Source organism: Schistocerca cancellata, chromosome 3 (assembly GCF_023864275.1).
Source record: "Schistocerca cancellata isolate TAMUIC-IGC-003103 chromosome 3, iqSchCanc2.1, whole genome shotgun sequence".
Lineage (NCBI taxonomy): Eukaryota > Metazoa > Arthropoda > Insecta > Orthoptera > Acrididae > Schistocerca > Schistocerca cancellata.
In genome coordinates this window covers 616,011,361-616,299,718 of record NC_064628.1, presented here as the reverse complement: position 1 = coordinate 616,299,718, position 288,358 = coordinate 616,011,361, and the positions used below count along the sequence as shown (strand labels likewise).

At 42.1% G+C, this 288,358-nt stretch overlaps 1 pseudogene; it reads left to right on the top strand.

Annotated features, from left to right (window-relative positions):
* Nucleotides 1-57,584: 57,584 nt before the first annotated feature.
* LOC126176460 (calcineurin B homologous protein 1-like) lies at nucleotides 57,585-239,060 on the top strand (annotated as a pseudogene).
* Nucleotides 239,061-288,358: the final 49,298 nt, after the last annotated feature.

The window sequence follows — 288,358 nt, the reverse complement described above, 5'->3', positions numbered from 1 at the left end:
TCAACAAATATTCTATTCCTCATGGCATTCATTTCATTTGACACGTAAGAAGAGGTAAAGCGGGAATTTACTTTCGTTAACACGAAAGATATGCCGCACATATTGATAACGAGGAAGTCTGCGTCTTCATACGTTTCCTCCTTGAAATCTGTATGCTCTATTATATACTAAGTAGCCCGATCATTGTTTCAGTAATGTTACCCTCTTGTTTGACCCCGTAACGATGAACAGATTCCAAATGCATGTCTCTGCGTGAAAGTAGCTGTTCGAACCCTTCCTGGGTTGTTTTTTGTGTTTTATTGCTTGGAATTCCTGAAGCAGACCACTGTGCCTTCCCCCCTCGTGGGTTAGGTCTCAAAACTAAACCGCTTTGTATCCAATGGCATAATTTATTCATACAGCATCAGCATAAGACTCTTGCGAGTGAGAGACTGACAATAACAATCGTAACAAGAACAAGCAAATAATGAATGATGTTTATTCCAACGCAGAACGAGAATGGCTTTAAATATAAAAATCTATATCTATATCCATATCTATTGATCTTTGAGTTGGCACAATGAAAATATATTCTTAGCATTTAGTTACTGAATTTAGTTCTGGATGTTTGCAGAGAAAAGGAAAAGTCGGTACTTCTCGCTAGTGTAATATAATGTGAACCAGCAACTACCCTTTCCTTAGAACACGACTCAAGCAGGTCCTCAAGTAGGCACTGCTGCACTCTGTTCCCTGACATTGCTCTGATGACGGTTAATGCAGATAGTTCCGATTATGAAATACAAAACGTATTGCAGGTTAGTTCCTAGGATAGTAACATTAAATTTGCGTTGTAGGCGGCACATGAACGTGACGACTATCCATATTACTCATCAATATAAAAAGACAGTATTTTGGGAATTTAGCAGGATTACTCAAAATGAATTCTGAAATTGGGTGACTGACCGCACAGGTGCTAAACGTCGTCAAGAGTATACGATGTCCTAATCGCATTAGGAATATGAAGATCGTCTTCGACAGCTCGCAACTTTCACATTGCTATCCCCACCCTACTCCAGACAGCTCTCGGTGGAGTTGCACTACGTTGCCGATGTTATGGAAGGCCTTCAAACCGACAACAGACCACATATTGAAAAATACAAGCGAATTCTCTTGCAGCGTAAGCTTATTGTAACTAATCTAAAAATTATTGGAGAGGAACATTGTCCTATTCAAAAAAGTAAAATGTTACACACTGTTGACGTCAAACGGACATTATCTATGTCCTGTCTTGTGTCCTACTCATCTATAATATCAAGTGTACTATGAAAATGATTATATATAATGGATTATAAGGTAATGCATTGATACCAGATGGTGGGGGCCGGCCGATGTGGCCGTGCGGTTCTAGGCGCTTCAGTCTGGAACCGCGTGTCCGCTACGGTCGCAGGTTCGAATCCTGTCTCGGGCATGGATGTGTGTGATGTCCTTAGGTTAGTTAGGTTTAAGTAGTTCTAAGTTCTAGGGGACTGATGACCTTAGAAGTTAATTCCCATGGTGCTCAGAGCCATTTGAACTATTTAACACAAAATGACATTAAAAATTTAAGTTATTCACGAGCAGCTAGTTGAGAATATGTATGAACATTAAATGACACGACGAACCGTCATGTTCTGCATATGGATTCAAACCCAGCTCATGCAGACTAAGCAAAGATTTCGTGACTGACGGAAACTAACAGTCATTCCTGATTAGGCATACAGAGAGTGATATACCTCGATTTTAGACAGTATCAGTTAGCAAATATCAACTTTAAATTGCATAACGCAAACATTTTTAACAGACGCGAATTCCTACCCAGCATCTATTGTCCCTGTTAACGAACTACGAGAGATGTTAAATATTGCTTCTTCACAAGTAACTTACTTGAAATGCCGTGAGGTAAAGCTGTGTGTTGGACACGGATTCGAACCCGGAACCTAATCGGATTGCTATCGAAGCACAGTCAAATGTGACATATCGGAATTTCGCGGCAGTAACTAGATGTTATAACTGAAATGACGAGACGAAAAATTAATTTTTTCCTTCCCAGGACTCCAACCCGGCACCTATCGCTGTTATATTCTAGAGAAAACTAACGTTAAATATGGGTTTGTTGCACCAGCAGTGACATGTGAGCATGTTTGAACTGAAATAATATGACGAAGAGTTCAGCGCTCACTGGGAATAGAGCCCCACACACATCGTTGTTGACTACACACAAAGAGACGTCAGCTACCGAATTTTTCTCCACCAGCTGCTCAGAATAGCATCTTGAACTTACAGTCATCTCGCAAATAGTTCTGTGTCTCACTGGGAGTTAAAAACGTCAGATATCGTTAGTGTGACAGCGAATGAAAATACATTAAAAATCAAAATTATTATCCACCAGCAGACAGGTGTTCTCATGCTAGAGCTTGATAATACATAATTAAATCTTTAGTGCCGGGCCAGGATTCGATCCCATTCACGCATAATATGTGAAGGTGTTGAGGAATCTGCAGTTTTGAACAAACAACAAATTGTAGCCGAGCTGTATTGCCACGAAGGGATCAAATTCCGCGTTAAGGGCGGTCTGAGTTGCATTCCCAGTTCAGAACCAATTTTATCGACATACAGAAGCTCAAATAAAAGATGGAATAAGTGTCCTGTGACCATACATAGCGTTTGTGTCGTCACTTGAAATAAATAACTAGTATAAGAAAGGTTACTGGTGGTAGAGTTTCTACATGTCGCCACTCCAGACTTTATTGTGGTTCAACCTACCGTCTACTTGGTAAAGAAGGAATATCATCTTTAATGTGAATTTTCAGACCACGCAGCCATTATATCTCCTTCACTTGGTGTAGCCAGGAGAGAATGGAATCTGTCTCTCCCTATCTAAAATCATTGACAGAAGTGGGAATCGAACCCAGACCATAGGTATAACAACCTACCATCCGTCCAACAGACCACGAAATCCTCTTCTCTGCGAGTCATTTTTCTATCGTAACGCAGTTGCGCCACACTGGATGAGAATTCTGACACACAGGCTCCCTGTAGTAATTTGCAGCATGTTCAGTAAATTCATTTACTTGGTTGACCGAATCACCATGAACTAGCTGCCTCGGCTACCCAGTGCATACATTCGACTATTTTGTAATCACAGAAATAAAATCACGTTACTGCCACCTACACACAACTGCCAACATTGTAGGATGCAGAAGTTTAAATAAGAAGTGTTCCTTTTCACTTGAGCTATTCTATTGCGCTATCTGTTACTAGAAAACGTCGTTCAGTCCAAAAGAAAAGCTGTAACTGTTTGTCTCTCAGAAGTCAAGACATGGCCATATGCATAATCTCACAGTGCTGTGGAATCCAAAAGTTCTGGAGGAATAGTTGCCGAGCTCTGGAGCTGTTGTAGTTCCGTGTCAGCTTGCAGCATAGATAAGATGTCGCGAGTTCGAATACATTCAGTGCTACATTTTTTAAAACGCAATTCTGCTCTCTGCTGAAGTTATCAATCTAATGGAACTTTGAACAAATTCCCTTCACTTCTCAACCCAAAGTAGTCGCATGTGGAAAAAGGACTAACTACTGTGACTTTTGTCCTATTCAGGTTTAATAGACAGCAGGCAGCAGATGCATCTCGAAGATGTGCAGGGAGAGCGCATCGTGCCATAATATGTCAGAAAAGTATTTTCTACATTAGCCGTCGTGTGGTAGTGATATTTTATTCTTCTTCAAACTTTGATTGACAGCTTTAACTCAGAACAAATTTTCTACATGCATGTAATCAATAAACTGCATGTGCATTGTCAGACTGTCATAGGTAACATCAGAGAATTCGCATATATCGTTGATGATTAATTTCTCTCTCATGTTTACTATTGTTTTAACAACACTAAAGGAAACCTTACGAAAATTGTGCACTGTATTATAAGAAATGAAATAAAACTAACGATGATAACCTTACGACGAAAGTATCTGTACACAAGCATGCCTCTATCGACACGAATTAGTAAAATACTACTCACTTAGATTTTGATAGGGTCTGTGTTTAATTGGTATGCTGTGTCATACTCAAGAGGTATGCAAATGTGGCATTTCATAAATATAGTTACGTATTCCTAGAAACCCAAAATTCGCTTGTCAGCAGCGGAAAGAGGCGTTACCTGTTGTGCAGCATTGTAAGTTTTTCAACATTGCACTATGAGCTGAATGCATTTTCTTGCGATTTCCGTATTGATGTTTGATCTGACTGCTTGTAGCTCTTTCACAGAAGGGATAAAAACGTTTCAGTCACTGAGACTGGAACTGCGAACCGTAACAGACGCTGTTTCACATGTCAGCACGTTACCACAGAGCTGGCAAGCGGGTATGGGTCTCAGCTTCCTATTACGACGGCAATAGTAACTAGAACTCGTAAACCGCTATTTAAAGGTCGAGATTAGTTGCAATTTCCACCTGCAACGACTTTCCTGGGCTGAAAACCGTAAATTTTCAATCTTTTGTTACCCTTCAAGCTATAATAACTCAGATTATTCAATGGAAATGACAGGTAAAATCAAGTGAACTTTGAGGCTTAATTCCGTGCACACCAGGAAGTAACTCGTCGATCACAGAGTTGCCAAACATACGTTGCCTTGTTGCCAAATCTCAGTTACAGTACCAGCAGGAAGAAGACGAACCGATGTGATCCTACAGCGGTCTGGGAAGTGACCATAGCTGGTGTCTCCAAGTCGCGGCTGCTACGGCCTGGAATACGTAATGCGTCTGATTCGCTTTCTGTAACTAGGTTTAGGGACTGGAGTGTAGTTACTAATAATACTCGGAACTGACTGCAAACTGAGCATCATAAATCAGTAACTCTCATTGTTGTTTTTATATTTCTTTCGTAAGTGCACTCAAAACTAAGAAAGTCATTCACAGGCGTTTTCCTGCCTCGCCGATAGTCGAGCAGAACATACAAATTAAAATAAAAATGAATGTGTGTGTGTGTGTGTGTGTGTGTGTGTGTGTGTGTGTGTGTGTGTGTGTGAGAGAGAGAGAGAGAGAGAGAGAGAGAGAGAGAGAGAGAGAGAAATAAAAAGCAATGAGAGAGTGTGTAAAAAATTGTTGTAAAGAAATTGAATCATGGTATTTAAAGAAATCTTTCATTAAAATGACACGTTCCACATCATTACGAAATGTCGTATTCATGATCTATGGAACAAGAGTTAATCTAATGTAATGTAATCTAATCTAATCACATCATATTGATTATTAGCCATGAAGAGTCATGAACTACCGAAAGTTTTGCCAATACCAGTAACCAAATCTAAACTTGAAAATAAAAGACGACAATTTTTGTAATAAACCGTGACTCCTATCAAGACCCTTTCATCCCTGTTATCTAACCACGAAAGATGTCTGATATACCTCCATTCTAAAGTAACAAAGTGTGCATGCATTTAAAGATGAAGTGCATGATGTGAAGTTCTGTGACGGAGATACGAACCCAACACGTAATCCGATTGTTAACTAAGAAAAATCAAATGTTACGTATCGGTTTTTCTTACGAGCCGCTAGGTGTCTGAATCTAAAATAAGGATACAAACTTTTGTGCCTAAGCGACAATCGAACTGCACACCTACCGCGCATCCACGAATATAGCTTAAGTATCAGTTGCTTACTCATGAACAGTAAGATGTGTGCGTGTTTGACCAGAAATAACGACACCTGTTGCGATTGTTGGCAACACATGAACAGACATTGAAATTGCGCGTTAATTTTCACTAGCAGGTGGGTGTGCACTTGATAAAGCTAGAAATGAAATTATGAATATTTTTGTACTGGATCAGGTTTCAGACCCACATACTTACCTTTGGAAGAGAGCTAGAGAAGATTGCAGTCTTGGGAAAAGGAACGAAATGACTGAACTATACTGTTCCGAGAGATTCAGATCCTCGAAAGAGGAGATACGAATTCGAATCACAGTCCAGCACCAAATTTTTAAACGTCTCTAGTTCAATCAAGTACAAGTAAAATAAGAGCCCTGTCCCTTTAAATGGCTATCGGTTCATCAAATAAAATAAAATTTTCTAATGTAAGTAAGTTTACTGGCGACTGTATTTCTGTTTACCATGACTTCCGCTTTGTCATTTCCCAACGAAAACTGGCTCTGCTCAGTTGGTTATGAAGGAACGTGATGTTTAATGCGGATTCTGGATTATAACGTCTTTCTCTTGAGGTTACCAGAGGTAAAATAAATCTGTTTGTGCCTCTTAAAAGTAAATGCCTGAACCCACGCATTGCACCTGTGATAGCTCGTTCCACCAGACCATTGTGGCCACATTACCCAGCCCCAGGAGTGTGCTGTAACGGATGATGTGCTTAGCTTACAAAATTAGTCACGGTGGAAAAAATGCGAGTCTATTAAATGGTCAAGTAGAAGCAAGCTTCTGACGCAGAGATTATGCTATTCTCATGTCAGCAGGATGTAAAGACTCTTCTAGGCATCATTGGCTGGATGTGAAGCCATTTTGATTTTTCACAAATTCAGCAAATTTCTTAGTTCGAGAAAATCCACTGTGAAGTGTGAAGTTGCCGGATAATTCGATTATTACTGTTATTATTAATATCATTTTATTCATACTGCTGCTGTAACACAAGTGCTTGAACATCATTAGTATCTTTTGGTCACTATAGAAGTAGTTTCCCAAGAACAGGTTCTTTCCCTGTCTACGGAATCCTTTTCATGTTAATATCAAACACCAGCAATTACTCGTAGATTACATTAAAACTAAAGTAATTGACGAAGACGTTACTTGGTAACAAAAACGCACTGCCTTTCTTCATTTACTTTCGCCTAGAAGTGGCTATCGAGTACTGACAAACCAAAAGGCAAGAGATCTTACTGCCTTCCGATATACGTTGCTGTTAGTTCTTCCACATGATTTGGTCGACATGACCTGTTTCAAGTAGTGTATGACAGACAGTGTTTTAGAAAATCTATTGTTTCCCTTTGCAATAAACAGAAGTATTTTCATTTTAAGCTGTCCAAGTACAAAATTTTCGCAATATTAGTGCACATTTAATATTCGCTTCTATAATGTATAAAAGTATTTCACAGTCGCAAAACTCGCATCCGAAACGTTGACCTTACACTTAGTCGCTGACCATAAATTCTAGCTCAGAGTGACACCAGTTTAAATAACCTAATGTAGCGAAGACTGTTTGCCAGTGCTCTTTCTCACCGGAAAATACGCAATTGACTCATTTGGCTCCATAAGTACACTGTAACAGTAATTTCTGTGTGAAATTTGTCAATAAGCTTTCGCCTTCCAACCGGCAAAATACGGAAGAGTACAGCCGGTAAACAAATCACAAATCACGATTTAGTGCCGATAAGACGATTTCTTTAAACATTGTCGAAGCTGAGGGAATTTATTTTCTGCTTAAATCGTCTTAAGCAGCAACGTTCACAGATATCTCAAATAGGAAAAAGCTGAATATCCAGGTACGAAGGTTGTAAAACAAACTACCCACAGTTTGTGTCAGGTTGATCTTTTCGTCTGATAACACTGCTTAAGTATTTTGTCTAAGAGGTATCACAAGTAGTATCCCTGTAGCTGTGGGAATCATTGGTTGAAAACGAGTTTAACACCAATGGGTACAGTGCTGCTATATTTTCAAAATTATTATCAACTTAAGTCTGAGTTCATCCACAAACTGAGGCGTATTTATAATATTGAAGCTAGACTGTGTATCCTTGTCTTTCTTGAGTGGTCACTGGAAGGCGTTTACACACACGTATACAATACTATGAATACTTCGAACGCTATGGTTAACGTTGCTCTCATAAACTACTTTTTTTTAAAATTCTTCTGGGTCTTAAGCGAGCAATATGTGTTGTAGATACAGTCTCAGACCAAAAAATTGACCGCCGAGTCGTTCACGTAAGGTGGACAATACAGTCATGCTCCTCTCAGAATTCTATGTCTGGCAATATGCTCGATCTAGCAACATGTAGACTGCGGCACTTCCCAGAGGAAGTCTTGACTCCAGTCTTAGTACATTACTCTAGACTACGACCGTAGTCTTGAGGTTAAACGCGAGACCAGCTAATATGATATTGTAGATTCGCTTGAATTACACTCATAGGTTCAGCACCGAGAGGAAAGGGGCGATAAAAATTCTGTCGATATGTGCTTTCGGTCGCCAGACGTCATATTAGCTGGTCTCGCGTTTTATCTCAAGACTACGGTCGTGTTCCATCAGCGGTACGAATAAAATGATAGTAATAATAACATTAATAATCGAATTATCCGGCAACTTCACACTTCACAGTGGATTTTCTCGAACTAAGAAATTTGCTGAATTTGTGAAAAATCAAAATGGCTTCACATCCAGCCTATGATGCCTAGAAGAGTCTTTACATCCTGCTGACATGAGAATAGCATAATCTCTGCGTCAGAAGCTTGCTTCTACTTGACCATTTAATAGACTCGCATTTTTTCCACCGTGACTAATTTTGTAAGCTAAGCACATCATCCGTTACAGCACACTCCTGGGGCTGGGTAATGTGGCCACAATGGTCTGGTGGAACGAGCTATCACAGGTGCAATGCGTGGGTTCAGGCATTTACTTTTAAGAGGCACAAACAGATTTATTTTACCTCTGGTAACCTCAAGAGAAAGACGTTATAATCCAGAATCCGCATTAAACATCACGTTCCTTCATAACCAACTGAGCAGAGCCAGTTTTCGTTGGGAAATGACAAAGCGGAAGTCATGGTAAACAGAAATACAGTCGCCAGTAAACTTACTTACATTAGAAAATTTTATTTTATTTGATGAACCGATAGCCATTTAAAGGGACAGGGCTCTTATTTTACTTGTACTTGATTGAACTAGAGACGTTTAAAAATTTGGTGCTGGACTGTGATTCGAATTCGTATCTCCTCTTTCGAGGATCTGAATCTCTCGGAACAGTATAGTTCAGTCATTTCGTTCCTTTTCCCAAGACTGCAATCTTCTCTAGCTCTCTTCCAAAGGTAAGTATGTGGGTCTGAAACCTGATCCAGTACAAAAATATTCATAATTTCATTTCTAGCTTTATCAAGTGCACACCCACCTGCTAGTGAAAATTAACGCGCAATTTCAATGTCTGTTCATGTGTTGCCAACAATCGCAACAGGTGTCGTTATTTCTGGTCAAACACGCACACATCTTACTGTTCATGAGTAAGCAACTGATACTTAAGCTATATTCGTGGATGCGCGGTAGGTGTGCAGTTCGATTGTCGCTTAGGCACAAAAGTTTGTATCCTTATTTTAGATTCAGACACCTAGCGGCTCGTAAGAAAAACCGATACGTAACATTTGATTTTTCTTAGTTAACAATCGGATTACGTGTTGGGTTCGTATCTCCGTCACAGAACTTCACATCATGCACTTCATCTTTAAATGCATGCACACTTTGTTACTTTAGAATGGAGGTATATCAGACATCTTTCGTGGTTAGATAACAGGGATGAAAGGGTCTTGATAGGAGTCACGGTTTATTACAAAAATTGTCGTCTTTTATTTTCAAGTTTAGATTTGGTTACTGGTATTGGCAAAACTTTCGGTAGTTCATGACTCTTCATGGCTAATAATCAATATGATGTGATTAGATTAGATTACATTACATTAGATTAACTCTTGTTCCATAGATCATGAATACGACATTTCGTAATGATGTGGAACGTGTCATTTTAATGAAAGATTTCTTTAAATACCATGATTCAATTTCTTTACAACAATTTTTTACACACTCTCTCATTGCTTTTTATTTCTCTCTCTCTCTCTCTCTCTCTCTCTCTCTCTCTCTCTCACACACACACACACACACACACACACATTCTTTTTTATTTTTATTTGTATGTTCTGCTCGACTATCGGCGAGGCAGGAAAACGCCTGTGAATGACTTTCTTAGTTTTGAGTGCATTTACGAAAGAAATATAAAAACAACAATGAGAGTTACTGATTTATGATGGTCAGTTTGCAGTCAGTTCCGAGTATTATTAGTAACTACACTCCAGTCCCTAAACCTAGTTACAGAAAGCGAATCAGACGCATTACGTATTCCAGGCCGTAGCAGCCGCGACTTGGAGACACCAGCTATGGTCACTTCCCAGACCGCTGTAGGATCACATCGGTTCGTCTTCTTCCTGCTGGTACTGTAACTGAGATTTGGCAACTAGGCAACGTATGTTTGGCAACTCTGTGATCGACGAGTTACTTCCTGGTGTGCACGGAATTAAGCCTCAAAGTTCACTTGATTTTACCTGTCATTTCCATTGAATAATCTGAGTTATTATAGCTTGAAGGGTAACAAAAGATTGAAAATTTACGGTTTTCAGCCCAAGAAAGTCGTTGCAGGTGGAAATTGCAACTAATCTCGACCTTTAAATAGCGGTTTACGAGTTCTAGTTACTATTGCCGTCGTAATAGGAAGCTGAGACCCATACCCGCTTGCCAGCTCTGTGGTAACGTGCTGACATGTAAAACAGCGTCTGTTACGGTTCGCAGTTCCAGTCTCAGTGACTGAAACGTTTTTATCCCTTCTGTGAAAGAGCTACAAGCAGTCAGATCAAACATCAATACGGAAATCGCAAGAAAATGCATTCAGCTCATAGTGCAATGTTGAAAAACTTACAATGCTGCACAACAGGTAACGCCTCTTTCCGCTGCTGACAAGCGAATTTTGGGTTTCTAGGAATACGTAACTATATTTATGAAATGCCACATTTGCATACCTCTTGAGTATGACACAGCATACCAATTAAACACAGACCCTATCAAAATCTAAGTGAGTAGTATTTTACTAATTCGTGTCGATAGAGGCATGCTTGTGTACAGATACTTTCGTCGTAAGGTTATCATCGTTAGTTTTATTTCATTTCTTATAATACAGTGCACAATTTTCGTAAGGTTTCCTTTAGTGTTGTTAAAACAATAGTAAACATGAGAGAGAAATTAATCATCAACGATATATGCGAATTCTCTGATGTTACCTATGACAGTCTGACAATGCACATGCAGTTTATTGATTACATGCATGTAGAAAATTTGTTCTGAGTTAAAGCTGTCAATCAAAGTTTGAAGAAGAATAAAATATCACTACCACACGACGGCTAATGTAGAAAATACTTTTCTGACATATTATGGCACGATGCGCTCTCCCTGCACATCTTCGAGATGCATCTGCTGCCTGCTGTCTATTAAACCTGAATAGGACAAAAGTCACAGTAGTTAGTCCTTTTTCCACATGCGACTACTTTGGGTTGAGAAGTGAAGGGAATTTGTTCAAAGTTCCATTAGATTGATAACTTCAGCAGAGAGCAGAATTGCGTTTTAAAAAATGTAGCACTGAATGTATTCGAACTCGCGACATCTTATCTATGCTGCAAGCTGACACGGAACTACAACAGCTCCAGAGCTCGGCAACTATTCCTCCAGAACTTTTGGATTCCACAGCACTGTGAGATTATGCATATGGCCATGTCTTGACTTCTGAGAGACAAACAGTTACAGCTTTTCTTTTGGACTGAACGACGTTTTCTAGTAACAGATAGCGCAATAGAATAGCTCAAGTGAAAAGGAACACTTCTTATTTAAACTTCTGCATCCTACAATGTTGGCAGTTGTGTGTAGGTGGCAGTAACGTGATTTTATTTCTGTGATTACAAAATAGTCGAATGTATGCACTGGGTAGCCGAGGCAGCTAGTTCATGGTGATTCGGTCAACCAAGTAAATGAATTTACTGAACATGCTGCAAATTACTACAGGGAGCCTGTGTGTCAGAATTCTCATCCAGTGTGGCGCAACTGCGTTACGATAGAAAAATGACTCGCAGAGAAGAGGATTTCGTGGTCTGTTGGACGGATGGTAGGTTGTTATACCTATGGTCTGGGTTCGATTCCCACTTCTGTCAATGATTTTAGATAGGGAGAGACAGATTCCATTCTCTCCTGGCTACACCAAGTGAAGGAGATATAATGGCTGCGTGGTCTGAAAATTCACATTAAAGATGATATTCCTTCTTTACCAAGTAGACGGTAGGTTGAACCACAATAAAGTCTGGAGTGGCGACATGTAGAAACTCTACCACCAGTAACCTTTCTTATACTAGTTATTTATTTCAAGTGACGACACAAACGCTATGTATGGTCACAGGACACTTATTCCATCTTTTATTTGAGCTTCTGTATGTCGATAAAATTGGTTCTGAACTGGGAATGCAACTCAGACCGCCCTTAACGCGGAATTTGATCCCTTCGTGGCAATACAGCTCGGCTACAATTTGTTGTTTGTTCAAAACTGCAGATTCCTCAACACCTTCACATATTATGCGTGAATGGGATCGAATCCTGGCCCGGCACTAAAGATTTAATTATGTATTATCAAGCTCTAGCATGAGAACACCTGTCTGCTGGTGGATAATAATTTTGATTTTTAATGTATTTTCATTCGCTGTCACACTAACGATATCTGACGTTTTTAACTCCCAGTGAGACACAGAACTATTTGCGAGATGACTGTAAGTTCAAGATGCTATTCTGAGCAGCTGGTGGAGAAAATTTCGGTAGCTGACGTCTCTTTGTGTGTAGTCAACAACGATATGTGTGGGGCTCTATTCCCAGTGAGCGCTGAACTCTTCGTCATATTATTTCAGTTCAAACATGCTCACATGTCACTGCTGGTGCAACAAACCCATATTTAACGTTAGTTTTCTCTAGAATATAACAGCGATAGGTGCCGGGTTGGAGTCCTGGGAAGGAAAAAATTAATTTTTCGTCTCGTCATTTCAGTTATAACATCTAGTTACTGCCGCGAAATTCCGATATGTCACATTTGACTGTGCTTCGATAGCAATCCGATTAGGTTCCGGGTTCGAATCCGTGTCCAACACACAGCTTTACCTCACGTCATTTCAAGTAAGTTACTTGTGAAGAAGCAATATTTAACATCTCTCGTAGTTCGTTAACAGGGACAATAGATGCTGGGTAGGAATTCGCGTCTGTTAAAAATGTTTGCGTTATGCAATTTAAAGTTGATATTTGCTAACTGATACTGTCTAAAATCGAGGTATATCACTCTCTGTATGCCTAATCAGGAATGACTGTTAGTTTCCGTCAGTCACGAAATCTTTGCTTAGTCTGCATGAGCTGGGTTTGAATCCATATGCAGAACATGACGGTTCGTCGTGTCATTTAATGTTCATACATATTCTCAACTAGCTGCTCGTGAATAACTTAAATTTTTAATGTCATTTTGTGTTAAATAGTTCAAATGGCTCTGAGCACCATGGGACTTAACTTCTAAGGTCATCAGTCCCCTAGAACTTAGAACTACTTAAACCTAACTAACCTAAGGACATCACACACATCCATGCCCGAGACAGGATTCGAACCTGCGACAGTAGCGGTCACGCGGTTCCAGACTGAAGCGCCTAGAACCGCACGGCCACATCGGCCGGCCCCCACCATCTGGTATCAATGCATTACCTTATAATCCATTATATATAATCATTTTCATAGTACACTTGATATTATAGATGAGTAGGACACAAGACAGGACATAGATAATGTCCGTTTGACGTCAACAGTGTGTAACATTTTACTTTTTTGAATAGGACAATGTTCCTCTCCAATAATTTTTAGATTAGTTACAATAAGCTTACGCTGCAAGAGAATTCGCTTGTATTTTTCAATATGTGGCCTGTTGTCGGTTTGAAGGCCTTCCATATCATCGGCAACGTGGTGCAACTCCACCGAGAGCTGTCTGGAGTAGGGTGGGGTTAGCTGTGTGAAAGTTGCGAGCTGTCGAAGACGATCTTCATATTCCTAATGCGATTAGGACATCGTATACTCTTGACGACGTTTAGCACCTGTGCGGTCAGTCACCCAATTTCAGAATTCATTTTGAGTAATCCTGCTAAATTCCCAAAATACTGTCTTTTTATATTGATGAGTAATATGGATAGTCGTCACGTTCATGTGCCGCCTACAACGCAAATTTAATGTTACTATCCTAGGAACTAACCTGCAATACGTTTTGTATTTCATAACCGGAACTATCTGCATTAACCGTCATCAGAGCAATGTCAGGGAACAGAGTGCAGCAGTGCCTACTTGAGGACCTGCTTGAGTCGTGTTCTAAGGAAAGGGTAGTTGCTGGTTCACATTATATTACACTAGCGAGAAGTACCGACTTTTCCTTTTCTCTGCAAACATCCAGAACTAAATTCAGTAACTAAATGCTAAGAATATATTTTCATTGTGCCAACTCAAAGATCAATAGATATGGATATAGATATAGATTTTTATATTTAAAGCCATTCTCGTTCTGCGTTGGAATAAACATCATTCATTATTTGCTTGTTCTTGTTGCGATTGTTATTGTCATTCTCTCACTCGCAAGAGTCTTATGCTGATGCTGTATGAATAAATTATGCCATTGGATACAAAGCGGTTTAGTTTTGAGACCTAACCCACGAGGGGGGAAGGCACAGTGGTCTGCTTCAGGAATTCCAAGCAATAAAACACAAAAAACAACCCAGGAAGGGTTCGAACAGCTACTTTCACGCAGAGACATGCATTTGGAATCTGTTCATCGTTACGGGGTCAAACAAGAGGGTAACATTACTGAAACAATGATCGGGCTACTTAGTATATAATAGAGCATACAGATTTCAAGGAGGAAACGTATGAAGACGCAGACTTCCTCGTTATCAATATGTGCGGCATATCTTTCGTGTTAACGAAAGTAAATTCCCGCTTTACCTCTTCTTACGTGTCAAATGAAATGAATGCCATGAGGAATAGAATATTTGTTGACTGCGTCTCTTCTTGCTTCCATCCTTACCAACATATTTCTTCATTCTCGTGGTAATCATGACAATCTATGTGCATGCTGCAAACGATTGCAAGTGGACAAATTCGACATCGAAGTGCAAAGCGTTTGGTATCTTACATTATATTCAATTCGAATAAGATTCCGGTGTATTTTTACTTCGTTTGTATTTTTAGATGATTATGAACGTTACGGAAATTTATCTCACATGCTTTATGTTGAATGAGAAACATTGAATGATCCGTTTTGCTTTCCCTACGTTGAAATGATATAATGTCGGCGTCAACAGCCTTCTTCCACGCCGGAAGCTGAAACTTGTATCATTCTGGATTAATGATAATTGAATGTCTCATATGTATACATAGCCCACAAGGCGACGTCAGAAACCACCAGGGGAGAACGCCGCATAAAAACCAAACGTGCGCGCGCGTCTCCACTCTGAAGAACCGTATCGGAGAATCACGGCAAGCATTTCGCTGAAGAGCTGCCTCGTCAGAGAGCCGAGAAATGGCAGCGTCGTAGCAAGTATTTGTCAACACTCTGATAGTGCATTTACTTCCGGGTGTAGGTCGGCGTTACCTCGCTAAATTCACTTAACATTCGTTTTCCACATCGAAGACTCGTACGATATAATCCACTGCAAGATGACACAATTAGAAAGTATATTTAATTTCTGGACTCCAAGAACGGCGTTCTTCACATAAGTAACACCTGTTTGTGTGTGCATTCGGGAGGACGATGGTGCAATCCCGCGCCCGGCCATCCTGATTTAGGTTTTCAATGATTTCCCTAAATCGCTTCAGGCAAATGCCGGGATGGTTCCTTAGGAAGGGCACGGCCGATTTCCTTCCCCATCCTTCCCTAATCCGAGCTTGTGCTCCGTCTCTAATGACATCGTTGTCGACGGGACGTTAAAACAGTAATCTCCACCTCCTCTGTTTCTGTGTTTAAGGTTGCGTTTTGAGGCTCAGGCAACATCGCAGTGACTATAGTCCGCCCCTGGCCGCCAGTGTGTCGTTAGCTCAGAGGTTCCCTTGTGCGTTGCAGTGCTTGTACTATAAGTTCGAATCACGGTAGAAGCCGCTGACTAAAACCTTTTATTTTCCATTTTAATTAATGGAGTTGCAAACTGCTAGTAAACATTTCTTATGTGAAATCTGAAGAATGCCTTTAAACATCAATCTTCGTCCGATTTCGACTTAGTAAATTAAGTTAATATCATGGATTTCTGCTTTGCAAATTCCGAGGTGCTTCACTGTAAAATAGGTCCTGAAAAGATTCAAACCGACTGTCAACGATATAAATTTGAGCTTTGTTCGTCATATAGGTCTAACATGTCAGAAGGTTGTTTATGAAGTGCACATGTTCATTAATATAGTTCACATCTTCTAAATTTTTGCAATAGCGTTTAACTGTAGACGTTTTCTAACACCGGCGTTAGCAATTCCTTTCCGTTCTCTGAAACCTTCAAAACGACAAATTTTTCTGGTTTAAATCTGATGACCTTAACTATCACTTCCGATCAACAATAAATACTTCATGAACCCATACATGGAACTCCAAATGTGCAGTGTGCCTGCACTGCTACAGAGCATGCATTGCAAGGTATTCACACAGTTTATCGCATAGACTTACCATAAGGAATGAAACAAGAACTGTAATACACTTTACACCACAGACGCTCACTCTGGCTTGACGAAAACATCCAAACATTGACCAAAAGTTGCACAAATAATTAAGTTTGAAAGGAAAAGAAACGAGGTATGAAGCATTTATAAATTCATCGAATGTAGTGAGGTGGTTTAATTTCGTCCCAGTCTATAAAATTAATTTCGGGCCATACTCAGCTCTTGCCGATTACCCGCCTACTAATCAGGGCGTCTGTCTCCGTTGCTTTTGAGCGTGAATGGAAATTGTAGAAATTTTCTGTGGAGCAACATTTAATAATAAAGCGTTTTAAATCATCAAAAGCGATGAGCGGTAGCAGGCGCTTTCGATAAAGAACGGGGGGGTGGCGCGCCGCTGCTGTCGCCACGGCCGCTGCCAGTAGCCAGCAAATGGATCCCGGAGCTTTGCCGCATACGGCTTCCAGAGGAGGACAGTCTGCAGGAAATCTGCCGCAAAATCGTTACTAGATAAAATTTTGATATCGGTGTGTCACAAAGAGAAATAGATTGAATCTGCGCTACCATTACATTCACGTCTTCAGCATTCAGACAGAAGAGGCTATAAAAATATTTTATGCCAGCTGCTCTCGATCCACTGACATTATGAACAGAAACAACGCACGCTACCGCTAGACCACAGGCGTAATCAGCCTAGAGTCTCTCTATCTTGGGACAAGTTTTCCTCCAGGAAGTGCCGCAGTCTACAGTGTTGCCAGATTGTGCAGATAACCGGACTTAGAGAATTAGCGAGTTGGCCAGTTTCTTTGTCCCATGTCGCGATCGGCGCGGACTTAGCCTCTGAAGCGGCCGGCCGCCGGTCAAGTTTTATGTCAAAGAGTGTACAATGATACAAAGGTTTTCCGTGATACATTTCATTCCATTGCTGTAATCTGTAACACCTGAGGGTATAATTACATTAATCCTCAGGGGGTACACGCCTACTTTGTGTACCACGTGTTTGGCAAGCACAAGGAGCCCTAGCTAATATGGTATTTGCTTATACAACTTTACACATCGGTACCGTATTTCTCTAACACATAAATTACACATCTATCTGATTATTTAACAGCGAAACAAACATGTTTTTACTACATGAGTGACACATGTTTACGCAATTACACAGATGGATAACTTCACACTTATGAAATTGTATTTTGTCTGTACTTTGTGAACTGTTCACATTTTTTCGGAACCATTGTGATACTATGAGGGCTTTGAATGATATATTTGGTATGGGATCACGATTTTTGAAGTACATTTGAGGTATATGACACTATTTAAATGAGCAGAGAATTTTTTTAGGTTTTGAAATTATTGCAGAAAGCTATGACGTTTTCGAGATTTGACTGAGGTGTTATGATGTTATTATTACAATGACAATGTGTATTATGCTGTTGAGGTATGTTTATTATCAATAAACTGAGAATCGTACTTTAAGAGTTATGAAATGTGTGTAAATGCGTGAATGTATCACAATGCAGGTGAAAAGTTTTTGGACACTATTACATTTATAGGATTTTGTTTCTACACATTTGTAACGCAAATTTTCGACCTGTGAAATTTTTATATGAGGCCGTCACTGTAGCGGAAACTGCTGTCGTAAATATTTCGGTAAGAAAGGTAAGTGACCGTGACGTAATGCGTTGTGAACGGCCAGGTGTGCCAGCCGCCTTGAGAAAAAGCCATTAGGTGGAGAAGAAAGAGGCCATTATCCTCGCTATTGACATTTCTTCGTAGAAAGCATCGCAAATATGACACGCTCAAACTTGGAAACATGATTACACTGTAGAGTTCTTAATTTATGATATTTACTGAATGAAATGATGAGAAACATTTCACATCTATTGTCTTGCTAGTTGAAAGATTGTTTACTGCATTATGAAATGCCATATGGCTAGTGAATGACGTTTCACGCCTTGCTTTGCCTATTTTGTTAAATAACTAATTTCTAGCTGCACTGCAGCATTGGTTAAAATAAAATTTCATAGATGTACTAATATAAATATTTTCTGTCTACAGATCCAGTAAATAATAATTTTGTGATATACTTAAAAAAAATGATGGAGCACAAAAAGACATTTCCCTTCACAGGAACTGCATACATAATTTTCTTTTCAAGTGCTTGGTAATTTATTTCATAGAATAAGTTTTTATGGTGCACCACTTTAATTACATAGACATTAAGATGTGAATAGACATCTCCCTTATCTGCATTGTTGTCTTTAGTGTAATATTTTTTCTGTTTGTGGGTTTGTCTTGTTTAGATATAAGTTATTACATTTACTGCTGCTTGCTTTGCCAATTTCCATTTTTTTGTCATTGCTTTTTGTGTTAATTGTTTTGGGCTGCTGCATTGCCTCGTCCCTTGGTATATATATCTGAGTTCAGTAGATTTAAGTTAGCTTAAGAGGGGGTAGGCTATATAAGAAAGTAACTATGATGAATTGGAAGAAATGCATTGAGAAGCTATAAGAAAATGGTTTGGCCAAAAAAGTAGTGTAGAGTGGAGAAAAACTATTTTTGAAAGAGGATGTGAACAGAATACAGAAAGCATGCTTGGATAGGAATTTTTTTGGTGGAAACAAATGTTGAAATAAGAGGAAAGATGGACTGCAGTGCCAAATGTCACACTGAAAACAAATCCTGTCCTGTTTTTTTGTGTTATTACACTATGTGAATTTGTGTTTTTCCTGTCTTTATGTATTTAGCTAATAAGATTTATGTTGTAGAATTTTTCTGATAATATGTTATTTACTTTGTAAAGATGTTTAGACATTATTTATTCTGTTTTGTTTTAATGCTCATGTGTGAAGTTGATGTTTCAAAAGTTATTCTGATCTTTTATGTAGATACTTATGTCATAATTCTTGTAACACTGGTGTACATGTTTATTTCTATTCTTTTGCAAAGCCTGCATTAACACAAATGTTATCTGTATTGTTATGTTCTTTAATGATGTATATTGTACCTTTGTTATTGTATTCTCATGTTATAAAATTGTAATTGGCAGCAGTTCATCAAATTAAGTAACTTGTAAGCATTCATTTCACTGCACATATTTCTGTTGGTCATAGAATATGCACAATATGTGAAAAAAAGAGGACTGTTAGTGTTTGGACGTGTGTTAATAATTCAGCAAGGGACTGGATAACAGCATTGCTGGTTCTAAGGCTATTTCAAAAAAAATGTTTGTGAGTACACAAGTGGTGGTTTATGGACTTGCTATGTTGTCTGCAAGACTCTTCGATGGTGATTGTGCACCTGCATAGTCACAGCAGATGGCTGCTGGCCATCTCTACAAGCACTACACTGGGTCTGAATCTTTGATGACCCACCAATACCATAATCTCTACAAGGATTGAAGTGGGTCTGCACCTTCGATTGCCCACCAATACCATTATTTCTACAAGGACTGCAGTGGGTCTGCACCTCCGGTGGCCCACCAATACCGTAATCTCTACCAGGACTACAGTGGGTCTGCTCTGTGATGACCTACCTACCAATATTCTTCAAAACTTCGACTCACTCTGCTGTGGGTTTCCTCTGTTGTGGCCCATTACCTGTCTGCATGTCAAGAGTCAGCACTGTCTTTCTGTTGGAAGGACAACACTACTTCTTCAAGACTGCATTGAAATCCACTACTTCCGTGTGCATTGTCTTTTACTGCTCAGACTTTGAGAGAAAAAGAAACTGCAATTTTACTGTGATGAATGATCAGGACTGTCATTGTGGACTGTGAGAAAATTTTAGCTTTTGACCAACATTGTATCAGTAAGTGTGTGCATGTGATATCTTTGTTATTGTAATTGTGAAAAAATTTTAACAAATATGTATTGGCCAGTGCCCAAAACAACTTGTAAATTTTTTTGTGGGGAGCATGGGGGCTATGTAAGTAGGCTGTTTAGGTTTTTATATTGGTAACGCCACATAGCGCTCTGTATGAAAATCACTGGCTGTGCTGTGTGCAGTCTGTGGCTGGTTTGCATTGTTGTTGGGCAGTTGGCTGTTAACAGCGCGTAGCGTTGCGCAGTTGGAGGTGAGCCGCCAGCAGTGGTGGATGTGGGGAGAGAAATGGCGGAGTTTTGAAATTTGTAAGACTGGATGTCATGGAATGCTATATATATTATGACTTTTGAACACTATTAATGTAAATACATTGTTTGTTCTCTATCAAAATCTTTCATTTGCTAACTATGCCTATCAGTAGTTAGTGCCTTCAGTAGTTTGAATCTTTTATTTAGCTGGCAGTAGTGGCGCTCGCTGTATTGCAATAGTTCGAGTAACGAAGATTTTTGGTGAGGTAAGTGATTTGTGAAAGGTATTGGTTAATGTTAGTCAGGGCCATTCTTTTGTAGGGATTTTTGAAAGTCAGATTGCGTTGCGCTAAAAATACTGTGTGTCAGTTTAAGCACAGTCATGTATAATTTTTCTAAGGGGACGTTTCAGCCAGCCTGTTGACTGAAACTGAGATGTGGCACAAATTAATAGAAAGAACTCTTAATTCGAACTTATAAATCATGCTGTGATTCTGTGAGAAGCTCTGTGAATGTTAACTCTTCTGCTAACATGTAATTTTGGGTGTTGAACTTTCGGTCAGGAAAATCTGTGTGATGAACAGTGTGTTTGCCTAAAACAGTGCAGTGTTTTAACTTTTTTGTGCTTTATTTGTGCGTTTACAGGGACTAATTTTATTCCTTTATGTGCATGTGTAGGTACTTCTTTCTAAATGTGTTTTGAGTGACTGTCTTGTAGACATATTCAGAGTCGTTAAGTAATAGAATCATTCTGAAGTACATCATCAGCATGATTACAACATGTTTATGTATGTAGCTTTACAAAATCTCATCACGAGTTATCTTGTATGACAGTAATTTTGACTTTTGTTGAGCATGTCAGTGTTATAACTTGTTCGGTGTAATGTCAAAACTATAGTGCTAATTCACAAATTTGTGTGCAAATCTATTCACACAGTGACTCAGGTGACATTATATAAGTATGTTCCAATGCTTTCAGTGTCAATGTTGTTATCTGTGTACATGCATATTCAAATGATGTCATGGCTACAAGTATAAACCTGTTTCATAATCTACAAAATTTAAGTTCCATTGGATCATACAGTTGTAAGTGATGTACAGACTTATTTTCCAATTGTTTCAATTGTCAGTGCTGTATGGATATATATGTCAGTGTATTTGTATGTGTCTACATATTGTGAGGTAACGGGCGAGTTGTGGCGCCCTGGAAATATTATATGTTCGGAGTTGGGGAGGCCGCAAAGGACATTCGGCGGGTGCGGGCCGCTCGGCAGGCCGAACACTTGGTGACGGACGTTGGCCGAAGCAAGAGGGGTCCAGCGGCCGCGTGGCTGGGATTTCCGTGTTGACACTGTGACGAGGACGGTGCTTTGTGTCGATGAAGGAGATTTCTGTGCCAGGTGTGCCAAAGATGGCGGACTTTATCAAACCTTAATGGCGGACATTTCATAGTTCGTATAGAAATTAATTGTAGCCAGATGAATCATGGCACCTCAAAAAGAAACATGTACATTACTATTATTTGCACGACAATTCTGACGGTGTAATCAGATTTTCAATATCTTTATTAGTTTAAAGTTTATTATCTGCTGATAAAATATACAGGTAACACCCAGTAACGAATGTTCAAAATTTACACGTTTCATCCGATTTCGTCGATCGACATGTCTTTAGAAAGCTATTAGTGTAAACCTAAATTGGTATAAATTACAGGCATGTAACTTGAATAGTACATGAGTTATAGGAGGTCAAAGCGGCCGATTATATCGATCGCGTCAGGCTGTAAGTACTCCACAGTTACACGAAAAAACGGTAGCAGCATGCTTATAAATATACTTCTTAGTTTATATCCGATATATACTACTAATGAAGAAATTGGTTAAATATTTACTCTGTTTTAGAAAGCACAGAGACATTAGGCTACCGGCCTACGTTTTGTTCTACTCCTTTGATATATGTTTATTTAATTTGTTTATGTATCTAATAATGTGTGTTAGAGCACCTTTATGGTCCAGCCATAGGAATATTTATTAAATTTCAAGTTATTTAAATGTAACTCCAGTAATTCTTATGTTTCGTTATGTTTGTGAGTGGTCGTTGGCTTGAAGACAGGGCGGGAGCGCTCTAGCCAATCACAGCGATCGTCTCTGGGGAGGACAAAAGGTAGTTCAGAACGGTGCGGCGCGACGGGGAGTCGCACAGGACACGGGAGGTGTTGGAGGGCGCCACAGTAAAGACTTGGAGTGGAGCTGTATGCACATGGTCGCGAGAGATAGAAATATTTCGTAGTGCCGACTTGAGTACTTGTGAGATTTCCGTGGCTTCTGCAGTGAAGATGTAGTACGCGTTTGGAAATCAATATCTCGCGAGCTATGTTGTTGTTCATAACTAATTACGTGAAGTAGGAATCTATTGTTTCCCTGTTATTCAACCTGTATTTTATTTAATTGCTGGACCATCGACACCAGTAAATGTTTTGCGGAAATATACCGCAAAAGTATTTCTACTGTCGTACTCATCATTTAAAGTTGTTAAGACAGTACCTGCAGATTTTATTTAACTGCAATCGTTCATTTATAAATTTATATGTCACTTTCATAATTCGCAATTGCCGAGTGATAGAAACCTTCGACAATTTGGTTCTTGTGTATATTCTTATCATATACTGTAGACTCAGCAGTATTTGGCCTGTAATGCGGGAAGCATGTATCCCAGCCCCTAGACAACGATATCACCAAACTTTTTAATATTGAGCCTCTGAGTCGGAGGGTACGTAGATGAGGGTCACATCATTTCATATTACGTTTTGAAAGCCCGCAATATACAGTGTATTTATCATGAATCATGATATCAGGATAATTTTCTAAAAGGATGAATGATTTGCAATTGTAGTATGGTAAGTGTAAATGTGTAATGAGTAACTGACCAATTGACTTAAAATTGAGTGAATTTGAGCGACAGCCATCCAAATGTGTGTGGGATTATGAATGCATTGCCTTCTCTCATAACTACTGTAAGAACAAATGGTAAGTGTGCATGGAGTCTTCTGAGCTGATGCTCCACTTGCTTACATTTGACACTGATGAATTTACCCACACAGCAGTGAACATGAATCTTTGGGTGGAGTTTTGTGGTTAAGTGTGTCTATGAAGTCCAATGTTTGTTGTCTTGGCACCACTGCTACTAGTATGTGTCACTAAACGCATCAATAGACGACCATATAAGATAAAATGAAAACTGGTACCCACATCCCAACAAAAAAGTGTTTGACGTACAGTTTAGTCTCAGTACAACTACATCAGCATCCATTTTTAAAACGAGGAAGTGGTAATGTTATGTGGCAGTTTCTCCAAAACTCTTCCACAACCTGTTTAATAACTGGTATACAGATCCACCTAATAAATCAAATCAAACCACTAACGCTGCATGAAATCTAAAAGACAAAAATAGCAGATGCCAATGACTGCAGTTCTAATTAGCTCTGTTTCTTTTCCTTTTCGTACAGTGACAGATTCTTGTAATGCAGTGCAGTCTGCGGCTTTTAGTTGGCTGGAGTCATGCAAGGAACCATATTGGTCATGTTTCTGCTGAAAGCCATGTCGGCCAATTACAAGTTGAGAAGAACACTCTATCAACCTAATGTACCCAGGATGACAGGTGAAGGTGGCCTATATTGTCATGCGCTTTCGTTGTGTGCAGAGTGCAATGAATGTATTTTATCAAAGATAAACTCTGAATGATAGTAGCAAACACGACGCTGCTAGTGTGGCATCTGGTCGCTAAGCCCAAAGGAGGCCAGCTGGAATTTGTGTTCAAAATTTAGCATGGAGGCCCATGATTGGTTCCTAGCTGTTTCTTTGGTGGTGGGGGAGAGGACACGAACATATGTATGTGCATGCCGTATCATTGACCATTTCTACAAATCTGTTATATAGTGAGGGAGACTTCTTGCCTTCTGTCCCACTTCAAGGGAGAAGTGTACTTCATTTGCTAATCACAGCAGAATCCGTAAGATTAGGGAATGTTTATTAAATTATCATTCGTCGGAACTCACAAGGTCTGTTGAAATTAGCTGGCGAAATTCTGGTGCTGGTGGTGGCAGAACCAGCTTAATTTTGTAGAGGAGAATAAGAGAACACTTGCTCCAAGGGTATCATTGTGGACACTACTCAGGGCATCGTAGAGAAGACTTCTCCACATGGCTTAATACGGTAGGCTTCATCTTAGCGCTGCAGAGAAAGATTTCGACTTCTATTGAGCTCGTTAACTTATCCAGCAATCACTGGTTAATAATCAAAAACACATGTTTTATATTGTATCTCTCATGTATCCATACACCTGTAATAATGCCATCATATATGTTTTCAAATCCTTGCTCCCTTGGCAGTTAATCATATTCTTGATTTAGTGTATGAAACATTTTTGATGTCTTTAGTAATAAAGCAATTGTTATAGTAATCCTCAGTTTCTGTCTGTAGCTTGGCGGACCCTATTATCAATTCGTCTACATGAGATATGGTACCCATATTCCATTCTTGCTTGGTTCACCCCTGGTAATTTAATCAGGCAAGCTGTTTTCCACTGAGCGACTACACTCCTGGAAATTGAAATAAGAACACCATGAATTCATTGTCCCAGGAAGGGGAAACTTTATTGACACATTCCTGGGGTCAGATACATCACATGATCACACTGACAGAACCACAGGCACATAGACACAGGCAACAGAGCATGCACAACGTCGACACTAGTACAGTGAATATCCACCTTTCGCAGCAATGCAGGCTGCTATTCTCCCATGGAGACGATCGTAGAGATGCTGGATGTAGTCCTGTGGAACGGCTTGCCATGCCATTTCCACCTGGCGCCTCAGTTGGACCAGCGTTCGTGCTGGACGTGCAGACCGCGTGAGACGACGCTTCATCCAGTCCCAAACATGCTCAATGGGGGACAGATCCGGAGATCTTGCTGGCCAGGGTAGTTGACTTACACCTTCTAGAGCACGTTGGGTGGCACGGGATACATGCGGACGTGCATTGTCCTGTTGGAACAGCAAGTTCCCTTGCCGGTCTAGGAATGGTAGAACGATGGGTTCGATGACGGTTTGGATGTACCGTGCACTATTCAGTGTCCCCTCGACGATCACCAGTGGTGTACGGCCAGTGTAGGAGATCGCTCCCCACACCATGATGCCGGGTGTTGGCCCTGTGTGCCTCGGTCGTATGCAGTCCTGATTGTGGCGCTCACCTGCACGGCGCCAAACACGCATACGACCATCATTGGCACCAAGGCAGAAGCGACTCTCATCGCTGAAGACGACACGTCTCCATTCGTCCCTCCATTGACGCCTGTCGCGACACCACTGGAGGCGGGCTGCACGATGTTGGGGCGTGAGCGGAAGATGGCCTAACGGTGTGCGGGACCGTAGCCCAGCTTCATGGAGACGGTTGCGAATGGTCCTCGCCGATACCCCAGGAGCAACAGTGTCCCTAATTTGCTGGGAAGTGGCGGTGTGGTCCCCTACGGCACTGCGTAGGATCCTACGGTCTTGGCGTGCATCCGTGCGTCGCTGCGGTCCGGTCCCAGGTCGACGGGCACGTGCACCTTCCGCCGACCACTGGCGACAACATCGATGTACTGTGGAGACCTCACGCTCCACGTGTTGAGCAATTCGGCGGTACGTCCACCCGGCCTCCCGCATGCCCACTATACGCCCTCGCTCAAAGTCCGTCAGCTGCACATACGGTTCACGTCCACGCTGTCGCGGCATGCTACCAGTGTTAAAGACTGCGATGGAGCTCCGTATGCCACGGCAAACTGGCTGACACTGACGGCGGCGGTGCACAAATGCTGCGCAGCTAGCGCCATTCGACGGCCAACACCGCGGTTCCTGGTGTGTCCGCTGTGCCGTGCGTGTGATCATTGCTTGTACAGCCCTCTCGCAGTGTCCGGAGCAAGTATGGTGGGTCTGACACACCGGTGTCAATTTGTTCTTTTTTCCATTTCCAGGAGTGTATGTTTTCTTCTAATCTTCATGATCTTATGGGGAGCTATCAGTCAACGTAGGTCATCGGGGATAATTTCTGTAACATCTCAGGTGTGTGCTAAGAGCTCAACTGACACCTCAAAATACGACTTGGAGTACTCTAGAGGCCATATTCCATAATGGAGGCAAGCTCGAAAGAAAATCTGGCAGGGCGCGATACCTAGAGGCGGTAGCCCAATCAAGCGACTTAGTCTGTGAGCGGTTGTAACACGGTCAGGCAATTCTGAAATTTCTGGCAGACTCATATACGGCCTATAATTTAGTTTGTGATTTCGGATAAGCGCACTTGTCTAACCCTTGAGAGGAAGTTGATTGTGACGAGTCTGAAGTACCGACACAAAAACATCGTGTGTTCCAAGGTACACTATCCTCTATGTACAACATTCTTCCCAACCTGTCGGGTTTTTGGCAGTCTCCATGGGTCTATCTGTGGCTTAAGTGGAGCAGAAGTATTGCATTGCTTCACTCTCGACTTCGAAAGTTACAATTGTCGATCAGGTTTTCTACAAGTCTTCCACCCGAAAACCAAGCATTCCTGCTCTGAAGCGAGAGCGTTCGATAGAGAAACTCGTGTCCTTGTACTGCTGCATTTTCTTTCTTCGCATCTCTAGAGCACACAATAGAATTTGTTAGTTTATGAAATCTACGGCAGCATTCCAAATTAAACATTTTAGGCATTTTAGGGAATCAGCCCTATGCCAGTAGAATGACAGTCTGGTTTCAAGCTTATAGGAGAACATTCTCATTTCTGTAGCCTGCTCTACAGCAAACAACTCACAGCTCCATGCTGTTGACTGGTAATTACCTGAAAATTATCCATAATGTCACGAGAAACACATACAGAACAGAGTAAGAGCTATCTCTGATTTTCAAAGCCATGATATTCGGACTAAATATTCCGCACGTACTTCTAGCTTTCTCGAGTGCTGTACTACCATCTGATTTGGAGAAAATCTCCCCAATCACCCAAGGTTGCAGGCATTGGGGATATCCCTGAGCGTATGTGGTTTGAAGTGTCTCCATAACATACAGCTGACGTGTGTCTCCGTCTCGACGACTACATTAGTCTAAGACACTGAAATTAAAGCATATAAAATAACTTTACACTGAAATTAATTCTTCTACTAGACATCCAAATTGTCTCAAAACTGATCAAAACACGCTCCTACCAGAATTGGTTGCCTAACAAGTGGTGAGGTGATTTCTCTTTTACTTTATACTAACCCACGAAAACTGCAACGTGTAGTTGCCTTCCAAACCGATTCCCTAGGGATTATTTGTCAACGAGCTTTCATCTGGGTCGATAGGAGCTCCATTCACCTCTTTTACATTTCAGATTAACAGTCTTCAGATTGGTTTGACTTGAGCTGCCCACACTTTTCGATATAACCGATATTTCCTGTACCAAGTATTCTGGAACGAGAGAGCTCATGCAGTGGTTTAGACGCTGGCATTGCATTAGGGAAGAGTGGGGTTCATGTCATTGACAGAACATCCTGCCATAGGTCTTCCACGGTTTTCTAAATCACTTAGGGCGAATGACAGAGTAGAGTCTTTTAGACAGAGGCTGGCGATTACGTCTCTTTTCTAGTCAAATATGAGCTTTTGCTCTGTCGAGGAACGTTGGTTGATATTCATTTTCACCTTAAGTAGATCATACTATGACATCCCCAGCACTGGAGGACGAAACGTTATGCAAAGAAACTGATTTGGACCATGGCCTTGTGCCCAAAATACAAAAAAACTCAAAATCGTTAACTAGACATATATTTTATTGGAGATCCGCCAGCATTTTGTTCCTCCCCTACTTCTTCTAGCATCTCATTTCGCGATTTATGTGTCCATATAATTTTTGACATGTATCTTAAATATTCAATTTGTGTTACGTCCGGTTTATTCTTCTCCGTTTTCCTAAGTAATAGTTTTACTTCCAAGAAATCTCTCTCGTATGCCGATGCTATCAGTTTTTCTCTCTTTTTATCAGTAAAGCTTTCATCGCATAAATAAATTTGCATTCGACGCCATCCTTTTTTTAAACATCCTGGGAAATCATGCGTGCCAGAAAGGAGAATACTTGCATTCTCTCTGCTATTTATCTATACCCATTTTGATGTTCATCGAGTCACAGTTTGGGCTGATATTATTCGTCTTTTTCATGTACGCTTTGTTCATCCTTAATCCAAACTCTGCCATAAGTAAGCTGCCATTGCATTCCATGGTTTTTGTTTCTAGCTTATTTCTGGTCAGGAGGCCTACGTAGTGTGCAAAGTTCATGATTGTTATACTGTTTCCCTCATACTGAAATTATCTCTTATTTCCTTTGTTGCTTGTTCGACAAGTAAATAAAAGTGGCTATAAACTGTAATTGTGATTTACAACGTTCTTGAAATGAATTTATCTGTCTTGATTATTTACTTTTGTTACTTCCGCTTGACTGTCATGATGTTGTATATTTTTCATCTGTCTATTTTACCCTCCCTATTCTCAACATTTAGAATGCCGCGTGCAACCTGTGGAGGGCAAAAACTGTAGACGTAAAAACAAATCGCAATAAATCCAACAAAAAACTGAGGACCTTAGAAGTAAACGTTACTCTGAGGTGAAGCGGTTGGCACAGGGAAAGAAGTCGTGGCAGCCCGCACGAAGTCAGTAGATTAACTAGTAAGAAAGAAAAAAAATGTTGGCGAGAACATATGTTTTCATCTCAAATTTAAGGATTTTCTGAGCCACACAAAAAGCTGCATATCTATAAATTATATCTATGCCATGTTAAACCTTACATCAAGTTCTACTTTCTTTCAAGCAGTCTACATTGAAGTTACTGCAGTGTAGTGGTGATAACAGAAGATCATACTTGCCCAGGGTAAAGTTCTTGTCCAAATTTTATCTAATATCTATTCGAATGATAAGGTTAATGGAAGGGCGAGGCAGATTATTTGCCCAGGCTTTAATGTCACCGATAGACGCGCTGGAAACTTTGACCGACATATACTGTAGTTTAATTACTGTCTCGAATTACTGAAAATTTCTTAAGTCTAACGGAAGTCTGAAGTTTCCATCTCCAATTTATTGAGGCAAACAGGTCACTAAATTCTGATCTGGCCTATAACACAACTTATGTGAGAAATATCTTGAAATAAGCTTGAATAGAGCTGTGACATTCATGTGACACTGGAGGTAAGAAGCAAGGTAAATATAAAAATACCTCCACCGAGTCGTGCCTCCCAGTATCCCGGGACAGACGCCTCGTTGCTTGCGACGGCAGCCTTGGACACTAAAGCTTACCTGTCTATCATGGGGAGTGTCATCACATACAAAGTATATGAACTTAGTGCTCAATAAAAGGCTATGTCACAAGTTAACCTTATTTTCCCATTTATGTTTCTTACCGGTTTCGTTGAATCGAATGCGGGGAGAGAAGTTACAGCACAACATGACAGACGTAAGGCATCATGTTATATCTTAAGCTAGCTGGTCCCTGTTTAATTCACCCCATAGTTTCTTAGCGAGGACAAAGCATCTGAAAGAACACAGATAGCTTCAAAGTCTTCAGATACCGGAAAGCAGATAGTTAACATATTGTCACCCCCTCTAAAAGAACAACTACTTCTTGTTTAACAGAAAACTCTGACACGACATCCACTGGAGTCAGGAAGTGCAAGACGCTTTTAGAATGATAACAACTGCTTTCGATAAGGGAAAATCCATAAGCACAATTCAAGTACCACAAAGTAGCCAACTATGTGTCCGAAAATGGGACAACCCTGCACAGAGCTGGATCTACTGACAGTACGTGACTGGGCTGTAGAGCTACCAAAAGTGGGCTGGACATCCTACAATGTAGGTACTGGCAATAAATATGAGAATACGTTTCTGTGGGAAATAAATCACATATGACAGTCAAAATAATAATTATCGAACAAAATGCGTTAGAAAAACTGTTTTCCAATTTTGTCGATACCACTGACTTTGTATTTATTCCACTCTACAGACAACCACGTTACCTCATACTCTCTACCACAGCACTGTCAACGGACCAAAGGATCTTCAGTAGTACAGACATACACTCCTGGAAATTGAAATAAGAACACCGTGAATTCACTGTCCCAGGAAGGGAAAACTTTATTGACACATTTCTGGGGTCAGATACATCACATGATCACACTGACAGAACCACAGGCACATAGACACAGGCAACAGAGCATGCACAATGTCGGCACTAGTACAGTGTATATCCACCTTTCGCAGCAATGCAGGCTGCTATTCTCCCATGGAGACGATCGTAGAGATGCTGGATGTAGTCCTGTGGAACGGCTTGCCATGCCATTTCCACCTGGCGCCTCAGTTGGACCAGCGTTCGTGCTGGACGTGCAGACCGCGTGAGACGACGCTTCATCCAGTCCCAAACATGCTCAATGGGGGACAGATCCGGAGATCTTGCTGGCCAGGGTAGTTGACTTACACCTTCTAGAGCACGTTGGGTGGCACGGGATACATGCGGACGTGCATTGTCCTGTTGGAACAGCAAGTTCCCTTGCCGGTCTAGGAATGGTAGAACGATGGGTTCGATGACGGTTTGGATGTACCGTGCACTATTCAGTGTCCCCTCGACGATCACCAGTGGTGTAAGGACAGTGTAGGAGATCGCTCCCCACACCATGATGCCGGGTGTTGGCCCTGTGTGCCTCGGTCGTATGCAGTCCTGATTGTGGCGCTCACCTGCACGGCGCCAAACACGCATACGACCATCATTGGCACCAAGGCAGAAGCGACTCTCATCGCTGAAGACGACACGTCTCCATTCGTCCCTCCATTCACGCCTGTCGCGACACCACTGGAGGCGGGCTGCACGATGTTGGGGCGTGAGCGGAAGACGGCCTAACGGTGTGCGGGACCGTAGCCCAGCTTCGTGGAGACGGTTGCGAATGGTCCTCGCCGATACCCCAGGAGCAACAGTGTCCCTAATTTGCTGGGAAGTGGCGGTGCGGTCCCCTACGGCACTGCGTAGGATCCTACGGTCTTGGGGTGCATCCGTGCGTCGCTGCGGTCCGGTCCCAGGTCGACGGGCACGTGCACATTCCGCCGACCACTGGCGACAACATCGATGTACTGTGGAGACCTCACGCCCCACGTGTTGAGCAATTCGGCGGTACGTCCACCCGGCCTCCCGCATGCCCACTATACGCCCTCGCTCAAAGTCCGTCAACTACACATACGGTTGACGTCCACGCTGTCGCGGCATGCTACCAGTGTTAAAGACTGCGATGGAGCTCCGTATGCCACGGCAAACTGGCTGACACTGACGGCGGCGGTGCACAAATGCTGCGCAGCTAGCGCCATTCGACGGCCAACACCGCGGTTCCTGGTGTGTCCGCTGTGCCGTGCGTGTGATCATTGCTTGTACAGCCCTCTCGCAGTGTCCGGAGCAAGTATGGTGGGTCTGACACACCGGTGTCAATGTGTTCTTTTTTCCATTTCCAGGAGTGTATGTGTAGAGAATATATATCCACTTGTGTTTCAAGGTTCGATGGAATCTGTGTCGTTCAAAGTCCATAATCATATATCATTGGCAAAGTTCTTAGATCACGCGCAAGTCACTAATGCTTAGTTACATGTCCACTTTTCGGGTTTTCATTTGTTAATTATGACAAGTCTATGCTTACAGACGTTATTAGTTCATGGAGTTACAGTTTAAGATGATTGGTCGGGTTATTATTATAGCTGCTGACGGATATCCGAACATAGCATTACAGTACCAATGCATCAAAATTTTAATAAAATTAACACACGAGAACAAATTAAATATCTTCATGTAGAACTATCCAGTTACAAAACTTGCCTTTTTGTTTGGGAGTTTATTTTATCAATTCATCATTCTGCAAGCATGCGTGAAATCGTGTCATATTTAATAATATGTAGATGAAACGTTCTGAGAGGATGACTCACTCACTATTCTCCATATTCAAGGGTAGAATTTAACGATTATTTTTCATCCAAGTCATCGTATTTGTGGGACGACATGAAGTTATCAGAATGAGCAGGCACTGATGGAAGCGTGTACACTGTTAATGCGTGCAGAGTGTTTACGGTGGCTCTCCTTCGAATAGCATTTTTCTGGAATTGAGAAGAAGCAGGCAGTTTGGTCATTTAACAGTAAATCTTGCAGTGAACGTTTGGGGCGTGAAACCCACGTTCAGCAATTAGAGCAAGGAACATCGGGAAGCACTTATTGGGGACGAATGCTGGGCCCATGAATTTCTTCCACTGTGTGCAGACAATGCGTTCGGTCGATGAGGTAGAAAAACTGCCCACCTGGACTTACCTGCTAGGCGCCTCTTGCCACAACAAAGGCAGGAAGCCACAAGAGAAATCTAGGTCGCCCGGCCAACAGCGACATAAACCTCTCGTTGTGAACAGTGATGGCAGACATAAAAAATGGCGAGTTTCCCTGTTCACCATTGACCAGCAGACACTATCGAGAGAGCCGTCAGATGGTGTCATCCCTCGGGGTGCAGAGTTTATTGGGAAGCCTCACACCATCAAAACAATTTTAGAAGGAACGCAACATTTATGGGAGCTCTGAAATGATCTATGTTGGAACACAAAAGCACTTTTCTTAGTTTGGCTGGGGCCCCTGGTCAGATATGTGGTAGCTTTCAGGCCATCCAAATAATGATCTCCATGATGTGTTGTTCACTTTAGTGGTGGTGGTGGTAGTTACTGTTTAACGTCCCGTCGACAACGAGGTCATTAGAGACGGAGCGCAAGCTCGGGTTAGGGAAGGATTGGGAAGGAAATCGGCCGTGCCCTTTCAAAGAACCATCCCGGCATTTGCCTGAAACGATTTAGGGAAATCACGGAAAACCTAAATCAGGATGGCCGGAGACGGGATTGAACCGTCATCCTCCCGAATGCGAGTCCAGTGTGCTAACCACTGCGCCACCTCGCTCGGTTGTTCACTTTAGAGGTATACTGAAACTGAACATAACATGCTGCCTAAAGTGGCCACGGAGAAAGAAGAACTTGGAAGCACAACGACTCCTCATGTGTGCGCGGGAATTTGCGGGCTGGGGATTGCCCGATTCTGCTGAAAGGAGAAGAATATTGTTAACTTTGATTAGAATTGGCCGATGAGTAGAGCAGATCAGTTACAAGGGAGACATGGAGCTCCTGGAGTCTTGTGACTGCCACGAAACCCTTGTCCGGGTGGTTACAGAACTGCTTTTATGGAGTTTACCGAGGTTTGATGGGAGGTAAAATGTGGTCTGACTCAAATTCCTGTCTGAAATGGGTTTTCTGATACTGACTATGGTCTGGAGAGGTCGCTGGTCTTGTTATGAATGGGGTGTACTTGGGACACTTGTCCAGAGCATGACTCTGCCCTAGCACTGGTCTTCACTGGGGATTCTGTGGTGAGAGCTTAACTGTCATCTTGGACAACTCGCTGTACCGAGGACAACCTTGTTCGTGACAAGTCTGCCACTCTGTCGTTTAATCACCTCGTGCACACTGACATATAATGAATCAATTTGGTCCATGGTATGACCAGCAAAGAGAAGTGTCACACGCTGGAATCTGCAGAGATTTAGGTTCCCTTTAGAGAGTAACTGCGATCCATCTAACAGATCGCGAGCTACAACTCTGCGTATTTTATGCTTGCGATAGGGAACTACAGGCGCTGCACATTTTTGCTCTAGAGACTCTTGAACCACGACCGTCACCTGAGACACACATCAAGAAAAGATATCTTGTTAAGGCAAACAAGATCACAGTCTCGCCACTTGTTCTCAGCTGCACCAACGTGGTATAACCTCTGTGCAGAATAAATCCGTTGAAGTCTATTCAGTGCTAGATAATTTCAGATCTGTGTTTTGAGCGAAAGTAAATTGTTCAGTCAGAGAAACATTAATCTTTGCCAACCACCGACAACACAGGATTGCTAACTGTTTGTTGCACATTTTTGCTGCCATCAGATAATGTTTAATTATTTGTCATCGGGTTTAACATGCATTTTTGTTCAATTTTTAACCAGTATACTTGTGCAATTACTTTTATAAGAGATGAATCTCATGTTAATATGTTAATCACCCATCAACAACTGACAAAAACAGTGACAGGGCCACCATTTCATTAATACTATCCCAGCATTCAAGTTCATTTAGATTCTGATAACTGTGATAACCTCTATTCCAGGCTATCAACAACAAACACATTTAAGGGGAAAAATCAAATTAGCATATGGGCCAGGCAATCAAGTGGAGGGTTTACTAGCTGAAGTGAGTGCTGTCAGGGCGGTAACTCAGGGTCGCCTGTCGCCTTCCTAAAGAAAACAAAAATCAAATCGCTCCAAGCACCATGGAACTTAACATCTGATGTCATCAATCTCCTAGACTTAGAACTACTTAAACCTAACCAACCTAACGACATCACCCACATCCATGCCCGAGGCAGGATTCGAAACTGCGAATGTAGCAGCAGCGCGATTCCGGACTGAAGCGCCTACAACCGCTCGTCCACAGCGGCCGGCCCTTTCAAAACATACCGCAAGTCCAGTGTAGTCTTCCAATTTGGCGACCGCTGCCAGGATACTGAATTGATGGCGCCTTCCGTGATCGTCAGATGCCATTTCTGTTGCGAGGATGGTTTTCACACTTTGAAATTCAGTTGGTGCACTGAGGAAAATCAGTTTCGCTTATCCATAAGTTTTGCTGCCGCTAAATATCTTGACGGTTTGAAAATTGTCTGTGTGTTTTGCTTTGTATGTTTCATGCATTTGTAGTTGTGATTTGTGTGTTACTTGTTAATTGTTCCTGACGGAGAACTGTGTTGTGTTAACGTGTGGGATGGTAGATTATCTGTGGCTATTTCAATTGTCGTAGATTAGTTTCAGCTAGTAATAGCGAATACCCTGTTCAAGAATCACAAGAGGAGGAGGTATACTTGGAAAAGGCCGGGAGATACGGGAAGACTTCAATTAGATTACATCATGGTCAGACAGAGATTCCGAAATCAGATACTGGATTGTAAGGCGTACCCAGGAGCAGATATACACTCAGATCACAATATAGTAGTGATGAAGAGTAGGCTGAAGTTCAAGACATTAGTCAGGAAGAATCAATACGCAAAGAAGTGGGATACGGAAGTACTAAGGAATGACGAGATACGTTTGAAGTTCTCTAACGCTATAGATACAGCAATAAGGAATAGCGCAGTAGGCAGTACAGTTGAAGAGGAATGGACATCTCTAAAAAGGGCCATCACAGAAGTTGGGAAGGAAAACATAGGTACAAAGAAGGTAGCTGCGAAGAAACCGTGGGTAACAGAAGAAATACTTCAGTTGATTGATGAAAGGAGGAAGTACAAACACGTTCCGGGAAAATCAGGAATACAGAAATACAAGTCGCTGAGGAATGAAATAAGTAGGAAGTGCAGGGAAGCTAAGACGAAATGGCTGCAGGAAAAATGTGAAGACGTCGAAAAAGATATGATTGTCGGAAGGACAGACTCAGCATACAGGAAAGTCAAAACAACCTTTGGTGAAATTAAAAAAAAGAACGGTGGTAACATTAAGAGTGCAACGGGAATTCCACTGTTGAATGCAGAGGAGAGAGCAGATAGGTGGAAAGAATACATTGAAAGCCTCTATGAGGGTGAAGATTTGTCTGATGTGATAGCAGAAGAAACAGGAGTCGATTTAGAAGAGATAGGGGATCCAGTATTAGAATCGGAATTTAAAAGAGCTTTGGAGGACTTACGGTCAAATAAGGCAGAAGGGATGGGTAACATTCCACCAGAATTTCTAAAATCATTGGGGGAAGTGGCAACAAAACGACTATTCACGTTGGTGTGTAGAATATATGAGTCTGGCGATATACCATCTGACTTTCGGAAAAGCATCGTCCACACAATTCCGAAGACGGCAAGAGCTGACAAGTGCGACAATTATCGCACAATCAGCTTAACAGCTCATGCATCGAAGCTGCTTACAAGAATAATATACAGAAGAATGGAAAAGAAAATTGAGAATGCGCTAGGTGACGATCAGTTTGGCTTTAGGAAAAGTAAAGGGACGAGAGAGGCAATTCTGACGTTACGCCTAATAATGGAAGCAAGGCTAAAGAAAAATCAAGACACTTTCATAGCATGTGGCGACCTGGAAAAAGCGTTCGACAATGTAAAATGGTGCAAGCTGTTCGAGATTCTGAAAAAAAGTAGGGGTAAGCTATAGGGAGAGACGGGTCATATACAATATGTACAACAACCGAGAGGGAATAATAAGAGTGGACGATCAAGAACGAAGTACTCGTATTGAGAAGGGTGTAAGACAAGGTTGTAGCCTTTCGCCCCTACTCTTCAATCTGTACATCGAGGAAGCAATGATGGAAATAAAAGAAAGGTTCAGGAGTGGAATTAAAATACAAGGTGGAAGGATATCAATGATACGATTCGCTGATGACATTGCTATCCTGAGTGAAAGTGAAGAAGAATTAAATGATCTGCTGAACGGAATGAACAGTCTAATGAGTACACAGTATGGCTTGCGAGTAAATCGGAGAAAGACGAAAGTAATGAGAAGTAGTAGAAATGAGAACAGCGAGAAACTTAACATCAGGATTGATGGTCACGAAGTCAATGAAGTTAAGGAATTCTGCTACCTAGGCAGCAAAATAACCAATGACGGACGGAGCAAAGAGGACATCAAAAGCAGACTCGCTATGGCAAAAAAGGCATTTCTGGACAAGAGAAGTCTACTAATGTCAAATACCGGCCTTAATTTGAGGAAGAAATTTCTGAGGATGTACGTCTGGAGTACAGCATTGTATGGTAGTGAAACATGAACTGTGGGAAAACCGGAACAGAAGAGAATCGAAACATTTGAGATGTGGTGCTATAGACGAATGTTGAAAATTAGGTGGACTGATAAGGTAAGGAATGAGGAGGTTCTACGCAGAATCGGAGAGGAAAGGAATATGTGGAAAACACTGATAAGGTAAAGGGGCAGTATGATAGGACATCTGCTAAGACATGAGGGAATGACTTCCATGGTACTAGAGGGAGCTGTAGAGGGCAAAAACTGTAGAGGAAGACAGAGATTGGAATACGTCAAGCAAATAATTGAGGACGTAGGTTGCAAGTGCTACTCTGAGATGAAAAGGTTAGCACAGGAAAGGAATTCGTGGCGGGCCGCATCAAACTAGTCAGTAGACTGATGACCAAAAAAAAAAAAGGGTTGTTTTATTTGATATGCGTTGTTAGGCTTTTAGAGTCAGTTGCTCGGCGGAGGAAATTTCAGGATAGAATGTGCGGCACTACGACGAGGAGCAATTTAAATCTCGCGGGAATAGAGACCTGAATGCATGCTCACTTGCTCCAAAGCAGTGAGAATATTCGAGTTTTGTCTCAAATGGATACATGTCAGCTCAGTAGTATTCAGCAGGAGAAAGTTGTGGAGAACTCTCAGTTGCATGTAGTAGCTGACCTTGCGGATATGTCGAACCCAGAATTTCTAATTATGACGAGATTCGTCAGGGAGTCAACGACTGCGAAAGTGAAACGGCAGAAGATCGCCAGGTAGAATCTGCAGGCATGATAAGACGTCCGGTAGTGAAAGTGGCAGATCAGACTCACGAACAATACGTCACAGATCGATAGAATCGTGTACATCTAGTCCCGGAGGTATTAGCAGAGGATCTCAGTTTGAGGCCCTCATGCGATTTGTGCAGGAAGCAGAGAAGAAGAGGCAGAAAGCGGAGAAGAAGAGGCAGGAGGGAGAAGAGAGAGCCACGAACGAGATGAAAGAATTAGTGGTGGTGGTGGTTGTTAGTGTTTAACGTCCCGTCGACAACGAGGTCATTAGAGACGGAGCGCAAGCTCGGGTGAGGGAAGGATGGGGAAGGAAATCGGCCGTGCCCTTTCAAAGGAACCATCCCGGCATTTGCTTGAAGCGATTTAGGGAAATCACGGAAAACCTAAATCAGGATGGCCGGAGACGGGATTGAACCGTAGTCCTCCCGAATGCGAGCCCAGTGTGCTAACCACAAGAAATTAGTCACTAAGGAGACGTAGGAGATACGGATGGCAGGTGAACAGCTTGTTTAAATGTAGACCGAGTTAAGAAGGAAGCCTCAGGTTATAAAGAAGAGATAGAATTAGTCAAGAAAACATCGGCAGAGGTGCAAGAGGTAGCAAACGAGGCAAAAAGCGATTCCAGGTGGGCTAGGTTAGTAACCCATGATGTACGCAAGAATGCTTTGTTTGCTAAAGGACAAGTAAAACAGGAAAAAACCGAGGTGTGCGAAACAAAAATGGTTCTCGCCGGACTTCAAAAATGCGGAAAAAGTATCGTCCAGGAAACACAAGAAATAATTAGTGACAACGCGAAGCGCATCGAGCAGATGAAGAGCAAAGAGACAGAAATGTCAGAGGTTAAAGAAGAGCAGGCTCGGATCGCCGCACAGCAAAAAGAGCTAGCAAAAGGAGTCCAACAAGCACGTCAGCGGTTTGCGCAATTAGAGTCACGGTCTTCTACGGCAGCACTCTTCCATACTTAGGGAAGGAAAGGAGAGCATGTATTACGACATTTCGATGCGCAATATTTGACTACATCACCGGCAATAAGGCGAACGTCGCAGGAGAAAACGACAGAGCGCTCGCCTTCGGAGACGCCAAGTATGGTGGAAACCGAGGCAAAACACAACTGTGTACGTCTTCGGCGAAAGGAAACATTACTCCGTGAATCTGACGACACGAGAGGTGTCATTAACAGTGCACAAGGATCGTTTGGACACCGATTTATGGAGATGCGTGCTGCAGAAACGAGAGAAAATTCGTTCGCAGGAAATTACGAATCATTCAACGACAAACATTTGTAATCTATTCAAAATTTTCAAGAATATAAAGAGAATAACAATACATTACACCCAAAAAGTTGGATAACCCAGTAAGATAAAGTGCTATCGGAATCGTGGCCACTGAAGTACAAGCTGAAATTTATCTGCAGATATTTGGAGGGAACGGTTTTGGAACATACGCGCAGTGTTGTAGAGATCTGTCGCTCATTTAAAGAGTTCAGGGACGCGTTCCTCAACACGTATTGGTCGCAAGACATGCAGGAATGAATGAAACAGAAGATTATGCTGGACAAAGATCTAGAAGCGTCAGGATTCTGTAATCCGGTGAATTGGTTTGAGTCGCTAATTAAGAAGAATACGCTTTTGGACCACCCGTACAGTCCCACGGAACTTATGAGATACTGTTATCTCAAACTACCACTGTACTATCAACAACTCCTCGTCAGACGGAGAAACGGTTCAACTGGATCCTTCAAGTGCGCGCTACTCAAATTAAACTATGTCAACGAGATACAAAACACAAGAGACAGCAACAGAAACAATGACCGCAGTTGGCAAGGCTCGTCAGAAAGGAACGGCAACAGACGAAATGGGGGAGGGGTGGGGGAATTATCGACCACAGGGAACCAACAACTCTAACTACAGAGGGAGTAACTAGCCATCGTGGGAGAACAGAGCTATACGAGGCAATCACAATCACGAATTGCAGAAAGGTAACAGGAGGGATCAACCAAGTACAAACCAGTTACAGCGGGATACTGGAGAACCACAGCAACAAAGAAACAACTGGGAGAACTATAGTCGATGGCAGCAAGAAAACCAACAACATCGTCATATCTAGATTACGCCACTCAACTCGTCACAGAGGAAACGAAGCAGAAGTTTAAATGAGAATTGTCGCTCGGCTGCTGCTGCTGCAGACGCAGCTCAAATCAAGGTCGCAGGAAAAATAGAAACGAGCAACATCAACATGCTATAATATGAGCATTTGCATGAGGAACGAGAAGTCATGACATGACTGGAAATACATCCTATTATTCGCGTCACCGTAGGCAACATAAATCTGATTGGAATTGTGGACAGTGGAAGCCACGTTATGGCGGTCTCGGATTCTGCGTACAAGAGAGGCATTGCAAATCACCCATAGCTAGCACTCGCGCTGCAGCAAACGAAAATCACTAGCACACTGAGAGGAAAGAACACGGAAGTGTGGATACAAACCAGGTTGATGTTGAGCTGCCACGGGTACAATTGGAAGCGAATTTTCTGGTCATCGCTTCGCTGACAGTCGAAATTCGGTATGGACTTTCTTAACCAACATCAGTCTGTATTGGACGTGGCCTGAGGAGAGCCCACATAGCAAAAAGATGTTACCAGTAAAATTACATTTGCTGATCGGACAATAAGGGCACAAATTGCTGCTGAATTCCTCAACCTGAACTGCACCATAAAACGGGAGGAAGATACTAATCAGTTGTGGCGTGATGAGCATTGTCGCACCGGCCAAGAAGATGAAAAAACTGGTACGGGAGTGCGCAATACGACTGATAACATGTTAGGGAACCTAGGAAACATTCCAATGAATGACAAGGAAGGCCCGGAAGAAATTGAAAACGCAGATGTATTTCTGCCGATAACGCGAACTATTAGTAATTTTGAATATGCGTTCCAAAAGCGCTAGCAGACAAAATTCTTCATACCACCTTAACCATCACAAAGTTTTCTTAAGGATCAAGAGGCTGCTAGACGACGACACCATTGAACATGCCACTTCCACGTGCAACAAACTCAGTCTAGGACGTCTTATCACGGTCCGGGCGGCTCCCCCCGACGGAGGTTCGAGTTCTCCCTCGGGTATGGGTGTGTGTGTTGTCCTTAGCGTAAGTTAGTTTAAGTTGATTAAGTAGTGCGTAAGCGTAGGGTAAGGTGACCTCAGCAGTTTTATTCCATGAGACCTTACCACAAATTTCCAGTTTTTACAATAACCTCCTAACGGTAGTAGAAATGTCTGGCTCAATCCGTTTGGTGCTGGATTCACGCCAAATTAACATCCTCATAGAACCAGAAACATATTGTCCAGAGAAGCTGGAGGATCTCCTAAAAACCTTCTATGGCGTAACAGTATTCTCGTCCCTAGACTTACGGTCCAGTTTCTGCAGGAAATACACCACATTCTTCGCCTTCGGTAGATGTTACAAATTCAAACGGCTACCATTCGGGTTAAACGTGTCGGCAGCTGCCTTCATTGGGGGATTTGATGGCATCTTAAAGTATTCTGTGAAACAGACTCACTACTTACGTAGACGATCTCTTAATTGCAGAACCAACCTGGAAGGGTCACAGTGTGATCTTAACGGAGATACTAAAGACCTTAAAGGAATGTAGTACAACTGCCAGCGACACGAACTCGTGTACTGGGACCTCACGAGTAAAATTCCTCACCATATCGTCATCGCAGAAGGAATCTCGCCAGATCCAGAGAAGATCGAGGTGACATGGAAGTCTGCAATGCCAGCAACTAAGAAACCATTCGAGGGCTTTCACAGTGTCGCAAATTTCTACAACAGTTTCAGTCATGTGAAGAAACTAGCAACACCGCGATTATGCCAGCTCACCGGGAAGAACGTGCCGTGGGAGTGGGATGATGTGTCGGAAGATGAACCCCAGATCCTCAAAACAGCTCTGGTTAATATACTGATTTTGTTGCACATTAACCAGGCGGAGGAATTTTGCTTCGCAACGAACAGTTCGCACACTGGTCTGGACGTAGTAATCTTTCAGAGATATCAGCAAAGATGGAACACGGTGCATTAGACCATTGCTTTTGGAAGCCGAATTCTCACTAAATGTGAGCGTAACTGCAAGGTAACCGAATTGAAAGCATTGGTGCTCATCGATTCTTTCTGTATGGGAAAAAACAAGAATCTTCACCTATCACAATGTCTGGGAGTTTTTACTCATAGCGAACACTATAGCCGATATTATGTTAAAAATGTGGTGTCTGAGAATTACATCACCATGAGCCTTAAGGACATCAGCAGAGAACAAGAAAAGGACCCATCTCTTCTTGATCTGAAGAAAAGGTTAAAGGACAGGACGGAAACTATGCTGAGGCAGTTACACCTTCTGCAGAAGGGAATGTTGTTCTTTCACAGTGAAGCAGAAGGAGCGCCCTGGAGTGTTTGCACTCCAGATGAATTCATGAACAAGGTTATCTAGCACACTCATCCTAGCTATGCATATTACCGAGCCGAGAAGTGCTACCTGAAACTACGCACACGGTGCCACTTTAAAAATAAGGATAGGCGAATTCGAAAGTTTTGGCGGTGTGTAAAGCCTGTCAGAAATCAAACATGATAAGGTGACAATGCAGGCACCTCTGCATCACAAATTCCGGCCAGACTAAAACATCTCGCTGCAACCCACTTAAGGGACCGTCTTGTGTGCACAGGTAGAGGATATACGTAGTTACATCCTGGTAGTAGTGGAGCTGTCACCTAAACATGTCACCTTAACCCTCACGAAAAATGTAACAACACAGACAATGTGCAGAGCCTTCTGCAGAGATCTCCTCACCCAGGTAGACCACGTAGATAGGATTACCTCCGACAATGGGACCAAGTTCCGGTCAGAGGAATGGAAAGCTATATTAAGGAAACATGGGATTAAACCAATACACGCATCCATACGGCATCCCCAATCATTCCCGGCAGAGAGGATAATGAAAAGCCAGGGAATCCTTTGCCGTATATACCACATAGACCGACACGCCACCTGAGACATTTCCCTACGCAACTACCCGGACATGATGAACGAGTTGGCACATGGAGTCACAAAGGTAGCACCAGTAACCGTTCTCAAGAACAGGTAACTCACAGACCTAATCCATGGGGTCGACTTCCACCTGAGAAACCAAGTGCTGTACAAGAAAATGGTTGACTTGGGATTCAGAAGGCTGCTAGAGGTGAGGAAAAAGATCTGGGATACAAAGGCACACGTAAGAGAATTCCGCATTGGTCAAAAGGCGTTTGTTAAAAGTTTTTGTCTCTATAACATACAGGAAGAGTTGTGTCACAAATTCTATCCTGTGTATAGTGGAACTGTCCGGATGGGCAGGATCGGTCACATGAACACAATGGGACTCGAAACACAGAAATCAAGGAAATCTCTGGGTAATCACTGTATTTGTAATGTGAAACCATTTATAGAATAGGTGTTTATAGAAGTTCGTAGGTTAGAATCAGTTTCTACATGGATCTTCAGAGGATTAACACATCCTAGGTGATATTGTATAGCGTGGTTTGCTTTATTTGTGTATAGAATTTCTAAAGTTGAAATATTTGTAATTTTATTAGCTTTTGGAATTTTATTAGCTTTTGGTATGACACCTTGACAAACGTTGAACAAATGAGTAGCGTGGCTGTTACATCATCGTGTTAAAGCTTTCACTGCCTGCTTGAAAATCAAAGTCGGGGTTGTGTAGAAATTCATCATAAGTGCAGATATTCGTATTAGCTGACACCTCTCTATGGCGGGATAACTTCTGCAAATTGACTGGATTGAGACCATGGTCCAACCTGCATTTAACTTTATGACATATGGCCATTATGTCTTTGGACTGTGCAGTGTTGCCCATAATCAAGCTCCACGGAGTATAGGAATGTTAGTCAAGGAACGACTGCATTGTGGACATCAAAGTGAGCAGTATAGTCCTCGTCGTAGTGTCTTCCATAATATCACTATGGCCTGTGAGAGTCTTTCTGTCCCTTTTCCACGGTATCTAATGTACTGCTGTTCAACGATGACGAGATTCCGGCCACGCCATTGGGCATGTTTGTCTATTTTTCAGGTGTTTTATGAGTGGTGTTTGCTGCCCACACATTAGGTGCCTGGAGATTCTAAGTCTGCTGAGATTCTGGGCCATCGCCAGTCATGCGATGAAGCCTTTCTCGAGGTCTTTGTGTTTATCTGGCGCCTAGAGAGCGCCGTGGCAAAGCACACTATGAGGAATGAGCATGTACAGTGTGAGTCATGATGTTGTGACGTACCTCAGGTTCAGGAAAAGAAGAGCAGCAGCTATTAGGAGACTATCGGTGAGGATGAGGGCCGACCTACATCGGAGAACTAAATTTACCTTTTTGTATTTAATTGCAGCGGCGATTCAACAAGATGAAACTGGAGGCGTTCTTGTAACATGTGGACCAACAAGTAGGCGGGAACCAATGACATTTGTAAGTTTCAGATGTGCGAATGCAGGAGAGCAGGTGTCAAGAGACAGAGCATCTGTGCAGACAAATGGATGCATGGTTTCAGACCACTTTGACATTGGGTGACAGCGCTGTAGGAAGTACCAAGAACAGAAGGAGTCTACGTAGCGTAGCCATAATCTAAGAGTATAGAGGGCTTAAAGTTGATAGGTGTTGCGTAAAGAGAATTAGTTAATATATAGTATTGTGTGGAAAGAGCATATCGGGTGAAGAGTGGATGAAGTGCCAGCCTAACATAGTGGTAATGCATGACAGGAAATGGTACTACCACAACTCTCACACAAAGACCTGAGACACTTCACACCATACATTTAGGACGGGTATAAATGTTAACCCCCCCCCCCCATGAACCATGGACCTTGCCGTTGGTGGGGAGGCTTGCGTGCCTCAGCGATACAGATAGCCGTACCGTAGGTACAACCACAACGGAGGGGTATCTGTTGAGAGGCCAGACAAACGTGTGGTTCCTGAAGAGGGGCAGCAGCTTTTTCAGTAGTTGCAGGGGCAACAGTCTGGATGATTGACTGATCTGGCCTTGTAACATTAACCAAAACGGCCTTGCTGTGCTGGTACTGCGAACGGCTGAAAGCAAGGGGAAACTACGGCCGTAATTTTTCCCGAGGGCATGCAGCTTTACTGTATGATTAAATGATGATGGCGTCTTCTTGGGTAAAATATTCCGGAGGTAAAATAGTCCCCCATTCGGATCTCCGGGCGGGGACTACTCAAGAGGATGTCGTTATCAGGAGAAAGAAAACTGGCGTTCTACGGATCGGAGCGTGGAATGTCAGATCCCTTAATCGGGCAGGTAGGTTAGAAAATTTAAAAAGGGAAATGGATAGGTTAAAGTTAGATATAGTGGGAATTAGTGAAGTTCGGTGGCAGGAGCAACAAGACTTCTGGTCAGGTGACTACAGGGTTATAAACACAAAGTCAAATAGGGGTAATGCAGGAGTAGGTTTAATAATGAATAGGAAAATAGGAATGCGGGTAAGCTACTACAAACAGCATAGTGAACGCATTATTGTGGCCAAGATAGATACGAAGCCCACACCTACTACAGTAGTACAAGTTTATATGCCAAAAATTTAATAGTCATGGGTGACTGGAATTCGAGTGTAGGAAAAGGGAGAGAAGGAAACGTAGTAGGTGAATATGGATTGGGGCTAAGAAATGAAAGAGGAAGCCGCCTGGTAGAATTTTGCACAGAGCACAATTTGATCATAGCTAACACTTGGTTTAAGAATCATGATAGAAGGTTGTATACATGGAAGAACCCTGGAGATACTAAAAGGTATCAGATAGATTATATAATGGTAAGACAGAGATTTAGGAACCAGGTTTTAAACTGTAAGACATTTCCAGGGGCAGATGTGGACTCTGACCACAATCTATTGGTTATGACCTGTAGATTAAAACTGAAGAAACTGCAAAAAGGTGGGAATTTAAGGAGATGGGACCTGGATAAACTGAAAGAACCAGAGGTTGTACAGAGTTTCAAGGAGAGCATAAGGGAACAATTGACAGGAATGGGGGAAAGAAATACAGTAGAAGAAGAATGGGTAGCTTTGAGGGATGAAGTAGTGAAGGCAGCAGAGGATCAAGTAGGTAAAAAGACGAGGGCTAGTAGAAATCCTTGGATAACAGAAGAAATATTGAATTTAATTGATCAAAGGAGAAAATATAAAAATGCAGTAAATGAATCAGGCAAAAAGGAATACAAACGTCTCAAAAATGAGATCGACAGGAAGTGCAGAATGGCTAAGCAGGGATGGCTAGAGGACAAATGTAAGGATGTAGAGGCTTATCTCACTAGGGGTAAGATAGATACTGCCTACAGGAAAATTAAAGAGACCTTTGGAGATAAGCGAACCACTTGTATGAACATCAAGAGCTCAGATGGAAACCCAGTTCTAAGCAAAGAAGGGAAAGCAGAAAGGTGGAAGGAGTATATAGAGGGTCTATACAAGGGCGATGCACTAGAGGACAATATTATGGAAATGGAAGAGGTTGTAGATGAAGATGAAATGGGAGATACGATACTGCGTGAAGAGTTTGACAGAGCACTGAAAGACCTGAGTCGAAACAAGGCCCCCGGAGTAGACAACATTCCAGTAGAACTACTGACGGCCTTGGGAGAGCCAGTCCTGACAAAACTCTACCATCTGGTGAGCAAGATGTATGAAACAGGCGAAATACCCTCAGACTTCAAGAAGAATGTAATAATTCCAATCCCAAAGAAAGCAGGTGTTGACAGATGTGAAAATTACCGAACTATCAGTTTAATAAGCCACAGCTGCAAAATACTAACACGAATTCTTTACAGACGAATGGAAAAACTAGTAGAAGCCGATCTAGGGGAAGATCAGTTTGGATTCCGTAGAAATACTGGAACACGTGAGGCAATACTGACCTTACGACTTATCTTAGAAGAAAGATTAAGGAAAGGCAAACCTACGTTTCTAGCATTTGTAGACTTAGAGAAAGCTTTTGACAATGTTGACTGGAATACTCTCTTTCAAATTCTAAAGGTGGCAGGGGTAAAATACAGGGAGCGAAAGGCTATTTACAATTTGTACAGAAACCAGATGGCAGTTATAAGAGTCGAGGGGCATGAGAGGGAAGCAGCGGTTGGGAAGGGAGTGAGACAGGGTTGTAGCCTCTCCCCAATGTTATTCAATCTGTATATTGAGCAAGCAGTAAAGGAAACAAAAGAAAAATTTGGAGTAGGTATTAAAATCCATGGAGAAGAAATAAAAACTTTGAGGTTCGCCGATGACATTGTAATTCTGTCAGAGACAGCAAAGGACTTGGAAGAGCAGTTGAACGGAATGGACAGTGTCTTGAAAGGAGGATATAAGATGAACATCAACAAAAGCAAAACGAGGATAATGGAATGTAGTCAAATTAAGTCGGGTGATGTTGAGGGTATTAGATTAGGAAATGAGACACTTAAAGTAGTAAAGGAGTTTTGCTATTTGGGGAGCAAAATAACTGATGATGGTCGAAGTAGAGAGGACATAAAATGTAGACTGGCAATGGCAAGGAAAGCGTTTCTGAAGAAGAGAAATTTGTTAACATCGAGTGTAGATTTAAGTATCAGGAAGTCATTTCTGAAAGTATTTGTATGGAGTGTAGCCATGTATGGAAGTGAAACATGGACGATAAATAGTTTGGACAAGAAGAGAATAGAAGCGTTTGAAATGTGGTGCTACAGAAGAATGCTGAAGATTAGATGGGTAGATCACATAACTAATGAGGAAGTATTAAATAGGATTGGGGAGAAGAGAAGTTTGTGGCACAACTTGACCAGAAGAAGGGATCGGTTGGTAGGACATGTTCTGAGGCATCAAGGGATCACCAGTTTAGTATTGGAAGGCAGCGTGGAGGGTAAAAACCGTAGGGGGAGACCAAGAGATGAATACACTAAGCAGATTCAGAAGGATGTAGGTTGCAGTAGGTACTGGGAGATGAAGAAGCTTGCACAGGATAGAGTAGCATGGAGAGCTGCATCAAACCAGTCTCAGGACTGAAGACCACAACAACAACAACATAAATGTTAAGGATGTCATATCTAGTCTGTACGATAACACATACTTCTTCTTTTCAAGGCAAATATCTAAAGCTAAGAAGCAGAGACAGATAATGTCAAAGATCTCCTGGCTAAAATGAATTTGTCACAAGACATGGACTCACACGGTTCTTCTCAGGACTCTCCAGCTATAAACTTTGGATCTGTCATCAAGATATTCTGAATCAACTATGAAGGCATAAGTATCAAAATGCGAAGCGCAACAGAAGATTTGATCAAAATATAACATCGATGTTGTTGTTGTTCAGGAAACTCATACTGAAAATTAAGAGCAAATAAATCAGAGAGGAAAAATTACTGTCTTTGAATTACTAGGAACAAGGTAGCGCAGTGCTTATGGCGTGACGACATACCTACGATCGGCAGTCTATGCTGTGCATCTGATCTCAATGACATCCACGAAGTTACAGTAAAAATAAGGGAACCAACAGTAATTATTTTATACAAACTCCCAGCTATCTCTTGGCCTCCGCATGTCATCCAAGTCTCACAACACGCCGCCATATACCTCGGAGAGTGACCATACTCAATGCAAGTATAAGGAAAGTTTAAGTTGGGCAGAAGACAGTAGCTTACATCTGCTGTTTGATGCAAAGGATACAAAAAAGTTCATATCAGCAGCTTGTAGACAGGAGTACAAATCCGATCTGTGCTGTTAATGAAAATATATTACCTCTCCAAAGTTCGCCGTTCATATTACAAGACTTCCCACTCCGCCAATATCGTACAATCTTAACTGAAGTAGGGACAAATATCCCACTCGTTTCATCCTTTCCACGACATACAAAAACGTACGGCCAAACTTTCAGGAAACATTCTTCACACACAAATAAAGAAAAGATGTTATGTGAACATGTGTCCGGAAACACTTAATTTCCATGTTAGAGCTCATTTTAGTTTCGTCAGTATGTACTGCACTTCCTCGATTCACCGCCAGTTGGCCCAATTGAAGGAAGGTAATGTTGACTTCGGTGCTTGTGTTGACATGCGACTCATTGCTCTACAGTACTAGCATCAAGCACATCTGTACGTAGCATCAACAGGTCAGTGTTCAAGACGAACGTGGTTTTGCAGTCAGTGCAATGTTTACAAATGCGGAGTTGGCAGATGCCCATTTGATGTATGGATTAGCACGGGGCAATAGCCGTGGCGCGGTACGTTTGTATCGAGACAGATTTCCAGAACGAAGGTGTCCCGACAGGAAGACGTTCGAAGCAATTGATTGGCGTCTTAGGGAGCACGGAACATTCCAGCCTATGACTCGCGACTGGGGAAGACCTAGAACGACGAGGACACCTGCAATGGACGAGGCAATTCTTCGTGCAGTTGACGATAACCCTAATATCAGCGTCAGAGAAGTTGCTGCTGTACAAGGTAACGTTGACCACGTCACTGTATGGAGAGTGCTACGGGAGAATCAGTTGTTTCCATACGATGTACAGCGTGTGCAGGCACTATCAGCAGCTGATTGGCCTCCACGGGTACACTTCTGCGAATGGTTCATCCAACAATGTGTCAATCCTCATTTCAGTACAAATGTTGTCTTTACGGATGAGGCTTCATTCCAACGTGATCAAATTGTAAATTTTCACAATCAACATGTGTGGGCTGAGGAAAGTCAACACGCAATTGTGCAGTCACGTCATCAACACAGATTTTCTGTGAACGTTTGGGCAGGCATTGTTGGTGATGTCTTGATTGGGCCCCATGTTCTTCCACCTACGCTCAATGGAGCACGTTATCATGATTTCATATGGAATACTCTACTTGTGCTGCTACAACATGTGTCTTTACAAGTACGACACAACATGTGGTTCATGCACGACGGAGCTCCTGTACATTTCAGTCGAAGTGTTCAACAGATTCGGTGACCGATGGATTGGTAGAGGCGGACCAATTACGTGGCCTCCACGCTCTCCTGACCTCAACCCTCTTGACTTTCATTTATTGGGGCATTTGAAAGCTCTTGTCTACGCAACCCCGGTACCAAATGTAGAGACTCTTCGTGCTCGTATTGTGGACGGCTGTGATACAATACGCCATTCATTCTCCAGGGTTGCATCAGCGCACAGGGATTCCATGCGACGGAGGGTGGATGCATGTATCCTCGCTAACGGACATTTTGAACATTTCCTGTAACAAAGTGTTTAAAGTCACGCTGGTACGTTCTGTTGCTGTGTGTTTCCATTCCATGATTAATGTGATTTGAAGAGAAGTAATAAAATGAGCTCTAATATGGAAAGTAAGCGTTTCCGGACACATGTCCACATAACATCTTTTCTTTCTTTGTGTGTGAGGAATGTTTCCTGAAAGTTTGGTCGTACCTTTTTGTAACACCCTGTAGATGGAACTTCAGGAAAGCAAAGTGGGACGTAATTACTACAACTCTGGACAAACGTTTTGGTATGATTTCCCCCAAAATAAAAAAAACTCTATGAGAGGCTTATTGGAGCTACCATAAACGTAGCGAAGAAGGCTAGGGGCTACCGGTAGCAGTATATTCCAGATTGGAATGAAATTACTGAGAAACAATATGCTGCATTTCTAAAAAGTGGGGACGTGGAAATTTCGGATAACCTACTCCATAACCTCAAACAGCCAGATAAATTAAGTGACAGAGACTATAGAGTCACTCAGTTTTCGAACATCAAGTAGAACAGCGTGGTCATTACTAAGGAAGTTGGATGGAAACAAAGTAAGGACAACACTCATTTATCAGCTAATAGGATTGCATCACCTTTACTCTCCATACCAAGAGCACCAGTGGATAAAACATCAGACACAAACTTACATTGCTCAAAAAGAACACAAATGAACTATCTGACTCAAGAGCTTTCTCTGTACCTAAAATTTCTGCTGCTGTTAAAACTTTAAAACCCAGAAAGGTACTGGGAAGTGACAGAATACGATCAGAATTTCTTCTGCGTAGTGGGAACTATGCAAAAAGATGACTGGCAGGTATCTTCTCTGACGTTATGGTATCTCGTTCGGTCCGACAAAAAATGAAACAATCAACAGTCATAGCAATACTCAAGTCCGGCATGACACCAGTCCAGCCTAAGAACTATCCCACAATCGCACTATTGAGTACTATTTAAAAGTTCCTTGAAAGAATTCTGTACAATCGGATTAGTCTAGTAATCTATCAAAATGTACCTATTGAGCAAGCTGCATTCCTAGGAGGATGGAGCTGGGCTGATCAAGTCTTATCTTTAACAAAATTTGTTGAAGAAGGAGACCAAATGAAACAGAAAACATCAGTTGCTTTCGTTGATCTAAGTGCAGCATATGACACAATTTGGAGGCATGAACTGCTTTAAAACGTATTGCAACTTATACCATTCAAACGGACATCAAAACTAATTGACATGTTAACTGGAAGACATTTACTATAACTATAGAAAAAGACACTAGCTGTCCAAAAGTATTGAATAATGGGTAACCAAAGGGATCTGTTCTTGTTCCTGCCTTGTTTAATTTATATGTATCTGATACCCCTTCAACACAGCCCATGAAGTTTGTGTATGCAGATGATTGGGTAATAGCTACCCAACACAAAACTTTTGAAAAAAGTAAAGAAATCGTAACTTCTGATCTAGACGTCTTAAGCCACTATTTCCGTACATGGAGGTTACAACCACACTCAAATAAAACAGAAGTTTCATGTTTTCCATGTGTCCAGTAGATTGGCACAGAGAGCCCTCGATGTCTATTATGAAGGACACAAACTTCGTCATAATATGCATCCAAAACAAGTTGGGATCACGTTAGACAGGATGCTTTCTTTTGAGGAGCACTTGACATGAAAATCTGCTAAGCTCAAAACCAGAAACGACATCACTGGCGGTCGTCAGCAGAGACTCTCACAGGCCATAGTGATCTTACGGAAGACACTACGACGAGGACTATGCAGCTCACTTTGATGTCCATAATGCAGTCTTTCCTTGACTAACATTCTTATATTCCGTGGAGTGTGATTATGGACAACAGCTGCCCAGTCCAAAGACATAATGGTCATATGTCACAAAGTTAAATGCAGGTCGGACCCTGGTCTCAATCCAGTCAATTTGCAGAAGTTATCCTGCCATAGAGAGGTGTCAGCTAATACGAATATCTGCACTTATGATGAATTTCTACACAACCCCGACTTTGATTTTCAAGCAGGAAGTGAAAGCTTTAACACGATGATGTAACAGCCACGCTACTCATTTGTTCAACGTTTGTCAAGGAGTCATACCAAAAGCTAATAAAATTCCAAAAGCTAATAAAATTACAAATATTTCAACTTTAGAAATTCTATACACAAATAAAGCAAACCACGCTACACAATATCACCTAGGATGTGTTAATCCTCTGAAGATCCACGTAGAAACTGATTCTAACCTACTAACTACTATAAACACCTATTCTATAAATGGTTTCACATGACAAATACAGTTATTATCCAGATATTTCCTTGATTTCTGTGTTTCGAGTTCCATTGTGTTCATGTGACTGATCCTGCCAATCCGGACAGTTCCACAGCAGAGTACTGGGCGCCTGTGTAGCTAAATAGTCCACTTGTGAAAAAAGATAGACATACAATTTTACTAGGCCATGCGCATTGTTGGTGGATCAATATGATCTACTCCCACATACTGGCTACCTATCTTGAGCCACATTCCAAGTTCTAATATCAGATGGAAGGCGCGTTACTGCCTGATCACCAGGAGATCCTTCCAATAAAGGATGATGAGATCAACATATCCCACTCTTACCACAGCCAGGACTCTCATGGAAACTGAATTCACTACCATCCTTGAAAGGAAACGCTGCTAGCGACAAAACTGTTCGTCACAATGCCTGAAGCTGCCCTACATTCAGAAGAATCTGACTGGTTTGGACCAGTCTCACGCGATTCAGACTACCTTGAACCACATCTGACAAAGCCATGGATGATATGCAGACATTCCGTACAAGTGGGACTAATCTTCATCAACATCATGTGACAGTGGTGTGGAAACACAGACAGTTCCTCATTTCGTAATGACATGTCTGGCATCTTCCCTACAAGGCTCCTTTCAAGGATTTCCTCACAACAATGAGAGATGTTATAAAGTAGATACAAGACCTTGATATCCATACATATCTTTTGTTATTTGTGTTATTTTAAGCTGGAGAGATGTGCTTAGATGTTGACATGTAGTAGTTTTGTAATCTTTGCATACGTATGGCCATTTGATAAATTAAAAAAATCTTTTCAGTTTTGTTTTTGTTATTCAGGTCACACAAGTAATTTTGTAGCGGCTCACAATGTATTCATTCATAGAACTTATTTTTGCGTTGTTTTAAAAATTTGTTACTGAAGTTTACTACGAGAACTATGCAGATTTTGGGAGGTGTCAAATCCACCATTAAGGCATCCTGTGGAATGCTGTGAGTCAATACCCTGCGGCCAGTCACAACGACCTCATGGCTGCCTGAAGGAGGACACTGGAGTTGCTGTGGCCCAGATATCTATCGAGTGGAGGGCTGGTTGTCAGCGTCGAATTAATGCTGGGACAGCTGGGGGTTGGCATGCCGCCTTAGCAACCAAGCGCATGTGAGAGCAGAGAGGGAGTTACGCCATGTACTGTTGCTGCCATAAACAAACCAGCCCTGGGTTACTGTGAATGGATACAGTCCTCTGGACAAGGGCGGCCCGACATTGATGCCATGTTCCTTCCTCAGCAGTCTGGCTACATGCTGAGTAAGTGACAGCTGACAGCAGCCATACACTGAGCGTTTGTGAATGGGGCTGCCAAACTGGGGACTCATCACCGACATCATTACACGCCTTTGAAGACCTGCAAATGCGTCAGGGCTACAAGAAGACCCAGAGAGATTCCCCAGGTGCAAACACACCCTCTACAGATGGTGTACAGAACCAGGCGGCCATGATCCAGGCGAGTTACTCAGACTACCTTGAACCACATGTGAAAAGGCCATGGATGATATGCAGACACTCTCTACAAGTGGGACTAATCTTCATCACCATCATCTGACAGTGGTGTGGAAACATAGGCAGTTTCTCATTGTATAATGCAATGTCAGGCATGTTCCTTACAAGGGTCTTTTCAAAGATTTCCTCACAGCAATGAGTGATGTTATAAAATAGATACAAGACCTTGATATCCATATACCATGTCATTTACATATCACGGATGACTGAAACCTTGTGCGTGATTGACTAGGGGTAAGTCACTGAGGTACAAAATGGCGCAAAGTACATGGAGCTGTAATATAATTAAGGACATTAGTCACGTGTGCCTTCAAAACTTGTGTGTATGAGTAAAAAAAAAAAATCTGCTGCAAAGCCTTTTAACCGGTTAGTAATTGTCTGTCTGAAGTCTGGGGTGTAGCAATGACCCTTGGGTCCACAGGAATCAAACTACACTCAGCAATGTTCACCTATACGACTTGAACACGTGCCACTTTGTGTGAGTGAGTGATCCCTGAGGTGAATGAGGTCAAGTTAGGACGTTTTAGATGTTTGGATTTGGTTGTCAAATTCGCCCCAACACTAATGTCATCATTGTGGGTTCTTAATACTGTTTGATGATTTCCTTTGTTTCATGTCACACTATGACATTTTGAAGTGAGACACAAATCAACCTTGGTGGGGGCACTGAAGGAGGAAGAGTCACACTCTCTATATTCTTCATATTCAAGAGTACAATTTAATGTTGATTTTTCACCCAAGACACTGTGTTTCTACATCTACTACATCTACATCTATACTCCCCAAGCGACCTGACGGTGTGTGGCGGAGGGTACCTTGAGTACCTCTATCGGTTCTCCCTTCTATTCCAGTCTCGTATTGTTCGTGGAAAGAAAGATTGTCTTTATGCCTCTCTGTGGGCTCTAACCTCTCTGATTTGATCCTCATGGTCTCTTCGCGAGATATACGTAGGAGGGAGCAATATACTGCTTGACTCCTCGGTGAAGGTATGTTCTCGAAACTTTAACAAAAGCCCGTACTGAGCTACTGAGCGTCTCTCTTGCAGAGTCTTCACTGGAGTTTATCTATCATCTCCGTAACGCTTTCGCGATTACTAAATGATCCTGTAACGAAGCGCGCTGCTCTCCGTTGGATCATCTCTATCTCTTCTATCAACCGTACCTGTTACGGATCCCACAACGGTGAGCAGTATTCAAGCAGTGGGCGAACAAGTATACTGTAACCTACTTCCTTTGTTTTCGGACTTCATTTCCTTAGGATTCTTCCAATGAATCTCAGTCTGACATCTGCTTTACCGATGATTAATTTTGTATGGTCATTCCATTTTAAATCACTCCTAATGCGTACTCCCAGATAATTTATGGAATTAACTGTTTCCAGTTGCTGACCTGCTATATTGTAGCTAAATGATAAAGGATCTTTCTTCCTATGTATTCGCAGCACATTACACTTGTCTACATTGAGATTCAATTGCCATTCCCTGCACCATGTGTCAATTCGTTGCAGATCCTCCTGCATTTCAGTACAATTTTTCATTGTTACAACCTCTAGATATACTACAGCATCATCCGCAAAAAACCTTAGTGAACTTCCGATGCTATCCACAAGGTCATTTATATATACATTGTGAATAGCAACGGTCCTACTACGCTCCCCTGCGGCACAACTGAAATAACTCTTACTTCTGAAGACTTCTCTCCATTGAGAATGACATGCTGCGTTCTGTTATCTAGAAACTCTTCAATCCAATCACATAATTGGTCTGGTAGTCCATATGCTCTTACTTTGTTCATTACACGACTGTGAGGAACTGTATCAAACGCCTTGCGGAAGTCAAGAAACACGGCATCTACCTGGGAACCCGTGTCTATGACTCCCTGTGTCTCGTGGACGACCTGCGCGAGCTGGGTTTCATACGATCGTCTTTTTCGAATCCCATGCTGATTCCTACAGAGTAGATTTCTAGTCTCCAGAAAACTCATTATACTCGAATATAACACGTGCTCTAAAATTCTACAACTGATCGACGTTAGAGATATAGCTCTATAGTTCTGCACATCTGTTCGACGTCCCTTCTTGAAAACGGGAATGACCTGTGCCGTTTACCAATCTTTTGGAACGGTACGCTCATCTAGAGACCTACGGTATACCGCTGCAAAAGAGGGGCAAGTTCCTTAGCGTAATCTGTGTAAAATCGAACTGGTATCCCATCAGGTCCAGCGGCCTTTCTTCTTTTGAGCGGTTTTAATTGTTATTCTATCCCTCAGTCATCTATTTCGATATCTACCATTTTGTCATCATTGCGACAATTTAGAGAAGGTACTACAGTGCAGTCTTCCGCTGTGAAACAGATTTTGAAAAAGACATTTAGTATTTCGGCCTTTAGTCTGTCACCCTCTGTTTCAGTACTATTTTCGTCGCAGAGTGTCTGGACATTTGGTTTGATCTACCTAACGATTTGACATAAGACCAAAGTTTCCTAGGATTTTCTGCCAAGTCAGTACATACAACTTCACTTTCGAATTCGTTGAACGCCTCTCGCATAGCCCTCCTCACACTACATTTCGCTTCGTGTAGTATTTGTTTCTCTGCAAGGCTTTGACTATGTTTATGTTTGCTGTGAAGTCCCCTTTGCTTCCGCAGAAGTTTTCTAACTCAGTTGTTTTACCACAGTGGCTCTTTTCCATCTCTTACGATCTTGCTTGGCACATACTCGTCCAATGCATACTGCACGATGGTTTTGAACTTCGTCCACTGATCTTCAACACTATCTGTACTTGAGATAAAACTTTTGTGTTGAGCCGTCAAGTACTCTGAAATCTGATTTTTGTTACTTTTGCTAAACAGAAAAATCTTCCTACCTTTTTTAATATTTCTATTTACGGCTGAAATCACCGATGCTGTATCGGCTTTATGATTGCTGATTCCCTGTTCTGCGTTAACTGTTTCAAATAGTTCGGGAATGTCTGTCACCAGAAGGTCTAATATGTTATCGTCACGAGTCAGTTCTCTGTTTAACTGCTCAAGGTAGTTTTCAGATAATGCACTTAAAAAATTTCACTGGATTATTTGTCCCTGCCACCCGTTATAAACGCTTGAGTCTCCCAGTCTATATCTGGTATATTGAAATCTCCAACCAAAACTATAGCATGGTCAGGAAATCTACTCAAAATATTTTCCAAATTTTTCTTCAGGTGTTCTGCCACAACAACTGCAGAGCCAGAGGGCCTATAGAGACATCCAATTACCGTGTTTGAGCCTGCTTTAACCATGACCTTATGCAATCTTATTCATGTCATGTCACCTCGTGTGCACTGCCGTATAGGTGAGTCAAAGTGGCTCATTGTATGACCGGCGAACAGGAGTGTCACATACTGGAATCTGCTGAGGTTTCAGAGCTCCGTTAAAGAGTAGTTACGATCCATCTAACACATCACCAGCAGCGACTTTGCATATTTCGTAGACTCGATAGGCTACTACACATCAAGAAGTGGGGTACTGTATTGCTGCTCCGACTTGTTAGGGCAAACAAGATCACAATCTTCATACTGGTTCTCTGCTTCACCCACATAGTATAATTTCTGTGTAGAATAAATCCATCAAAGTCTATTTAGTAACAATATTAGAGAAGGAAAGCTGCTACTCACCATATATCAGAGATGCTGAGTCGCAATGGGCACAGCAAAAACATTCACACAGTTATAGCCTTCGGCCATTAAGGCCTTTGTCAGCAATAGACTCACATACACACACACACACACACACACACACACGCCGGTCGGAGTGGCCGAGCGGTTAAAGGCGCTACGGTCTGGAACCGCACAACCGCTACGGTCGCAGGTTCGAATCCTGCCTCGGGCGTGGATGTGTGTGATGTCCTTAGGTTAGTTAGGTTTAAGTAGTTCTAAGTTCTAGGGGACTTATGACCACAGCAGTTGAGTCCCATAGTGCTCAGAGCCATTTGAACCACACACACACACACACACACACACACGCGCAAACACAACTTGCACATACATCTGCAGTCTCAGACAACTGAAACCACACTGTGAGCAGCAGCACCAGTGCATGATGGGAGTGGCGACTGGGTGGGGGTTAGGAGGAGGGGGAGAGATAGTATGGTGGGGGTGGTAGACAGTGAAGCGTTGCAGTTTAGACGGAGCCAATGACTGCTTCACAGCCATATGGCCAGATGGATCCTTCCCACCAACACCAGCTTTTCTGAATTGCGCAGGTGGGAACTTTCCCTGCAATACGTCCTCCGTTCCTGTAACCTCCTGCTCTCAAACTTCGTTAGTCACTGTCCTCATCCATCCAGCTGCATCCCTGTTCCCATTCCAGCACTACACAGTTGTCATTTCACTACCACACGCAGTCTTTTAATTTCTTTTTATTTCTCTCCTCTCCACAACTTACCTCCCACCTCCCCACCTGTCCCCCATCTAAACTGCAGCACTTCATTGTCCACCACCCCCACCATACTATCCATCCCCCTCCCTGCCCCAAACTCCTCCTTATCCCCGACCAGTTGCCACTACCATCATGCACTAGTGCTGCTGCTCGCAGTGTGGTTCCAGTTTCTGAGACTGCAGACATGTGTGCAAGTTGGGTTTACGTGTGTGTGTGTGTGTTTATTGCTAAAAGAAGCCTTAATGGACGAAATCTATAATTGTGTGAATTTTTTTGTTGTGCCTGTTACGACTGAGCATCTCCACTATATGCTGAGTAGCAACTTTCTTTCTCTAATATTGTTACACTCCATCCTGGATTTTCCATTATTTGAAAGTCTCATTAGTGTTAGATAATTTCAGATTGCATTATCCATGTTTTGAGCCAATGTAAATTGTCAGTCATAGAAACATTAGTCTTTGCCAACCATCCACAACATAGGATTGTTAACTGTTTGTTGCATATTTGTGCTGGCATTAGGTCATGTTTAATTTTTTGTCATCACGCTTAACATTTTTTTTTTTCAATTTTTAACCAATAAACTTGTGCCATTACTTTTACAAAAGATAAATCCCCTGTAGATATATTAATCACCCATCAACAACTGACAAAAATAAGGACAAGGCCACCATTTCATTAATACTATTTCAGAATTGAAGTTCATCTAGATTCTGATATCTGTGATAACCTCTAATGCAGGCTATCAACAACAAACATAATTGAAGGGCAAAATCAATTTAGCAGACGGGTGCGCCAAGTAGTCAAGTGGAAGTTTACTAGTTAAAGTGAGTGCTGTTGGGGCAGTAACACAGAGTCACTTGTCAGCTTCCAAAGCATACGACAAGTTCACTGTAGTCACTATAGGCACAGATGAATGGCACACTGTTACGAAACGATCGATCATCCTGTAACAGTAATCATGGCAATGTTTTGTGTCATTTGGTTTCTGCTGAAGTATATTGAATACCGGTTTCGAAGCCTTAAGGGAAACACAGAAATTCTGGGACTAATGATGAAATTAGGCAAGGGCCAGTACATTAGTAGTGTGTGGATAAGTTAAGAATTTGGGTCTGATGGGAAGCGTGTTAGATAAGTACACGAATTTGTGATCACCAATGTTTCGGGATGGTTTACTGGTACCAGCGGGTTCATCCAGTTGATACCACCTGCCTCCCTTTCCTTTCCTGCTGGGAAAGTTCTTGCCATCGAATTATTCTTGGGATCGCGAGCTGGCTGAAAGTCGGAAAGGAAAGCTCTGAGATATTTAGTTAGCCGTGGAAGGTATATCGGAAAGACAGATTAGAGGTACTGGGAGGGGCTGTATTCATTGCTCTTGACAAAAATATTATCTGTATTGAGGTCGAAGTTGATTGTGTTAGCGAAGTTATTTGGTCGCGTATAACAGGTGTTGTTGAAACCTAGTTTGCTTTTACCGGCCACACGATTTCGCTGTGGCAGTTCTAGAGCCAATCAAAGATAGTCTACGGTCGGTAGTGCTTTAACAACTACATCATGGGAAACTAGTTGGATGCGATTTTTACTTAGCGAATATAGACTGTGATGACTAGGGATTCATTGTGGGGGGGGGGGGGGGATAAGGACCGGCAGTCACGCGAAAAGCTTTTGAACACATTTTCTGAAAACTGTCTTGACCAGCTAGATCGGCAGCCCACACGCAATGGAAATATCTTAGACCTTATCGCTACAAATAGCCAGGAATTTATCGACAATGTCAGAGCAGAAACGTTGATTAGCTATCATGATGTCATCATAGCAACTATAGTTACGAAAGTTACGAAATCAGTCAAGAAGGCTAGGAGAGTCTTTCTGCTAGACAGAGCAGCTAAGCATTTCTTAGCATCTCACTTAGACAGTGAACTGACACCACTTAGCAAGACTAATGTTAAGGAATTATGGGCAAAGTTTAAGCAGCTTGTAAATCGTGGTCTGGAGAGTTATGTACCTAGTCAGTGGACAAAGGATGGAAAAGACCCACCATGGTTTAATAACTAGTCGGAAGATTCTAAGGAAGCAGAGTGTTTTGCACTCTCGGTTCAGAAGAGTGTGCTCAAATAACGACAAGCAAAGGTTAGTAGAGATTTGTGCATCTGTGAAAAGATCTGTGTGCGAAGCATACAACAACTAACTCCGTCATACCTCAATAAAGATCTGGCTGAGAACCCGAGAAAATTCTGCTCCTATGCAAAATCGCTAAGCGGGTCTAAGGCTTTCTTCCATTCAATTTCTTGATGATCAGTCTGACGTGGCAGCTGAAGACAGAAAAATGAAAGCCTGAGTTTAAAATTTCACGTTCAAGAAATCGTTCACTCAGGAGAATCGTACAAACAAACCAGCATTCAACCATTGGACAGTCTCCCGTATGGACGACATAGTAATAAGCATCCCTGGCGTAGAGAAACAAATGAAACATTTGAAAAAAAATAAAAATAAGTCTCCAGGTCTGGATGGAATCCCACTTTGGTTTTACAAAGAATACTTTACGGTATTGCCCCCTTACCTAGCCTGCATTTATCGTGAATCTCTCACCCAGTACAAAGTTTCAAGCGACTGGATAAGAGCGCTGAAGACTCCTGTATGTAAGAAGAGTAAAAAGACCGGACCCATAGAATTATAGACCAATATCCATAGCTTCGGTTTGCTGCAGAATGAATGAACGTATTCTCAGTTCAAATATAATAACAAGCTTATGAACACGAGGGGCATGGTCTTAGAAATCATCGCTAGTGCGAAGCTCAACTTGCCATTATCTCACATGAGATATTGCGAACTATGGATAAAAGGCAGCAGGCAGATTCAGTATTTTTAGCCCGGAAAGCATTTGAAGCAGTGGCACATTGCACGCTGTTAACTAAAATAAGAGCACATGCAATAAGTTCCCACGTATGTGAGTGGCTCGAAAACTTCTCAAGTACTAGAACCCAGTATGTTGTCCTCGATGGCGAGTGTTCATCAGAGACAAGTATGTAGTCAAGAGTGCCACAGGGAAGTGTGACAGGACCTCTGTTGTTCTCTGTATACGTAGATGATTTGGCCGACGGGGTGGGCAGCAATGTGCGGTTGTTTGTTGATGATGCTGTGGTGTACGGTAACATGTCGAAGCTGGGTGACTGTAGGAAAACACAAAATGACTTAGACAAAGCTTATATTTGGTGTGATGAATGGCAGCTAGTTCTGAATGTGGAAAAATGTAAATTAATGCAGAGGAGTGTGAAAAACAAACCTGTAATGTTCAGATACAGAATTAGTAGTGTTCTGTTTGACACAGTCAAGTCGTTTAAATATTTGGACGTAACGTTGCAAAGCGATATGACATGGAACGAGCTTGTGAGAACTGTGGTAAGGAAGGCGAATGGTCGATTTCGTTTTATTCGTAGAATTTGAGGAAATTGTGATTCACCTGTAAAAGTGACCACAAATGCACTGCTGGCCACTAAAATTGCTACACCACGAAGATGACGTGCTACAGACGCGAAATTTAACCGACAGGAAGAAGATGCTGTGATACGCAAATCATTAGCTTTTCAGAGCGTTCACACAAGGTTGGCGCCGGTGGCGACACCTACAACGTGCTGACATGAGGAAAGTTTCCAACCGATTTCTAATACACAAACAGCAGTTGACCGGCGTTGCCTGGTGAAACGTTGTTGTGATACCTCGTGTAAGGAGGAGGAATGCGTACCATCACAATTCCGACATTGATAAACGTCGGATTGTAGCCTAACGCGATTGCAGTTTATCGTATCGCGACATTGCTGCTCGCGTTGGTCTAGATCCAATGACTGTTAGCAGAATATGGAATCGGTGGGTTCAGGAGGGTAATACGGAACGCAGTGCTGGATCCCAACGCCCTCGTATCACTAGCAGTCGAGATGACAGTCATCTTATCCGCATGGCTGTAACGGATCGTGCAGCCACGTCTCGATCCCTGAGTCAACTGATGGGGACGTTTGCAAGACAACAACCATCTGCACGAACAGTTCGACGACGTTTGCAGCAGCATGGACTATCAGCTCGGAGACCATGGCTGCGGTTACCCTCGACGCTGCATCACAGACAGGAGCGCCTGCGATGGTGTACTCAACGACGAAACTGGGTGCACGAATGGTAAAACGTCATTTTTTCGGACGAATCCAGGTTCTGTTTATACCATCATGATGGTCGCATCCGTGATTGGTGACATCGCGGTGAACGCACATTGGAAGCCTGTATTCGTCATCGCCATACTGGCGTATCACCCGGCGTGATGGTATGGGGTGCCATTGGTTACACGTCTCGGTCACCTCTTGTTCGCATTGACGGCACTTTGAACAGTGGACGTTATATTTCAGATGTGTTACGACCCGTGGTTCTACCCTTCATTCGATCCCTGTGAAACCCTACATTTCAGCAGGATAATGCACGACCGCATGTTGCAGGTCATGTACGGGCCTTTCTGGATACAGAAAATGTTCGACTGCTGGCCTGGCCAGCACATTCTCCAGATCTCTCACCAATTGAAAACATCTGGTCAATGGTGGCCGAGCAACTGCCTTGTCACAATACGCCAGTCACTACTCTTGATGAACTGTGGTATCATGTTGAAGCTGCATGGGCAGCTGTACCTGTACACGCCATCCAAGCTCTACTTGACTGCCAGGCGTATCAGGGCCGTTATTATGGCCAGTGGTGATTGTTCTGGGTACTAATTTTTTAGGATCTATGTACCCAATTTGCGTGAAAATGTGATCACATGTGAGTTCTAGAAAAATATATATGTCCAATGAATACCCGTTTATCATCTGCATTTCTTCTTGGTGTAGGAATTTTAATGGCCAGTAGTGTAGGACGCTGGTGTGACCTATTCTTGAGTACTGCTCGAGTATTTGATGGAAGACACCCAAGAAATTCAGAGGGCTGCTGCTAGATTTGTTACCGAAAGGTTCTAACAACATGTAAGTGTTACGGAGACGCTTCGGGAACTCAACTGGAAATCTCTGAAGGAAAGGCGACGTTCTTTTCGATAAGCATTATTGAGAAAATTTAGTGAACTGGCATTTGAAGTTGACTGCCAAAGGATTCGACTGCCTCCAATATGCATTGCCTCTAAGGACTACGAAGATAAGATACGAGAAATCTGAGCTCATACAAAGCCATACAGACAGTCGTTTTTCCCTCTTTCTGTTTGCGAGAGGAACAGGAAAGGAAATGACTAGTAGTGGTACAGGGTACGCTCCGCCACGTACAGTTCGGTGACTTGTGGAGTATCTATGTAGCTGTAGATGTAGATGTAGACAGGAGTAGTTAGGGGCCCATGCCTGAAGTGGCAGAGATATTATTTATTTTTAGAGCCAAAGTGGTGATGGCAAATAGACTTTTTTGTGTAGGTTCCTTTACAATCAGGAAAAAAGGCAGAAAAAAAGGTGATCAGAGTACCTGCCTAGTAAGCACGAGAGCCGCGGTCGAATCCGGTTCCGGCACAATTTTTCAACTTTCTCCTATCATCATTTAAATCAATGTCACCTCGCAGCCAGTGTCTGTAGTTCCTTTGCGTCTTAATTCATAGTGGCTGCTGACTCAAAATGGTGTTTGCTCTTTCGTACATGGTACATGTCCAAAAGAACGGACACGACGTGAATATGTGTAGACTTGTCGTGTTTGACAGTCATTTCAGCAGCTTAAAAAAAGTCTTTCCTCTTTTACTTTTAAACTATGAATTAATGAAAATATTTGATCAAACTTTAGCTACGTGAATTTCTGTAATGTAACTGTCCTTTGAAAATTGGACATCCCTGTGTCGAACATGCATAGTATCGTCTAGGACTCCTTTTGTTAGGTCTGATCAAAAAAGTTAACACTGGTATCTCATCCATGATGGTATTTATTCGTCTCTTTCTGCTTTTCTTCTTCGATATACCACTTAAGTACCAGTGATATGTTGGAAAATCCTCATTAATTGTCCATTATGATCTCCGTGACGACTGGTGCACTGTTAGAAGGGGCAAAATGTTGCCGTAATGAAATCCTACATGAAAAAATCTCACGTACCAATATTCAGATATTTGTATTCTGAATAGTTGGATCCCAATACAGAAAAGCTCTCCATATACCTCTCTAAGTATCAGAATCATTAGCATTAAGTTATTGTCAGCACATTTCACTGCCTGTCGGTTGCCTCCGATGAGCAGTGCGATTATTTGTCCTTCTTCATAAGGCTTGAATTAGCTGGCACTGCCATTTCAAAATTTAGCCTATGAATGATAAAGTCCCACATTTTTAAAAATTCATTTCAATCGGTGCGTTGGGGACTGTTGTGATCATCAGTAAACCGATTGTGGCTGCCTGCTTTGATGTAAAAATGTAATAAATTCTGGAATTATTGCTGGTCGTTAGAACTTCTACATGGATGTCCGCTGAGACTGGAAAATGTGTGTAAAATGTCCATATTCCGCAAAATATGCATTTCACTGCACAAAAGATCAGAAGTTTGAGACAGTGCATATATTTGAAGTATGTGACTGCTTTCGCCTGTCTTATGTCATTAACGGCGAGCAAAGAAAAAAAAAAAAAAAAAAAAGACAGGAGAATCAGGGCAGTGTTTTCTTGTTTGGGAAAGCAAATTAATGTATCATTAATAAATATCTTCATAGTCAGCTTCTAGCAATCCCCGTGGGACACAAAGATATTGAGCATCTTTGGTCGGAATTTAAAGGTATTGTCCACCATGTGCTAGAGAAGTATGTGCCTAGCAAAAATACAGGGGAGGGAAAGGATCCACCTTGGTACAACAAGCATATTAGGAAGTTGCTGAGAAAGCAGAGAATTTTGCACTGTCGTTTTAAACGTAGTCACTGCCCCGCTGACAAACAGAATTATGCGAAATGAAAGCAGTTGTCGAAAGGTCAATGAGAGATTCTTTTAACGAATTTGCAGATTCTAACAATAACACCAAAAAATTTTGCTCGTACGTAAAATCTGTGAACGCTACAAATAATTCATACATTCTATTGCTGATATTACGGATAATGTAACTGATGATGATAAACAGAAGGCCGAAATTCTAAACTTAGCTTTCAAAAACTCGTTCACGGTAGAGGACTGCAGCACCATTCCCCGTGTCAACTATCGAACAAACGTAAGGAAAGCTGACATAGTGTATCAGGGATTGTACAAACGTTAAGATCCTTAGACGCCAGGAAGGCATCTGGCCCAGACGGTATCCCCATAAGATTATATGTTGACTACGCTACAAATATAGCACCATTCTTATCCATCATGTATCAGAGATTATTGAACAGCGGGAAGTTCCACGGGACTGGAAGAAGGCCCAGGTCATAGCAATCTATAAAAAGGACAGAAAATCGGATGCACATAATTACCGGCCAATTTCACTGACATCGATTTGTTGTAGAATCATGGAACATATTTTGTGTTCAGACATAATGACCTTTCTAGACTCTGAGAAGCTCATCTGCAGAAACCAGCACGGTTTTAGGAAACAGTGGTCATGCGAGACACAGCTGGCCCTCTTTGTGCATGATATACAACAGGCTCTACATACCGGCTCCTATGTTGATGACATATTTCTCGACTTTCGAAAGGCGTTCGACTCGGTTCCGCACTGTCGCTTGTTACAAAAAGCGCGCGCTTTTGGTCTATCCAGTGACATATGCGGCTGGATAGAAATTTTTCTAACAGACAGGGAGCAGTACGTCGTCCTGAACGGGGTAACTTCAACACAAACAAGAGTAACTTCAGGTGTGTCCCAGGGCAGCGTAATAGGTCCTCTGCTTTTTACGATTTACATAAACGATCTGGTTGATGGTATTGACAGCGGCCTTGGACTGTTTGCCGATGATGCTATAATCTACAGGAAAGTAGTATCACACGAAAGTTGTGTACAAATCAATGCGGATTTGCAGAAAATAAATGCGTGGTGTAATGACTGGCAGTTATCTCTCAATATCAGTAAGTGTAACCAACGGCGTATAACAAGGCGAAAATCCCCATTAATGCACGAGCACAAAATAAGACCCCAGTCTTTGGAAGCCGTAATATCCGTCAAGTACCTGGGGGTGACTATTCGAAATGATCTCAAATGTAATGATCAGATTACACAAGTAACGGGTAAGGGAAACTCTAGATTGCGGTTTGTTGGTAGAATCCTGAAACGATGCAGTCCTTCAACAAAGAAAATAGCTTACAATAAGTTAGTTCATCCAGTCTTGGAGTATTGTTCCTCTCTATGGGACCCTTACCAGTTGGGTCTGATTCAAGAGGTTGAGAAATTCCAAAGAAGAGCGGCAAGATTCGTGACTGGTACATTTAACCATCGCGAGAGCGTTATAGATCTCATAGATAGTTTGAAGTGGAGCGCACTTGCAGATAGACGACTCGCTGAACAGAAGGAGCTGCTTACCAAATTCCGAAATCTGATCTTCGCCGAGGATGTAGAGCATATATTATTACCACCAACTTTTAAATCGCGCAATGATCACCATTCAAAGATAAGGGAAATTAGAGCTCTTACTGAGGCGTTAAGACAGTCGTTTTTCCCTCGCGCGATCCGCGAGTGGAACAGAAGAAGGGAGGGGGAATATGACTTTGGAGCGAATTGTGCCCTTCGCCCCACACCGCTTGGTGGCTAGCGGAGTATATATGTAGATGTAGACTTGGACTGAATTTTTATTTAATACGATGAGTGAGAGCTTGCTCTAAATGTAAAAAAAAACATAAATTAATTGAGATGAATGAATAATGTTCGAATGCAGTATTAGTAGCGTGCTGGTTGACACAGTCATGTAGATTAAATACCTCGGTGTAGCGAGGCAAGCGGCTTGATGTGAAACGGGGCTCGTGAGTTCGGTTGTAGGGAAGACGTGTGGTCGGTCTACTTCGGCTTACTAGGAGAATTCTAGGAAAAGTCTGAATCATCTATATTGGACACCTGTACGACTGCTCTATCGTTTGGGAGCCCCCTCCCCCCAATCGGGTTAAAGTAAGACCTGGAAGCAATACAGACGTGTTGCTAGATTCGTTACCAGAAGGTTCGATCAAGAAACTGGTCCGTGAACTCAAACGGCAATTCCTGGAGGGGAGTAGACATACTTTTTGCGAAACATTGTTGAGGAAGTTAAGAGAGCCGGCTTTTGCAACCCACTACAGAATAACTCTTCTGCCACCAACGTAACAGAATTCGGGGCTCGTGCGGAACCACTAGGTAGTAGGTTTTTCCTCGTTTCATTTACGAATGGGAACTAATAGCTGTACTAATATCTGAAAAAAAAACCACACACAGGTTTCAAGGTCTCTGACTCCAATGCACGGTCCTCAAAGTTCTCCATAAACAAGTTGGCCAAAATAGGTGACAACGGGCTGTTCGTAGAACTGACCATTTAAAAAAAAAGTAAGTAGAAGTCAGCATATGTCGAAACAAATCTGTTAACTCGACACCAAACTTAACCTCAATTAGCTGCAACTAATCAGAGTGAGGAACGCGAGTGGAAAGAGAAACCACATCAAAACTGACTAAAATATCAGAGTTCAACAAACTAGCAAGATGTTTAGCTACACGATATGTCGGGGCACCAATATTAGAAACAATAGGCCTCAACGGGAGAGCCTCTTTATGGACCTTAGGGAGGCCATATAATGTAGGCGGTAGAGCAGAGTAAGAATTAAGACTCTTGATAGTCTCCTGTGCAAAGAACTTTTCTTCAAGAGGTTATTAGTCTTTCTCTCAACACTCTTAGTATAGTCAACACCGATTCTGCGATACGCCGAATCAGAAAGTAGACACTGCATCTTTTGATTGTAATCGTGCTTGTTCAACAAAACCGTGGCATCTGGCCAAAAAGTATTGTGTAATGAAGAACAATTATTTTGAAAGAGTAAATGAACAGATATAAGTAAGGGAATAGTGACAAAAGCTTTAGGTAGGATTTTCTTGGAAACAAACGATGAGGTAAGAAAAATATGGAAGTATAAGCACTGGTTGAAAGTGTAAATACAGATAGATAGGATTTTTTGTGGAAACAAATTTTGTAGTAAGAGAGGTCTGTGAGAATTAGATGAAGTTGGTTAGAAATGAAGTTGTTTTGGTTGCAGCAGATGTATAAAATGCACGCCATAAGTACTGCAGTATCAGATGTTACACCTACACTTTGACACATTTCCACTTGAAAACAGATGCTGTCCTTTCGTTTTGTGTTATTCCGCTATGTTTATGTGTACGATCGTGTCTCTGTGTTCTTCCTATCTCTTTGAGTTTACCTGATAAGATAAATTTGGTAGAATTTTTTTCCTTCAGATACTAGGCTGCTTTCACTATGATGAGGAATACTGTTATCCTCAGATCTAATCTCTGTTTTTGTACCATGTTCATAAGATCTTTAGACATTATTTATTCTGTTATGCTTCTACTGATATTTTCATTTATTTACTTATGTCATAATTTCTGTAATACTCATATACATGCTTATTTTTATTCTTTTTGTAAAGCCTGTATTACTACAAATGTTACTCATATTATCATGTTCTTCACTAAGGGAAGCTTGTCGTGTGTTGACTGGGGCCCGTCCACCCAAGTGTTCTTAATGTGGTGTCACACCCAGTCAGCACACGACAAGCTTCCCTCCTAACCTATTGAACAGGCTGTTTATAAGCCACCTTCCGAGGCTGCGGAAGAGGTTAAGAGGGAAGCTTGTCGTGTGTTGACTGGGGCCTGTCTACCCAAGTGTAACATTACAGCAGCTGAGGCGGCTCACTCAGAATGGATCCTGATATTGTTATTTTACCTGCGGACAAGTGGTAAAATTGGCTTAGCACAGTAATACAAAGTAAAATTTAGTAGGACATTGCCTGACAAATAACAGCAGCAAATGCGATAACATATACCTAAACATGACAAAGCACAAGCAGAAAAAATATTACGGTAAGATAGCAATGCAGATAAGGCAAATAGGTGTAAGCTTACAATAGCATGTGCACATCTGTGATCATCTAAACTAGGCAAAGCGCCAGCACAAGGAACAACATCTATACTATCTCCCATGTGAAATGCAATGATTCTATGTCACATCTTAACACTAAAGTGGTGCACAACAGCAACTTATTCTACCAAGAAAAAACTTACCAAGCCCTTGAAAATTTTGCATGCAATTTCTGTTAATAGTCTCTTCTCCTTCTTGTCGTTCTTTCCTTTCCAAGTGCTCTTTTTAAGAATGTGGATAATAAAATTTTTATTTAGTGGATCTGCTGACAGAAAGTGTTCACGTTAACATATGTATTGAATTTTATTTTATAAAACCAATGCTGCAACGCAGCTAGAAACCAGGTATAAAATAACATAAGTAAATATGTACAAAACAAAGCAAAACATGAAAACATCATTCAACAGCCATGTGGCTTTTCATAAGTCAGTAGAAATTCTCTCAACTCTCGTAGAGAGACACTTGTCATAATCAGGTGTGTAAACGGGGCTCCAAAGTGTAATCATATGATTACAAGTAATAGTGTATGTCGAGTTTGTGGTGTCTTCCTCAAAGAAATACTAATAGTGAGGTCAACGGCCTCTCTTTTCTACACCTACGCGAGCACTTGCGGAACTGCACTGAGCTTAAAAGCGGCTGAGCCTACAACAGTTTAGTTGACAGGTAACACAATAATAGGTTTATGCCAAGGAAGCTTTCACACAGCCCAACACAGCACAGCAGAGCATTACATCAAGGTTACATACAATATACATCTCTCAAGGTTCTCACAGTATCACAATGGTTCCTATAGTATAAGTGAACAGTTCACAAAATGCAGACAAAGGACAATTTCATAAATGCGAAGTAATACAACTGTGTAATTACGTAGACATATGTCAGAGACATAGTAAAAATTTTAGTTTCTCTCTGTTAAATGACCAGATAGCTGTGTAATTCGGTGTTAGAGAAATATGGTACAGATGTATAAAACTGTATAAGCAAATATCGTATTAGCCAGGGCCCCTTGAACTTACTGCACGCATGGTACACGAAGTAGGCGTACCCCCATGAGGGAGAATATAATTATACCTCAGATCTTACAGATTAAAACTGGAGAATGAAATGCATCACTGAAAACCTTCTCTGTATCCTTGTAGTTCAAAAATATTTCTAATAATGTTTCAAGTACAAGAAGTAATCACTCAAATGCGTGTCATGTAGCGGTAAACTGTACTTCTTGCTGTAAGATTGTTTCTGTCATTACTTAACGGTAAAAACGTGCCAAGTAGTTATCGTAATTCATAAGCAAAGTTCTCCAATAATCAATGTACTCACCTTGTCATACACACAAGTAAAGTGCAATGTGTCTAAATGTCGTAGTTATTAAGTTCATTGCTGTGACCTTGGAAGTACTGTACTGTAACGTATTGATGTGAGATTGTGCCGACATAAAACAGATACAGCGCAAAAGCAATAGTGAAAATTGTGTCACTCATTAGTAGCGTCGTAATACTCTTATAATAGTGTATCTGTCTAACAAACCAAATACTATGTCATCTGTGACCTCTCAGAAAGTACTTTAAATAAAAAATGTTTTGTCAAGTAAACCAGATTGTTGCAGTAAAACCTCATTAGCAGTATATCTTCCAGGTATGTGAACGTTATAGTCGTGACGTAATCGTGCAACTAACAAGGGAAAATATGCACACAATAAGACTCTGTCAACTGTTCCCAATAAAAGTGAACTCATGAAATTACTGTCTTGATATATTCCATAGACTCTTGACTAGAGAGTTAACTTCAAAATATCGCTGGATGCGACAAAGCGTAATAGTAACTTGAAGTAAAAACTTTTATATCAAAGGCTGTCAGAAAGCAAATTATTTCTCAATAAACGGTTTTACATGAGAAATGTGGTGTATTCCTTTACTTTTCTTAGCACGCAGAGTTTCAACTTCAGCGCAATTATCATGTTGTGTACGTCGGATCCTATAAGGTCCAAGGTAAATTAGAAAGAATTTGTCACTCAAATGTTTCTTCTTATGTGACAAGGAATGGGCTTTAATGAGAACTCTTTGAGCAATATGTAGTTTCTTTGCATTTGTCTTACCGTGTAGTTTTCTCCTTTCGCCTGCAGCAGATTTTATATTTTTAATAACCGAATCAATTATGTCTTTTTGTCGAACTGGGAAAAGGTACAAGCTCTCTGATTCTGTTCGGTGGTTCCTCATTCTTCAGTACAAGAATGGGTGGTAAAGCAGTGGAGTCATGAGGCAGTTCATTCAGTACATTTTGAAATAAGTGTAAGTATCTACATCTACATCTACATCTACATCCATACTCCGCAAGCCACCTGACGGTGTGTGGCGGAGGGTACCTTGAGTACCTCTATCGGTTCTCCCTTCTATTCCAGTCTCGTATTGTTCGTGGAAAGAAGGATTGTCGGTATGCCTCTGTGTGGGCTCTAACCTCTCTTTATCCTCATGGTCTCTTCGCGAGATATACGTAGGAGGGAGCAATATACTGCTTGACTCTTCGGTGAAGGTATGTTCTCGAAACTTTGACAAAAGCCCGTACCGAGCTACTGAGCGTCTCTCCTGCAGAGTCTTCCACTGGAGTTTGTCTATCATCTCCGTAACGCTTTCGCGATTATTAAATGATCCTGTAACGAAGCGCGCTGCTCTCCGTTGGATCTTCTCTATATCTTCTATCAACCCTATCCCAATACTGATGCTTCCTGTGACAATAAAGTCTGTATAGCTTATTAAATTCTTTCATAATGCATTCAGATGCGATACAATGTGGAGAGTACAATGAAATAAAAACAGGTTTAATTTTACGATTCCGCAGCATGCGTGACCAAATAGCAGATCTGAATTGTGGTCCGTTATCTGAAATGACCTTAGCAACGTGTCCAACTTTACGTAAGAAATTTTTAACAAAGACGTTGGATACAGAACGTCCAGTGGCTTTGCGTAACAATGTGAAAGAAACAAATTTTGAAGTAAGTTCAACAGTGACGAGAACGTACGAACATCCATTCGATGTTCTGACAAGGGGTCCCAGAAGGTCAACAGCAGCTAATTCTTTTAATCTAGTAGGAATAATAGGAAACAATGGAGCACGATGTGAGATGGTAGTTGGTTTAGTTTTTTCACAAAGTTTACAAACACAAAAGACTCTGCTAATTCTCTTTTCCATGTTGTTAAAATAACAAGTCGTCCAAAGAATGTGATAACATATTCGTGGACCAAAACGTGCATAGCTGAAATGAATGTATCACCTGAGCTTATTAACAAAATCATCAAGAATACAAAGTACCCATAGCCCGTCACAACAGTGCAACGTTTGAAGAGTATGTTATTTCTAACCATATAATAATGACGAATCTGCGTGTTTGTCTTTTCATACCATTTACTTTTAATATCTTTCTAAATCGGATCCTTGTCTTGCTCATGAGCAATGTTCTTTAAAGTTTCAGTGACGAGCTTCTCAGGGGCTACTTTTTGAATGTAAGGAATACTGAAATTTTTCTCATCGTTACCTTCTGTGTAGCTTCTTTCAAGGCCAGCCAGGACACGTGACAGTGAGCCCGCAACAATGTTTTCCGTGCCAGGTGTGTAGATTATTGTGAAGCGAAATTCTTGCAGAAACAGTGCCCACAGTTTCAACCTGTCACGACTTAATTTTGAAGATGTAAGAAGTTACAATGCTCGATGATCACTGTAAACTCTTACATGGTTGCCAGAAAGAAAGAAACGAAATTTGTCAAATGCCCAAACGACAGCCAAAGCTTCCAATTCAGTGAATGATTAATTTTTCTGAGATTTCGTTAGCACACAGTTGCAAAAGCGATGGTTTTGTGAACAGTAATGTCATTTTCTATAGCTTCTTGAAACAAATGGGCACCAAGACCAACTTTAGAAGAATCCGTGATAAGACAGAAATCCTGTGACAGATCTGGGTGAGCTAAGATTGGCGCCTTAAGTAGCGCTTCTTTCAAAGAATCAAATTCCAACTATTCCTGTTCGTTCCAGTTCCAAGTAGTGTTTTTGCCAGTGAGAGAACAAAGTTTTGGAGTTATTAGAATATGCATATTCAGGAAACGACGGGAGAAATTCACTAGACCTAGAAAACTGCGAGCTTGTCTTTTTGTGGATGGAACTGGAATGGCTCTGATTGCTTCCAATTTTTCAGGATCCGGCTGAATGCCCTCAGAAGCAATAATGTGACCCAAAAAGTTCACCTTTGTCCTACCGAATTCAGATTTTTCCAAGTTAACTGTAATTCCAGATTCAGGAAAAATACGTAACAAACTGTTGAGGATACGATTTTGTTATTCCCAAGAGGCTTCTGCTTTAAAATATCGCTCATGTGATGTGTCGTTTTAGGAACTCAGGTAATATGCAATTTAGCCCATGAATGAATGCTACCAAAGAAACGTTCGAACCAAAAGAAGTTTCCGAAATTGATAATAAAAGCTGAAACAAAAAATAGCCGTATATTTTCTACATTCTGGATGAAGTTCAATTTGATAAAACCTGGATCAATAATGCGCTCTTCAAGCATAGGTTGTATTTTCGTTCTAACACGGTCCCTATGATGTGCCGGAATTACGTATGGTCTTACGCAAAATTTAGTATGCTCTCGAACATGAAATTTGTATTGAAATCCTTTACTTGTTCTGATTTTGTGAGTAAAAACTGTGGAATGTGCTTGTAAGATGTCAAAAAAGTCCTGCCTATAAGTGTCATTACAGTTCTCAATTGTATGAATGTTTTTCTGAATCAAAATGTTAGTATCTAATACGTCATCAATATAACCCCTGTCAATACCTGCAAAGTGAGTATTAGTGTCAAGTTCTGTTGAAAGTTCCAAACTGCGGTCTGACAAAAGGTAAAGCCGATTGATTTCCTCATCATGGTTTTAAAGCCATTCTTACAAGTTCAAAGCTATTGACTTACCTTCTTTCTTTAAACTTATTCCATCGTTGTGAAAGTTTAAAATTGCTTTATACACATTTAAAAAGTGTTCACCTAATATAAACTCCATCGACAATAATGGAACAATAAGAAAATTCGTAATAAATCTGTGGCTTTGACAAAAGACTTCTAAGTTTGTTTGTTGGCGAACATCTACACTTTTTCCAAAAAGTGCAACTTGTAATTTAATCTTATGCAAAGGAAGTGTAGGGAAATCGTTCGATTTATTGCATTTACTGAAAACTGTTTCACTAATTACCGAAATAAGACTGCAAGAGTCAAGTACTGCTGTAAACTTTATGTCATCTGTTGTGATGTAATTACAGGATATGTAGTATTGTTCTGTTTCACGTCATGTTCCTGGAGTAAAATGTCCCTAATGTCTTCCATTTTCACGTAATTGATAGTCATGGCAGCTACGTCGTCAGCTTCACAATTAAGTTTTATGGCTACCTGCGATGCGAGTCATTGTCTATTATCTCTTTGTTGTCGCACGTCATTACTGGGATTTGGAGGTCTACTTTCTACAATTTCAGCTTCTCGATAGGGCCCTGCCCTATTTGAATCACACCAGTTCTGATTAAATACAGGCATGTTGTCATGACTATAGCGCCTGTCGCCTTGTCGCTAATTTCTGTAATTTATTTCTTATCCATTGAGAGGCGGAGATTTTCTCTCGGAATCGTAATTACGAGGTAGACTGTTGCCCATGTAGTCACGTTGTCTCCCTTGATAATTATTATTCTGTTCCCATATTGTCTATTTCTGTGGTTGTGTCTGTCATAGTCATTACCACGGAAATGTGATCTTTCCGTGTAATGGCTGTCATACGGGTGGTATCTGTTTTGGTCACGATTTGCGTTATAACAGGAGACTTGTCATGCATGGTTATTATTTCTGTCGCATCTAAATTGTGATATATGTGATCCGTAATTATGATTTCATGTTTTCACATCATGTGATTGTCCGTATCGATTTCCATTTCTTGCAAAGTTCCTGAAAAGCTTCGATATCATGCCAGCAAAAATATTTAAGTGTTCAGGAAATTTAATTAAGCAAATGTGAATAAGATCCAGGGGCTGTACAGATTTGACAAATAACGATTCTTCTGTAATATATCTTCAAAATATTTTTCTGAGCTGCAAAATTCAGACTCTTCGAAATGCTTTTACTCGATCTTGAGTCGGCTGAGACCAACGTGTAGAAAGGAAGGCATGATAAAAATCTCCTTCACTGTGAGCGTCGCGAATAACCGATCGCATTCTTACAGCTCATTCATTTTTTAAATAGCCACACATAAATTCTAATCCATGCTCTAACGACCAATTAGAAAGAAAATAATATCGATGAAGCCAAGCTTGTGGAAGTATGTTATTACTAGAATTCTTGAAAGTTTTAAGTTTACACATTTTGATAAAGAGTTTATAGTCAGTCATCGTGTCGCCGAGTTGCAAATCGGTTATTCATACGTACTGTTGGCGGTTCATCTCAAGGCTCTAACTTTTGAAGTTGTTACTGTGTTTGGTTCTGATTTTGTTCCATTGTGTCTACCTTTTGAAGCTTTTGGTCTGTTTGATCAATTTTTTAATTAATTGCAATTAACAATGCACCCTGATGACTTCTTTCACAATCTCCGAAATACCGTGTATTATTACCTTGTGACTTTTCCGTATTTCTAAGTCCCTCTTCCCACGTCGGAGTACGAGGATCCTCTGAAATGTCTATTTCTTGTATCACCAGTGCCAACTGATCTTGTACTTCCTGCGTTTCTCTTTTGTGCTGCGTTTTGATTTATTTCTGACTGTCTTTAAATTTCCTAATTTCCTCGTACTTCTCTGTGTCAGTAATGGCTACTGGTCTTATATCATTCAAATCATCATCTACCTTCATAGATAAGTGTTTTAACTGATCCGAAAGTTAGGCTACTTTTTCCTTTAATCTGCTGATTTCCTCATTGTGTTTTTCTTAGCCAAGTTTTAGTGTACATTTGAGTCGTAATCGTATCTACTGTGTTCTTTAAGTCTTCCTGATTTCTTACAGGTTGCGCGACCATATTGGTACATGCAACAGAGTCAACTTTAGCCTGCAAGGTGTCATGATTTTTGTGTACAATGATCTGCAGTTCTTTTATTGCTGCTTCATGGTTCTGTAATGTGTCTTTATGTCGCGAAAAAATAGGCTGAAAAAGCTCACGAATTTGTGTTTTTACATTTCCAGAAATGTTTTGATTCTTTGATTCGATTTTGTGTATCTCAGCGGTTAATCTTCAGGCTTGTTTACTTTCGTTAGTTATGTCTAACTTTTGAAGTTGTTACTGTGTTAGGTTCTGATTTTGTTACATTGTGTCTAACTTTTGAAGCTTTTAGTGTGTTTGATCGATTTTTTAATTAATTGCAATAACAATGCATTAGTGACCGAAACTTGACTATCACATTATTTTGCGCAATAACACATAAAAAACAATATGAAAAGCAGCAATAGGAAGAAACACTAAAATAGCACTGAAAATAATCAATAACTAATTAGTCGCAAAAGTGACTCTGAGATACTTACAAGGGGAGGCCACGACGTTTGGAACGCGGATTTACTACAAACTTCGTACACTCGTAGTACTCCATGAGGACAACAAAATGTGTAAGCAGTAGGGCGTACTTCTCAAGCGCTATTGAGGAAACCGTAAGATAACTTCGGTCGTCAGATATATATCTGCGCGTGGCCATTTTTGCCATGAAGCCGCGGCAGCCAAGTGGTTAGCGTTCAAGCACGGTAAACGCTGTATCGCTGGATTGAGTCCCGTTCGTCAGTTTTTTTTAATTTATTTTCAACACAGTCATTTTCTTTACCACTTATATTACAATTGATACAATGGGAAAAATACGTGTAATCGGATGAACTTTTATTAAATTTACAATGTTATTTGGCAGTCTACAAATTTTTACTATCACAAATAATATAATATTCATAACTTTATGTTTTCCATGTTTTGATAAAAGATACCATTCTGCAACTTGTACTAGTAATGTCGAAAGCGACGATGAATTGTACATCTTTCGAAAGCCGTGTATGCTGGTCAAAACTTGCAGGTAACAGGTAGTTTCGGGCTCCTTCCAGGTATAAGGGATTTCTCAAATCACGGACAAGCATAAATTTTCAGTATCACTTTATGCGTTTGGCCGTTTACTAGACGATAGTTATAAATATTATATCATTTGTGATAATAAAAAATTGTGGACAGCCAAATAACATTGTAAATTTAATAAAAGTTCATCCGATTACAAATATTTTCCCATTATGTCAATTGTAATATAAATAGTAAAGAAAATGACTGTGTTGAAACTAAAAAAAGAAACTGGCGAACGGGACTCGAGCCATCGATTACGGTTTTTGAACGCTAACCACTCGGCTGCCGCCGCTTCAGGGCAAAAGAGGCCTTGCGCACGTATATATTTGACGACCGAAATTATCTTGCGATTTTCTCAATAACGCTTGAGAAGTACGCGCTACTGCTTACACATTTTTTTGTCCTCATGGAGTACTATGAGTATACGAAGTTTGCAGTAAATCCGCGTTCCAAACGTCGTGGCCTCACCTTCTTAGTGCAAATCCACATGTTTGCCACTACTACTTCGCTCATGACAATACAGTACAACAATAAGAAACAACTACAGAGGAAATTCCATACATATAATTATGTGTTAGCAGTAAACAATAACTAATTTCTAATCATGTGCTAATTATTCAAACAACAAGAAAATTAGAAGATTCCAGTGAAGTATCCTTGGCTAAGGGTCGACAGGTGAAACTAAAGAGTGAAACTGAAACTACTATCTCTTTACTTGTATATATCATTTCAACACTGACCTACGGAATTTTCTGTGAGAAAGATAACTCAAACTTCACCTATTCATTTATTACCCACAATATACAAGCTCAACGCAATGTGACTGCTATAGAATGCCAACATGGCTTCAAATAAGTAACACAAATGAATGGCCCTGAATTGCAAGAAATCCTAACAATAATCCATACTTTTTCATAAGTCTCTTACCTCACAGAAAATCTTAATATCACGAGCTACATCAATTACAGCAAGCAGCAACTACAGCCAGCCAAATAAATATATTCTAACTGCAATAGAGTTTAACTACTAGGAGACATATGGTTAGCAAAAGAAAGATTTTGTTCAAGAGCAAACAATGTATTTAGAAGATTTCACTTTATTCATCTGACATACAGTTCCAAAAATTATATAGCTGTCACTAATTCCACTATGCAAACATTTGCAATCTTTATTTTACAATGCATGTCCTATCAACACTGAGTCTCCACTAAGACATCACGTCCAAACCCTTCTCCATTCACTCGCTAAGTGCTAGTCTGTCCAACCACAGAATATCTTGGCGAGAGTGCAGAGTACTGTCAGCGATATTAATACAGTCTATAGCATTGCCAACATACAAATATACAAACAGGCTACTTACACCTATTCTTCTCATGTATTGTCAAATGGTTTCTGCCTCTTAAAAGCATTCAACAGCTTTTTCCGTTTATTATTAATGCCCCATTTGTACTTCGCAGGTGGTACCTTTTTTCTAATTAAAATCAACACATATGAAATTGTACATCTATCAAATGAATTAAATTGCATTTTCACATAAATTAAAAAATGTGTAGCAACAACTTGATGGATTCAGTGGCAACTATCAGCAGAGACTAAATTAAACTAAAGAGTAATCAAGCGTATTTGAAACAGTCTGGGCCCTTATTGACAAAGGAAATAATTTGGGGAACTGAACATGGAATGAATATGATTTTGTCTGCTAATTAATCTAGTAGATGACTTTTTCCTCTAATTGTACACCAGGACCACTTTCACCCTGGAGATTTTTTGTCTGTCACTGTACCTATGCCACTGACAATACACAGCCATCTGCCACCAATGTAAATTCAGCATTGTGAGTGACCTAGTAGAGAATGGACATTCGAAGTTGTCAGACATTGTGATTTAATGATTCGACACAAATATTTTTGAAGGGCAACTGTGAGCCTGAACTACACATTATGTAACTGTTCTGCTAATGAGTGTGAAGTTCGTTTATGTGAAAGTGGTACACAGGAACGACATTTCATAAATACTACAGGAGAAGCATTGTTAGAAGAAGTCAGTCTTGAAAGTGAGCATTCTGAAACTGATGCTCGTGCAACAGTTTTGGACAATGGTGATACTGATCTGTCTGCTGAAGTATTTGAACTCAGCTTTTTCTGATACAACAGATCTGCCAGCCACCAATAACGCTGTAGTACATACGCCGAGAGTGCGGATCAAATGAATGAACGCATTTATGAATAATTGAGAACACCTCAAGATACTCGTGTAATATGTGCATTTCATTAAATGAACAGCATCCTCATCTAATTAAACGGCAAATAAAGTCTTTTGATACGGATCACTTTCAAATAAATTCATTGAAAAGTTTCCATGATAGTTTTTTCTTAGTCTCGAATTTTGGATGCGTTAATACTGATATTGACTGAAAAAAATGAATTTATTAAATCAGAGTCCAATTTCAATTTTTAGCAGGTTCTCCAGCGAGTAACTGAGGGTCACTGGACGCTTGTGTACACTTAGTGTGACAACTTCAAAGGCGTACATGACTAGCGGTAATATAATTTAATTTACAAAGAGTTGTCGCCCAGCTTAAACATACAATTTATTGCAAATGACACTGACTTTTGTTTTAATAATTGTGAGTTGTGATCTGATAATTGCAGCATCCGAAGTATCGTTATAAATGAAAATGGCATCAACCAATCTACATGGCTATATTAGCAAAAATATTATGTTTCTGTCGGTGCTAATTACACATGTGCCCAATTTTGTGTTTTACGATTTTTTTCCCCAAATTCCAGAAATGAAAGCAGTATTTAGATTTCATTCACTAAGGAGCTTGACTTGTTTAAACAGAACAAAGAAGTAAATTGAAGACGTCCCTTGTGGAAGTTGCCTCGCAGAAACAAGTGCGCTGAAATGCAATTACAAATGTCATCATTTAGTGCAGTTATTAAAATCTTCGCTGAAATGAGCGAAATTATGACGGAGAGTCCGGAAAATTACGCCGAAGCGAAATTAATTTGACGCTGGGACGCGTCGGCGGTGTTTAATTTGCGGCTGCGGCCATCGGCGGCAGAAGCGCGCCGTGTGAAATATGCGGGGCACCGCAGGCGGCCAGAGCGCATGCGCGAGCCGGCATTACTGCCAGTGCCAGCCGGCCGTGCAAATAACCACCGCGACGCGGCCGACGTCCGCGCAACGAGCCGCTGTCTTATTTACTGCGGGCTCCTAACGTGTTCAGGGCACGCCTTAAACGCCTGCTGGTTATGTCAGAATATCACGAACAGAAATGAACCATGTTACATCCTGGAAGATAAAAATTATGTTCTGCATCAGACTAACCCGTGTCCTTGATTTTCGCAAACAATGGTATTGCCATTCAGACTTGGCATACTTAAGCCTTCGGCTTCAACAACCAGAGCACAGATATATTTACACTGTAGTCACTTCTCCAGACCACTTCACTTGCCGAATTACTCTATAACGTATTCACGTATGTATGATTGGGTATGGAAGATAGACTGATTCGTAATTTAGTTCAGGTGCAATTTACATTTACGATCTTGATTTTCTTTCTTTTTAAAGATGGTTTCTTGATACTAAGTCGAAACTAATAATAATACGATTTGTATGATCAGCAATTGAAATATACTTAATGATTCAGCTGCCCCTATTGCTATCGTTTTATGCAACCCGCAGTGTTATAGCTGGCCACATGCGATATTTTCATATTCTCTCGTCCACTTCAGGATGACTATTAGTCCCACAGAAAAAAGAACTAGCAGTATTTTTTGTTGGTGGAAATTTAATGTTGTTGAATTTTGTCCTGGGATACGTTTTCACTGGTGGACGTAGTTTTCGAGTTATTCAAGAAAAAAGGTACATAAGAGACTTTCAAACACACATCCACCTCACAATAACCCCTCACTAGATAGGATATCTGGTGTGTTGCACGTGGCAATCCCTCCTCCACTGTGCAAAAATTTCCAACTAGTCGAACTATTCCTGATATTCGCCCTTGTTTGCTCGGTATTGGCTGGTTATTGGGCCAGCAGCATAATCAGCTTCTTTATTAACATTATTAATTTAACTGTGCCTGAGAGGGTAACGAAAGCAAAACAACGTTTGTAACCTTAACGCTAAAACTACTTACGTTGACAATTCGACCCAAGCCTAACACTTAAAAGTAAAGTAATTTTGCATTCAGAAGGCCTGACGAACACAACGATGTAAAATTGTTGGATAATATTTATGCAAGCATCAATTTTACAATTTACGAGTGCCCGAATAAGCTGGTGGCGTAATAAGGCCTATCAATGATGACCAACGGAGGTCGAATGTCAGAAATAGTTCGTGAAGTCGAAAATGTTTGTACAGTAGTAGGAGGGAGTGCCATGAACATCACACTACAAATCCTGATCTGTGTGAGCTGAATGTGGGACTGGGGGTGCGTTTGAAGGCTAGTTTTGTGCGTTTTTCTTGAATAACTCGAAAACTGCTGCCTCTTGTGATAACGTATCCCAGTAGAAAATTGTAACTGCATTAAATTTTCCACAAAAGTATCCTGTTCATTTTTTATGCAGGACTAATAGTTTGCTTGCAGCGAGTACAGAATATGAAAATCTTGCGTGTGTTTTACGAAGGCCAGCTATGAAATTATGTGTTGTTTTAATAGTGGGGCAGTTGAATCACCCTGTATAAAGGAAAGTCAAATGAAAACGAGAAATATGAAAAAATCTAAGTATACTGTTTATTATCTGAAAAGTAATCGTCATCAGTCTTAAAACATTTATTCCTCTGTGACACAATACAGTCGGTGCCTTCATGAAAAGAGTCTGTGGTTGCCTTGGAACCATGATTGTATACAGATCTTGCACTTCTTCGTCCCTACCAAATTGACTGCCAAGAACAATTTTCTTCGGGGCTTCAAAAATATTGGAATCGCATGGAGAAAGATTGGGATGATATAGAGGATGTGTAGGGGCTTCTAAGCGACACTTTTGCAGTGTAGTCGAAACAACCTTGGGAACATGTGGAGGAGCTCGAATAATAGGACATTCGGTGAATGGACTGGCCTGCCAGTCCCGCGAACTAAATCCCATTGACAACATAGGGGATGTGCTGATGGGATGTGTTGCAAGAAGTTCAGATACACCAACGACCATCAAGCATGGCCTCTCTGCAGGAGGAATGGAACGTCCTAGCACAAGAATAGCTTACCAACCCTGTGAGTAGCATATGAGCATATTGCAGAGCATGCATTCCCAACCGTGGTGATCACACACCCTTCTGAGAAGTATGATGGGGTTTGTAATATCCAGAAGACCATCATATGTGGTGACTTCAATGTAATTACTGTCTTTGAATAAAAGTGGAATTTCTTCTAGCCTCATTGTGCATTCCTTTCAGTTGCCTTCTGTGATATACTGTAACAGTTGTTTCTGAGTATGGTCCAAGTTGCATTTGGTCATATTATCCATCAGTGACATATAATGAGAGTTACTTCCTATCTTAAGTTTTAAACGCCAGTGTACATTTGTCTGTCTGTCTGAAAATGGTTTACAGCGAAAACGGCACAATGTGGATGAGTAAATGCATACTAGTGAATAAATACACTTAAAGTGAATATGTGCTTTAAATAAGAGCATTTATTGTGGAATGCAGATTGTAAAAACTTTATTAATAAATACTTCATGGATAATGAAATAATCATATGGTATTATTGGCCAATAAGATCCATCTAGGTTATTTGGCTATTTAATTAGTAGACATGTATGCCAATTCTAGCTCAAGAAACATATTTTTTAAAAATTCCCTTGATATCAAGCAACCATATTAATTTTACTATATCCCCCTGTTAAAATTTATCTATACCTACAAACGAAATTCTCATTTATTTAAAAACAAAACAAATTTTCTTCATAATTTTGTTTTACCACATTGTGTTTTTCTATAACCACAAACATTACTCTCATTTACTTACAGATATAAAAAGATTAATAATTTTTTCTTTATAAATAAGTCCGCAAGACTGTATTTATCTATACCCACAAACGAAATTCTCATTTATTTAACAATATTAAAAAAATCTAATTTTTTCTTTACAAATAAGTTCTGCCAGATCCTGTTTATGCATACAATTGACTGAAAATTTCATTGAGAAGCTCAAAGGGATATTTCAACCATAAACGATTTAATTTTTAAAAAATTAAATTTTTTATATAAATAAAACCGAATAAAATGTATTCCAAACCTGGGCTATTTCAAAACTTAGAAAATTAAAGTAGGGAAAAATGTGGATCATGTCATTCCAATTTAGAAAATTATTGGAAAAGAAAGATTCTTCGAATGTAACTAGGTCAGATCTCCTGGAACTTAATGATTACTTTAATATGAAAGAAATGAATAAGAGAGAATTAAGTTATAAAAATGCAAAAGAACTTCAAGCAGTTTATAACATGAGAAATTTAAAAAATTTTCTAAACTTACTGATAATAGTTAGTTGGCCTTATTGCAAATCCTGAGGCTAATATTAACAATAATGCTAAGGAGCTCAAACATAAAACTAAAAAAGAATTGTGTCAAATATGAAAACAAAACAATTTAAAAAGATATTCTAAATTTAATAAACAACAATTAATCGTTCTTTTAAAGAATCAGAGGATCAGATTAATAATAAGGATAATGCTTTGGAAAATGAAAAAATAAAAATATTATTCTGAACATAATAAACAACAATTACTGACCTTGTCAACAGATCATAGAACGATGTTAATAATATCGATAATGACAATATTTTTCGAAAGCTTCTAGTAGAATATATCAGGAAATTTAACAAAAAGCGATCAGAAGTATTTGCCTGGTTACCAGTTTATAGATAATGACGATTTCTTAAAACAGCTGAACGAATATAGAGAACAGCTTCTTCTTTCCATCAAGAATAATAACTTATGAAACTAATAATTTTGGTAATATCACTGTACTAAAAGAATTTATAATCATATTAAAGAAGAAGTAAGCATTAAAGTTAAGAATATTTTAATACAAACTAGAGTGAGTAAAGGTAATCTGAAACTTTACTGTAGTTTTAAATGGAAAGACAAAATACAAGAATTTAATTTTTACTTAATAATGAAGTTTTTTTTAAGAACAACTGATTCAAAAAATTATTGTCAAAAATCTATGAATAAAGTATTAACTGCCTCATGTATTGTTGCATTCAGATCCAATAATGGCACCTTTAGTGTGTTGAAACCAGTTATCCAGTAAACAGTATGTAAACGATCTTGACTTTTGAATTATTTCTAAGAGATCATTGTCATTTAACAGGAAAGTACCAAGGAAGTGCTCATGAAGATTGTAACATTAATTATAAAATCCCTCCTTCTATTCAAGTTTATATTTAAAATTTAACAAATTATGATGTCCGTATTTTTATCAAAGAATCGGAAATGGATAATCAAGATATTACACTATTATAAATAATGAAGAAAAATATATATTTGAATAAAGATTTTGAAAATGGATTAACATGAAGATTTAGGATACTTTTATATTTATGATTTCAGGTATTGATAAATTGTCTTAAAATCTTGCAAAAGAACAATTTACAGAAAGGACAAAATACTTCTGAGATGAATAATTTGATTTAGTGATTAAAAAAGTTCCTCATTTTCAGTACAGAATTCTGAAATTAAAAGTACAAAAATTTCTGAATTAAAGATGCTTTTTTCAAGACAGAATAAATCAAACATTGAGAATTAGGAGTATAATCATGCACAATTAGTATGAAGAAAATGTTAATATTAAAATTTAGATAAGTATACAAGATTATATAATAAATCTGACATTTTACTGTTGGCAGATATTTTTGAAAATTTGAGACACTTGTGTTAAATCTTATGGACTCGGTCCAGCTTGGTATTTTACTGCACCAGAATTACTGTGGGATTCTGTGTTAAAAATGACCAAAATTGAACTAGATTTATTAAACAAATATGACATAGTTTTATTTATTCAAAAAAGCATTAAAAGATATGCCAGATCAACTAATAAATACACGAAAATTTCTGAACCAGAAAAACGATCAAATTACATCACATATTTGGATCCAAATAAATGATATTGTTCGACATTGTACCATTTTTTCCGTTTCAAAATTTCTAATAGTTGGATCAGAAAAGATGGAATATTTATAAACGAAATTATTAAAATGTCAGATTATAATAAAATGGTTTCCTTTTAGGAGTCAATATAAAATATCACAGAGTTACATGATTTACACAAGGACATACCATTAGCAATGAAGGGGTAAATAAATTAATAACTGCATGAAATATTTAAAAAATTTTTTTTGCTTTATAGCAGTCTTAAAACAACATTTAAGCCTTGGGTTAAAAGTAACAGAAGTTCATTAAATTTTGTCATTTAAACAATCATGCTGTTGGAATAAATACATTGATTTTAATACAAAATAAGAAAAAATGGCCAATGAATTTAAAAAAAATTATAATTTAATAAAAAGTTCAGTTTTTGGTAAACCTATAGAAAATATTTGATACAGGCAGAATATTGAAATAAAAACAAATCCAAAACAATGTATGTATAATATGTCAAAACCAAATTATGAACATCCTACTGTGCTTCAGAAAGTCTTGTAGCTGTTCATATAAAATTACAATAGTAAAATTCAATAAACAAATTTACATTGGAATGAGTGTTTAGATATTTCGAAAATAAAAGTATACCATTTTCATTATAATGTAATAAAATGGAAATATAACGAAAATATTGAATTTTGTTATTGGATACAGATTCTTTTATTTATAATACAAAAACTGAGGAGTCTTATGAAGACATAAAATTTATGATACACTAAATCGGCACAACTGATTATTCAATATTTCTATATTATTTATGAAACTCCACATGTATGCTAGAAGGTTTTAGGAAAAATGATGGAAGAAAATTGTGGAGAACTTATCACAGAACACTTAGTTTACAATCGTAAGTATACTCTTAAAACAAAGAACATCAAGAATATTAAAAAACTATTGGAGTTAAATAATTTGTAAAAAATGAATTTACTTTTGATGATTATAGAAATTATTTTGATAACAATATAAGACAATATAGAAACATTAGTTTTAGTAGATGATTTAAACACAAATTATGTACTATGGAGTGTAAAAAAGTTGTTTCACATTCTGATCGTGATAAACATATTACATTACAGGATGGAACAAATACTTAGTGTTACGATCAATTTAAAATAAAGAAAACAGTCATGTATACTGATGATGAAGATGACTGAAATTATTACACAAATATATTAAATGTTTGTGTTGATGATAATGCAGAAACCCTCTGTAAATTAAAGAGTTGTTTTAACATTTGTCTGAAAAGCGAAATTAATAAAATAATCATGAACAATGATGTTGAAGATGATTACATTTATATATCAAACAATTATATAGAATATTAAACAAAATAAATCATCTAATTTTCAAAAAAATTCAATTTATTTATGAGATGCAATTTTTTTGTGTTTTCATATCTCTTACAAACAAATTTTCCATAAAAACATTAAATCTTTTGATAATATAGATCTTTATTATTTTGGTAATAACAGGATTTTCTCTTTTCCTTAATTGAGTATGGTTGCATCTATGGATATATGTATAAGAATTTTTAACTACTTTGTATAGTTTTCACTAATAAACTTTTTTATTTCAGTTATTTGTAAGTTATTTTAAATCTTCTTATTTATTTTGCCTATATTATTTTTCTACCTTTTTTATACTAGCAATAAAACCGATTCTTCCAGGTTAATTGTTTTATGAAACTTTTATTTCCTCACGAATTTCTTTTTCTTCCCTTAGATACTAGACAAATTACTGTATTTACAGTCTCCAGTTATAAAGAAAAAATTTAATAAAATGCCAAATATATTTAGTAATGGATACATTTTTAGATATTAAAAATAACAAACTTATAATTAACAACAAACAAGTTACATGATTATTGATTTAAAAAATAATTTTTGTTTTTATGATAATTACATTGCTGATATTTTGTGATATAACTGACCATGAGATTCTGTAAAACTTCATGTTGAAGGTAAATATTGCAAAACAGATAGAAATTTAATCTTCATACAAATTTACTAATGAATCAGGTTTATATTCCTTAATTATGAGTTCCAATATCCCTTTTGTGGAAAATTTCCAAGATTGTATGCATGAAGAAATTTTAACAGCAGTTCGAAAATACAGTGAATATAAAGTAAAGGATAACATAAAAACTGTATTAAGGCCAACTAAATCATGATGGAAAAATAAATAAAATTTAGGGTCATTTTACAAAAAATCAGATGGGAAATTAGATAGAGATATAGAAAATTTACATGAAGATTGGAAGAAATATTAGTTTATTACTATATGCTGTTCCTCAATTAAGTGATGAAAATTGAAGAACACAAATTTCCTTTACTTCATGTCTATAGGGACAATTTTTTTGAATCACATTAATGGTTTGAGTCTATTATGATTATCTTCAGATTTATTTTGAACTGCAGTGCTGCTAACAAGATGACTGTTGCATATGCTGTTATTTATATATATGCGGCAATGCTGGTGCTGATTCTGTATTTAACATTTGACGATGCCACTATGGCTCCAGTATATGAGGACATTTATTTATGAAACAGATCTGAAGATGCTCATTATAGACTCAACCCAGTAGGCAGATGCCAAAAAATTTGTGGCCATAGATGTGAAGTAAAGGAAATATATTCTATATTCAGGTCACTATTCAGTTCACAACCATGCCACAGATAGTGAATTTAAGCTCAACTTCTGTTGTCACACGATAATATTTTTAATAATGATTACTATCTTCTTTGAATAGACTTCCAAAATTCTAAATACAAATAAATATGTTCTGAAATGACATCAAATTGTGAATAATTTTCTAAAATTAATTATGTACCTAATTTACTTAATTTGGTCCAAAGAATGAAAAAGTTAGATAACGAACATTATCGTAATTATTTCAACATTTGGGATACTTATTCATGGAAGAATTGTATGATGATGTATTTAACCTTGTGAACATTTCTTGGAAATTAAATCTCAGTTTCCAAGTGCTTTTTTCAATGACTGAATTTTAAATAACTTTCATAACGATTTTTATACAATCTAATAATTCAAATTTATTAAAACCATCCTTTGATTCATTTCACCTGTTTCACCTGAGAACAGGCAGCTGTGAATATTATTTAACAACGCTACACTGGTGCAGCAAAACATTACACTTTCATCTTGTTTCAGCCAGTGGTAGAAAACGGCGCACTGTGGGCGGGGTCGATGCACTATGGCAGCTGTAATGTTCTGACACATTCACGAAAATTTCCAAATTACTCGGTCTGGTGTTCTGGTTATCAGAACATAGGGAACTTCTCTATCAGAGCCGTGAAATATCACCAGATTTGATTGAGAGCTGCACTCGTTTGCTGGTTTGGGCAAACCAATTTGATTCACAGGCACGATGGTGCATGCAGGAATTGTCAAACATCAGACAGCTGATTCAGGACAAGTAAGTTCTCCCTTGCGGCACACAGTATGTCCTAGTTGATATACAGTTTCACTGCCGGTACAGTTGGAAATTGCCACTGCCTCTTAGTTCACCACACAGTACAGACCCCACTAAGGGAAAATATGACGTTCTCCACTAGGAGAGGACCAGAAAGCGAAGAAGGCAAAGAATCCCAGCCACTTTCCACCAAGCCTCGGTTTGAGAGCCGAATTAGCAAAAACAAAATCGCCCCCACATTGCACAAACCAATCAAGCTATCCTGTACTTATTGAATCTCAGCTCTTGTCTGTTCTGTTCGGCCTAGTAGCCAGTGCAGACACAACACTGGGGTTCCCATGCTGGGGGAGCAGGCCTCCACTTAACATTCCTGAGAGGAGCCAATGAACGACTCTTGTCCGAAAAATGAAGATTTTAGACTAGGGAGGCGTTGCCATGTTTTGGCACAAAACCTCTTCCTAGACAGGCCCATAGTCCTTCATTTATGGAGAGATCTTATATTTCCAGGCTGACCATTTTCAATTTCTGAATGAAGGCTGCTAATTTTCCCAGACAATTGTATCGGCTAGCTAAGACAACCTGGTGACTCCCTGGCGTCAGGAGATTTTCAGTCTTGCCTTCACTAAAGATGTGCATCAGCCACTCTGACCATATCATACCAGCTTCTAACATGATGTGTGGAGTTTTATTACCTTCCCACTGTTTGGACAAAGGCTCAGTTTACAGCAATCTCTCTTACATTGCTTCCGCCACCTACTTTCCGCCAACTGGCTGCCTTTGCAATGGACTGCCGTCTCGTCCAAGGTAAATGTTTTCCAAACCAACACCCTCCTATCTGACCCTAAGCAAAATGAAGAGAGTGGTATAGTTAAAAGGTCATGCAGACTTTTAAGTCCCTCTGCACGTATTATCCACTGAGTGCTGCTTTCCATAATCACTCACACAGCCTGGTGGCTGCACTGAGAATTTATGGCCCCCAATCCATCTCTCTCACCTTTTTTCCATCGCCTCCACTGTGGCCCCCAGGTGAAAATTCTCTACAGGTTACACACGCAGTTATAAGAACATTCTGCCCGCAATTTCCTCATGTAAAATAGTCATAAACCACACATATCAAATGTAGTACTGTGCAACGTCGAGATCATGGCATAAAATATGAATATTAATTTGACTAGTAATTATGTTAAAGTGAGAGTGTGGCATCCCACCTGTCATTACCTCCCGGTTATCCAATAATTTCTGCATGAGGAGCGTCACACTTCAATAAAGAGTTTACTGTGACAAGGAGTAGAAGAAATTATGACAGTTTAACTGGATCTTTCTGCATATCATGGCAGACCATGACAGCTTTGTCTACCAAAACCCAAAAACCAGAAATTGTCTTGACCTCAGGTCTTTTACATACACCTTCAACCGTAATGACTGAACACTTATAAGGTCATTCGGACATTTAACTATCTCATTTACACCGAAGCTGAGGTGAGAGCCGATTGGTTTCCACAACCACACTACAATATCGTTGTGCAATGAGCATTCTCTAAACTAAACATTTCCAAACAGGCCATGAAGGCCCAACGGTGCCGACTGGCCGCCGTGTCTTCCTCAGCCCACAGGTATCACTGGATGTGGGTATGGAGGGGCACGTAGTCAGCACGCAACTGTCCCAGCCATATGTCAGTTTATGACACCGGAGCTGCTACTTCTTAATCAAGTAGCTCCTCATGTTTGTCTCGCAAGGGCTGAGTGCACTCCACTTGCCAACAGCGGTCGGGAGACTGCATGGTCACCCATCCAAGCTAGCCCAGCCTGGCAGTGCTTACCTACGGAGATCTGAAAGGAAATGGTGTTACCACTGCAGTAAAGCCGTTGGCCTATTCAGCATTCTCTGCCTCAGAAATTTTGTTTCCCATGCCCAAGCATTTCCACAATACTGCTGACCTCCATCTCCTCACTCCTTTGTGTTCTCTCTGAAACTGACCTACAACTCTCAAAAATCGACGTACATATGTCATACAATAATAGCTGATGTAAAGATGTAAATGCCAGTTTTCATAATTTGTAGTACATAAAGATATGTGATTATCTTCCTTTGTTATCTGGTTCCATTCATCATATCGTTCGTATTCACCTAAAAACGTACTATTGTGACACATACGTGCTCACGCCACGTAATACAAAACTTTGCCGCTGATGCGGCTCTGGCGCTGACGATCCACAATCGAAATATCACAAGGCAAACAACATCGCACTACTTGCAATAATCCATAAGCGATAACCACAGACGGAAAGAACCACCAGCGAAAAATATTGCTCCATAGGCGATTATCCATAAGTGTAACACCACTGGAAAACGACCAACGACAACACATCACTCGACTGACGATAACCCAGAACCAAAGCGAAAAAAAACCCTTACTGGAAATTCAACACGCCTCTGGTGTGGACAGCCAGTTTTCATCTCGCATGATACCACAATCAGCATCGGTGGCATGATCCAAATCACGCCAACATCCACTTCGGTCCATGAAGTGCAAGTTCTCTGCAGGTTACACTGCAGTTATAAGAACATTCTGCCCACAATTTCCTCATGTAAGAAAGTCATAAACCACACATACTGAATAGAGTACTGGGAAGACCAAGATCATGACCTGAATTATGAATATTAATCTTGCTGACTATGTTGTTAAAGTGAGAGAATGGCGTGCCACCTCTCAACCCCTTCAAGTTCATTGATAAACACTTCACTTATTTTTTTTTATTACAGAGGGCTGCCAGCCCTCTGACCAAACACGCTGAGCTACTGTTCTGGTGTTCATTAGACCAAGAGCTGCGAACTCTATCAGCAGTGTACTGGATTCTCTAACTTAGAAGCACTGGCATCTGCTCAGAACGACAGCTACCAAGGTTTTTATGTCACTGAAGAGAGAATGGCCTAGCAGTAAACAAAGAGCTAAACAGAATCGCAAAGTAGACCAAGGCTTGAAGGCTATCTCATGACGTACACATACGCTATGAATTAGCAATTCAGCCGGCCGAGGTGGCCGAGCGGTTCTAGGCGCTACAGTCTGGAACCGCGGGACCGCTACGATCGCAGGTTCGAATCCTGCCTCGGGCATAGATGTTTGTGATGTACTTAGGTTAGTTAGGTGTAAGTATTTCTAAGTTCTAGGGGACTGTTGACCTCAGAAGTTAAGTCCCATAGTGCTCAGAGCCATTTCAACAATTTGAAGTCTTGGGTGGGGTTTAGTTTCTACAGAAACAATAAGCTCACACTAAGTATCCAACGGTTTCCAATACTGGTACCTCAGATAGGCTTCTTCAAGAGGGCATGATAGAGCACTGCAGTCTGTTTTTCCAACCTGTCACTAAAAAAAGACTGAAGAATATGTATCATTAGTTATTGAATGCCCCTCGTAAGGAAGGACAACTGCAAGGCCCAATGTTACATGTAATAAGGTCAGTGGGAGCACTGTATGAAGTAAATCTGAAGGCTGACTTATTATCAATAGTGCTTGACTGATTTACCTGGTGTCTTGTAACTTCATGGCCTCGCTTCAGTTTTTTGTCTGAGTTTTTTCGTCTTTTGGCTAGCACTGTGTAGCATGATCGTGAGGCCTTTAAGTACCTGTTTCATATTATCTCTTGTATGTTAACTCAATTTCTGTTAGCTTTTGGGGCTTGATGTATCGGCTCTAGTTGGTTAGATTACGGATATTGTGTGCTGTTTTGCTAGAATATTTCTATTTATTTTCTTGTCATTCGATTCGTTACAGCTTGTATGGTAATTCGTAACTTGTTTGTCTATTTTTTCTGCTGCCCTTGTTATTGTAAAGCTAAAATTATTTTGAAGGACTTTAATTTTACCATTTTGTTTGTTATGTTAAATACTAAATTAATGGGTATCTTTGGAGTGAGCGCTTGTCATTTTTTTTGTGTTATAATTTTATTAATGCTCTCTGATTTGTTGAAATCTGTAGCTAAGTGTCGCCGTGTCCGTTTCCCTCTTATTTAGCATCAGAATGAGCTGTAATATTTATGGTACTTCACCACTTCTCGCTGACTTTACATCATTCTAACTCAATGACTGTTTGTTCCAGTTCTGATTCTTTCTTGTTAAACTGTTCTTGATCAAGGCAGTCCATCTTGCTCTGGGACTCCCTTTTGCTCTCCGTAATTCATTTTGGTATTCTTCCATCGTCCATTCTCTTTACATGTTCACGCAATATAACCTACTCCTCTCAATTCTATCACTTACCTTCTCTACTTCAGTTTTCTTCCTATTATCTTCATTTCTCATTTTGTCTCTGCTTGTCTTCTATAATACACTTCTTAAGAATTTCATTCAACTAGCTTGGATTCGATTCTCCACTTTTCTTGTCACCGTCTGGATATACGATGCATATTCTCACGTCGTGTAATTCCACTGCTTGCATTTCATTGGCACCTTTCTTTCTCAGACTAAGACCCTCAAACGCTGGTAAATACACTGCTTTGTTGTGCTCTTTCGTTGAATTTTGCCTCCATCCTTACATTTTTCACCATCACATTTTCTAGGTATTTAAAGTTATTCCCTGTTGTTAGTAAATGTTCTCAAAGCTGTTAAGTGTTTATACCCACACAACCCCCAGCCGCTTTCCGCTCTCGTAATGTTTACAGCAGTATTAGAAACAAATACAGTAACGCAAATTGCTCCATGTCTACAACAGGTAGCACTTAGGTAGAGTTAACCTTTCACAACTCTATGAACACGACTGTGTTCTATTGGTCGGTAAAGTGTCACATCAAAGCGCAAATATATACAGATTAACTTCTCCACAAACAAAAAATGAAAGATAAACTAATTCATAACATAACACTTAAAAATGAACCACACATTAAAGCTCTCATTTAAAAGATGAACTGCTCTGTGAGACCTAAAAGTACTGTATATTGATCGAACTGGAAGGAGTCTCACCGTCAGATACAGAGATCACATGGTGTTTCTCACGTGGCCCAACATAGCGATACAGAGAATAGCATTCAGGGCAACTTACAAATACTGCATATTGCTGAGAAAGGAAAACAGATGAATTTGTTCACACCAAATTGTATTGTACAAGGGGTGATAAAAAAGTTTCCTTTCGAAGATCGTGTAGTCTGGAATCTGCATGGCAATCACGTAAACTCGCCATGAGCGATGAAGCAGTCATCCGAACGACGCACCCCGTTGAGTACACCCATTTGGTGAACACCGCTTCGTGCTGCCTGAAGAAGTCAATAACTGCATGCTGCACCTTCTCGTCGGACAGGAACTGTCGACCCTTGAAGGCCTTTTGCAAGGGACCGAAGGTGTGATAATCGCATGGGAAGGGATCAGTACTATAAGGCATCGTCAATCGCCTGCTTGTTGTTGTCTGTAATGGGTGAGTTGGCCATAACCAGCACGGAACTTGATTCACCATGCCACAATGGTAGTCTTCGATAGACATGCTGCTCTATTCGCATTCTCAATTCTCCAATGGATGTCTACCGGTATTTGTCCTTCGGCGACCAGGAAAAAAATAACAGGACATTGCTCTTGTTTAGACGCTTTTGGTAATATCGTCATCATAATTCACATTTACGCACTTACTGCACACACGTCGGAAAGTCACGAGTGCTATATTAATCCCTTGTCTACACATCGGTGCTTGTCTTGCATAGGAGTCGCGCTACGCTGCTTATACGCTGCAACAACGCCATCAAATGGAAACTTCTTGATCGCCCCATATACAGGGTGGTCCATTGATCGTGACCGGGCCAAATATCTCACGAAATGAGCGACAAACGAAAAAACTACAAAGAACGAAACTTGTCTAGCTTGAAGGGAGAAACAAGACGGCGCTATGGTTGGCCCGAGAGATGGCGCTGCCATGGGTCAAACGGATATGAACTGAACATAGATGGCGCTGCCATGGGTCAAACGGATATGAACTGAACTGTGTTTTTTTAAAAATAGGAACCCCCATTTTTTTATTACATATTCGTGTAGTACATAAAGAAATATGAATATTTTCGTTGGAACACATTTTTCGCTTTGTGATAGATGGCGCTGTAATACTCACAAACATATCGCTCACAATTTTAGACGAATAGTTGGAACACGCAGGGTTTTAAATTAAAATACAGAACGTAGGTACGTTTCAACATTATATTTCTGTTGTTCCAATGTAATATATGTACCTTTGTGAACTTATCATTTCTGACAACGTATGCTGTTACAGCGTGATTACCTGTAAATACCACATTAATGCAATAAATGCTCAAAATGGTGGCAATACGTGTAACGACATTCCTCGCAACAGCAAGTAGTTCGCCTTCCGTGATGTTCGCACATGCATTGACAATGCGCTGACGCATGTTCTCAGGTGTTGTCGGTGAATCACGGTAGCAAATATCCTTCAACTTTCCCCACAGAAAGAAATCCGGGGACGTCAGATCCGGTGAACGTGCGGGCCATGGTATGGTGCTTCGACGACCAATCCACCTGTCATGAAATATGATATTCAATACCGCTTCAACCGCACACGAGCTATGTGCCGGACATCCATCATGTTGGAAGTACATCGCCATTCTGTCATGGAGTGAAACATCTTGTAGTAAGCCGGCCGGTGTGGCCGTGCGGTTCTAGGCGCTTCAGTCCGGAACCGCGTTGCTGCTACGGTCGCAGGTTCGAATCCTGCCTCGGGCATGGATCTGTGTGATGTCCTTAGGTTAGTTAGGTTTAAGTAGTTCTAAGTTATAGGGGACTGATGACCTCAGATGTTAAGTCCCATAGTGCTCAGAGCCATTTGAACCATTTTTCTTGTAGTAACATCGGTAGAACATTACATAGGAAATCAGCATACATTGCACCATTTAGATTGCCATCGATAAAATGGGGCCGATTATCCTTCCTCCCATAATGCCGCACCATACATTAACCCGCCAAGGACGCTGATGTTCCACTTGTCGCAGCCATCGTGGATTTTCCGTTGCCCAATATTGCATATTATGCCGGTTTATGTTACCGCTGTTGGTGAATGACGCTTCGTCGCTAAATAGAACGCCTGCAAAAAATCTGTCATTTTCCCGTAATTTCTCTTTTCCCAGTAGCAGAACTGTACACGACGTTCAAAGTCGTCGCCATGCAATTCCTGGTGCATGGAAATATGGTACGGATGCAATCGATGTTGATGTAGCATTCTCAGCACCGACGTTTTTGAGATTCCCGATTCTCGCTCAATTTGTCTGGTACTGATGTCCGGATTAGCAGCTTAAACACCTACTTGGGCATCATAATTTGTTGCAGGTCGTGGTTGACGTTTCACATGCGGCTGAACACTTCCTGTTTCCTTAACGTAACTATCCGGCGAACGACCCGGACACTTGGATGTTGACGTCCAGGATACCGAGCAGCATATAGCACACGCCCGTTGGGCATTTTGATCACAATAGCCATACATCAACACGATATCGACCTTTTCTGCAATTGGTAAACGGTCCATTTTAAAACGAGTATTTTATCTCGAAGCAAATACCGTCCGCACTGGCGGAATGTTACGTGATACCACGTATTTATACGTTTGTGACTACTACACCGCCACCTATCACAAAGCGAAAAAAGTGGCCCAACTAAAACATTCACATTTCTTTACGTACTACACGAATATGTAATAAAAATGGGAGCTCCTATTTAAAAAAAAGACGCTGTTGATATCCGTTTGACCTATGGCAGGAGCCATCTATCGGGCCCACCATAGCGCCATCTGGTTTCCCCCTTCAAGCTAGACGAGTTTCATTCCTTGTAGTTTTTTCGTTTGATGCTGATTTCATGATATTTGGCCCGGTCACTATCAATGGACCGCCCTGTATATCTTCAATGACCGGGCAGAGCCAAGGAACGAAATGTACCTTCAAAATGTCATCCAATTTCTGTAACGCTGTACGTACACAGGGAATATGTGTACTGCCATAGGCAACTTAGTAATAAAAAACGAATGAAATATCCTCATAAAAGAAATTGTTGTAGAGAAGTTCTGGCAGAATGTAAGTACTGTAGAGTTAAAGGAGATCACTCTCCGAAAAGTAGATGTGTTGAGTCGTCGGTAGACAAACACAAAAGAAAGAAAACGTACTAGCTTTTGGAGTAACCGTCTTTTGAGCAACAATAAAATACACCACAGAAAACACACGCACATACGAGGGTTTGAACTTTAACAGTGGAAAATATTCATTTACAGCTCGTACAAAATAGATACGTGTTTCAAAGTTTTACTATCCTTCAAAGTAGTCACCAGCATTGTGTATAAACCGTTGCCAGCTATGTGAAAGTCGTAGGATACTCTTAGCAGTGCCAGTTCTGCTGACAGTTCGAGCGGCGCGGTCTATTGCACGACGAATTTTTAGCAGTTCTAAAGCGGAGCAGTGAAGTGTTTCCTTCAGTTTAGAAATCTGGTTGAACTTACGAGGGCTTAAGTCAGGGGACTGCAGTAGGTGGTATAGCACTTAGCGGCCCCATCAGTCAAACAAATCAGTAACAGCTTGCACTATACTGCTTAGGCATTGTCCTGCAAAATGATGGACAGGTCCTGCAGAAAGTGTCATCACTTCCGTCTATAAGCTGGTCTTAGGCTGTGTTCCAAAAATGAACAACATAGAGAGAGAAGCGATAACACTTTCTGGAGGACCTGACCATCATTTTGCAGGACAATACCGAAGCACGTACAGTGCAAGCTGTTACTGATTGGTTTGACTGATGGGGCTGCTAAGTGCTACACCACCTACTGCAGTCCCCTGACTTAAGCCCTCTTAAGTTCAACTCGATTTCTGAAGTGAAGGGAACACTTCACGGCTTCGCTTCAGAACTGCAACAAATTCGTCGGAAAATAGACCGCGCCGCTCGAACTGTCAACACAACTGGCACTACTGACTTCCATATCACTGGCAACGGGTTATACACAATGCTGGTGACTACTTTGAAGGTCAGTAAAACGTTGAAACGCGTATCTATTTTTTACGAGCTGTAAATAAATAGTTGCCACTACTAAAGTTGAAACCCTCGTACATACGCATGCATACAGAAGCTTGTATACCTACAGCTTGGCGGCCGGCCGGCAAAATGTGTTTGATACTACCAGAGCGCCTTGGCTCAGCCATGTTCTCTTCCCAAGTGTTAGTCTACTGTTTATGTCTTCCTTGCATCTCCGTCACGTGTTATTTTGCTTCCAAGGTAGACGGGTTCTTTCGTTTCGTCCGCATTGTTGTTACACATTTTGATATTAAGAGTATCACAACTCCCTTTTCTACTCTTCTTTCGTCTTTATTCAAATTACTCTCAGTCCCTGACTGCATCGGATTTTCATTCCATTCAGCGCGTCCTGTAATTCTTTTTCACTTTCATTGAGGATACAGATGTCATCAGCGAATACTATCACTTACATCTATTCAGCCCGAATTTTAAACACGCTCTCGGGCTTATCGAATTAATTACATAATCCCTTCTGCGACGTATAAATTGAGCAGCAGAAGTGAAAGATTGCATCCCCGTCTTATTAATCCGAGAATTTTGTTCTTTCTCTTCGATTTTTATTACTGTTTTTCGGTTCTCGTACATAATGACCATTATCCGTCTTTCCCCATAGTTTTCTACAATTTCTCTCAGACTTTCGAACATGTTGCGCCATTTTACAACGCTGAAAGTTTTCCATAGGTCACAAAACTTATGGAAGTGACTTGCGTCCATTATGTAGAACCTTACGCTACCTCTCTGATGTAGTTACCTCTCCGAAACCAAAACTGTCATTTACTAGCTCTTTTGTATTCTTTTCGATTTCTCTGTTTTGTATTCTTCTTAGCAACTTGGATACATGAGCCATGAAGTTGATTGTTCGCTAGTTCTCGCACTTAATTGCTCTTGCTATCTTCAGTATGGTGTGGATGATATTTTTCCGAAAATCTGATGGTATGACATAACTCGTATATTTCCTACATATCAGCTTTAGTAGTAGCTTGATTGCCACTTCCCCAAATTATATCACATATTCCGATACGATGTTATGTGTTACTTCTGATGGCAAGTCTTCAGAAGCTCTGTTCGGCTATGTCTTATATATCGACTTCATTTTGTTTTTCTGTCATGTCATCAGACAAGTCCTGCCCTCGTACAGGCCTTCCATGTAGCTACTTTTTCACCCATTGGCTTCCTTGCGTTTCGTATTGATTTTATATTGCTGTATTCCTGTCTTTCTCTGAACTTCTTTCTTCCGTCGATCAACTGAAGCGTTACTTCCACAACCCCAAAGTTTCTTCGCAGTTACCTTCCTTGAACTTATTTTTATGTGCTTCGGGTCATCGCTCACACCTCTTTACCGGAATTGTCGATGTTGTAGTATTCCTTATTGCAGTATGTATAGCCTTAGAGTACTAAAAACGTATATCATTATTTATATTTATTTCAGTATCCCACTTACTTCCTCATTGATTTTTCTGGACGATTCTCTTGAACCTCCCCCTCATCACTGCTAAATTGTGATGATAGCTTACATCCGCTGCTGGGTTCACCTTATAGTCCAGTATCTCATCCAGGAATATAGCTGGAATCTTGCTGTGTCTTAGGGACAATGTATACACTTTGACTAACTGAAATTTACTGGAAAACTCAGTTAGTTTTTCTCACCTCTCATTTATCGAACCAAGCCAATACTTTCCAATAACTCTGTTTTCCATTCCCTTCCCTATTACCGCGTAATGTGTATTGTGCATTAAACTGTGGATCTAGAAACTACGGAGAGGCTTCGTCTTATCGTAACCTTCAGTGGTTCAGAACCCCACAACAGACCACAGCAGTCCAGGGTTATGGTACGGTTCGGCCCCCCAGTGGAGCCCCCCCCCCCCGCCCTCCCCCGTCCCACCCTCCTGGGAACGCCTCATACCAGACGAGTGTAACCCCAAATGTTTGCGTGGTAGAGTAATTATGGTGTACGCGGACGTGGAGACAATTTTTACTACCGCATACTCATTTCCCATAATTACCAGATGACCATCACCCTTTACATGCTGAATACCCTTTCAGCATTCACAAATACTGTCTCCATCTCTTCATCTTCTGCTTGTGATGTTGGCATCTAAGGTTGAACTATTATTACTGGCGCTGATTTCCCAATCTTTCTGATGAGAACAACCCTACCATTTTAAGGGTTCACAGTAAGTCACACTCTGACCTGCTTTCCAATTCAGTACGAATCCTTCTCTGTTGTTGTTGATATTATCCTACATTCGTCTGATCAGGAATCTCTATATACTTTCCATTTCACCATGTTGACGCCTACAGTATCTAGATCGAGCCTTTCGATTTTCCTCTGCCGATTTTGTAGCTTCTCCACCACATTCAGACTCCGATCCTTTCGTTGTTTATTCAATATATTTCTCTCGGACACATTTCCCTTTGCTGTCCCCTCCCACAGGTCCGAGCGGGAGACTAATTCTGAATCTTTAGCCAATGGAGATATTAACACGACACTTTTATTTTTAATGACAGGACAGACGCCCTGTGGATACACATTATGGATCTTTAATACAGTCGTTACCATTGCCTTCCGCATTGTCATGCCATTGCTGCAAAATCTTCTTCTTTTGTACTAGGCACCTTATCAAGTGTCTGCTGTTTTGTTCATCTCAGTATAATTGGTACGGGCCATTACGCTGTAATGCATAAAGGAAAATCTTTCCTCATATAAGTAAAATGCAAAGACCTTGCATATAATGTGAAAGCTTTAGTAAACAAGAAAATCACGAATATTCTGTTATATTTTAGGACCAAAAGGATGTGAGGTTTGTAGAAGAAGTCCTCGCTGCCGTCTATGATGGGTTCAGGCCAAATGAAGCATTCATCTATAACTATGATCGGTTGCAGTTTCTTTCCTTAGCGATATTTACGAGAACAGCCTTGGTATTCTGAAACACTTATGCACAAAATAGTGTCTCTGAACTGCCGCTGGAACTCTTGTGCGGAGTTTAGTTTCTACAAAAACAGTAAGCTGGTACTATGTATCCAACGTTTTCAGTACTGCTACCTCAGATAGGCTTCTTCAAGAGGGCACGATTGAGCGTTGCAGTCTGTTTTTCCAACCTGTTGCTAAAAAAAAGAGTCAACTGTAAGTTACACACTTCTTCATCCATTACACGAAAAGTGGGCAACATGCGCAGTGTAGCGTCAGGTTTGGTAAGTGCCCCATTTCGCGAAGCCCAGCTCGAATGGAGTAATCTGAAAGAAGTGGGTTTATTGTGACCTGAAGTAATTGCCAAAATGTTGGATGTCATCTGAAATTGTGAGCAGATCGTGTGTCCTTAATTTTAGATAGTTTGAGCACATTGATTAACAGTCAAAATGTAAGTATTTGAAGATGACAAGAAGGAAAGAAGAAATAGTAAATAACTGAAAACGCACAGTGAAAACATAGTTTTATAGCACGTTTACAAAATAACCAACGGAAGAGGAAGGAGAGAAGAAAGGCTTTTCCACCAGTGAAGATACCCGTTGGTTATAGTTAAAGTGCAGCTACTGACGGAGTTCCAGTTTCGTCTGTAATTATCGTACTGCAGCGAAAATCAGTACGTATTCGAAAGTGTTAATGCAGAACAGGTTTACGTTGAGAAAAATTTGTTTCACTTTTGGCCACCACGTGATAATCTAGGACTGTGAATGCAAGGAAGATGTATAGGAATGTATCCACATGTAATGAATTAGAAATGGAACACGATTTTAGTATTAACCACCGCTTGCACAGTTTGTTCGATATGAGCACCGGAGACGTCAACCAGATGCTATAAAGCGCCAGATTTGCACCTGGTGACCAAAAATTGGAGCTAATTTTTTGCAGTGTAAATCGCTTCCAAATGAACACATTACCATATCTACTAAGTTTTGATCCCGTACGATGATTACAGCCCACACTGGACCTCCGTGAATAGGTATACTTTAATTATAATCACCCTGTTTGTGTAAGCTCCTACTGTGAGCGATAACTAACCAGAGAAATATCAGCAGAGGAACATTCAAACAAAATAAAGTAAATAAGATCTGAATAAAAGTGATGCAAAAGGTACCAGCAGATACTTGGCAATAAACACTGAAAACGGCGTTGCGTGTCGAACTGAGGAAAAATATACACGATGAAAATTACGGGTAGAAAAAAATACACGCCGAAGAAGTCATTTCGATATCGCTTCACACAATTAACATTAACGATGACGCACTGGTGTAATCGCAAATTCAAGAAGATGGCCTTTAAGCTCTATTTGTTACCTTAAAATCCAACTTCCGTTCCGGCCACGGTCGTGAGAATAACTGATTATCTGATTTCTTGGGACTTTAGTCTTCCGTAACGCTGTGAAGTTTAATCCACTAATCCACGTTCCGTCTGCTAGGGAGCTGCTCAGCTCATAGCTTCTCGCGACGGAGAAATTGGCTGCTCTTCTTTAGAGATTAGGTCGAAGTGTTCACGAACTCGCAAAATGACGTGAAAGCTATTTTAATTATTCAGCTCTCTCTAAAATATGTCCTTTTTTTTACTTTTTCTTCTTATATTAAGTTACCAAGATTACTTCCGCCGGAAATCTCGTCATCTCGCTTCGCGCCGCGCGGCGTGCAGATGTAGAAAATAATGCAGCAGGATCTGGCTGCTGTGCCGAAAGAAAACTAGGTACAAAAGATAAATTACGTCAGAAGTTGAATTTAACTGCCTCTGGACGCGACGCTAATGAAGATAAAATAAAGCGCGGAATCGCTTCTGCATTTACCGGCAGATTTTGTGACGCAGCTCGACTGGAGAGGCTGGCCTTTAATGAACGCCATCTTCAGACGGAGTGACGCAGCCCCTCTGCAGAATGAGATTTATTTCTGCTATAATGAACGGTGCGACTTAATCGGGAGGTCCGGGGAGCAGTCGCAACTGAGTAAAGCGAAGCACCTTAAAGAGAGCAGGTGACAGAGGACAAATTATTTTTTTATTAAGCCAGTACACACTTCGGCTATTTGTCACTTTTCTGTCTGCGGTACGAAGGACCTGTATGCGTTCTGGCTGCTTGATGGGATCCTCACGACTCTATAGGATTGTATTAAATAAATTCAATTTTTTTAAACCGTTAGTTCCCATTTTAGAATCTCATGATTACTTGCTAAAAACATTCAGCAGCCAAGATCGCATGAAATATTTCTTTCTTTAAACCAACCGGTTTCGACAGGCTTTGCCGTCATCCTCAGATGTTAAAAAATCCTTTCGTTATGAAACGTGTTCATTCTAGGTTGTATGTGTGTGAAATTTTATGGGACTGAACTGCTAAGGTCATCAGTCCCTAAGCTTACACACTACTTAACTTAATTATTCTAAGTACATACACACACCCATGCCCGAGCGAGGGCTCGAACCTCCGCCAGGACAAACCGCACAGGCCAAGACTGCAGCGCCCTAGACCGCCCGGCTAATCCCGCGCAGCATTCTAGGTTGTACCTCACGCCAAGTTGTCATGTGAGGTCCAACGTAGGATAAACACGTTTCATAATAAAAGTATTTTTCGAAACGTGAGGATGGCAGCAAGGTCTGTAGAAACCGGTCGTTCTAAATAAGGAAATATTTGTGTGAACTTCGCTGTTGAATGTTTTTTACAAGTAAAACAGATCGTTCCTTTTATCTTCTCAAAATAAGAAAATTCAACCAATTTGTGTTTACTATTTACGACACAGACGTTACAAAAAATGGTTCAAATGGCTCTGAGCACTATGGCACTTAACGTCTGAGGTTATCAGTCCCCTAGAACTTAGAACTACTTAAACCTAACTAACCTAAGGACATCACACACATCCATGCCAGAGGCAGGATTCGAACCTGTGACCGTAGCAGCAGCCCGGTTCCGCACTGAAGCGCCTAGAACCGCTCGGCCACAATGGCCGGCCGCAGCGGTAATCGATAAATATCAAGGGTGCCTGCTTCTGCAATGATTAACCGACGCATTTGATTCTGTATTTCACTTACAATTTAAATGTAGACGTTTGTGGTCTAACGGTTGATACTGGTGGTCAAACGTCACTTGAATGTTGCGAATGTGATTGCGTACTACAAATGGTATAGGTAGACATTGTAATTCCTGACAATTAAGCTAGTTGTATGGTAACGTAATTTTCTGAGTACTTGATTTGGTGGATAGCCTTGAACCCCGCCATCAGGCTGACTGGTTTTGGTGTGTGTTTTCAACCAACTGCCATAACTCCCGCGCTGGCCATCGCGTGGTTGCCGGCGGAATACAAACCACAACCATTGTAACAAGGTAAAATGTCCATGAACTGATAGTGACAGACGCACCTGCCACTGATCCTCACCGAAATCAAGAATCGCAGTGATGAGAGGCAAGGGACTCATCGAAATCAATCACTTCTATGGCGAGAGGCAAACGGACTCGCCGATATCAAACTTCCTGATGGGAGTAGAAAACTATTACATCCACGTCGTTGTTCCTGAATCACGCTGAACGTAGTTTCTAAGCACATTGAAACGGCTAACCATATTGTCCTGTTCAATGTAATTCGCACCACTAAACTAAATTCTAATTTTCTAACGTAAATATCAATCGTTTGAACACAATAGTTTATATTTACGTCGTAAAAGAAATGTTGAACCAAATATGCCAGTTATTAATTGTAAAAATAAGCACGCTTGATATTTGTCGATTACAGCGCCATCTACCACGACTGAAAAGAATGGTTTGTGTTAACCGTACGTAATTTTTGTCATAGAATCCGAAATTGAATTAATAATGGGAGGTTCCCATGTGAAAATACTAAGTTGAGCACGCCCAAGCATGAGGAGTGGTTAGGAGGTGTCCAGTTATACCACAGACACATATTCCTGTATTAATAATAAGGCTAAAAACAGCCGACCAGTTGCAATGGATAAAGAAATCTTTACCTAGGTTTCGGCAGATTTAAATCTGCCTTCTTCAGAAGGTGGAAATTTTACATAAAAATGGAATGATGTATCATCGTCGTTTTTACAAATATCTGCACAGATCCATTAGTCCAAATTAAAATATAGCCCTGAAAATAGGGTTTGTCATGTAAATAAAAATTAGTACATGGATGTAGCAGAGCTCACAAGCGACTCACAGTCGCTTGTAATCTCTGCACTCTGAATGCTTCCTCCTTTTCTGAAGAAATCACCAAGAAAAAGACCACACGGTAGTATATCAAAACTGTATGGCCTTCCAGAAATTCGTACAGACTGTCTACCTGAACATCCAATAGTGAACAACATTTGAGCTCCTACATATGATTTAGTCAGACCACTTGCTTCTTTGATGAGATCTTTGGTGGGACAACGCCCACATCATTTTCGTAACGCAGCTGACTTTATCTGTAGACTGTGGGCTTTCCGCTTAAGCAGTTTGGATCACTTAGTTAGTTGTGATATGATTTCACTTTTCACAAAGGTCCCTTTCATCAGATTCTTTGGCACTGATTTGTTTCAGTACACCCTTTCCCGTCCGCAGCCCGTGGTCTAGTTGCTAGTGGTGCTGCCTCTGGATCACGGAGTCCCAGGTTCAATTCCCAGCCGGGTTGGGGATTTTCCCTGGCCTGGGACAGGGTGTTTGTGTTGTCCTCATCATTTCATCATCATCATCATCATTCGTGACAGTGGCTAGATTGGGTTCTGTAAAAGAATTGTACAGTGTAAAAATTGGGACTTTGTATGGATGCTGATGACCGCTCAGTTGAGCACCCCACAATCCAAACATCATCATCATCAAACACGCTTTCCCCAACCTACTTTAAGTTCAACTAAGAATATTTTGAAAAGACTGCCTTTGGTAGCCCTCTGTCTCCCTTGACGTCCAAATTTTTGAGGAGGATTTTGAAGAGAGGGCGCTTGAATCAGCTGTATTTTGGAGGTATATGGACGATACTTTCATAGTGTGCCCTCGTGAAGAAGATTATTAATAGAGTTGCTACATCACCTCCATTCCTAACAACATTCGGTTCACTATGGAATTACAGAAAGATTGTATCTACAATTCTTGAATGTCTTAGTTAGACGGAAGAATGATGACTCCCTGGGGCATTCACCTTATCGTAATCCCACTCATACTGACTTGTATTTAAAAGCGGCGAGTTATCACCCGTCACAAACTATGAGCATTGATTAAAGCACTTCAACACAGATGTCACACAGTCTCAGATTTAGATAATTTGTCTAAAGGCAGTGTTCGGGGAAAATTGACATTCTACCCCGCATTTTAACAGGGCACTAGGCACTATCCGTTAAAACCAAGGACCAGGAAGTGGATAAAGAGGAGACCACGCTGGCAAGATCTCTAGCTTTTCTTCCTATTGCTGGCAACATTTTGTTTAAGATTTGAAGAATCCTCCGTAAATAACAGGTGGAAGTGGTTTTCCGCCCACCATATAAGGTTTACATACTTTCTGGGATCTGTGAAGTACAATTTGTTATTGCAGAGGGTCGGAATTTACATAATACGTTGTGTGATATGACTTACATAGGTCAGACCAGCGCACCGTACACTGAACATAAACGCTGCACTCGCCTTCTGCAACCAAGCAATTACGCTATTGCCGGACACGGGATGTCGACTGGAAATTCAATGGAGTGTGATAAACAATCATTGTTAAACAATCCTATGAAATACGCCTGGTGGAAAATCTGGTGAACCGTGACAGCGGCTAATAGTCGAACAGTGCGTGGAACCCTGTCATCTCCACGATTTGCACTAATCGATGACAGAGTCTGCAGCTGGTGGTCTAGTGGCTAGCGTTGATGCCTGTGTTTCACGGGGTTCCGGGTTCGAGTCTCGGCCGGGTCGGGGATTTTCTCCGCCAGGGGACTGGGTGTTTGTGTTGTCCTCATCATCTCGTCATCATTCGGGAAAGTGGTGAGATTGGACAGTACAAAGATCGGGAATTTGTACAGGTGCTGACAGCACACAGTTGAGCACCCCACAAACCAAACACCATCATCATCACTGACGACAGAGTATGCCGATGGCTCTGCCGCGTGGCAACCCAAAGGACAGCAGAATTCCGCTGTTCCATTTGCAAGGGGACTGCCGCCGGATAGCGTCATACCTCTGTTAACTTTATTTTGACGCATGTGCGGAATTCTCACAGAGTACTATATATTGCAGAACACAGAATGCTTTCATCAGACTTCGATGAATCACCTGAGGATGACGGTTGCAAGCCTGAAACTTCTCTGAAAAACTTTATGTTCAGTTAGTGATCGAAAATCTAAAACTCTCAGTATCATAACTGATTTGCTGTCTGTAAGGCAGCCGGCCGTTGTGGCCGAGCGGTTCTAGGTGCTTCAATCCAGAGCCGCGCTGCTGCTACGGTCGCTGGTTCGAATCCTGCCTCGGGCATGGATGTGTGTGATGTCCTTAGGTTAATTAGGTTTAAGTAGTTCTAAGTCTGTTGACCTCAGATGTTAAGTCCCATAGTGCTCAGAGCCATTTGAACCATTTTCGTCTGTAAAGCTTACTTTAACGATAGAAAATTATTCGTTAAACAATCTGTACTTGGTCTCTGTAGCGTCCTTCTTAACCGATCTTCTTGGCATGTAACATTATTTCGTAAGGGAGACTTGAAAATGGCAATACGCCATTGAAACCACCTATAGTAACTAAAATTCTTATTTTACGTCGTTGTTGATTTTCAAACATTTCCTCAGAACAAAACGTTCAACGTTCTAAACAATACTGATGAAGATCGGAGCTGGATGGTTTCTTTGCACACAGAATTCTACAATGTTCAGTCATATTAATGTGACTACCTCTCCTTTGCAACGCGGACCGCTCGAGACTTGGAGTAAGAGACTGAATGAGGTACTGGAAGATGCCGACAGGAATGTGGAGCCATGCCAACTCCAGCGCTGTGGCGAGGTGCTCTAGGTTTATTGGCTGAGGACCCATGACGTGAACAGCTCGATAGAGGAGGTCTCACAGTGTAAGTAGGCTGTTTATGTTTTCTTTATGTAAGTTTGCTGTTTATGTTTTCTTATTGGCAACGTTACGTAGCGCTCTCTGTATGAAAATCACTGGCTGTGCTGTGTGCAGTATGTGGCTAGTTTGCATTGTTGCCTGCCATTGTTGTCATGAACTGCTATAGCTGGATGTGAACAGCAGATAGCGTTGGGCAGTTGGAGGTGAGCCGCCAGCAGTGGTGGACGTGGGGAGAGAGATGGCGGAGTTTTGATAATCTGTAAGACTGAATGTCAATTATGAATATTAAGGTAAATACATTGTTTGTTCTCTATTAATATCTTTCATTTGCTAACTATCCCTATCAGTAGTTAGTACCTTCAGTGGTTTGAATCTTTTATTTAGCTGGCAATAGTGGCGCTCGCTGTTTTGCAGTAGCTTGAGTAGCGAAGATTTTTGTGAGGTAAGTGATTTGTAAAAGGTATAGGTTAAAGTTAGTCAGGGCGATTGTTTTGTAGGGGTTATTGAAAGTCAGATTGCGTTGCGCTAAATAATATTGTGTGTCAGGTTAAGCACAGGCTTGTATAATTGTTCTAAGTGGACGTTTCACATGTAAAATTGTTCAAAGGGGACGTTTCAACAGATTCTTGATGTGGGGAGTCAGGTGGCAGAAGAATACGGTTAACTCACCCTGGTGCTCTTAGAATCACGCACGTACACTGCGAGCTGTGTGACACGTTACATTGTGTAGTGGTTGAGTAGTCCCCAAGGACTGATGCATAACTGTGTTCATCCGTTGAGCCTTCAAAAGGCAGTCACTCAGGGAATCCCACGAAACATTCTCCAAACCGTTAAGCTTCCTTCTCGAGCCTCGACCATTCCCAAGATTGTTGCAGGACCGCACACGCCAGTGGCAATCTGTTCGATGGTGCATAAAACGTGGTCCATGTAAAGAGGCCATCTGTCCGCACTCAGTGAACGCCCAGTTGCGACATTGGCAGGCAAATTTCAGCCTTCCTCGCCGATCACCGATGAAGAAGAGTCAGCACGGGTGGATTAACCAGGCACCTGCTACAGGGGTCCATAAGCAACTACGTTCGCTGAGGATACATTGTTGGTAGCCGCTTCTCTCATCTGCGCTGTCAGTTTCTGAAGAGTTGCACGTCGGTTCACCTCTACAAGTCCCAGCAGCCGTCGTTCGCCCGTGTCGTATATAGCCCATGGTGCACCTCAATTGCATCGGCACCTATTGTGAATAATGCACAGCATACTTCATCAACGGTGACACACGAACTGTTTTACAAACTTAGCTGTTTCGAAAATGTTTCCACCCTTGTCCCCAAAGCCAATTATCGTGCCCTTTTGAGCGGTTCGATAAATCGATCCATTTCCCCATTACAACAACGACTGCACTGTTTACCGCGTCCCCCCGACACGCTTTATATACCCTCCTCTGCTAGTTCTCCCACCTGACATCTGTGAGCGGTTATTTCACGCTGACGTCGAACATAGACGTTGCTCACATTATTATGACTGTACCGTGTACATTTCTTACTGCAGCTCTTGATGCATTTTAGCGAACTCCATGAATTATCTTCGTATAACGAAGTTTCACATGAGTAAAATTCGATGTAGATTTCTCCAAGTCGACAACCGAAATGCTTTACAAACAACATATAGTCGTTTTTTTTTCAATGAATTTGATCAAATTAGACAAGGATTCCACTTTACTGAAATCACATAGTCAAAATAGCGATTCAGATAAATCTAATTTTATATTCACTTTGACTTAGTAACTCCTTAGCAGACACACACTGTGTTTTCTACAAGAAACTGCTATTGTCGACTTCCATTAAAATATTATTTCTATGGCAGGGATTCATAAGGAGAACAGGTAGGTAGTCGCTTTATGGGCTTCTAGGGTCTATTTCTCGTGGTGAAAATAGATGGTTAATATTCTCAAAGAATGATGAGATACTAAGGTGAAGTGTAAGGTGTATAGCCTTGTGCAATGACAACTGTACAAGGTAATCTCTAAATCTACGACTGATGCCAAAAGCTGTTATTTTCATCTAATACCCATAGCTGGAGCTGTATTTAAGGTATTGGACTCACATTCGGGAGATATGTGTCCCAAACCACAATCTGGCCATCCAAATTTAAGTTTTACATCTTTCTCTAAGCTGATTAAGGTGAACACGAGGATAGGTCAGTAGAAAATATAACGGTGATTTTCTTCCTCGTCCTTACCATAACCGAACATTAACTCTGTCTTTATTGATTAGAAATATTTTTAATTTGGTTTTCAGAATTGTTTAGTGCACATATTCATAGATAATAGTTGAGAATCACGTCTTAAAGACAGCTTTATACCCTGTTATTGTCTTATCAAATAGAAATATGAAGTAGCCTGGTTAATTAATGACAAAATGCGACAATAAACGTATCGAGAAGTTGAAATCATTAGCATCTTCAACAGGCATTAGGAAGGAGATTAGTTTCTCTTTTCATAGTAAACAAGGAATTTCACTGCTAATTTTATTTAGTGCAGTTCTAATTAGTGATAGGACAATGATTATGGCGGCTAACCGAGATATAAAAAAGACAAACAATACTAAATTTCGAGATCTCTCAACAAAATGTAACAGATACTTTAAGACTGAAAAATGCATCATGAAAGGTCTTCTTTACGCTCTGGACGTAAACTCTGCCGAATCCGTTATACAGATCATACTAAGGCCCTAAATATGCGAAGAAAATCAGGAATAAGTACCTCCAAGAGCTGTTGATGAAATGAACCTTTGTACACCACCAGTTTCTGTCAACCGATCATCATCGATAAAAATAAAATAAAATTCCATCCTGTCTCAAAGAAACTGCCATCAACAGAAAAATTAATTGTGTTAAAGCCATTTACTGTTGACACCAATTTAAGTCACACAGGATAGATTTCTATTTTATTTTTTGATGTCAAATTAAGAACACTAGCCAAGTTTATATAAATAATTTAATGCTGTCTGATTAGCGATTTATCGAAACTGTTAGTGAATAAGGGTTTATTTAAAGAGGCCATAATCAACTGAACCAAACTTAAGTTCGCATGAAACATACAAAAAAAAAATGATAGCATGCCGTTAGAAACGATTATGTGTGTTTACAATCTACGAAAAATCTTGCACCGTAAGGAGTGAATGTAATTGTTAAGGTTTATAACTGAAACAGAATCAAGATACAAGTATGATTTGAAACTGCTTGTTTGAATGAAACCATGATCGGTTTTGAATTTATTACAAATCCATCTTCAGATGGTCGTTACAGGTTTCGTTGTTTTCATAAACGGTTAGGGATGCAGGAATGCGGATATGCTAGCCGAGTGAGCTTAATCTAACAGAAAAAAAATCATAAATTTATTTGACACAATTTACAGAAGGCACACGCTGGTAAAGTGAGTATATTAATTACAGTAGAGCGTCGATTATCCGAAGTAATTGGGGGACATGGGTGTTCGGAAAACTGGTTTGCTCGAATAATCGAACTGTACATGTTTGTTTGCCAAAAAGAAGTACTGTACAGTAAATTTATTAATAAAAAAAGGCATATCTTTAAGTATTACAAAGTAACACACAAAGGCAACTTCAGTAGGAATATATAGCATGGGGCACAGTTTATTAAACAAAAATATATACATGGTACATACGCATTTTGCATGAACAGTACACACAGTATACAAAATTAAAATTGGATATAGTGGTTGCAGATTCACCTTCTTCTAACCTTTTAATAATCTCGTACTTGTCCCTCATAGAAAGGACAACACGTTTACGTTCAAGCATTTTGTATCGTCAAGTTCACTTCTTCACGCAGCAGCACACAAGTGGTCCTAACAGAGAACAGAAGGTGACTGTTTGCACCGTGAGAAGCTCTTCTTGGGGGCGCGCGATCCTTCAAACTGCGCGGAGCGGCACGCCTCAACTCTATGCTGGCGCAGATGTTGCTGTGAACAGCTTTGATACTGCCGCTACTTGTACTGCCAGTGCCAAGCCGACAGAAGTGTGCTGATTGTTGAAACACAGCGACTGGCGGTTTGGCCGGTCAACAGCGCCTCGTGAATGCACCATTAGAAGCAATGTTCCGCCAGCGGTGGCCCAGTGCGGCGACTACCGTGTGAAACTTGGTTTGGGAGTGAGGGGGATGATGGACGGTAGGGTGGGAGAGTAACAGGTGCGAGCGAGTACGCAGTTCGGTTAAGCGGTCGTTCGGTTGACCGACGTTCGGATAATCGACGCTCTACGGTATTCATTTAAGCCAATGTAAATGTTTATTAAGCTGTCTACAATACATCATTACATGTGGCTACCTACTCATGTAGCTACCTCCAAACTTAAACGTGCCGCCTTTCAAAATCCACACTTTCCACTGTTCTGAGCAACCTTCACGTATTCCTGGCTGCTAGCTGACCGGCTTTCCACATCCTTCTCATGCCCATATTTTCTCGTACCGCGAATCGAAGGTGGCACGAGCCGAAGTGGCGTTCTCTAGCTGTGTGCCAAGGAAACTAACTTAAAGCAATGCCACTTGCTTGCCCAAGAATACCGATAAGAGCGTATCAGTCACCTCCTCCTCCCCTCCCCTACTTAAATTAGAAACTGGGGTGGGTAATACAGTTTCCTTAATTCATTAACTACCAGATTCTCCTTCGGTACTACTTCATTTGATTCTAATGACCCATGATTTCATTATGAGTCTTGGAGAAAGAAGCTGCGGGGGGGGGAGTGGCTCGAGGAATTGGAACAACATTTTGCCCATCATCGCCTGTGCCCCTTTACTTTGCCAGAAATTCCTCACATAGTCAGTAGTCTCCAACAACATTCAAGATACGTGTCTCCTTCCGCTATTTCCAGCCGCACAGGGCAGTTTGATAATACAGTTGGGAAAGTTGAAAATTTGTCCAGGAGTTTTTTTTTTTTGACCGAACACGCTGAGCTGCCGTGCCGGCACCGCTTTGGCCATACGAATACGGTGTCTGTCTGTCTCAAATTTCTAACTTACCGCACGCTACAAAGCAGCGTCCCTCGTCCATTAATCCTCTGCTCGCAAATTATTGATTCCTGTAGTAGTTCGGATGATATTAGAACATCCGCACACAAACGTCAAGGAACCGTCGCGCTCTTTCAACTATATATATATATATATATATATATATATATATATATGTATATATATATATATATATGGTGTTTCAAAAATGACCGGTATATTTGAAACGGCAATACAAATTAAACGAGCAGCGATAGAAATACACCGTTTGTTGCAATATGCTTGGGACAACAGTACATTTTCAGGCAGACAAACTTTCGAAATTACAGTAGTTACAATTGTCAACAACAGATGGCGCTGCGGTCTGGGAAACTCTATAGTACGATATTTTCCACATATCCACCATGCGTAGCAATAATATGGCGTAGTCTCTGAATAAAATTACCCGAAACCTTTGACAACGTGTCTGGCGGAATGGCTTCACATGCAGATGAGATGTACTGCTTCAGCTGTTCAATTGTTTCTGGATTCTGGCGGTACACCTGGTCTTTCAAGTGTCCCCACAGAAAGAAGTCACAGGGGTTCATGTCTGGCGAATAGGGAGGCCAATCCACGCCGCCTCCTGCATGTTTCGGATAGCCCAAAGCAATCACACGATCATCGAAATATTCATTCAGGAAATTAAAGACGTCGGACGTGCGATGTGGCCGGGCACCATCTTGCATAAACCACGAGGTGTTCGCAGTGTCGTCTAAGGCAGTTTGTACCGCCACAAATTCACGAAGAATGTCCAGATAGCGTGATGCAGTAATCGTTTCGGATCTGAAAAATGGGCCAATGATTCCTTTGGAAGAAATGGCGGCCCAGACCAGTACTTTTTGAGGATGCAGGGACGATGGGACTGCAACATGGGGCTTTTCGGTTACCCATATGCGCCAGTTCTGTTTATTGACGAAGCCGTCCAGGTAAAAATAAGCTTCGTCAGTAAACCAAATGCTGCCCACATGCATATCGCCGTCATCAATCCTGTGCACTATATCGTTAGCGAATGTCTCTTGTGCAGCAATGGTAGCGGCGGTGAGGGGTTGCCGCGTTTGAATTTTGTATGGTTAGAGGTGTAAACTCTGGCGCATGAGACGATACGTGGACGTTGGCGTCTTTTGGACCGCAGCTGCAACACGGCGAACGGAAACCCGAGGCTGCTGTTGGATCACCTGCTGCACTAGCTGCGCGTTGCCCTCTGTGGTTGCCGTACGCGGTCGCCCTACCTTTCCAGCACGTTCATCCGTCACGTTCCCAGTCCGTTGAAATTTTTCAAACAGATCCTTTATTGTATCGCTTTTCGGTCCTTTGGTTACATTAAACCTCCGTTGAAAACTTCGTCTTGTTGCAACAACACTGTGTTCTAGGCAGTGGAATTCCAACACCAGAAAAATCCTCTGTTCTAAGGAATAAACCATGTTGTCCACAGCACACTTGCACGTTGTGAACAGCACACGCTTACAGCAGAAAGACGATGTACAGAATGGCGCACCCACAGACTGCGTTGTCTTCTGTATCTTTCACATCACTTGCAGCGCCATCTGTTGTTGAAAATTGTAACTACTGTAATTTCGAAAGTTTGTCCACCTGAAAATGTACTGTTGTCCCAAGCATATTGCAACAAACGGTGTATTTCTATCGCTGCTCGTTTAGTTTTTATTGCCGTTTCAAATATACCGATTTTTGAAACACCCTGTATATATATATATATATATATATATATATATATATATATATATATATATATATATACACACTCCTGGAAATGAAAAAAAGAACACATTGACACCGGTGTGTCAGACCCACCATACTTGCTCCGGACACTGCGAGAGGGCTGTACAAGCAATGATCACACGCACGGCACAGCGGACAAACCAGGAACCGCGGTGTTGGCCGTCGAATGGCGCTAGCTGCGCAGCATTTGTGCACCGCCGCCGTCGGTGTCAGCCAGTTTGCCGTGGCATACGGAGCTCCATCGCAGTCTTTAACACTGGTAGCATGCCGCGACAGCGTGGACGTGAACCGTATGTGCAGTTGACGGACTTTGAGCGAGGGCGTATAGTGGGCATGCGGGAGGCCGGGTGGACGTACCGCCGAATTGCTCAACACGTGGGGCTTGAGGTCTCCACAGTACATCGATGTTGTCGCCAGTGGTCGGCGGAAGGTGCACGTGCCCGTCGACCTGGGACCGGACCGCAGCGACGCACGGATGCACGCCAAGACCGTAGGATCCTACGCAGTGCCGTAGGGGACCACACCGCCACTTCCCAGCAAATTAGGGACACTGTTGCTCCTGGGGTATCGGCGAGGACCATTCGCAACCGTCTCCATGAAGCTGGGCTACGGTCCCGCACACCGTTAGGCCGTCTTCCGCTCACGCCCCAACATCGTGCAGCCCGCCTCCAGTGGTGTCGCGACAGGCGTGAATGGAGGGACGAATGGAGACGTGTCGTCTTCAGCGATGAGAGTCGCTTCTGCCTTGGTGCCAATGATGGTCGTATGCGTGTTTGGCGCCGTGCAGGTGAGCGCCACAATCAGGACTGCATACGACCGAGGCACACAGGGCCAACACCCGGCATCATGGTGTGGGGAGCGATCTCCTACACTGGCCGTACACCACTGGTGATCGTCGAGGGGACACTGAATAGTGCACGGTACATCCAAACCGTCATCGAACCCATCGTTCTACCATTCCTAGACCGGCAAGGGAACTTGCTGTTCCAACAGGACAATGCACGTCCGCATGTATCCCGTGCCACCCAACGTGCTCTAGAAGGTGTAAGTCAACTACCCTGGCCAGCAAGATCTCCGGATCTGTCCCCCATTGAGCATGTTTGGGACTGGATGAAGCGTCGTCTCACGCGGTCTGCACGTCGAGCACGAACGCTGGTCCAACTGAGGCGCCAGGTGGAAATGGCATGGCAAGCCGTTCCACAGGACTACATCCAGCATCTCTGCGAAAGGTGGATATACACTGTACTAGTGCCGACATTGTGCATGCTCTGTTGCCTGTGTCTATGTGCCTGTGGTTCTGTCAGTGTGATCATGTGATGTATCTGACCCCAGGAATGTGTCAATAAAGTTTCCCCTTCCTGGGACAATGAATTCACGGTGTTCTTATTTCAATTTCCAGGAGTATATATATATATATATATATATATATATATATATATATATATGCGTGACGTCTGTTGCGTGAGACACATCCCCGCGTCTGCAATTTCCATGTAAAATTTTCGCTAGTCTTATTTCTGGTACTTCTCATTTGTTTCTTCTCCTGGTATATTCTCGTACCACAATGTGTATTGTCAGAGACTGGTCACTCCATTTAACAGGTCGTGTCGCACTTCCTCTCTTTCACTGAGCACAGCAATTTTACCAGCGAATCTTACCACTGATATCCTTTAACCTTACTTTTATTTCCATTATTGCTCCTTGATGTATACATTTTACAATACAGATTAAAAACTACATCCCTGCCTGTTACCGTTCCTGTTGCCAGCACTTAGTGTTTGTTTCTCCATGTTTATTTTTCCACCTTGTTCTCGCAGGTAATGTATATTACTCATCTTTATCTACAGCTTACACCCACTTTCTTGGGAATTTTTAACATCTTACGCCATTCTAAACTGTCGGAACACTTTTAGTACCTAGACAAATGTTACGGACGCTTCTCAAGTCTTGCTACCATTACCAACAGCAACGTCAGAAGTAACTCACTGCTACCTTAACTTCTACGAAAGTGAAACTAATCGGCATCCTCAATTTTCTTTCCCATCCTTCTTTCTGTTATGCTTGTTAGCAACTTGGATGCATGAGATGTTAAGCTGAAGGTGCGATAGTTCGTGAGAACGTATCTTCCTTTGCAATCTTCGGGTTTTTGTATTCTTGTGATACCAGCGATATACTCGCAGTTATCACACTTGTACTCATAATTGCCAACGTATATATCCTCCTGTTGTGATTTTTGAATAGTGTATACTCTATTAATATTTGGCATTTATTGCAGAACTCAGTCTTCCTCTTCTTTTAGTCCTTGAACCGAGTCCTTCCCGTACCACAGCGTTACAGTCACCCATTTGCATGCCTTGTCTCATACCTTGGTGGACGACAATTTTGTGCCCTGGTGTCAAGCCCAGTTTATTTTTCTCCTGCATACCGGAAAACACTAGAGATTTTAGAGAGTTCCAGGAGAAAAAGAAACTTATGATGGAAACCAGTGTACGAAACCGTCATCCACTAAGGCAACAGATCATCGGATTCGTAGGAGACATGCCTTTATACCCAGCAACTATCTCCATCTACCTCATTGGGATTCTTGGCAATCAGTCGCGAACACTGACTAACAAATAACATTGCCAGACGTTTCGTCTACGTTCCGTTCATGCTCAAGGGGTTGCCTAGATGCAGGCGCTTGCGTCTGTAATTTCGCCGCTCTATAGCGTCGTTCGATGAAGTTTCTGGATTCAGTTTCCTGCCTTCGTTTTGTTCTTAAAGGCACCCTCAATTACCTTACGAAGTTTGCCGAAATATTTCTGGGGCACCCGGCTTATGTATAGGGTGTTACAGGTATATGTACAGATATTGTGATCATTGGTACCTTAATATGTACGCACTTCGGTGCATTAGTTGTTTTTTCTTTGTTTCTGGCAGTCTTCTGCAGACACATTACACAATTTACTACATGACATTTCCTGCACGGTCGTAACTGTGCCGCGACATGAACTGTGCGTGTCAGGAGAAAATAGACTATACGTTCTGTGTGCAGGTGCCCACACTACAGTATCCTATATAGACTGTGCTGAGGAATAAATGTTAAGAAAAAATCGATACGCTACACCGATCTTGATTAGCATTGAAGTCAGTCAATCAGGCCGTTACTATCGCACATTCGAGCGATCCGCGAGAGACGGTGTTGCCAAACATGTCTTCGTTTTGCTTTCTAAAATCGAACAAGAGAGCGATAGTCTTGTGCGCTATCATCTACGCTATTACGCTATGACATCTGACACTAACTGTATCGGGGGGGGGGGGGGGGGGCTGCTTCAATTCGCGCGCAACGGCCTGATTGGCTGACTGAAATGGTAATTAACTCGGAAACAGCGTAATGTTGTAACGAAATTTATTCTGACTAACTATTTCTCAGCAAACCTTACCATGAAAGACCCTTACAAGCTTTCCAGACTGGTAAAAAACTTCCTGGCAGATTACAACTGTGTGTTGGACCAAGACTCGAACTGGACCCTTATCTTTTGCGGCCAAGTGCTCTAGCACCTTTTTTTTAAAAAAATTATGTTGTGTTACAGGAAAGAACGGTCACAGTCAGCTTCAGGCTGGGTGGAGACAAGGTGGGCATGGTTCGAAACCCTCTATTTTTCTTTATTTTTTGCTTTTTTATGAAATTAAAACTTGACAGACATACAATCTACAATTCTGGGACTCAAAAGAAAACAATTTTGTCTCAAGGAAAGAGACAAAGAGAGAAGGCTCTCGAAATAAATAAATAAAAACCATCCAATACCTTGACGATTAAAGACAATGTGCAAAATATTTGCATATAAAGCACGGTAACGTGTAAGCCTCTGATACTTCAAATGCGCGTTCACCATATACTGACGAAAAATAAGGGAACTGTTTAAGCTAACATCCCAAAGATGTTCGCGCTCACATGCGGTTCCTCTTCGTCGAAATGTCTTGGCTCAAACTCGTGTAGGGGTTGAACCGCACCTGTCGCATTACACGCCCTAAATTAGACACTTATGACCCCCTATGGTTAAATTGTCTGGCTGATGGTAAATTTGCAAAATACAAAGTTAACATAACGTATAATAACAGTAATAACCGTCACAAAGACGTCGCGACGGTACAGCTCTCCGTGACACATCGATATCACCGTGTGGACCTTCTGCGAAGCCATTGATTTAATTTACATGCATATGTTACACCTCTTTGTCGCCTATCAACGTCTCTGGCGCCTTGTGTATCTTTGGCTGCATACGCAGTGGTTCGGTCCTCGAGTTTAAAAGGACGGAGCAATTGCTGCAGCGTTAGTCACCTCGGCTCACTCTGAAAATGTCATGTTGGAACGTCAGTACGTGCTCATCGGTGTGAGGGAGGGACGCGATACATGCTCTTTTCCGACACGTCCGCAACCGGATGAGATGATATAAGGTCAGTCCATCCTGTAGGAATGAGCGGGATTTTGATCACACCCTGAATACTTCCATTTGTTGTCTCTTTAACTGAAGAAGCTTCGCCTTATCATGGCGGACATCTATCATCGTAACGGAGCTTGTCTGGTGCAGACATAAATATGTCGTAAGAGGGAATAATAAAATTTCCGGATCCACAGAGATCTCCCGCCCTCTCAGCGCCGTAACGTACTAATTCTTTCCGGAGCAACGGTTCTGCATGCCCTCACCATCATTCCACAAGAGAAGGATTACAGTCTTGCGAATGCAAGGGAAGGATGCTTTCAGAGAGATGTGTCCAACGTCAAGGGGAGGTGATACAGTTTTATTGGTTGCGGTACATGAATTAAGGTTACAGCTACGGCACAGCGATCATTGAAACAAGCGGGTATGACATCTGTTTCTTAACTGTTGTCCAGACAAAGAATCAATAAGATAAAAACGGTCGAGTCTGCTGCTGGAAGTAGCTGTAAAATGTGTATACGTAACAAAAGTCGGATAGTGACAGATTCACACATCGCATATTTGCGAAGAGAGCACCAAATCTTTTAGTTCCTTATTGAAGTTCAAACGGGGGGTCTGATCCACAGGACGCAAAACACAATTAAAACCTCTGTCTGGCTGACAGAAGTTTCTGTCAAGTTTTACGAAATAAATAAAATGTGCCCCTCTCTGTAAAACAACGAATTGACAGTAAATGGTTCACTAGCCACATACAGAATAATAATAATAACAATAATAATAATAAAATCATCGGAAAACCGGGTAAAGGTAAATGATAAACTAAGACTTCTTGCAAAAATATCATGTCTGCACTTTAATCGTAAATAAATTTTCGCAGCACCGCAAGTGTAAGATCGGAACTAATACTGTTCACATTCAAGGTATGAAAGGTATAAGCCAGCATCTAGTTATTACCAATACAATTCAGTTAATTACTAGCAAGTGACCGTTAAACTCATATATCACTGTCCATGGTAGCACCAACGGTTGGATCTGAATGTAAAGTGTCGGGTACCTCTCTTACACTCTCTTTCTGTTCAAAAACTCTTTTAGTTGTGGCTTTGCGGGAAGGCGACTACCGAATGGGGCAACGAGGGCGGGGGGGGGGGGGGGGGCGTCCCGCGGAAATTCGTTATCAGCCGGAGAGGTCAAGCCTCACCCTTCTACACGTGGACCGTGCCGCTCCTGAGAATCAACGGAAATGAAGACAGACGGTATGTCTTTTACCTTCCCCTTGCACACTTGTGTCGACCTGGGTCTGACAAACAGTGGCCTGTGGCATGCTTTCCCATCAAGGAGTGCAGAAGAAGGTAGGGAGTACGTTAGACACGGATGCCCTGAAAGTCCGTCGATATACTAAGGAGCTCCGGAAGAGGTACATCCACATGCGATACCGAAGAAATGGTCTCGGTCTCGGGAGATACTTCAGAATGGGTGAACAGAAGCTGATATAGCGCCCGGTCTGAACTCGGGTAGGGGAGAGGCCTCCTCCAACGGAATCTTCTCAGTAGAACGGAGAAGGGAAGAGGAATCGTCTGGCACCTCACAATCTTGCGTCCGCCTACGCTTGTCTTGAAGTGGTGGTTGTGGCGGCGCTGAAGCCACAGTGGCAAAGATCCTACGCGAAGTCAGCTCTGGAAATACACCAGGGCCATCAAGTAATGGCTCTCGTTGTCCCTCAGGAACTTGGTTACGCACAATGGCTCTCACTTTGGGAATGAGGTCCACTAAAGTTAGCCTTTCACGATGTTCGCAAGTGGATTTTAAGACCGACACGATGCGTGCAATTTATGCGGACGTGTCCACTTTTATTTCGTATAAAACAGGTCCCTTCTTCTCCTGTAAAAATTATATGTACCTTGTATACACACACCTGCAAGTGAGAGGTGATATTCCGTTTTACCACCATATCCATGGATCGACTATAAATTTGTAAACGATGTTCCATCAACGTACCAGCGTTCCTGCCGTATATTCTGTATGTCTCCAAACGGAAGCAGGACGGTCTTGAGGAAACAGTCATCAGTTTCAGGCGGAAGGTTAAACACCCTAGCATTTGTATATTCCACTTAGCGTTCCGCAGAATAGCCATACTACTATAACCATTGCGATGAGTGACAGAGACTTGTCTGTGCCGGAAAAGGTGCCTGTCAACTTGAAGCGGTTCTAGAAGCGTAACATAAAACACATACGAATCAGAATCGAAGTATACCGTGTGAATCTCTCCTGAAGTTACCTTGATCGTGTCTACAAGCCAATCGCGAAATTCTAACAAACTTGGCTGTTACATACTGCATGGACGTAACAAAACTAAATCTAACTGTATCTGTTCGTGGAATGTTCCTGGGATCCATAGAAGACATCTCGGCGCAAGACAACACCGCGTCAAAAATGGGTCGCAAACACGAGACACTTAGAGACAAACAGCGATGCGACGTACACAAGGACTCACACGACCATGAGGGAAAGCAAGGAAGCTCTCGCTGGGCCACGATAGAGGCGGGAACAGGCAGAACCTACCCGCCTGACGTGCGAGGCGGCAATACACCAACTAAATTACCCAAAACTGTTTCTGTCAGAGCTATACATACTAAAAATATTTACTGACATATTACGCTTTCTCGGGGCACACCAGATGCCGCTTTCTTTAGTTCAGAACATTCGCCGTCTGGTTTAACGTAATCTGTTCTATTGGTCAAATATTTCTCTAATCATTCACGTATTTGAGAACGAACAGCAACAGTAATCGCATTTTGTCAGTAGTCGATAATCTGGTACAGTGACAAACGCCTTTCGGAAATCTAGGAAGATGGAGAGTAAGTTATCATTGTCCAGATGAAAGTTTGCAGATTACGGTGGTTATCGTGAATATAGTTCATAAAGCACAACTAGCTTTCCGTTGCTGGTTAGCCGTATCGTGAAGTTATAGCTTCCTTTAGCGGCTTAAGTGGAACTACTGTTAAGAAGTTTTTGAGGCTTTCGTTTGATCGCCCGAACTGCATCGTTCCGCGATACTTTTTCGTGCAACACTTTTTGGCAGTGCTGCTGGCAAGCCTCTTCCGATACACCGTTATCTGTGAAAGAACGGCTCCTCGTAGTCGTCAGAAAGTTGCCATCTGAACGGGGGCAGTGCTGTTGCAGCTGACATCTTTATGTGTTGGCTGTTACGTCACGAGCCGGCTTAATGACTCGGAATAAAGGGCCTGTAATAAAGGGCATGACGCAGGGAGAGGGGGGGGGGGGGAGCAGGAGAGGGGAGGCAGATGAGTCAGAATAAAACAAAATTAGGGATTTACGAGCAAATTGTGAAAGGGTTGAATGTATCTGTTCGTGACGGAAATGGAGATGAATGTCGTGAAGGAGAGAGCGTGATATAAATAGTGGGTCGGATAGAGAGAAGCGGCGGTGGGGGTTGGTGAGACGACGGACCAAGTTAAAGGGGAAGTGCTGCGCGACAGAGGGAAGGTAAGGAAAGAAAAAGAAGGAAGAAGGGCAGACGTCGTTATGCACGGGAGATTCGCCACTTAAAGTGAAATGAGATTCACCCACTATTTCATCTCCGTTTAAAATGATTAAACAGCGTTTCTCGGATGCTCTCGTAATCCGAGGGGTTGTTTTACTGCACATATATCTCGCGTACCATTAGGTTGCCGACGGCTGCACAATTTCCGCTAGCCAACTCTATAGCGGACGCCTTAACAGACGTTGGCCGACTTACGCAGATGTTGCTTTAGGCAGACCACAGAAGCCGCATAGGCTATCCCACTCCGTTCAATGGCAGAATGATCCGAGTGAATCGACCGGCTGTCAGACGCACATTCATCCTGCGTGCACGGTAAAATGTAAAATTGTTCGTTGTTGTTTTGCGCTTGACCGGTCCGTGATTACATTTCGGTTCCAGTTTCGCGGTAGTGCGAGAAGTGAAATGTTTATTTTATTTTTATTTGCAGCAGAATCAGAATACGTACCCATAAATGGAAACTTTTCGGAATGGAAACACAAGCAAGTATTATAGATGTACGGAAGGGCAGTTCCAGGGAATGAATGTGTGTGACGTCTCTATGGTAATTTCACAGTAAACGGTCACGTTCGTAAGTTTACGTGCAGATTCGCTGGTTTTATGCGTAAAAAGGCTGTTAATAATATTTGATTTTCAAGTTGATCAATAAATCAGTAGTACGAAAAAAGATAATCTAAGGTAGTTTTTGTAATCAGTAAAAACTGATCATTTGAAAAATTACTCTGGTTTGAATAATTTAACAATTCTGTCTGAAATGATGTCGTTTAAGTATCATTTACAAGGCGTTGTCTTTTTCACCAGCGCTCCTGTTAAAACAGTGGAGCGAATTTACGTCATTAACACCAAAGCTAGCGTTTTAACGTCACACACTAAATGCTCACAACTCACAAGCCAAATAAAAGGTTTCGTACATCTGAACAATTGACGTTCTGAAAGCTGAATATTCTAAATTGGACTTAAATGTGGCTTAGACGTGACAGTATTAAGTAATTTCTAGTTTTTATTCGTGACATTTTATACTGTCTTATTTACAAAAGACACATGATAAACTATGTTAATGAGCAAATCATTTGAAGCCTAGTATGGTGCAGAACCTTCCTTTCCCAGACCAAGAGTCGTGGCATCGAATTCACTAACATCCGAATGCCTTGGATAGCTCGCCTGCTGGATTATTACCTGTAAAACGGAAAATTACTGCTATAAGTTCTAACCGGGCAAACAATTTTAATCTTGAAGGAATGGAAAACGCGGTGCGACACAGTTGAAGAGTAAGCAACATACGATAGTTCATGGCTGATTCTCAACTATATTAGTAAGAAAATTACTTCAATGGCTTGAACAACCAGAGTACATCTTAATCTTGATTCTTCTAACCAGATCTTTTGGACAGTATTCACTTGTTATAACCTATTATAAGGATGACTCACATGGAACTTCGAACTTCATGGAGCTCTCTGGACGCAGGAATTTGTGAGCATTTCGGAAAATATGCTACAGGGTGTTCCAAATTCGTATTACACGCTTCTAGAAGTTGTAGAGGGAACTTAGTAGAACAAGTTTCACATAGGAACCCATGTCCAGAAACACACACACACACACACTAAAAATGTAGAGTAGGTAACTTTCAGAGGTGATAATAAGGAATAAACAAAGAAATATGCCTAGTAAACTTGGACTCCAAAATGCGTATCTGAGGAGCTACGAGTATTTGCACATTTTCGCTACTATCAAACACATCTCCTCTATTAAACAAATGTTCATAGCTCTTAAGGCATGCATTTTACAGCCCGTTTGGACTTTCTCCTTGTTTAGGTCAATACCCCCGCATCCGAAAGCTGGCTAACCTGCCATAATGGCAACAACAGTGCCAGCTCACGTATTTAGGTATGAGAACGGTTTCCGCTTATAACTTTCGACTCGTTCGTTTTCGGTATACAGACCCTTAACTCAAATTGATACTTTTATCCTTCTCCATCATCCTAGAAAGTTGATAACATCATAACGGAATCAACATGTACACACACACACTTATAGGTGACCGCGCCTATAACTTTGACACTCTGTAGGGTCATTGGATGACATTTCCGCACATGGGGCCTTATGTAAAATTTTATCTACTAGGTTCCCTCTAGAACCTCTAGAAGTGTCTAACTTGAATTATGAAACACCTTGCAGAAGACGACTGACAATAAGCTTTATCAATTGTTGATGAGTTATATTTTATAAAATTGCTTACAATGATTCCATACCAAATACCTCCCTTCACAACTGTATCTTGTTGCCAAACATTTACCCCATATTGTTTGTTACTTATAAATACTGTGAATAATAAGTTGTTGTCACACGGTATCTGATCTTCCTGATTTCTACCTTCAACGAATTTTCAAAAATGATATGATCAAATACAAGGCTTTTCTCTTATTTAATTGTCGACGAAATTTGGCATCATTAGTTGATTACATATGCAGTTATTCTGTGATGTCTTAACACATGACCTACATCCCTTCTATCTCATCAGGGATTTGCACATGTTCCTTTCCTCGCGGATACCGCGGGGAACCTGCTCTTTCCTTATCTTACCAGTTCACCTAAGTTTAAACATCTTTCTAAGACACGACATTTCAGTACTCTTATTTTCTGCCTTTCAGGTTTTCGGTTTTCATAGTCCATTATTAACTATCATACATTGATGTTCGTCAAACGTACGTTCTCAGAAGCTTCTTCTGTAAATCAGAGCAGAAAATTGGTACAAGATTTCTTGGCCACGGTTGCCCTTTTTGAAGTGCTAGACGAAAAACCACTTGAGCCATTCCGGGTTTGGCCGACCAAGTGCAACAGACCTGGAACACTGTCCGACTATCTGACATCCGACACCTATACTACAAAATGGTTGCACGTCTGCATGCTTGCATTCATCATTCTGGCGGTTACACCCATCCCACGTTTACGTTAACCTGAGATCTGTTGTCCACTTAAATGTGTTACTTAGATAAAAGTACTCCAGAAATCTCATTTTCTCTACATTAATTATTTTTTGCTGTACTGTTTTTTTCCGTCAGTGTACTTAACTTGCCGGCCAAAGTGGCCGAGCGGTTCTGGGCGCTTCAGTCTGGAACCGCGCGACCGCTACGGTCACAGGTTAGAATCCTGCCTCGGGCATGGATGTGTGTGATGTCCTTGGTTAGTTAGGTTTAAGTAGTTCTAAGTTGTAGGGGACTGATGACCTAAGATGTTAAGTCCCATAGTGCTCAGAGCCATTTGAACCATTTGTACTTAACTTGCAAACAATCCATATCCACAAGAGTGTCACATTGTAACGACAACTGTACATATAATAATTTTTTTTCTTTATGAATTTAGATGAATTAATGTAAGCAATGTTTTGAATTTCTTTTTCTTTTCGTGTCATGTTAAAGAAACTGTAAGCAACTTTTGAAAATGAATGTTATTATTTATGTTAGATTTCAAGCAATGTGATAATCAAAAGGAAGTGTACTTAATGTTAAAACTATTGTAAGATGTGAAAATTGTAATTTATACACTTGGTCCATACGTAGGTAATGCATTAAGATATGTGTAGTAGAAAACCTGAGGTGAATACCCTACCTGTAGGGGAGCGGGAAAAGGTGGAGACAGGCGAGCGCGGGAAAACGCACACGCGCGCGGTTCGGCACAACGGGCTCAGTATAACAGTCGGAGTTGGGCATCGGTCAGAGGAACACGTACCGTATCGAGGAGGCTATCCAGGAAAAGTGGATTCCATTGAGCCTCGGATGGGCCGATTCCGACGACTACATGGCGTGGCTATATTCTTAGGCACAAAATTGGAAAGATTACGACGCTAAGAAGAAGGAAAGTGCCGATGCAGTGAGAGCCTTAGCCGTGCTTGCATGTGTGCTGTGCTTCTCGCTATCTCGCTGCCCGCCATCCGCCGCACCGACGTGCACAGGTCAAACATTTATTTCATCTTTAGAATTGTATCTGTGTGGACCAGTGTCGAAACTGTTTCTAACTGTTCAATAATAACGTGACTTTTACCAGAATTGCCTCAGCCATTACTTATCCTGATCACTGACCTAGACAGGGTCCTTACCACATATTGTGCAACCCGAGTATCCCGAACTGAAAGTTTAAAGTTAGTGCTATAAAGAAGTTTAAAGTTCTGTATGTTATTGCAAATGTTGATAAAGAACAAAAGTATGACTAAATTGGAAGAGAGTTTTTTTTAATTGAGTTAGCGATGTTATTTAATTAATTTGAGACAGAAATAATGATAGTTAAATAATCCAGAAGTGAGACAAAAGAGTAGTTATCCATAGATTGATAATTTTGAGTGTTAATTTACCTTCAGTACTTAATGGTTTCAGTATAACGACATAACAGTTTCAGGCCCCCCCCCTTTTTTCTTGTCTGTTCTTTCAAATCTTGAAGGGTACTGATCAGATTTGAACAGCAAAGTTAAGTTCTATTTTAAACCTAAGTGTATTAGTGTTTTTCCAAATTTAATAGTGACATTGTATGTGTGCTTTCAAAATTGCTAATTCTAGGGTAATCTATGCCCGATTTCAGTCTGATCAATATACAAAATGCAGTTAGTAATAATCATTGCTGTGTGGTGTTGTGTATTTATAGCTCGTCCAAATTAGTACAAAAGGAGAAAACTTTAGTTCAGTGGATTCTTCTGGTTCCAAACTTTGCCATAAAACGCAACATTACTACGAGTTATTATGCTTGTACATGCACCCACTTGTACAAGGAAAAACTCACTCAATGCCTAATTAGGCTGGCGACCGAATTATTAATCATTGGCAGTATCTACTGTGTGTATTTCTGGTCCATGCGAACGAGTAATTATACTTTACATTTGCTTGACGCATCACTGTAGTTACTGACTGGATATAAGTCCGAATTGCTTCCAATTAGGTACACGCGGTCAACTTATGTACTAAAATCCTTGTTTATAAGGTGAAGCCCGTGAACTTATTACAGTACAGGCTTTAAAGAGCTAACGTGCGCCCTAGCGGGCGGTAGCGTTACAAGGGGCGACTGTGACAGGACATCCAGTTGTTGTCGGTCATAAATTAAGTTAAATACCGAACAGTGGATGTTCAGTGGCACGAATAGCAAAAATATTTAGAAAAGTAAATTGCAGTGTGCATCAAGTATAGTAGTGAGGTATAGTTGGAATTCAATATGGACAGGAACGTGGACACGGTAGACGTGCCGAGTGAAATGGAGAATGCGGCTGGCAGTAGCCGGAGCTTACGCGCCCAGATAACAGATGGCGTTAGCGGAAGACAATTAGCGTACATACAATACCATGAACACGTCAACGAACAGATTGAAATATCGAGATCGTCTCGAACACAGCAAGGGACAAAACAGGAAGAAGAGGGTGACTTTGTAGATGATAGTGGGTACGTGAACGAATCCACTGACATGTTTGATTCACCACAGATAAAGAAAGAACCGAAAGAAATTTCTGAAGTAGAATCGGAACACACCGATTTCGTAGAACAAAACAGTGTAAAAATTTTAAGCATGAACGACTTATTTGAACAATTAACCAAACAAATTGCAGGACAGACTGAGCAGCTCAAAACACAGGGCCATCAGCTCAAAACACAGAATGAACAACTTCAAAAACAAGTCGGCAATCAGGTTAATCAGCTTAAAACACACGTTGACGAGCAACTCAAAACACAGAATGAACAGCTAAAAACACACGTTGACGAGCAGCTCAAAACCCAAAGTGATCAGATTAAAGCACAGGTCGAAGGACAGGGAATTAAAATTAGTAAACAAATAGAACAAGTAGAACAAAAGGTGGGAAATTTAAGATCTATGGTGAATACTCTGAAATTTGAAATTGATACCATTAACAAAAATATGGATACTATGCAGGAGGAAATTGGTAACGTTAATAGTAGATTTGATGTTGAAATTCTCAAAATCCAAGAGAAAGTAGAACCTCTGGTTGAAACTAAGGTAGACGAAAAAGTTTTCGGTCTTAAAACTGAGATCGTTAACGAATGTCAACACGGGATATCACAATTGAAAAAGGTAGTTTCGGACACTGAAAGAGATTTAGGTGAAAAAGTAACCGGATGTGTTCAAAATTGTACGAAAATCCAAGGCAAAATTTTCGATTTGGAGAGAAAAATTAAAGATAGGCCTGGTGTTGTCTGTAATGGCACACCAATTACGAAGCTATTAGAAGGCTAGGAACGCTTCTATCCAGCCAAGAAACATAACGGGTGGCATCCGTTAGATTTTATCAAAAATTGCGAGAGAGTATTTCCTGAGCACTTGTCTGATCAGGAAAAGATAAATGTAGTAATTAGCGCCTTAGCAGGTGACGCTAAGCGCTGGGGAATCAATTTAAATACTGAACGAATGACGTTCGAAGAATTAAGGCAAAGATTTACGGAAGAATATTGGTCTGAACAAAAGCAGGACCATTTATGGCGCGAGTTTATCATGGCCAAACAGCATGATAATAGGGGCAGGAATTCTTTGAAAGATTTCTGCGAGTATTGGTACCGGAAATTGACGCATTTAAGAGGCCGAAGATCAGATTCAGAAATTATCTGGGAGCTATATAAAAAGCTTCCAGAAGATTCAAAGAGGTTTGTAGGAAGCAATCATCACAGCTTCCAAGCATTTCTCGAAAGAGTCGAAGACGAAGATCATTGGCGCGAAAGTCGTGCCAATTATCAAAATTTTGGTAACCATAATAACCGAAACAATGACGGAAGAAATGACGGCGATGGATTTCGCGTCAATGTACTACAGAGAGGAAGAGGCAGAGGAAGAGGCAGAGGAAATTATCCAAGTCGCGGTAGAGGGTATACCGCGCAAAATAATAACGATGCGGGAAACTAATTTCCGCGAACGTTGCGGGCCAAACGGAAGCAGACAATACATACCGGCCCCGATTTAAGAAAAGATACCGGACCGACCGTAATGTAATGAGACAGGCTAGTGACAGACATGGAACGACGCAACGTGTTGTGGCGAAACAAGCGTCAGGTGCGAGCCAGGATGAGTCATCTCTGCCGCACAGAGCGCTCCGTGTTAACAGGCGAGTGGAGCATCAGAGGGCAACGACCCAGCCTAGCAGAACATCTGTTCAGAGAGAAGCCGCTAGCAATACGGCAGCAGTAGATACGAACATAGCCATCAGAGCTAATGAAAATTTTACGAGTGATAATTCCGTGGCAAAGGAAACAATAAATGAGACTGTGAGTACACAGAAAGGTGCGGTTAGCAGTGTTTGCAATGAGGTAAAAGGCGAGGATGAATTGGCAGAAGTAACTGATTGGCATGTGCAGATCGATGATCTGTACAAGGGCCTAAAGCAATGTGAGTGGGAGGATTTTAAGAAAGAGTATGAAGCGAGGAAATTAGTTAGTGGAAAGAGAGATAGTAGGGCCGTCAATAAAGTGACGTGGCCCAAATTTGAAGAGGGAAGAATAAATAGCGCCGCGCAAAGTACGCGTGCTGCCGATAGGAGGAAGGTTAATGATAGGAAGGATTTGGAGGATGAAATCCTCAACATTGACGAAGAAATAACTTCTGCTAACAATCCGCCAATAGTACAAGCTGCTACCGAGAGGCACTGTGGAGAAGGGGTAGATGATTACCTGAAAGTAATTGAAGTCCACAAGGATTACACTGAATATGAAGTCACAGTAGATGTAAATAAAGCTGATGATGAGGCCGTTTTGCCAAAAGAGGAGATTGAATTAAAATCCAAGCCTGACGACAATACAGAGGAAGAACGTAGTGCCTGTCTCAGAAAAGCTTTTATGTTAGAACCTGAAAGCGATCCGGAATGGTCGGATTCCGACGATAGCTCAGATGATGAAAGGTATGCAAATACAAACAAAATTGAATATTCTAACTTTACCTATTGTGCAAAAGTAGCGTACTTAAGTGAATCTGATGGTGAGGAAGAGAGTAGTGATGACTCTAGTGAAGATGAATTTTCAGGTGTAAAAGAAAGTGAATATACTTTTACTGAAAGAGGGTATGAGAAAATTAGTGGAAATAAGGGGGATGCAGTTAACTGCGATATTGTACCTAACGATGACGACGTATCAAAACAAAATCCAGACGTTGAGACTGAACAAAGAAAGAAAGAGCCACCTGACGACTCTGTGTTTATTTTGCGAAGAGTTCAAGTAAGCAAAGTCTTTGAACTCCAGAGGCCTAAAAAGCCACCAGACTTATGTGACTGTTTTATGAACCATAAAAGACTGCCTTGTTAATAAAGAGACTGGGGGCAGGATGCTGTATTTGTATATATTATTAGTATTATGCATGACTTTATTATTACTGTAACTCAGTGTTATCTGAAAGTGAATTATTGTTTAGTTGAAATAGAGCCTGGGGCAGATTTATATCGGATTTTGAGAATGTCATGAACACATTACATCATGAAACTACAGGATTCCCACCGGAAGAAATTTTGTTAGGCAGGAGTAGTAAAAGTTTAATTGAAGAAAAACTAGAGTTTCCACCTTGTACAAGTTTGGGATTGGATCAAAAGAAAGAATTGGTAATAAAAAGGGCAAAGCAAAAAGCTGAATCTAGGTCTAGAAGACACAATAAAAATCTAAAAGTTTCAAAATTTAAAATTGGAGATTATGTTCTTTTAAAAACCCACGAAAAGTCTAGTGAACTAAACCATGAAATTTCCAAATTTAAATATATTTCTAATGGACCATATATAATACAGAACATTCCACACGATAATGCTTACTACCTGATCTACCCGAAATCCAAAAGACCTTTAGGTGTAAGAAATATTGTGGACCTGAAACTGTATGTTCCTAGGAACGAGTAATTGTGCTGTATCTTATTCTGAACCCAAGTTATTTCAAATGTAACTAATATTTGTAAATGTCTGTATACCCTTGAAAGTGTGCTAATATAGTTGTGTGAGTTTCAGATTACCAATTGTACTGTAACTGTAGAAATGTATGGAGAAAAGGACTGAAAAGAAAGGATAAATGCTATCAGCCAGATAAAAGATGGAACTGTCAAAAATGAAGATGGGCAGTGTATGAACCATAAAACGAAGGACTGCCAAATACCAATGAGGGCAGATAAATAGTCGATGGAAAATTGTAAATGTGATCCAGGGGATGTGACAATATGAAGTGAAAAAGGACTGCCCAAATCCGCATAATAGGCAGCAAATATGTGTAGTTAATTTTCTGAATATTTTGTGTATGTGTTTTGTTTAGTAAGTAAGGAAATGGACTGCTATTCAAAGCAAGCAGCAACAAATTATCTTATAGTGTATACAAAATATGCATTTGTTTTTGTAGTTAAATGGTTGTATTCCATAATCTGAAATTATTTCTTGGAGAAGTTAGAAAAAATGATTAAATTGCTATTTTAATAATGTTACGATGGGAAGTTGGACTGTGCAAAAGGCACTTAAGTAAATAACGAGAAATTGGTCTTGGTGTGTTGAGAAAGTATAAACCTATATACAGTGAGTGAAAAGGGAATATGTAGTGTAAATCTTTTGGATATTTAAGTAAAGATTCAGAACCACTGTATAATTGTAAGATTTAGTGTTCCCATAAAATTTGGACTTAAGAAAATTTTCTGGAAAGAGGGGCATGTGTAATGACAACTGTACAAATAATAATTTTTTTTCTTTATGAATTTAGATGAATTAATGTAAGCAATGTTTTGAATTCCTTTTTTTTTGTGTCATGTTAAAGAAACTGTAAGCAACTTTTGAAAATGAATGTTATTATTTATGTTAGATTTCAAGCAATGTGATAATCAAAAGGAAGTGTACTTAATGTTAAAACTATTGTAAGATGTGAAAATTGTAATTTATACACTTGGTCCATACGTAGGTAATGCATTAAGATATGTGTAGTAGAAAACCTGAGGTGAATACCCTACCTGTAGGGGAGCGGGAAAAGGTGGAGACAGGCGAGCGCGGGAAAACGCACACGCGCGCGGTTCGGCACAACGGGCTCAGTATAACAGTCGGAGTTGGGCATCGGTCAGAGGAACACGTACCGTATCGAGGAGGCTATCCAGGAAAAGTGGATTCCATTGAGCCTCGGATGGGCCGATTCCGACGACTACATGGCGTGGCTATATTCTTAGGCACAAAATTGGAAAGATTACGACGCTAAGAAGAAGGAAAGTGCCGATGCAGTGAGACCCTTAGCCATGCTTGCATGTGTGCTGTGCTTCTCGCTATCTCGCTGCCCGCCATCCGCCGCACCGACGTGCACAGGTCAAACATTTATTTCATCTTTAGAATTGTATCTGTGTGGACCAGTGTCGAAACTGTTTCTAACTGTTCAATAATAACGTGACTTTTACCAGAATTGCCTCAGCCATTACTTATCCTGATCACTGACCTAGACAGGGTCCTTACCACATATTGTGCAACCCGAGTATCCCGAACTGAAAGTTTAAAGTTAGTGCTATAAAGAAGTTTAAAGTTCTGTATGTTATTGCAAATGTTGATAAAGAACAAAAGTATGACTAAATTGGAAGAGAGTTTTTTTTAATTGAGTTAGCGATGTTATTTAATTAATTTGAGACAGAAATAATGATAGTTAAATAATCCAGAAGTGAGACAAAAGAGTAGTTATCCATAGATTGATAATTTTGAGTGTTAATTTACCTTCAGTACTTAATGGTTTCAGTATAACGACATAACAGTTTCAGGCCCCCCCCCCTTTTTTCTTGTCTGTTCTTTCAAATCTTGAAGGGTACTGATCAGATTTGAACAGCAAAGTTAAGTTCTATTTTAAACCTAAGCGTATTAGTGTTTTTCCAAATTTAATAGTGACATTGTATGTGTGCTTTCAAAATTGCTAATTCTAGGGTAATCTATGCCCGATTTCAGTCTGATCAATATACAAAATGCAGTTAGTAATAATCATTGCTGTGTGGTGTTGTGTATTTATAGCTCGTCCAAATTAGTACAAAAGGAGAAAACTTTAGTTCAGTGGATTCTTCTGGTTCCAAACTTTGCCATAAAACGCAACATTACTACGAGTTAGTATGCTTGTACATGCACCCACTTGTACAAGGAAAACTCACTCAATGCCTAATTAGGCTGGCGACCGAATTATTAATCATTGGCAGTATCTACTGTGTGTATTTCTGGTCCATGCGAACGAGTAATTATACTTTACATTTGCTTGACGCATCACTGTAGTTACTGACTGGATATAAGTCCGAATTGCTTCCAATTAGGTACACGCGGTCAACTTATGTACTAAAATCCTTGTTTATAAGGTGAAGCCCGTGAACGTATTACAGTACAGGCTTTAAAGAGCTAACGCGCGCCCTAGCGGGCGGTAGCTTTACAACATGTGTACTTATAACTGACACTGTACTGAATAATTTATTACAAGATACAAATCAAACAGTGGAAAATCCAGTAACAATATTACGAAAAGGAAAGTAGCATACAGGGTGAAAAGTATTTAAACCGACAAATTCTGGGTGGTTGTTGGGCACATCAAAACAAATATTTTTCCCTTATGTCATTTTTTTCCTATGAGAATGATTTAAATCGGTGGAGGCCGTGTTACGTACTACGTAGCGCACCACAACGGACGAGCTGCACAGCGGGTTTACAACAGCAATATCCTAATCGCCGTATCCCGCATCATAGGACCTTTGCTGCTGAGTACCAACGTTTGCGTGAGACCGGGTCATTTAGCAGGTTACATGGACAGGGAGGCCGTCGCACGGTAAGAACGCTGCAATTTGAGGAAGCTGTCTTGCAGCACTTCTATCAGCACTCGTGCGATTGCACGTAACATGGGGACGAATCAGATGAATGTAAGAACAGTCCTTCGAGAGCTATTGTTACTTCCATTTAACTTACAACGTGTTCACTACCTGGAGGCAGTTGATTATCCACCCAGAGCACAGTTTTCGCAGTGGTACCTGGAACAGTGTGAAATGCATCCTACATTTCCTTCCTCTGTGTTGTTTACCGATGAAGCAACGTTCGGGCGTGATGGAGTCTTCAACATGCACAATTCGCATGTTTGGAGTGAGTGTAACCCACATGCCAAAGTTACTAGTGATCATCAAGTGCGGTTCTTCGTTAATGTGTGGGTCGGTGTTGTTGGGGACTGTTAAATTGGGCCGTATCTGCTACCTAGGCCATTAAATGGCAGACTGGAAGACGTCCCGCTCCCTACAAGACAACGAATGTGGTTCCAATATGACGGGGCGCCGGCACATTTCAGTCGTCGTGTGCATCGATTCCTGGACCGACAGTTCCCAGAATGGAGGCATTTCTGAAAATCTACTGTAATATAAATTGGGTTGTGTTAATGTGTTGTCTCTTGGTCATAAAAAAATGGAAAAGTGTTTGTTGGTTTAATTAATTTGCCACCAGAGAAATCTTCCTCTACCGGTTTAAATACTCCTCATAGGAAAAAATGACATCAGGGGAAAATATTTGTTTTGATGTCCCCTACAATATCCCACCCTGTATAGCGGAGATGCTGAGTCGCAGATAGGCACAACAAACCGACTGTTGCAAATATAGCTTTCGGCCCGTAAGGCCTTCGTCAAGAATAGACGACAGACAGACGCCTCCCCCCCCCCACCCCACACACACACACACACTCGCAAACGCAACTCACATACTCATGACTGCAATCTAAGGCAACTGTAGCCAGGCAGTCTTTTTTGTTGTGCCTATCTGCGACTCAGAATCCTCGCTATATGCTGAGCGGCAATTCTGGCTTCTAACAGTACTCGCGCTGCTGAATCTATGAAGACGTTGTTGCCGTAAGCGATGATTGCAGACCGTGAGCTAAGTGCCACTCTGCTCTCTCATATGTACACTTCCAGCAGCCGGGGCGTATGGAGGCTCCTGAAGACGTGTCTACGCCGACGTTTCTCGTTCATTGCTGTGTCAGACAGCCTTACGTATGGTTCCGTCGTGAGGTACCAACTTTGCCAAGCGACTTCGTCTTTGCATGACACCTCATTCCAATCCTCCACACCACCGAGCCGGCGTCGTTTAACGCAATGTCACATGATGAGGGCAAGGGCGAAGGCTGAATGTGGCCGTAGGTGAGGAGAGAAGGAGTGTAGCTGCAGCCGATGGCAGCTCCTTGCGAGTGACCGACGACGCCGGTCGAAACACAGGTCACAGTGTACATGCCCACATCTAGTGCCGCAGAGGTAGCGCTCAAATTGACTGCAAGCGTAGCTCTAGAGCGTCGTGGACGCTGTCCTGGGTCGATGCCTCCAATGACTTTAAAAAAGGCTACGGGTGGTCTGGGAACTTTCAGTCTGCTTTCAGGGCCGCGCAGAGTGGCCGTGCCGTACTTCCGCCTGCGGAGCGTGTGAGCACGTATTTGTTTGCTGCGACTTAGCGTGCCCGCGGGCTTAGCGCACTGAGATCGTGGCAAATAAGTTCAGGGAATCGACATAACGTTTCAGCTTTTGCCCAGAATATGCACGACCGAAAGCCTTAGATATGGAACGTTTCCTCTGTGAGGAGGCGAAGACCTCGCCATCCGAACTTCTGGGCATCCACCTCTCGATTCTCAGCAACACCGTTTACGTTAAAATGACCAATGACGCTGCATGCGAGCTCGTTTTGAACGCGTCCAACCAGGGACTCCGTTTCCGTCACGTTGACGGTAACATTGGCGTGGCAAAAGTCGAACATGCGGGACTATGCGTTAGAATTGTTCGCGTGCTCTAACTGCCATCCGAGGTACCTGTCAAGGACGTCATAGCGACTTTCCGGCCATATGGAGCTGTTCATGAATATAAGGCAGAGCGCTGGGCCCACTTCCGCACATCCCCTGTTCTTAACGGGCTGCGTCAGATCACATTTGATCTGCGCAGCCATGGTCCATCTTATCTGACGATCACTGGACGTCCGGCCGTAAATATGTATGACGAACAGCCGCGTACTTGTTCTGGTTGTGGAAAAGAGGGACACATCAGATCTGTTGTCTGCAGAGACGGATAACACAGCTACCAACTGGAGATGTAGTATATCCCTCGTCGTCTACGGTACTTTCGATCACATATGCGACGGCGATAAGTCGCCGTCGACCGCTTGGCCGCTCTCGGAATCAAGTGGACAGCTCATGGATAGTGTTACGCTCCTTCCTGAACCGGTTGCGGATGGGGTGACTGACGATGTGACTTCAGCTTTGTCTTCAGTTCCGGTGGTGGCTCCGGCACTGATGTCGAACGTGCCTCCTTGGTCAATTCTCTGGTTGTCCCGACGCCGGCCTTTCTGTCTGACCGGTGCAGCTCCCTCCCGTATTCGGAAAAGGAAGGACGATTACGGAAACAACGCTCCTCTGAACGACGCAAAAGCGAGGCGCCGTACGGCGTCGGAACGGGACTCTTCGCTCTGTCCAAATAATACACTACCTATTGAGGAAAGTTGTCAGTTCATCTGTGGAACGGCGACGCTCAGTGGCTGTCACATCGACGGAACGTAATGTTTCTGCTTCTGACGTCCCTACCGAAGAAGGAATGATATCAGCCGATTTGGCGGTGTCGGCGGCTGTTAAACATATGGATATCACGGCGACGGAGTCGCCGCGGGCTTGGAGCGAGGATTTTGAAGAAACAGCAGATCCCGTACAGGAGTCTCCATCGTTAGGGGGGGCGACCTGCTGATGTCAACTTATGCTCCGTGCGAGGAGCGCCGGCTGCTCGTGCTGCCGGGTGCCGCGGTATCTTCACAGCACTGCAGGTCCCCACCCCAAATAGGGCCCAGCTCCGCCCATACCGTATAGCGACAATGAATGTCAACGGCGTCCGCGAGCCGTCCAAGATATTCTCCTGAAAAAAATGATACGAACTTTGGAACTAGACATTCGACTGTTACATGAGATGCATTTATCAGCGCTACCATGCATACTGTAATACGACTTCTATGCCTCTCAAGGCGATCACCTTGGTCGTGGAGTTGCGGTCTATGTACGCGGCGGCATCCTCATGGACGACATCGTGTATCTCCCGTCCGCCAGGGGTATCACTTTTACGATTCACTTCTCGCGTTTTATGAATCTCTATGCGCCTTCTGTTACTGGACGTCGCAGTCAAAGAGCACGGTTTTATGCGGAGGATATTGCGCCACTGTTTTCAGGTCGACATGAACATCTCCTCTTTGGCGGGGACTTTAAATGCGCACTCCGCCGGAAAGATCAATGCCCGAATTTTACATCGTGCCAGGAACTGGATCTCATTATTCGTGATCTAGCCCAATGGGACACCTGGGATGTACGGCGCGCCAACGACCTGGGATTCACGTTTCATACAACGAATTCGCTAGTTGGTTAGACTGCATTTATGTGTCCCGGAGGTTGGCTGAGACAAGACACGTGATCCAGGGGTAGCGTCTTTGATTCATAGCCACGTCCTCGGTCCCGGGCTTGGAACCCACCGCCACTTAAATTGTGGTTAATAATAAGCACTGACGGCCGATGATTTCTGGCGTAAGAAGTCAGCCTCATTCGCCCAACGGCATTGTCAAAGAGGGCGGAGGACCGGACGGAGATTCAGGGCACTCTCTTTCCCTTGGGGTGCGGAAGAATCAGCAATGATCAACAGCATGAGGAAGCAGAAGGCATGGGAACTACTACATAAAAGACACGTAAGGCGTATCCACAGAACATGTGGCCTGTAATTGATGAAGTGTCATGATGCTCTTTACATTAGCAAAAGATTTCGGAGTAGTCCGCCATTCCGATCTCCGAGTGGGGGACTGCCAATGGGAAGATGACCAGGAGAGAAAGATTGAATGATCATCGAAAAGAAACGTTCTGCGAGTTGGGGTGTGGAATGTCAGAAGCTTGTATGTGGTAGGAAAGCTAGAAAATCTCACGGGAAATGCAAAGGCGCAATCTAGATGCAGTAAGATTCAGTGAAGTGAAATGGTAAGAAGACAAGGATTTCTGGTCAGATGAGTATAAGTTAATATCAAGAGCAACAGAAAATGGTATAACGGGAGTAGGATTCGTTACGAATAGGAAGGTAGAGAAGGAAGTGTGTTACTGTGAAGAGTTCAGTGATAGAGTTATTCTTATCAGCATCGACAGCAAACCAACACCGACAATGATAGTTCAGGTATACATGCCGACGTCACAAGTTGAAGATAAAGAGACAGAAAGTATATGAGTATCTTGAAAGGGTAACACAATACGCAAAGGGAGATGAAAATCTAATAGTCATGGGGGACTGGAATGGAGTTGTAGGGGGAAAAGTGGAAGAAAAGGTTAAAGAAGAATATGGGCTTGGGACAAGGAATGAAAGGGGAGAATGACTAATTGAATTCTGTAATAAACTTCAGCTAGTAATAGCGAATACTCTGTTCAAGAATCACAAGAGGAGGAGGTGTTATTGGAAAAGGCCGAGTGATGGGGGAAGATTTCAGTTAATTACATCATTGTCAGGCAGAGATTCCGAAATCAGATTCTGGATTGTAAGGCATACCCAGGAGCAGATATAGACTCAGATCACAATATGGTACTGATGAAGGCTGAAGTTTAAGAGATCAGACAGGAAGAATAAATACACAAACAAGTGGGATATGCAAGTAGTAGGGAATGACGAGATTCGCCTGACGTTCTCTAAGGCTATAGATACAACAATAAAGAACAGTCCATTAGGCAGAAGAGTGGAAGAAGAATGGACATCTCTTAAAAGGACAATCACAGAAGCTGGAAAGAAGAACATAGATACAAAGAAGGCAACTAGGAAGAAACCGTTGGTAACAGAAGAAATACTTCAACTGATCGATGAAAGGAGAAAGTACAAAAATGTTCCGGGAAACTCAGGAATACAGAAACACAAGTCGCTCAGGAATGAAATAAATACGAAGTGCAGGGAAGATAAGACGAAATGGCTGCAGGGAAAATGTGGACATCGAAAAAGAAATGATTGTTGGAAGGACAGATTCAGCATACAGGAAAGTCAAAAGAACCTTCGGTGACACGGGTGGTAACATTAAGAGTGCAACCGGAACCCCATTGTTAAGTGCAGAGGAGAGAGCGCATAAGTGGAAAGAACACATTGAAGGCCTCTATGAGGGGGGATATTTGTCTGATGTGATACAAGAAGAAACAGAAGTCGATTTAGAAGATATGGGGGATCAAGTACTAGAATCAGAATTTAAGAGAGCATTGGAGGACTTTATATCAAATAAAGCAGAAGGGATCGATAACATTCCATCAGAATTTCTAAAATCATTAGGGGAAGTGGCAACAAAAAGATTACTCACATTGGTAGGTAGAATGTATGAGTCTGGCGACATACCATCTGACTCTCGGAAAAGCATCATCCACGCAATTCCGAAGACTGAAAGAGCTGACAAGTGCGATAATTAGCGAGCAAACAGCTTAACAGCTCACACATCGAAGTTTCTGACAAGAGTAATATACAGAAGAATGAAAAAGAAAACGGAGGGTGTGTTAGATGACGATCAGTTTGGCTTTATGAAAGGTAAAGGCACCAGACAGGCAATTCTTACATTGCGGTTTATAATGGAAGCAAGACCAAAGAAAAATCAAGACACGTTCATAGGATTTGTCGACCTAGAAAAAGCTTTCGACAATGTAAAATGGTGCAAGATGTTCGAAATTCTGAGGATAACAGGGATAAGCTATAGGGAGAAACGGTAATATGTACAAGAATCAAGAGGCAATAATGCGGGTGTACGACCAAGAACGGAATTCTCGGATTATAAGGGGCGTAAGACTTGGATGTAGTCTCTCGCCCCTACTGTTCGATCTGTGCATCGAAGAAGCAATGATGGAAATAAAAGAAAGGTTCAGGAGTGGAATTAAAATTCAAGGTGAAAGAGTATGAGTGATACGATTGGCTAATGACATTGCTGTCTTGAGTGAAAGTGAAGAAGAATTACATGATCTGCTGAATGGAATGGGCAATGTGATGAGTACAGAATACGGATTAAGAGTAAATTGAAGAAAGACGAAAGTAATGAGAAGTAGCAGAAATGAGAACAATGAGGAACTTAACATCAGGATTGATGGTCACGAAGTAGATAAAGTTGAGGAATTCTTCTATCTAGGCAGCAAAATAACCAATGACTGACGGCGCAAGAAGGACATCAAAAGCAGACTGGCACTGGCAAAAAGGGCATTCCTGGCCAAGAGAAGTCTACTAGTACTGAACATAGCCTTAATTTGAGGAAGAAATTTCTGAGAATATTCGTTTGGGGCACAGCATTGTATGGTAGTGAAATATGAACTGTGGGAAAACCGGAACAGAATAGAATCGAAGCATTTGAGATGTGGTGCTACAGACGAATATTGAAAATTAGGTGTGCTGATAAGGTATAGAATGGGGAGGGTCTCTGGGGAATTGGCAAGGAATGGAATTTATGGAAAAAACTGACAAAAAAGGAGGATGATAGGATGTTCGTTATGACGTCAGGGAATAACTTTCATGGTAATAGAGGGAGCTGTAAAGAATAGAAACTCTAGAGGAAGACAGAGATTGGAATACATCTAGAAAATAATTGAGGACGTAGGTTGCAAGTGATACTCTGAAATAAAGAAGTTGACACAGGAGGGGAGTTCTTGGCGGGCAGCATCAAACCATTTAGAACATAGGTGATGTGTCTCCATCGGCACAGCTCTGGACAGCGCCGACTGCGACAGGTGGAGAGGTGGAGAGGCGGAGGCAACTGCTGTTGCGGACCCCCAGTGTGATTTATTGTCTAAAAAAGAAACTTAAGAAGACCTTCAAGACAAAGCACAGGAGACAGAGTAGAGATAGTAATAGCAGTAGTGCCGCCTGCCGTGGAGACTACAAACGGAAATTTACTGTATGCGTCGACCCCCAACAATCGTTGCGTGTTCCAGAATGGACCCACGAAACCAGTACGTATGCATTCCCACCGTCCGAATGGACGTGGCCAATGAAAAAAAGCATTGCGACGGTGCAGAATGAGCTCCCCACACACATTACGACGTAAGGTCATTTGCTCAATCTGGATATCCATGCCCTGCCAAATACAACGAATTCGGGTGAGTTGCTTTGTGTGAACTACACCTCAGCGACCTGGGTGCAACAATGACAAAATTCACAACCCATGCATCGTCGTTCTCTGAATGCATCAGCAGAACACATGAAAGAGAGCACCTGACCTCGTGGACAGTGCATGTCGATGTGAAAAGTAACGACGCTCCGTTGGCTGGAGAATTTCCGTCACCTAAGTGACCACTCGCGACACACGTATTGCAAAACTACCTTAAGAGGTGGGTCGGAATCAGTTTGAGACGTGACGGATAGAATAAAATATAAATGTGTTTGATCTAATATTTTCTCTCTGTGTCCCCTGTCAGGTAATTGACGAATGATGAGTGGAGAAGCAAAGACCTGTAGCTTGTATCAAATAATTGTTCATTCGAAGACTTGTGAGCCCTTATGTACATCACCAAGAATAAAATTAAGAAAAGCGCTGTTGATAGGGGCCGTGTATTACGCGGTTGGATTTGTTAATTGTTGGCTACGTTCCAGGTGCGATTTGTCACGGTTCGCGCGGCTTCCCCCGTCGGAGATTCGAGTCTTCCCTCGGGCATGGGCATGTGTGTTGTCCTTAGCGTAAGTGTTTAAGTGAGATTAAGTAGTGTGTAAGTCTAGGGACCGATGAACTCAGCAGTTTGTCCCATAGAAGCTTACCACGAATTTCCAAAAATAATTACAATCAGTTATATACAGTCAGAAATAAATACACTATTACATCGATTACGTATTAAATGTAGTTTCCGTAAGTAAGCTTACATATTCAGAATCAGAAGTACAATGCAAGTTATCAACGGATATTAAATGCTGAAAAATTTTGAATAGAGCAGAAGGTATTTTATCTACATTTCGGCGTTACAAAGGGACCAGAAACCGAGGTCATCGGTCCCATCGGATGGGGGAAGGAAGTCAGCCGTGCCATTTCAATGGAACCATCCCCGCATTTGGCTGAAGCAATTTAGGGACATTACAGTTAACTTAAATCAGGATGGCCAGACGCGGGTTTGAACCATCGCCCTCCCGAATGCGAGACCAGTGTGCTAACCATTGCGCCGCCTCGCTTGGTAACCGCTTAAAGCGTTATCCAGATATCATTTTTCTATACATGAAGCATTTAAAATTAATTAAATTAAAAACTGCACTTCTTATCGAGGGCTTGTCTCCACCCACGCACTCATTTTAATTTTGTCTTTGTAACCATGTTGCTGGCTTTTCTGTCACTAGATGGACTTAATTTATATCAGATTTACTCTTCTTTGCTATTTTATTCTGGGCAGCGGATTCGGCTGTGGCGGGTACACTCCCAGTTTCTCACTAACAACAGTTTTTCTTTCCGAGCATGCGGACAGATCCAAAATCGTCATACTTTGATCGTTTGACATTCACTGCCTCAAAGAGGGCCGCCATCTACTGATTACGGCGCAAGACTAGCGGGCCAGTTCGGCCACAACAGTTGTGAAAATACCCCCCTTGGTCAGCCACAGCTGTTCCTTAACGTCACAGCAGGACGCGCGAGCACGGCCGCATTTGCTTTTAGTGTTAGTTACGCGTTACGTAGATTATTTGAACGATTAGTTCATCGATATGGTATGGAAGGACTCAGTTTATAGGATATGTATACATGATTAGTCTTAACAATAATGAACCCACTTTTAGTCTACTCACGTAACTACAATTTTTAAGTAGCTATTTTAAACAGAAATCCGCTATGGAATATTTGCTCATATCCATTTACAGGATGTACCATCTCAAGCTGCTCTAGTAATACGCCGAAAATCGAGAGGAAATGTTTGAAGACTTTTAAAATCCTAACTATCGATTTGACAACATGATTCCTGAGATGAATTGGTCGCTGTGTCGGTACCGACTGGTAACGGAGACAACAATCAGTGTTCGATTGTTATACAGTGGGCCTGTACAACATTTCGTATTGATAATTAGACACCAACGGAGCCCAGTGTTGCAATTTTTCTGCTGTCTGCAGTGGGACACGCTTGGAATGACTGAACGAAGCCTTTCAATGGTGATAATCTCTTTTTTTTACGTTGATTGTAACTGCACTTTGCTTTGCTAACCTAAGGACATCACACACATCCATGCCTGAGGCAGGATTCGAACCTGCGACCGTAGCAGCGGCGCGGTTCCAGACTGAAGCACCTAGAATCGCACGGCCACCGAGGCCGGCAATCTTTAATCATTGATAAGCGCGAATAGGCAACACAATTATAACAAGTCCTATATATTCAAGATCTACATGGAAGAAGGGGTGCTTTTCCTTATTGCACATCTAGCCATCAGCAGAAAGCAGCTGAAACAAATATTCTAAATTTTCTAAATGTTCGGCAAGCGTACAACCCGTGAAAACAATATCGTCCAGATAGTTTGTACACGAAGGGACCAGTGCTGTTAATTGTTCCCGGAAACGTCGAAATATAGCAGGAGAAGAAGCACCTCCAAATTTTAGTCTTTGAAACGGAAACAAACACAGGCTAGCGTCAACCATAAAGTGTTACTGGGACTGCTCGTCCAATGGTAACTGTAAGTATGCCTTACGTAAATCAGTACTGGAATAGAAACTGCCCTATCCCAAGCCGCCCATTAATTCCTCCAGTCGTGGGTGAGGAAAAGAACCCATGACAATTTGTGGGTTTTCTATTGCTTTGAAATCAGCACACAGATGTAAACCTCCTGTTGGCTTTTTGTGGATGAGCAATGGTGATGTCCAGTGACTTCCAGGAATGGGTTATCTCACCCAATTGTTTTTCCATCATTGCAGTCTCTGAACAACATGCTCACGTACTAGATTGCGGACAGGCCTTGCACGATCGTTGCGCACTGTCTTTTAACAGTTATTTGCGTCTCAAATTTTTAGCCTTTGGCCTTTCTTAATCCTTGTTCAGAAAGTTTACTGTACGTATTACACAAGTCACAAACGTAAGTGTGAGGCAATGACACACAGACGTGTAAGACGTTGTCTTGCATGTACAGGATGAACAAGTCAAACAAGTCTAAACTAAAAATGTTCGCATTGCTTTTAGAAAATAGTACATAAAAAAACACTCTTCGTAACGCCACAAAAAGTTGCTAGAAAATTGCACACGCCATGTACTGGTGTTTCGTGTCCATCTGTTAAATACTTGGCACACTAAAAATTTCTATTACTAACTACGCAATCTAATACTTTTTATTGCGTTTATTTCTGGATTCATTTATAAAATCGTAATCTAAACTAACAGAAATTTATTTGTCAAGAAAAATTGTAAACCCTTTGGAATAGTGTTATTAACGGAGAGTGAAGTAGTAGTAAGCATGCCTCTGATGTGAACAGACGTATTTTTGTAATTTGATCCAACAATGTCATTTCGGCTTTGTTAATGTGAAAATTCAAAAGACAGTGTGATATAGTTAAATGTGATACAGTACATTATCGTGGAAACAATAATTATGCACCGACATTCTTCAAAATCATTTAGATCAGTTGAATGTGAGAATTTTCGCTTCAAGAATCAGACCCCTAGACAAGAAGAACTGGATCAACTGTGCTAGAAAAGATAAGTAAAAAGTTTATTGTAAATCTTACTCCTCTTGAAGATTCTGAAAAGACTTTACCATAGTGTACAGTAGCAACAACAAGGAAGGAGGGGTAGATTACAAACGTCAGCAGCGAATTCTGTGGTCTGTTTTTATCCTGAATTTTAATCCCAATCTTGAACTTCTCTTTCCGTCATTGCTTCTTCGACGTGCAGTCTGTTAAGTAAGATCTCTTCGGGTTAATCAGTAGAATATTGCATATGATAACAGACTAAAGCATAGACGCATATTATGTATAAACAAAGGACAAATGCAATTACAAATAATAATACGTCCAGTCAATCATAGCGTCGATAGTTGATTGCATTCGCCAAGGCATGCTTGAAGCCAAGTTTTCCACGTATTCACTTGGAAGAGACTCCCAAATGCGTCGAATCTGGATTTACAGCTGTTTCAAAGTGTAGATCTTTAATCCTTGCAACTTCTTTCTGATGTAAGACCATACATTTTCAATAGGATTGGCGTTAGGTTGTAACAATAATAACCTATAATAATTTTTTTCTTTATGAATTTAGATAAATTTTTCTTTCTGAATTTATGTAAAATAATGTAAGTAATGTTGTGAATTTCTTTTTCTTTTCGTGTCATGTTAAAGAAACTGTAAACAACTTTTGAAATGAATGTTATTATTTATGTTAGATTTCAAGCAATTTGATAACCAAAGGGAAATGTATTTAATGTTAAAACTATTATAAGATGTGAAAATTGTAATTTATACACTTGGTCCATACGTAGGTAATGCATTAGGATATGTGTAGTAGAAAACCTGTGGTGAATACCCTACCTGTAGGGGAGCGGGAAAAGGTGGATGCAGGCGAGCGCGGGAAAACGCACACTGGCGCGGTTCGGCACAACGGGCTCAGTAACACAGTCGGAGTTGGGTATCGGTCAGAGGAACATGTACTGTACCGAGGAGGCTATCTAGGAAAAGTGGATTCCATTGAGCCTCGGATGGGCCGATTCCGACGACTACTTGGCATGGCTATATTCTCAGGCACAAAATTGGAAAGATTACGACGCTAAGAAGAAGGAAAGTGCCGATGCAGTGAGAGCCTTAGCCGTGCTTGTATGTGTGCTGTGCTGCCCGCTACCTCGCTGCCCGCCATCTGCCGCACCGACGTGCACAGGTCAAACTTTTACTTCATCTTTAGAAGTGTATCTGTGTGGACCAGTGTCGGAACTGTTTGACTGTTCAATAATAACGTGACTTTTACCAGAATTGCCTTAGCCATCACTTATCCTTATCATTGACCTAGACAGGGTCCTTACCACATATTGTGCAATCCGAGTATCCTGAATTGAAAGTTTACAGTCAGCATTAAATTATCTGCAGACCAATCTATACTATAAAGACGTTTAAATTTAGGTGTGTTAAAGCAAATGTTAGTAAAGAACAACAGTGTGATTAAATTGAAAGATAAATTTTGAATGTTATTTAATTAATGTGTGACTGAAATAATGACAATTAATTAATCCAGAAGCGAGACAAAAGAGTAGTTATCCACAGATTGATAATTTTGGGTGTTAATTTACCTTCAGGACTTAATAGTTTCAGTATAACGACCATAACAGTTTCAGGGCTCCCCCCCCTTCTCTTGCCCATTCTTTCACATCTTGAAGTGTACTGATCAGATTTGAACAGTAAAGTTAATTTCTATATCAAACCTAAGTGTATTAGTGTTTTTACCAATTTTAATAGTGACATTGTATGTGTGTTTTCAAAATTGCTAATTTTAGGGTAATCTATGCCCGATTTCAGTCTGATCAATATACAAATGCAGTTCGTAGTAATCATTGCTGTGTGGTGTTGTGTAATTTGAGCTCATCCAAATTAGTACAAAAGAAGAAAACTTTAGTTCAGTGGATTTTTCCTATGTCAAACTTTGCCATATAACGCAACAGTGTTACGTGTTGGTATGCTTGTACATGCACATACTTGTACAAGGAAAAACTCACTCAATGCCTAATTAGGCTGGCGACCGAATTATTAATCATTGGCAATATCTACTGTGTGTACTTCTTGTCCATGCGAACGCGTAATTGTACTTTACATTTGCTTGACGCATCACTGTAGTTACTAACTGAGTATAGGTTCGATCTTGCTTCCATTAGGTACACGCGGTCAATTTACGTACTAAATCCTTGTTTACAAGGTGAAGCCCGTGAACTTATTACAGTACAGGCTTTATTGAGCTAACGCACGTCCGACAGGACGGTAGTGTTACAAGGTGACTATGAGGCCCACCCAGTATCTACACACCTCTCTACTTCATTCAGTCGCTGTAAAGCTTGCTGCCGTGCTTTGTACCATTGTACCCCTGCTGTATCCAGTCTTCATTTTTCAAGATGGACCAACGATTGATAGTCGGCGTCAACATCTTTGACAAAGCTCCAAAAAAATGGTTCAGATGGCTCTGAGCATTATGGGACTCAACTTCTGAGGTCATTAGTCCCCTAGAACTTAGGACTAGTTAAACCTAACTAACCTAAGGACATCACACACATCCATGCCCGAGGCAGGATTCGAAGCTGCGACCGTAGCGGTCTCGCGGTTCCAGACTGCAGCGCCTAGAACCGCACGGCAACTTCGGCCGGACAAAGCTCCACTCATGCCTCTTTTTGTGTATCTCAGTCATGAATTCAGAGTTAACTAATGCTACACGGAAATTGCGCGAATGACAAAGGTTCCATCTATGGGGTTGTGAATGAACTAAGGTGATATATTTTTCCATCTGTGTGTAATGCCGATTACATTCTTACTTAACAGAGTGTACAGGGTTATTACAAATGATTGAAGCGATTTCACAGCTCTACAATAACTTTATTATTTGAGATATTTTCACAATGCTTTGCACACACATACAAAAACTCAAAAAGTTTTTTTAGGCATTCACAAATGTTCGATATGTGCCCTTTTAGTGATTCGGCAGACATCAAGCTGATAATCAAGTTCCTCCCACACTCGGCGCAGCATGTCCCCATCAATGAGTTCGAAAGCATCGTTGATGCGAGCTCGCAGTTCTGGCACGTTTCTTGGTAGAGGAGGTTTAAACACTGAATCTTTCACATAACCCCACAGAAAGAAATTGCATGGGGTTAAGTCGCGAGAGCGTGGAGGCCATGCCATGAATTGCTGATCATGATCTCCACCACGACCGATCCATCGGTTTTCCAATCTCCTGTTTAAGAAATGCCGAACATCATGATGGAAGTGCGGTGGAGCACCATCCTGTTGAAAGATGAAGTCGGCGCTGTCGGTCTCCAGGTCTGGCATGAGCCAATTTTCCGCGGGCTACGCGTGAAACTTGCCCGCACGCGTTCAACCGTTTCTTCGCTCACTGCAGGCCGCCCCGTTGATTTCCCCTTACAGAGGCAGAGCTTTAAACTGCGCATACCATTGCCGAATGGAGTTAGCAGTTGGTGGATCTTTGTTGAACTTCGTCCTGAAGTGTCGTTGCACTGTTATGACTGACTGATGTGAGTGCATTTCAAGCACGACATACGTTTTCTCGGCTCTTGTCGCCGTTTTGTCTCACTGCGCTCTCGAACGCTCTGGCGGCAGAAACCTGAAGTGTGGCTTCAGCTGAACAAAACTTTATGAGTTTTTCTCCGTATCTGTAGTGTGTCGTGACCATATGTCAATGAATGGAGCTACAGTGAATTTATGAAATCGCTTCAATCATTTGTAATAGCCCTGTATATATTGACAGTAGGGCGGAATACTCCATCTCTGTCTTTTCTAATGTCAGCACTTACGCTCATGCTGATAAATTAAGGATAATGCTGATACATGGTGAGAAAACGCTCTGGTGGGTGGTTTGCGGGTTTGAATCACCTTGGGGTATGACCATGCAGTGCATTTGACCTGCGGTCGTAGCACGGTGGCGTTGGCAGCAGTGCACATACGCAGAGGTGTGTTAGTGCATGGCAGAGTACGGTGCAGCGAGTAAATGTGCAGACGTTTTTAGAAGTGCTAATAGTGACTTCGTGTTGAAAATGGCTCAAAGAACACATATTGATGACGTTATGAGGGATAGAATACTAGGGCGAATGGAGGCTGGTCAAACACAGCAGGTCGTAGTATGGGCCCTCCGTGTGCCACAAAGTGTGATCTCAAGATTATGGCAACGATTCCAGCAGACAGGAAACGTGTCCAGGCGCTACAGTACGGGACATCCAAAATGTACAACACCACAAGACGACCGATATCTCACCATTAGTGCCCGCAGATGGCCATGGAGTACTGCAGGTAGCCTTGCTCGGGACCTTACCGAAGCCACTGGAACAGTTGTCTCTTGACACACAGTCTACAGAGGACTGAACAATGGTTTATTCTCCCGGAGACCTGCAAGGTGTATTACACTGACCCCTAGTCACAGGAGAGCCCGTAAAGCCTGGTGTGAAGAACACGGTACATGGTCATTGGAACAGTGGTCCCAGGTTATGTTCACGGACGAGTCCACGTATAGTCTGATCAGTGATTCTCACCTGGTTTTCATGTGGCGTGAAGCAGGAACCAGATACCAACTCCTTAATGTCCTTGAAAGGGACCTGTATGGAGGTCGTGGTTCGATGGTGTGGGATGGGATTATCATTGTTGCACGTACACCTCTGCATGTCTTTGACACAGGAACTGTAACAGGTCAGGTTTATTGGGATGTCATTTTGCTTAAGTATGTCCGCCTTTTCAGGGGTGCAATGGGTCCCACCTTCCTCCTGATGGATGATAACGGACGGCCCCACCGAGCTGCCATCGTGGAGGAGTACCTTGAAACAGAAGATATCAGGCGAATGGAGTGGCCTGCCTGTGCTCCAGATCTAAACCCCATCGAGCACATCTGGGATGCTCTCGGTCGACGTATTGTTTCACGTATTCAAACCTCTATGACACTTCAGGAGCTCCGACAGGCACTGGTGCAAGAATGGGAGGTTATATCTCAGCAGCTGCTCGATCACCTGACGCAGAGTATGCCAACCCGTTGTGCGGCCTGTGTACGTGTGCATGGTGATCATATTCCATATTGATGTCGGGGTACATGCGCAGGAAACAGTGGGACGGTTTTCTCAAATTATCACCAATACCGTGGACTTACAGATCTGTGTCGTATGTGTTCCCTATGTGCCTATGCTATTAGCGCCAGTTTTGTGTAGTGCCACGTTGTGTGGCACCACATTCTGCAATTATCCTTAATTTATGAGCATGAGTGTAGTTCTCTGTTTACATCCTTAACTGCTCTTGTGTGTATTGTATTACGGAAGATAAAAATGTTCCCATTTGATGGCCTACAGTCCAAAATCAGTATGCAAATCAGGAAAAACCCCGTGAGCACTGAAGACATCATCCTACCTACGCACTGGCTTGAAGATACTCGTTTGGCAATATACAGTGTCCTGTTGCTTGAAGAAGTCGGTAACCACCTGCTGCACAAAGTCGTCCGACTGAAGTCGTCTACGCTTCATGGCCTAATTTAAAAGGACTGAAGGCGTGTAGAGGTAAGGACTGCAGGGTGGGTGGTCAATATGGGGACGTGCGTCATCATGAAGCATCAACACCGGTTGTCGCAGTTTTCATTCCAAACGGTAGTTTTCGACAGACGTACTGCCCCATACACACTCTTGATTCTGCGAGTATGTCTACCGGCGTTTCTCCTTCGGCAGCCAAGAAAAATAGCAGTATGTTGGTCCATTTTGGACCCATCCGGTAATAATGTCATCATACTCCACGTTTCCGCATGTACCGCACGCACGTCGGAAAGACACGAGTGACACACTAATACCTTGCCTAAATGTCATTGCTTATATACCCGTAACAGAGTCGCACTATGTTGCATATACGCTGCAGCATCGCCCTCTAATGGAAACGTTTTCATTGCCTCTTATACTTTTTATCACTTAATTGCTCATTGCTAGTCATTTATTAACTATATAACACACACACACACACACACACACACACCGATTACGCTAAGGATAATGATACTTCCGTTTATAATGACACACTACTGAAGAGATTCTTCTTCAGTATTTTTTGCCTTGTTTAGTTTATGAGAAACTTGAATGCAGACGATTCATTAATTCATGCAATATTCAGTATGCGAAAAGTATTTTCCATCGACCTGCGAAATTCAGTAGGCAACAGTACAATGTAAATGGACTACAAAGACACGTTGCACACGGTGTAACTTCATTAACACCAATGTATGGGTAGATTGTTCATTAGCTGTGACAAAACCTCCACCTGAAGCCTAGAGCAAAGCAATTTGATGGAGTAATTAGTGGCGTGTACAAGAGGTAATACTGTTCTAAAGCAGGTGCTGCAATTACATGATGTGTGTAGCTTAGAGCGTCCGATTCGTGGAAACGAGCATGTGAGGGCCCTGTTACTTTGCTAATTCGTCCTCTCCACTGAAATTGTACGTGGAGTACTAACATTAACTCATTTTCAGTAACTTAGTTATGTGGAGTAAACTGGCCAGTTAATCAGGGAAAATGTAAGAAAACGAAACAAAATAATAAAATCTTAGAGGTTTGCCGATGACAGTAATTTTTTCAGAGGTGGCAAAAGGCTTAGACGATCAGTTGAACGGAATTAATAATGTTTTTTAATGTTATAAACGGATGTTACAAGATGACAGTAAAACGAAGTAAAACAAGGGGAACGGTTTGTGGTCTATTTAAATCGGACGCTATATCGGAAAATGAAACACTAAAAGGAGTAAACGAGTTTTTGTACGTAGGCATAAAAATTTGATGCTGGCCGTAATAGATAGGATATGAAATGTAGAATGGCAATAGGAAGAAAATCCTCAAAAAATTTGTTAACATCAAATTCAAATGTAAATGTTAGGAATTCATTGCTGAAGTTATTTCTATGGAGTGTAGCCTTGTACAGAAGTGAAAAGAGCGATAACAAGTTCATAAAACTGTTTGAAGTGTGATGTTGTACAAGAACGCTGAAGTTCATGTGGTTAGTATGAATAATTAATGAAGAGGTACTGAATGGAACAGACGTACAAATAAATTTCAGGTACAGCTTGCCTAAAAGATGGGATCGGCTGATAGGATAGAGGCTGAAGCTAGAGTACAACAGGGAATGTAAAATGAGTGTAAGTTGTAGTAGCTGTGCTGGGATGAAGGGGCTTGCCCTGAATAGACTAGAGTCGAAAGCTGTATCAAATCAGCCTTCAGACTGAAGACAGCATAACAACAACAAAAATAAAAGACATTCAGATGAAAATGAATAAAATATAAACTACACCCTTTTACTCATTTCTTTCCTTGTCTTTTCTTGGGCGAAAACCTTCAGGTTTAGTGCTCTAGAAAATAAATCTCTATCTTATTTTACTAGTTACGTCAATTTTTGGGGCTAACATGGAGTTTTCTGCGTGGTCGTGAGAATTACAGACAACCTTATAGTAGTTGAAAGGTTTTACTACGTCGCCACGAGTGAGACAACGTCGTTAAACAGGAAAATACTGCGTTCCAGGTTATGACTAGTATTTCAAGACGAGAGAAACGTTGGAACATAGATGGCTCACGAACGGGTTTACTGCTCGTATTCTCCCCAACGCGAATAATAGTGGCAGCAGAGGAAAATGAGAAGAGAAGCGCACATCGCGTAGTGTAAGTTACTACCACACACTAAGAATAATATCAGAAAGAAAACAGAAGCGGAAGTCACATGAACTGGTAGTGTATGGCAATGTATGTGTTACAATAGACTACGTTACATATGAGAATAGACAAAGAACACAGAGAGGCAGGAAAAACGAATTAAGAATTAACTTTGTCAGTTATAGAACCAAAAAGAAAAAAAGTAGAATCAGACATGGATATCACAAAACAATATTTATCTATTAATAGTCTACTTCTACATTCACATGATTAGTCTGCAATTCACACGTAAGTTAATGATAGAGGTTCACACAAACATTTAAGACTATTTATCTACTGTTTCACTGTCGAATATCAACTAGGAAAACAGAAGGCCTGAATGTATCTGGTGAAAATGGTTCTGCCTGAAACAAAATAACATAAAAAACGAAAAATCCATACTTATTATAAAAGTGTATGTATATATGCGTGAGTGTGTGTAGCTGCATGTCCCACATCTGCTCCTTAACAACTGGACCGATTTCAATTAAACTTGCTACTCATGTTGCTTATAGCCAGGATGCATTTTTTCTGGGTATAGGAATCACCTACCTATCATAGCTCAAGAGATAAGACGTCATAAACAATGATACGCATGAAAAACTATCGCATTGTGCATGGTGTTCAAATTTATTACTTATTTGGTACTAACACTATTCGCAACACGTTTTGCAGACGGTATTCACATATCAATTTACCTACAAAAGTATGCCACATTATCACACACAGATCAGGAGATATGACGTCATGAACACTGATATACGCGAAAACTCAGCAACATGCATGACGTTTAAATTTATTATTTATTTACAAATAACTCTAGGAAGTCATAATTGGAAGCACTGGCTGTTTGGAAAATTAAGAGTGCTGGGAAAATGAAATGTGCTAGGGAGTTGCTGTTGAGTGGAAAGGTACTGTGCCATAATGAACATATTAACGTTTCTAAAAACACTAATGAATCTCTTTTTAAAAGCAAAAATATAAGTATAACATTGACTGAAAAGACTAAATTTCAGTAACACATTTGATAGCAAACACCTCAAAACGGCAGCAGTATAAAATCACTTCCTTTTAGTAAAGAATATTAAATGAAGTAAAAAATTACATTTACATGACAAACACCAAAACATAGGCTCAAATGATTATGTCACAAATATGAACCGTTGGCTATTGCCAGTAATTATCAAAACTCCATTGCCTTCAAATGGCTGACAAATGTGGTTCAAATTTATGATGATAGAGGCGGTGGCAGAGGCACCACTAATAGGAATAATTCCTCCTCTACCAACATAGGTATCGGTTGCCGCTACCACAGTACTAGAAACCTTCATTAAAAATTTCAGTCATGGTTCACAGGCATCTTTAATCAAATCGCAGTTAACAAGAGATAGAATCTCCTTTCCTGTAACACAGAGACAACTCGTTTATTACGAGTATTTAGTAGAAATGAAATACACTGCAAATGCAGACATTTTTCTTCAGTTTTTTTGTAGAAGCAAACAATTTAGTAAACAGCTCGAGCTCGTGATACTAGCCAACAGGTAACTATAGACATGCTTCAGAAGTAAGGTAGCTAGATTCAACTATTTTCACTGACTACAAAGTACAATTGGAAAATAAGAATAATTACATCTGCATTCTATACCCTCAGATTCTAAAATGAGTTTGGAATAGCGACAGCCAAAAGCCCACACACATTGACGTAACTGAACTCAACTAGTACCAGATAAAACCTTCATAAATAATTCATCTATATACATAACAACATGCAACCAGGATACGGAGTCAAAGTGGCCACCACACGACACCAAGTTACGTGCACAGTAATAGGATGGTCACCGCGACTTCTGGTAAAATCCAGTGCCCATGGACAAACGCTTGCTTAGAGACCGCCGAGAGAAGGATGTAACAAAGATTATTCGTAGTCGGAAACCCACGGGTATCGTCCAGCAGAGGCCACTGCGTACAGCACTTGTAAAGGTCAGACTGGACTCCAGCCTGGCACCACAATGGACACAAACTACTTGCATCTTCCGTAGCAGAGGAAACGCCGAATATTGTGCGTCCTGCCGAAGTAGCCTTTAACAGGCAATGTTCAGGGCTGTGACCAACACTCGGCCCCGCCAAACCCACAGTGAGCGAAGACACGACTCTTGCCAAAGGACCACGGCAGACACTTGGCCACACCCACGCGCCACCTCACTTGCGCTCTTCGACGCCGTGTCACACTTTCCCTTTCTTCCTGGTCGCCGCATCCCTTAAATGCCTTCTCCTCCGACCTGCTCTCTACCCGCGAAGTAACGCTCCATGTGCTCTTAAGGCCAGAGGGATTCAAAATCCGTGGGAGTTACGCATTTTAGCAGTGACCTTCTGAGCACCTTTACTTTGTGCCCAGAAATTCTTCAAAAATACAGAACTACCCACCGATAACGAGACCAGACACCTTCCCTGATTGTATGAAGATGGTGTCTGTTCTTTCGGACAAGTATCATAACATCGGTGACCGTACAGCTCTCTTAGAATGAAATGATAATTAAATCAAGACAGGTGTTGCTATAATCAATAGGACAGTTGAAAATGTGTGCCCCGACCGGAACTCGAACCCGGGATCTCCTGCGTACGGGCAGACGCTCTATCCATCTGAGCCACCGAGGGCACAGAGGATAGGGCTACTGCAGGGACATATCCCTTGCACGCTCCCTGTGAGACCCACATTCCCAAATTAATGTCCACACACTACATTCGTAGTGCCCCTGACCATTACACTCATTACTCGCAGCAGACAATCTTACCGAGTCCCGTAAGAGTTCGGGCAATGCGTGTGCATCCAGCACAGAAGAAGAAGGTCAATAACCGAAAGAACAGATACCATCTTCTGTGGTTAAGGCTAATAGGCCATTGCCCTTAGCCACCGAACACATTGATCCCACTTGTACTGCGAGTGCGAATGAAAGGTGGTAAGCGCTGACTTAAATTCCGTTCACTCCCTCGGCGAACGACGGCTGAGGGTAATAAGGAATGGTGGTTACGTGAGATATCCCAGTACCAAAATAGAACCTTTTAAATTCTTTTGAGACAAATGTCGGCGAATTATCGCTCACTAATACTTTGAGAGGACCAAACAAGCAAACACCCGACACAGAAGTTCAATAATAGTTTCCGACGTTCCTGACTTTCTCGGCATTAACCACTCATGTCTAAAGAAGGCGCCAGCCATGACGGAGAGCTACCTGTTTCCATCCCGGGTGCGTGGATAGGGTTCAAGATAATCGACAAAGATTTTGTCCATAGGTTTTTCCTCCCTGGTCAAAGTTAGTTCCCCTTAACGCGTATCATGGACGGGTTTCACTGTACAACATTCTTGGCATCAGCCTACTAACTTTCGAACGTCGTCACTGAAGGTGGGTCAGGTAAGATGTTGCTTCATGATAGTCTTATAAACACCCAAATGACCCCCACTCACGGACTTATGGAAATACTGAAACGCAACCGGCACCAACCCTCTGGGGAGACACAACTTCTCTTTGCCATCATAATGAGTACTAAAACACAAGATTCCTCTTTTAATGGAATATCCTGGAGCCTCCACCCTTTCAAACACCTTGTGCTTTATGGGAGCTAACTGAGGATCCTCATTCTACTGCTGACTGAGATCACGAAACAAGCCAGGAATATCGGCTAAAACTGCTCCTACTAAACATACTCCTGGTCACACTCGCTGGAGAGGTCAGAATCGTCTTCGGAAAACATTCGACTTAGGTTATCGGCCACTTTATTATCCATAACCTTGATATGACGCACCTGAAAACGGAATGCGGAAATTCTCACCGCCCACCTGGCTATGCGTCCTGTGTTCCGCGGCCGGGCCAAAACACACGACAACGCTTCGTTGTCGGTTTCTAACAGGAAAGATTAATGTTCTAGATAAAACAAGAAACACTCCAAGCCGAATAACACCGTCAACGCTTCTAGCTCATATACCGAATATTTCTTTTCCATGCTGAATAAAGATCTCGAGGCATAGACAATTGGCCGTCTATCACCCACGTTTTATGCAAGAGGGCCTTGGCAATCCCAGAATTAGAAGCATCGGTTTGAAGAAAAAAATCCTTCTCAAAATTAGGTACGGCCAAATCATGCGCATTAGATAAAGCGACTTTCAGAGCGTCGAAGGATGCTTGCTGAGATTCGTCCCAAACAAATTTCTCCCCCTTCTGCCTCAATTGATTAAGAGGGGCCGCCAACTGTGCAAAATTTGGCACAAATTTTCGAAAATAATTGGTCGTTCCGACGAATCTCGCAATATTCTTCTTATTCTGAGACACCGGAAACTGATGGATGGTTTTCGTACATTCCTGACCAATTCTTACCTCATTGCCCGAAACTATGTGACCCAAGAAGGAAATTTCCTTCCTCGCCAGGCTAGTTTTAACAGCTTAACCGTTAACCCCGCATCCCGCAGCCGGCCTAACACCTGACATAAATGACTTAAATGTTGTTCAAAGCTCTCGCTATAAACCACGACATCATCAAGATAATTTTGACACTTGAACTTTATGACCCCCAACACTGAATCTAAAAAACGGGACAGCCGGCCACTGTGGTCGAGCGGTTCTAGGAGCTTCAGTCTGGAACCGCACGCCTGCTATGGTTGCAGGTTCGACTCCTACTTCGGGCATGGATGCGTGTGATGTCCTTAGGTTAGTTACCTTTAAGTAGTTCTAAGTCTAGGGGATTGATGAAAAAAATGGTTCAAATGGCTCTGAGCACTATGGGACTTAATACCTATTGTCATCAGTGCCCTAGAACTTAGAACTACTTAAACCTAACTAACGTAAGGACATCACACAACACCCAGTCATCACGAGGCAGAGAAAATCCCTTACCCCGCCGGGAATCGAACTCGTGAACCTGGGCGCGGGAAGCGGGGGGACTCTTGAGCTCAGATGTTAAGTCCCATAGTGCTTAGAGCCATTTGAACCATATCCCATAAACTGAGTCATTCCATACCAACACAGAAGCTCCCGTAGCCAGACGAAAGTGGACACGATTTTATTCAAACCAATTTCAGTCGGTACAAAACGCAGTCAAGGGCTTTGACTCCTTCGCAACGGTATCTGATGATATATGTGATTCAGATCCAGGATATAAAAATACTGTGCACCTGAAAACCAGGTAAAACAATCATGTAGGTCAGGAAGCGGAACTGATTCTAAAATCACCTTCTGGTTCAACTGGTGGTAATCAACCACCGGCCGGAACACTTGACCCCAGCCACTGCCACTAAAAATACCGGAGAGGCATAGGGAGACGTGGATGAACGAATTACTCCATCGGCCAATTGCTGATGAATTGTCTAGCGAAGTTCTTTCACTTTAGAGGATGATAATCGGTAAGGAGATTGGCGAATGGTGTATTCAATCTTATTAGTGTCGGCCAACCTATCGGTGAGTACTTCCGGATACTAATTTAACGCCTGTAATAAAGCATTGACCAGCTCCGGTTTCAAATGCGAAAGCTTAAAAGAAGACCCATCTTCCGCCGCTGCACACAGTCATCGCGATCGCTTATGATAAGACAACGCGTACTTTACACCGGGACTAAATTTAACCATAATCTCTCTATCAAGGTAATTCAACATGCAACCAGTGCATTTAAAGAAATCACACGCCAACAATACATCGGCTCTCAAATCCTGTATCACCGCAAACTCAATTTTCCATGACCAGTGTTCAATCTTCAAATACAAAACCACCTTCCCTACGACTGAAATGATCCCACCATTAACACTCCGAGACTTAACTTGGGACTTTCCGAGCGTAGGAAATTTACAAATTCAAGAAAATCTTCGATACCGAGATTCACTAAGTAGCGAAAGACTGCTACCAGAATCTAACAGCGCACAACAGGTTCGCGGCGTAAAGTGGCACACACAAAAGGCAGAGTCCCCAGAGAGGACCGTCTGATTTTACGGGTCCCGTTAATTAATTTACGCAGGCTTCCGCAGAAACCTGCACCCTTCTTGTATCAGCTCTGTTTTCCTTTCTCTCGGGGTGCCGAACATTCACGCACAAAATGCCCAGGCTGATTACAACGATAACAAGTACCCGATTTTATGGGTCTACGCTCTGTCAAACTTTCTCTACCGACAGATCTCTTACCTGCTAAGCTAGGAATAGCGCCCCGCGTCTCATCGCTAAATGTAAATTTCTCAATCTCTGTAACTAACCCACCAAGATCCGAAAAACTTTGCAGCCTCTGGCGACCGATCCACAGGACGCATTCCTTCGATAATATTGTTCACATTTTCCAGTTGGGGAACAATAGGACACTGTGTAAGTGCCATTCTAATTTCCTGAATCTACCGGGCCAAACTCTCCTCAGAATCCTGGACACGATAAACATACTCTATTAATGATATCATAAAGAAACCTGCTAGACAAACCATTCTCTAACAACTTTCGCCTAAACTCCGTGAGTGACGTCCCTCCTGCAATAGCGTCAAAAATTACTCTGCTAAGTTTGCCTTGGACTAACGGATATATAGCCTGAAAAATGACTGTATGAGCAAGTTTTAACACCCTGCCCTGATTCTGCAAACGAACTGTTAATCACAACAAGCCAACAATTTGCTCGTTCGTGCCGACACCCAATTTGTAAATGCCCTGAAGTATAGACACAAGAGGCAACTTATTACATAAATTTCAATTATGACAATTATCCCCCTACACAGTACCAACTACCTTAGAACCGTAACCTTCCCTGGGATCAGTATCGTCTTCCTTGGCCGCATTCGCTGACCAGTTCAAGAGAGTCCCGTCAAGTTGAAGCTTAATTACTTTATCCTTCAATCTTTCAATAACCATTTTATACTTAGGGTCTGAATTAATTATACAAAGGTCGCCAACGCGATTAACAAGGAAAAGGGAAATTTGTCTGTTGGTAAGACCAAGTAATGATCCTGGAGTAGTTGCACAGTAGAAAAACTACACAAAATTACTAAGAAAGATTATTAGACATGAAGGAACATTCACATAATGTCAGAAATTAACAGTTCCGACAGCAGACTTAATGCTGTGTGGCATTTAGTGAAACAGCAGACAGGACAGTCAGCCACAGAACAGAACAACATTACCACCGAACTGAACGCAACGGCTATAAATGATGAGTCACAGGTAACAAGTATATTTAATAATCATTTCTCGAACATAGTAGAAAGGGGAAAACACTGTAAGAGAAAAATCACAGCGGTATGTTGAACAGGTAACTCCCATAAAACTCAATCATATGAATGTATAACCATTTCTCCTTCTGAAATTAAGAAAATTAATCATTCTCTCAAAAATAAAAGCTCATCTGGTTTTGATGATATCTACAAAAGAGTACTAAAGATTGGTTCCCATATAATAAGCCAGCTCTTATCTGAACGTGTAATGTATTACTAATTCCAAGAATTTTTCCAGAGAGACTGAAACTTTAAACTTTGTGTTCTGCCTTACAACAGGTCTTGTAATGGAGGAAGCTTCGTCAGAGAGGTCCACCGCATGAGCGTCTAGGGAAGTGATTCCAGTGGTGGTTCCCCGTTGCCATCAATTGGTTATGATAAAACGATAATGAGGACAGCCGACCGCTGTGACCGAGCGGTTCTAGGCGCTTCGGTCCTGAACCGCACTGCTGCTACGGTCGCAGGTTCGAATCCTGCCTCGGACATGGATGCGTGTGATGTCCTTAGGTTAGTTAGGTTTAAGTAGTTCTAAGTCTAGGGGACTGATGACCACAGATGTTAAGTCCCATAGTGGGTAGAGCCATTTGGACCATTTTTTAATGAGGACAACACAACACTCAGTCCCTGAGCGGAGGAAATCTCCGACCCTGCCGAAAATCGAACCAGGGCACCTTGGCGTGACAGACCGCCGCGCTGACTGCTCAGCTATCAGGGCGGACAGAGAGATTGAAATATGCCGTTGTTAAAACTTTCTTGAAAAAAAATGGTTCAAATGGTTCTGAGCACTATGGGACTTAAGATCTGAGGTCATCAGTCCCCTAGAACTTAGAACTGCATAAACCTAACTAACCTAAGGACATCACACACACTCATGACCGAGGCAGGATTCGAACCTGCGACCGTAGCAGTCGCGCGGTTCCAGACTAAAGCGCCTAGAACCGCTCGGCCACAACCCTCTCTTGAAGAAAGGTAATAAGAGAGATGTCAATAACTGCCGATCTTTTTCACTGCTGTCATCAGTTTCCAAAATGTTTAGCAAGATGATGTGTTCTAGATCGTATCTCACTTAGTATACCCTCAGCATTTTCAATCACCCAATTTTACAAGCTTTAAATAATAAAATATTTTTTTGCGACCTATATGAGGCATTTGACAGTGTGAATCACAGTATTCTCCTAGGTAAACTGAAGTTTCATTGAATTGATTATATAGCCAACCAATGGATAATATCATATCTGACCAAAACATTGCGTAAAGTTGTACTTTGTAATTTAGACTATGGAGTCTGGGGACGTAGTTATGACAGGAGAGAAATCATGTTTGGGGCTCCCCAAGGCTCAGTCTTAGGTCCACTACTGTTCCTCATGTATATAAACTATCTTCCATTTAATATACAACAAGTAGATTTTGTTCGTTCTGCAGCTGACACTAGTATTGCAATTACTCCAAGCATACATACAGAAATAGAAGAAATGTTGAACAACATTCTTAGAAGTATCATTGATTGGTATTCAGTTCATCACATCTATGTGTATCTCACCAACGATAAGTGTAAGGAAGGGTAGAATAGAGCAGTCAGTCGCAATCCCATTGGTTTTTTACTATTCTCCCATATCAAAATTTTACTATAAACAGCCATCTTCCGTGCATTTGGGTGATTTATAACCCAAGAAACTCCCAGCAGTATACGTCACCATATGACTTTACTGCGTACGGAAAGAAGGAAACTGAAATGAAAAATGTTAAGTGCAATACTTGGTGAGGAAATAATAAATAGTGTGGAAACCGCAGAATACTTAGGCGCCCATATTGATGAGAATTTAAACTGGAAAAAGCACATTTTGGAATCCCTAAAACAAGTTATTTCTGCTATATTTGCTCTTAAAATCACTGCAAATCTTGGAGAGAGTCAAATCAAGAAGTGGACATATTTTGCATGTTTACATTCAATAATGGACTAATGCTATGGGATAACTCATCTTTAAGAAAGAAAGAATTCATTGCTGCTGATAAACCTTTCGGGATATGAGGTCGCGGTCCAAGACACTCTTATGTTCTTTACGTTTCGTCCAGGAGTGCGCTGGACATCGTCAGAGGCGTTCCTCCACTGAGTATTGCCGACTGACCGGTCGGACGTCCTGGAGCGACTTCTATACAGTAGGAAAGGGGCGTGGTCGAAATAATACGTTATGAGAAGTGATAATTCATGTCAAAGACATAATTTAACTATCGATTGTCGTCTTGTCAAAGATAAAGTTGTCTAGCGATTCTGCAGAGCTACTCTCCATGTTATTAAGTTTCATTGCCTTCTCTTTCCTATTAAAAGTATCCTGATGCTTATAAATTTCAATGGCTTCTCTACATAGTCGTGGATAATAATTTGACGTTTAATAATTTGACGTTGTAGATAAAATTTCCGTTTCATAAACCTGCACTTCGTGGTTTCCTGGCTGAAGAGCATGCTATGCTACAGCTGATTTCTCTGTGTTTCCTAGTCGCGATGACTTTTCTGGTCTTTTAGCTGAGATCCAGTCGGTGCGCTAAAGTAAATTAGTTTCGCTTGACCATAAGGATTGCTGGGGCTAAATATATTGATGATTGGTAAATGCGTGTGTTGCTTGTTCGTATTTTCATTCATTTGCTGTCGTTATTTCTGTGTCACTTGTTGATTGTTCCTGACGGAGAACGGCGTTGTGTTAACGTGTGGGTTCATAGATTATCTGAGATTCTTGCATTTTGTCGTAATTATTGTTGCTTTTATTTGATATGCATTGTCAGGGATGCAGAATTAGTTGCAATTTCAGGGTAGGATTGTATGGCATTTCAACGAGGGACAATTTAAATCTCACGGTAGTAGAAACTGAATACATGCTCGCTAGAAGCAAGGCAAGTTTTCTCCAAAGTAGTGGCAATATTCTAATCTCGTCACAAATGGACCAATATCAGACTGGTCTGACGGATCAAGAGAAAGTTACGGAAAATTCTCAGTCGAATGTAGTAGCTGACTTTGCGAATAGGTCGAACGCAGAATTTTCTGATTGTGATGAGGAAATTCAGTCCGACATCGAGCGCGAAGGTGAAACAGCAACAAAGCGCCAGGTAGAAATTGCAAGGCTGGCAAGACGTACCGTTAGTTAGAGCGGCAGATCAGACTCATGAACAAAACATCGCAGAATGCTGCAATTGCGCTTGTCTAGTCATGGAGGTATTAGAGCAAGATCTCAATTTGAGGCCCTCATTCGATGTATGCAAGAAGCGAAGAAGAAGATGCAGAAGAAATAGCAATGAAGGAGATTCTGGCGTTGGGATTTGCATACTCTGTGTAAGAAATAGTAGTAATTAATAATAGTGATGCTGTCACTGTTGGTTGGTAATATATACTGACAAAATGCAACCTAGCACCAGACTGCGTACTTACGGCTAATTGTGTGGCTGTTTTTCAGTACGAGAGAGAGATTGTTAATTGATCACCGATGCGTCGGTTCTAGATTTTGTTCAGGAGACGTACGCATTGATTACGCGAAGGGGTTTCTTAACTGACCTTTTGACCCGGATTGCCTTCACGCAACCAGAATCTTCGATGAAAATACCTAAGGGACCTATTTGAATATATAAAAGGAAATTAAAGCAAATTAGTGGAATTTCGTAAGAGAAAGATTAACAGATTGGAAGTTGAACACATTAGTGGTCTCCCAAATACAATAGAGACACCGCGATAAATAGCGAACCTGTAACAAAGCTCATATATAATTTGAACATCATTTTTGGTTAGTGTAAGAAAAGAATAAGAAGAAAATTACTGCATCGTAAAGTATTAATATATTTTGAGGAAATTGGCTTTAAAGTTCTAGGCATTAACAAATACAGAATAAATACATTAATTACATCTGACATTTCTTTTGTACATTGCGCAGTCCAATAATCGCTGCTTTATCAGTCGGTTCCTTATTAAAAATAAATGTCCTTGCGTGCACGTAAGTACATTATATCTTCATCCAAGTTACCGAAACGTTTGTTCGTCGTTTCACATAATTTTTACACAAGATAAAAATACAACTTGTACCAATGCTATGTAGTACGTTTTAACATGTCGGCGACCAAAAATACAAGGGATAATGAAGTCTCTAGAATATTTCATAACAAGAAGACATATTGTTCTTTCTTCTGTTTCGCAGCTTCTTGCTATCAAGCGCTGCGGCAATGATTTTAAATATCTGAGCAGCGGATAATAGTGTTTATTTAGAGTATTTAAACGCTGGACGTGCGTCTTGGTATAGGCGCACATTAAAAAAAATATTTCGTCTCTTTACTCCCGCGCTGTGATACTTAGCATTTTTACGAACTAAAGCTCGTTGCCTGTCCTTTTCTTTTATGACAAATACCTCATATGCAAAATATCTGAAATCCACTAATATTACAAGATGAAGGAATTAACCGGAAAGGAGACGAAGGAAATGGAGGAATTAGCCTCAGAGCAGATGAAGGAGATGAAGGAATGAGTCACTAAGGAGACGAAGGAGATAGGGATGGTAGCTGAAGAGGTTGTTGAAAGTATAGAGCAGGTTAAAGAAGAGGTAGAACGCGTCACGAAAATATCAACAGAGGCGCGAGAGGTCGCGAACGAGGCAAAACGCGATGACAGGGGGTAACATTAGTTACCCAAGATTCATGCAACGAGGTTGTGTTAACTAAAGGACAAGTAAGACAGGCCAAAACCAAACCGAGATGTGCAAAACGAAAAACGTTCTTGCTACGCTCGAAACACGGGGGAGAACGCAAGGAAAGGAAACAGTGAGAACGCGAAGCGCATCCAGCAGATCGAGAACAAACAGGCAGAGTTATCAGAAGTTAAAGAAGAGATTCGAACCACCTCACGGCAAAACGAGCTTGCAAAAGGCGTCCAGTAAGAACGTCAGCGGGTTGCGCAACTACACTCCTGGAAATGGAAAAAGAACACATTGACACCGGTGTGTCAGACCCACCATACTTGCTCCGGACACTGCGAGAGGGCTGTACAAGCAATGATCACACGCACGGCACAGCGGACACACCAGGAACCGTGGTGTTGGCCGTCGAATGGCGCTAGCTGCGCAGCATTTGTGCACCGCCGCCGTCAGTGTCAGCCAGTTTGCCGTGGCATACGGAGCTCCATCGCAGTCTTTAACACTGGTAGCATGCCGCGACAGCGTGGACGTGAACCGTATGTGCAGTTGACGGACTTTGAGCGAGGGCGTATAGTGGGCATGCGGGAGGCCGGGTGGACGTACCGCCGAATTGCTCAACACGTGGGGCGTGAGGTCTCCACAGTACATCGATGTTGTCGCCAGTGGTCGGCGGAAGGTGCACGTGCCCGTCGACCTGGGACCGGACCGCAGCGACGCACGGATGCACGCCAAGACCGTAGGATCCTACGCAGTGCCGTAGGGGACCGCACCGCCACTTCCCAGCAAATTAGGGACACTGTTGCTCCTGGGGTATCGGCGAGGACCATTCGCAACCGTCTCCATGAAGCTGGGCTACGGTCCCGCACACCGTTAGGCCGTCTTCCGCTCACGCCCCAACATCGTGCAGCCCGCCTCCAGTGGCATCGCGACAGGCGTGAATGGAGGGACGAATGGAGACGTGTCGTCTTCAGCGATGAGAGTCGCTTCTGCCTTGGTGCCAATGATGGTCGTATGCGTGTTTGGCGCCGTGCAGGTGAGCGCCACAATCAGGACTGCATACGACCGAGGCACACAGGGCCAACAACCGGCATCATGGTGTGGGGAGCGATCTCCTACACTGGCCGTACACCACTGGTGATCGTCGAGGGGACACTGAATAGTGCACGGTACATCCAAACCGTCATCGAACCCATCGTTCTACCATTCCTAGACCGGCAAGGGAACTTGCTGTTCCAACAGGACAATGCACGTCCGCATGTATCCCGTGCCACCCAACGTGCTCTAGAAGGTGTAAGTCAACTACCCTGGCCAGCAAGATCTCCGGATCTGTCCCCCATTGAGCATGTTTGGGACTGGATGAAGCGTCGTCTCACGCGGTCTGCACGTCCAGCACGAACGCTGGTCCAACTGAGGCGCCAGGTGGAAATGGCATGGCAAGCCGTTCCACAGGACTACATCCAGCATCTCTACGATCGTCTCCATGGGAGAATAGCAGCCTGCATTGCTGCGAAAGGTGGATATACACTGTACTAGTGCCGACATTGTGCATGCTCTGTTGCCAGTGTCTATGTGCCTGTGGTTCTGTCAGTGTGATCACGTGATGTATCTGACCCCAGGAATGTGTCAATAAAGTTTCCCCTTCCTGGGACAATGAGTTCACGGTGTTCTTATTTCAATTTCCAGGAGTGTAGAATCACTGTCCAGTGCGGCAGCACTCTCGCATTATCAGGGAATGAGGTAAGAGCTTCTATTACGACATTTCGATGTGCAATATGAGGCTACATCGCCAGCACAAAGGTGAATGCCACAGGAGAACACACCAGCCGCCATAGGGCGCACGACAGAGCGCGCGTCGTCGGTGACACAAAGCGTGGTAGAAACTGATCCTGAACACAATTGTGTACGTCTTCGACCAACGGAAACATTACTCCGTGAGTCTGACGACACAGGAGGAGGCCTTAAAGGAGCACAAGGATCGTTTGCACACCGATTTATGGAGACATGTACGGCAGAAATGAGGAAAATATTCTTTCGCAGGAAATGTCGAACCAATCGATCACAAACGTTTCTTATCCGTTCAGAATTTTCAAGTGTACAAAGTGAATAACAATACATTACATCCAAAGAGTCAGATAGATCAGTACGATAAAGTGCTATCAGAATCGTGGCCACTGAAATACAAGCTGGAATATATCTGCTGATTTTTAGAGGTATCGATTGCGGAACATATGTGCAGCATTGCTGAGAGCTGTCTCTCAGGTAAAGAGTTCAGGGAAGCGTTCCTTAACACATATTGGTCGTAAGACACGCAGGGACGAATAAAGTGAGAGATTATTCTGGACAGATACCTAGAAGCGCCATAGTTCCGTCGTCCGGTGAAGTTCTAATTAAATGCCTGAAGATGGCCTTGTAAGTCGAAAACCGGTTAGCAATAAAAATAATATTGTAGAACAAAAGCAAACTGGTGCTTTTCATTTATTATTATAATGTTGTTCTACCAAGAACCGACGGAATATTCTGTTAATATAAAAAGAATCGGTTTTTGGGCCAGCTGTATCGTCCCAAGGAAATTATTAAACACCATTACGTCAAATTATCTCTGCACCACCAACAACTCCTCTTCGGATGGTGCCACAGCTCCACTGAATCATTCAAGAACGCACTACGAGAATTAGGCTATGTCAACGAAATACAAAAAGCAAGAGACAGGAACGGAAACAATGATCGCAATTGGCAAGGCACGTCAGAAAGTAACGACAAGAGAGGAAATGAGGGAAATTATCAATCACGGGAAAACAACCACTCGAACAGATGGAGTAACCAGCCACCGTGGGAGAACAGAGTTGGTGAGACAGTTACAATAATAATTACAACGAACGGCAACACGGAACCTAGAGAGAACAACGAAATCCAAACGAATTCCAGCGGAATACTGGAGAACCACAGCAGCAAAGAATCAACTGGAAGAACAACAGTCAATGTCAGCAAGAAAACCAACAAGATCATGATATCCAGATTAGGCCGCCCAACCTGTCACGAGGAAAACGTAGCACAAGTCTAAATAGAAACTGACGATCGGCTGCTGCCGGCAGAACTCAAAACAAGGCCGCAGCAACCATCGGAACGAACAACATCAGTATGCTAGAATATGAAGGCACAAGAATTTTAGAATAGGTGTATAGTAGTTCATTTAGGTCAGGATCAATTTGTACACAGAGCTCCATGGTTGAACAAATTCGTAATACGATGTCGTAATACAAGCTCTTACCTCATTCCCTGATAATGCGGGAGTGTTGCAGCACTGGACCATGGTTCTACTTGCGCAACTCGCTAACGTTCTTACTGGACGTCTTTTGCAAGCTCATTTTGATGTGAGATGGTTAGAATCTCCTCTCCTTTAATTTCTGATATTTCAGCCTGTTTTTCCTCGATCTGTGTAGTGTAGTATACATTATTCGTGTTGTGAATTTATGTAATTGGTGTATCTGTAATTGTCATTTCTTAGCTTATGGTAAGGCTCTTTGAGGAATATGGTAAAATGAGTAGCGTGCTTATTACATCATGGTATCAATGTGTTCACTGGCGGCTTGAAAATCAAAGATAGGACTGAACAGAAATACGTCAGAGGTGAGAGCTCTTCGTATTAACTGACATCTTTTCTGTGGGATGATAACTTCTTTAGACTGACTGAACTGAGCTCAGTGGCCAATCCGCATTTAACTTTGTGAGAAATGGCCATTCTGTCTTCGGACTGCACTGTTGTTGATTATTATTACGCTCGAAGGAGTATAAGAATGTTATTCATGGAACGACTGCATTATGAACTTAAAATACTGCTGTATAATTCTCATAGTAGTATCTTCCATAAGATCACTATGACCTGTGAGAGTATTTCTGTCCCTTTTCAGCGGTATGTTATGCACTGCCTAAGAGGTGAGTGTACGTTGCTTTCCGCTGTTCAGCGATGACAAGATTGCGGCCATGCCACTGCGCATGTTTGTCTCGTTTTTCAGGTATGTTATGAGTGGTATCAGCTACCCACACATTAGCTGCGTGAGACGTTAGGTCTGCTGGGATTCTGGGCCGTAGCCAATAATGCGATGAGGCCTCTCTCGAAATCTTTGTATTTTGCGGGCACCTTGAGAACGCTGTAGCGAAATGCGCTAACAGCATAAGCGCGTACTGTGCGAGTCACGATGGTGTTGGCGTATCTCAGGTTCACGAAAAGGAGGGTAGCAGTAAGAAGAGTACCATTAGTGAGGATGAGGACCAACCTACATCGGAAAACTAATTTATCTTTTTGTATTTCATTACAGCAGCGATTTAACAAGAGGAAGTTAGAGGCATTTCTGTAAAAAAGTAAAGCATCAAGTAAGGGGGTACTAATGACATTTGTAAGTTTTAGATGTGTGAATGCAGGAGCAGCTGTCATGAGACAGAGCATCTATGCAGATGAATGGGAGCGTGGTTTCAGACAACTTCACCATTGGGTGGTAGCCTCACGGGAAGTACCAAGAACAGGATGACTATATGTGGCGTAGTCATAATATAATAATACAGAGGGCCTAGAGGTACGGTTGACAGGCTAAAGAAAATAAATTAATTTTAAGTGTTGTGTGGAAAAAGCTTGATGGGTCAAGAGTGGATGCAGTACCGGCCTATAATAGGGGTAATGCAGGACGGGCAATGGTACTAACACTACTCTCACACACAGACCTGAGACACTTCACGATAAACATTTATGACAGTTGTAAATGTTAAGGATGTCATGTTCAATCAATATAAAAACTCATATTTATTTTTTTATACCTATTGGACCACCCAATTAATTATGTATGAGGCCATAAAGTATTTATTCAAATAGCTTGCATTTGTGTTGTTGTTTTACTCATAAGAAACTATGTATGTACACATATTAAAAAAAGTTTTGCGACACCTCAGTACCGAGAGTTCTGGAACCTGTACAGAAAACTGGAATAGTGATCAACATAGATATAATTTCCGCCCTTTTTATTGCTCATGAAAACCAAACCTTTCATGTTGTACCACCATACAGCGAAACCTTCAGAGGTAGTGGTCCAGGCTGCTGTACACAACGGTACCTCTAATACCCAGTTGCACGTACTCTTGCATTAATGCGTGCCTGTATTAATCGTGGCATACAATCCAAAAGTTCATCAAGGCACTGTTGGTCCAGATTGTCCCTCTCCTCAACTTCGATTCGGGGCAGATCCCTCAGAGTGTCTGGGCGGTCACGTCGTCCATAAATAACTTTTTCAATGTCTCCCAAGTATGTTCGACAGGATTCATTTCTGGAGAACATGCTTTCCACTCGAGTCGAGCATATCGTTATCCCGAAGGAAGTCATTCACTAGATGTGCACGATGGCGGCACGAATTGTCGTCCATTAAGTCGAACGCCTAGGCAGTACGCTGCCGATATAGTTGCACTACCGATCGGAGGATGAGATTCACGTATCGTATAGCTGTTGCGGCACCTTCCATGACCACGAGCGGCGGACGTCGGCCCCACATAACGCCACCCCAAAACAGCAGGGAACCTCCACCTTGTTGCACTCGCTGGAAAGTGTGTCTAAGTCGTTCAGCCTGACCGGGTTACCTCCAAACACGTCTCCGACGAATGCCTGGTCCAAGGCATTTGCGACACTCATTGGTAAAGGGAACGTGACGACAATCCTAAGTGGCCCATTCAGCATGCTGTTGTGCCCATCTGTACCGCTCTGCATGATGTCGTGGTTGCAAAGATGGACCTAGCCATGGACTTCGGGAGTGAAGTTGCGCAACATGCCGCCTATTGCCCACAGTTTGAGTCGTAACACGACGTCCTGTGGCTGCACGAAAAGCTTTAGCAGGGTTCCTCCTCCATAATCCATGGGTAGCGGTCATTCACTGCAGTAGTAGCTCTTGGGCTTCAGTTGCTGTCTCTCTGTATCTCTTCCATGTGCGAACAATATCGCTTTGGTTCACTCCGAGACGCCGGGACACTTCCCGTGTGAGTGCCCTTCCTGGCTAAAGTAACAATCCGGATGCAGTCGAACCGCGGTATTGACCGTCTAGGCATGGTTGAACCACGGACAACACGAGCCATGTACCTCTTCTCTGGTGGAATGACTGGAACTGATCGGCTGTAGCCGGCCGGTGTGGCCGTGCGGTTCTAGGCGCTTTAGTCTGGAACCGCGTGACCGCTACGGTCGCAGGTTCGAATCCTGCTTCGGGCATGGATGTGTGTAATGTCCTTAGGTTAGTTAGGTTTAATTAGTTCTAAGTTCTAGGCGACTGATGACCTCAGAAGTTAAGTCGCATAGTGCTCAGAGCCATTTGAACCATTTTTTTGATCGGCTGTCGGACGCCCTCAGTCTAACAGGCGCTGCTCATGTATGGTTGTTTACATTTTTGGGCAGGTTTAATGACATCTCTGAACAGTCAAAGGGAATGTGTCTGTGATACAATATCCACAGGTAACGTCTATCGTCAGGAGCTCTGGGAACCGGGATGATGCAAAACCTTTTTTGAAGTGTGTAGATCGTTGTAAAACATTGGCACTGAAACATACTGCGAGGATTGCGAAAATTTTGGGATCTGTCAAACCGACTATCCATGCATCCTGTGGGGCATCACGTGACAATATCCTGTGTTCGGTGACGACGACCATGAAGCAGCTTGATGGATATGTAGCGAGTGGCCCAGAGACCTGCCACGTGGATGGCTGGTTCTTAGTACTGAATGAATGGTAGGGCAACTGGGGGTCTGCATCATGGCGCCTTCGAAGCCCAACGAAAGTGAAAGTGGAGGAGAGCTTTACCATGTGTCACAGCTGCCATAAACATGCCTGCCCTGGCAGCCTGGCAGACATGCGCAAATGACAGGAGTAAACGATAACCGCCAACAGCCACTCACTGAGCGGTTGTGAATGGGACCACTGGACTGGAGTCTTGTCCATGACATCACGCCTTGTCTTCAGAGGACCCGCCAGTGAGCCAGTGTCACAACAAGTCCCACAACAAGTCTCAGAGCGATTCCCCAGGCGGAAGCACCACATCTACAGATGGCGTGCAGAACCAGGTGGCCAAGATCCGGATAAGTTCCTCCTGCAGTCATGCACTATGATGCAGATGGACACTGGCTATGGTGGAGACATCACGTTACCCACTGACTCACTAGCAGAGAGGAAATCCTTACTACGAGATTAGCTGCACACCAAATGCTCTGCTGTCTCACCACCTAATCCAAGGGTAAACGGCTCTCTTTCAGCTACTGCATCGAGAAATGACACAGAGGCAGAGATGTGACTGAGATGGAGATGTTGCACACCGTACAACCATACCTATCTCTCGTACCCTCCCACCATATGTCATGTCTATCACGTCCAACAGCATGCCAGACTGCCAACTGCTGTCAGGTCGAGATGATGCCAACAGGCCAGCTGCCCTCCTTATGCTGCCATGGACTAGATGGGGGACCAGAGCCATCCACTGCTGCTCCTACAACAAACCTTAGATGAAGTGCGACCTCCTCTCTGGCGTAATCTCATTGCACCTTAATGCTTCTGCCAGTCCAAAGACTATTTGAGTATTTGTTTGTGTGTTTAGTGCCATGTTCTATCCGTGTGACTTTTTTCTTTTCGGTCATCAGTCTTCTGACTGGTTTGATGCGGCCCACCACGAAGTTCTCTCCTGTGCTAACGTGTTCATCTCAGAGTAGCACTTGCAACATATGTCTTCAATTATTTACTGGATGTGTTACAATCTCTGTCTTACTCTACAGGTTTTGCCCTTTACAGCTTTCCCTAGTACCATGGAAGTCATTCCCTCATGTCTTAACAGATGTCCTATCATCCTGTCCCTTCTCCTCATCAGTGCTTCCCACGTGTTCTTTTCCTCTCCAATTATGTGTAGTACCTCCTCATTCCTTACCTTATCACTCCACCTAATTTTCAACATTCCTCTGTAGCACCACATCTCAAATGCTTCGATGCTCTTCTGTTTCGGTTTTCCCACAGTACACGTTCCGCTACCATACATACAATGCTGTACTCCAGAAGTACATTTTCAGAAATTTTTTCCTCAATTAAGGCCGGTAGTTGATATTAGTAGACTTCTCTTGGCCAGAAGTGCCCTTTTTATCATTGCTAGTCTGCTTTTGATGTCCTCCTCGCTCAGTCCGTCATTGGTTATTTAACTGCCTAGGTAGGAGAATTCCTTAGCCTCATCTGTCACCATGAATCCTTATGTTAAGTTTCTGGCTGTTCTCATTTCTACTGCTTCGTCTTTCTTCCATTTATTCTCAATCCATACTCTGTATTCATTAGACTGTTCATTCCGTTCAGCAGATCGCATAACTCCTATTCACTTTCACTCAAGATAGCAATATCATCAGCGAATCGTATCATTGATATCCTTTATCCTTGAATTTTAATTCCACTCCTGAACATTTCTTTATTTCCGTCAATGCTTCCTCGATGTACAGTAGGGGCGAAAGATTGTCTTACGCCCTTTTTAATACGAGTACTTCGTTCTTGGTCATCCACTCTTATTATTCCCTCTTGGCTGTTGTACATACTGTATACGACCAGTCTCTCCCTATAGCTTACCCATACTTTTCTCAGAATTTCGAACATCTTGCACCATTTTAAATTGTCGAACGGTTTTTCCAGGTCGACAAACTCTATGAACGTGTCTTGATTTTTCTTTAGTCTTGCCTGCATTATTTACCGCAACGCCATAATTGCCTCTGTTGTACCTTTACCTTTCCTAAAGCCAAACTGATTGTCATCTACCACACACTCAGTTTTCTTTTCCATTCTTCTGTATATTATGCTTGTAAGCAACATAGATGCATGAGCTGTTAAGCTGATTGTACGGTAATTCTCGCAGTTGTCAGCTCTTGCCGTCTTCGATAGTGTGTGGATGATGCTCTTCCGAAAGTCAGATGGTATGTCGCCAGACTCATACATTCTACCCACCAACGTGAATAGTAGTATTGTTGCCACTTCCCCCAATGATTTTAGAAATTCTGGTGGAATGTTATCTATCCATTCTGCCTTATTTGATCTTAAGTCCTCCAAAGTTCTTTTAAATTATGATTCTAATACTGGATCCACTATCTCTTCTAAATCGACTCATGTTTCTTCTTTCATTAGATTATACAAATCTCCCCCCTCATGGAGGCTTTAAATGCATTTTTTCCACCAATCCACTCTCTCGTCTCCATTTAACAGTGGAATTCCCGTTTCACTCTTAATGTTATCAGCCTTGCTTTTAATGTCACCGAAGGTTGTTTTGACTTTCCTATATGCTGAGTCAGAGCTTCCAACAATCATTTCTTTCTCGATGTCTTCACATTTTTCCTGCAGCTATTTCGTCTTAGCTTCGCTGCACTTCCTTCTTCAGCGACTTTTATTTCTGTATTCCTGAGTTTCCTGGAGCATTTTTGTACTTACTCCTTTCATCGATAAACTGAAGTATTTCTTCTGTTACCCATGGTTTCTTCGCAGTTACCTTCTTTGTACCGATGTTTTGCTTCTCAACTTCTGTAATGGCCCTTTTTTAGAGATGTCCATTCCTCTTCAACTTTACTACCTGAGCCGTGCGTGGCTCATGTTACCGCCATCATGTATTTTACACCATTACTACGTTAATTTAAGTGTCACTGAGTTGCTGCTTTGCCTGACCGGGAGCGGCGCTAGCAGCGCTTATCAATATATCTCCTCTCGTATTATCTTTGCTCGACTGCTATTACTTCCCGGTCGTTGTCTGTCGCAAACGAGTTCGGGTCTCGAGTTCGGCCTGCCAGTCAGTTGGAACGCGTCTGGAGCGCAGTCCGGGCCTGCCAGTCGGGGAGTTGCAATGCGGAACTAGTGCTGTCGGGTTGGATCAGTGAGGTCTGCATCAACATGGCTCGCCCGACCATTGCTGCCATTCATGACTTGAGCCGGGCCACGGTCTTGTATCGTCAGTCGGTCGTCCTACCCTACGACGCGTTTTGGCTCACCGATTGTTCATCAGTCGGCTGTGTGTGTGTGTGTGTGTGTGTGTGTGTGTGTGTGTGTGTGTGTGTGTGTGTATCGACTCCCGGTTTGTTTTCGTGCGTACATAGTTACTGTTGGGTATCGGTCTTGTCTTCGTGCAAGTGTTCGTCCTGTTGTGTGTGTAGTTGGTGTTATTTCCACTGACGACTATTTTAGATGTTGTCGGCATTCTGAGGGTAGTCGGCCGGTTGCTGCGGACCAGGGATATTATCTCCGCGCGGTGCAGTCGACTGGGTTCGCTGGCGGTCTCTGTGCTGTGTCGGAGATTGTGTGGAGCTGTCCGATCGCTACGACCTTCGTGGTTCACCGACCCAGGACGTCAGAATTGAGTGGTGTTTTAAATACCCAAGCCACGTCCACTCATGTTGTATGATTCGTTTCGGTGGTTCACTGTTGGGGAGGTTTTCCTGTGAGCAACACCGAGTGTTTGTATTGCTGAAATTTAGCCTCCATGCGATGGAATTAACTATATTAACTATATTACTTGACTAAAATTCAAGTGCACCAGCGGAATTTTCTGCCTTGTGGCCGTTAGTGTTCTGGTTACCTGCCGTGGCCACTAACGTAATTTCAGGCAGTGTCCTTGCCCCACCTGTTGTCGCTGTCCAACACGGTGTGTAGTTTTGTCAGCTTAATACATATACATATTCGATTGTGGGTAATCACGCCCGTAACATTTTGTGTTTGAATTCTCATATACCGATTGGTGGCAAGCAAGTCGTTGGTCGCTCGGTCTGTGGAAGTCTCTAGGTTGGGTTCCGACGGATAAAGTGTTGTTGGGCTCAGCACCTAAGTGAACGAGGGCAGACCGACCCCCTGGAGGCTTCTGAGTGCTGTTGTCTTTACTATCTTTCTCGCCGGTGTTTAATTGTCTGTTTATAATCTATCTTAGGCAATCATCAAAAAACAAATTCTTGTCGTCACTGTGTTTTATGTAAGTGAGTTTGTATCCCGGAAAGTGGATATTTGCTGAAAGGTTATTGCCGTTGTGTTGTCTTTTATTTTACATCTACATACTCCGCAAGCCACCCAACGGTGTGTGGCGGAGGGCACTTTACGTGCCACTGTCATTACCTCCCTTTCCTGTTCCAGTCGCGTGTGGTTCGCGGGAAGAACGACTGCCGGAAAGCCTCCGTGCGCGCTCGAATCTCTCTAATTTTACATTCGTGATCTCCTCGGGAGGTATAAGTAGGGGAAAGCAATATATTCGATACCTCATCCAGAAACGCACCCTCTCGAAACCTGGCGAGCAAGCTACACCGCGATGCAGAGCGCCTCTCTTGCAGAGTCTGCCACTTGAGTTTGTTAAACATCTCCGTAACGCTATCACGGTTACCAAATAACCCTGTGACGAAACGCGCCGCTCTTCTTTGGATCTTCTCTATCTCCTCCGTCAACCCGATCTGGTACGGATCCCACACTGATGAGAAATACTCAAGTATAGGTCGAACGAGTGTTTTGTAAGCCACCTCCTTTGTTGATGGACTACATTTTCTAAGGACTCTCCCAATGAATCTCAACCTGGTACCCGCCTTACCAAAAATTAATTTTATGTGATCATTCCACTTTAGTGCGGTTTCAGTTACTTAAAACTTAACGCTTTTTTTAAAAAATTTTGGAAGATTAATTGTGGACCTTCAGGCTTGGAACATTATTCTTAAAATTACCTTTCAAGCTTGAACATTGCGGCTTGGAATTTTATTCTTAAAATTACCTTTCAGGATTAAACATTGCGGCCTTCTGCCTTTGAAAGGTTATGGTAATTTATTTTTAAAATCTTGAAAATTTTATTTTGGGCCTTCAGCCGTTTGTATTCCATCTTGTTTATGTTTGTCTATCCACTCTTGCCTTGAGGGTTCCAGGATAGCTGTTTAATATATATATTTTAATTATTTTATTTGCTATTTTAACTGCATTTCTACCTTGTTGGTTTTTATGATTTCTTGTTTGGAGGCCTTCAGCCGTGAAAGAATTGCGTTTTGAAACTCGTAGTTGTAAAGGTTCGGCTATGTGCCGTTATGGTTTAAATGTGTTATTAAATTACAATAAATTCCAATTTTAAGGTGAAACTGACCTCAACCTTATTTGGCCCTTTCCACAATCCTAACCACCTGTTCTAGCCAGCGGGTTTAGCGGGCGTCTCACTGCCTGCTGAGCGATTCCTTATTGCTGTATCCATAGCCTTAGGGAATTTCAACTATGTCTTGTCATTCCTTAGTTCTTATGTATCCCACTTCTTTGCGTATTGATTCTTCCTGTTTAATATATGTGCGACTATCAGACTATGAAATTTTTGAAATGAGACACTACACTTGCAGAAATCAACCGTAGTGGGGGGAGTGAGAGAGGGCGTGTCACTCTCTCACTGTTATCTATACTCTTAGATGTTGATTTTACATCCAGTACATCATTTTTGTGTGGCGACAAGAAATTATCAGCATGAACAGATGTTGATGGGAACATGTACATTGTTAACGAATGTGGGATCTTTATGGTGGCTCTTCTTCGAGCAATATTTTCTGGAGCTGACAATAAGCAGTTTGGTCATTTCACAGTAAACCTTGCAGTTGATGTCTAGGGCCTGGAAGGAAAAGGAACATCTTGAAGCACTTAACAGGGACAGATTGCTGATCCCAAGAATTTCTCGCACCGATGTGAAGACAATGCGTTCGGACAAAGAGGCAGAAAACTGTCTACTTGGATCTGCCCGTTATTCACTTCTAGCCACAGCAAGGGTAGCGACGCGAGAGAAATCTAGGTTGCCCAGCCAACACATCTCGAAAGTGTCGTAAATGTCCTTTGTGAACAGTAATAGCAGCCATAAAAATAGTCAATAAACTTGTATCATAACATTTATAAAGGATCAATCCTGTGCTGACATATTCATCACCCATCAGTAATTGATTACGATAATGACAGGGCCATCATTTCATTAGTGTAATTGCAGAATACAAGTTAATTTAGATTCTGACAAATGTGATAATCCATACTGAAGGCTATCAACAACAGAGTAAAAGGGAAAAATCAATTCAGCAGACACATGGGCCAAGAAGTCAAGTGGCTTTCTTGTTAAAGTGATTGCTGTCAGGGCATAAACTCATAATCGCCTGTCGCCTTTCAAATCATACCACAAGTCCAGTGTAGTCTTGCAACCGGCTTGCTTTACGACAAAGTATTGACTTCAGCATGTCCAGCACGCAATACAAAATATTCGTTTCGAGCGCCTTCACGAAGTATAATCACAAGAAGCCGTAATTGAATGCTCCCTACTGGAAGAAGTGAGTTACAATCGAACACGCTTTATCTATAGTTTTATATTACACAGAGACTCAAATGGAACACAAGAGCACCAGGACAACAAAATATCTCTGGTCGTTGTGCCTGCAGTGTGCTGAAGCCGTTCCTGGCCTTCCTGTAGTGCCTGTACGCGACCTGAGAAAATAGCAGCCACTTCAACAGGTTGTTGTACACGCGCCAGCGCCGCCATTGCTGACTATGCCCGTCTGCTGTCGTCGCGCAGGGCTGTTTGGCGAAGGGTCTTGGACTCTGCTTCTCTCGGAACTTATTTCCTTGGCGCCTCTCCAGCAACATCTTGACCGTCTGTCTGTGAGCACCCCTAGCCTCCAGCACAGGCCGCCGCCACAGCTCCCCGAGCCCAGCGCTGACTGTCGACCATGCGCCGCCGCCAGCCGCGATCACAGACTCCGCGCCTCCTCCGCGAGATGTGTCCGTTCTACTTTAGTCCAGCTGACTGACCGCCGACGGCCGACCGCCGTTCGCACCCATCGGCAGCATGGACACAGCGGCGCTACCCAAGGTTACAAGTCTCACAGCGGGCGCACTCTGGTTGCACCAATACTATATAACCAAGAACAAGATCACCGGGAACGTAGCAGCGCCTTTTGACACGGTACAGTCCTTCCCCTGGAACTCTTTCCACCTCCTTCGCCAGGGGACTCTACATCTACATCTACATCCATACCCCGCAAGCCACCTGACGGTGTGTGGCGGAGGGTACTTTGTGTACCTCTATCGGTTCTCCCTTCTATTCCAGTCTCGTATTGTTCGTGGAAAGAAAGATTGTCAGTATGCCTCTGTGTGGGCTGTAATCTCTCTGATTTTATCCTCACGGTCTCTTCGCGAGATATACGTAGGAGGGAGCAATATACTGCTTGACTCCTCGGTGAAGGTATCGTCTCGAAACTTCAGCAAAAGCCCGTACCGAGCTACTGAGCTTCTCTCATGCAGAGTCTTCCACTGGAGTTTATCTATCATCTCCGTAACGCTTTCGCGATTACTAAATGATCCTGTAACGAAGCGCGCTGCTCTCCGTTGGATCTTCTCTATCTCTACTATGAACCCTATCTGGTACGGATCCCACACTGCTGAGCAGTATTCAAGCAGTGCGCGAACAAGTGTACTATAACCTACTTCCTTTGTTTTCGGATTGCATTTCCTTAGGATTCTTCCAATGAATCTCAGTCTGGCATCTGCTTTACCGACGATCAACTTTATATGATCATTCAATTTTAAATCACTCCTAATGCCTACTCCCATATAATTTGTGGAATTAACCACTTCCAGTTGCTGACCTGCTATAATGTAGCTAAATGATAAAGAATCTTTCTTTTATGTATCCGCAGCACATTACACTTGTCTACATTGAGATTCAATTGCCATTCCCTGCACCATGCGTCAATTCGTTGCAGATCCTCCTGCATTTCAGTACAATTTTCCATTGTTACAACCTCTCGATGTACTACAGCATCATCCACAAAAAGCTTCTGTGAACTTCCGATGTTATCCACAAGGTCATTTATGTATGTTCTGAATAGCAACGGTCCTACGACACTCCCCTGCGGCACACCTGAAATCACTCTTACTTCGGAAGACTTCTCTCCATTGAGAATGACGTGCTGCATTCTGTTATCTAGGGACTCTTCAATCCAATCACACAATTGGTCTGATAGTCCATATGCTCTTACTTTGTTCATTAAACAACTGTGGGAAACTGTACTGAATGCCTTGTGGAAGTCAAGAAACATGGCATCTACCTGGGAACCCGTGTCTATGGCCCTCTGAGTCTCGTGGACGAATAGCGTGAGCTGGGTTTCACACGATCGTCTTTTTCGAAACCCATACCTACAAAATAAATTTCTAGTTTCCAGAAAAGTCATTATACTCGAACGTAATACGTGTTCCAAATTTCTACAACTGATTGACGTTAGAGATATAGGTCTATAGTTCTGCACATCTGTTCGACGTCCCTTCTTGAAAACGGGGATGACCTGTGCCCTTTTCCAATCATTTGGAAAGCTACGCTCTTCTAGAGACCTACGGTACACCGCTGCAAGAAGGGGGGCATGTTCCTTCGCGTAGTGGTATCTCATCAGGTCCAGCGGCCTTTCCTCTTTTGAGCGATTTTAATTGTTTTTCTATCCTTCTTTCGTCTATTTCGATATCTACCATTTTGTCATCTGTGCGACAATCTAGAGAAGGAACTACAGTGCAGTCTTCCTCTGTGAAACAGATCTGGAAAAAGATGTTTAGTATTTCGGCCTTTAGTCTGTCATCCTCTGTTTCAGTACCATTTTGGTCACAGATTGTCTGGACATTTTGTTTTAATCCACCTACCGCTTTGACATAAGACCAAAATTTCTTAGGATTTTCTGCCAAGTCAGTACATAGAACTTTACTTTCGAATTCATTGAACGCGTCTCGCATAACCCTCCTCACACTACATTTCGCTTCGCGTAATTTTTGTTTGTCTGCAAGGCTTTGACTATGTTTATGTTTGCTGTGAAGTTCCCTTTGCTTCCGCAGCAGTTTTCTAACTCGGTTGTTGTACCACGTTGGCTCTTTTGCGTCTCTTACGATCTTGCTTGGCACATACTCATCTAATTCATACTGTGCGATGGTTTTCAGCTTTGTCCACTGATCCTCAACACTATCTGTACTTGAGACAAAACTTCTGTGTTGAGCCGTCAAGTACTCTGAAATCTGCTTTTTGTCACTTTTGCTGAACAGAAAAATCTTCCTACCTTTTTTTAATATTTCTATTTACGACTGTAATCTTCGAAGCAGTAACCGCTTTATGATCGCTGATTCCCTGTTCTGCGTTACCTGTTTCAAATAGTTCGGGTCTGTTTGTCACTAGAAGGTGTTATCGCCACGAGTCGGTTCTTTGTTTAACTGCGCAAGGTAGTTTTCAGATAATGCACATAAAAAAACTTCACTGGATTCTTTGTCTCTGCCACCCGTTATAAACGTTTGAGTCTCCCAGTCTACATGCGGCAAATTAAAATCTCCACCCAGAACTATAACATGGTCGGGAAATCTACTCGAAATATTTTCCAAATTTTCCTTCAGGTGCTCTGCCACAACAGCTGCTGAGCCAGGGGGCCTATAGAGACATCCAATTACCATGTTTGAGCCTGCTTTAACCGTGACCTTCACCCAAATTATTTCACATTTCGGATCTCCGTCAATTTCCTTCGATACTATTTTACTTTTTATCGCTATAAACACGCCTCCCCCTTCACTGTCCAGCCTCTCTGTGAGGTATACATTCCAGTCTGAGTTTAGAATTTCATTACTGTTTGCATCTGGTTTCAGCCAACTTTCTGTCCCTAGTACTATGTGGGCGTTGTGAGAGCAGTTCTGGGACCTTTCTATAGACGCTCCCGCAGTTAACTTTTAGCACATTAATGGAGGGAACTGTAACTGCTTTACAAAAATTCGTAACTGATCAGCAGAGACCAGAAAGCTGGATTGAAGAGAGAGAAGACTCCTCTTCATTCCTTGGGAGCAGATGGACTGAAATCAGCGTGGAAACTGGAGTAACAACCCGCGCACCCATTCTAACATCCCCAAATGCATAGCAGGTACTTACGCGTCAGCCTGGTCTCTGTCCTGTACAGCTTACCACTGTTCCTAAGGTACATTTTGTCTCCGTTTTTGGCTCTTCAGTGCATAACCAATGTGATCAGTGCAAGGGAGTCGTACTGATTTAAACAAGGCAGTGAACGATGATATGACGCAAGATACTAAAGGCCTGTTGTCGCCAGGGACAGCTATAGGACATTAGACGCAGTTTGCTACTACTCCTCACACCAAAGCGGCAGCGTTTAATAATAACGATATCTCAGTTGATTTCCCATCTCATATGGTGAAATGTCTTTGTTGTATTGTATGGTTGATTTAACGAAAGGATTGTTTAAACTGTGGCACATGGGAGGGGAGACGTCTCCCACTATGGACTTACCCATCCCACTTGCCGAAGTATCGTTAGTATGTTGATACATTAAATGTACAATTTCTATGTGCCACAGTTTAAAAACTTCATTTTGTTCAATCAACCATACCATATAACAAAGACATTTCACAGTATTATACGGGAAATCAACTGAGATATCGTTATTATTAAAAACTGCCTCTATGGTGTGGAGAGTAGTAGTAAATTGTGTCTGCAATCCTGTAACTATCCCTGGCGACAACAAGTGTCTAGTATCTTCCGTCATATAATCGTTCACAACGTTGTTTAAATCAGTACGACTCCCTTGCACTGATCACATTTGTTATGCGCTGAAGAGCCAAACAAACTAATAAACCTACCTAATATCGTGTAGGATCCACGCGAGCACGCAGAAGTGCCGCAACACAACGTGGCATATATTCAGCTAATGTCTGAAGTTGTGCTGGAGGGCTGTCCATAAATCCGTAAGAGTACGAGGGGGGTGGAGATCTCTTCCGAACAGCACCTTGTAGGAAGGTCTTATGAGACCAAACTGCAGAGGTCATCGGTCTCTAAGCTTACATACGACTTAATCGAACTTAAACTAACTTACGCTAAGGATGACACACACACCCGTGCCCGAGGGAGGACTCGAACCTCCGACGAGGGAAGCCACGCGGACCGTGATAAGACGCCCTAGATCCCGCAGCTACCCTTCGCAGTCATGTTTGTGGAGTTTTGTGGCCAGTGGAAGTGTTTAAACTCAGAAGAGTGTTCCTGGATCCACTCTGTAGCAATTTTGGACGTGTGGGTGCCGCATTGTCCTGCTGGAATTGCCCAAGTCCGTCGGAATTCACAATGGACATGAATGGACGCAGGTGATCAACAGATTGCCTACGTGTGTATCACATGTCAGAGTCGTATCTAGACGCATCAGGGGCTCCACATCACTCCAACTACACGTGCCCCACACCATTACAGAGCCTCCACCAGCTTCAGCAGCCCCCCTACTGACATGCAGGGTCCATGGATTCAAGAGGTTGTTTCCATACCCGTACACGTCCATCCGTTTGATGCAATTGGAAACGAGACTCGTCCGATCAGGCAACATGTTTCCAGTCATCAACAATTCAATGTCGTTGTTGATGGGCCCCGGCTAGGCATGAAGTTTTGTGTAGTGCAGTCATCAAGTGTACAGTAGTGGGCCTTCGGCTCCGAAAGCCCATATCAATGATGTTTTGTTGAATGGTTCGTACGCTGACACTTGTTGATGGCCCAACATTGAAATCTGCAGCAATTTGCGGAAGGGCTGCACTTCTGTCACGTTGAACGATTCTCTTCAGTCGACGCTGGTCCCGTTCTTGCAGGATCGTTTTGGGCGCAGCGATGTCGCAGATCTGATGTTTTACCGGATTCCTGATATTAGCGGTACACTCGTGAAATGGTCGTACGGGAAAATCGCTACTCAATCGCTACCTTGGAGATGCTGTGTCCCATCGCATGTGCTTCGACTATAACACAACGTTCAAACTCACTTAAATCTTAATAACCTGCCATTGCAGCAGCAGTAAGCGATCAAACAACTGCACCAGACACTTGTTGTCTTATGTAAGCGTTGCCGAAGCAGCACCGTCTTCTGCCTGTTTACATACCTCTGCATTTGTATGCGCATTCTTTTACCAGTTCCTTGGGTGCTTCAGTGTAAATCCCCGACAGCAATTTCTATTCGGACCAATCTCTTCTCCAACACCTTTAATTCGAATACCCCCTCATCGTTAACAGCTCCTAACAGATCACCAATCCTATTCATATAACGAGCAACTCTGGGTAGTAATCTATGCACGTGGCTTGCAGTAGGTAATTCACAGTGCAAGAACCGATAAACAGGGTCCAAATCCAAGGGGTTCAAACCGACAGTATTACTCACGTCCTTGTGATACACTGTGAATACTTTCCTGGCTCCTCTACAGTTCTCTGGAAGCGAATCCAGTATTTACTGTATTGCGTAGCTTACCATTCTGGTAGCGCATTTATCTTGTTTCGAAAGCACGTGCCGTCTTCCATTTACATTTATGGGTCTTCTGGAAAAATTTCTAGCTTCTCCCACTAAATGTGCGGAAACCATGGGAAGGCCTTAGTTAAAAGCTTAATGATGATTAATATGACGACAGTCCGTCGTCTGGAAAACATTTCTGTTCACCGATTACTGAGCACATGCTTTTGTTGTATTTAAACATACCAGGAAAACTGCTTTGGTTTTTTGTAACTGTCAGATCTTAGATCCAACTCAGTGTGGGGTAGCCGCGCGGGTTTAGCCAAGTGGTCTAAGGCGCTGCAGTCATGGACTTTTCGGCTGGTCCCGGCGGAGGTTCGAGCCCTCCCTCGGGCATGGGTGTGTGTGTGTTTGTCCTTAGGATAATTTAGGTTAAGTAGTGTGTAATCTTAGGGACTGATGACCTTAGCAGTCACGTCCCATAAGATTTCACACATATTTGAACATTTCAGTGTGGGGTAAACTGTTCATTCTGTACTAGCACCATTATGTGCTTTAAAAGATGTAATGTTTAATGTAAAGGGTTATTAGACCCTGTTTGGTGGAGGAAGAATAAATGAATTGTAGCCATAGCTGCGGTGTTAGAGGATCATACAAAATGTATTGTAAAAAATCTTTTTAAAGTTGCGTCATCTACATCAAAACCTAATTATTACTGTTATATTTTTCTGACTTGATGTGTCAAAGAGAGTTCATTACTAGTATGGAGCTGTTGATGGATCTGTAACTAAATCATACAAAATTTAGTTGTAGACAAATGGATGGAGGATCTTCTGAGTGTACCCATTTACCATAGACGTAAGGGGTCCGACGGGCAGGATAATGAAACCGACGCAAGCGCTGCTGAAGCAAACTATTTTGACACTGCCGGAAGACTCATTTCACAAGTTCCACAGGCACCAAGAATACATGGTGTACCAAAGCTCGACAATGAATCCTTTGCTTTTACGGTCGATAGTGAGTAGTATTAATTCATCGACCTACAAACTAGCAAAAGAATTGGCTCCGAAGCTTAGACATCTAGTAAGCCACACAGATTCATACTTCAAGGACTCCGCCCACTTTGTAGCATTTTTCAAAGAAAAGCTTGTCTCTGGTGCGGATCTGATCACCAGTTTCAACATGAAGTCTTTATTCACGAATGTACCCGTGGCGGACACCGTGATCATCTTAGAGGAACGCATGGCACCTGGTATCTGCGAGCTAGTGTGCCAATATTTGACGACCACCTGTTTCAGGTGGAAAAGGGATTTCTATGAGTAGACGGACAGTATAGCTATGGGTTCCCCTCTACCGCCTGTCGCAGCAGGCATTTTTGTGCAAGCTTTCGAAGAAGTAGCACTTTAGTCCGCACGATTACCTCCAGAATGCTGGCTGCGATACGTTGACGATACCTTTGTCATCTGGCCACACGGAGAAGAGCCTCATAACTTCCACCAACATCTCATTCAGCAGCACAGCAAAATTCACTTCGCCATCGAGATAGAAAAGAACGGTGTATTGCCCTTTTCTCGACGTGGAAGTTTACCGTAAGCCTGATGGGAAGCTTGGACACAGAATTTATAGAAAGCCCACCAACACGGACAGATACCTGCATGCATCCTCCCACCACCATCCTAAGCGAAAGAAATCGGCCCTGCAGACATTAACTAAGAGAGGGTACAGGATCAGTGATGAACACAACCTCAAAGCTAAACTACAAACTCTCAGGTCCGTTTCTGGAGCTAATGGCTACGACACGAGGATGATACTTAAAACTATGCTGCCAAAGGAAGAGAGCAGTAGGTAAATGTAGAACGAAGCGCAGAACACCGTTGTACTGCCATACGTACAATTGGTCACTGAACGTCTGAGCAGAATTCTCCATCGGGCAGGTATTAAGCCGAGTTTTCGTAGCAACAACAAAATAAAAGACATTCTGAGCTCGACGAAAGATACAATTGATAAGTTTCATGCCGCCGAAGTTTATGAAATCGGGTGCGAATGTGAACTGGCGTATGTAGGCTATATTGGGGGTCCAATAAGCACTAGGTAATCTGAACATGAGAGATATATCCGTCTTATCCGTCTCAAATAATACAACAAATCAGCGGTGGCAGAACACCAGGAACAGTGCAGGATGTAGACTGAATTTCGAGAGGCCCGCTTACTGGCGAAAGAGCCGTTTAGCTTGAGGAGGAAGATCAGAGAGGCTATAGAAATAGCCAAGCGGCCCGACAACATGAATAGAGCAGACGGATACGTACGCCCAGGGTCTTGGCTGCCAGCAGTGACAGCTTTGCGGAGGGACAGCTCTTGCAAAGCAACAGGCGCATAGTAGGCTACAGCTGAGGAGGTTACTCAGAGTGGCGACGCGCCCTGGCCGATGCTAGGCAGTTAGTAAACAATGCCACGCTGCAGTCGCTGCTCGATTTCCTATTCGCCGATTCCCACCGATGGAAAGCAACAAAGGAAACTCCAATGGAAAACGCCTATTGCCGCCAATGACAACAGAAATGAACTACGGTCCTGTTGAAGAGAGTCTGCCATTATTACACATGCCTTACACTGTCGGCAGGACAGCGATCAGTTAATTCAGTGTAAGGAAAGTTTCTTATACGATTTTTTTCATTGCCTTGATCGCTTGTCTGTGCAGTGGATTACTGATGACCGCCGGCCGCTGTGGCCGAGCGGTTCTATGTGCTTCAGTCCGGAACCGCGCTGCTGCTGCGGTCGCAGGTTCGAATCCTGCCTCGTTCATGGATGTCTGTGATGTCCTTAGGTTAGTTAGGTTTAAGTAATTTTAAGTCTAGGGGACTGATGACCTCAGATGTTAAGTCCCATAGCGCTTGGAACCATTTGAATTTGATTTGACTGATGACCTAGTAGTGTGGCCCCTTTATTTATCCAACCAACCAACCAACCAAGTTACCATCTTCAGATGCACATAGTGCAGGTTATGAAATCATGCTGCACTCTGTGGATCTGAACATGGCAGCTTAGCCCTGTCGAAACCAATCAAGTTTACTAGTTTCTTAAAAGACATCACAGTCGTCGCCGTTGACTATATAAAATATACAAATAAAGCCGTAATTGCAATAGTAACAATAAATATTTTATACAGTCAACGGCGACTATGATGTCTTTTAATAAATATTATATGACTGTGAATCCCAACCATGAGAATTTAATCAAGTTTACTAGTATTCTCCTGAATGGATGTGCGGAAATCACTGATAAATAAAGCAGGACATCCGAACCGTGAATTGAATTCCGTGCCACGTCCCATGTGTGTATATTGGCCTGTTACAAAATGAACGCAGAATATCTGTGTGAAACCTGGTTGGTACGTACTCAGAGAGCGCACTTGATAAGGTTATGATTGTGGATGGGGCCGTAAACAGTTACTGTGAGTTGCACAATCAAAGACACAACTTTATTTTTCTAAGAACCACTCATTTACACATTGCTTTAAAAGATCACAATTAAATAATACGACTGAAGGCCTAGTTAAAGAACTTGAGATGCTTTCTGGGCTGAAACCCAGAAACAACACCAAAAACAAGGATGGCTGAAGGCCTGGCTTAGAAATCTAAAGCAATTAAAAATAGGAGATAAAAATAAAAAAAACATCTAATTGAAAACAATTAGCAGCTGAAGGCCTACACTACACGTCTGAAGGACAACTATAATTAAAACACATTAATAAACAATTTTTCCAACCAAGATATTTCTTTTTAAATTGACAACAGAACGGCGGAAAGCTTAATTAAAGAAATATTAACTTTTTGCACGGCTGAAGGCACACAAACAAATTTGAAACAATGGCTGAAGGCCTGAACAACAAGTCAGACAAACAATTTAAAATAGACCTTTTCCTTCTTATAAAAAAATTTCCTTTAAAGAATACACACAGCTAAAGGCCTTATTAGAAGGGGTTCACGTAAATCCTCTGCTGAAGGCCACACATAACACATCGAACAACCAACAGCTTACGGCCTGGATTGCAAACAATTTCAGATACAACCAATTTTAAGGAAACAAATTTTTTTCTTTTTTTAAAAAATAAAATCAATGTCCAAAATTTAAATTTAACTTGGCTGAAGGCCCTTGTGTAAAATTTAAAAAGAACAGAATTAATACACTGCCAAAGACCTCGCACAATACTTCAAACTAAAATTAAAATCACAGTCTAAAAGAAACAGAACAATTGGTGCTCAGGCGTGTTCCAAGGGTCGGCCTGAGAAGGTAGCTCAAAAGTAAGGTGAGGTGAGACAGGTAGCCAAGATTGAAGTTAAATAATCGAATGGCAACCCAAACTAGGGACGGCCCAAGGACCGACCAACAATTTAACCTATTCCCTTCCGTCCGACCAACGGCACAATGATGGAAAATATTGGCTGAGAACGCCGGCCGCGGTGGTCTAGCGGTTCTAGCGCTGCAGTCCGGAACCGCGGGACTGCTACGGTCGCAGGTTCGAATCCTGCCTCGGGCATGGGTGTGTGTGGTGTCCTTAGGTTAGTTAGGTTTAAGTAGTTCTAAGTTCTAGGGGACTTATGACCTAAGATGTTGAGTCCCATAGTGCTCAGAGCCAATATTGGCTGAGAACGAGGATACGAACAGCACTACGTCTTCAGAAATTGGCGTCTAAAAACAGCCAAGGGAACAATGACCACTCTAAGCAAAATATTAACCAAACAACTTAAAAGGTTGACTCCAACACATCGTACCTTGCTGCTAGCCCGAACTGCCCAGGGAGGACCAACCTGCAAACGAACGAAGAGATGTCACAATAGTTGAGGTTTCATAACAGGTTAACTGATCACTCAACTTCAGCGTCCAGGTTCAGTGGGCAACGAACTTTGTGGCTGACGCACCTAGAGCCTCATGATCTGACAGTGTGTGCACGCCGTCAGTAGTCCCGGCCTGGCCTCACACCACGGAGACTTCCTCACTGCTCTGTCGCAACTGACTAACTCAATCCAGCACGCAGACAGCGTTAAAATAACTGCTCAGTCAAAACGACACAAGCTACACATGGTTCCGCAAAAACACTTCCACAAACAACTCTAACAATACTAAAACCAGTCACTGTGGAACAACTAGGAGGAATCACAAGTCGACACACAGAGAAACCGGAAGTGGTCAGCGATCTAATACACGTCTTCCGATGAGACGACCGACCGATCGATCAACCAAGGTCGCTCTCACTGCATGAGTGCCGGCAAGGGTCGGGGGAGTCATGGCTGTCCGGACCTCACTGCTGCTCCGTCCCCCACTCAACTCCTGAGACACGACGACTCGGAAATACTAGCGGTCGCTCCAAAGATAATATGACAGTGCTCTTATTGATAAGCACTGCTGCTGCTACTCATGGGCAGGCAAGCCAGCAACTTAGTGACGATCAGTAAATCGAATGAGAGACCTCAAAGATAAGATGTCAAGCAATAAACGGCAGAAACACGAGCCGCGCACGGGTCACTGTGACCCACTGATGTTCTGTCAGATTTTCCTCAATTGTTACCAGCCACAAAATGAAGTCGTAGCGGATGTCTCCCCATACATGACACCAGGAGTAAAACTGCTGTGTTTCTTCAAAACTTTTGAAGAATTCCGCCACATTCGCCGTCAGTACTCGTCCGGGGAAGTGCAGAACCAGATTCACTGCTAAACAAAGTACGACGCCATTCATCAGCAGCCTATGCTTACCAATCACAGCACTACTCCAAATGCTGCTGAATGTGTTTTGGTGCTACCGATAACCATGCATGGGACAGTAAATGTGTAATCCAGCTTCTGTAAGTCTCTGACCAATGGTGTGGGATGTTGCATTCATTCCATTACTTATTCTCCGATGGCAGGCGCAAGTGTGAATGAATTAGGATGTGCTTGGTGCTGTCCTCCCTTGTGGTGGTCATACGTGGTCGACCGGTACTTAGATGAAGAATATGCCTGCCGTCACATTCCCAGACAGTCCGACATAGGGTCACTGTCCAATCTGAATGCCGTGCAAGTCTGGATGTTGAACAGTTCGACCAGTGGCCCCTGTCAGACTGCCACGTTCTGAAAAAATGTCTTATACGAGTATGCTGCATCTCTGACAGTGACCAATCAATGTGCTCCAGTCACATTTTTCTGATCACCGCCTATGTTCAGCGTCAACGTGCAATAATTTCTCACATACGGCAGGTGGCAACACTTGCAGTGGTAGGTGTATAGGTAATTCGGGCTATGCTGAAAACAATCCAATCATTGTCTTACATGCGGAAACGGAGCGATTTGTCCGACGTCCAAAAGGGGACTATTATTGGCTTTCCGGCCAAGGGAGTGGCTAAGTCTGTAAACTGTTTGCGTGCTACTGTGGTTAAAGTATACCGAGCATGGGAAAATGGCACTATACAAAGCAGGCGATGATGCACTGTGGTTCATGAAAGGGGTGAATGATAGCTGTGGAGATGTCTACGGGTAAACTGCAACACTTGCAACTGTTGAGCAACTGACCGCTCAGATGAACCGAGGCGCTACAACTGTTCAGAGGACACTGCTGCGTATTGACCTCGGCAGGAGGTGCCTGGATCATGCATCCATACTGACTGTTGTTCATCGGTAACGAAAGGTTGGAATTTAGACGCCAGTACCGAAACTGGACGTCTACTGAATGGCGACAGGTGGCCTTTGCAGATGAATCTCGTTCTAAGTCCCGTCAGATAGATGGACATCGTCTTATATGGAGTCTAACCTCTGAAAGCAAACAGTCTCTGCAACAATTGTCGGAAGGATCCAATGAGAGGAGAGACCGTTATGGTCTGGGGAATCTTTCCGTGACATTCCTGAGGAGATCTCGTCATTCTGGAAGGTATTAATCCTTGGGGACCATGTCCACCTGTACATTCAGGCTGTTCTTCCCTCAGCACGATGGCATCCACCAGCAGAACAATGCAACTTGTCACACAGCTCGCAGTGTACGTATCGATGGAGGTGGCGTAATGTTTAGCACACTGGACTCGAATTCGGGAGGGCGACTGTTTCGCGGCTGGTAACCTGATTTAGATTTTCCGTGATTTCCCTAAATCGCTTGAGGCAAATGCCGTGCGGTTCCTTTGAAAGGGCACGACCGACTTTCTTCCCCATTATTCCCTAATCCCGTGGGACCGATGACCTCGCTGTTTGGTCCCGTCTCCCAAATCAGCCAACCGATCAGCACTGTACGTGCATTGTTTGATGAGCACCAGCCAGAAATCCAATCGAGAATCTGTGGGATCACATCGATTGAGCTGATCGCACCATGAACCCGAGAAACCTAGCGCAGCTGACGACAGCACTGGGGTGTGTATGGCTCCACATTCCTTTCAGGACTTCACTGGCTCTCAGCTGCAGGTCTGCCCTCAAAATGTGGTTATTCAACCTTTTGAAGGTAGTCTCAACAATGTCACTGGACAGTGTATACTCCACCAGGCTTCGTAAGATCCCTAAGAACAAACAACACAAATGCACACTGTTGGCTATTCTATCTGTCACAGAAAATTTCAGTTCAAATCATTCACAGAATGTACCGATGGTATGTATGTGTACAAAGTTACATTGGAGTAAGACAATGTGCATCACCCTTTTTGTCAGGCAGTGTAGGTTTTCACCTCTACCGTTCAATCTCAGTATCCTAGAAGCAATAAGAAAAACGAAAAAATGTTTCAGGTGAGGGATTAAAACTCAGGGTGAAACAATATCAATGACAGATGGAAGTGGGCTTATCCAATCCTTAAAACATTAACCAAAATGCGTTTATACAAGTAAAAGGTTAGATTTGTAAACCCTCAACACCGGTGCTCAACTGAGAATGTGCGCATGTGACGCTGTACTATGGGGGTATGTAAGTATGCTGTTTAGGTTTTCTTATTGGTGACGCCACGTAGCGCTCTGTATGAAAAATCACTGGCTGTGCTGTGCGCAGTCTGTGGGTAGTTTGCATTGTTGTCTGCCATTGTAGTGTTGGGCAGCTGGATGTGAACAGCGCGTAGCGTTGCGCAGTTGGAGGTGAGCCGCCAGCAGTGGTGGATATGGGGAGAGAGATGGCGGAGTTTTGAAATTTGCAATACTGGATATCATGAACTGCTATATACATTATGACTTTTGAACACTATTGAGGTAAATACATTGTTTGTTCTCTATTAAAATCTTTCATTTGCTACCTATGCCTATCAGTAGTTAGTGCCTTCCGTAGTTTGAATCTTTTATTTAGCTGGCAGTAGTGGCGCTCGCTGTATTGCAGTAGTTCGAGTAACGAAGATTTTTGGTGGGGTAAGTGATTTGTGAAACGTATAGGTTAATGTTAGTCAGGGCCATTATTTTGAAGGGATTTTTGAAAGTCAGATTGCGTTGCGTTAAAAATATTGTGTGTCACTTAAGTGAATGTTTGAGTACGTTCAGTTTTGCTCAGCTGTTTGTAAAGCAAATAGTGTAAGAGCTATGGGGGTATAAACGCATTTTGTTTGATGTTCTGAGGGTCAGCTAAATACGAAACGCATTAAATATACAAATATTTAGCAACAAGAGATCTGTTGTCTTAAAGCCACCCATTACAGCGGTGTATATTGTGTCCACCTTGCTTCGTCAGTCTCAGGCAGTAGAATTCCTTCATTTCTTCTTCCTCATGGTCCCAATTTTGATGCTGAATCCAACCATAGGACCACTGTTATCGTCAATTATCCTGCAGAAGTTTGGCTTTTGAACCTTTTTTTGTAATAGACGAAGATTTATGTTTGAACAAAGTGCTCTGCCGATTTCTCTGTGGTACGTAGTGATGAACTACGTATCTACCCTTAATTTGCGAATTTACAGTGCGTTTGTACATTAAAAAAAAATACACATTTCAGTCACCTTTATGCGACATCCTGTCAAGAGCGTGAGAAACCACCTTTTGCAACGCGGACCGCTGCAAGGCATGCAGGAAGTGAGTCAACGAGGACCTAGGAGGTGGCGACAGGGATGTGGAGCGATGCCGACTCCTGTGGCGTGACCAGCTGCGATAGGATTCTCTGTTGAGGATCCGTGGCGCGAACAGCCCGTTCGAGGCTTTTTAATCCGGGTTTAAATCCGGGGAGTTTGGTGGCCATAAGAGTACGGTAAGCTCGTCCTAGTCCTCTTCAAACAGCGAACAAACACTGACGGCTGTGTGACACGTTGCATTGTTCGGCATGTCTCGAAGAACAGCACCACGCGTTCATACAATTGCTGCCATGATGGGCCAAAAAACTGCCCTATCAGTGTGAAATCGCAATTACGTTCGACCTCCTGTGGGAATATTAAAGTACCGACTATGGAGAGCACGTGGATGCAGACTGTTGATAGGTGGTGATCGGTGGGAGTGTGGGTCGGATGGGAGGCGTGCCGCGATAGTCGGCGCAATTGTGATAATCACTGTGTCTGCATGGCGTAGTAGTTAATGAAACTATCTAGTAAGGGGTCTCGGGTTCCAGTCCCGGTCTGGCACACATTTTCACTCGTCTCCACTGATTCCGCATAAAGTCCTCAAGCAGCTAGCGTCAATAATTCCTTCACTTTCCTTTCCTATCTCTCCCCTCCACCTTCAGTTCAAAAAATGGTTCAAATAGCTCTGAGCACTATGGGACTTAACATCTATCGTCATCAGTCCCCTAGAACTTAGAACTACTTAAATCTAACTAACCTAAGGACAGCACACAACACCCAGCCATTACGAGGCAGAGAAAATCCCTAACCCCGCCGGGAATCGAACCCGGGAACCCGGGCGTGGGAAGCGAGAGCGCTACCGCACGACCACGAGATGCGGGCCCTTCAGTTCACATAATATATATTACAGCAGTGAATTCCACGTGGTGCCTGTTCTTTCAGGCGTATGCGAAAGAGAAGACATCACGCATTCATGAAAGAAGTACTTCAATTTATAAACGAAGGAAGGAAATAGGAAGACGTCCAGGGAATATTAGGAATACAGAAATACAAGTCACTTAGGAAATATATAAATACGAAGTGGAGGGAAACTAAATCGTAGTGGCTGCATGAAGAATGTGAAGAAATCGACAACAAATGTATGAGGAAATTAAAAGCAAGGTCAGTAACATTAAGAGTCAATGGGAATTCGATTAGTAAACACCAAGGAGAGACTGGATCAATGGAAAGAGCACATTGGACGCCTCTATGAGGGAGAGGATTTACACAATCAAAAGTATCCGGACACCCCCAAAAACCATGCGTTTTTCATATCAGGTACAGTGTGCTGCCACCTACTGACAGGTACTCCATATGAGCGACCTCAGTAGTCATTAGACATCGTGAGAGAGCAGAATGGGGTGCTCCGCGGAACTCACAGACTTCGTATGTGGTCAGGTAATTGGGAGTCACTTGCGTCATACGTCTGTAAGCGAGATTTACACACTCATAAAGATCCCTAGGTGCACTGTTTCCGATGTGATAGTGAAGTAGAAACATGAAGGCACACGTACAGCACTAAAGCATACAGGCCGACCTCGTCTGTTAACTGACAGACACCGGCGACAGTTGAAAGTCGAAATCTTTAATAAGCAGACATCTATCCTGACCATCACACAGGAATTCCAAACTGCATCAGGATACACTGCAAGTACTATGACAGTTATTAGGGAGGTGAGAAAACTTGGATTTCATGGTCGAGCGGCTGCTCATAAGCACACATCACGCAGGTAAATGCCAAACGACGCCTCGCTTGGTGTAAGGAGCATAAACATTGGACGATTGACCAGTGGAAAACGTTGTTTGGAGTGACGAATCACGGTGCACAATGTCGCGATCCGACGGCAGGATGAGGGTATGACAAACGCCCCATAAACGTCATCTGCCAGCGCTTGTCGTGCCATCAGTAAAATTCGGTGGCGGTGGTGTTATGGTGTGGTCGTGTTTTTCATGGAGGGTGCTTGCACTCCCTGTTGTTTTGCGTGGCACTATACAACACAGGCCTACATTGATGTTTTAAGCACCTTCTTGCCTCCCACTGTCGAAGAGCAATTCGGGGATGGCGATCATAATGCACGGCCTGTGGTGGAGTGGTTACACGACAATAACATCCCTGTAATGGACAGGACTGCACAGACTCCTGACCTGAATCTTACAGAAAACCTTTGGGATGTTCTGAAAAGCCGACTTCGTGCCAGGCCTCACCGACCGACATCGCAGCACTCCGTGAAAAATGGGCTGCCATTCCCCAAGAAACCTTCCAACACCTGATTGAACGTATACCTGCAAGAGTGGAAGCTGTCATCAAGTATAAGGGTGGGCCAACACCATACTGAATTCCAGCATTATCGATGGAGGGCACCACGAACTTGTAGGTAATTTTCATCAAGGTGTCTGGATACTTTTGATCACATAGTGTATCTGATGTGATAGAACAGGAAACTGGAGTTGTTATGAAAGTCATATGAGATCCCGTATTGCGGCCAGAAATTAAAAGAGCTCTAAATGATATCAAACAGGGCATAAAGGATAGATAACATTCCTTCAGAAATCCTAAAATCATTGCGAGAAATGGCAACCAAACTTCTATTCGTGTTGGTGTGTAGAATGTAGGAGACTGGCAATATACTATGAGACTTTCGGAAAAGCATTTTTCTCACAGCTCCGCAGGTAGCAATAAGAGCCGACAAGTGCGAGAATTATCGTACAATTACCATAACAGTTCATGGATCCAAGCTGCTGACAAGTGTAATACACAGAAGAAGGAAAAAAAGTTGAGGATCTGTGAGATGACGATCAGTTTGGCTTCAGGAAAGGTGAAGGCACCAGAGAGGCAGTTTTGACGGTGCAACTGCTAATGGGAGAAAAATTGGAGATAAATCAAGATATGTTCATAGGTTTTTAGAACTGGAAAAAGCATTCGACAGAATAAAATGGTGCAAGGTGTTCGAAATACTGAGAAAATATGGGTAATTTGTAGGGAAAGACTGGTAGTATAGAATAGTACAAGAAGCAAGAGGGAGCAATAAGGATGGAAGACCAAGAACTAAGTGCTCTGATTAAAAAGAGTGTATGACAGGGACGAAGTCTTTCCCCTCTACTGTCCGAGCTACGCATCGAAGAAGCGATGGCGGAAAAAATGAAATGCTCATCAGTGCGTTTAAAATTGAAGGTGGATGGATATCGGTGACATGATTCTCTGATGACATTGCTATCCACAATGAAAGTGAAAAGGTATTACAGGATCTGTAGAATGGAATGAATATTCTAGTGTGAACAGATTATGGATTGAGACGAAAATAATGAGAAATAGCAGAAACGAGAACAGAGAGAAATTTAAAATCAGAATTGATGATCATGAAGTAGGTGAAGTTAACGAATTTTTCTACCTAGGGAGCAAACTATCGCTTGAAGGGCGGAGCCACGAGGACGTAAAAATGAGACCAGCTCTGGAGAAAAGGCATTTCTGGCCAAGAGAAGTCTACCAGTATGGAACATAAGCCTTAATTTAAGGAAGACATAATGTACGTTTGGGGCACAGCGTCGTATGTTAGTGAAACATGGACTGTGGGAAGAGATCTAAGACGTGAAGCTATGTGATGCTACGGAAGAATATTGAAAATTAGCTGGTCTGATAAAGTATGAAATGATGAGGTTCCCCGCAGAATCGGCGAGGAAAGGGATACATGGAAATCACTGACAAGGAAAGGGGACACGTTGGTAGGACACCTTTTAAGATATCAAGGAATAACTTCCATGATACTAGAGGGAGCCCTAGAGAGTAAAACTGTAGAGGAAGACAGAGACTGAAATACATCTACCACATAACTGACGACGTAGGTTGCAATTACTATTCTGAGGTGAAATCGTTGGCGCAGGAGAGGAGTTCGCGGTAGGCCACAACAAACAAGTCACAAGACCGATGACTCAAAGAACGTACATGTATTATACGTGAACAACTGCTACATAAACGTTTAACATACAGAAATGGTTTTTTTTTCGTGCAGTCTCGTTCATGAGGCCGCAAAGACAACCGGTTGGAGAAGGATATGGTAACTTCAGCCAAGAGTGTAATCTGGGTACCAGAGGCCTGCATCTGGCTTTTATCTTCGTTCGAATTGTTTGATGTACATAGTTCCATGAAAATCCAACAGGTATAAAGGTAGTAGATCTGGACACAGGGAGCAACTGCATTCGACTTGCCTGAAGCTCGTTCAAGCATCCCAAGCTCTTATTGCTTGGGAAACGGGAAAAGTCCTCTTTCCGATTTTCTCGCTGTAAAAACCCTTGAAGGTGTATCAGACTAAGCCAAGTTGTTTTACGCATTGAATTGTTCATCAAAACGTTTAGGTCTATTTTCTCTGTGGAAAAAGAAAGCTGATACTTATAATTTCAGGTTCCATAACGTTTCTCAGTCGATTCTGGAGAAAACACGCGGTTCAAAAGTCTGATATTTTCACATTGTGAAATGACGCTACCTGTAAATGTGCAATACTTCGTTTACATACCATGTGTTGAAAAAGTGTGATAGTGTGCAGCTTACTTATAGCTACATTTTAGACTATGCATTATTGCAAGTTAAATATAGCTAAAAGTACAAGCAAGTTTTTAAAATGATAGTGATATCGATATGTCTTCTTTGACAAGTAAAAGCAAGCTATTACATGGCATTAAAGCCGCGACTGCAAACCGATGGAAAATGGCTCTGAGAACTATGGGACTTAACATCTGTGGTCATCAGTCCCCTAGAACTTAGAACTACTTAAACCTAACTAACCTAAGGACATCACACACATCCATGCCCGAGGCAGGATTCGAACCTGCGACCGTAGCAGTCGCGCCGTTCCAGACTGCGCGCCTAGAACCGCTAGACCACCGCGCCTGGCAAACCGATGGAATTCGCAAGGATTAGCGTTGTGTCAAGCGTCGCTGGAGAGAAAAACGAATTACAAGTTTTCAGTCTTGCCTAGTGTCGACCATCGTGTTATTTTAATCGTCCCCATCCAGAAACCTCCCAATATATACAAATTTTTCCCTCGGGTGTGACCAGTTACACTGTTAAGGTCTTACAGTAGGCTTCAAATTATGTCATTAAAAATAATTTATTCTTGTCCATTTCTTATGATGTTGCAAATATAGATTTACCCAACCTCTTTCGTCCTTCTCTTCCTAACGAAGGTCGCAAACAATTGCTTGACGCTACCTGGTAAGCTATTCGAGTCTTGCAATGGCATGTGAAGCCACAAAATTTCTCTTCACTAAGAAGTAAGTAAAACACTACCTCCCTTTCCACTTCTGCAACTCATACAAGTGTTCTTTCGATTTTTCGTGAAATTAATTCTGAAGGAGAAACTTCTGCTTTACTTTTTATTTCGAGTCAAAAACATTACAACAATATTTACAATATATACAATATAACAAATCAGGTCAAATCATAAAAGAACAAACTAAACGGTATTAGCCCAAAATTGTGCAACGGCAGCAGCATTGTCTGAAACATCAACAAGCTCTTGTGTGGAACATGATACAGGACATCTAGGACAGTTAATTAAATGTTTGGTTGTCTGTTCTTCTCCGCAGTCACACAAGGTGGAAGATTCCTTCATGAAGCCCCATTTAAACAGATTGTCCTTAGTTCGTCCGACGCCACTCCTGAGCCGATTTAGAGACTTCCACACTGTCCAGACTTGATTTCCACCAGGAGGAAGGGTCTCAGAAGGAGTCATCCAATCATTACTGTCAGATTTTGCTGTCCACTGAGATAGTCTGGCTGCTCCAGTCCGACCGGTGAGGGGTGTAGTAGTTCTCATGAAGCTCCTCCTAGATTTGAGTCTACTAATTGGTGGCTGGTATCCATGTAGCAGGTGATCGGTGTTATGATCTGCTTTATGTCTCTCAAGTTTGGCTGCGACTTCACGCCTTATGTCTGGAGGAGCAATACCTGCTAGTTTATGGAGTTTATCAATAGGTGTAGCTTTGAGGCATCCCGTTACTGTCCTGCAGGTTTCGTTCAGGGCCACATCAACCTGCTTTGCATGAGATGACTTGTACCATACAGGACATGCGTATTCAGCTGCGGAATAGCACAAGGCCAAGGCTGATGTTCTTAGTAGTTTGGGATCTGCACCCCAAACGCTGCCAGTGAGCTTCCGCAGGATGTTGTTACGAGCAGCAACTTTCTGCTTAGTGTTAGTGCAGTGTTTTCTGTAGGTCAACGTTCGATCTAAGGTGACACCCAGATATTTGGGGTAGAAACAATGTTCAAGCTCTTGATCTTCCCAAACCACTGTAAGTTTTCTATAGGCCTCTCGATTGCGTAGGTGGAAAGCACAAACTTGAGTTTTAGCAGGGTTCGGTCTTAAGTTATTGACTCTGTAGTACTCAGATAGGTCCTTGAGAGCAACAGTAAGCTGGTTTTCTACTGTGTCAAAATCTCTGGCTTGTGTGACTAAGGCAAGGTCATCTGCATAGATGAAACTCTTTGTAAGAGAAGGTTGAGGCTGGTCATTTGTAAATATGTTGAACAATATGGGGGAAAGGACACTACCCTGAGGCAAGCCATTCCTTTGACTTCTCCATCTACTCTTTCTTCCTTGGAACTCCACATAGAATCGCCGGTTTTCCAAAAGTGTCTGCACAGTTCTGGTGAAATTAATGTCTCTAGTGATGTAGTAGACTTTGTGCAATAATTGTCGGTGTTGAATGGTGTCATATGCTGCTGTGAGATCCACGAAGACAGCCCCGGAAATGTATCCTTTTTCATATCCCTCTTCAATATGTTCAGTCAGATTAAGGACTTGTGCTGTACAATTCTTTCCAGGTCGGAAACCTGCTTGTTGAGGTATGAGTTGTTTTTCAACAATGGGAGTGAGTCTATTTAGCAACATTCTTTCATAGATTTTATACAAATGGCAAAGGAGCGAAATCGGTCGGTAGTTCTTGGGATCAGCTGCACCCTTTCCAGGTTTTAGTAAGGGAATAACTTTAGTTTTCCTCCAGATGGCAGGGATCTGTTTCCGCTTCAGACAACCATTATAGAATTGCAGAAGCCATCTTTCCGTGATGGGACCAAAATGTTTAATTTGCTCAATCATTAGGTCGTCTAGACCAGGCGCTTTACCATTTTTGCATTTCTGAATTGCGGTTCTGAGTTCTTGTAAGATGAAGTCATTTGATAGATGGTTGTTTTCACGTTCAGGTTCTCTTTTGAGTTTTGTTCTATCTTTAGAACAATTGACCCTTCCATTCTGAACTAGATGATGAGCAATTTGATCTGGTGCAATGTTTGCATGGCCATGATTGTGGACAGGGTCGTTGTTCAGGCGTCGCAGCAACTGCCAGGCTTTCTGACTGCTTTTAGACATATCAAGGTTCTCGAGTAACTCTATCCATCGTTCTTTTTTGGATTTGGCTAAGGCTGAGGATAAATTTTGGCCAGCAGTTAAGGTTTCAATGCTGTAAGGATTATCATTGAAAAGTTGGATATAGTTATGTAGATGCTTCACGGATTCTTCTGTCAAGCCAGGTATGTAGTTAACTCGACAGCCTCTGGGAGTTGAGAGTCTTGAGCATCTTTTCACGGCTTCTACAAACTCATCATAGTTGGAAACTGAGGGTTCTATGCGTGAAACTTCTGAGTCAAGGAGGTCAGCAAACTTCTGCCAGTCTGCTTTCTTGAAATTGTATCGCCTTCGGAATGATGTGATTCTAGGAGTAATGGCTGCAAACACTTGGCAGCCTATGGGGCGGTGTTGAGTATTTGGTATCGGATTTAGAACAGTTTTTCTGCATTGGTGAGCTATGTTCTCGCTAACAAAAATTAAGTCGGGGTTATACCCACGTTTCCAACGCCCACTGTTAAAAGATGGTGGGAGTTTATTATCATGGACAAGATTAAGATGGTTGGTATCAGCCCAAGTCAAAACTGCTTCACCATTACTGTCGTCCTCAACATAACCCCAAACACTGCTATGACTATTGAAATCTCCAACAATAAAGTGAGCTTGTTGATTGGTGTAGTTGTCTGTAGGTGAAAATTGGAAATCTGCTCCTGGGGGTTTGTAAATTGACGACACAATACAACCATTCAGTTCTACAGACAGTATTTCAATATTGTTGAATTCTGTAAGTGAGGTAGAGAGAACAGCTATATCGTTCCTCACAAAGATAGCACTGCCATATTGTCTATGGGGTCGCTCAACTGCCAGTTTCATCCCAAGGATTTTTGGTCTTCTCATGGTGTCATCTCGATGGGTTTCTTGTATACATAAAATATCACACCTAGGTTCCTTGGCAATATGTTGCAGGAGTTCTTCTTTGGCAACAGACAATCCTTCTATGTTGATTGATACGATCACAAGGTGAGGTCTTGATAAAGACCTTTGGTTTCCATTCATAGTGAAACCTATAATGCAATGCTTTTGGAATGCTGACGTTCAGTTCAGTACTGGAGAATCTAGTCCAGTACCTATGCAGGGGCACCACGTGCAGGAGTCAGCTTCACCCCCCATGCTTTACTAAATGCTTGTAATGTCCATCATTGCATGAGTAATATTTTAGGAGCCTGCAATGTCCATTTACGAGGGTTATCCAGAAAGTAATGCACCGTTTTTTTTCTTCAACAATTCTTTATTGAACATAATGAGAAATACACACACGAAAGAATGGTGTTTTACCTACACACCCTATTTTTCTACTTTATCTCCATCCCGTTGCATGGCCTTTCTCTAGTGCGTATTTGCCCTATGGGTACCAATTCTCTTCCTGGTGACAAAGCCATTGTTTCGGTGTGTAAATCACCTCCTCATCGTCCTCAAAACGTCTTCCACGAATGGCACCCTTTAATGGCCCAAACAAATGGAAATCCGAGGGGGCTGGCTCAGGGCTGTGGGATGGATGGGGTAACACTATCCAACCCTCTTTTGCGACGTGTTCAGCAGCCTAAGACTTGTGTGGAGCCGAGAGTTATCGTGATGCAGCAAAACATCATCTGGGTTGTTGTAGCGCCGCAGCCGCCTAAAGCGCGTCTTGAGTTTTCTTGATGTATTGACACATGCTTCTGAATTAAAGGCACAGCCTCATGACATCACATCAACGATTATCACACTTTCACAGTCCCACAACACGGTGATCAGGACTTTGAAGGCGGAAGCAACTGCTGGGAATTTTTTCTTCTGTGGAGAGTGGGAGTGGCGCCATTCCATCGACTGTTTTGGCCTGAAAATGGTGAACCCCAGTTTCATCTCCTATCACAATCAGGGACAAGAAGGCCTCCCTCTCAGCTTCAAAACGTTGCAACAAATCAAGACAAATGTTTTTTCTGTGCGATTTGTGATCCAGCGTTAGACATCGCGGTACCTATCTTGCACACACTTTTGAATATCCGAGAGTGCGGATTATTGCTGATTGACAAATGCAGCGCCAACTGCCGAGTCGTAAAGGGTGGTTTTCGCGAATGATAGCATCCGTTCGCTGCAAGATCTCTGGTGTAACAGCCGTGAACGGTCTCCCTGACCGCTGCAAATAGTGGAGCTCCGCCGAACCACCTTCGGATGACCTCACCCTCGGTGCCCACAGACTAATTGTACTTCTTTCGACAGCAGGTGCTCTATAGACCTTGCACAAGCGTTTGTGAATATTTACCACGGCTTCTTTCTCTGCAGTGAGAAATTCAATGGCGGCACGTTGCTTGTAACGTACATAAGACGCAATTTTGAAACTGTCTTGCAGCTACGCTGTCTGTCGGAAGTGACAGAAACTTGGTGCGCTCACTCAGAAGACTTCAGATAATACATACGTAACATTTCGCATTCGTAGCATTGTTTTCGGCCGAGAAAAAAAATGCGGTGCATTACTGTCTGGACGACACTCACGGTTTTCTTTCTGACTGCAAGAATGGCCTTGTTCATATTTGTTTCGTTCCATTTCTTGCTTTTCCCCTGCGGAATATATGTATTAGCATTGTTCTTGTCCTTCAAGAATGACAACGGCGCAGATTAGTCATAATGACAAAATATTCCAAAACCTGGCTATAGCCCAACTTTAAAGCCCGACTTTAAAGCGTTTTTACTATGTAATTTTTAAGTTAGTTACAAAACGACGAAAAATAGTAGCTACTAAAATTAAAGATATTCCAAAAGTTAATATTACCGTTAACACTCCATACTGGAGAGGAAACTATCCGTAAACACACAAACTCTATGAAAAAATAACGAATGCATACTTGAAAATGTTTTAACACATTTGGAATTGAGTTTATATTGGCTACAACCGCAGGTGGCAATGAACTAACATGGCAGTTTTACAGAGCAACTGAGGTGGTTGCGAGATGTTTAACTGTTTCCAAATTTTCTTTTTTGTGTAAAGCCTTAGATACTACCATGCAGAAATATGCGCATGAGAATCTGAACAGTGATGGAAATTTTTAACACTGAATAAACAGTAAAAGTAGCATACTGTTGCGTATTTTGGGGCGATGTGATCCGATAGAAAATCCAGTGAATTGAATAAAGAGACCGTAAGCAACACCACATCCAAGGTCAAGCACAGAAAACAACTTTCAGAATCACTCAGGATGAAAGCCGGAGCGAGGCAGGGAAACAGACTCTCCACATTTCCTTTTAAGTTTCTCGTTGATAAGATGAACAGGGAATGGCTACGATAAATGAAAGGAGCAGGTGGACTAGGACTGAGGTACAAGAATAATCGAAAATAGGTAGACTGTGTGGTATCCGTAGGCGATATTGTCGGAATCATTAGAAATGGCGGCTGATCACACGACGAAGGCATCTAAAGCAGATACGCAGAAATCAAATGAGTAGACAGCTCTTAGACGGGTAACAATAGAAGAAGGGAAATTCAAATACCTTGAAGAATGAACAGAAACTGGTCTGGCAGAAAAAGGAGCAATGGCAGTACGAATAAACAAGACCAATTTAGCATACAAAGTAACAATGAACATATACAATAATAAGAACATTTCAGTCAATGAAAAATTGAGACATTACGAAAGAGTGATACAACCTGCAGCTGTACACGCAGCATAACGTCTGCGACTCATAATTAATTGACAGGGTAGAATTTATGGAATAAATGATTCTTAGAAGGTGACTAAGAACTCTAAGAACATGATTAAGATCTGATCAAAAGTATGCAGTCACCTATCAGTGGACTTTAATATGGGATGTGTGCAACCTGCACTCTTACGAGGACTTACATTGTGCTGAAGAAACTTTTAAATAGCTCTCTGAACGTCTGGCAGCCCTTTCTTCCTCAAGAGGCGACGCCATAGAAGGTAGAGATATTAGATGCTGCGGTCTGGAGAGAAGACAACGTTCTGACTCATCTCAAAGGTGTTTAGTTGGGTTCATATTGGGATTGAAGACAAGCCAATCCATTTTAGAAATGTTATTGTCCACATAGCACATACCCACAGAGACTACTTTATGACATGGTGCATTGTCATGCTGATACAGTCATAGTTTACTGTAGGCAGTACACAACGGTATAAAAGATGTTCACATCCTTCCTTTTCTTAAGTTCAATAAAGGGACCACAGCATACTAACCAGAATACCCCATCGCTAACACATTCTCCTCCATACTTTACTATTGGTACTACACGTGATGGCAGAGGACTTTACCAAACCATCGGATTGCCGCAGCGTATAGCGTCATCTTCAAATCACTCACTTCCAGTCGTCCAGAAGCAAGGTGTCCAGTGGCCTTCGCCTTTACACCACCTCACGCGTCGCTTAGCTTTGACTACAGAAATGTTTGGCTTTTGAGGGCCGCGCGGGTTTAGCCGAGCGGTCCAAGGCGCTGCAGTCATGGACTGTGCGGCTGGTCCCGGCGGAGGTTCGAGTCCTCCCGCGGGCATGGATGTGTGTGTTTGTTCTTAGGATAATTTAGGTTAAGTAGTTCGTAACATTAGAGACTGATGACCTTAGCAGTTAAGTCCCATAAGATTTCACACACATTTACGCTTTTGAGGAGCTGCTCGACCGTTGTACCCCACTGACTCCTTATGCACAGTCACTGTGCTGGCGGACTGCTGATAGCACTCTGGAACACACGAGTGGTTCCTTCCACTGATTTCGTGCGATTTTTTACAACCATCCATCACGATGATCGAAGGTTGCTGTCTGTCAGTACTTGAGATCTGTCTGGTCTTGGGTTAACTGCGGTTGTTCCTTCGCGTTTCGACTTCAAAATAACATCATCACTTGAGGTTGAAATGTCCCTGGTAGATTTGTTACTCACGTGACATCCAGTGAGTATTCCACCTCCGAAGTCACAGCGTTCTTATGACCCATTCAGGCTGCTTTGACTGCTTCTCTAGTTTCAACACAATACTTCACCTCTTCTTTACACTGACGGGTTCGGCTCTCGAGATCTTAGTGGTCGACTCCGCGCTTCTAGGAGTGGCCGGCCGCTGTGGCCGAGCAATTCTAGGAACTTCAGTCCGGAACCGTGCTGCTGCTACGGTCGCAGGTTCGAATCCTGCCTCGGGCTTGGATGTGTGTGATGTCCTTAGGTTAGTTAGGTTTAAGTAGCTCTAAGTCTAGGGAACTGATGACCATAGATGTTAAGTCCCATAGTGCTTGAAGCCATTTGAATTTTTTTTCAAGGAGTGTCCGAATACTTTTGATCAGATAATGTATATCCAGATAAAGAGAATCTCGATCACCATTAGAAAAAGGAGCATGTTGTAAAACATAATCTTCTTATTAGAGAAGTTTTATTTCCCCAGATCTCAGTAAGTAGTGTATAAACGACTAGTTTTTGCTAATTTTAATTGTCATATTCAGATCATCTACATAAATTATTCATTGTGCCACTCTGTGTAGTGCACCGTCATCTAGACCTGAACAATGCACTACGTACAGTGGCACAACGCTTGATGTGTGGAGATGATCTGACGATGGCAATTAAAATTTGCCGAAACTAGTCGTTTATAGACGTAATTACTGCGAGCTGACAAAGATCTTGTCTAAGAAGAAGATTATATTTTTCATAATACGAGATCGTTCTGCTCCGGACAATTTCAGGTAACCATAAGGAGCGTGTTTCTCTGACAGATCTTTAGAATAGATAAGGTAACATTGATACCCCAGGTAATAGATTGTTCAGGTAACAGATTCTGAACAAGGGAACTAAACGGTACAAAAGGTATCTGGATGAAATGGGAAACTGGGAAGAGAGATTCACAACAGAGTGCCTTTCATGAAAAGAAGAAGAGAAAAAAAAATCAGGCCGTCCTAGATTTTCACCGCGCGAGGTGGCGCAGTGGTTAGACACTGGACTCGCATTCGGGAGGACGACGGTTCAATCCCGCGTCCGGCCATCCTGATTTGGGTTTTCCGTGATTTTCCTAAATCGCTCCAGGCAAATGCTGGAATGGTTCCTTTCAAAGGGCACGACCGACTTCCTTCCCGGTCCTTCCCTCGTCCGATGAGACCGATGACCTCGCTGTCTGGTCTCCTTCCCCAAACAACCCAACCCCTAGATTTTCAACATAGACGTAGATCCTCATGGACTGATGAAGGAAGAAAGTTGCAGAGCATGAGAACGAAAGAATATAGGATAAAAACCAGAAGAAGAGTAACTGACCCGAATTGTGCTTCTCAGATGGCGAAAAGGAAAAGAGGTAGAACAATCTAGATGGAAAGCAAGTGACGGAAAAGTGGCGTCCTGCTTTTAATTTTTCTTTCCTTGACATTCTTAAGTTGCCTATATCTGAACATGGCTCCAGAGACGGCTGAATTTTGAGCTGGGCTCTCAGGCTGGGGTGGGCTTTGTCCAGGGCACGTGTGCGACCTGCCCTCCGGCGGCGCTCCAGGAAGGCCTCTGAAAGCCCGGGCGAGGCGCGAGCCAACCCGTCACGCGGCGCCACACTTTACTACCGCGCAGTATCCGCGCCGGCAGGCCGGCCTCCGCCTCTGCTGCCGAACGAATTGTTCCGGAGCGCCGGCGGCGACGGCCGGACGTGTAACGGCGGCAATCTGCGGCGGGGGCGGCGTCAGCATCGGCGGCGGCGGCGGCGGGGGCGGCAGAGGGGCGGCGCGAGTCGTGGCGCGCGAGGCGTAGCCAGCTCTGCACACGAATGTCCGCATTATGCAGACGAGCGGCGAGCCGCGGTGCGAAAGGGTAGAGGGGAAACTGCGGCGTTCTAAGGGTGACCGCTGCCAGCTCGTCCCGACTTATTCGATGGTTCTCTTCCTTATGCGGCTGTCCGCTCTCGCCAGTGATGCTGGGCCGTCTTACTGCGGAGAGGCGGCGGGCAGAATTCTGCCAACGCTGCAGAGTCCAGTTGGGACAAGCCCTTCAATCCCCTCTGTTCGGCTCAAAAATGGCTCTGAGCACTATGGGACTTAACATCTATGGTCATCAGTCCCCTAGAACTTAGAACTACTTAAACCTAACTAACCTAAGGACAGCACACAACACCCAGCCATCACGAGGCAGAGAAAATCCCTGACCCCGCCGGGAATCGAACCCGGGAACCCGGGCGTGGGAAGCGAGAACGCTACCGCACGACCACGAGATGCGGGCCTTCTGTTCGGCTCAATCGTGGTCCGAATTGACTTTACGGAGTGACAGAGTGATGGCGGATCGTGGACTCAACTGGTTAAGAAGTGATAATGGGATCAGAGTGCGGAGCTATATTTTATCTAGGTAACTCGCTCGCCAATGAAGGCCGTGCTGGCATACTGACGTTACCGAGCTACCTGGAGACTCTCACAAAACTGATATTCCAGTGTCTGTGTTGTAAAGAAGAACTGTGCAACGTTCCTTCGGACACGCATGCGCACACGTTCTTGACATCGTAGGCATTTTGCCAGCATCACCTTAACTGCAAATTACTAACCATCTTCCACACGGAGCACGTCCGTATCTCACCACTGACTTCTAGTATCAGCCACACGCAGTTGACATCAACAAGTGTATGGGCCTGAAGATGACGTTGTTACAAAGTTGAAACTAGTTGCCAAAATAAAATCGACACCTTAAATACAGCTCGAGGAATTTCTTCATTTTTAATATAAATGTATACCAGCTGACGTTCACTGTCCTCCATTTCAAATATGGATGTACGAAGATTACCTGCAAGTGGCGGAGTAGAATCAAGCACACGGTCGAAGGCTATGTGAAGCTGTCGCGCCACAGTTTGGTACCCTTTTCCTGATCATTACCACCTTAGTTCTCCCCTTGTTGTCTGTAAGGCGACCTGTTCCACCTACAATACGACGGGCGTTTGAAAAGACCGTGCAAAAATAAAAACTACTTACCTGTTTGAGGTAATTTTTTTTTATTTTTCGACATAGTCTCCTTTTAGACTTATACACTTCGTCCAATGCTTTTCTAATTTGATGATCCCTTCCGAATAATAGGAATTGTCCAAGTCTGCAAAATAGTTGCTGCAATCACCTCCTCGTTTGAATAAAATCTTCGTCCCGCCAGCCATTTCTTCAAATTGGGGAACAAATAGTAGTCCAAGGGAGCCAAGTCTGGAGAATAGGGGGACTGTGAAACGAGTTGGAATCCTGTTTCCAATAATTTTGCGACCACAACTGCTGAGGTGTGTGCTGGTGCATTGTCATGATGGAAAAGGACTTTTTTGCGGTCCAATCGCCGGCGTTTTTCTTGCAGCTCGGTTTTCAAACGGTCCAATAACGACGAATAATATGCACCTGTAGTAGTTTTACCCTTTTCCAGATAGTCGATGAGGATTATCCCTTGCGAATCCCAAAAGACAGTCGCCATAACCTTTATGGCCGAGGAAACGGTCTTCGCCTTTTTTGGTGCAGATTCTCCCTTGGTAACCCATTGTTTAGATTGTTGTTTGGTCTCAGGAGCACAGTAATGTGTCCATGTTTCATCCACAGTGGCGAAATGATGCTTAAAGTCCTGCGTATTCTTCCTGAACAGCTGCAAACCATCCTTGCAACACTTCACATGAGTCCGTTTTTGGTCAAGTGTGAGCAATCGCGGAACCCATCTTGCGGATAGCTTTCTCATGTCCAAATGTTTATGCAAAATATTATGTACCCGTTCATTCGAGATGCCCACAGCACTAGCAGTCTTACGCAGCTTAACTCTTCCGTCATCCATGACCATATCATGGATTTTATCAATGATTTCTGGAGGGCGTCCAGAACGTTCAGCATCACTTGTGCCCATATGGCCACTCCGAAAATTTTTAAACCACTTATAAACTGTTCTAATGGAAGTGCAGAGTCATCGTAATGTTTATCAAGCTTCTGTTTAGTCTCATGAGGCGTCCTGCCTTTCATAAAGTGATGTTTAATAACCACAAGAAATTCTTTTTCGTCCATTTTTTGGCAATCACTCGACTTCCTTGATTCACACGAATGCCAAACACAAAGAAACAGACCAATATGGCTGAAACGTGGTGTGCGTTCTTTCCAAAGATGCTACTAACTAAACATGGCCTCGGTGGTGCCATCTCTCGGACTTTGCACAGACTTTTCAAACGCCCTTTGTACGTCCGAGGAGTAAGACGAAATAAGAAGCGTAACGGATAACGGGTTCCCACTGTGGAGGAAAACTACTAGAGGAAAGGTGCCTAATATGAGACACACTTTTGTAAACCCATTTGAAAGACCTAAAAGTAAGTGCAATTGTATTTTTTATGACGTTAATAATATCTTGTATTATTTAATTTCATCATGCAATTATCGTATTTGCAATAATAAACAATCTTTCAGAGTAGTTATTAAATATTCACGAACAAGGCATTTCGTAGAAATGAGATCAAGGTTTCGTAATATGAGATAGTAATAATATTTTGATTTAATTATTTTATTACAGAATAATGACATATGAATATATAATTTTTACATGTTCATTCATTTTTGTTATCCTTCACTCATTTCACACTACTTATGTTGACATTTACGACATCCGGGGCAAACAAAATTGTCTTCTGTGACATCGCAATCTTCACTAGCCCAGCGATAACATTTCATACACTGTGCCCATTTCTCCCCATGCTTGTCTTCAGAAAAGCGCCCGGTACAGAACAGACATTCTGCGTCATCGTCATCACTGCTGTCTGAATCCCCACTGTCATCAAGATGGACATCGGATGCCGAGTAACTAGACGATTCTTCTGCTTTAGGTCTGCGATTTGAAGATTTTCCACTCTTCTCCCCAAATAACTTTCTGGCTGCTTTCTTAGCTTCAGCCTCTGATTTCTTCTGTTTAGATTCTTGCAATTGCTTCACATAAGGAGTTGAAGTTGGTAAAGCAGCAGAGCGCGAACGCGATGTTTGACCTATTTGACTATCTCCAGGTGGTTTTGCGATGTGTGGGAGAGGTCTGATGTCTGCCGGGCTGACAGCTTGACCATCACCATCAGTAGTTTGACTTTCGTGTTTGGCATCTCCTTCTTGAAGAGCGTCAGCATGGTGATGAATTGAAAATTCATGTTCCCTAAAGATGTTTCTGTTGCATGGGACGAGACCTGTTTTTCTGAATGCGTTCACAGATGCTTCTATTGTTGCTGCTCGGTTGTAAGCTGCTCCAAATAACCTGGCTATTATTAATGGGGTGATAACACGGCCTGGGTTTCTTGCCAATCACGTTTCTCTCTCTTTGGCACAGTAGGTTTTCAAAGGCTCCATACATCCGACGTCAAGTGGCTGCATTTTATGCGTTGAGTGAGGTGGCAAACATACAGTATGAATATTGTTTCCATGTGCTTTATCTAATACATAGAGATTCTTTGTGTGGGAATAATGCCCATCAAGAATCAAAACGACAGGGTCATTTGAAGATGGCTTTACATGACTCACAAAGTGATCAAACCACTGAGTAAAAATGTGAGTTTCTACCCAGCCACTTCGATGACAAGCTGATATTGAACCTGCAGGTGCACCGTCCATCAATTCCTGCTTCATATTCTTCCTTGGGAAGACGGTTAGTGGTGGAACATAAGTGCCAGCTGCGTTCATACACGTTAAAACTGTGACAAGATTTCCCCTTTCTGCTGAAGTCAGGCAGCAACTTGTCTCTTCCCTTTCATAGCAATAACCTTCCTGTGTTTGTGCTGCACAAGACGTCACCCCAGTTTCGTCAACATTGAAGACTCGATGCGGGCTATGGTTGACTTTAGATAGCACAGAGTCATGAATATCAAAAAATCTCCTCACATTTTCTGGAGTGAAAGCTTTCATTCTTGCTGCTGCAAGACCCTGAGGAGTTCTGATTGATAAAATGAGATGTCTCTTAAGGAAAGCTCGGAGCCATTTCTTTCCTGCTGAAGCCTTTTCTGAATTGAAGGGATTCTTCAGCCTATTCCTGAGAGCTAACTGAAAGGCCATTCTTCTTATGTCCTTATTTAAGAGCATAAAATCGCTCTTCCATTGCAGTGCAGTATTTCACTAGTTCATCTTCCAGTTGAGATGGGAGAACAGGCCTTCTGCCAAGATTAACACCAACCAGCTTCTCGGGTGTACGAGTTTTATCCTTCACATACCTTTCCAAACTACATTTTGGTACAGCAAAAGCTTCTGAGGCTTTTAAGTACCCCATCTCGCCATTTCTCACTTATGTAATGGCACGAACCATGGCGTCTTTATCCACGTTTTTGGGTGCCAATGCCATCTACAGAGAATAAATACAAAAATCAGACATACTTCTTAAAGGACTTCAACTTCTATGATTTTATTGGTTAGATTTTTTTTATATAAGTACTGTGGACGGAGTACTTCGAATTTGGAGTAATATTGATCAACTTCTGAGCAAAATACTGCCTTGAAATAAAGTTCCAGAAAACATTCCAATTTCTGATCATAAGACTAGTCAAAGCAATCCCTGTTTATGATAATTTAATCGAATTAAAATAAACGCAGTTGTCAAAATTTTACTACAATAAATGATAAAATATTGTTATCTCATTTTTTATAGTATCGCGTAAATTACATATAACAAATCGCGAGAGAACGAGTTCCCCCAATATGCGATAGGTATCGTAATATGCGACACTGTCGCGTATTTGGATCCCCATACTATCGCATATTAGGAATTTCGCCATCTTACACAAAAAATAACGCACTTGCTAACAACGTTCGTTGGAAAATGAACCTAATTGTCAATAATTATAGGTAATACCGTCACAAATAACAACAATAAGTGAGTGCAGTAATATCCACTCTCCTTTAAGCTGAAATATTGTCTTAACACCGATGTCGCAAAAACTCCAAACACAAGAAATTTTGTATCTACCTCTACGTACTGTGTCCGGTTCAACTATGTAGTCCTACTCGCTGTGTCGTCGTCTGGCACACAATAGACGTGTTTAAGAAACTCTCCTACAGAGTGCAACCCCTAATATAAGCACAGTTGGGGTCTCTCATATTAGGTAACTATCGCATAATAGGCACCTTTCCTCTATACCTGTTTGCTCACGGAAGCCATAAAGATTGACAAGCGCAGCAACAGTTTCAACAAGAAAGTGGAATGTCTCAAGATAAGTGGAGCCTAGATTCGCCTACTGTAGTAAGTGAAGCTGCAGATAACAAGGGGAAAGCTATAAGACTGTTGTCCAGGGAAATGCCCTCAGACGATGGCGCTGCGTTTGTTTTGGGGTATCGATGATATGGAAGTTCTTCACCTCCAGCCATGTTCTTCATTATTTTCTTGGTTTTTAAGTAGAACTTTAATTTTTATTTTAGGGACTTCCTATTTACTAATATATTTGGATTTTTTGTTGATGGGAACTTTTTAAATTGCTCTATACACGGTGTTCCGTAACTATTCGTCCAAATTAATACAGGAGCTACAGAACATCAAAACAAATGTGCGTCGATACGGACATATGCTCTCTGAAGTCAGTTTGTAATGTTAGGAAACATTTTGTTAGTGGTCCTGACATTTAATGTTGCAACAGCATCTCTGGCTGAAAATGTGCACTGATATTCAAAACTGCACTATCAACGGATAGTCGACTATATTGGTTGGATGTACCTCTACACGTTAGTCAAAGAATGTACTTCCAGCACGGTGGGTGCCATCCCACCTCAGCATTCCTGGGAAGAATCAACGGGAATCGCCTGGCCACCCAGGTTACCTGACATCACGTATCTCCATTTATTATGAAGCTGATGCAGTGAGAAACCATTCTGAAAACACAAGAACAGCACATCGCTTGAATTGACGTCGCTGATGCTGCTACAATTTCGGGCATGCTCTAACATTATGTGAGCCTCACTATCCTTTTTTTAACTAATTTGTGCCTAATTTTATTATGAGAAGCTCAGTAATATATGTACAGGGTGTTTCAAAAATGACCGGTATATTTGAAACGGTAATAAAAACTAAACGAGCAGCGATAGAAATACACCGTTTGTTGCAATATGCTTGGGACAACAGTACATTTTCAGGCAGAAAAACTTTCGAAATTACAGTAGTTACAATTGTCAACAACAGATGGCGCTGCGGTCTGGGAAACTCTATAGTACGATATTTTCCACATATCCACCATGCGTAGCAATAATATGGCGTAGTCTCTGAATGAAATTACCCAAAACCTTTGACAACGTGTCTGGCGGAATGGCTTCACATGCAGATGAGATGTACTGCTTCAGCTGTTCAATTGTTTCTGGATTCTGGCGGTACACCTGGTCTTTCAAGTGTCCCCACAGAAAGAAGTCACAGGGGTTCATGTCTGGCGAATAGGGAGGCCAATCCACGCCGCCTCCTGTATGTTTCGGATAGCCCAAAGCAATCACACGCTCATCGAAATATTCATTCAGGAAATTAAAGACGTCGGCCGTGCGACGTGGCCGGGCACCATCTTGCATAAACCACGAGGTGTTCGCAGTGTCGTTTAAGGCAGTTTGTACCGCCACAAATTCACGAAGAATGTCCAGATAGCGTGATGCAGTAATCGTTTCGGATCTGAAAAATGGGCCAATGATTCCTTTGGAAGAAATGGCGGCCCAGACCAGTACTTTTTGAGGATGCAGGGACGATGGGACTGCATCATGGTGCTTTTCGGTTCCCCATATGCGCCAGTTCTGTTTATTGACGAAGCCATCCAGGTAAAAATAAGCTTCGTCATTAAACCAAATGCTGCCCACATGCATATCGCCGTCATCAATCCTGTGCACTATATCGTTAGCGAATGTCTCTCGTGCAGCAATGGTAGCGGCGCTGAGGGGTTGCCGCGTTTGAATTTTGTATGGATAGAGGTGTAAACTCTGGCGCATGAGACGATACGTGGACGTTGGCGTCATTTGGACCGCAGCTGCAACACGGCGAACGGAAACCCGAGGCCGCTGTTGGATCACCTGCTGCACTAGCTGCGCGTTGCCCTCTGTGGTTGCCGTACGCGAGCGCCCTACCTTTCCAGCACGTTCATCCGTCACATTCCCAGTCCGTTGAAATTTTTCAAACAGATCCTTTATTGTATCGCTTTCCGGTCCTTTGGTTACATTAAACCTCCGTTGAAAACTTCGTCTTGTTGCAACAACACTGTGTTCTAGGCGGTAGAATTCCAACACCAGAAAAATCCTCTGTTCTAAGGAATAAACCATATTGTCCACAGCACACTTGCACGTTGAGAATAGCACACGCTTACAGAAGAAAGACGACGTACAAAATGGCGCACCCACAGACTGCGTTGTCTTCTATATCTTTCACATCACTTGCAGCGCCATCTGTTGTTGAAAATTGTAACTACTGTCATTTCGAAAGTTTGTCCGCCTGAAAATGTACTGTTGTCCCAAGCATATTGCAACAAACGGTGTATTTCTATCGCTGCTCGTTTAGTTTTTATTGCCGTTTCAAATATACCGGTCATTTTTGAAACACCCTGTAAATACTGTAAATGGAAATTTGATTCAAAAAGTACTTGAAGTGAAGTGTAGCGCAGCTGGACTGCAAGAAACTCTTTAGCGCGCAATCTCCGCAGTGAAAGTAGTTGCGAATCTTTGAGTATGGACTCTAGAATAAAAGACAATTGATTTATTGAAAAAAGAGGACTGTTTATCTGTATCTTGTGGAAAGAGGACGTGTTGCTAGGCCGTCGCTCAGAACGTTTGTTGCATTTAATGAAAATTGCTGTTTCAGTGATAAAACCGAGTAAAGTATGTGTAAGAGTTGCTGAACATTTATGTATTCAAATTTTGTGGAAGTGAAGAATAGAAATATCTTGTATTCGGAAAAGGAAGTGAACGTCATTGTCGTCGCCGGCTAGCAGTCGACAGAATTGTAAGTGTATAAAGTTCAGTAAAATACAGGAAAGGATATGCATTCTCTATAGAGAATATTTTATTTAATATGTAACAACCTTTCATCATTTCTTAACTGCGGTAATGGGATTATGTTCTTGTATAATAGTATAATGCCGAACTCCACTGACCAATTTTGATGCAACAGGACGTGAAGTTTGAAGGAAGTTTGTGTGCCAGGCAATCTCTTTTTCTCACGAAAAGCAGATTGCTGTTTGATCTTATTTACTTGCAATAGTGGTCCCTTAGGTATGAAAAGCTACAAAAACTTGGGCTCAAAGCTATCCGCAATACGGCCAAGTAACCGACAGAGTCGTATTTTAAATCTCAAAGAATAATAACTTCCTCCAAATTATAATATGTCACCAAATGATGCAGAAGCTGATCGTTTAAGGAGGCAGCAACCAAAATTCAGGTACCAGTTACAGCTTAAAGTCTCAATCAAAACTCGATCTCTCTCTCTCTCTCCAAATATATATATATATATATATATATATATATATATATATATATATATATATATATATATATTATCAAGATAAAAGGAATCCTCGAACGGACACGACAGTCAATGTTACTACGAGCTGCTGCTTGCATACGGACCAATGGTCACGCATTCGAGCAGTTGCCATCGCTGTAATTAGCTTGCTAAACTACCTTCTGCGTAAATCTGCCATAGTATCAGAATCTGCCGTCAGGGACCATATGTACAGTACCAAATATACTTGTTTTCATTGTTCTCTACCTTTTGTATTAATTTGAAGGAAGAGTTTCGGAAAACGTTTAATGGTCATAACTTTGATTATGGATTGAATATCTTTCATTTATATACCTTTCGTTACACAGAATGTCCCCTGAAGAATTTTGATTTTCAGGCAAATGACAGGAACGACCATTCGAAGCAAAGAAATCGAGTAAATTAAGGCACTACAATGCATACGTAAGAGCTAAGGGCGTTTCGTCACCTTCGATACTGTGAAACAAATCCCTTCTACTAAAACACTCAGCTTTCCATATTTTTAGAGATGGTAGTATGACGCAAGGAGAAAGATTTTCAGTCAGCATGGGCTCTAAAGTGCATAACTTAAAGTCTTCGCCATTCCGTAACGCATATGTCCTACTGAAGTAATGCTCGTTGCAGTTAAGGTATACATTCTAGAGCCATTTTTACTGAAAATTTTTTTCTTGTTTTCGTACATACTACAGTCTGCCAAAATACGGAAAGCAAATGGCATTCAGTAGAAGAGATTTGTTCCGTAGCATCGAAGATGAAGTGCTCTCAACTCTTATAGTCTGCATCTTAGTGCCCAAGTGAACTGGACTATTTTGCTTCGAATTGTCATTCCTGCCATATCATTGAGTATTGACCATTCCTCCTCCGACGTCTTGTATATATCTGTTCATTAGTTATTTATTACTAGATACATTATATGTCTTCTGTAAAGAGTCTAAATCGTTTTATTATTATTGTTTTATTATTTATTCTGTCAATAGGTTTTTGATTATTAGTCCAAATTTAATTAGAATGTTATTGAGCTGATATGGTACGGGAATAGCTACGTACAATTCAGTTACATAAATTTATAGTCTTATAATGCGTATTTTTAACTTCCTTGTCTAAACAGATTGGTGATGTTACTGTTTTAATTGCTATTGCTTGAATGTTACATTTTTGGGGTTAAAATGATCAAAAGTTGAATGAAGCTGTTCGAATCCTTGCTGTTAAGTCTTTATGAAAATTGCAGGAAATCATCTAAAGAAAACTTTTTAGTGAAATTTCTAGTTTTACACAACACTATTTCCTTAGACGCCCACTGCAAGTGAACTATTTATCCAGTTCCTGAGATTGTGAAAGTTGCCCGCAACATCTGCAACAGTCATTATTATTTCGCGTATTATTTGCTGCAGGTTTTCTTCAAAGATATGTTTCTGTACACAGTTTTCGACTGCTAAAAAATAATTTGTCTTTAGAACAAGCTCTGGCATGTTCAATAAGGACTCTTTATGAGTTCCAGTTTAGTGTGCCAGTCAGATCCCAGCCGGCCTCGCGGACATCTCTGAATAGCGGGTTTGAAAAGACGCTATAGCTTCTGAGAGATTGGCGTGAGGTCTTGTTTTGGCAGACTGATGCGTGTTCGGCTTTTTTCAGCACGACGATGTGGTGAGATGGAATTTAGCTGTGTGTAAGTTGAGCACATTTGCAGTAAGTGTTTGTTAATCATTCATAGAGTTCGTGTAGCTCGCGAGTAATTATTTGCTTGTTTTTAATCGCGAAGTTTGAGGTATAAAATTTCGCTGAAACTTTCGTAGCTCTAAAGCGTATCTTTCATGTGCACGTATGGTCTTTGTGCCTTTGTGAGCCGAGAATGTTTCGATGCAAGCCGCAGAACCTATTTGGTACTAATCCATACGAATGCAGAATGTATAATAAATTCGACAAACTCCCTGCAATGAGCTTTGTAGAACATTTCGTGATACATATAAATTTTGCTGTGTTGAAAATACTATGTTGAAAAAATGTGTGCCATGTGTTTTCTGAATACTAACGCTTCATGTGCTATCGTGGCTATTTTACGTTATCGTCATTTTTTCTGTTTTCCGACGTTCCTCAGTATCTTCACAATTCGTGCAGGTACACTATGTTATCAAAAGTATACGGACCCCCAAAAACATACGTTATTCACATTGAGTGCACTGTGCTGCCGCCTACTGTCAGGTACTTCAGTAATCATTAACATCGTGAGGGAACAGAATGGGCCGGCCGGAGTGGCCGTGCGGTTCTAGGCGCTGCAGTCTGGAACCGCGAGACCGCTACGGTCGCAGTTTCGAATCCTGCCTCGGTCATGGGTGTGTGTGATGTCCTTAGGTTAGTTACGTTTAACTAGTTCTAAGTTCTAGGGGACTGATGACCTCAGAGGTTGAGTCTCATAGTGCTCAGAGCCATATGAACCATTTGAAGAGCAGAATGGGGCGCTCCGCGGAACTCACGGACTTCGAACGTGATCAGGTGGTTGGGTGTCACTTGAGTCATAAGTCTGTACGCGAGATTTCCACACTCCTAAACATCCCTAGGTCCATTGTTTCCGATGTGACAGTGAAGTGAAAACTTGAAGGGACACATACAGCAGAAAAGCGTGCAGGCCGACCTCGTCTGTTGACTGACAAAGACCGTCGACAGTTGAAGAAGGTCGTAATGTGTAACAGGCAGACATCTATCCAGAGTATCACACAGAAATTGCAAACTGCTTCAGGGTCCATTGCAAGTACTACGGCAGTTAGGCAGGAGATGAGAAAACTTGGATTTCATGGTCGAACTGCTGCTCATAAGCCACACATCATGCCGGTAAATGCCAAACGACGCCTCGCTTGGTGTAAGGAGCGTAAACATTGGACGATTGAACAATAAAAAAACGTTGTGTGGAGTGACGAATCACGGTACACAATGTGATCCGATGGCTGGGTGTGGGTATGTCGAATGCCCAGTGAACGTCATCTGCCAACGTGTGTAGTGCCAACAGTAAAATTCGGAGGTGGTGCTGTTATGGAGTGGTCGTGTTTTTCATGGAGGGAGCTTGTTTTGCGTGGTACTATCACAGCACAGGCCTACACTGACATTATAGGCACCTTCTTGCTTCCCACTGTGGAAGAGCAATACGGGGATGGCGACTGGATCTTTCAACACGATCGACCACCTGTTCATTATGCACAGCCTGTGGCGGAGTGGTTACACGACAATAACATCCATATAATGGACAGGCCTGCACAGATTCCTGACCTGAATCCTATAGAACACCGAACGCCGAGTTCGTGTCAGGCCTCACCGACCGACATCTATACCTCTCCTCAGTTCAGCATTTCGTGAAGAATGGGCTGCCACTGCCCAAGAAATCTTCCAGCACCTGTTTGAACGTATGTCTGCGAGAGCGGAAGCTGTCATCAAGGCTAAGGGTGGGCCGACATAATATTGAATTCCAGCATTACCGATGGAGGGTGCCACGAACTTGTAAGTCATTTTCAGCCAGTTCTAATACTTTTGATCATGTAGTGTATGTTCCGTCTATGCAAGTAACTGAAAGCAGTTTGTTCATTGCCATACGCGTTTCGCTTCTTTTATTTGTAATAGATCATCAGTGGCCTATAATACATGTTTCTTTTTAGTACACATAATAAACTTATTGTGTTGTATGTACAATATGTTACTCTTACATTTTTTCGTGTATTTCTCTTGTTTTTTTTAGATTAGAATGAACTTTTGTAGCATAAATTTCGTGATAGGAAATTATCGTTCGGTGTTACGAGTTTCAGCGCTGTTAGCTCATATGTTTAGTCCTAGATATGTGTTCATCAGTTTCCATGCTCCAGCTGACCGATTTTTGGTGTTCTTCTGTTCATATTTGATTCAACACATCTCATACATCACTTGTACTACATTTAGAGTTCATCATGTTTGTTTTCGGTGTGTAGTGTTGCCAACTATCACTGTATCTTTATCATTTGTCTTTTGTTTGTGTTGTGTGTGTGGTTTGATAATTTCACTTGTTGTGTGAGTGTGTTAGTGTGTGTGTGTGTGTGTGTGTGTGTGTGTGTGTGTGTGTGAGAGGGAGAGAGAAAGAGAGAGAGAGAGAGAGAGAGAGAGAGAGAGAGAAGGGTGGGGAAGATTCGCTAATTATTTATTCTCCTTATGCTTCGGATTTTTGTTTGCTATTGTTTTAGTTGCGAACATGATCAGAGAATTATTATTTACATGGATTTGGTCACTGAATACCTTCTTTTTCATTGCAAAGGCTCTTTGTATGTGAAAGTTTTCTTCCACTGTCAGGAGCTTTTCGTTGTCTTTGTTCACTCTAATAACTGTCATGTCATGTTCTATGCTGGATAGTTCGTGCCCAAATTGTATCAGATGTTTGGCAAAGGTAGAATGGCTGTTTTCATTTTTCCGACTGCTTATATGTTCTTTATATCTATTTTTGAAGTTCCTATCTGTCATCCCCAGGTACGCAGATTTACATTATCTTTAGTCCTACTGGTAGATCCCTGTTCCTTGGTATTTATCTGGTTTGTCTGTTGCATTAAATGTGACTGGAATGTGTTTCTTGTTGTGCGAGCAATGTGTAATCCCCCTTTCTTTAATGTATTTGCTATCTCGCGTGTTTGTACGTTAAAGTGTTCTATTTTTTCTGTTAGTTATGTCATGAGTGTTACTGTTTTGTGTTTCCATGTGTGGAAACGTTAACATACAAACACAAAGCAACACACAAGATAGAAAATATATTAAAGAAGCAGGGATTATACATTGCTCACAGAAAAAGACACACACTCCAGTCACATTTACAAGCAACAGACAAACTGCAGGTATCTACCAATTAGAGTAAATGAGAATGTAAATCAGAGTATCTGGGGATGACGGAAGGAGTTAGAAATGTGAAAATAGTCATTATACCTTTCTCAGACACCTGATAAAACATGGACACGAACTAACTAGCACTGAACATGAGATGATATTTATTAGAGTGAATAATTACAAGAAAAGGCTCCTGATGTTGGATGGAAACTTTCACATACAGAGAGCCATTGCAATGAAAAAGAAGGTATGCAATGAAAGAACCCATGTAAACAATAAGTCTCTGATCTTGTTAGCAACTAAAACAATAACAAACAGAAATACGAACCATAAGTTGAATAAATAACTAACGAATTTTCCTCCCCCTTCTTTCTCTCTCTCTGTCATACACACACACACACACACACACACACACACACACACACACACAAACACACACAACAAGTGAAAAACCACATACAAGCAAACAAACAAAATACGATTGATAACACACAGACACAGTTGCCAACACTACACATCGAAAACACACACATGATGAACACAAAATGTAAAATGTAAGTGATGTATGTGATGAGTTGAATGAATTGTGGGTGAAAGAACGTCGAAAATCGGCCAACTGGAGGATAGAGACTGATGAACACATCTCCAGGATCACACAAATGCGCTAACAGCGCTGGAAATTGTAACACCGATTGATAATTTCACAGCACGAAATTTGTTCTACAAAAGTTGATTCAAACCTATAAAACAAGAGAAAAACGGGACGAAATGTAAAATAGTAACGTATTGTAACTACCACGTAATACGTTTATTACATGTATAAAAAGAAACACGTATTACAGGTCACTAAAAATGCTTCACAAATAAAAGAACAAAACGGGTAAGGCAATAAAAAAATTGCTTTCAATTAGTTTCATGTACAGATCATACCACCACGTATTTTATACTGCTTGGTGTTTCAATATGTTGTTGTTGACGAGCCCATTATCGTGAAGTTTGGATTCTTTGACAAGCAAAGCCCATGCAGTTTGAAACGTGTCGTAGTTCGAGTGCTACCTTAGGCTAGCTGAAACACTGTTTATGCTTTATTGGCAATGAATACTGCTGATGGTACACATCAGCAAGCAGTAAAATTCCAGAAGAGTCAAAAATATTTATGGTACTTCAATTTTTGCTCTTTGAAACATTTTTGTTTTGCTTCGTTTTTCATCGTATTATTATAAAGAAAAGCAAATGAAATTTTGTGGAACCTGAACAGAGAGCAACGCTGAAAGTGAAATTGGACAGGATTCGTGTAGCGCCAGGTGAATGGCTCTCAACATCATCAGAACTGCAAAGGCTCTCGTTTTCTTCTTCGCATCCTGTTTCTGAGTCTTCTGCAGAAATATAGTTAAAAAGTAATTAAGAATGTGTATCAGACAAATCTTCACAGATTTATTATGTAAAAATATAGACCCAACGGTTGGCCTGGTTGAATAAGAACATACACTACATGATCAAAAGTATCCTGACACCTGAATGAAAATGACTTACAAGCTCGTGGCGCCCTCCATCGGTAATGCTGGAATTCAATACGGTGTTGGCCCACACTTAGCCTTGATAACAGCTTCCACTCTTGCAGGTATACGTTCAAGTCAGGTGCTGGAAGGTTTTTTGCGGAATGGCAGCTAATCTTCAAGGAGTGCTGTACTTAGGAGAGGTACCGATGTCGGTCGGTGAGGCCTGGCACGAAGTCGGCGTACCCAAACGTGTTGTGTAGGATGCAGGTCAGGATTGTGTGCAGGCCTGTCCATTACAGGGATGTTATTGTCGTGTAACCACCCAGTCACAGGCCGTGCGTTATGAACAAGTGCTCGATCGTGTTGAGAAATCCAATCGCCATCCCCGTATTGCTCTTCAACAGTGGGAAACAAGAAAGTGCTTAAAATATCAGTGCAGGCCTGTACTGTGATGGTACCACGCAAAACAAGCTCCCTCCATGAAAAACACGACAACACCATAACAGCATCGCCTCCGAATTTTACCGTTGGCACTACACACGTTGGCAGATGACGATCACTGGGCATTCGCCATACCCGCACCCTGCCATCGGATCGCCGCATTGTGTACCGTCCTTCGTCACTCCACACAACGTTTCTCCAATGTTTCAAATGGTTCAAATGGCTCCGAGCACTAAGCGACATAACTTCTGAGGTCATCAGTCGCCTAGAACTTAGAACTAATTAAACTTAACTAACCTAAGGACATCACTCACATCCATGCCCGAGGCAGGATTCGAAGCTGCGACCGGAGCGGTTGCTCGGTTCCAGACTGTAGCGCCTAGAACCGCACGGCCACTCCAGCCGGCCCCTCCAATGTTTACGCTCCTTACACCAAGCGAGGCGTATTTTGCATTTACCAGCGTGATGTATGGCTTATGAGCAGCAGCTCGACCATGAAATCCAAGTTTTCTCACCTCCCGCCAAACTGTCATAGTACTTGCAGTGGATCCTAATGCAGTCCGGAATTCCTGTGTGATGGTCTGGAAAGATGTCTGCCTCTTACACATTACGACCCTCTTCAACTATCGGCTGTCTCTGTCAGTCAAGACACGAGGTCGGCCTGTACGTTTTTCTGCTGTATGTGTCCCTTCACGTTTTCACTTCACTATCACATCGGAAACAATGGACCTAGGGATGTTTAGGAGTGTGAAAATCTTGCGTAAAGACGCATGACACAAGTGACACCCAATCACCTGAACACGTTGGAAGTTCGTGAGTTCCGCGGAGCGCCCCATTCTCCTCTCTCACGATGTCTAATGAATACTGAGGTCAATTATATAGAGTACCTGGCAGTAGGTGCTAGCACACTGCACCTAAAATGAAAAAGATATGTTTTTGAGGATTTCCGGATACTGTGGATGAAATAGTGTAGGTTACTGAAGTTGATATTTGTTCCCCATCAGAGCAGTGGCACTCCAGGCACTCATATGAAGTATTAACTTCTTGTCATTCGTTGTTTAAAAGTGACTGATGTGTCGGTATTTTCAAATACGAATTTTTCCATGTATGTGAGATATATGCAGCTTTTTCAATATGTGTGTTGAATTGTCTCTGGCAGGGTTGCGAATTTGAGTCATCAGTATTCTTGCCTATAATTTTAAAAATGTCGGTGTTTTTAAAACTGCAGATTGTTAATCTTGGATAATTAATGGAAGTGAGATTTCTGAAGCTGTGCGGATGACTCAACGAAGTCGAACAGAGTTTCAGAAACTTCACATTCCACAGGTAACTGGCTTAGATTTTTGAATGTCACCTGATATATTTCTGAATTTCTCAAAATAGCTAAGGGCATTCTTTCCCTTTCTATGGAATTCGAGGTGGGTACCCGTGGTCTAGGGGTAGCGTCTTTGATTCATTATCAAAACGTCTTCGGTTCCGGGTTCGATCCCCGCCACTGCCTAAATTTTGATAAATAATCAGCATTGGCAGCCGAAGACTTCCGGCATAAGAAGTCAGCCTCATTCTGCCAACGGCCTTGTCAAAGAGGGCGGAGGAGCGGATAGAGGTTCAGGGCACTCTCTTGTCGTAGGGGTGGAAAATATCCCCTAAAGGCGGAAGAATCAGCAATGATCAACGACATGAGGATGCAGAAGGCAATGGAAACCAGTGCATTAAAGACACGTAACGTATATCCACAGGACATGTGGCCTGCAATTGAAGAAGTGTCATGATGATCTCTCCATTGGCAAAAGATTCCGGAATAGTCCCCCATTCGGATCTCCGGGAGGGGACTGCCAAGGGGGAGGTTACCATGAGAAAAAGATTGAATAATCAACGAAAGGATAACGTTCTACGAGTCGGGGCGTGGAATGTCAGAAGCTTGAACGTGGTAGGGAAACTAGAAAATCTGAAACGGGATATGCAAAGGCTCACTCTAGATATAGTAGGGGTCAGCGAAGTGAAATGGAAGGAAGACAAGGATTTCTGGTCAGATGAGTATCTGGTAATATCAACAGCAGCAGAAAATGGTGTAACAGGTGTAGGATTCGTTATGAATAGGAAGGTAGGGCAGATGGTGTGTTACTGTGAACAGTTCAGTGACCGGGTTGTTCTAATGAGAATCGATAGCAGACCAACACCGACAACGATAGTTCAGGTATACATGCCGACGTCGCAAGCTGAACAGATAGAGAAAGTGTATGAGGATATTGAGAGGGTAATGCAGTATGTAAAGGGGGACGAAAATCTAATAGTCATGGGCGACTGGAATGCAGTTGTAGGGGAAGGAGTAGAAGAAAAGGTTACAGGAGAATATGGGCTTGGGACAAGGAATGAAAGAGGAGGAAGACTAATTGAGTTCTGTAACAAGTTTCAGCTAGTAAGAGCGAATACCCTGTTCAAGAATCACAAGAGGAGGAGGTATGCTTGGAAAAGGCCGGGAGATACGGGAAGATTTCAATTAGATTACATCATGGTCAGACAGAGATTCCGAAATCAGATACTGGATTGTAAGGCGTACCCAGGAGCAGATATAGACTCAGATCACAATATAGTATTGATGAAGAGTAGGCTGACGTTCAAGACATTAGTCAGGAAGAATCAATACGCAAAGAAAGGGATACGGAAGTACTAAGGAATGACGAGATACGTTTGAAGTTCTCTAACGCTATAGATACAGCAATAAGGAATAGTGCTGTAGGCAGTACAGTTGAAGAGGAATGGACATCTCTAAAAAGGGCCATCACAGAAGTTGGGAAGGAAGACATAGGTACAAAGAAGGTAGCTGCGAAGAAACCATGGGTAACAGAAGAAACACTTCAGTTGATTGATGAAAGGAGGAAGTACAAACACGTTCAGGGAAAATCAGGAATACAGAAATACAAGTCGCTGAGGAATGAAATAAATAGGAAGTGCAGGGAAGCTAAGACGAAATGGCTGCAGGAAAAATGAGAAGACGTCGAAAAAGATATGATTGTCGGAAGGACAGACTCAGCATTCAGGAAAGTCAAAACAACCTTTGGTGACATTAAAAGCAACGGTGGTAACATTAAGAGTGCAACGGGAATTCCACTGTTAAATGCAGAGGAGAGGGCAGATAGGTGGAAAGAATACATTGAAAGCCTCTATGAGGGTGAAGATTTGTCTGATGTGATAGAAGAAGAAACAGGAGTCGATTTAGAAGATATAGGGGATCCAGTACTAGAATCGGAATTTAAAAGAGCTTTGGAGGACTTACGGTCAAATAAGGCAGAAGGGATAGATAACATTCCATCAGAATTTCTAAAATCATTGGGGGAAGTGGCAAAAAACGACTATTCACGTTGGTGTGTAGAATATATGAGACTGGCGATATACCATCTGACTTTCGAAAAAGCATCATCCACTCAATTCCGAAGACGGCAAGAGCTGACAAGTGCGAGAATTATCGCACACTCAGCTTAACAGCTCATGCATCGAAGCTGCTTACAAAAATAATATACAGAAGAATGGAAAAGAAAATTGAGAATGCGCTCGGTGACGATCAGTTTGGCTTTAGGAAAAGTAAAGGGACGAGAGAGGCGGTTCTGACGTTACGGCTAATAATGGAAGCAAGGCTAAAGAAAAATCAAGACACTTTCATAGGATTTGTCGACCTGGAAAAAGCGTTCGACAATATAAAATGGTGCAAGCTGTTCGAGATTCTGAAAAAAGTAGGGGTAACCTATAGGGAGAGACGGGCATATACAACATGTACAACAACCAAGAGGGAATAATAAGAGTGGACGATCAAGAACGAAGTGCTCGTATTAAGAAGGATGTAAGACAAGGCTGTAGCCTTTCGCCCCTACTCTTCAAGTACATCGAGGAAGCAATAATTGAAATAAAAGAAAGGTTCAGCAGTGGAATTAAAATACAAGGTGAAAGGATATCAATGATACGATTCGCTGATGACATTGCTATCCTGAGTAAAAGTGAAGAAGAATTAAATGATCTGCTGAACGGAATGAACAGTCTAATGAGTACACAGTATGGTTTGAGAGTAAATCGGAGAAAGACGAAGGTAATGAGAAGTAGTATAAATGAGAACAGCGAGAAACTTAACATCAGGATTGATGGTCACGAAGTCAATGAAGTTAAGGAATTCTGCTACCTAGGCAGTAAAATAACTAATGACGGACGGAGCAAGGAGGACATCAAAAGCAGACTCGCTATGGCAAAAAAGGCATTTCTGGCCAAGAGAAGTCTACCGGCCTTAATTTGAGGAAGAAATTTCTGAGGATGTACGTCTGGAGTACAGCATAGTATGGTAGTGAAACATGGACTGTGGGAAAACCGGAACAGAAGAGAATCGAAGCATTTGAGATGTGGTGCTATAGACGAATGTTGGAAATTAGGTGGACTGATAAGGTAAGGAATGAGGAGGTTCTACGCAGAATCGGAGAGGAAAGGAATATGTGGAAAACACTGATAAGGAGAAGGGACAGGATGATAGGACATCTGCTAAGACATGAGGGAATGACTTCCATGGTACTAGAACCCCAACTCCCTTAGAATCACAGACGAATTGCCTACCAAAATCGAAAACAAATCAGCGAGAATATTTTCGGAGTTTGCTCATCCTCGAAGGTTGGATGTAGGAAAAGTTAATATGATATCAGTAAACTGCAGATAGTTCCAAGGAGATGTCTCAAAATTAGTATTGCTTATTAAAGATCATGACGTTCAAGTAAGATATGGAGCAGAAGTTTTGTTGAACAGAAAGCGAATAGTTAACAAATCCTAAGTTCAGACTGGAATATTTATCTTAAGGATACGTCAGTTGTCAGTGATAGAGTGCGTATTTATCTCATCAAAAAATTCGGTAATATTTAGTGAGGTTATCATGGATTTCTAATGTGAATTAATGTGGGTGAAGTTAACCCTCAACGTTCTATCTAAAATCTTAATCTAATGCTTTTATAGGTTGCCTGGATCAGGAACTGTAGTGGAAGAGCGCTCCAGAGAGAACTTACAGAATATCTTAGTAACTTTACTGATCATTCCGTTGTAATTGGAGGCGATTTCAACTAGCCAGATACATACTGGCAGAGCCATATGTTGAAAACTGGTGCAAGAGACAGGGATTCGAGTAGTATTATTCTGAATGCCTTGTCTGAAAATTACTTCCAGCAGATAATTAGAGAAAGAGCTCGTGAAGCTAAAGTCCTTGATCTCCTAGCTAGAAACAGAACTGAACTTATCGAGTCAGTTCATGGAAACTTATCTATGATCATAAGACACTGATAATAATTGTGTCCACGGGTGTAACAAAGAATGTTAAGAAAGATAGGAAAATTTTTAATTTAGTAAGCGTGTCACGATACAAATTGAGAAGTATCTGAGTAGTCAACATCAAATATTCAGTGCTGAGAAAGAAGATGTAGAGCACAAACGGAAATTTTTGAAAAGCATCGTTCGATCGTCTTAGACAAGTATGTTTGGAATGAGGTCTTAAGGGACTGGGAAGACCCATTGTGATTTAATAGCCGTGTTACAAAACTGCTACGTAAACGGAGAGAACTTTATCAGAGATTCAAGAGACGTCAGAACCAAGCTGACAAACAAAAGCTGAACGAAACGAAAATGAAAATAAGAAGAGCAATGAGAGAAGCGTTCAGTGACTTTGAAAGTATGGTTTCGTCAACCGATCTCACTAAATACCCTAAGATGTCTCGTTCTTACGTAAAATCAGTGAACAGTTCGAAATCGTCTGTTCAGTCGGCCGGAGACCATACTGGCACCTAAACGGAAGATAACACTGAGAAGGGCGAAATGCTGGATTCGGTCTTCCAAAATTGTTTCATAGTGGAAGACCACGATACGGTCTCTCCTTTGAATCATTGGACGGACGTCGAAGTGGCAGACATTGAAATAACTGATCGGGGAACAGGAAGGCAGCTACAGTCGCTTAGAGATGGAAAAGCGTCAGGACCAGTTGAAATACCTGTAAAATTCTACAAAGATTATGCGAAAGAATTTGCTGGAGTAACGAAGGGTACCTAGCGACAGGAAAAAAAAGTGTGTCATTCCCGTTTTAAAGCAGAGTCGTGGGACAGATACATATAATTATAGGCCTGTATCATTGACGTCGTCCGCCTACTTAGCTGGGTGGTAACTGGCATGCCTCCCATGCAAGCAGGCTCGGGTTCGATTCCCGGCCAGATTGGCGATTTTCTCCGCTCGGAGACTTGGTGTTGTGTTGGCCTCATCATCATTTCATCGCCATCACCGGCGCGCAAGTCGCCCAGTATGGGGTCGAATGAAATAAGACTTGCACTTGGCGGCCGAACTTCCCTGGATAGGGGTCTCCCGCCCAACGATACCGTACGCTCATTCCATTTCATTTCATTGACGTCAGTCTGTTGTAGAATTACGGAACATGTTCGTTTTACGCTCAAGAGTCATGATATTTTTGGAGAACGAAAACCCGCTCTACGAAAATCAACATGGATTCCGTGAAACTCAGTTCGCTCAGTTCGTACATGAAATCAACTGCGCTTAGGCAACGGCGCTCAGGCTGGTGCCGTGTTCCTTGACATCAGCAAAGCGTTTGACACCGTTCCGCACTGCCGTTTGGTGAAAAAATTCGAGCTTATATATCCGACAAGATTTACGATTGGATACACAAGTTCCTTGTAAACAGAACGAACGCGACGGATGTAAAGGTAATTTCCGAAGTTCTCCAAGTTAGTATGATGGGACCACCATTCCAACCAATGAATATGAATGACGTAGTAAAACGCATCGGAAGCTCTTTAAGATCCCGGTGGAGATTCAAGTCCTCCATCGGGCGTGGGTGTGTGTGTGTTTGTCCTTAGGATAATTTAGGTTAAGTAATGTCTAAGCTTAGGGACTGATGACTTTAGCAGTTAAGTCCCATAAGATTTCACACACATTTGAACATTTTTTAAGCTCTTTAAGACTGTAAGCGTAGGCTTCCGCGGCCGTTGTCATCTTCAATAAAATTCTTCAGGGTATCAGACCGCATCGTCATAATTTAAAATGCGCCAACGTTTCGGTCAGCGTTGCAGCTAGCCTTCATCAGGGCCTTACGTTAAACTGCTAAATGAAACACACTTGATTCCTTAAATAGCTGCACGAGAAAACCGTGTCGTTACTTGATTGGCTGTAGAAGAGGGGAGGAGGAGGGGTGAAAGGTATGCTTTATTGGTGTTTCCTTTATTATCTATCATTGGCTGAAATGGCTGTTTTCTATTGGTCTTTATATTAATCCACCCCATTGGAGGAGACGGACGAATAGCGAACAGGTGATAGCTGTGACGTCACACTGTTCACATGCTGTCCAGAAACCGGCTGCGGCGTGCCATTAAGACTGTTCGCAGACGATGTGGTTGTATACTGAAACGTCCCCTTAGAAAAATTTATACAAGACTGTGCTTAAACTGACACACAGTATTTTTAGCGCAACGCAATCTGACTATCAAAAATCCCTACAAAAGAATGGCCCTGACTAACATTAACCTATACGTTTCACAAATCACTTATCTCACCAAAAATCTTCGTTACTCGAACTACTGCAATGCAGCGAGCGCCACTACTGCCAGCTAAATAAAAGATTCAAACTACAGAAGGCACTAACTACTGATAGGGATAGTTAGCAAATGAAAGATTTTAATAGAGAACAAACAATGTATTTACCTTAATAGTCATAATATATATAGCAGTTCATAATATCCAGTATAACAAATTTCAAAACTCCGCCATCTCTCTCCGCACATCCACCACTGCTGGCGGCTCACCTCCAACTGCGCAACGCTACGCGCTGTTCACATCCAGCTGCCGCTGCCCAACACTACAATGGCAGACAACAATGCAAACTAGCCACAGACTGCACACAGCACAGCCAGTGATTTTCATACAGAGCGCTACGTAACGTTGCCAATAAGAAAACATAAACAGCGCACTTACAATACGAAAGTAGCAGCGGCAGTCGACAGTTTCAATTTACAGAAGCATTGTTGGTGCAGGTTCTAGCAGTTGACCCTGAACGTAAATAAATGTAACACACTGCGCATACATAGGAAAATAAATCCACTACTGCACAACTACACTATTGACAACAAATTACCGCTACATTGTTGATGGCAAAGAGCTGGAAACATTATGTACCGTAAAATATCTAGGAATAATTATTAGAGTGACCTTAAATGACATGACCACATAAAACAAATAGTAGGCCACACTGAGAGTCTTAGGGGTTAGGGAAATGTAGCTCATCCATAATGAAGTGGCTTACAAGACGATTATTCGACCGATTGTTCTTGAGTATTGTTCGTCAATCTGTCACCATTACCAAGTAAAACAGATAGAACAAATTGAGAAGATCCGACGAGGAGCGGGGTGTTTCGTCACGGGATCGTTTCGTTGGCGGAAAAGCGTTACAGAGATGCTCAACAGGCTCCAGTGGCAGACATTACAAGAGAGGCGTTGCGCGTCACGGAGAGGTTAAGTGTCGAAGTTCCGAGAAAGTATTTTCAGGAAAGAGTAAGAAAACATATTACTTTCCCCCAAATAACATCTCGCGAAGTGACCATGACGAGAAAATTCTAGAAATTAGAGCTGATACAGAGGCTCACCAACAATCATTTTTCCCACGTGCCACTCAGGAGTGGAACAGGGAAGGGGGGATCTGTTAGTGGTACAAGAAGTACCTTACACCACACACCGTCAAGTGGGTTCCAGAGAATTGGCGTAGATGTAAATAGATGTGGAGCTGGGTGCTTGCTGAGGTCTTCTATCAACAATTAATACTGTTATAAATGCATAAAAAGTTTTAGCTAATGTAAGGTAGCTTCCGGAAATAACATTTTACGACACGTTTGAACATGCGTCACGTGTTCCAGACTGCAAACTTAATGATAACGAGCTTTTTATTTGTTAAGTCTTCAGTAACAACATGTTAAAACACCAAGTAATATAAATTAGTTGCAGTTTTCTGCTACCGACTTTCGGACTAATGTAAGTGAAGTTTTTCTCACGTTTTCATATGAAGAGAGATGCATGTTACTACTATTCAAGTGTACATAAATTCAATTTGCTTTTGATATGCCCATTTTAAACCGTTGTAAAAGGTAAACATTCAATGTCTATATCATACTGTATATATTTTGCAGTCATATAACGTTCCTAGTTTAATACATGCATTGAAACTTTGTTCATGAGGGCATTATCAGTTCAGGACCTATTCCAGAATTACTTTTGCAGATAATCTGTTTTTCTGAACTTAGCAGGAAGCTTATACTTGTCAAATTTTGGTTTCTAAAAAATGGCTCAAATGGCTCTGAGCACTATGGTCATCAGTCCCCTAGAACTTAGAACTACTTACACACAACACCCAGTCATCTTTTGGTTTGTAATGTCGGTTGTAATTAAAGTATTTAGTAACAGGGGCTATTAATGAAGTAGTTCCTTATTTTTATTTATTTATTTGTTTATTTATATTTTCATTCTAACGGCATTTGAATCCCGAAGGCAGTGTGGCCAACACATTTTGGAGCGGTCTTATTCCTTGGCTACGAAATGTCAGGACTGATATGTGTCTTTTTCAGAATAAATATCTTGATTACTGTTAGTGAAGTGATGTCACCCGGAGTGTCATTAATTTGCGTAAACACGGAAACAGAGTGCATTGCTTCGTACATATTGAGAATTGTACACCAGGACACCATCGCGAAAAACTACTATGTCTCAGTTCCGTCTACGAGAAGCGCGCTCGAACCAAGTAGAAAAGCAGGGCGTAAAACATTTATATCTGCTGAGTACATCACATTCTCCGCAGCGGTTTTAGTAATAGGACACAGTAGCCAACTTTGCTACGGTGAAACATTAGCCGCAGCGGACAGTAGTCGCAGGAAGGCGAGCTGTGGCGTTGTGAATGACAAGATTAGGCGCATCAGGTGCGGTCTCGACGTTGAAGCACGAAATTTATTCAAAATATATGAAATACCTTTGTCATTCTTCTCGCATAAGGATTGCGTAAACGTGGCAGTGCTTTTCAGCAGAACGCCTGCTAGGTAAAATGATCGTGAAGCAAGTCAATATTCCTCACCTGCGGATAAAAAATGGCTACGGAAACTAGGTCTTTTGTGTGTCATCAGTCGACTGCCTGGTTTAATGTGGTTCACCATGAATTTTTATCCTGTGGCAACTTTTGCATCTCATAGCAGCACTTGCAGCAAACGTCTTCATTTCTTTGCTGGATATACTGGAATTAATAACTTTCCCAACAGCAAATAAACAATTTTTTCAGCCTTCAGTTGCAAGGTAATTTTACTCGTTTACCTAGGTTTCGATTCCAGTAATGGAATCTTCTTCAGAACCTATAAATTAAACCACATACGGACATATATTACTCACTAAAATGCATTATCAGTCTAATGATTGAATAATGAAGAAATTGTGATACTTACAAAAAATGAAATTATTTTGTGAGCCAAACACTGGCCATGTCACAGATTAAAAATTAAAACATTAAAGACGCATAATCATAAGATTATGTCAGTCAAAATTAAAACCATTAGGGCGAACGTAGACGGAGCTGCGCCGGCCATAAATCAGGACCACACGTAAGCGGCTCGAAAACTAGGCGTCGTGAGCAGTTACGCGGCGAGGCTCGGCCGCGGCCAAGCGCATGCGCAAGCGCAAGCGCAGGGGCGAGAGACAAACTGTCTCAAAATTACTTAGAGCAAATATACATATAAACAAAATGTGACAAAGCTGTCCTACAATTGGACAAACCTATCTATTGGTATAGCAACATTAAACAATTTACCTGAGAACAAACTACAAAGCCAAGGTATAATTTTTTTTTCCTTTAAATATTATAGTAAGAGGGCGTAGCCCCGCTACAATAACTAAAAATTAGTGTCAAAACCATGCGTGCTAAGCATGAAATGTCTTTAACATAAAAAAGGCCTTAGCAACTATGTGTCATTACCAAGCATATAACGAAATACAAAGACACACATGTACAATCACATTATAATAAAGGGACAAAGCAGGTAGGGAAACAGTATCGGCCATTCGAGGCGGACTGTGGGTCAACTCCACTGAAGTAAAGGTTGAAAGCCTTCGAAATAACTTCTATTTTTGTAATTGCAGCTGATCATTAAGTAAGTTGTCCCTATCAATACTAAGATGTTTAAAAATTTGCAATTCTTCGAGGGTGTCTAGCCTACATCCCTTTACTTCATTATGCAAAAGCTCTGCGTCTTTTAGAGGCTTGGGAGCATGCGCCTTTTGGACCAGATGTTCAGCAAATGTAGATCCTCGAGTCCCATCACCGCTTTTTGTCGGCAGGTGCTCTTTAAACCTAACAGACAGGGCCCTTCCTGTCTGTCCAATGTAATAAGAAGGACATTCAGCACACGTGATTTTATATACACCTGACAGCGATGATTTATCATTACCTTTATCCAGAGAATGAACTAGGTTCTTTTTGAGGTTGTTGGTGGTAGAGTATGAAACTTTACACCCTACGTTTTTTAATAAACGACCTACCTTATAGGATATGTTACCTATAAAGGGAACTGATATGTATTTCGTTGCCTGGTGTTGATTGTGAGTATCTGAACTGGAAAGGGTGGTAGTCTTCTTTCGTGTTTTTTTATTGAACAACTGTCTCACTATACTGGGATTATATCCATTATTCTGAGCGATGTTTTCGAGGACTTTTAATTCGTTCTGTAAGTTGATTGGCGAAAGCGGAATGGAAAGAGCTCGATGGATACTCGAGTGAAAAAAGCCATTTTTTGGGCCTGAGGATGGGTGGAATCAGCTGGGATGATGATGTCGGAATAGGTTGCTTTCCGAAAAATTTTGAAATCTATTTTGTTGCCAATAATGGATAGAGTCAGATCGAGATAGTCTAAGGTCCTACCAGCTGTCTGATTTTCTTGCGTGAAACTGATTTTTTCATGTAGGTTATTGAAAGTGGTAAATAACAGTTCTAGCTCTTCATGGGAACCTTCAAATACAAACAGCAAGTCATCTACATATCTCGCATAGAATATTATATTATTTGCCAAATCTGGATAATTCCGAAAAAAACATCTGCTCCATTGAGTTTATAAAAATATCTGACATGATACCAGCTAACGGGCTGCCCATAGCTAGACCACAGGGTTGCGAATATATTTTATTATTGAAAGAGAAATAATTGTACTTGAGGGTGGTGCGTAACAGAACCATTAGTTCATCGATCTCAGGGGCCGATAATTTTTTATGGTATCGCAAATTGGTTTCTATAATGTCCATCGTCTGTTCAACAGGTACATTAGTGTATAAATTTTTAATATCAAATGATACGAGTTTTGTGATGTCAGAACAGGCTAAAGTTTTAAGTTTGTTGGCCACGTCTACCGAATTTTTGATGGAGAAATTTTTTTCAAACACAAAATTCTCTTTCAATTTACGGTGCAGGAACCTAGCTAGTTTGTGGTATGCACTTTTGGTACTCTCAACGATCGGCCGGATGGGATGGGAAATTTTATGAACCTTAAATTGGCTTCTCAAAATAGGTGGTTTCGGGTTCATGTTTATAAGGCATTTTTTATAAAACTCGCCGATTAACTTTTTTGTACCGCTAAGAGCCGACCTTATCTCTTTTTGGATCACGGGTGTGGGGTCCACCTCGATTGGCACGATGCCATTTTCCTCAAAAAACATTTCCGTTTTACGGATGTATTCGCTTTTGTGGGCGATAATTAGGGAATTGCCTTTATCGGCCTTAGTTATCAGTGCTTCATTATTTTTAAGCTTAAGATTAATGCTCTTCAACGTTTGATGTACAGTAGAAACAGGATTTTGAACAGAGTAATCTTTTTGGACAATTTTACAGGCGTCATAAGCTATTCTTGTTTGCGCATTTTTTTGCTATTTTAGAACAATCAAGCCCAACTTTGAGGTCGACAATTAAATTTTCTACACTTTGAGAAGTACATTTAGGTTGTACATTAAACTTGAAACCTTTACATAAAAGCTCGTTCTCAGCTTTGGAGAAACAAATATTAGTCTTATTCACTACGCGTTCGTAAAATTGGGTTAGGGCGGCCGCCCCTTTACATGTGTTATGAACGCCAGAAACCTCAACACATTTTAATAATTTGGCTAGCTTTCTTTCATGTCTAACACTAATTTCGGTTTTACGGTTTGCTAACCATAAACTAATATGCATCCAAAACGAATCAATTTGAAAATTGTAGGTAGTCTTAAAAATTTTTGAAAGTTCAAGATACAGTTCATAAGCTTCTTCATTCAGGCTGTCTTTCTTGGAGTACAACTCAGCACTTCTTTCATTTAAAATCTGGTGTACGAGTTTCCTTTTAAGACCAGGGGACTTATTACAAACTTTGTTATTAATATAGCCTTTTACAAAATCAGGTACTACATTTGACAGCTTGCATTGCTTAATGAAAGATATTGCCATACCTGTTTTCAGTATTTTATACACTATGTCCATATATCTGTTAGCTGCTTTACTTGCCTCGGCAGATACAAATTTACAAATCTTTAATATATTGCAGCTAACAGGTAGGTCGTTTATTAAAAAACCTAGGGTGTAAAGTTTCATACTCTACCACCAACAACCTCAAAAAGAACCTAGTTCATTCTCTGGATAAAGGTAATGATAAATCATCGCTGTCAGGTGTATATAAAATCACGTGTGCTGAATGTCCTTCTTATTACATTGGACAGACAGGAAGGGCCCTGTCTGTTAGGTTTAAAGAGCACCTGCCGACAAAAAGCGGTGATGGGACTCGAGGATCTACATTTGCTGAACATCTGGTCCAAAAGGCGCATGCTCCCAAGCCTCTAAAAGACGCAGAGCTTTTGCATAATGAAGTAAAGGGATGTAGGCTAGACACCCTCGAAGAATTGCAAATTTTTAAACATCTTAGTATTGATAGGGACAACTTACTTAATGATCAGCTGCAATTACAAAAATAGAAGTTATTTCGAAGGCTTTCAACCTTTACTTCAGTGGAGTTGACCCACAGTCCGCCTCGAATGGCCGATACTGTTTCCCTACCTGCTTTGTCCCTTTATTATAATGTGATTGTACATGTGTGTCTTTGTATTTCGTTATATGCTTGGTAATGACACATAGTTGCTAAGGCCTTTTTTATGTTAAAGACATTTCATGCTTAGCACGCATGGTTTTGACACTAATTTTTAGTTATTGTAGCGGGGCTACGCCCTCTTACTATAATATTTAAAGGAAAAAAAAATTATACCTTGGCTTTGTAGTTTGTTCTCAGGTAAATTGTTTAATGTTGCTATACCAATAGATAGGTTTGTCCAATTGTAGGACAGCTTTGTCACATTTTGTTTATATGTATATTTGCTCTAAGTAATTTTGAGACAGTTTGTCTCTCGCCCCTGCGCTTGCGCTTGCGCATGCGCTTGGCCGCGGCCGAGCCTCGCCGCGTAACTGCTCACGACGCCTAGTTTTCGAGCCGCTTACGTGTGGTCCTGATTTATGGCCGGCGCAGCTCCGTCTACGTTCGCCCTAATGGTTTTAATTTTGACTGACATAATCTTATGATTATGCGTCTTTAATGTTTTAATTTTTAATCTGTGACATGGCCAGTGTTTGGCTCACAAAATAATTTCATTTTTTGTAAGTATCACAATTTCTTCATTATTCAATCATTAGACTGATAATGCATTTTAGTGAGTAATATATGTCCGTATGTGGTTTAATTTATAGGTTCTGAAGAAGATTCCATTACTGGAATCGAAACCTAGGTAAACGAGTAAAATTACCTTGCAACTGAAGGCTGAAAAAATTGTTTATTTGCTGTACATTTCACAGTTGCTGACACGCTGCAATATGTTAAAGATTTGTAAACTTTCCCAACAGCTTCATCCTCTACAGTTCTCTGAAGCAGTATGGAGGCTATTCCTTGATGTCTTAACACATGCTATCTGAGACTGCCCTTTTTTTATTTCTTGTCAGTGTATCTAATTTTCAACATCCTTCTATGGTGACACATCTCAAACTCTTTGAATTATTTTTAGATTTTTCCCAAGAATTATGATTGACTTCATAGAATGCTGTGCTCCAGAAATTTCTTCATCAAATTGAGCTGATGTTTCACACTAGTACACTGCTTTCGGTTATGAAAGCTCTCTTTGCTTGAGCTAATTTGCTTGGAATCTTGGCCCGTGGTTTGGGCAAAGCATAACTATGTTGGCCTCAGATGATCTTTGTTTTTGTTACAGTTTTGTAGAACTGACCTCCTTCAGCTAGTCATGGTGATGGATCTTGACTTCTTTTGAGAGAAGAAGAGATCCTGCAGATATAAGAAGAAACTGTATTTAGTACCCAACAGATTGAGAGATTGTACAGCAGGTTCACAAGTTTAGACCACGATGGTTGCGGAACATTAAGGTGGGAAGACTTTCTCCGCATACTGGAACTGTCTAACCACTCCTCTTGACGACAGGGCCGTGCACGCATTTTTTGAAGAAGGTTGCAGCGATCGTGTCAGTTTCTACAGTTCATGCAAGTTTTAGCACACTTCCGACAGATTAAGAAAAGTCGAGACAATAAGCTCAATTCAAGAGAGCAGAAACTTAACTTTTCCTTTAAAGGGTGTAATTTGGATAATGGAAAGAAAATACCCAGAGATGAATTGCGAGCCATTCTTTATATGGTATAGGAGCAAACGTAAATGAAAAGTAACTGACAAGTGTCGCTGAACGTACAGTCTTAAAAGAATTCTGTACTGGCTTTGACCGGGCAGATGTGGAACAGAAGATGTGGATTTGATTTCTTAATTAGATCATGAAGGGCAGTGCATTTAAAATCTAAGAGATTTTAACTTTTTTAATAACTTTGGGATAGGTTTTATTTTCTTGGTGTGGTAATATATGTATTAGGTAGACTCAGTACGGTCTTATGATTTCTTGTCAATAGAATTGTTAAAATGTTCAAATGTGTGTAAATTTCTAAGGGACCAAACTGATGAGGTCATTGGTCTCTAGATTTATACACTACTTAAACTAACTTATGCTAAGAACAACACACACACCCATGCCCGAGGGAGGACTCGTACCTCCGGCGGGAGGGGCCACGCTCTCTGCGACATGGCGCCTCAAACCGCGCGGCTTCTCCGTGCGACTAGAATTGTTATTTATAACTTACCTTGTAGGAAAGATTGTGTTGTACCATTAGATTCAGTGCAGATATATTATATAAATGTTGCACAAGAATAAATAATGTACTATAGTGTACATCGATAGTTGATAAGAGGATCGTACTGATCAGATGAGGAAACAATGTATTTACTCATATGTACGAGGGTCACTCCAAAAGAAATGCACACATTTTTTTTAAATCCATCTTTTATTCAACATGTTTGAAAGTTTTACAGTGTGTAGATACATCCTTTAGGAACAATATTTTCATTTCTCCGCATAATTTCCATCCCTCTCAACTGCCTTACGCCATCTTGGAACCAGCGCCTGTATACGTGCACGGTAAAATCCTGGACCAACCTGTTGCAGCCACTGTTTGGCAGCGTGCACAAGGGAGTCATCATCTTAAAACCTTTTTCCACGAAGAGAGTCTTTCAGTTTCCCAAAGAGACGATAGTCACATGGAGCCAAGTCAGGATTGTAAGGCAGGTGTTTCAGTGTTGTCCATCCGAGTTTTGTGATCGCTTCCATGGTTTTTTGACTGACATGTGGCCGTGAAATGTCGTGCAACAGCAAAACATCCTGCTTTTGCCGATGTGGTCGAACACGACTCAGTCGAGCTTGAAGTTTCTTCAGAGTCGTCACATATGCATCAGAATTCATGGTGGTTCCACTTGGCATGATGTCCACAAGCAAGAGTCCTTCGGAATCGAAAAACACCGTAGCCATAACTTTTCCAGCAGGTGTGATTTTGATTTTTTTTTTCTTGGGTAAATTTGCATGATGCAAGTCCACTGATTGTCTCTTCGTCTCTGGTGAAAATTGATGGAGCCAAGTTTCATCAGCTGTCAAAATTTTTCCAAGAAATTCATCTCCACTATTCTCGTACTGTTCCAAAAGTTCGCTGCATACTGTTTTTCTTGTTTATTTGTGAGCCACTGTCAACATCCTGGGAACCCACCTGGCACAAACCTTTTTAACTCCAACACTTTGAGTATTCTGAAAACACTTCCTTCCCCTATCCCAACGTAGCGACAATTTGTTCACTGTGATGGGTCTGTCAGCAGTCACCGATTCGTTAACTCTCTGCACACTGTCTTGAGTGTGTGCAGCACGAGGCCTGCCGATGCAAGGACAATCCTCAATATTGCCGTGTCCGCTTTCATCACGTAACCTGCTTGCCCACCGACTAACTGCACTGCGATCGACAGCAGCATCTCCATACACCTTTTTCAACCTCTTGTGGATGTTTCCCACTGTCTCGTTTTCACAGCACAGGAATTCTATGAAAGCACGTTGCTTCTGACGAACGTCAAGTGTAGCAGCCATCTTGAAGACATGCTGTGACGGCGCCACTCACGGGAACAAGTTGAACTAAGTTTGAAAACAAGCGGGAAGGATGTATCTACATACTGTAAAACTTTCACACATGCAGAATGAAAACTGTATTTTTACAAAAATAGTGTGCATTTCTTTTGGAGTGACCCTCGTAATAGTCAAATTTCTGTTTCATGCAGGTAGTTCTATGAAAAAAAGTGGTCTGGGGGTAGAGGTTTCAACTAATAATCAAAACGTCACCCGTCCCGGGTTCGAATTTAACCACTGCTTAAATTTTGAGTGAAAACATTAGCAATGGCGACCGAAGACTTCCGGCATAAGAAATCTCCCTCGGTCTGCCAACGGCCATCTCGAAGAGGGTCGAGGAGTGGACAGAAGCTCGTGGCAATCTCTTGCCCATGCGATGGGAAACTGTTTAAAATGCGGATGGATCATCGGTGATAACGTCACGAGGCAGCAGAATGCCATGGAAACCACTGCACTAAAGACACAGAAGGCGTGACCACAGGAAATGTGGCCTATTTTGAATAAGTGTCCTGATGATCTCCGGATGCGTCACTCAGTCGGATCTCTGGGAAGGGACTGCCGAGGGGCAGTTCACCATAAAGAAAAGATGGAATAACGAAGTCGGGGCGTGGAATGTAACAAGCTTGAACTATATACGGGGAGCTAAGGAATTTGAAAGGAGAAGTCCTAAGGCTCAATTTTAATATAGGGAGATCAGTGAAGTAAAACGGGAAGAAGACAAGGATTTCTCGACAGACGATTATAGGATGGTATCAACACCAGCAGAAACTGGTTAAAGGGCGTAAGACTTGTTCTGAATAGGAAGGTAGGGCAGTGGGTGAGATACTGTGAACAATTCAGTGATACGGGTGCTCTCATCAGAATCGACAGCAAACCAACGCCGGCAACAACCGTTCAGATATAGATGACGACGTCGTAAGCAGAAGGTGGAGTCATACAGGATGTGTGTGAAGATACAGAAAGGATATTTCGGTATGTGAGGGGGTGATGGAAATCTAATAATCACAGACCACTGGAATGCTGATGCAGAGGAAGAAGTAGAAGAAAGGGTTAAGGGAGAATAAAGGCTTGTAAATAGGAATCAGAGATGAGAAACTGTAATTGCGTTCTACAATAAATTTCAACTAGTAATACGGATTGTTATTGTCAGGAATCACAACAAGAGGAGGTTTACATGGGAAAGGCCCGGACGCAAGGAAAGATCAAATGGTGGTCAGACAGACATGCCGAAATCAGATATTGGATTTTAAGACATACTCAAGAGCGAATATAGACTCAGAGAACAATTTAGTATTGATGAACAGTGGAACGAAGATTAACAGAATCGTACGGGAGAATCAGTGTGGAAGGTAGTGGCATAGTGAAGTATTTTGGGTGGATGAGACGCATTTGAAGACCGCTAAGGATTGTTAACATCGAGTATAGATTTAAGTGTCAGGAAGTCGTTTCTGAAAGTATTTGTATGGAGTGTAGCCATGTATGGAAGTGAAACATGGACGATAAATAGTTTGACAAGAAGAGAATAAAAGCTTTCGAAATGTGGTGCTACAGAAGAATGCTGAAGATAATATGGGTAGATCACATAACTAATGAGGAGGTATTGAATAGAATTGGGGAGAAGAGGAGTTTGTGGCACAACTTGACAAAAAGAAGGGACCTGTTGGTAGGACATGTTCTGAGGCATCAAGGGATCACAAATTTAGCATTGGAGGGCAGCGTGGAGGGTAAAAATCGTAGAGGGAGAGCAAGAGATGAATACACTAAGCAGATTCAGAAGGATGTAGGTTGCAGTAAGTACTGGGAGATGAAGAAGCTTGCACAGGATAGAGTAGCATGGAGAGCTGCATCAAACCAGTCTCAGGACTGAAGGCCACAACAACAACAACAAGGATGTGGCTACTGCAATGATGAATGTAACAGTAGGCTGCTCAGTTCTATAGAACCGTACATCTCTAAATAGGGAAATAACAGATCCTGGATAACCAGACATTAGTATACGGAAGGTATCTCCGAAGAAACTTTAATTAACAGAAAAAATACTTTAGTTCATCGACGAAAGAAAAGGTACGAAATTGTTCGTTTAAAAACAGGAATACGGCAATGAAAATCACTTAGTAGTGAAATAAGTACGAAATGCAGGGCAGACAAGGCGAAATGGTTGCAGGAAAAGTACGAAAAAATCGAACAAGAAATAATCGTCGGGAGGACTGATTCAGCATTGAGAAAATCAAAACAACCACCGGTGAAATTAAAAGCAGTGATGGTAGTATTAAGAGTCAAAAGGCAGTTCCACTATTAAACGCAGATGGATCGGTGGATAGGTGGAAAGAGTACACTGAAGGCCCCTATGAGGGGAGAACTTGTAGGTTGACTTGATAGATGAAGAAACTGGAATTGATAAGGAAGACACAGGGAACCAGTATTACAATTTAAAAGAGCTCCCGTAGACATAAGATCAAGCAAGGCAGAAAGGCTAGTTAACATTTCGTCGAAATTTCTAATATCATTGGGGAAACATGGCAACCAAACGACTATTCAGGATGGCGTGATCATCTGTTTGGCCACATGCACAAGGTACTTTGTGACTGCAAGCATTTTATTTTTTGACAAACCTTTGCACAATGTGGTACAGTTTATCCACTAATGTGACAACTTGAGATGAGGTTGCAGTTCTCAATGAAAACCATTTTGAAGATCAGAAGATGACACCAAAGCCTGTCAAAACCGCTTGTGGAAAATCAATATTTATTATACCTTGAGCACAGGTACTTTTTTACCAAGTAAAACAGATCGCTTCTTCTCATTTCTCAACACGTGAAATCTCAGTCACAACCTTTAGTGCTGCATTCTATTGGAACAATAGACTGGGTCAGGGCCCAAGAAATCGGTCCAGCATCTCTACGTCTCATAATTCCATCCGGTTCTACAGCTCTGCGGTTGACTTAGAAGCGATAAATACCTGCATCTTTTCTCAGCGACTTTAGATGGCAACTAACGAGTGTCGGACTAAAGAAATTTAGAAAATAATTAACGAGAGATATAGGGTGACTCTTACACAGAAGATTACAGCAACCAGTCACTTTTTACAATGGTATCTGTTTATTTATTTAAACAGCGCCATTACCGGTTTCGAACCGACAGCTTCATCTTCAGACGGGTAATTCACGTTTTACATTGGATTTCGCTTTTTGTTTCCCCACCTGACGAAATTTCTGTGGGGTGGTGGTGCCATACAACCAAATCAAGATGTGAAACAACGTCTTTTTAACTGTAATTGTGTCTCACAACTATTTCAAGTGATAGAAACGAATTATGCGGATTCTTCATCGTAAGTAACCGAAGAATCGTCCCTTTAATAATAATAATTTGTTTACATCACTTAAAGTCCTTGTGAGGCACAATACAGTTAAAAAGACGTTGTCTCACATCTTGTTTTGCTTGTAGGGCACTACCACCACAAAGAAATTTCGTCAGGTGGGGAAACAAAAGGCGAAATCTAATGTAAAACGTGAACTAGCCTTCTGAAGATGAACCTGTCAGTTCGAAACCGGTAGCGGTGCTGTTTAGATAATTATCATTGTTAAAAGTGGCTGTTTGTGTAATCTGCTGTGTAGGAGTTAACCTATATTTTGTATACAGCCACGGGCTCAAAATGTCAGTTTTTGACAAAATAGAATTAACGAGAGACGTTTACAGAGTTATCCCGGTAAATGGCAGATTGCTCTAAATGTGCAAAACTGTAAGTTAATGCAGATGAGTGAGTAAAAGAGCCCTATAATATTCGGATAAAGTACTGATGCTCTGCTGCTTGACACCGTCACTGCGATTAAATATCAAGGCGTACAGAAAGAAAGCAACACGAGAACGAACGAACACGCAAGGTCGGTAGAAGGGAAGGTAAAGAGTTGATTTTTGTCCATGTGGAGAACTTTGGGAACGTGTACCTCAGCTACAAACGATACCGAGTACAGAATACTTTTGTGGCCCGTTGTGCTAGATTTATTACCGACAAGTTTGATCAATCCATAAGTGTTACAGAGATGCTCCGTGAAGCAAATGGGAATCTATGGAAAGAATAAGACGTTCTTCTCGCGAAACCTTATCGAGGAAGCGTAGATAAACAGCACTTGCGACAGAAAGGAAGTGATTCTACTGTCACCAACATAGGTGCCGTGTAAGACCCGAATATGGAGGGTAAGAGAAATTGGAGCTCGTACAGAGTCTCAACAGCAGAAAATAATTAATGTAGAGCGATGAAGTTGCGGTAATACAATTGTCTAGGTAAAATATTTAAGTGATAAACATTCAAGATAACAGGTAATTGCAAGAGCAAGATAAGCCATTACAAATGTGAAATGATCGTACGTTAACAAAATCGGTGTAACCTCCAGAATGTTGAATGCAAGCATGCAAACGTGCTTGAATTATGTTGTATAGGCGCCCGATGTGAGTTTGTGGGATGGCGTTCCACTTGATCCGTCAATGCAGGGGCGGTTAATGCTGTTTGTGGATGACGCTGGAGTTGTCGTCCGATGATGTCCGACACGTGCTCGACTGGAGACAGATCTGGTGATGGAACAGGCCAAGGGGCATGTCGACACTCTGCAGAACATGTTGGGTTCATCAGTGGTACGGGCGAGCGGTAACGTGTTGGAAAACACCCCATGGAATGCTGTTCATGAATGACAGCACAATAGATCACATCACCAGACTGACGTTCGTGGAACAATCACGAAAGTGCTCCTGATGTCATACAAAATCGCATCCCAGACCATATCTTCAGGTGTAGCTGCAGTGTGTGCAGAACGGAGACAGATTGGTTTAAGGTCCTCAACTGATCTTGATCTAACCAACACGCCGCCATCACTGAAACCGACGCAGACACAGGTTTCATCAGAAAACGCAACCGACCTCCATCCGTCCCTCCAAGGACATCTCGCTTGACACCACTGAAGTCGCAAATGGGTGTGGCTGGATGTCAATGGAATGCACGCTACAGGGCTACTGCAGATACCTTACGATACGCCAGAGCCATAGGCCGGAAACGATGGTCTTCCCTCTCGGTAGTGCCATGTGGTCACCCGGAGCCTGATCTTTCTCTGACCGTACGTTCTCGTGACCATCGCTGCCAGGAGTCATGTAAAATGGCTATTCCTGCCAAATCGCTATGCAATGTCGCAGAAGGAACATCCCGTTTCTTGTAGCCCTGTTACACGACCTCGTTCAACCAGAGGTGCCGATAATGACATCTTTGTCGCCTTAAAGGCAATTATGAGTTCCATAAACTCACCACGTCCAAACTCAAAGATACCAATTGCTCACGACAGTTACAGAGTGTACTGAATGCAAATCTGGTTTGGATCCTGATAGTAGCGCCACTCTTAAGTGACTGGCACGAAATTCGAATAAATATCATGTTTAAATTTTAGACACACGCCTACCAACTTTCGTTTAAGTGACACAATTCCTTCTTGGTGTTGCGATTGCATTTTCGTCGGTGAATTCCAACCATACGACATGATGAGGCTTCGAGTGTGATGAGGCACATGGTGCGTGCATAGCCATGCAGAAAAACGTTCCCTCTACTGCGCATACCAGGCCTTTTGTTTTGGACTGTACTTCGCAGTTTCTTTAAGATGTCAAAATCCTTGTCTACATTGACGGTACTACTCTTTGGTAAAAAATCGATGAACAGAAACCCATGACTGTCCAAAAACGTAGTGCACATATCTTTTAGTGCTGAAATTGTTTGCTCGGACTTGTGTTTCTGGGGGATATTCAATGTCTCCATTCCAGGGATTGCTGCTTTGATTTAGTTGTAACGTCAGCAGCTCATGTGTCGTCAACTGTGATACTTTAGCGCGAAAACTTATTTCTTTCGACGCTGTAACTCTGGAGGTGTCACTGAACTAACTAAACGACTGATTTCGTGCGCTTCAGTCAGCATTTTTGAAACCGAACGTACGCACATCTTTCGGTACTGTAGGCGTTCTGTCACAATTTCATACAGAACACATCTTGGAAAGTGAGGAACGGCTTGAAATTATGACGAAATCTTGTTGTCTGTCTTCTCTAACTTTTTATCGACTTTATGCTCCAGGTCATTAGTTGCGACAACGGTCCCCCACATAGTTTCTGATGATGCACGTTTATGTGGCCATCTTTTAATGCTGCACCATTTTTTAATCTTGCAGCACTCATAGCGTTTACTCTAAACATTTCACTAATATGCCAATGTAGTGCATTGTAACAGCTTTCACGTCTCTTGCGTTAAAGAAACGAATAACAGCGCATAAACGAATTCGGTGGCATATTCAATAGTGTGAGTCATTTTACCCAAGCATAAATGAACGTCAGTACAGGTAAAAACTACAATAACGGCGTTCGTGGATAGCTAACAGTCGAAAGCACATTACGAGCATGGGACGTTCGGCAACCACAAAGTTCCAACGGCTACATTTCAAAACGGTACTCGCATTAAAAACATGCCTCGTAAGACATTTGAGTCTCAGTGGATGAATATGGCAATCCAAACCTAACCGCTTAATACTACCTGATTGAACGACGGTATGAAGTAACAGGAAAGAAGATAGGGCATGGAAGAAGACAAAGCGAAACATGATTGCTGTCAGTCGGTTACTAATGAGCAAACAATTTACACAACAACTATGACAGTGTTTCTCGTGTCATTTGTAGTACTCAGCCCTCGCTGTGCGCTAAATATCGTCGGGGCAGTAGCACTGATTTCAATAAAATATTTCTAAAAATACTTAATGAATAACAAAGCTAAACGGAGACTTAACGGATATCTTTTTCCCGAAAAGGCTATACGTTCAGTAGCAAATATGAGTGCTGAATTGTGAATTTACGTTTATTCGTTCCGCTTTAGGAGCAATGTCAGGTAAGGCACCTTTTTTTTCGGTTATACATTTGCCGTGCAAACGCCGTAGGCGATAAACGGGGAAAATCTGGTGGGGTAAATAAGAATATATCGAGCGCAGCTTGTGAAACTTCCTTCATAAACCCATTAAAGGTTAACTTGCTCTTTCGCAAGTATGTTTTAGCGCATTATGAAATATTCCAGTGGTATTATGAAACTTACGTCGAGTATGCCGATGATGAGAATTTAAGCTAAGACAGGACTTCGACGTTACCGTCTGGAAAAACTTCTAGATTGCCAGCGGAAACGAATAACGCAGGTGTAGCGACCAAAAACTTAAGAATTCTTTGAAATTTCAAAACATACCAAGGTAATTATGGAATAACGAAAGATAGTATGGGCACATACTTTCCTATTTTGCACTGCGCTGCGCAAAATCAAAACACACTAAAGGTTGCATTCTGCTTTTATTAATGTGATTAAACTTTCTTGATAAATGGATGGCACAGCCACTTTCGTCAGTAACTGATAAGTATGTATTGAGTTGTCAATGAATAAACTTAGTGAACCCAACCGATTTTAATGTCAAAAAGTAAGATCAGTTTTCCAAGTATTCTTGATATTTCGTTTAGTACAAACCGAGTTAGCAATCAGTTTTCTTGCAGCCAAAGCATATTAAGACTTTTTTTCTGCTTTAATGCTACAGTCATGTCAATCCGAGGGAAACAAGTGAGGTTCCACAAATTAACATCCATTTAAACGAAAAGTACTTCAGGAAAACTCTGCGGTTTTCTTACCTGTATCTTAGATATTATTTTTTGCTTCTTAGTAAACGGTACGTGAAAGGGATGAAGACTTTACATAGTACTTAGTCATCATCGCTCTACGCTAGGGAAATTTTAAAATACCCGAGACTTATCGTCGCTTGCAATAAATTTATTAATCCTAGAATGATGTGCATAATGTACAAATGCATAACGGAAAGTAGTCACAGTTCTGTGCCTACGTTTCAACATAAAACTCGCTTATGTAATTCACTACTTTTCTCTCCTTTCACTGTTTCACAGGATGCAACTCCTATCCAAAGCAGCTTTAAAAACGACTACTATCACGTTTCGTTCCCTTTTCCTCAGTTTCCACTTTAAAGTTCTTTACCATACTTTGGGAACATTAAATTTTATTCACATTAAGACAAACACAATACGTAGCTCCAGGACAGTACCTGTCTAGAAAACTGTGCCAGTGATGTCGCCACTATGTATACTGAAATATGTTGCTTTCTGTTCTCAAGCAATGCTCTCCTTCTAATTAGATTGTTGTCTGGTTACATCACACTAAATTCGAATTATAATGAAAATTTTATAACAAGATGGAAAAAAGAAATGTTTATCCTTCGTCTTCTCTGGCAAGCAGTAATTGAAAAATCAAAGTTATATTACCACAATATACATCACTGCAATTAGCTATTCTGTTCTTCACTAAGTAATATTGATAACTGTATATGCACAATTATCACCTGGAAGTTCCAGGCGTCATCACTTCTAGTTGTCTCTGTAGATACTGAAAACAGTAACCATCTTACTGAACCTCTTTAAGTACTATCACTTTTATTACCATTGTTATGCAGTGGATGCAACAAGTGCACCAGAGCAGACAATTAGTATAGGAATAAAAATTAATGTACTGGCCTTTGAGGATGATGTAGTACTAATAGCAGAAAATCTAGGTCATCTCAAAAGACTAGCAAGAAATCTATTTGAGAAAGCAAAGAACGTTTTATTGGAGGAAAATGACGGGAAAACAAAATACAAGACAAGAAGTCATGAAATCATACAGATCGATGACAATACCTATTAAGAAGCGGACCAGTTTAACTGTCTACGGGTTGGAGCAAATAACAGAAACGACGAGAAACAAGAAACAGAAGCCAGGATAACGTGGCATCCAGAGCATCATATTCCCTCAACGAAATACTGTCCTCCAAAACATTATCTAGAGGATATATAAAACTGTAATCAGGCAAGTGCTACTATATCGGGCAGAAATATGCAGAAGACGTAAGTATACAAAATATAAAGAAGACGTAAGTATACATAAAGAAAGATAGAAATTTTCGAAAATAATGTTCTGCGGCAGATCAGTTTGCTGAGATAGGCTTGGCACGTCTATATAAAGAGTTGTGATCAAGACTGAGAGAAGCGTCAGAGAAGAAAACCGAAGGGTGAAGATCGTTCGGCAGACCGAAAATAAGACGAAGAGACCAAGTGGCCAATGATCTTCAGATTCTGGGAGCAAGGGAAGAAGATGCCAAGGACAGAGCACTATGCAGGGGGCCACTTGACGAGGCCAAAACTGACTACGGTTTGTGGGGCCAGGTGAGTAAGTATCATTATTATTATTGTGTGTTTGTTACTCAGGTCACACAAGCGGTACCATTATTGGTTTCGACTTATTCCAAAGTCAGCAGTAGATGCTCTACGAATATTTATAAATAAAGGAACGGTGGAATGGTAAAGTACTGGTAAACTTAAATACAATCACGCTAGTTTATACACGCAACAATAATTCACAATGGAAGTATAGCATTCTCAAACGGAAACCTAGTTTAAAAAAGCTAAACTAGTGCATTAGGTAACCTAGATGGGCACTAGAAGTGTGACGGCTGACAAACGCCATCCGCGAGTGCAAACTAGAGTAAGGTGGTCCCATACAGTAAAAAGAAAGTGGTGGATGCATCTACTATTAGGCAAGTGTGGGAAGTCAGACAAAGGGAGAAAAAAGAAACGGGAAAAGAAATCGTAGGAGCGGGCAGGAAGTGATAAGGTGCTGGGCCGAAACTACTTTACACTATTTAGCAGAAAGTAATTTATTACATGAAAATTGGGTTTTAATATTAAAGCTCAAAACTTTATATTCCTTCACAATTAAACGTCGCATACCCTTTCCTTATATTACACCTTTCAAGTACACCAAGCTACGACAATAACATCTTAAAAGTTTGATGGCAACGCACATGAAAGCAAGCTCAAATTACGAGTTTTTCACACTGCCTACAGCTCAGGAAAAGAAGGTTTCAAAACTGACATCAGTTTCACAGAGCTAAGATAACAACTATACATATTAAATCTTCAGCTACTCTTGTGCAGATTCTGACGTAATCAAATTCCAGAAGAAAAAATTTCACTGCAGTTAACAGATTTTTAAAAGAGAAACAATGATTACATAACTATAGTTAGTGAACACTATAAAATTTAAGCTTTAATACACAAATACCAAATAACTTACGTCTCAGCCATTTCAAACAGCATCTACTTATGGGAACTGTTGCATCTTATCAGAAACAGTGGCAGTTCCAACAAAAAAAGTAGTGATAGCTTAGAATTAAATAGCGATTTTCTGTAATTAACACTAAGTAACACACTACTGGCAATTAAAATTGCTACACCAAGAAGAAATGCAGATGATAAACGGGTATTCATTGGACAAATATATTGTACTAGAACTAACATGAGATTACATCTTAACGCAATTTGGGTGCATGGATCCTGAGAAATCAGTACCCAGAACAACCACCTCTGGCAGTAATAACGGCCTTGATACGCCTGGTCATTGAGTCAAACAGAGCTTAGAAGACGTGTACAGGTACAGCTGGCCATGCAGCTTCAACACGATACCACAGTTCATCAACATTAGTGACTGGCGTATTGTGACGAGCCAGTTGCTTGGCCACCATTGACCAAACGTTTCCAGTTGGTGAGAGATCTGGAGAATGTGCTGGCCATGGCAGCATCTGTACATTTTCTGTATTCAGAAAGGCCCGTGCAGGACCTGCAATATGTGGTCATGCATTATCCTGCTGAAATGTAGGGTTTCACAGGGATCGAAAGAATGGTAGAGCCACGGGTCATAACACATCTGAAATGTAACGTCCACTGTTCAAAGTGCCGTCAATGCGAACAAGAGGTGACCGAGACATGTAACCAATGGCACCCCATTCCATCACGCCGGGTGATACGCCAGGCGATGAAGAATACACGCTTACAATGTGCGTTCACGACGACGTCGCCAAACACGGATGCAACCATCATGATGCTGTAAACGGAACCTGGATTCCTTCGAAAAAATAACGTTTTGCCATTCGTGGACCCAGGTTCGTTGTTGAGTACACCATCGCAGGCGCTCCTGTCTGTGATGCAGCGTCAAGGGTAACCGCAGCAATGGTCTCCGAGCTGATAGTCCATGCTCGTGCATACGTCGGCGAACTGTTCGTACAGATGGTTGTTGTCTTGCAAAGGTCCCCATCTGTTGACTCATGGGTCGAGACGTGGCTGCACGATCCGTTACAGTCATGCGGATAAGATGCCTGTCAACTCGACCGCTAGTGACGAGGCCGTTGGGATCCAGCACGGCGCTCTGTATTACCCTCCTGATCCCCCCGATTCCATATTCTGCTAACAGTCATTGTATCTCGATCAACGCAAGTAGCAATGTTGCGATACGATAAACCGCAATCGCGATAGGCTACAAAATGGTTCAAATGGCTCTGAGCACTATGGGACTTAACATCTGAGGTCATCAGTCCCCTAGAACTTAGAACTACTTAAACCTAACTAACTTAAGGACATCACACACATCCATGCCCGAGGCAGGATTCGAACCTGCGACCGTAGCGGTCGCGTGGTTCCAGACTGAAGCGCCTAGAACCACTCGGCCACAACGGCCGGCGATAGGCTACAATCCGTCCTTTATCAAAGTCGGAAACGTGATGGTTTGCATTTCGCCTCCTTACACGAGGCATCACAGCAACGTTTCGGGCAGGCAACGCTGGTCAACTGCTGTTTGTGTATGAGAAATCGGTTGGGAACTTTCCTCACGTCAGCACATTGTAGGTGTTGCCACCGGCGCCAACTTTGTGCGAATGCCGTGAAAAGCTAATCATTTGCGTATCACAGCATCTTCTTCCTGTCGGCTATATTTCGCATCTGTAGCACGTCATCTTCGTGGTTTAGCAATTTTAATGGCCAGTAGTGTATTTACCATTGACTAGCTTGCAGCATGACAATTTAAAACAATTACTAGGCTTACAAGATGACAAATTAAAACTGAGCTTAATTAAGTAAGAGCCTGGCTCCAAATAACAACACATAGGTACAAAATCCACGGTCAAATGGCTACTTCCTGGGTCTTTAACAAAACATCATTCGTCAAGGTGGCCTTTACAATACGTTAATAAGAATCTTTTGACAGAAATACTAGAAGCACGCATTCGTTGTCAAAAGCAACCAACATAACTAAAACGTAAAGGATGGCATTTATAGACCTGTTACGTACAGCATTTGAGATGTGGTGGTATAGACGAATGTTGGAAATTAGGTGGACTGATAAGGTAAGGAATGAGGAGGTTCTACGCAGAATCGGAGAGGAAAGGAATATGTGGAAAACAGTGATAAGGAGAAAGGACAGGATGATAGGACATCTGCTAAGACATGAGGGAATGACTTCCATGGTACTAGAGGGAGCTGCAGAGGGCAAAAACTGTAGAGGAAGACAGAGATTGGAATACGTGAAGCAAATAATTGAGGACGTAGGTTGCAAGTGCTACTCTGAGATGAAGAGGTTAGCACAGGAAAGGAATTCGTGGCGGGCCGCATCAAACCAGTCACTAGACTGATGACAAAAAGAAAAAAAAAGTGCAGTAGCTATTGATTTGAATGTTACCAAACTACGACCAATTCGAATTCACAGCTCTGTTCAGACATTGACATGAGAATCAACATAACTCGGCTTTCAGACGTAATCAGGGCGCGGAAAGATGCGAAATAGTAAAAAAATTCTCACCACTCCTCTGGAGGACTTGGTAAAAAAAAAGCTCTCAAGCCCATCCACAATTAACAGGGTGGCGACAGGATACCAGAGCACGAATAACTGACAAGACTCCCACAGTACTCTCCAACAATGCCACCAATTCATTGCAGGCTCCACGGGAGTCAGCTCCACAGAATTTCAGAATAGCACACTGTCACTTGATCTGCTCTTCAGGATGCCAATAGAGCCCTTCGAAACAATGGCAAGTCGCGCCGCGCTACTACACAAGTCACACCCGCCACCTTAGACCCACTGCAGCCGACTGCCCGGTGCCTGTAGCCACAGTCCGCGACGCAAGTGGCAGCTCGCGGGCAGACACCACACAACCCATGACACCACTTTCGAAGCGAAAATCACAGGAACGCGCGCACGAGCCCAAACAGCCTGCCGCTCGCTGCAGAAGAAACCCTCGGACTGGAAAATTTCGACAGAACAATCGGATTATTGAAGAAGTTAGAAGACGCAGCAAAACTATCGCAAAAGAATATGACAAAAGCAAGCCAGACAGCTCAAGAGATATCATAGCAGATCACAGAATATGAGGAAGTACTGAAAAATAATCACTGTTTCAATATCGGTTAAGGCTCCCCATGAACCATGGACCTTGGCGTTCGTGGGGAGGCTTGCTTTCCTCAGCGATACAGATAGCCCTACCGAAGGTGAGGTGAAACTACAACTGAGGGGTATCTGTTGAGAGGCCAGACAAACGTGTGGTTCCTGAAGAGGGGCAGCAGTCTGGATGATAGACTGATTTGGCCTTTTAACACTAACCAAAACGGCCTCGCTGTGCTGGTACTGGGAGCGGCTGAAAGCGAGTGAAAACTACAGCCGTAATTTTTCCGGAGGGCATGCAGCATTACTGTATGGTTAAATAATGATGGAGTCCTCTTGGGTAAAATATTCCGGAGACAAAATAGTCCCTTATTCGGATCTCCGGGCGGGGGCTACTCAAGACGACGTTGTTATCAGGAGAAAGACAACTGGCGTTCTACGGATCGGAGGGTGGAATGTCAGATCCTTTAATCGGGCAGGTAGGTTAGAATATTTAAAAAGGGAAATGATAAGGTAAATAAATGTCGTGTGACGAGGGTATTTCGATTTGACGCCACTTCGGTGACTTGCGCGTCGATAGGAATGAAATGATGACGATTAGGAAAACACAACACCCAGTCCCTGGACGGAAAAAATCTCCGACCCAACTGGAAATCAAACACGGGCCCTTCGGAGTGACATTCTGTCACGCTGACCACTCAGCTACCGGGGGCGGACAATGATTTGGTTAAAGATAGATATAGCGAGAATTAGTGAAGTTCGGTGGCAGGAGGAACAAGACTTTTTGTCAGGTGAATGCAGGATTATAAATACAAAATCAAAGAGCGGTATTGCAGGAGTAGGTTTAATAATGAATAGGAAAATATGAATGCGGGTAAGCTACTACAAACAGCATAGTGAAAGCATTATTGTGGCCAAGATAGATACGAAGCCCACACCTACCACAGTAGTACAAGTTTATATGCCAACTAGATTCGCAGATGACGAAGAGATTGATGAAATGTATGATGAAATAAAAGAAATTATTGACATAGTGAAGGGAGATGAAAATTTAATAATCAAGAGTGACTGGAACTCGATAGTAGGAAAAGGAAGAGAACGAAACGGAGTAGGTGAATATGGAATGGGAGTAAGGTATGAAAGAGGAAGCCGCCTGGTAGAATTTTGCACAGAGCATAACTTAATCATAGATAACACTTAGTTCAAGAATCATGAAAGGAGGTTGTATACATGGAAGAAGCCTGGAGATACTGGAAGGTCACAGATAGATTATATAATGGTAATACAGAGATTCAGGAACCAGGTTTTAAATTGTAAGAAATTTCCAGGGCAGATGTGGACTCTGACCACAATCTATTGGTTATGAACGTAAATTAAAACTGAAGAAACTGCAAAAAGGTGGGAATTTGTGAAGATGGGACCTGGATAAACTGAAAGAACCAGAGGTTGTAGAGACTTTCAGGAAGAGCATTAGGGAACGATTGACAAGAATGGGAGAAAGAAATACAGTAGAAGAAGAATGGGTAGCTTTGAGAGATGAAATAGTGAAGGCAGCAGAGGATCAAGTAGGTAAAAAGACGAGGGCTAATAGAAATCCGTGGGTAACGGAAGAGGTATTGAATTTAATTGATGAAAGGACAAAATACAAAGGTACAGTAAAAGAAGCAGGCAAAGAAGGAATACAAAAGTCTAAAAAATGAGACCGACGGGAACTGCAAAATGGGTAAGCTGGGATGGCTAGAGGACAAATGTAAGGATATAGAGGCGTATATCAATAAGGGTAAGATAGATACTGCCTACAGTAAAATTAAAGAGACCTTTGGAGAAAAGAGAACCACTTGCATGAATATCAAGAGCTCAGATGGAAACCCAGCTCTAAGCAAAGAAGGGAAAGCAGAAAGGTGGAAGGAGTATACAGAGGGTCTAAACAAGGGTGATGTTCTTGAGGACAGTATTATGGAAATGGAAGAGGATGTAGATGAAGATGAAGTGGGAGATATGATACTGCGTGAAGAATTTGACAGAGCACTGAAAGACCTACGTCGAAACAGGGCCCTGGGAGTTGACAACATTCCATTAGAACTACTGACAGCCTTGAGAGAGTCAGTCCTAACAAAACTCTACCATCTAGTGAGCAAGATGTATGAGACAGGCGAAATACCCTCAGACATCAAGAAGAATATAATAATTCCAATCCCAAAGAAAGTAGTTGTTGACAGATGTGAAAATTACTGAACTATCAGTTTAATAAGCCACGGATGCAAAATACTAACACGATTTCTTTACAGACGAATGGAAAAACTGGTAGAAGTCAACCTCGGGGAAGATCAGTTTGGATTCCGTAGAAATGTTGGAACACGTGAGGCAATTCTGACCCTACGACTTATCTTAGAAAATAGATTAAGGAAACGCAAACCTATTTTCCTAGCATTTATAAACTTAGAGAAAGCCTTCGCCAATGTTGACTGGAATACTCTCTTCCAAATTCTGAACTTGGCTGGGGTAAAATACAGGGAACGAAAGGCTATTTACAATTTGTACAGAAACCAGATGGCAGTTATAAGAGTCGAGGGGCATGAAAGGGAAGCTGTGGTTGGGAAGGGAGTGAGACAGGGTTGTAGCCTATCCCAGATGTTATTCAATCCGTATATTGAGCAAGCATTAAGGGAAACAAAAGAAAGATTCGGAGTAAGAACTAAAATACGTGGAGAAGAAATATAAAATTTGAGGTTCACCGATCACATTGTAATTCGATCAGAGAACGCAAACGACCTGGAAGAGCAGCTGAACGGAATGGACAGTGTGTTGAAAGGAGGATATAAGATGAACATCAACAAAAGCAAAACGAGATTAATGGAACGTAGTCGAATTAAATCGGGTGATGCTGAGGGAATTAGATTAGGAAATGAGACGCTTCAAGTAGTAAATGAGTTTTGTTATTTGGGGAGCAAAATAACCGTCGGAACTACGTCGGTGTGGTCGAAGTAGAGAGGATATAAAATGTAGTTTGGCAATGGCAAGGAAAGCGTTTCTGAAGAAGAGAAATTTGTTGACATCGAGTATAGGTATTTGTATGGAGTGTAGCCGTGTATGGAAGTGAAAATGGACGATAAATAGTTTAGACAAGAAGAGAATAGACGCTTTTGAAATGTGGTGCTCCAGAAGAATGCTGAAGAGTAGGTGGGTAGATCATTTAACTAATGAGGAGGTAATAGAATTGGGGAGAAGAGGAATTTGTGGCACAACTTGACTAGTAGAAGGGACCGGTTGGTTGGACATGTTCTGAGGCACCAAGGGATCAACAATTTAGTACTGGAGGGCAGCGTGAAGGGTAAAAATCGGAGAGGAAGGTCAAGAGGTGAATACACTAAACAGATTCAGAAGGATGTTGGTTGCTGTAGTTACTTGGGGATGAAGAAGCTTGCACAGGATAGTGTAGCATGCAGAGCTGCATCAAACCAGTCTCTGGACTGAAGACCACAACAACAACAATCGGTTAAGGCATTGCATGTTAGGATATTACACGGCCGACTTCCCTGCTTCGCTGATGTAAGTTGCAACCCACTACCGGTAGAGGACTCCCAACTGCAGCGAGTAACACGGCGATGTGTGACGTAACTACGTCGGTGTGTGAGAAATAGCGTGCTGTAATCGCGTTTCAAACCGTATAAAATGAACCTTCGGTGTAAAATCCATGACGAATGAAGGCTGTGTACAGTAATGACTGTATGAACATCAGTAATGTGCGACGTTGTGCTGGACGTGCTCTTAATGAGGGAAACGATGGTGCTAACCTCACCGTATGTGCAGAGCTCGGAGTGGGCCGCGCGTACGGCGACAGACCAGACTCATAGGAATAGTGTTGATGAATTCTTCAGAGAAAATCGAGACAGCCTCTGCGATTCTTCTGAGAGCAGTGTCAGTATTATCCGACAATTTTCTCTTATGAGTTCTCAACCAGGTTCCAATGAGTCTCATTGCTTCCTGTACGCGAACGTTCACTCTCAGCTCCGACACATACGTTGGGGTTACCACCACCGTTTTCTTCATTATGACACGAAGAAACCAACATTGCACATTACTGATGCTAATCAGTGATCGTCGTACACAGATCTCATTCTTCTACGGGCTTCAAGTGGGTGCACATTTTCTGTGATTAGAAACTATATTATAGCACACCGTTTCTCACGCAGCGACGTATTAGTGTCAAACGCCGTCATGTTACACGCTGCAGTTCTGAGTCCTCTAGCGGCAGAGGGTTGCAACTTGCGTCAGTGAAGCGAAAAAGTCGTTCGACTAATGTGCATCACACGTAATAACTGAAACGATGCTGAGAACAGAGTAAAAAATCCAGAGAGATTACTTCTCAACACGCCTTCATACTTCAAAGAAGGCTTTATTGTGGAAATGCCGATTTTGTTCATTAAAAACTGCTGTGGGTGTTTACTTTTAAATAGTTAATATTTGAAGCTCTTAATGTGTACCCAAATGGGGTCCAAGATCTCGATCTATGCTTCCTTGTCTATGGCCGCACTTTTTGAAATGAGAACAAAAAGCTGTTGTATTATTAACTAGTTTACAGTTCTCAATAAAAAATCATTAATATATGATCCCGTTTGGCTTATGTAAAATTTGAAACAGGTGACATATTTTATCTTATATAAACCTGAATTTGATTACTTAATAATAACTCAAAACCCGTCTTGACTCCGACAGTGAACCAAATTCACTACCTGCAGATGGGTCAAAATGAACGACAATGAAGCAGCGGGGTGAAATGGAATGATACCAGACATCTTCAAATTAGCAGGCTCAAACACTATAAAGGAAACATGCAACTTATTTGGCAGACGGAACAAATACGGACCAGAATATTGAGAAAACGCTGTAATACACATGTAGGGAGACAGAGCAGACGTAAATATCCACAGGGGAATCTCACTAATATCAGTTGCATACAAAATTTTATCCCAGTGTCTTCTCCATCTTGAAGCAACTTTGAGCTATGACTAAGATATCAAAGAAATTGCAGCAAAAATTTAGCCTGCATATTTATGACTTCAAAAAAGCCTGTGACTCAGCTGAACGCAAATCACTCACCTTGTTCTTTTAAGAAAAATATCTAGATCTTAAAAGATTTGCAGTCATAAAACAAACACTTGCAGACATAAAGTCCAACGTTAAATGTACGGGAGTAATCTCAAAACCTTTCTAAATGAAAGTGGGGAGATGAGCTATTTCCATTGCTTTTCAACTGCGTCGTTGAGAATTTGGTATAAGGACGGTGCAACGGAAATGACTCCTCAAAACTGACCAACGAATCACTTTAGACAGAGGCCATCTATTTATATATTGCCTAGAATTTGTAGAAAATATAGCAGTCTTCTCTAGCGACTTTTCATTAGCTCAAAATCAGACTGAACTCTTGAAAGAAAGATCAGTAAATGTCGGTCCATAGATAGGCCTACCTTCTGAAAAGAGAGAATGCAAGACCCGCAACAAACAAGAACCCAAATTCATGAGGAACAAACATGAAAAAAATTAAATTACAGTAGTTCCATAGTTAAATGTCTCTGGGAAACTGTTTGGGAAAATGGAATCGAAAGAAAAGGAAATGAAATTAGACGGCAAACAATGGAAGTGAAATACAGACTTATCCCAATGATCTAGGAGAAGAAATGTATCTTCTAGTACACATTAAGTGCAACAATAAAATCAGAGTGCATATCTAGATTAGAAACAGTAATTTTGAGCAGGAAAACAGACATTGAAAACACTGAGAAAAACGAGAGCAATATCTTAAGAAAATTACTAGGCCCATAACTTGAACAGTTCTGACTGAGAGGCAAACAGGAAGTCAAACAATACACTGATATCCATAGTGACATTAGAAAGAAACAGGTTAATATTCTATGACAGACTTAATAATAAAAAAATACAAATAGTTGAATTCGTTAACAATAGGAGTAGAGCCGAAACGAACACGATGAAATGGACTGGCGGGATGAAACCTGACCTGTAATTGGCAGCAGTCGCACCAAAAGATGTCTAAAAAATCTCTGCTCTAAAATTCACAAATGGTAAGTTGACCAAGAAGAAAGACCAAAGAAGAAGACTGGAACAACGCGGTCTGAGGAGAGACAGGAAATCCACAGGAAGAGAATGAAAGAAATATGGGCACAGAGAAACCCAAATTCCCACTTGTAAGTATTTTGCGTTGTCCTAATAGGCTTATTCACAAATAATAATAATAATAATAATAATAATAATAATAATAATAATGCCGGCCGCGGTGGTCTCGCGGTTCTAGGCGCGCAGTCCGGAACCGCGCGACTGCTACGGTCGCAGGTTCGAATCCTGCCTCGGGCATGGATGTGTGTGATGTCCTTAGGTTAGTTAGGTTTAAGTAGTTCTAAGTTCTAGGGGACTGATGACCACAGCTGTTAAGTCCCATAGTGCTCAGAGCCATTTTTGAACCAATAATAATCAAAACAATACAAGTCGGTCACCGAGTTTCCCTAAGGCAGTACGCCTAACCCATTGTCTTTAATTATATTTAAAGTAATGGGAAGCTTCAGACCATAAGACCCAAAACTCTATAGTTATGAGTTTTACGTGGTACTTAGGGAAAGGCAGGATTCGGTGTGGTCGGGTCTTACTCAGTTACCGTTGGTAACTCAGTTGTTTTTTTTTTTTAAAAAATCACGTACACTTTATTTGTAACCAATTGCAAATGAGATTGGCAATAAGGAATAATTATCAAATTTGACTGTTAAGACACAATGTCTAATAAAAAATTCTTAAGCAAGTTGCACTCACAGCTGAAGGCCTTATTGACCAGAAATTCAAATTATTTGTCAGCTGAAAGCCCCAGCAGTAATAACTCAAAAACAATTTGGCGACGGAAGGCCTGGATAGCAAATTCTTAAAAACAGTTAAGTTTCTGCAAGAGATACTAAAATATTTTTAAAAAATCATCAAACTTTAGCTATTAAGAAAATATTTAATTAAAAATTTTGAAGACAAGTTGCATTCATGGATGAAGGCCTTATTGACCAGAAATTCAAATTATTTGTTGGCTGAAGGGCCCAACAGTAATAACTCAAAAATAAAATATATTTTTTAAAAAACAGTCATCACATTCTGATCAAATCAAGAGGGAAGTGGGCCTTAGACAGAGTTCCAAGGATTAGCCTGAGAAAGTCGCTCAACTTTGTACTCGATGAAACAGGCAGCCAAGAGTGGTATTCACTTAACCCGATAGCAACTCAAACTAGTGAGACTTTAAACACAGACCAACACTCTTGCTAAATCTATCTAACGTCTGGTAACCAGCACAATGATGTAATAATCCAGGCAAGGTGGAACCGGTGAACAGCACTGCGTCTTCAGAATCCGGTGTTTAGAACATCCAGAAGCAGAAGGAACCACTACGACCAAGGTAGTCCAAAAGGACAAAATATCCAAACCAGAGTCAGGGAGGCTGTCGAACTACACACCTTACCTGACAGCAGCGACATGGCGAGGAGAGGCACACTGCCGCGAACATACACTATCCTCCAGGGCAGGTAACTGGGGTGTTAGTGGCCAGTAGGCTGAAAAATACCGCTGGTTGAACTTCATCAATAAACACAAGGAATTCAATGATTAATATTAAGAAGTGGAGGATGGCTAGTTAATTTCACCAACTCCAAACACTTCACTTGTTGCTCTTCTTCTTAGCAACCCTGCGAGCAACAATGTGCGAACAAACAGTGTGATCTCAAAATAGTGGGGGTTTCACTACTGGGTTAATGTTCACTCAACTCAAATGCCCTAGGTCTGGTGGAGAACGAGGTTGTCGTCCTCCCAACTACAGCCCCTCGATCCAGCAGTGCCTGCATGCCACTAGTGGTCCCGGCACGTCCCCCGCACTGCCGGGCCTCACTGCTGCTCCGACCCAACTGAACTCCGACACACCCGACCCGGAAAACACTTGACGTCCTTCCAAAGATAGTACCACGGTACCAGATATCGATATACGCTGCTGCTGCCACTCGTGGACAGACAATGCTACGAAACGTAGTGGCGCCAGTAAACACAAGAAGAATACGAGACTCCACTATCCCTATTACACAATGCCAGCCTACCAACGGCACCAATGTGAGCCGCAACACGGCTTAAGTTTTTATTTAAGTAACATTTTGTCTTCATACCTGGCTATAGGAAATTGAATTTACTACTGTTCTGTGGTTGTTGCATGGGTAGGTCCCACAGCATTATTGTAATAGATCTGCAATTCCTTCTTCTTCGAACACTTTAGTATAGTCTTGCTATGAAAGTGTACAATTTACTTGAGCAAACTGATACAGCAATCACATTTAAACCGATAAGTTTCAAGGATGTTCTCATCTTCAGGACTGGGTCACAAAAACCTTCAGACCATAACAAAACGCTTGCATCTTTCAACTGAAACGACTATGCAGGTTCCGTTCTAACTTAAAACACCCACTTATCTTGCCCAATGAGTTCCGTCGATTCTAAACACTCATTGTGTACGGCGTTCAGCTCCATGACTCGTCCTGCGAGATATGTATCGGTAAGTCTGTCTCGCAAAGATGTGTAGAATACTCTGGTAGGCTACTAAGCCAAATGATATTTTGTGTCAGCGATATGATGTCACAGTCATCGATGTTCGGATACATCGAGTGTTGGATTCCGAACTATCGATTTCGTACGCAGTTACAGAGATAGCGCTATAGCACTGCAATAACATTCCTAACCCGCTCTTCTGCATAGCCTGTCCGCAAACAGCAGTTATTGAGGCTTTTAGATAACAAATCTTTTAAAGCTGGAACATGAGACAGTGGTAACCTACACATTCAAACTACTCTTACGTTTAACTTTTTTTTGGAAGTTCTAATTCCTAAAGCATGTCGCACTTCATTTCATTATTTGTTGTGGGAACTATATCCAGATATTCGTCCGAAGTCGGTATTACGAATGTATCTCACACGCACATCGCCGTGCTCTTTGTATCATATTGGTCTATGTCATTCTAATGTGACCTTTGCACATTACATTGCGTCATAAGCACTGTATCATACTTGTTAAAACAGTAAAACAAATTTTCACTTCTAGAAACATCTTTAATGGAACAAGGCTTAAGTTTTTTGGCTACATAATGCGAAAGACTGTAGTAGTAATTCTTAACAATTGTCTTCATGTCTATGTTTTGGTCTGTTTTCATTTGGAAATTTTCTATTTACCTCTTGAGAAAAAAAGTAAATCACCCAGAAGACATTGTCGTACATCAGTGTCACTTTACACACTTACGCACGATCGGCGACTATGTAACCGACCAGAGTTGTAATTATCTGTGACAGATATAACGGCCACCAGAGTGCTTTACTTTTGTTCATGTTAATGTTGTTTTTAGGTCTGGGACGATATGTGAGGGGTGTGAACAGCGTCATATCTGCGCGAAAGGAGAAATATGATCCGCCCTTCCTCGTTCGCCTTAGATCTTATAACACCGTCACTCACGCTTCACCTATCAAAGGAAGGTCAGCGTGCAAGCAGCGTTTCAACTTAGATGCACAATAAAGTGTTCTTTAAGCGCCTTTGACGTACGAGAAACCTTTGTTACTCGAATCTTACTTTGCAATTCTGTCTTTTACGCTTTAGAGCGCAGATTAAGAGATCGTTTGAATATGCACCGTTGTTAAACGGAATCGATACACAGCGCACGTCTGCCCTGCTTCATACCTCTCTGTTGAAACTGCAACACTGATGGTGCGATTCAGAACATTCTCTAGGTAAACTAGTGTAACACTGTCTGCACGATTAATCATTTTGAAGATGTTTTCACTAAAACATTTCAGTAACAGCCCAATAGAGAAGTTTCTGTAACTTTCTTGTAAATTTAGGAATTACTCAACCTGTTTCCACTGAAAACCGTATAAATACCGCAGTTGTGAACTACTGGCCATTAAAATTGCTACACCAAGAAGAAATGCAGATGATAAACGGGTATTCATTGGACAAATATATTACAATAGAACTGACATGTGATAACATTTTCACGCAATTTGGGTGCATAGCTCCTGAGAAATCAGTACCCAGCACAACCACCTCTGGCTAGGGCAGCAGTCGAACATTTTCTGTATCCAGAAAGGCCCTTGCAGGACCTGCAACATGCGGTCGTGCATTATCCTGCTGAAATGTACGGTTTCGCAGGGATCGAATGAAGGGTAGAGGCCACGGGTCGTAACACATCTGTAATGTAACGTCTACTGTTCAAAGTGCCGTCAACGCGAACAAGAGGTGACCGAGACGTGTATCCAATGGCACCTCATACCATCTCGGCAGGTGATACGCCAGTATGGCGATGACGAATACACGCTTCCAATGTGCGTTCACCGTGATGTCGCCAAATACGGATGTGACCATAATGATGCTGTAAACAGAACCTCGATTCATCCGAAAAAAAAAGACGTTTTGCCATTCGTGCACCCAGGTTCGTCGTTGAGTACACCATCGTACCCGTTCCGGTCTGTGATGCATCGTCAAGGGTAGCCGCAGCAATGGTCTCCGAGCTGATAGTCCATGCTGCTGCAAACGTCGTCGAACTGTTCGTGAGATGGTTGTTGTCTTGCAAACGTCTCCATCTGTTGACTCAGAGATCGAGACGTGGCTGCACGATCTGTTACAGCCATGTGGATAAGGTGCATGTTATCTCGACTGCTAGTGATACGAGGCCGTTGGGAACCAGAACGGCGTTCCGCATTACCCTCCTGAACCCACCGATTCCATATTCTGCTAACAGTCATTGGATCTCGACAAACACGAGCAGCAATGTCGCGATACGATAAACCGCAGTCGCGATAGGCTACAATCCTACTTTGATAAAAGTCGGAAACGTGATGGTACGAGGCATCACAACACAGCACGTTGTAGGTGTCGCCACCGGCGCCAACCTTGTGTGAATGCTCTGAAAAGCTAATCATTTGCATATCACAGTATCTTCTTCCTGTCGGTTAAATTTCGAGTCTGTAGCATATCATCTTCATGGTGTAGCAATTTTAATGGCCAGTAGTGTATAGCTATAGATCCGATTAATTAATGTACCACGCCGGGTTTCTCTGTCTTTAATTGAAGGCTAACATCAGAAATTACTACACGGTTGTAGATTTTCACTAGTAGCTAGACTGATATACAAGACCGGTTAGTGCATCTAATTTCTAACTACAGTAATTGTATTATTACTTGTACCATATTTAACACTCGCTTAGAGTGACATCTCATAAAAATGATGAGAGCGTGGACCTGGTAAGCTACATAGGAGGCGGTGTCTGTCAGGAGAAGCAGCAAACAGACGCCTCAACTTCAGCTAGCAGCGAAGCTTGACCAGAACCTATACAATGAGCAGCCGGAGCATTACGATCACCGACCTACTATCGATGTAAATCCTTTTAGGCAATAGCAGCATCACCTGAGGAAGAGTTACTGCTAGTCAGACACAATCACGATGTATGAAGTACCAGTGTGCGTACTGTCCGTGTGTAGAATGCGGAAGGCGCGCGATACACCTGAGTGTTACCAAGAGCAGATTGTAATGGTCAGTGCTTATCACGAGCATTTCGAAAACTGCGCTACTTGTCGGGTGTTCGAGTAGTGCTATGGGAGTGTTGTCGTGAGTGTCTTCAAAATGTGGCGAAACCAGAGTGAAACTACGTCCAGATATCGTGAGATTGGGCGGCCACTACTCATTACAGATGTCGGACGTCGTAGGTTGGACAGCCTGATAAAACAGGACAGGCGGCAAACTGTGGCGAAACTAACATCAGACTTTAATGTTGGGCACAGTATAAGCGTGTCTGAACACGCGGTGCACCGAACACTCCTAACGATGGGGCTCTGCAGCCGACGGCTCATGCGTGTGCCAATGTTAACACCAAGACATCAGTGACCACGACTGAAATCGGCACTTGGCCATCGGCACTGGACGTGGGTGCGTTGGCAGAGTGTTGCATGGTCTGATGAATCCCGATACTTTCTTCATCATGCCGATGCGAGGACGCGAATGCGGCGTCTTCCAGGGGAACAGTTCATCGATACCTGTACGGTGGGACGGAGACAAGCTGGCGGCGGATCCATTATGCTCTGGAGAGTATTCGCATGGATATTCAAGGGTCCAATGGAGCCCGTGCATGACACCATGATGGCCAAGGAGTATTATACGCCTCATTGCTTCCATGCCAAGACATATCGCCGCTGCTATCTGTGCCAAATATAGAAATACCGGCTATTAGGTAGCGGTGATAATGTTCTGGTGATCAGTGTTCATGTCTATACATCTATACATATTACAAGGTGAAGTGCCCCACGGCGTTATTTTGTCTGTGGGGGAAGTCTAATATCAGGAACTTCTATAGGGATTTTGATACAGGTTTCAATAATGCAAAGACTGACTGACGACGAAGGTTCGAGTATATGATGCATTACCGCAACGCTAGACAAGCTGTTCAGCCATAGATACTTCCTGTGCGAAGCCACGGCAGGTTACTAGTACAGCATAGATAAAGACATAAGTACATTACATACGTAATGATCGTCATGTAATATTCTGCAGAAAAATTGTTGCAATATAGTTCTCCTTTGTCACAGATACAATACAGTCAGTTGCAAATTCCTTATCATGTTTAATAATTTTTACAACGAGAATGTGTATAGACTTAAAAATGTAACAGTGACTTTGCTAACGTGACAAGCCTGGAATAAGAAAGCCGTTACCGAATATGTTGTTACGTATATACAGGATTATTCAACTAAGCAATTCACATTAGATGCTTCCTGAACCGGTTAAGATATTATAATTATTTTTTCACCCAAATGAATTGTGGAAAAATGCACACTTTATGACGTGTAATCTCTTTTCAGAACAGTATTACCTATAGACAAATCAGTTTCAATCTTACTGTGTTTGATGAAAGAACAAAAATTTCAACTGATAGCATCGTAGCTCTACAGCAAATTCAACTGCGTTTCGGTCATCAAAATTCAATTAGTAGTTTCGGAGAACTCACAGTGTTTTGAACTCAGGATATGTCTATTTTCAACTCAAACCGATTTATTCCTCCATTTATTTTCGGGTTTGCAGCCAGGTCCCATCAACATTCTGCCACGATATTTCGGCCCAGAGACGTCCGGCCATCATGTGGTGAGTACAATGAAGTTCTTTATTTCATCTGGTGCATGTAATATCGGATGCTGATAGCCTTCACGAAGAATTAGTAATCTGGAGAAGGTTTTTAAAGAGAATGGTTACATTCGCGTCAAATACGGAAGGTCATGCACAATTATGGTAACAAGAAAAAACGCTGCCGGCCGGAGTGGTCGTGCGGTTCTAGGCGCTACAGTGTGGAGCCGGGCGACCGCTAGGTCGCAGGTTCGAATCCTGCCTCGGGCATGGATGTGTGTGATGTCCTTAGGTTAGTTAGGTTTAATTAGTTCTAACTTCTAGGCAACTGATGACCTCAGAATTTAAGTCGCATAGTGCTCAGAGCAATCTGAACCACATTTTTGAAACAACGCTTTGAGGAGACTGATGACGACTATAAATCAACTGCGTTCCTTTCATATGCCGGGAACGTGTTTTCTAAAATAGGCAGACCGCTTAGGAAGAATAATATTAATGTCATATTCCGTTCACCAGCAAAGGGCAGGTCCTTAGTCGGATGCTTTAAAGACGATTTACAATTGAGGAAGGCGAGGGTTTATAAAATTCCCTGTGAGTGTGGCTCTGCGTATGGAGATCAGATGACGCGAACGGTCCAGGAACGCTGTGTAGAACATGAAAGACACACCCGTCTGCCGCAACCTTTAAAATCAGCAGTAACAGAACATTCCTTTTCCATGGGACATTCAATGGAATACAATAATACCAACATTTTAGCAGCGGTTTCGAGCTCCTGGGACTCTGTAATTAAAGAATCCGTGGAAATACGCCTTGCTGATAATTTAATAAATCATGATAACGGCTTTCAGATGGATAAAAATTGGAATCCCGTTATTAAAATTATGCGGTCACAACGGAATCGACATGCTCAGTTGATGCTCAGCGATTAGATTGTTCTTACCTCAGCACTGAGAGCAGCACACACAACTTGACTGCCTCGTACATGTCACCTCCTAACACATGCGCCGTAAACCGCCTGTACGATTCGCATGCGCGGAATTCGCAATAAATACCATGACTTCATATGGTCTCTTAAGGTCTTCGAGACCATCCTCTCTCACTGTATTGACCGCCACCTTAACTAGCACCACCTCCTTCCCCTTACCCAATGTGGCTTTCGGCCTTCCTTCTCCACCGACGACCAGCTCCTTAACCTTACCAATCTTCTTTCCCTTCAACTTAACTCCCGTTGCTCCGCTGTCTTTGTTTCCCTTGACCTCCAGAACACCTATGACCTTGTCTGGCATCCCGGGCTCCTCTTCAAACTCCAGACCTATGTTCTTCCCATCAATTTCGTCCGTATCGTTGCTTCCTTCCTCTGCCATCGTCCCTCCTATGTGACTATCCACAATTCCAACTCCCGTACTTTCTGTACCTCTGCTTGCGTGCACCAAGGCTCTGTCCTTTCCCCTCTCCTCTATCTCCTGTACACTGTTGATATGCCCAAACCTCCTCCGCCTGTCCGTCTCTTCCAGTTTTCTGATGAGACCGCCTTCCTAGCCCTTTATCCTACCCTTCAACGGTCCCAGCATATCCTCCAAACCCACCTTGACCAATTCACCGCTTGTTGCAACAAGTGGATCCTCCGTATCAACCCCTCCAAGATCCAGGCGATCATCATTTGCGGCACCACTCGCTTCTTCCGTCTCCATGATTTCTACCTCACAATTTATGGCCGTCCTATCCGCCTCACTCCTACCCTCACCCCCGACCACCATCACCTGGACTCCTCACCTCGTTACCACCCAACACAAAGTTCACAACAGACTCCACCTTCTGAGGCTCCTGTCCAGCCGGACATGGGGTCTGCATCCTTCCACCATCCTTCACACCTAAAAATCCTTGATCCGCCCCATCCTCTGTTATCCCAGTGTGCCGTGGATTTCCGCCCCTCCCAAGTTCTATTTTTTTTAATTTATTTTTCTTGTCATCATTCTACTGACTGGTTTGATGCGGCTCGCCACGAATTCCTTTCCTGTGCTAACCTCTTCATCTCAGAGTAGCACTTGCAACCTACGTCCTCAATTATTTGCTTGACGTATTCCAATCTCTGTCTTCCTCTACAGTTTTTGCCCTCTACAGCTCCCTCTAGTACCATGGAAGTCATTCCCTCATGTCTTAGCAGATTTCCTATCATCCTGTCCCTTCTCCTTATCAGTGTTTTCCACATATTCCTTTCCTCTCCGATTCTGCGTAGAACCTCCTCATTCCTTACCTTATCAGTCCACCTAATTTTCAACATTCGTCTATAGCACCACATCTCAAATGCTTCGATTCTCTTCTGTTCCGGTTTTCCCACAGTCCATGTTTCACTACCATACAATGCTGTACTCCAGACGTACATCCTCAGAAATTTCTTCCTCAAATTAAGGCCGGTATTTGATATTAGTGGACTTCTCTTGGCCAGAAATGCCTTTTTTGCCATAGCGAGTCTGCTTTTGATGTCCTCCTTGCTCCGTCCGTCATTGGTTATTTTACTGCTTAGGTAGCAGAATTCTTTAACTTCATTGACTTCGTGACCATCAATCGTGATGTTAAGTTTCTCGCTGTTCTCTTTTCTGCTACTTCTCATTACCTTCGTCTTTCTCTTATTTACTCTCAGACCATACTGTGTACTCATTAGACGGTTCATTCCGTTCAGCAGATCATTTAATTCTTCTTCACTTTCACTCAGGATAGCAATGTCATCAGCGAATCGTATCATTGATATCCTTTCACCTTGTATATTAATTCCACTCCTGAACCTTTCTTTTATTTCCATCATTGCTTCCTCGGTGTACAGATTGAAGAGTAGGGGCGAGAGGCTACAGCCTTGTCTTACACCCTTCTTAATACGAGCACTTCGTTCTTGATCGTCCACTCTTATTATTCCCTCTTGGTTGTTGTACATACTGTATATGACCCGTTTCTCCCTATAGCTTACCCCTACATTTTTCAGAATCTCGAACAGCTTGCACCATTTTATATTGTCGAACGCTTTTTCCAGGTCGACAAATCCTATGAAAGTGTCTTGATTTTTCTTTAGCCTTGCTTCCGTTATTAGCCGTAACGTCAGAATGGCCTCTTTCGTCCCTTTACTTTTCCCAAAGCCAAACTGATCGTCACCTAGCGCATTCTCAATTTTCTTTTCCATTCTTCTGTATATTATTCTTGTAAGCAGCTTCGATGCATGAGCTGTTAAGCTGATTGTGCGATAATTCTCGCACTTGTCAGCTCTTGCCGTCTTCGGAATTGTGTGGATGATGCTTTTCCGAAAGTCAGATGGTATATCGCCAGACTCATATATTCTACACACCAACGTGAATAGTCATTTTGTTACCACTTCCCCCAATGATTTTAGAAATTCTGATGGAATGTTATCTATCCCTTCTGTCTTATTTGACCGTAAGTCCTTCAAAGCTCTTTTAAATTCCGATTCTAATACTGGATCCCCTATCTCTTCTAAATCGACTCCTGTTTCTTCTTCTATCACATCAGACAAATCTTCACTCCCATAGAGGCTTTCAATGTATTCTTTCCACCTATCTGCTCTCTCCTCTGCATTTAACAGTGGAATACCCGTTGCACTCTTAATGTGACCACCGTTGCTTTTAATGTCACCAGAGGTGGTTTTGACTTTCCTGTATGCTGAGTCTGTCCTTCCGACAATCATATCTTTCTCGATGTCTTCACAGTTTTCGTGCAGCCATTTCGTCTTAGCTTCCCTGCACTTCCTATTTATTTTATTCCTCAGCGACTTGTATATCTGTATTCCTGATTTTCCCGGAACATGTTTGTACTTCCTCCTTTCATCAATCAACTGAAGTATTTCTTCTGTTACCCATGGTTTCTTCGCAGCTATCTTCTTTGTACCAATGTTTTCCTTCCCAACTTCTGTGATGGCCCTTTTTAGAGATGTCAATTCCTCTTCAACTGTACTGCCTGCTGCGCTATTCCTTATTGCTGTATCTATAGCGTTAGAGAACTTCAAACGTATCTCGTCATTCCTTAGTACTTCCGTATCCCTCTTCTTTGCGTATTGATTCTTCCTGACTAATGTCTTGAATTTCAGCCTACTCTTCATCACTACTATATTGTGATCTGAGTCTATATCTGCTCCTGGGTACGCCTTACAATCCAGTATCTGATTTCGGAATCTCTGTCTGACCATGATGTAATCTAATTGAAATCTTCCCGTCCCTCCCGGCCTTTTCCAAGTATACCTCCTCCTCTTGTGATTCTTGAACAGGGTATTCGTATTACTAGCTGAAACTTGTTACAGAACTCAATTAGTCTTTCTCCTCTTTCATTCCTTGTCCCAAGCCCATATTCTCCTGTAACCTTCTCTTCTACTCCTTCCCCTACAACTGCATTCCAGTCGCCCATGACTATTAGATTTTCGTCCCCCTTTGCGTACTGCGTTACGCTTTCAATATCCTCATACACTTTCTCTATCTGTTCATCTTCAGCTTGCGACGTCGGCATGTATACCTGAACTATCGTTGTCGGTGTTGGTCTGCTGTCGATTCTGATTAGAACAACCCGGTCACTGAACTGTTCACAATAACACACCCTCTGCCCTACCTTCCTATTCATAACGAATCTTACGCCTGTTATACCATTTTCTGCTGCTGGTGATATTACCCGAAACTCATCTGACCAGAAATCCTTGTCTTCCTTCCACTTCACTTCACTGACCCCTACTATATCTAGATTGAGCCTTTGCATTTCCCTTTTCAGATTTTTTAGTTTCCCTACCACGTTCAAGCTTCTGACATTCCACGCCCCGACGCGTAGAACGTTATCCTTTCGTAGATTATTCAATCTTTTTCTCATGGTAACTTCCCCCTTGGCAGTCCCCTCCCGGAGATCCGAATGGGGGACTATTCCGGAATCTTTTGCCAATGGAGAGATCATCATGACACTTCTTCAGTTACAGGCCACATGTCCTGTGGATACACGTTACGTGGTTCTATAAATCCCTCCAAATACTCGAACGCCATGCGCTCCGTCTCGCCTTCCACATCCGCCTTCCGGCCCCCACACACATCCGCTACGACCTCATCCCCGTCCCATACCTTCTCCTTTTTCTTGAACACATCCACACACTATATATTGTCTGCAACATTGTTCCCCCTTACCCCTGGTGTCTCCCTTCCTCTCCACCCTCAGCGAATTACCTCGCCTTTACCGTTGTGTCCCACCCTCTCTCCATCTCCACATCCTCTGCCTCCTTTCCCAGTGGAACTTCGTCCATCTACCCCTCCCGGATGATGAGCTTCGCCCTGACATCTATCCTCCCTACCAACTCTAACCCCATCTTCCTCCTGTCTCCTCCTTAGGGCTCCCTCTCCTCCCCGTCCTTTCTCCTGAGTGGCTTTCCCCTCCTACTCTTGTGCTCGCCTTCAGTGTCTCTGCACTCCCTCCTGCCTTGTCTTCCCTCTTTATATCCTGTCCCACCAGTCTCGTGCCTCTTGGTGTACCCGTTGACACCCCTACTCTTTCCATCCCGCCCCCTTCCTTGCTGCACCTTGCTCTCCCCTCCTTTTCCATCCTCTCAGGCCTCCCCGTCGCCAGGCCCCACGTGGTGGTTTAATTCCCCATCGTGTGTGCTCCAAGTGGGTTTAAAGTGTGTTGTTCTGGAGTGTTTTTAATACAGTGGCAGACTTTTAACGTGTGCGAGTGCCTTCAGTGCCTTCTTTGTGTTTTAAGAATCGCCAACTGTGTTTTTTAACTTGATGTTGACTTTTTAATTGTTCCCCCATGAACATCTCCATGTCAGTGTATTTTTACCTCCATTATCTCCCCTTACTCTGTTTTATGTTCCCCTTTTTTATTGCCTTATATGTAACATTTTATTCTTGTATTAGTTATCATGTCACTCCGCTGAAGAGCAGCGGATTGGGCGAATATGGGACAGGGGAATGAAATCACAATAAAGAAAAAAACAGGTATCTTCAGTACTTCCTCTACCCAGCTGAGGCCGGCCGGACGTCTCTGGGCCGAAATATCGTGGTAGAATGTTGACTGGATCCGTCAGCAAACCCGAAAATTACTGGAAGAAGAAATAAGCAGGGAAAATTTCAGAAATCAAATCAAACCGATTACTGTCTCTTGTAAAAGTTGGTGCAGGTGTACGGATCAGCCGCATCAATCAGATACAGTTAAGAGAGCTTACTTACAAGACCAGATCAGGAAAGGAAAGAAGAGTTGAAAACTGGTATTATTCACACTTTGGTACATTTGTCTGAACCGACATGCCAACTGCAAACAACAGTTAACAGAGGTAACAGTTCGCCTCTTGTGTTTAACAAAGATTTGAAAGAAATCTGAAGGAATTTTAAATCAGGGAATCGATTATAACGATTGTTGTTGTTGTTGTGGTCTTCAGTCCAGAGACTGATTTGATGCAGCTCTCCTTGCTACTCTATCCTGTGCAAGCTTGTTCATCTCCCAGTACCTACTGCAACCTATATCCTTCTGAATCTGTTTAGTTTATTCATCTCTCGGTCTCCCTATACGATTTTTACCCTCCACGCTGCCCTCCGATAGTAAATTGGTGATACCTTGATGCCTCAGAATAGCGATCCCTTTTTATAGTCATGTTGTGCCACAAATTTCTCTTCTCCCCAGTTCTACTCAATACCTCCTCATTAGTTATGTGATTTGCCCATCTAATCTTCAGCATTCTTCCGTAGCACCACATTTCGAAAGCCTCTATTCTCTTCTTGTCTAAAATATTTATCGTCCACGTTTCACTTCCATACAAATACTTTCAGAAACGAATTACTGACACTTAAATCTATACTCGATGTTAACAAATATTTGCTCAGAAACGCTTCCCTTACCATTGCCAGTCTACATTTTATATCCCCCCTACTTCGACAATCATCAGTTATTTTGCTTCCAAAATAGAAAAACGTATTTACTGCTTTAAGCGTTTCGTTTTCTAATGTAATTCCCTCAGCATCGTCCGACTTAATTCGGCTACATTCCGTTATCCTCGTTCTGCTTTTGTTTATGTTCGTCTTACATCCTCATTTCAAGACACTGTCCATTCCGTTCAGCTGCTCTTCCAGGTCCTTTGCTGTCTCTGACAGAATTATAATGTCATCAGCGAACCTCAAAGATTTTATTTCTTCTCCATGGATTTTAATTACTACTCCGAATTATTCTTTTGTTTCCTTTACTACTGGCTCAATATACAGATTGAATAACATCGGGGATAGTCTACAACCATGTCTCACTCCCTTCCCAACCACTGCTTCCCTTTCATGCATCTCAACTCTTATAACTGCCATCTCGTTTCTGTACAAATTTTAAATAGCCTTTCGCTCCCTGTATTTTACCCTGCCACCTTCAGAATTTGAAAGAGTGTATTCCAGTCAACATGGTCAAAAGCTTTCTCTAAGTCTACAAATTCTAGAAATGTAGGTTTGCCTTTCCTTAACCTATTTTGTAAGATAAGTCGTAGGGTCAGTATTGCCTCACGTGTTCCAAAATTTCGGCGGAATCCAAACAAATCATCCCCAGGGGAGTCTTCTACCAGTTTTTCCAGTCGTCTGTAAAGAATTCGGGTTAGGTTCTTGCAGCCGTGGTTTATTAAACGGATAGTTCGGTTATTTTCACAATCTGTCAACACCTAGTTTCTTTGGGATTGGAATTATTATATTCTTCTTGAAGTATGAGGGTATTTCGCCTGTCTCGTTCATGTTGCTCGCCAGATGATAGAGTTTTGTCTGGGCTCGCTCTCCCAAGGCTATCAGTAGTTCTAATGGGATGTTGACTACTCCCGGGGCCTTGTTTTTACTTAGGTCTTTCAGTGCTCTGTCAAATTCTTCACGCAGTATCATATCTCTCACTTCATCTTCATCTACATCCTCTTCCATTTCCATAATACTGTCCTCAAGAACATCGCCCTTGTTTAGACTCTCTGTATACTCCTTCCAACTTTCTGCTTTCCCTTCTTTGCTTAGAACTGGGTTTCCATCTGAGCTCTTGATATTCATGCAAGTGGTTCTCTTTTCTCCAAAGGTCTCTTTAATTTTCCTGTAGGCAGTATCTATCTTACCCTTATTGATATACGCTTCTACATCCTTACATTTGTCCTCTAGCCATCCCTGCTTAGCCATTTTGCAGTTCCTGTTGATCTCATTTTTGAGACGTTTGTATTCCTTTTTACCTGCTTCATTTACTGCGTTTTTGTGTTTTCTCTTTTCATTAATTAAATTCAATGCATCTTCTGTTACGCAGGGATTTCTACTAGCCCTCGTCTTTTTACCCACTTGATCCTCTGCTGTCTTCACTATTTCATCTCTCAAAGGTACCCATTTTTCTTCTACTGTATTTCTTTCCTCCATTCTTGCCAATCGTTCCATAATGCTCTCCCTGAACCCTCTACAACCTATGGTTCTGTCAGTTTATCCATTTCCGATCTCCTTAAAATCCCACCGTTTCGCAGTTTGTTCATAACCAATGGATTGTGGTCCACATCTGCCCTGGAAATGTCTTATACTTTAAAACTTGGTTCCTAAATCTCTGTCTTACCATTATATAATCTATCTGATCCGAATGGGGGACTATTTTAGCTCCGGAATATTTTACCTAAGAGGACGCCATCATCATCTAACCATACAGTAAAGTTGCATGCCCTCGGGAAAAATTTCAGCCGTTCGCAGTACCAGCACAGCAAGGTTGTTTTGGTTAGTGTTACAAGGCCAGATCAGCCAATCACCCAGAATGTTGCCCCTGCAGCTACTGAAGGGGCTGCTGCCCCTCTTCAGGAACCACACGTTTGTCTGGCCTCTCAACAGATACTCCTCCATTGTGGTTGCCCCTACGGTACGGCTATCTGTATCGCTGAGGCATGCAAGCCTCCCCAACAACTGCAGGGTCCATGGTTCATGGGGGACAACTTCGCGCCGTGAGTTTAATGTCAAGATACAAACAACACATTTTATAACAGCAACAGCACTGAAGGGAAATCACAAAAGAAAGTGGTCACAAACAGTTCCTTAAAATTCCACTTGTGTCTTAAAGTGTTTGAGAAGTCCACTGTCTACTACAATACACTTTTCCAATTACTGTTGTAAGAATTTCTTGACAGACTGAAGTAATTCGTTCAATATCACTGCACATACTGCAACAGTGCGATATTTTAGTCATCTTAGACTGTTGGAGGTTGGGTATGGATTTCATCTTTCAGTTAACCAAAGATAAAAGTCCAGTGGTCTCAAGACAGTTGTACATTCAGGCCAAAAGATAGTACCTTTATGTCCCAACAAGCGACCAGAAGCGACCTGGGTGATCACTTTCCTAGCCACATACTAAACTGGGTGCTCGTCTAGTTGGTACCACAAACATCGACACATTTCTAGTAGCACTTTATGTAGGGAAGCCGGAAACACCTCTGTAAGAAACTTCACATATCTTCCGTCCTTTAAGGCCTTTTCGATGCAGTAAGGATCAGTCACATGGTCTCCAATAATCTCACAGCAAACTTTCACACTGGTGTTCAGCCTGACTCTGCCAATAGGGATCTCAGTGTCCAATGGTGTATATTTCTTACACTCAGCTTTCCATTATTTTTAAATGTCGCTTCATAGGTAAAAGAAATTATTTGAAGAAGGAATCTATTGTTCTGTGTTCGTATGAGAAGCGCAAGCTCTCCGCAGGTGTTCTGCAATCCCGCTGGTTAACGTACTGGTGAGCCGACACGATACGGATGGAAGCTGTTTCCGCGCAAGATGAGAACGTCGCTGGGCTGACTTATTCCGAACGCATTCGCAGCTCCTCTGGCCGTAACACATGGATTATGAACAGCTGCCATAACATTTATTTCTTTCGCTCCGCTCGTTGCTGGTGTGTTGCTTACCAACTAAGTGCTACCCAGTGTCCCTCAACGGCAATATTTCGCATTTTCGCTGATTTGTCATTCTTGTTGGTCACTGTCAGTATACTTTTCTCTTCAAGTTTCTTTTGGACTCTCCATAAAGATGTTGCGTTTCTAATGTCTCAAGTTTATAAAAGATATTTATTGTTTCAAACCAATCTGCCCTCGAGACATGTAAACGACACGGAAGCAATGAAAACAACATTTTCTGTGTAACACGCAGTTTCCTCCTTTTCCAACGTGACGTATTTCTTCATTTGAGTGTCAAATCACAAAAGTTCTGCATAACACAACAATCGATTTCACGTTCAGAACAAATAAATCCTACGTTGTAAACATTTTAAGCGGATATTAGTAAGCGGATTTCGCAGAATGAAACACCGCTGAATTCGTATCTTTTAGAACTAGGATGCTAGCTGCAGAAATTGAAGGCGCTGGTCCGTTATCCAGACATATTATATTACATACATTCGAGTAAAACACAAAGATCTGTACAGAAATTAGAAAAATCTTTTAATCGATCTTCTTTTTCCAAACCTTATTTACCCCACAAATGCACAGTAATAGCTTAGTACATAAGCTAAGAAACAGTTATTATGACAGTTATAGAATTAAAAAATGGGCTGGTCTCGCTCTTGCACGAAACAACTTTTCTTTTGATTATGATGCCAAATGAGTAAACAAATGTGCAAAGGAGCAACTATTAGCACTTCACAAGTTACAGAGTATAATGAGATGTCTGAGAATTAGCAAAAAGAGCACCCTAATACAAATCATAGAAGTGAATGGTTAATAAGAAGTTCAGAGAGCTTCTCCTTCTGATGAACTGTTTACAGCATAATTAACGTTGCTATCACTGACCAAATTATTATAAAATTCCATGTTCGAGGCTGGCATATACTCCTGGATAAGTGGCGTAGAAACTTTATAAAATTTACCGTCAGGAAAAAATAAAGCTGAAGCTTTCTGAACGATAAAATCGTGATGGATTAAGCTGTAATAATGATGCACTACAGAGAACTGTATGGTTGTGTTAAACGCAGTGTTAAAAAGACTTGTACTTCGAAATGGTGAATTTCTCCTTATCAGCACTCTTAATGTTAGACAGAAACAGATTTTTGGAAGGAACGAGAAGTCTAAAAATTAATCGTTTGTAATATGAAGCATCTACTTTTTGGTACGATGACAAAGTAACCCTGGACTTGTCTGGTTCTTGAACCAAGCACCCGACGTCGACGAGTCCATTCCGTATGTTATTCTGAATTTGTTCCATGAACAGATGTATGTACACGAAACTCGAAGCAACTTTCAAACAATGCAATAAAAGTAAAATCTTGTTTTGGGCAAAATTGGACATAACTGGTTATTGCGCCAACGCCCTCATTTACCGTAGTTACATCTGAAAATGGAAGCTAATAGCGATGTATCTGTAATTAACAAACTCGTGGCTAGGGAAAGAGACGATACGTCGTTAGTATTTTATCTACTTTGATCTGCGTGAAAATAGAATTACGATGTGTTAAACAGTTCTGGAAAATTGAGGTGAGCACACAGCTGAGTCGCCTTGTATGTCGGTATGGGGTATTTCTTTCAGTTGGACTGGAGAACTCCTGTTGTATATTTTATTCATTAATTATTCTGTAATATCCATGAAGAACTTTTGTGGAGTGCAGGCTTATTTGAAGAGAGATGGGGACATTAGAGATGGAGCACAAGCTCGGACTGGGGAAAATTGGGAATGCAGACCGGTTGTCCCCTTTGAAAGAAAGCATCCTGTCAGTCGCCTTAAGCGGTTAGGGGAAATTCCGGTAAACCTAACTTTGGATGACCGGTTGGGGATTTGACTTTCTATGCTCCCGGATACTAGTTCATTGTCTTACACACCGGCTGCTCTCACAGTGACGTGCGTTTGATCGAAGTATGAGATTCAGGGCGTAGCTTTAAAATGGAGAGATACGCCGGGAATTAACAGACTTTGAAAGCGAAAAGATAGTTGGAGCTATACGTAAGGGACATTCTATTTCGGAAATCATTAGGAGAGTCAATATTGTGGGTTCCACAGTGTCAAGAGAGTGCCGAGAACACAAAATTTCAGGCAGTATTTCAGGCAGTACCTCTCACCACGGACAACGCAGTGGCCAATGGCCTTCGCCTAACGGCCGAGAGCAGTGCCGCTTGCGTAGAATTGTCAGTGATAACAGACAAGCAACACTATGTGAAGTAACCGCATAAATCAATGTTGGACGTACCACGAGTGTATGCTTCAGACAGTGCAGCGAAATGTGACGTTAATGGCCTATGGCAGCATACGACCCACAAGAATGACTTTTCTAACAGCACAACATCGCCTGCAGCACCTCTGCTGGGCTCGTGACAATATCGGTTGGGCGCTACACGACTGAAATAGCATGACCTGATGAGACGGCCCCGATTTCAGTTGGTATGAGTTAATGGTAGCTTTAGAACGCGGCACAGGCCCCACGAAGCCATGAATTTAAGTTGTTAACAAGGCACTGTGCAAATTGGTGGTGGGTTCATAATAGTGTGAGTTGTGTTTACGTGTAGCGGTCTGGATCCTCTTGTACAACTGACGAGATCATTGACTATAAATGATTATGTTCGGCTACTTGAAGACCATTTTCAGCCATCCATGGACTCCATGTTCCCAAATAACGATGTTATGTTTGTGGACGACAACGCACCATGTCACTGGCCGCAATTTTTCGTAACTGGGTTGAAGAACATTCTGGACATCTCGAGCGAATGATGTAGCCACCCAGATAGCCGTGCAGGTGACATAACCAGGAGGTCAGTGCGTGCACAAAATCGTGCGCATGCAACACTTTCACTATTCTGGACAGCTATTCTGCAGCGTGGCTCAATATTTCTGCACAGGACTTCGTACAGCTTGTGGACTCAACGCCACGTCGAGGTCCAGCACGATGTTAGGAGCTATCTCAAGACGTCTGTCATCTCACTGTCTCTCCTCATTCCTCTTTGCTTCCCTCAGAGCGACCAAAAGTGGAGTGCCCACATAAAACTAGTTGCAGAGACACTAGGTTTAGATTCACTGCAGAAAATCTATGGACATATACTCCAGCCATGAAGCACATTGCTGATAAAGCAACTGTGGCACTTATTCGTCGATATCTGCTTTTCATTCTGGTTCAAATGGTTCAAATGGCTCTGAGCACTATGGGACTTAACATCTGAGGTCATCAGTCCCCTAGAACTTAGAACTACTTAAACCTAACTAACCTAAGGACATCACATACATCCATGCCTGAGGCAGGATTCGAGCCTGCTACCGTACCGGTCGCGCGGTTCCAGACTGAAGCGCCTAGAACCACTCGGCCACTACGGCCGGCTTTTCATTCTGGAATCCTGGCCAAGATCCCAGGAACAGCGACTTGATTCGCCATGAATTGATTAAATAAACGTCAGATAGGTAGAGGGATTTAAGAAATAATTTCTACTTTTACTAATATGTAATTATCACGACGCGTTTCGACTGCGTGCTGCATTACATTTACATGTACATTATAATAATTTCAAATTTTTAGAAATTAATTTATTTGGCGTCAGTTGTATTAGGTACAGATTTACTAACCAATAGCGACATATACAGATTTGTGTCAGACTGGGAGTAGAACCCAGATTTCCTGCTTATCGCGAGTAGTCACCTTAACCACTTTGGTTATCCGTGCACGCTCTCCGGACTGACCCAAACCACCACATGTCACGCTGCCTATATCCTTATATAGTAGTCCACTAAATTCATGACCAGATGTTCACAACATTACTAAGATTCCCCTTGACAGGGAGAATGAGTTAACGAGGAATCGAGACCGATGTTCTGTTACAACTCTTGGCGAGCAAACTGCAATAACTATTTTGTTCACTATTCCTCCATGTTCCATTCTCCCTATTGCGGGACAGTAAGTAATGTTGCGAGCATCGGGAGATGAATTTAGTAGACTACGATGTAAGGATGAAGACAATACGACCATGGAGCTTTGGGCTGGCAGGGTAGCATAAACGATTTGCCGAACCGATTAAGTTGACCGCTCGCAACAAGTGAGCTTGCATATGTTACTACTGGGTGGTAATCTACGCCGAGCGCAGCTGATGTCAAGCAATTGGCAGTCACCGAATTAATTTCGAAGTATATCTTACAGCTGCAGATCGTCAACGTGTCAGTTCTTTCAAACATGCATGTATGTAATTTTAATTGTGATGAGGTCTATTTGTTGGATGTGGTAGTGAGATTATGTATCGAAATACAATACTGTACAAAAAGATACATTTAATTTAGTGTTTACTATACGTGGGTTGTGTGCCTTAAAACATTTCAATAATGTATTTACTTACATTTTTGCTGGAAATTTATTTGTTTGCCACATGAGATCAGTAACACTCATCAATACTAAACACTTTCACAATCAGATGTTTACATTATTCCGGAAACCCTTGGCTGCTAAGATAAGCTACAGGGTGGTTATAATTAATCTTCAGAGACTTTAGCCAGTGTAATGGATATATCGGGCAGCAGAAGAGTAATCCCTAGTGTGGTTCCAGGTTGCAGTGAATGCGGATAGTCGTCACATTGAGCAACGTTTGTAACCTGCAACGTAAACAATCGTTACTCTTTCATGTGGCAACTAAAATGCGCTTATTTGTTATTTCTCTTCCGCATGTCCTCACAAATGTTTTCACAAAATTTCATTATTCTATGATCACTGGTTTTTCATCAAGGCCCTCTCAAGCAGCGAAGTTTTTTTATCACCACCGTGTACTTCCAGTTGGTAAGACAGCGCATACGATGGCTATTTTTTTAACCTCCGATCGGTCGTGAAATTAAAATCACAGTTAAAATCTGGTGAAGCTTTGCGCAGACGTGTTACGCAAAGTCTCTGGTATCCCCATCTACCGTTTCTCATCGGACTTTTCAGTTCTTAGCCCACACAGAGTAAGTAAAGATCCCTAGATCATTAGTGTCTCCTGCTTCTGTGAAGTGCCTACTGAGGGGTTTCGCTTGACTTCATTTAGCTCACATAACGTAACTGTCATGCGTTTCCTTCTTCATGGCAATTCTCGGCCGCACACTGTAGGTGCACTGGAGGAGCTCCTGCAGTGTTTTCGACGCGAAGGATTTGATCACCCACCAGACAGTCCAGACTTGGCATCCTTTGATATTCACATCTTCGCTCACATGAACCACTGGCTATGAAGACAGCAGTTTTGGCACAGACAACGAGCTGCAGACCAGCGTAGAGAATTGGCGGAAATCACACTCATCTACCTTCTATGACGAGGGTGCTGGATAGTTGGTACCAAGCTGCGATCATGTGTAAATCGGAGCGGAGAATACGTAGAGAACTGGCTGGACGGTGTAGCTAAATGTTACAAATAAAATATTTTTGATTTTCACTGTGGTTTACATTTCATGACCAATCAGTCGTTGATAAATGAAGATAAGACCTTTTCTCTATAGACGTACACTCCTGGAAATGGAAAAAAGAACACATTGACACCGGTGTGTCAGACCCACCATACTTGCTCCGGACACTGCGAGAGGGCTGTACAAGCAATGATCACACGCACGGCACAGCGGACACACCAGGAACCGCGGTGTTGGCCGTCGAATGGCGCTAGCTGCTCAGCATTTGTGCACCGCCGCCGTCAGTGTCAGCCAGTTTGCCGTGGCATACGGAGCTCCATCGCAGTCTTTAACACTGGTAGCATGCCGCGACAGCGTGGACGTGAACCGTATGTGCAGTTGACGGACTTTGAGCGAGGGCGTATAGGGGGCATGAGGGAGGCCGGATGGACGTACCGCCGAATTGCTCAACACGTGGGGCGTGAGGTCACCACAGTACATCGATGTTGTCGCCAGTGGTCGGCGGAAGGTGCACGTGCCCGTCGACCTGGGACCGGACCGCAGCGACGCACGGATGCACGCCAAGACCGTAGGATCCTACGCAGTGCCGTAGGGGACCACACCGCCACTTCCCAGCAAATTAGGGACACTGTTGCTCCTGGGGTATCGGCGAGGACCATTCGCAACCGTCTCCATGAAGCTGGGCTACGGTCCCGCACACCGTTAGGCCGTCTTCCGCTCACGCCCCAACATCGTGCAGCCCGCCTCGAGTGGTGTCGCGACAGGCGTGAATGGAGGGACGAATGGAGACGTGTCGTCTTCAGCGATGAGAGTCGCTTCTGCCTTGGTGCCAATGATGGTCGTATGCGTGTTTGGCGCCGTGCAGGTGAGCGCCACAATCAGGACTGCATACGACCGAGGCACACAGGGCCAACACCCGGCATCATGGTGTGGGGAGCAATCTCCTACACTGGCCGTACACCACTGGTGATAGTCGAGGGGACACTGAATAGTGCACGGTACATCCAAACCGTCATCGAACCCATCATACTACCATTCCTAGACCGGCAAGGGAACTTCCAACACGACAATGCACGTCCGCATGTATCCCGTGCCACCCAACGTGCTCTAGAAGGTGTAAGTCAACTACCCTGGCCAGCAAGATCTCCGGATCTGTCCCCCATTGAGCATGTTTGGGACTGGATGAAGCGTCGTCTCACGCGGTCTGCACGTCCAGCACGAACGCTGGTCCAACTGAGGCGCCAGGTGGAAATGGCATGGCAAGCCGTTCCACAGGACTACATCCAGCATCTCTACGATCGTCTCCATGGGAGAATAGCAGCCTGCATTGCTGCGAAAGGTGGATATACACTGTACTAGTGCCGACATTGTGCATGCTCTGTTGCCTGTGTCTATGTGCCTGTGGTTCTGTCAGTGTGATCATGTGATGTATCTGACCCCAGGAATGTGTCAATAAAGTTTCCCCTTCCTGGGACAATGAATTCACGGTGTTCTTATTTCAATTTCCAGGAGTGTATTTATGTATTGGCACACATGAAATGATATAATGATTAGGTTACTTTCTAGCTTATAATATAGCCGCCAGTTAGGATGCACTGCGCTACGAATGGAAATTTCTAATTGTTCATACAACGCCAGTTGGTGTCCGTCCACCATTTTACTTAAAATATGAAGAACAATCGTCATATCGTGGCATGGGTGGCCAGTGTCGTTTATGTGGGTCCATTTGCTGATTTTGTGTAATTGTTTGTATGGTTGGCGTTTATGCGTTCATCATACCTTTTTGTAATTCCCTCCTAGTTTGACGTTCATAGATGTCTTGTATGTACTTCATACTGTTCTATGAATGTGTGATTGTGTTTGTTCATCTATATGTGAGTTTATCTTGTATCTCATAGTGTGTGGCATTTTATTGTGTGTTGTTAAAGCAATGTTAATTTTGTATGGTCTGAAAATGTTTACTATTCTGTACGGGAGTTTGCCTATGAATTCTATGCAAGCTGTGCGTTTCTTTCTTATTTACTCTGTAGAAAATGGTTTATTACTGTTTATCTTGTCTGTGAGAGGTTTTCAATAAGTGCATTGTGTCCATTTCCTGCACCTATTTGCTTGATCGTGCTTCACTTATTTGTTGATTGGTGTGTTACTCGCTCTCTTAACTAATTGTCTCTATTCAGCACGTCTGTGTGTTATGGGGCGGCAAGATGAACTGCATATAGTGGTGTCTACTGTTGTTATTTTTCGTTGAACTTTTAACGCGTGGCCGGCCGGTGTGGCCGTGCGGTTCTAGGCGCTTCAGTCTGGAACCGCGTGAGCGCTACGGTCGCAGGTTCGAATCCTGCTTCGGGCATGGATGTGTGTGATGTCCTTAGGTTAGTTAGGTTTAATTAGTTCTAAGTTCTAGGCGACTGATGACCTCAGAAGTTAAGTCGCATAGTGCTCAGAGCCATTTGAACCATTTTTTTAACGCGTGTCATTTATTTTATTTGCTGATATTAAGATCTAGGTAGTTAATGCTACCATTGTTTTAACGATGAATTTTATTTTGTGTCCTGTTCATTGGGTGTATCGAGTATGTCGTTAAGATCATTTGTGGCATCCCACCAAGATCTATGTATCGATAGAGGTAGATTTTTTTGGAAGGGCTTTTGTAGGAGATGGTTAATATACACAATGGCAATTCTACATGCTATAATTGAACCCATTGCGAGACCTTTATGTTGTTTGTAAATTTTATTATTAAATGTGAGTAAATCTTTTTATTAAAAGTGAAATAGTTTTAATTTAGTATCAGCCCAAATGATCCAGAGCCGCAGACATCAAATTTTGACGGTTGATGTTAGATACGGAGAAGGTCATCAAACCCAAGTGGCGGACGCTCTACTTGAGGAGCAGTCCATCACGGAGAGATATGCTGTTGAACTCATGAGGCATCATGCTACTTTTTCCCAAGCGAATCACTATTATGAGAAATTCAGTGGCGTTACGTATTCGAATCTACTGTCTGTGGGCTAACTACATCAGGGTGTCCGAGGACTGTTCCGCACAAAACAGGATTAAAATGGTCTGTTTATGACAATGAACCGTAAGCTTCTACAAGAGACAACACAACTGCAGACAAGACAGAGACATTACACAGTTCACTGGTCTTTGTTGTCTTTAAGTCACGTGTCTGAATGAGACAGGATACCTCATTACTGAGCTGCTAACAAGGTTCAGGTTGAGCAAAAATTTTATGGTCGTACGTAGTGATTAATCCCCTTCCTTTTGTCTTTTATAGACAACTAGTAGAGTACCCTGCGTTGCGAATGTGCTTATTCCAATCTTCCATTGGTTCATCTCCTCCTTTCCCCCTCTTCCTCTCCATCTCCTGCAACCCCCTGCCCACTCCCTGTCCGTCTCCTGCTGCCCCTCTTTTTGTCTATCTCCTCCTCCTCCGCCTCTCTCAATCCACCATATCCTCTTTCCTTTCTCTGCCGGTCTCCCGCTCTCCCTCTCTCTGCCGATCTCCTCCTGTTCCCTTTCGCTGCCCATTTCCTTCTACCCCTCTCTTCGTCCGTCTCCACTTTCCCCTCTCTGTTCATCTCCTCCTCTTTCTTGTCTCTGCCCATCTCCTCTTCTCTTTCTGTGCATTTTCCCCTCCCCTCTCTGTATCTATCTCCTCCTTCCCCCTGTCTGTCTGTCCATCTCCTTGTCACCATTCTGTCTCCACGTTGCCACCCCCCTCCCAGAAGAAAGTTGCTGGATCTTACACCCACAGTATTTCTCTCCTGATAGTAAGACCCGTACCACCTGTGACTGAAGTCGATCAAGGGAGCTATTCATGTTTGATCTGAATCTAGAGAATTTCACCATGTAGTTTAGTTCCCACGTAGCTTAATGTTTATCACGACATATTTCCTGAACAACCATTCGTACAGTGAAATAACTTTTAGGTACATCTAGTGGTAGTGGAAGGTGGGTTAAAGGGCCAGTCTAACGGAAATTGAATTTTCACAAAGGTATGATTATCGATAAAAGCTGAGCGCCTACACTTTTTGAATATATGTATTACAACGTGTCACACTGAATATTTGTAAGTAAAAACGAAAATAATATATAGGAGCTATATGTATTTTTCTGAAGGCTTACGAAGTGGCCACCTTTCCTTACCTTGGGGGGGGGGGGGGGGGAGTGGTCAGTTCCATCGCAATGGGATCCCATGTTTGTTGTTATGGTACCAAGGGCCTTGGCCAGATCGTTTTCAAACGTATTTTTGTATTAGGCCATGTGTAATAGAACGGGGAATATTTAAAATAATATAAATTACTTCAGTATACAGAACGGCAGGCGATAGCTTTTTATCTAAAAGGGTCGGAAATATTATGATTGCTATATTGGAAGTCATCGGGCACCATCTGGCATTAGTGGTTCACAGATGAAACTATCAAACAGGAACAAACAACAAGGAACTACATTCGTAGTTCAAAAGATTTTATTGAAACATTCATATGGTAAAAAAAATGTTACCCTAATTGTGGTAACAAGACTAGTATAGCTTACTTACATTACATTAGACGACTGATAAACAGAAAAGTTTCTACTAAAATGTAACGAAACAAACTTCCTGTGTACAACTCATTGACAACAGTGATGGTGCATATTAGAACTCATTTCACCACTTCTCGGTAGGCAGCAGCACTTTTCAGGTCAAGAAATATGGAGCGGTAACTTTTTCCGTCCTGACCACTTTACCCTACCTTCCGCTACATGTGCATATCGTCTGCGAAATGTGTTGCACATGGAGCAAGTAGTGAAAGCAAGTAATGAATTAAAACGGCATGAGTGATGCGGTCGTTTTTCAGTCATCTCAGTATTTATAACGTCTTATCTCCTACTAACGTGTCGTACAGTGATGTATTTTTGGAGGTACATTGAGTGGTATATGTCAACTTCTAGACATATGAATGGATTTTAAGTGCTAGAACCCGCTACGTCGTCCGCGATGGCGAGTGGTCATCAGAGAGTAGGGTGTCGTCAGGGATACCCCACGAAAGTGTGACAGATCTGCTAGTAGTCTCTGTATGATCTGACGGACAGGTTGGACAGAAATCTGTGGTTGTTTGTTGTTGATGCTGTGGTGGACGGTAAGGTGTCGAAGTTGAGCGACTGTAGCAGGATACAAGATGACTTAGACGAAATTTCTAGTTGGTGGGATAATGGTAACTTGATGTAAAATATGTAGAAAAATGTAGGTTAATGCAGATGAGTAGGAAAAACAATGCCATAATGTTCGAACACAGTTTCAGTAGCGTACTGCTTCACACAGGCAATTCGATTAAGTATCTACGCGTAGCGCTGCAGAACGATATGAAATTGAACGAGAAAAATAATATGCAAATTGTAATGGAGAAGGCGAATGGTCGAGTTCTGTTTATTGAAAGAATTTTAGGGAAGGGTGGTTCTTGAGTATTGTTCGAGAGTTTAGGATCCCTACAAGGTCCGATTAAAGGAAAATGTTGAAGCAAATTAAGATGTCGACTGCTGGATTTGTTAGCGGTAGGTTCAATCAACACGCAAGAACTGTACAGATGCTCCGGGAAGTAAAGTGAGAATCTTTGGAGGGAAGGTGACGCTCTTTACGACTAACAGTATTGAGAAAATTTAGAGTAGCCTACTGGCATCTGAAGCTGAATACAGAAAGATTGCCGCCACTGCAAATAAGAGAAAATAGGGCTAGTACGGAGGCATACTGACAGTCTTCCCCTTGCTCTACTTGCCATTGGAACAGGAAAGAAAATGACTAATAG